The sequence below is a fragment of the Podarcis gaigeae genome (genome assembly GCF_964106915.1).
Source record: "Podarcis gaigeae genome assembly, chromosome: 3".
Lineage (NCBI taxonomy): Eukaryota > Metazoa > Chordata > Lepidosauria > Squamata > Lacertidae > Podarcis > Podarcis gaigeae.
In genome coordinates, this window is record NC_139680.1 from 28,738,898 (window position 1) to 28,986,765 (window position 247,868).

The window sequence follows — 247,868 nt, forward strand, 5'->3', positions numbered from 1 at the left end:
ATGGTCGGCCAATTGGTGTCAAGGAAGGATAGGACGTTTTTTATGTACGCTACCACAGCAGCAAGGATTCTTTTAGCAAAGTATTGGAAGACACAAGAACTACCCACACTGGAAGAATGGCAGACGAAGGTGATTGACTACATGGGATTGGCGGAGATGACAGGCAGAATACGTGACCAAGAAAAAGAGACGGTGGAAGAAGACTGGAAGAAATTTAAAGTATATCTAAAGAACTGTTGTAAAATTAATGAGGGCTAAAATGTCAAGGGAAAGGAAAATATAGAATTACAGCCGTAATTGAGTATGAGAAAAAGCTAAAAAAGAAAATGAGCAATTAGTTAATTGGAGTGAGGGGTTGTTGAAGAAACTTTAAAAGAGGGATGCAGAAAAGGGGAGGTAAGGGGAAGTCTGGGAAGTAAGATTTATGAAAAAGAGGTTTTGAAATTATACATGTTTATGTGTTTTGTTAGTCTATGTATTATGTGTTGTTTTGTTTTTAATTTGTGTTGGAAAATCAATAAAAAAATTATTAAAAGAGAGAGAGAGAGAGAGAGAGAGAGAGAGAGAGAGAGAGAGAAGTGATGTATGGAAGTGAGAGCTGGACCATAAAGAAGGCTGACGGCCTAAGAATTGATGCTTTTGAATTATGATGCTGGAGGGGACTCTTGAGAGTCCCATGGACTGCAAGAAGATCAAACTTAAATCCATTCTGAGGGAAATCAGCCCTGAGTGCTCACTGGAAAGACAGATCCTGAAGCTGAGGCTCCAATACTTTGGCCACCTCATTAGAAGAGAAGACTCTCTGGAAAAGACCCTGATGTTGGGAAAGATGGAGGGCACAAGAAGGGGACGACAGAGGACGAGATGATTGGACAGTGTTCTCGAAGCTACTAACATGAGTTTGACCAAACTGTAGGAGGCAGTGGAAGACAGAAGTGCCTGGCGTGCTCTGGTCCATGGGGTCACGAACAGTCAGACACGATTGAATGACTAAACGACTAAAATACACACACACACACACACACACGGTTAATCTTCAACAAACCTCCTTTTCTCCTCAATGAGAGCAACTGTATATAGGAACCTGATGCAGAGGCATGGTAGAATGAAGCGTTAGATGAGGGGTGGGTAAACCTATGACTTCCCATATGTTGCTAGACTAATAATAATAATAATAATAATTTATTTATACCCCGCCCATCTGGCTGGGTTTCCCCAGCCACTCTGGGCGGCTTCCAACATAATATTAAAAATACGATAAAACATCAAACATTAAAAACTTCCCTAAACTACAACTCCTATCATCTCTAATCATTGGTCATTACTGGCTAGGGCTGATGGGAGTCCAACATAGATAACATCACATGTTCCAGCAGTTCCCCTTCACTTTTTTCTTATTGATGTAGTCTCATTGGGGGCATTTTTTTGTGCAAGAACATCCAACCAGTTTTAGCTGAACAACCTGAATTTGCTGCTGTGTGATTGAATCCCACCCACCAAAACAGCAACAGTCTGGTTCACCTAGCTCAGCATTGCCCATGCTGACTAGTTGTGTCTCTCCAGACAGGGATCTTTTCCAGCCCTGCCTGCAGATGCCAGCGATGGAACCTTCTGAAAGCAAGGCATATTCTCCACCACTGGCCTACATACAGACATCCACTTGCATTATTAATTGCTACTACCACTGTTAAAGAAGCAGACAGGGGAAACAATGGCGCTGTGGAATTTCGCACAGCTAGCCAGAGAACGATGCCAGCCACTCAGTTCCTTCCTGCAAGGGGTAAAGGATGAAAACGGGGACTTCCTTCCTTGCAACCCCAAAGCAGCAGTGTATGCCCTCCGTTCCTCTTGCACAGCAGCGAGAAATGTAATTTTGGCTCAGAAATGGCATTTGCTCGTTTGTCTCCAGGAATCCACAAGTTTGGCAACTGGCTCAGCTCAGTTCCTTAGTAACATGCGAACATGGTCCGCGTACACAATAGAGCAGTGGTCCTCAAAGGGTGAGAGAGGATGGCAAGCTATGGTGTGACAATTCAAGGGCTACCTATATTGTATTTGGGGAATAATTCATGTTTTGTATGCAGCTGCATTGCTTTATAGTTTCTGGATGTCCCCTGATCGCATTGTAAAGTAGCTGTGTTCTATGTTATAAGTCAAGCACTGCTGGGAGTTGTTGTCCCCCCCCCCCCAATGTATTTCTTATCAATTAAAAACAAAATCATCCCAGAGAAAAAAGCTTGAGAACCACTGCACTAGTGGCTTAAAGCACAGTGAGGTCCTTTCAAGTCACATTTGCACATCACTGTACACACCAGATGTCTTCATCAGATGCGCATTGCCTGTTTGGTTTCCCTGCTCCTTCAAGCCCCCCAACCCTGAAATCCTATTCTTTAAACCAGGCATAGGCAAACTCCAGCCCTCCAGATGTTTTGGGACTACAACTCCCATCATCCCTGACCACTAGTCCTGTAAGCTAGGGATGATGGGAATTGTAGTCCCAAAACATCTGGAGGGCAGGAATTTGCCTATGCCTGCTTTAAACTGTCACCTACGTGTGTCCAATAGCTGTTTCCAATGTACACACCTCAGCTTCACTGCAAAGCGAATGTGGCTTACATTTTACCTCTCAGGCTGAAGCTCATTTGAGGGGATATGCACGAAACAGCAATGTTGTGTGCACACAGTGCTGGACGTAAGATCCAATAATCAACATTTGCAGCTCCTGATAACGTAAGGAACTGTTTGTGGTGTCAGTAGACAGCAGACACAGGTTACTCACCAGAGCTAGCAGGCTGTTGTGTCTTATGATAGTCATGCAGTTAGGTCATAGAAAAGGGATATGCAGTAATGAAATGTGCTCAGGGTTACTTTTGTTCAAAGACTTTTTGATCACTTCTGTAAGTCTCATTTGCAGGACCACATCTAGGTCTAATCCATTTTGCCAAGTGTTTCAGCATCACTGCTAATTAGCCCCAGAGCTGCCACAATCTATTGCAGGAGTTCCTGTTTTTATTACTGCTTTCCGGTGGCCTATTTGATGTTTTTTGTTGTTGTTTAGTTGTCTCCTTAGAATCCAGCTGCCTCCCCGCTCTTCAAATTGCATATGGCATATTTCCAAGCTGCTTCAGAGAGAGATTGTTTTCGTAATCTGGAATATCCAGGGTTGATACAAAGGTTGAATGAACCAAGAGCCCAGAGTTGCAGGGGAGGGGCATTGATCAACCTTCCTGCCCACTCTCTCAACTCAAGCCTGTTGCCTGGGTGTTCTCCATAGATCCCCAAAGAGCTTGCAGTGAATTGTGAACTCTATCCAATTTGGCGTACTGAACATCACACCAAGCCAAGCAAATACATTACATATAATAACTGGAGCTATAATAAGAGCAAAAACGAAAATGCCCAAACAGAAGAAATGGCTAGCAAGCAGGTTTGTCCCGAGACATTTGACTTGTGCCCTCCAACATTTCTCCGATGAAAATAGGGATGTCTAATAATAATAATAATAATAATAATAATAATAATATTTACACCCTGTCCATCTGACTGCTTTGACCCAGCCACTCCGGGTGGCTTCCAATATATATAAAAACATAATAAATCATTAAATGTTTAAAAACTTCCGTATAGAGGGCTGCCTTCCAATGTCCCCTGAAGGTTGTATTGTTACTTATCTCCTTGGTGGGGGGTGGAGGTGGTCACATAACCCCATAACCCCAAAATTCTCTTCTCAGGAGCCAGCGTGGTGTAGTGGTTAAGAGCGGTGGATTTGTAATCTGGTGAACCGGGTTCACGTCTCTGCTCCTCCACATGCAGCTGCTGAGTGACCTTGGGCTAGTCACACTTCTGTGAAGTCTCTCAGCCCCACTCACCTCACAGAGTGTTTGTTGTGGGGGAGGAAGGAAAGGAGACTGTCAGCCGCTTTGAGACTCCTTCGGGTAGTGATCAAGCCGGATATCAAATCCAAACTCTTCCTCTTCTTCTTCTTGACAAAAATAGGGATGTCCCAAGGAAAAGCGGAACATTCTGGGATCAGCTCAGAAACCAGGATGGCTTCTGTAAATCTGGGACTGTCGCTGGAGAATAGTGACGCTCGGAAGGTCTGTTGACTGCCTTAGATAGTCAAGACCCCAGCTATCTTGACTTCTGTCTCCCTTCCAACTCGAAGATTCTACGTTTCTATGAAAGCACTGCACAATCTAGGGCCACAGTTCAGTAGTAAAGCTTCTGCTTTGTATGGAGATGGTCCCAAGGATCTGTCCTCAGCATCTTCAGGTAAAGCTGGGAAGGTTCGCTATGTAAAGCAATGCCAGGCAGAATAGACAATACTGAATGATGTTGACCTATGGTCTGATCTGGTGTAAGGTAACTTCCCCTGTTCCGTGATCAGCGAGGGAATGTGCATGAAAAGCAAGAGCTGGTTAAGCAACAGGGTGAATCTCCATTTGCAAACTAGCAAAATACAAAGGGTAATTTGAAAAGCGAACCTATCCCTTGATTCCTTTGTAGAAAAACATATGTGCAAATTTAGAGCCGAGTACACCAGCAGGGGAAGCGTGGTGATCAAACTGTGAAATCTCTCTGTAAAATAAGGATGAATATACACAATATACACAAAATAATATACACAACTGCTACTGTAAAAAATATATATGATTTAGCATAATTAATGGAAATGCTGCCTGACCTGAATTATACCAGGCATGCTATATTAATCTCTGAGTTTAACATTTACTAGTCGGCATATTATGCCACGTAATAATTAGCTGTGAAAGAGGCCAGCCCTATTTGCATGAGCAAAACATTATCTCTCTCAAAAATGCTGAAGGCAATCAATGAGGCTAATGAGATTTTATGAGAACCACCTGCTGGTTGCATTCCCTTGGATCAAATGGCTTTGATGGAGGTAGGAAGAACCTTTAATTAGGTGCAGAACAATATTCCCATAAATACCCAAATGGGAGAGACAGTTCAGGTTGCTAACTTGAAATAAAACACATATAAGTAGTAGTTGTGTCTGAAAGCATCATCTGTAGCTACCAGGATTCAGGGATGATGGAAATTTACTCCAAAAAAACCCCCAGCTAGAAACCCAAATTTGGGAAAACCCAAGTTTGGTTTTGGAGGGATCACAGGTGCCCCACCCCTGCAAAATAATAATAATGCAATAAAAACAATTTATTATTTATACCCCGCCCATCTGGCTGGGTTTCCCCAACCACTCTGGGCGGCTTCCAACAGAATATTAAAATACAATAACCTATTAAATATTAAAAGCTTCCCTAGACAGGGCTGCCTTCAGATGTCTTCTAAAAGTCTGGTAGTTGTTTTTCTCTTTGACATCTGGTGGGAAGGCGTTCCACAGGGTGGGTGCCACTACCGAGAAGGCCCTCTGCCTGGTTCCCTGTAACTTGGCTTCTTGCAGCAAGGGAATCGCCAGAAGGCCCTTGGCGCTGGACCTCAGTGTCTGGGCAGAACGATGGGGGTGGAGACGCTCCTTCAGGTATACTGGACCGAGGCCGTTTAGGGCTTTAAAGGTCAGCACCAACACTTTGAATTGTGCTCGGAAACGTACTGGGAGCCAGTGTAGGTCTTTCAAGACCGGTGTTTTACGGTCTCGGCTGCTGCTCCCAGTCACCAGTCTAGCTGCTGCATTCTGGATTAGTTGTAGTTTCCGGGTCACCTTCAAAGGTAGCCCCAGATAGAGCACATTGCAGTAGTCCAAGCGAGAGATAATCAGAGCATGCACCACTCTGGCGGGACAGTCTGTGAGTCAACACTTTAAAAAGAATTGCTGCACTATTCAGGGACTCATTCAAGCATTCACATATTCCTACCACTCAAGCAGACTGTTTCACCACACTCCATGGCCAGGCCCCACAGTGCTGCACCCACTTGGCCTGCCCTCATTATCTAAAATCAGGGCTGATTTTATTTTTAAAAAGAGGACCGCTGGAAGCTTTTCCTGTGTCTTCTCGCTTCTTCTCAATGCACGCGCAGGGCGTGACGTATGAGTCGGCATCTCTCAAGAGAGCCAGTGTGGTGTAGTGGTTTAGAGCGGTAGTCTCGTAATCCTGGGTAACCGGGTTCACGTCTCCGCTCCTCCACATGCAGCTGCTGGGTGACCTTGGGCCAGTCACACTTCTGTGAAGTCTCTCAGCCCCACTCACCTCACAGAGTGTTTGTTGTGGGGGAGGAAGGGAAAGGAGAATGTTAGCCGCTTTGAGACTCCTTAAAGGGAGTGAAAGGCGGGATATCAAATCCAAACTCTTCTCTTCTTCTTCTTCTTCTTCAACACAAAAAGAGCCAGTCATCACCTTGGGAAGTTGCTCCACTCATGCCATGCTTGGGATCCTGCAGCATGGCATGAGTGGAGGCAACTAGTGGCCCCTAGGTGAACACTTTTGAAAGCCCACCTTTCTGGTATGAAAGGCTCTATACGTGCCCCAAAAGAAAGGGACCTTGACTTGCATCCAACTAACTTTTATTAAGAGTAGATCCATTCAGATTAATGAACCTAAGTTACCCTTGTTTATTAATTTCAGTGGGTGTGCTTTGACGAGCATTGGACGCAGCCTCTTTTGCCGCTTGATTATTTTTCAGGGTATGCCGGACTGGCTGGCATACTTTTCCGTGGGCCGGACTGGCGCAGTGCGACACCAAAAATCACATCTGTGCATGTCCGTAGCACCATAAATTGCTTCTGCGCATGCCCAGATGCCGAAAATCGCGCCTGCGCAGAAGCGATTTTCGGCACCGCGGAAGAGAGTCCCTGTACCGTGCTGCGCTGGTTTAGCGCAGCGCATGGGGACTCACTGAACGGGCGCCTTGGTTCAGGGGCGGCTCATGGGCCTGTTAAGCGACCCTCATGGGCTGTTTCTGGCCCATGGGCCTTAGGTTGCCGACCTCTGATCATAACTCTTTGGAGAAACAAAACAAAACAAAAAAACCCTGCACATTATATTGTGTGTGTGTTTTGATGTCTTTACAGGCTGCATACACACAAACACATTTGTGGCGCAAAAATGTAGTTTTTCCTCAATTTGGAATCATTAATGCTCATCCTCAACACCCTGTTTTCAATTTAGATTTATTCTAGATCCTGCTGTTTACAATGGTGAGTGCGGTTACTTGATACACATTTGAAACATCTAAAATATTCTGTGTGTACTCAGCTTAGTGTGTACACACACACACACACACTGTGTGTGTGTGTGTGTGTGTGTACTGTATACTTATATATATGTTATACTTTTTGACAGAGCAGTTTGTAGAATTCTGTACCCTCTGGACTAGGGTTGACATATTTCAAAAAGTAAAAAGCAGGACACCCCGAAAGTTGTTGAGCTTTTTACAAAGACCCACAATTGTAGGCAGCGGGGATTGTTACTGGAGAAGGGAAAACATCTTGCACACATTTAGAGCCACCCTTTTGTTTATTATGACTTCCATTTTTCCATGGCTGAGGCCTAGCAATAAAAAAAGGGTTAACTACCTCTGTTGGGCAGACTCCAACTTTAAAAATGTACATTTGTTTCCTTGAACCGAAGCAAGGAATCAGTGCATTCCTTTCTGTACTGTGCCTCCGCTAGTGGTAAAGGTAAAGGTAAAGGGACCCCTGACCATTAGGTCCGGTCGTGGCCGACTCTGGGGTTGTGGCGCTCATCTCGCTTTACTGGCCGAGGGAGCCGGCGTACAGCTTCCGGGTCATGTGGCCAGCATGACCAAGCCGCTTCTGGCGAACCAGAGCAGCGCATGGAAATGCCGTTTACCTTACCGCCGGAGTGGTACCTATTTATCTACCTGCACTTTGATGTGCTTTCAAACTGCTAGGTTGGCAGAAGCAGGGACTGAGGAACGGGAGCTCACCCCGTTGCGGGGATTCGAACCGCCAACCTTCTGATTGGCAAGTCCTAGGCTCTGTGCTTTTCAAGTAAATCTTCCTGTACACAGGTGAGCTGCCTGCACTGATATTTACAGGGGAAGTAGGGAAGAGCCAGCTGTAAAGAGGCCTTTGCCAATGCCCAGTGAAAAATGGCTTTAAAACTTTAATGTGTTACCGCCAAGGAGGTCAAGGCAATGTGCATGGCTCCACTCACATCACATTTTATCCTCACAGCAACCCTGTGAGGTAGGATGCTGAGAGAGTGACTTGTCTATGGTTACCCAGGGAACTTCGTAGCTATGTCAGGACGTGAACCTGGGTCTCCCCTTCCTGGTCAAATACTTTTAACAACCATACCACACTGTCCTCCTTATCTTCACTGGAGTTTTTGTTTGTGACAGGCAGTATGTGCCACTTCTGGTTTACGTACCTTCACAATGACTGTGCTCTGTGTTATGTACTGAAGTTCTCACCCTAGGCCAGCAGGGGGATACTGTAGATAGTTATGCAAATAAGGGATCGAAAGTGACATTCAGTGATTGGATAGTTTTAGAAAATTGTTACAGTTACGTTGTACTGGAGCTCTATATAAGCAGGCTGACTGAACCCTTCAGTTCAGTTCTGTTCTGGCCTGTGAATAAACAAGAGCTGTTTGAAGAATCGCTGTGTCATCGGATATGTTCACCCACAACTTAACACTCTGAGCAAGAATCTGTATGTTGCCCATCCTCTCGTCCTGGTGCACTACTGATTTTCAGGGCTGAATCCAGGCTATGGGGGCAGACAGACTTATTAACTGGCCCATTCATTGTGGCCACCAGGAGTTGCTTCCTTGTGTTATGATTTCATGCTGCTTCTGAGTATGACTAAGGAAACTGCAAGCCTGGACAATTTTTGTAGGTTTCCTCCAATCACGCGATCAGCAATGGGTGGAAAAAAAATCCCAAACCCTACCTGATTTGATGCCAGTTAATACTATTGTGGTGGGCAACATTATGATTGAAGATTGGGAAAAGTTATGGAAAACTGGTTTAAAATTTACAGATTGTTTCCTGTTGAAGGAGAATTATATGAAGATGATGTAGATGGTATTTGACACCAGTGCAGTCAGGGAAAATGTACAAAACTAGTTCGAATATATGTTGGAAGTGTAAGGAAAAGGAGGGGACATTTTATCATATGTGGTGGTATTGTAATGTAATAAAAAAATTTTGGGAAATGATATACAATGAACTGAAGAAAATGTTCCATCTAACATTTGTAAAAAAACTTGAAGCATTTTTGTTAGGGATTGTAGGAAAAGATCTGCCAAAAAGCTGAAAAATATCTTCATGTATGTGACGGCAGTGAGAGTTTTAATAGCACAAGGTTGGAAGAATGAAGAAATCCCAACTAAAGACTCATGGCAAGAGAAATTGATGAATTATGCAGAACTGGCAAAATTGACATATAAGCTACGGGACAAGGACAACTGTGACTTTAAAGATGAATGGGAACCCTTTACAAAGTACTTGATGTTGCAACAAAGTGAATTGGACTCCTTGGCAGGTTTTGAATAAACACTCACAAACTCTTTATTGACAATAATCAGTTAGACAATTCAAGGATTTATACAATTTTGTAACATGCAGAGAACAGTATTCACAGAGAAACCAAAGATTGGAACTGAGGGGAATTGGCGGGGGTTGGGGTCCTTTATGGGAGGGTGGGGGGAGGGAGGAAAATGGGGAAAATTAAGGATGTGATATTTTTGGATAATATGTTTTGTTTAAATTTCTAATAATTTAAAAAAAAATACTATTGTGGTGGGGTTGCATCATCAAGGAAGCAGCTCTCATGTTAGATGCATGTGCACATGTACCTCAATGCAGCTCAGCCTTTAGCTATGCCTATGTGATCCCATACTGGGCACACGTTTTCCCTATAAACTGGACCATATATCAAGGTTATCTTGGGAGGCTCTTCTCCAGGTGTTCCTGCCAACTGATGTAAGGCAGGTGGTGGCTGGAGAGTCTTTTCGGTGGTGGCACCCCACTTATTGAATTACCTCCCCACGGTAGCCCTCACATGGCACCAACATTGTTTACCATTTGGTGCCGGGCAAAGTCGTTTTTTCTTTCCCCACTTTGTTTTCTTTAGCATGATGTACGGTAATTTGTTATATTTACGTATTTTAATCTTGTTTATCTAAGCTGTTCTGGAAGCTCTGAGTCCATATGCATTCTTAAATAAGAAAGCAGAGTGGACTCAAGGGAAGACTCATAGAAGGGCATCATCTAGTCCAACCCCCTGCAATGAAGGAATATCTTGCCTAACGTGGGCTTCGAACCCACAACCCTTCGATTAAGAGTCTCCTGCTCTACAGACTGAGCCAAGATTTGGAGAAGCTGCTTTACATGCAAAAAAATCCCAGATTCAATTCCTGGTGTTTCCAGGCAGGGCTGCAAAAGACCCTCTTCTGAAACTGGAGATCTGATGCCTGTCAGTGTAAACAATATGGGGCTAGATGGACTAATAGTCTAGCTCAGTATGGCAGCTTTCAGTCTATTGAATACACACCTGCTATTTATTTCCCCCTCACACTCGGGGAGGTACCTTCTGGGGACTGCTCTCCCAATATATTTTAGTATACTTAGATCAATAATCTTTGACTTTCTGAAAACTACTTCCAAGGATTGACACCTTAATGAGAACTCAAGGTGAATCACGTGGCCAGGACACTGAAGTATAAATGGTGCATACAGCGAGAAACAAATATTTGCCACATAAAATATGTGTGATTCATAACTTGATGACTGTGTGAACTTGCATGTGTGAATAAACCAATCCAAATATAAGAGAGTTTCCTCACATGACCTCAAAGCCAATTATTTTCTTTCTTTCTTTCTCTTTCTTTCTTTTCTTTCTTTCTTTTTGAGCCCATTTACACCTTCATCCAGACTTTCTTCAGGTTCCCAAGAGCACTGCATTAAGAAGAGCCGGGTGTTAACTCAAACGTTACAACCTCCAGGCAACCCACAGTAGATGTGGTAACATCCACACGTTCACGTTCCTCGCTTGATTACCGTTTAGCGAATAGGTGAAGCGACTCCACTGAGAAACATTTCAGCGGGAGCTCTTTGGAAGAATGAGGGGATGGGAAGATGGAAAGGCGTGAATGAAAACGCTGCGTAAAAGCAGCTCTGCGGGCGAGGGGGGGGGGAGAAGAGATGTGGGAGAGTCTTTTCTTGTCATGTACATGAAAAAGAGAGTGTGTGTGTTTATACACACACTATTATCCCCCTCCCTGTACGTGACCACGGAGAGGTGAGCGCCTGCCTTCCTCCTCCGCGGTCAGGGAGGTGTTTCTCCTTCGGCATTAGGAGGGGCGTGTGCGGCGGCGGCGGCGGCGGCTCTGGATTCTCCCTCCGCGCGCGCGTTACAGTGGGAGGAGTGTGTGTCTAGTCTGCGCCCCCCATCTCCGCCCTCCTTGTGCGTGATTAGAAGGGGAGGGCTTGTATGTCTGCTTCTCCCCCTTCCTGGAGGTGGGGGGTGGGAAACACACACACACTAAAAAAAAAACAAAAAAACTAGGGCATTTCCTCGCGTGCGTCTGGGCGCGCGCGCGGGTGTGTGTCTGTGCGCGCTTGCCTCTCTCACAATAATCACCTCCCACCCGCCCACTGACGCCTCGCTTCTTGCAAAGGAGATCGCGCCGCAGCCGGTTGCCGAGCGATGTGAGGCGGGGAGGCTCCAGCTTCGCCTGCCTTTGCCTTTGCCTTGCCTCTCTGCCTCTCTCCTCCTTCCAGCGCTTTCCCCCACCCCGTTCCCTCCTCTTGCAGGAGCCTCCTGCCTGCCCGCCCGCCCGCCAGCCCCGCCGCTCTCCTCCTCTCTCTCTCTTTTTCCCTGCCTTCCTTCCTTCCCTCCCTTTTCCCCGCCATGCCGGACCAGATCTCCGTGTCGGAATTCGTGTCCGAGACCAATGAGGATTACAAGTCGCCCACCGCTTCCAACTTCACCACCCGGATGGTGCAGTGCCGGAACACCGTGGCCGCCATCGAGGAGGTGAGCGAGCGAGCGGGCGGGCGGCAGCGCCGAAAGGGGGCAGAGCCCAGACCCAGACCCAGACCAGCCCCTCCGCCTGGCCTGCGGGAAGGAGGAGGCGGCTCGACCGCCGCACCGAGCCCTCCCCAGCCCCCATAGCCCCCGGGCTCCGTGTGCCTCCTTAGCCCCCTGCGCGCCTGGCTATGGGGAGGCTGCAAGAGGGAAGCATGGAGGAGCCGCCAGCCATGCCCAGGCTCGCTCTCCTCCCCTCTCCTCCGTCGCTCTTGCCGCCTTCTGGCACAAAGGGGGCTCCGTGCCCGACTCAGCACCCCATTGGTGCCTTCCTTGAGAGGATTATGCCCGGCTTTTGGGGGGGGGGGGAGAAAGGCGACAATCACAGCAGCCCCTTCTTTTCTCCTGTTTCCCCTTTCGCCCGCCTTTTTTTTTTTAAATCGTTTTTCCTCAGAATGCACCTCTCTAGCAACTCTTTGCTTTCGATATTGGGGAAGATGGGTGGGGTATTATTATTATTATTATTATTATTATTATTATTATTATTATATTTGGTTTTTGCCTTTCTACCACAAAGGGCTTGAATTCCCTCAGCCCTCCCCGAGGAGGGGGCCCACCATATATCCACCTGTACTGTATTGGGCAAGGCTATCTTCAACCATTTCTCTCCCTCTCTAAAGGAGCTGCACACTATACAAATGAGTTTTCCTGACACAAAGATTTTGGAAACCTGCCCCCTTCTTGATGGCATTTTCTAACCCGTCTCAGTGGGGAGAGGAACTCTCCAAATATATATATTTAACCATCTATATGTGTGTGTGTATATATATATACACACACACACACACATACAGGTATGTGGGTGTGGGTGGGTGTACTATATATACACACACACATATGCAATCTTTGCTGTCTTCAATGTGGCTTATTCCGAAAGATGGGATTTGGGAGATGTGCAACCTGACCCTAAGCATATTTACTTAGAAATTATATTCCACTGTGTTCACTGGGGCTTGATCCCAAAGCTGTCTATCCTCCTATGCTTTACTTATTAAGATGTAAGTCCCGTTGGACCTAGTAGTGCTTACTGAGTAAAGAAAGATGCATAGGATCAGACCGTAAGCTTTACTTTGGATATTTTTTTCTCTCTCATCTGGGGGACTGAGGGGGTTAAATAAATGCTGCAGATCCACATAAGTAACATCTATTTTTAAAAAGTGTTCATCTTTTCTCCCCATTCAAGGCCTATTATGTTGGAGACCCATGGAGTATTCCATCCCTCGTATTCCTTATAAGAATTAAAATGCCTATGTCACCAAAACAAAAGGGTTAGGTCTTTGACCACTACTAATACAAGATCATAAACTTGCTTTACTAAAGCCTCTGTCCCCTTGGGACTCCTCCTTTACTAACACCACAGCATTTCCTCCCTCTTCTCTTTATTAAGTTGTATCAGACCCTGGCACATGGGATTTAAAGCACTCTTCCCTTCACACAAAAGAAGTGAAAGGTGCACTTTCTCACTATGCACAGTACTGTTTAAAGGCAAAGGGATTTAGCACTGGATTAGCTTTTGTTTACCCCTGTGAAGAGTGTAGCCAGTTTGCTTTGGCGTAATGTTTTTTTTTAAAATAAAATAAATAAATCATAGTTTTAGGCGTCTTTGTGTACCTTCATTGGGATTTACCCTACAGAAAAGAAACAATGTCTGAGATGTGATCTGTCTAAATATTCAACATCTCTTGTAGAATCTTCCTTCCCAAATAAAAACTGGACTATTTCTAGGATCAATACTATCCTTCTTTCCCTCACTCACTGCCAGTGACATGTAAACGAATTTTGAGGCACATCCAGATATGGTTTGAATGTATCTCATCAACACGTATAAACTGAAGTTACTTTGCATTTTTATTTGAATGACACAGCCTTTCTGAGCTGCTTCATAAAAGTGTTCATTTAACTTCTAAAAAGCAAAGTGTCCAGTCTGTCTTTTTCACTACTTTGTTATGGTAGACTCATAGGGTCCTGTATTCTTCTTCAAAAGATGAAAAACTATTGAATTCAAGTTAGCTAGTCCAGGTTCGAGGAAGTATTATTTTGCTGTTGTGAAGAAATCCTCCCCCCCTACAAATCTGCTCTTAACCTTTATATTTTAAAAATATATGAGTTTTTTTGAATCTTTAAAACACCAAGCAGTCCTGGGGGGGGGGTAAGTAAAGGGTAAAGGGACCCCTGACCATTAGGTCCAGTCGTGACCGACTCTGGGGTTGCGGCGCTCATCTCGCTTTATGGGCCGAGGGAGCTGGAATTTGTCCGCAGACAGCTTCCAGGTCATGTGGCCAGCATGACTAAGCTGCTTCTGGCGAACCAGAGCAGCGCACGGAAACACCGTTTACCTTCCTGCAGGTAGATAAATAGTAGATCCTATTTATCTACTTGCAGTTTGACGTGCTTTCAAACTGCTAGGTTGGCAGGAGCTGGGACCGAGCAACGGGAGCTCACCCTGTCACAGGGATTCGAACCGCCGACCTTCTGATCAGCAAGTCCTAGGCTCTGTGGTTTAACCCACAGCGCCACCTGTGTCCCTGGGGGGGGAGGTGTGATTTATTAAAACAATCTGCTATTGACAACTTTTTGAGAGTTTTTGATTTGCAATCCAAAACACATGAGCTGGGGAGCAAGTCCCATTGAACGCAGTGCTAAGTACACAAGTTTCCCCCATTTCTTTTCACCAGGTTTACTGGCTTGCAGGTGAGTTACCATGTGATGGAGAAATGCCTTGGAAGGGCTAATGTGGGCTGCTGTCCATGTATTGCCTAATCCCAGTCTAAAACAATGAAGAAATGATTCCGTTTCCAGGATTTTTCTCATAACTCTTGGATCACAGAGCTTGAAGGAATAAAAAGTAATATTAATTCCATCCTGCTTTCTACCTTTAGACACAGTTCTGCAGACACTGGCCTTATAAATAACTCTCAAATGGTTAGCCAACACTTCCTGTGTCTTGGGGCTTTGTGAGAGTGACAGGTCTTTATTTTTACTTCAAAAAGACTTGTATTGCTTATGATTTATATATACCGCATTCATATATACCACATGAGATTAAACTCTCAGAGAGATGCTCTTGTCTATGGTACCACAATTCAGGGTGCGCGTTAAGAAATGATGTCCAGAATTGAAAATACTCCCAGAAACTATTAATTCCTATTCCAGGAACAGCGGCATCATTTGAGTTATAAAGCCTGGAATGACTTAAGAAGCAAAGAAAGAGTGCATTCAAATTGTCACTTTGTAGCTTAGAATCATGAGATTTCTTTTTTTAATCTCATGAGTCAGAAGTCAGAGCATCCTGATTTCTGAATGAGTGTCATTCACAGTTCTGGAGTGGTGATAAATTTGAGTTTTTGAGTGTGAAGGGATCTCTCTAAAAAACATGCCGAAAGCTTGTTTCCCTTATAAATGGGAAAACAGGCTGTTTAAACAAACAAATAAACAAGCAATCCTAAAGCATGCTTGATTCTACACAATCTGTCTGACAGATGTTTGGTGCAGGTCACATATTGAGTCGAAAGCTAGTTTCCAAAGCAGTGCAGTCAGTATGCCTTATCTCAACTGGTTTCTGGGTTTTGAATGCTAAGATAGAAATTTCCAGTGGACAGTAGTACGAAATAGTTAATTGTCGTGTATATCAAGACAATATCTTACATCATGCTGTGCAGTGGAGGAAAACGCTAATAAAACTAAACATTTACTGCCCTGTCAAGAACTGCTCACTACGGGTGAGTAGAATTACGCGTAGCTGCATTAATTGAGGCTTGTGTTGGCAAAGTGTCTCTGCTCATCTACTAGTATTAATTTCTTCAGTAAAAGTTGGCAAAACATCAGCCGTTCTGAATTGGTCACACTGAGATTCTGAAATGGCTTAATTAAACTGAGTACATTTTATCCTAGAATCAAGTGCCTGAATAGCTGTGGCTTTCAAAGTGTAAATCTCTGCAGCCTTTTCTGCTGCAGCAATACAGGTCACACCCTTTACAGTATTAACGCCATTTAGCAGGTTTTTCAAGCCTGTAGAGATGATGCTATGATTAGAATTAGGCCATCCAATTTCTAATAGCAAAAAAAGGGGGAGACAGTAGTTTGAAAGAACTTGCGCTCTTAGCCTGATCCTGCATAATGCTTCCCAAACATATTTCGGAAAGTATATCTGTGCCTTGTATTGTTTATATACATGATATTACATGACTGCTTGTGCCAGGTAAAACAGTAACTAGGCTGGAAAGACTAAGCTACAGCAAATGATGAGTCATTGAAATACTGAAAACCTGTTTAGGTACTTTACCTGCCGGCTGAAGGTCTCTTTTTCCAAGTGGGGGATGGGGAAGGAGAATTCAGCCTGCAGGTTTTAATGGATTTTTCTTTTTTTAAAAAAGTATTGTTCTTTTCTCTTGCAACAATAAACCACAGCAACTCCAACAAACGTTGGCATGCTGATGATCTTCTCACATTACCCAATTTCCTCTTTGAGTTCACACTTCCATTGTGACACAGTAAAGCATTGATGAATCTACATTTGTCCATTGTGTCCCATAGGTCGGAGGTGGGATCAGTGGGTTTTTCTTAATAATGAAGAACCTCATGAAGGAGATTTAATCTCATTTTGGGATGAGTTTTGTATTTCTACAGATCAGTTTCATTTGTTGTGAGACGTTAGTGTTGCATACAGTGTTAGGTTAGGAAGAAAAAAGGGGGAGTGGTGAGTGGGGTGGGGTTGGGTTGGGTTGGGTGGTTATGCTTCTATTCTTCTACTTAGTGCAGACATGTCCAAAGTCCATTTCGGGGGCCTAATCCAACCCGCTGGTTGGTTTAATCCGGTCCCTGTGGCAGTTTTTTCCCCCTGGGGTAAAATCCTTAAAGAACCTCAACAACTTCAATCCTAAAAAAGCAACAACTCTGGTTAACCCTTTGGTTGGCCCTCATGGCCCTTCACTTCATCAAATCTGGCCCTCTTTGAAAAAAGTTTGGACACCACTGATTTAGTGTATGTGTGGGGTTTTGTGTCATTGTTTTTTTTTTTTTTTTTACTATTCACTTGCTGTAGTTCCTTGGTGGTGAGAGAGATTGGGGGTGGCCTAGGGTGTGGTTGGTTGTCTCTGGTTGGCTGTAGTGAGATTTGTTTTTTTGGTGTGTGTGAGTGGTGTGTGTGTGTGTGTGTGTGTTTTGGATCAGGTTAGCCAGATTGATTTGTATGCTGTTGGCGGATTCTTGTTGTCGTCTTGTTGGGCTATGTATATGATAAAGCGGAAGGCGTCTTCTATTTGTCTCCGTGTCATTTTCAGTTTATTGGTTAGTTTTTCTAACAAGGCTGTTTCCCATACTGTTTGATACCATTGGTCCAGGCTCACTGCTGACAGGTCTCTCCAGTGTCTGGCTAGGATGCTTCTGGCTGCTGAGAGTAGGTGGGTTATGAGCTCTCTATTATGTAAGTGGGGAATTATTATCTTGGAATATGTTTAGTAGGGCCAGTTCTGGGGAGACTTCTAATACTTGCTTAGTTATTTTGCATATTTCTTGTATGATTGATGTCCAGAAGAGTTGGATTTTGGGACATTCCCACCACATGTGGAGGTATGTGCCTGTGGAGGTGCATCCTCTCCAGCATTTTGGTGAGGTTCCTGGGTATATTAGCGCTAGTTTCCTTGATGTTAGGTAACATCTGTAAGTGAGTTTCAGAGTGAGTTCTTTTCTTTTCTGCTGATACTGACTTGATCCCTTTAAAAAAGTCTTGGAATGATTGCCTGAGCCTCTCTTTCTATTATGATGCACTCACACAGCGAAGTCCTTAAACTAAAAGAAGTATTTTTGTGTGGCTTTTCTGTCTTACTAAAGCGTTCAGGGAATCACTGCAAACCTATTGCAGCAATAGACACTACTGTTAACATTACTACAGGGTGTTTGATAATAACTATTTTGCTCTTAATTGCTGTTTGCCTTTTTGTTGGGTGGAGTCAGATGTTTCCTTTTCATGTCATTGTAGGATGAGCACTTTTAGTTAATGTTCTAAATCTCTTGATTTGGTATTTTATTTTTTAATTGTACGTTGCTTTGTGTGTGTTTTTAGTAAGCAATAAATAAATAAATATAACAAATAATATTTTTTTATTTCTGGGACTGTATTGAATTTCAGACACTGTTCCAGAGTATGCATCCTGAGTTATATAGGCATATATAAGATGTCTGGATCTGATAAATCAAAGCAAGGTTCTCCATACTGGGCACTCCCCAATGATTGACTTTCTGTTCATATTATTGTGTACAGCAGAGTACAGTCATACCTCGGGTTGAATATGCTTCATGTTGAGCGTGTTCGAGTTGTGCTCCGCAGCAACCCAGAAGTAACTGAGCGCGTTACTTCTGGGTTTTGCCGTTCGCGCATGCGCAGACGCTCAAAATGATGTCACGTTCATGCGCAGAAGCAGCGAAAAGCGACACGAGCGTGTGCAGATGTGCCATTGCTAGTTGCGTTTGCTTCTGGATGCGAACAGGGCTCTGGAACGGATCCCGTTTGCATCCTGAGGTACCACTGTACAGGACAAATCGAGGTGTTCCACGGGACAGTTGCCTGCCGTTCAAGGAACAATCTTAGTAAAAGAAACCCAGATAATTAAAGCAAGCTTGTTTAACAGGGTGTAATGAATTTGACCTGGAGGAAATTCCTTTCTGGTCCTAGATGTGGTAATCAGTTATCCCAATGAAAAAGAAAAACCTGTTGATCAAGTTTCCCAACAAAGGAGAAATTCTTAGCATTCTAGCCCTGGTCAATCCTGTCAGACATCCCAGTGCTCCATTTTTAGAAAGTGCATCTCTTGAAGCATGCATTGTGTGCAACGTGTGGGGTGCATGTAAATGTGGCATATCTGTAAAGTAGCTAGTTCAGTTTGCCAGAGTATTTCTCTTCTACCATGTGTACAAGGTAGGCACTTAGAAATCTGAATTCATTTATATTTCAACCCTTGACTTTTAAAGTAGCTAAATAGCTGTCTTGTTCTGCTGTCCAGAGGCATGTATGGAAAAAATTCTGTAAGCTAGTTTTGGTCCTGAAACATGTCACAAAATCATTCTGAAAGGCAACCTCGGAGGGGGGGGGGGCAATGGGGTGAGGTTAACAGATTAAATATCAAATTTAATCCGTTAACCTCGCCACTGATGCCTAGTCCTTACAAAGAACAACAAACAAACTAGGAGCTGGAGGAGGCGGAATTTCCTTTTCATAGACATTTCTTCTTCGTAAAAGATCTCTCTGTAATTAAATCTGAAGTTGTGAATGGGTTGCTATTTTGTCTCTCTTTTCTCCCCTCTCCGCGCTTGCATTTCCTGTTAATGTTTGGCCTAAATCCTAGATACATCTGCACAAGCTTTAAGTAAAACCACATTTTTTTATTATTAAACAGAACTATTATGTACAAAGAGCTATGAGGCATAACTAACTGTTGTGGCTACCTTCAGTGCCAGTGATGGAGTTTTCTGAACTCTTGAAAACTTTGTTGTTGTTATTAAAACTTTGTTTGTATTAAGTGTTTTCTACAGAAGGATCCTGGTTCAATCCCTAGGTAGGACTGGGAATGCTCCCTGCCTGAAACCTTAGTAAGCCCCCATCAGTCAGTGTAGTTGTTGGACTACAACTCCCACCATCCCTGACTACTAGCCCTGCTAGCTAGGGATGATGGGATTTGTAGTCCAGCAACAGCTAGAGACACAAGTTTGAGAAACTGGACTGTAGGCAGGACTGACCTAGAGGGGCGAATGGATTGGACTCAGTTTAAGGCAACTAGCTTGCTATGTTCCTTACGAATTGCAAAAAAAAGCAGTTTGCCTTCAAAAACAGAATGGCATCAATAACAAAGCAGTATCCTTTGCTAGAAAATAATGTAATTGCATGGTTTTATTCCTGCTTCCACTTAAGAGTCATAATCTCTTACACAGTCTTCCTACATAGCTTCTGTGAAAATGATTATGATGTGGACTCACATGTTATCATAATGATTGGAAAGGGTTGCGGCTCAATGATAGATCAAAAGATCCCAGGTTCAGTTGTTGCATTCTCTAGGTAGGATTGGGCATGCTGCCTGCCCCAAACCCTGGAGAGCTGCTGCTAGTCAGTGTAGGTAATACTAAACTGGATGGTCCAGAGCTTTGAACTGGCATAAGGCAGCGTCCAATGCATGCAGGTTGCTTTAGTTAGGAATTCTGATGGGTACAACAACAGTAATGTGAATAATCTTAGGTCAGTGTTTGTTTTTCTTAGTGGTGATGAATGTAGGGAGTGGATATGAACCAACAACAATACTTAGCACAGGACCTAACAGCTGAAAGGATTGGACAAATTGGAAATTGAAGAAGCTGTGGCGTTGTCTCCAAATAGTGCTAGCAGTGGAAGAAACAATAGAAGATGGAGCAGCTATTTTTCTTCTCTCGGCCCATCCCTATTTCTTGGTGGAACAATGGCAAAACTTAGCTGTTGGCCTACAAACGCATTGCCTCACGACTCTTGAGGCTCATGGTTGCCACAGAAGAAAGTTGACTGTGTTCTGGCTTGTTTTAGCTTGTGCACTGTTGCTCAGTGGATTCAAATATTGGGGCCCGAGCATGAACAACTCTGAATGGGCATTAGTAGTGGTGTGCCACAATGCCAAATCCAGGGTGTGTATTCACCATGAGCCGTACCATTTCACCACAGATTCTGCTACAGAAAATACATCAGAATGTGATGTATGGCAAAGGCCCTGCTTGCCACTTGTGACGGTGATGCAGGTGAGCAAGCAACTATCAGGTAAGAGAGTTCACACCCTGGGACAATTTGGTGTGAGCTTTGTGCATAGAACAGAGCAGCTGGAGGGTAGTACAACGTAGGCCAGCCCTTTCCTCAAACTGGTGCACTGCAAATATTTTGGACTACAACTTCCATGAGTGCAAGCTTGGCTAATGGTCAGTGACGGTCCAACAACATCTGGAAGGTACCTGGTTTGGGAAGGCTAGCCTCAACTTTCTTCATGTGTTGAAGTAGCCATAAAAAGAGGAGATGGTTTCTGTTTAGACTAGCAACAGTCAATGTGTTACAACTGAATGTAAAAATACATATTGCAAAAGTGCTTTAACATAAGAAGAGAGCCCTGGGGCCAAAGTCCCATCTATCTGCAACTCTCTTCCCACTGTGGCCAATCATATGGTGCAGGGACCTCACATTGCGTGTGCAAATGCTTCTAGTGGTTTATAGTTTGAAGAAATCAAGGAAATGGAGAGTTGTTGGACAAGCAGGCAATATAGTTAGATTAATTCTAGGAAGCAGCAGATACCGGTAATTCAAGAGCAAAGGATCCAGGGAATAACAGATGTTGGAAATCCAGCAGTAGCAACAAGAGAACTGAGTTTTCAAAGGAATGGGGCTGGGCTGGGGAACTGGAAGAAGAATAGTTCAAGGGGAAATGACAGTAATTTCCCCCAAGTTTCCTTTTAAAGAATTGTGGTATCACTCCTTTTCACTGATCTGGAGATTGGATATATGTGCAAAGCGTTTGGATGGTACCTTTTGAGAACATCTTCTGTCCAGAGATTAGTTAAATGTCAATAATTAAGTATTCACTGACCTGCGTTTTAATAGTTTGTCTTGCTTAGGCTGCAATTCAACACGTTTGTCTGGGAATAAGACCCACTGAACAAAGAAGACTTCACTTCTCTGCATAGGATTGGATTGTTAGAAGAATTAATTCTATTCTGGTGCATACCTACTGCAGATCACTTGCAGTAGATTTTCCTTTCAATTTTTGAGGGGTTACCATAGCCATATGTGGGGTGCTTCTTGGGGACAGTTTTCACCTCAACGTTCAGGATGACTTGGATTCCTGCTGATTATGCAGAAATTTAAGCACGTGTTTAGATTTGGTGCCTTGGAGGATAACACAAAGAAATGAGGTCTGTGGTAGGGTTGGTATTTTCTTCTCAATCCTTTCTAATTAATTCTGCCTTTTGTAGTGCCGAGTGCAAGTTCAGCATTGGTCTGTAAAGGAGCAGTTCTCTGATGTCAGCTATATTAACAGTTGCTTACCTCTGTTGCAAGTACAGAAGTGTTAGGTAGATTATGTACGTACAGTTGCATGGATTAACCCAGAGGTTTTCAACCTTTTTGAGTCCAGGGATCCCTTGACCAACTACCTTCTTTCTGCTGTACACCTATGGGGCTGAGTTATGTCACCCCTTGCCTGCAGAGCTGGCAGACTTTCCCCCCTTTTTTGAACACCCTCCCTTGTGCAATATTCCCTCAGCCTCCTCTCCCCTCTCATTGGGAGTCCTCCGGGCAGCCGCTGCCGCCCCTGGTCTATAAGCTGCCTTCCCTGCCCCAAAAAGAGGTGCCTCCTCACATTGCCCCATAGGGGCCTGGGGAGAGGAGGCCCCCAGCCTTAGTGGCCCAACATGAAGTGGCCAAAGGTGAATGTGAGGCCAGCACCTTAGCTGGGTAGGCAGCAGTGGCGGCAGCAGGGCTGCTGCAACAAACAGCTGTGCAAGCCTTTGGGAGGCAGAGATGCAAGAGGGCATTAGAGAAGGGAGGGAGGGAAGGAAAGAGGGACAGAGGCTAGTGTTGCCCGCAGCACCCCTGATCATCATCAAAGCACCCCAGGGTGCCCTGACACATTGGCTGAAAACCACTGGACTAACCAATGCAGAGTCAGTGCAGCTTACCAATTGATGTACCGTTCAGGATCAAATTTAGAGTAAGCACATGGGAGCTTTGCAGCTTGAAATGTGGCTTGGTACAAGTATTTGTCCTATCACATTAAATCACAAGTTCATAATTATATCCAAAATAAAATGTCATACTGCCTTTAAACCCAGTGGGGAGGTGCAGGTGGGGCTTCGTTGCTCAGTCTTACGGGCTCCCCGACACCAACACTTACTAAGAGGGAGTAGCAAGGCAGCAGGAAGCTCAGCACAGTGAGAGTGTGGTGGGAGAGCCAGCCTGATATTCCTGATATCCCCTCACCATGCTGCCATGCCCCTCCTTCTCAGTAAGTGCCGGTGTGGTGTAGTGGTTAGAGTGTCAGACTAGGACCCGGGAGACCAGGGTTCAAATCCCCATTCGTCCATGAAGCCCACCCAGTAACCTTGTCCAGTCACTATCTCTCAGCCTAACCTACTGAGTTTATAGGGACGTTGTAGAGGGGGAGAACCATGTATGGCACCTTGAGCTTCTTAGAGAAAGAGGTGGGATGTAAACGAATACACAGATTGTACTGGGAAGCCAGGATAGCAATGCTGCCGGCTGCTACTACCAACCATGACCTTATTCATAAATGTTTTGGAATATATTACTTAATGGAAAATAAGTCATTGATGAGATATGTGATCAAGATGCTGTTGCGCTAACAAAGGTTTCTGAACCACAACCCAGCTAAGTTTAACAATGGGTGTGCGTGTGGAATTTATGCAGGTTTGCCGTTCCCCTTCTGTAATGATTTGCGTCTCTTTGCCAACTGCTTTTGACTTGCAGAGGTACATGAATATCTAACTCTTCTATAATAAACTCAGTAAATGGCTTGTAGCCTCCTTCCAGCTGATTTTATCCTGTGCACCATTGCAAGCTGTCTGAAATGAATGCTCCAGTAAAACACATTGTTGGTGAGGCCGTGTGTGATGATAATGATCCAAGACCTAATCCGAAGGGATTCAGTAGGCTGGCTGCTGGATGACAGTAAGGCAATATGGATAAGAGGATGCACATCTATTGGTTATGATGTCATTATTAAACAGCAGAATTCATTGGGGGTTTTTGTCTGCGAAGCTTTGTTAACCATTCATAATAGCCTTGAGATGCCCATGATTTACAAGGTGCAGGGGAGATGAGGATATCGAAACGTAGCAGTAGAACAGAGAGTGGGTATTCTTTGTTGTTTCAGTAGGTTTGGTCCTCCAGTCCAGTGAATGCTTTTTTTCTCAAGGGTTTGTAATGATTGGTTTATCAGTTTTGAACTTTTCCTGCACATGTCTAGTCTGGTTCATTTGTGCAAATGTTACAGCTGTTACTCTTGGCAGTCATGTTTCTTTAATGTCTGTTCCTACAGCTGCATCCTCAATGTTAGCATCTGACTTTAAACCAACAAAAGCCAGAAATTAGAGCATAGGCTGTGACTTGGTTTCCTAATCCTTAGCATTGTCTAGGAATTGTAGTGTGATGTATAAAACCACCTGCTGTGCAGATGCCCCCCCTTTTTTGCACCAGAGTAAAGAGTAGATTATCACTGTGGTGCGTTTTTTTTTCCAGCTGGAAGTCTATAATTTTGTCTAGGCATTATGTTAAGTATGTATGTGACTACCTTAAAACAGCTGAAGAGATTGTAGTGGAACAAATTAGTTGTGCATTCCTGAAAAGCTTTTGTTATGTATTTTAAAAGACGCAGAGGGGAAATAAGGGAGCATGAAAGCAATGTGGACATGAAGCATGCATTATTTGCTCTGGTTCATTTTCAGTGAAAACTTTCTTTACCAAAAGAAAAAGGAAAAAAAAATAGCCCTAGTGAAATCTATTTTGAGGAAAGCCATTTAGGAAGCAACATACATTCACTAATCATTTTAATCCCTATCAATCAGACAGGATTACTATTTGAACAAAGGCCGAGGAGTGGAAATTTCATTGCCATGCATATATCCATTTTCTTGACCCCTGTTCCTAAATTTAGATTCAGAATTTTGCTGGGTTCTTATTTTACTTCATTTCGTTCCATGGGGTACGGAAGGTGCCTGTTGTACCTAATACAACTAAAAGTAGAATTTCCCCTCTCTTTGTATTTGTGTAGAATACAAATATACTACAAATACAAAGCTTCCTCCATAATGGAAGAGAATGATCTGGCAGCTAAGGTAGTCGGCTCATATCTCCTCTCCAGCAAGAGTAATTTGTTTTAGCCGGTTTAGTGCAATACTCAGCCTTGTTTCACAAGTCCATAATCCCTGATCTTCCATCTGTTTTTCATTTTAAAAAAGTATTCCTTTGATCTGACACAGAAGTAGAAAATTAAGAGAAAATTTTGTAGGGTACTGCTCCGTGCCCTCCAGTCTTCAAACACTTCCACATAGAAGAAGCAAGTCCTATGTATATTTTTTTACCTGCAACCACTGAATAATGCATAATGCATGTGTATTAAATTTGTATCTGCTCTGCCCTCAATCATGTATAAACTGTGTGAGTGTGTTGCCAGATTCTAAATAGGAAAAGGAGGGCATGGATGAATATAGAATCCTTCCTCTGCCTGGGATAGGTCTCCTTGCAGTTTGACTGAGGTTCTACCCCGCCCCCCTAACAAAAATCCTACCTGTGCCCATGGGAAGGAGTTCTCTGCCACACTCTTCATCTCTGCAACATTTACTCTTAATATTTGACTCAGTCTGTATTTTGTGCACTTTGTGGGGAGTGGGATCCCACTCTTCTTGGTCCTATTCCTACCTTCTGTGAGTTCAGTGAAAGCGTGAGTGGGGCTTAGGTCCCTATGTAAGCTGAATGCACTTGGGTTCTGCAGGATAGTTGTGAACCATGGCTGCACACCGTGTCCGTAATCACGTGGAGGAGCCTACCTATGTGCACCTGTGTGCACCTTAGATCTCCTTTCACACTGTTGGAGGAAGAACAGCAAGCACCAATCTCACAATCCCTCTCCTTGCATTCAGCTTATGTATGGAGGGAACAAGTAAACAGCGCTTAAGACTGCAGTGCTAGGTAGACTTACAGTGGTACCTTGGGTTACAGATGCTTCAGGTTACAGACGCTTCAGGTTACAGACTCCGGTAACCCAGAAATAGTACCTTGGGTTAAGAACTTTGCTTCAGGATGAGAACAGAAATCGTGCTTCAGCGGTGCGGCAGCAGCAGGAGACCCCATTAGCTAAAGTGGTGTCTCAGGTTAAGAACAGTTTCAGGTTAAGAACGAACCTCCAGAACGAATCAAGTTCTTAACCCGAGGTACCACTGTATTGGGAAACATGTATGGACAATCAAACACATTTCAGTTCAAGGTAAAAATACATTAATTATTTCTAGGAACATGTTCCTTGCACCTTCACTTCCATTTAGGCATTGATTTCCGAAACTGAAGATGGGCGACCTTAATTTCTGTTTTGCCCATGAGAACCCAAGGAAGGACTTGTCTCATACTGTAGTTTCCGTTTGATTTCCTGACTGTATGCTAGTGTGTGACATCTTTTTCAGAAGTAATGCATTAGTTTCCAAATATTGCCTGAATTATTATTACATTTTATAAACTATACGTTTATTCAAAATTATCAGCTGCAGGATGGATTCAAGTAAAATAGTTTATTGGAAATTCTGTGTCTGCCAAACTTAAGAAGTGTTCAGAGAATGTCCTCGAAGCCTGCACCGTTCTAAGTTGCTGATAGTGCTGCAACCTGTGAAGAGGATGGTATTCAAAAGATTTGAGAAGGGGATCCTCCAACATGACCTTGTTTGGGATCAGGGTCCATTTTAACTCAATTAATTAAATTTATACCCCAACCTTCCTCCCAGTGTTGCCCAGGGCCCTGAATTATGCACATACCTGTACTCACTTGTGCTGCATCATTGCCATCTCTCTCAGTTATTGGTCCCAGTTTTAAGCCAGTGGCACTTTTATTTAAAATTAAAAGGGTCTCATGTAGCACGTGTGGGGATGATTTCCGACTAAGACCCAGAAGGAGTAATAAGAGCCTCAGTAGACAGTCAAGAGCTAGAAGGGATCATTGGACATCACAGTTTTTGGGAGAACACGTGGAGTTCTTTTGCATAAGACTCTTTAACCTGCAAATATTAAACACTGCCAGCAACCTCATGAAGTATGAGACTAGCTCCACAATTAGAAAATAGATGCACAATCCCTCCCAAATTCTGAAGGTATGATGGGACAGAAATTCATAGTGACTTCTGCGTACACTGTAGCCAATGGTTTACACTGAACCAAAACCATATAGGAATGTGTGTTAGTCCTTTTTGGCCCAGATAGCATTGAATCAGGCCATCACTTTCTATACTGTTTGCTTCTTATATTGGGCAAAGTGAGCCAGCCTCAGAGCATTCGGCATCGTTGGGTCATTTGTAAGAGAAAGTTAGATGGAAAGGTATTAGTCTATGACAGGTGTGCTTAGACCAATGTCTGGTTTATATTTCTGTATCACTTTTTTAAAAAAAACACCTTATGAATTGGTTATTTAAGAATCAGCTTATAATATGCACAGGTGGGTCTGCTAAATTCCCAGGTTTAATCCCTGTCATCTTCAGGTAGAGCTGAGAAAACAGCTCCCGTCTGAAGCCCTGAAGAGCTTCTGCCAGTGTAAATACTTAGACAGAAGGGCCAGTGGCCTAACTTGGCACAAGAAAGGTTCCTTTGCTGTCTAGTTTGATTCCACTTAACATGCTTGCCAACTGTTGCAGGAAGGGCGGAACTGTTGCTGTGTTTGAGTTTACGTCTTACGCTGGAGACTGGCATTTATTTTATGGAAGCTCAAATAAATCCGATACAGCGAACATTCTTGTGGCTATAAATGTTGGTAAAATCAGTGGTGTGTGTGGCTGTCTTGTTTAAAGTATCATCTCCTGTTTTCTCCTGTGGATTTTCAAAACCCGAAAGTTTGCTTTCAGCATTGTTCCTGATTTTGGTGCATTCAGAGGCTCTTATTCCTTGAGAGGAAGCAAAGGAAATGGTTCCCAAAGGAAGCAAGATGACTGATAGGTGCTGCCACTGAGGATGGATTGGTATGACGTGGTGGCTTCTGGTCTTCTTTGGGAACATGTGCAAGGCAAGGGGTACGCCTCTACTACATGGGTAGCCAATGTGGGTTGCCAGATGTTTTGAACCAGAAGCCCCATCAGCCCTAGCCAAGGTGGCCATTGATCTGTGTTGCTCACTGATGCAAGAAAGTCTTCCCGTGGGTTTGAAACAAGTTACAAGCCTAGGAAACTCGTCATGGAGCAAGGGGAAGTCATGAAGTAATGCACCCCACACTTGTAAATAAACAAGGAATCAAACAAGCAAAGACTTTACCATGGTTTTTTGAATGCAGTTTTGAATTGTGTTCTATAGCGAACACTGCATTTACTCCCTTTTTTGTACAATTAGAATTGACTTTCTGCATAATCGAAGAGAATGATCTGGTCACAAAAGTTGTCAGCTCATATCTCCTCTCCAGCAAGGATTCTTTGGAAAGTTTGCTGGGAGAGTGGGATTGACTCTTAGACCACTCCGAGAATTGCAGCTCTCTAAGGTGAATAGGGGCCTCTTAGCAACTCTCAGCACCCTTAACAAACTCCAGCTCCCAGAATTCCTTGAAGGAAGCCATGACTGTTTAAAGTGGCATGATACTGCTACAAATGTGGAGATGAGGCCATAGCCTTTCTCATTGAGTCTGGACCAGAAGGGAGTCTACCTGTAGTCTAGCTAAAGAATAAAGAGCAGTAGGGCCAGCCCATGCTACCTCTGTAGACTTTGCTCACGTCTGAGATACGTCATAAAGCATGCTGCCACCAGGACTCCTTGCAAATCTTTTCTGGTCCTGCAGATTAGGTAGCATTCTGTGAGATGCATCTACTCATTTAGATTATGAAATACAATACTGTACAGAACTTGGTCAGACACAAATTATGACTATGGACGGCTTAATACTGCTTGTTCTGCAGTACACTTGTAGCATTTTTCTTCTTAGGACTGTGGTACATTAATTCATAGAATCACAGAATTGTTGAGTTGGAAGGGACTCTGAGGGTCATCTAGTGCAATCCCCTGAAATGCAGGAATCTCAACTAGATCATACATGACAGATGGCCATCCAAATTCTGCTTTAAAAGCCTTGAAGGAAGGAGAGTCCACCACCTCTTGTGGGATTCTGCTGCACGGTTGAACAGCTCTTGCTGTCAGAAAACTCTTCCTGATGTTTAGTTGGAAACTCCTTCATAGGTTTGGGTTCTACGTTCCAGAGCAGGAGAAAGCAAGCTTGGTCTTATTTCCCATGTGATAGTTGTTTAGCTATTTGAAAACGTCTATCGTATCTCCTCTTAGTCTCTTCTAATAAGGCTTATGCCATTGATGTAAGTACTCTTGACTCGAGAAGTGCCTAGCTCCAATGCTGCTATGATCATGCAATCAATCACCAGTAATTCCAAACCCAAACACTGAGTCATACACTAAATAAGAAAAGTGTCTTGCACGTGTGTTATATTCCACCCCCAATCACAGTAAACCTCCTGTTTTCTGCTTGTTTGGTCTGTCACAATTTGTACGTTCACAAGCAATAAATACAGTGTTGTAGCAGTCAAAAGTGAGCAAGCCTGTTAACCTTGCTTATCTCAGAGTGAAGTGGGGTGAGACTTTCATATCTTAATCTTAGAACCGTACCAGGTTTCAGAGGTCATTGCTAGCAGGCAGAAGAAAGCAGGAAGCCAGGGAAATATGAAGGCGGTAGATTGATGACTAGAAAGTATCTATGTGGACAAGCTATTGATGAATTTGTCTCAGGTGCTTAAGGCTGTTTTCATTAAAACTTTGCTCACAAAGCCAGCAGTGTGTAGTCAGAAGCATGCTGCGGTTGATTTATATTTGTTTGTATAGAGAACGTCAACACTGATTGGTGAGAGGCTGTCCAAAGATTGGTGACTTTAACTCAACGGCGTTTCCCCGTCCTACATTTGAGGCCTTTAACCATTTTGATTAGGTGGTTGAGCTCCTTCTTTGCCCCAACACATTGGCCTGGTTCTTAGGGTTGCTGTAGGTCCAGAATTTCCTTTACACACACAAATATGGCAATTTTAGGTTCATATACCGCATTAAAAGATAGTTAAAGGTAAAGGGACCCCTAACCATTAGGTCCAGTCGTGACTGACTCTGGGGTTGCGGCGCTCATCTCGCTTTATTGGCTGAGGGAGCTGGCGTACAGCTTCTGGGTCATGTGGCCAGCATGATTAAGCCGCTTCTGGCGAACCAGAGCAGTGCACGGAAACGCCATTTACCTTTCCGCTGGAGCGGTACCTATTTATCTACTTGCACTTTGACGTGCTTTCGAACTGCTAGGTTGGCAGGAGCAGGGACCGAGGAATGGGACCTCACCCTGTCACGGGGATTCGAACCACGACCTTCTGATCGGCAAGTCCTAGGCTCTGTGGTTTAACACACATCGCCACCCGTGTCCCATAAAATAAAAGATAGTTAGAAACAACATAAAAATGCAGCATGGTGAAAAGCTCTCCTCTCCTTTCCTGCTGTTGGTGCACCTTCAGGAAACAAGGCCAAGTCTGGCTTGCCACGAGATCTGAACCTGTGCTCATGGCTTGTTTCTCTTCAAGGAACACTCCTCCCCCCCCCCCCAAATAAGTTTGTTCTTGGCTTACTGTTTGTGGATAGTTTGGGGAAAAGAAGCCATGAGCCTGTCATGGCGTGCCAGACTTTTGACTTGTTTCCTGGCAGTGCACCAGGGAGGAGCGGCAGCATGTGCCACCATGCTGCTTGTACGCATTAAAAAAATACATAGTTTTTGTAATTACGGTTTAACGTGATGTGTGAACTGGGCCATGGTTTCAGACCACATGTGATCATGCCTCTGGAGTTGCCTGTATCTTTGGTTTGCACACTAAATGGCTAAATGATACTATCTCTTATCTAAATTTCAAATGGTGCTCTGGTTTGAGCCTCAGCTCTTCTTATCAGACAAGGAGAATGAATCTTATTGTTGTCGCTGATCTAGTAACAGGAGGGGTGGGAATCACCTAATTGCTTTTAACTAGCAAGCTGCTGCTTTAGTGATAAGGGTAGGGGAAAGGTTTAAGGACGGGTAAGACTGATAACAATGGCTTCCTCCAACCTCCACGCAAATGTTACGTGGTACAGTGGTACCTCGGGTTAAGTACTTAATTCGTTCCGGAGGACAGTTCTTAACCTGAAACTGTTCTTAACCTGAAGCACCACTTTAGCTAATGGGGCCTCCTGCTGCTGCCGCACCGCCGGAGCATGATTTCTGTTCTCATCCTGAAGCAAAGTTCTTAACCCAAGGTACTATTTCTGTGTTAGCGGAGTCTGTAACCTGAAGCGTCTGTAACCCGAGGTACCACTGTACTGTTCACATGATGGCGCATCATGTGCAATATATTCCATAACAGTATAAATTGCCACAATTTCATATAGTTTTCTCAGCTCAGCTACTGTGGCCTTCATTTTTGCGGCAGCATAGCAGGGCCTAGGGCTGGAATTTTAAGGGAAGGGGAAGCTAAGGGTGCATTGGGGAGGGCATTGTGACTCATTGTAAAATAACAAAAGGTCTGATACAAGTTACGTAATTGATTGATTCATTTTGACTTAGATTTTTAGTGCTAGGTGCCACAGTGTTCATCTAGGCTAGAGATAGGTTAAAAAAATGTTTTTATAATATGTAACTGTTTTAGATATGTTTTTATTATATTGGAGAAAGGCTTTGGGATGCCTCATGGGAAGTGATTTATAAATGAGATAGATAAATAAATATAATTGTGATAACCATAATGATAGATTCTGGTGTAACCACTGATACCGTGAAAGAGGCCCTTGAAGTTCTACCACTATGAGAAACTCATTTTTCTTGGAATATCTATGTAGTAGCTCTCATGCCCAGACTGTTGTTGGCATGACAGACCCCAGAGGATAAGGCATCGGGTATTACATTACAAATGTAATGTAATATGAGAGCTTAGGGCCCTTGTATTTACGGGACTGTCTCTCCTGGTATGCCCCGCAGAGGACTTTAAGGTCCACGAATAACCATAGTTTAGAGGTCCCGGGCCCTAAGGAAGTTAGACTAGCCTGCACCAGGGCCTTCTCAGTGATGGCTCTGACCTGGTGGAATGCTCTGTCCCATGAGACCAGGGCCCTGCAGGATTTAACCTCCTTCCGCTTGGCCTGTAAGACAGAGCTGTTCCACCAGGTCTTTAATTTGAACTCAGCCTGATCTTTTATTTCCCTTATCTTCCCCCCTCCCCCCTTTTTATGAAGATTACCCGCTCTGAGACCCCACAGCTAATTTTCCCCTGGCCTCCTCGCTGGCCCAAGTAGGTCTAATTTAGCCAGCTAGCCCTGGTGACCTATCTAATGTTTATTGGATGGATTTCCCTCAAATTGACTTTTGTACTTTGAATTTTATTGTTATTCATGCTTTTTTACTGTATTTTATGCTGCTTTTTTGTTGTATTACGATTAAGTGTTTTAAATTTGTTGTTAGCCACCCTGAGCCCGGGTTTCTGAACTGGGAAGGGCAGGGTATAAATAAAATTATTATTATTATTATTATTATTATTATTATTATTATTATTATTATTATTAAATGACTTGATCCTTGCTGTTCTGCTTCCAACATCAAGTTGGGAAGGCAAATGGATAAGGGAGCATTTTTAAAATAATGGAATGGTCTTTTGTCTTCCTGGGATCTGTTAGCTCATGTGTACGTGCTGTTATGTTGCCTTACTTTTTTCATTGAGGTCTGTTAAGCCAGGGCTTCTGTTTGGTGGCTTCGCCTTGCTTTTAATTCATCCCCTCCAATTACTTAGCATCTTCTGTGTGCCTAGACACAGACTTCATAGGCAGTTTGCTGACATGGCTATGACTTTCCAGCTAGTATGTTTCAATTACCTAGCAAAAAATATTTTGTAGGAGAAAGGACAGGCCCAGGAAAATGAAGGAAAGTATTGGGGTATGGGAGGGGAAGACACCTGATAGATGAGGGAAACATAATAATGCAGCAAAACCCATTTTTTAATCAATATTCTTACTTTGTGTGTATGTGACTGTATCTATATATCATGTATAGAGAAAATTAACTAGATTGGTGGAATGGATCAACAATATTTCAATAGTATTTTTATTTATCTATTATTGGCAAAGGTGTCTTGTAAAATGTGCATTTAGCAAAGTGACAAAATAAAATTTTAATGTAGAAGAATGGTCTGCTATAATTCCCCAGAGAGATTCTTGCCAGATTCATAGAGTTTTGTCTAGTATGATGGCGTCTTGCATGGCGCAGGTGGAGCTTAGACTCTGCCTGCTGTTCGAGAAGTTTTATTTTACGTTTTGTGAGGGGCAAGGCCTTGTATCAGTGAGATGGCATTACGTCTAGCAATGGCCAGGTTTCCCATTTGAAAGCAAATAATGGGGCAAATTTTCCAAGATGCATGTTGACTTCTCCTTTTGGGCTGTAAAGAGTTTTAGGTTGCAACCCTAACCCCACTTACCTGGGAATAAACCTTATGGAATTCTGCAAAACTTACCTCTGAGTAGACATAGCTAGGATTTCAGTGTTACTCAGTAATTGGTATTGACTAAAAACATAAAATGAGCAATTTGAACCTTGAGTGGGTTTGGTTTTTAAAAATATATATATATATCAATGGATAGGTAAGTAACAATGCAAATCTAGTACAGTGGTATCTTGGTTCTCAAACTTAATCCATTCGGGCAGTCTGTTCCAAAACCAAAGCGTTCGAAAACCAAGGCACGTTTTCCCATAGAAAGTAATGCAAAATGGATTGATCCGTTCCAGACTTTTAAAAACAACCCCTTAAACAGCAATTTAACATGAATTTTACTATCTAACGAGACCATTGATCCATAAAATGAGAGCAATAAACAATGAACTGCAGTCATACAATTAATCAATCAGTAGCTGAACTGGTTTCCACAAAGTCACAAAAACAAAACAAAAAGAGCCTAAAACAGACAGACCTCAGCTTAACACTCAAAACAGAAGTGTGGCACTCAAATTGGAAGCGTAACACTCAAAACAGAGCATGTTCGGCTTCCAAAAAAAGTTCGCAAACCGGAACACTTATGTCTGGGTTTGCAGTGTTTGAGTACCAAGGCGTTTGGGAACCAAGGTACCACTGTATTGGTTTTATTGTTGTTGTTTCATGTATGTCAATGGTATATCTTGGGGAGCAGCGTGGGAGTACATGACAGTGGCCGTATAAGGAAGTTCCTATCCAGAGTTTGATATCTTTAGTTTATCAACATATGGATATTTTCATTGCCATGTTATCCTTACTATTTATAGCAGTTCAGTGAAACCTCTCATGTTTCTGCTCTGCTAGGATGAATTCAAGTTATAATCTTAAATAAAAAATTAACTTTCCTCTGTTCCCTCTTCTGTGCTTCTGTCCCTCTTCTTCTATATAGCTTTCAGTGTGCTAAAATCCTTTGTTGGATTTTTTAAAAGTACCTGGATATGGTTCTTGAAGAGGACAAGGGAGATTCTTTGTGCAGTGAAACCACGTGATGATATGCTTGACTGATGCACACTAGGTAATTGTCAACCTGGGTGCAGCAAATGTTTTATAGGGCCCGCAAGTGTTGTTAACATTGTTCTTAGAGAGAAATGCTTTATTTGCTGAACATTAAGCTCTAGCATGTTTCTGCGCTGCTTATCTGTGCACTGGGGACCTTTGAGGAACTTAATTTCCATGTATTCCTATGCAAATGGGCCTGATCCGCCCACCTCCCCGGCTGTTGTGTACATTGGAATGCAATTCATAATCCGCAGGGTTTTGCAATTCTCTGAATTTTTCAATGTAGTTCTCCATTAAAAAAACCCCAAGCATGTTTTTAAAATTGCTTATTTACGGGTAAAGTATGTTTATAAATGTGTACATACATTGAGATAAAATATGTATTTCAAATGCCTCTCATGATGACTCACAAGCTGGGGGCCTTGCTGTGCATGGTGGAGGACTCAGAAGAGGTAAAGGTAGTTTCACTGGGCAGAAGCCAAGAAGGAGGATTCAGTCCTGCCTCCATCCTCTGACTCAGAGATCTGTCTCCTACAGTAGTCTTATTTCCCCAGCCTTGCAGAAGTTATTGTTGTTGTTTAGTCGTTTAGTTGTGTCTGACTCTTGGTGACCCCATGGACCAGAGCACGCCAGGCACTCCTGTCTTCCACTGCCTCCCGCAGCTTGGTCAAACTCATGTTTGTAGCTTCGAGAACACTGTCCAACCATCTCGTCCTCTGTCATCCCCTTCTCCTTGTGCCCTCCATCTTTCCCAACATCAGGGTCTTTTCCAGGGAGTCTTCTCTTCTCATGAGGTGGCCAAAGTATTGGAGCCTCAGCTTCACGACCTGTCCTTCCAGTGAGCACTCAGGGCTGATTTCCTTCAGAATGGATAGGTTTGATCTTCTTGCAGTCCATAGGACTCTCAAGAGTCTCCTCCAGCACCATAATTCAAAAGCATCAATTCCTCGGCGATCAGCCTTCTTTATGGTCCAGCTCTCACGTCATACATCACTACTGGGAAGACCATAGCTTTAACTAAACGGCCTTTGTTGGCAAGGTGATGTCTCTGCTTGCAGAAGTTAGAAGACTGCTAAATAAGGCAAGGACCCTTTAGCCACCCAACCAGTTCCTCCAGTGAAGTGCAGCCTACAGCACTCATCCTTATCTGCCCACATGAGGCCACAGTTGGCTCTGTAGCTCCCTACTGCAAATTCTTGTACCTACCTTAGAAGGGGAGAGCTTCAGGAGCTGTCCAAGGTCTGGTCTGCTGTCTGCTTTGACCCTACATGTGAGCTTTGTGACCTGGTGTGGAAGGTGGCATGGAGAACTGCTGAGAGGAAGAGGGTATTGGCAAAAATTATCTATTGTCAGAGCCTCCACTGGATGAAAGCCTCCCATCAGTGGCTGGACAGTGCTCTTAGTTTTCTGCTTACTACTTCTGAGTTCGAGTTTCAGAGTCTTTGCACTTGGAATACCCGGCTCAATGGATCACTTAAAATATCTTCTCGATGTGTGCCGGAGCTGAGGTTGCTGTGGAGACTATAACTTCTAATTATGGCTAATTAACCAGAACTGCTTACAGGAGCACCCTCAACCTGAAATCTAGTCACTTAATTGGCAGCTAAAAATAAATCGCTACACCTGCTTGTGCCAATCTGTATAACTAATGGTTATTTTCTGGGTTTGTTTGAAGTGCCTCACAGATATAAAAATCAGGATGCACAACGCAAATTGGTTATGTTGGTGGTTGTAAAAATAGTGTCAAATGAACCCTGTAAAGAAATGAAACAATATTGTGACTCATTGTAATGGTCTATCTGTCTGGCATGTAACTTAGACATGTCTGGGTGTAGACTGAGTATTAGCAGGGGAGGGAAAGGCTCAGGGCAATTTTCCTTTTGAGTAAGGGTGGTGCTCAATGCTTGTCCTAGTAATGTAGCTTCATTATTTTCATTGTGTCTACTCTGAGTAGGACTGAGTTGAATACAACCCTGGGGGTGGCATTCAACTAATTAGACCTGCTAACAGAAGCCTGTACAAGGACTTCCACTAATGCAATGAAGTTTCCTTCCTTCCCCCATGGACCCCCAAAATTGGCTTTGGGGGCGGCGGCGGGAGAGCGCACAGAATAGCACCCAGTGGGAGGAGAGTGGGGGTTGTCTTGCTTGGCAAGGTGAAAAGCTTGCACCAACAGAATGATTGACATGCACTATGGTAAATTCCTCCCTAGGAGTGGGATTCAGGTAAGTTGTATTCAAAGTAGACTTATTGAAATTGGTGAACGTGATGACTTTAGGCCCGTTAACTTTAGTGGCTGCTGCTCCGGATAAAAGCTGGTTGAATGTGTTTCTAAAAGGGACATTCTTAAGCTCTGATACATTTCTATATTTCTTATAAAATAAAACTGGGTAAAACTGGGTAATTGAAATGTTGGGCAGTATTAAAAGGTTTACTCACCAACTGAAATAGGAAGAAATTGAGCAATGCATCTTTGATATGAATGGACACTCTCCGCTGCCATATCTTTATTAATCTTAAAAAGGGAACGGTAAAGGACTCCTGACAGTTAAGTCCAGTCATGAACGACTCTGGGGTTATGGTGCTCATCTCGCTTTACTGGCCGAGGGAGCCGACGTTTGTCCACAGACAGTTTTTCCGGGTCATGTGGCCAGCATGACTAAGCCACTTCTGGCGAAATCAGAGCAGCGCATGGAAACACTGTTTACCTTCCCACTGGAGCAGTACCTATTTATCTACTTGCACTTGGACGTGCTTTCGAACTGCTAGGTTGGCAGCAGCTGGGACCGAACAACGGGAGCTCACCCCGTTGCGGGGCTTCGAACCGCTGATCTTCTGATCAGCAAGCCCAAGGCTCAGTGGTTTACACCACAGCGCCACCCGCGTCCCTTATTAATGTTAATCAGGTGTTAAATGAAACTTTAAACTATACATCTATAATAAATGTAGGGCACTGTGAGTTAAATAATATTTCTTTTTCTCCACTGCAAATTGAGTTGTTGTAACATTCAAATGCAGTAGCTTGGAATAGGAATATGTCCAGATCAGGCATAGGCAAACTCGACCCTGCAGATGTTTTGGGACTACAATTCCCATCATCCCTGACGACTGGTCCTGTTAGCTAGGGATGATGGAAGTTGTAGTCCCAAAGCATCTGGAGGGCTGAGTTTGCCTATGCCTGGTCCAGATCATAGTACTTCACTGCATTACATTTCCTCAGGAAATTTTTCTTCAATGTCTTCTGGTGCTTTGAAGTCTTGGGGGGGGGGCACATCACTGGTCTTTGGAGCCCTGTGGAATGTGGTTTTCCAGGGCACTGGAGTCATCTGTAATTTTCAGGATCCATAAACAGCATTCCTTAGTGCCGAGGATGCTGTTATGAGCATGCTCAGCAGCATCCCAGATGCACAGAACCCTGGAACATACAGTTTCTGGAGTACTTGATATTCATACTAAGGAGTCAGATGCTCCAAAAAGTGCCAGTTTCCAGCGCCCATTTCTTTGGAATACAGTGGTACCTCAGGTTACAGACGCTTCAGGTTACAGACTCCGCTAACCCAGAAATAGTACCTCGGGTTAATAACTTTGCTTCAGGATGAGAACAGAAATCACGTAGCGGCAGCGGGAGGCCACATTAGCTAAAGTGGTACCTCAGGTTAAGAACAGTTTCAGGTTAAGAACAGACCTGCAGAACGAATTAAGTTCTTAACCTGAGGTACCACTGTATTGACTTTACAGCTCTCAAGGAATCACAGTTTGTGGGAGTGGGGGGAATGGACATTTCTCAGAGAGGCCTCTGGTGATACTTCCATTTCCACATCTCTGAGGAAATGGTAATGGAAGTGAGTTGAAGAAGGGTGCAGGGGCTTGTGAGCTTCCAGTGGCTGAGATGAATCCTTCAGAATCTGTCATGTTCCAATTGCTGTCATCAGGTGTTCCACAGGGTCCGGATTTTGGAATTTGGCTTGGGGAAATGTGTGTTGTTTGCTGAGACCAAAGCCAAGCTAAGGAAGTTAACATTGTTTTTTAAAACCAATGTTAATCACCTTATTATCACTGTTAATCACATTGTTATTATGTAATAAATAATATGCTATCCTAAAGATCCCTGGCTGGGAAGTGTGATAGATCTGTTTGCGGCAGGTGAAGGGACTGTGCTGTGCATATATATATATATATATATATTCCAGATGTTATAACTAACATCAGGTTTGACTTGATATTTGAATGTTCAAAAGACGTATTCCTTCCAGTTTAAAAGAAAATGGAGGAGTGCGGTACCTCAGTGAACATGGCTGTCCTACAAGGCATCACCAGAAGCCATTTTAAGAATCATTGTTTCTGACACTTGGAGAACAAAAGAGACATAGGAACCGAAAACATCTTGCCATGCTTTTTATTAGAGTTAAAAAGGAAGCATCCATATGCTTTTAGACTTAAAGCAGAAGATGAAATGCATAGCGTGAGCTTCCTTGAAAATTATTTGCAGGTGCTGGGAAGGAGCGAAGGCACTGAAAGGACTAAAGGGAAATGCTCTTCACACAAGAGGAGTGAAACACAAAAACCAAGCCCCATTAAGACATTTAAAAGCTTTACTTAGTCACCACTCAATTACCCCGCTGCCGCAAAGGAACAATTCCACTGAAATCACTGGAGGAAATGCTTGTGTTTAAAATTATTATTTTTAAAAGTGAAAACAGACAAAGGAAAGAACAGGGCATATTTTACAAGGCTGTCTGAGTAGCTTTGGTTGGAAACTCCAGTTTTTGTGTGTGTGTTTCCTTTTGTTTTGTAGTAAAGTTAATTATTCAGTGTACTGTACAGAAATACATAACCCAGCAGGGTTTCAGCGTGACTTAAATGCTTAATGTATCCTGTGAAGAACAAAACAAAGCATGTATACTGCTGTCATCTTTGACAGTTTGACATGAATTTTGCTGGTTACAGTGATGTTTTGTATTATAAACATGTGAAAGTACATAAACATATACAACGTCATTGCTGGGTTGTTTCCCCCTGAATCCTAAATCCTTTGAATTCACAAATCATTTAAACAACTGAACACATGCCAAATTATGTATTTTCTCTATATTTTGAGTTTGGTGACAGTAATACAAGTTTATATGTATGTGTTTGTGTGCAGAGGGTTTCTTATGAAAAGTCTGCCTTATTCTTGGAAGTATTTTAGTTTTTGAGGTACGCCTAACATATTTAAGGAATGGAAATCATGCAAGATATATTTCACTGAATATATTTCACTGAGCAACTCTGTTTTTCAGCTATTACTTTCATCAGATGGATGAAAACAGAGCTTGTAGATAGTAGAGATTGTTTAAAGGGCACTTCAACAAACCTCTAGGGACTTCCGTGAGGCACAAAATAAGCTTCGTCGACACAACACTGGCATTGTTTGCAGTGCATTGTGGAAATGGATTGGTGGTGTTCTAGACCAAATGAAGATTTGTCACTCTTCTGAGAATTAAACTACTGATTTTCCTGCTCTACTTCACTTACATTGGCTTTTGGTAGCCTTGCATTATTTTACTATTCATGCTTAGAGGCAAGATCATTAGAGCATCTTTTAATTTCTTTGATAGGGCGTTCATGATGCTCTTGGAAGCTCATGAATATGTTGCCTTGGTTGAAAACATTGCATTATTGAAAGCTGTGTCTGCTTCGTTGGATCACAGCAGGCAGCAAGTTAATATGGTCAGGTGTTCTAATAAAATAAATCATATAAAACCCAATGGAAGTCTGTTGTTAATGTTGCTATTAATATACTGGTCTGTTTGCTACGTCAGCTACATATAAGTCCAGATTTCTATTGGAAATTTCCATATTAGATCAAAATTGTAGGAATGCTAACAATACGGCTCATGTTGGGACTACTAAGGCAATATTAATAATACAAATTAATCTGCTTTGCATGCTGGAGAACACTCACCTCCTTTTTTCCTGAGGATAATGGAGTGTGCTAACCAGATCCTCTAATGAACATTCTATATAAATACATTTAAATTATAACAATAGCTAGTCAGTATATTACTGCATTATGTAAGGATTTTTGTGTTTTTTCTGGTAGCCATTTAAATGAGCTGATTTCTTATAAATATTAAAGCTTCTTATTTTCCTTCATTTATAGGCACTGGATGTTGACCGAACTGTTCTTTATAAAATGAAGAAATCCGTAAAAGCCATAAATATTTCTGGGCTTGGTATGTACAGTCTAACTACATTGCTAAAAACTAAGTATTTGAAAACTTGTCCTACTTATGCATTTGCTGGGAATATCTGTGAAAGTGTTATAGGCGTGTTTGGTGCAGACATAATGCTGATTCCCCATGAACCCTGGTTTGCCAACCAGAAGCTCATGAATAAGCACTTTATGTTGCCTCTTTCTTGAGTGCTTTCCATTCCTAGAGTTAACCATGGTTCTTTGTTTACGTACGCACTGATGCAAGTTATGCTTGATAAAATCCATAGGTTCCCCACAAATCAAAGATTGAAAACATGGTTTGGCATGGGGTTGAAAATGAAAATTTTGAATTGGTACGCAAGTAATTTAGAATCATAGTAGATACTGGGAAGTAAGAGTGAAATGGTTCTGAAAGAGGAGGGGAGAGGGAGTGGCCTTGTTAGAATGTAACTCTAAACTGTGATTTAAAGTTAAATGAATGAGCCTTGGGCTTGAATACTCCCCGCTCCTCTACTGGTGATTGGAATCTTTATCCTGTGTTTCTAATTAACCACAACACTGTGCCCAAAGTTGGACAAACTGTTGCTAGTCTTAACTGTGGTTGGGTATATCAATTATCATAAATTAGCATAATGTCCAAACCATTATAATGTGTGTTCATAAAGTTGAGTTCCATTTTGCAGATAACAGTTTGCCAGGAGCAAGTGTTGGGCCATCGTGAAGACATTTGTAGACAATAATCCTGCACCACAGCCAACAAGTTTAGTAATGGTTTTGCAAAGACCTCAAACTTAGTTTTATGGGTTTTACTAATAGTGCATTGTATTTCTCCTGACTTGAAAGTAACTTTCCATATACAGTCAAACCTCTTCTTACATCCGCCTCTGCTTGCGTCCATTTCGCCCAAACTCAGCGGCAAACCTGGAAGTAACCGGCGGGTTTGCTGCCGTTTGCGCATGTGCAGAAGCGGGAAATCGCCGCCCGCACCTGCGCACAATGGCGCCTCTCCCAGTGACCCGTTTTGACCTCCGGACGGACCTCCGGAATTGATTATGGTCGCAGGTAGAGGTTCCACTGTAATGTGTTATGCCATCTGAGTGCAATACTGCAGCCTGGTGATCTGTATGCAAGTTTCAAGTGATGCTTATGGTAATTCCTACACTAGCTGTAACTGCTATGTAGTTGGTTATTTGGCCAGTCAAATACCATCAAATTATGGTCAAGTATTTAAAAAATATAAACTTTGTTAAAACAAAAATGAGACTTTAGACATCTATAACAACAAATGTAAATAATTGCTATAAGTTAGGTATTGATTGATTAATCACTGTTGCTCTGTCCCAGCTCCTGCCAACCTAGCATTTGAAAGCGCGCTCAATATCAATTCATTTTCCTTCTGAGTGTTGAGGTAAAGATTTCTGCAAGGCTTATGTTTCTCTTTTGGAGATCTTTGCAGCTTAGACCAAGCGGGCCTGTAAGAGATTCACAGCTATGTAGCTAGATAGATTGTCCCTGGGTAGTGTTGGGTTAGCAGGCAAGAAGTCCTCATTGCTAGCAAATGAAACCACAACAAAAAATTGAAAGGTAAGCTGCTTCCAAGACAGTGGCAATCTTGGCCTCATTGAGTTACAGAATTATAGGCCTGGTTTGTACACATGGTGACCCAAATTATGGGTTATCAGGACTGCTCAGTCATGCAGGTTCCTGGAGAGGATCCTTTGCTCCTCCCCCTCTTCTTACTTCTGTGCCAAGGTTTGTTCATGGATACAGCTTGCGGTTAGCGAGGAGGGAGTTTAACCACAAGATCTGGTTTGGATGACATGCTGAGCCAAACCTTGGCCTAGCTCATCAGAAAGGAAAAAAGACTTGACAATGAACAAAGCAGCTCTGAGCTCCTCTCCAGGGGCCTTGCAAGCTCACAAGCTATAGTTTGGCTTACTACGATGTGTGAACAAGGCCATAAAGTTGAAAGGGATCTCAAAAGTCAGATAGCCTTACTCCTTAAAGGAAATCCACTGCTACAGCATATCTAATAAGTGACAATCCAATAGGTGACAATCCAATTGACCACTGGCAAATAATATAACTCACATTTGACCGTTCAGTTGACCAGTGTGACAACCCTAAAATACAGAGGAAAATATTTGTAGCTCGTGGTAGAGCACATGCTTGCATTCAGAAGATCCCAGGTTTGGTCTTTTGCATCCGACACCAGAACTGCACATTGCTAGAGTAGTTCTCAAACTGTGGGGCATGCTTGCTGGCAAAGGAGACTGCAATGTTTCAGAGGTGGGAATACCTTGCAGCAAACAGAGCCTGAGGCACTGTTCCCATGGGTTTAGCACTGCAGCCCCCCAAAGTGCTATACCAGTCAAGGGAGCTTTGGCCGCAACAGCTCCTTCCTAACCTTTGCAAATGTGGGTAAAACATTGTGCACACTTAGGTTAGAGGGACAGTGTTGGAAAGGACGATTGCCTCTCTAGGCTGGCTTACTTTTATATCTTTGAGTGTTTGGAATTTTCTGTTCACTTTTCCTGTATGTTATCTGTTTACCTTTGTAAGAGCTGTTTTGATACTTTGGACCCTGATTCATACACTTTGTATGTGCACTTTGTATATACCTATACATGCAGCGTTATTCATTTTGCTGCAGAGCGATAGTTCCCCATTGTAATGAAATGGGACACTTTTCCTGGCAGGACTGGCAACTAAGTAATTGTTAATTAATTAGCCAGTTTTTGTTAGAATTTTATGTATAAGACATAAGTGATTGTTATTAAATTATTAAGCTGTTTGATTTGCAAGGATCTAAGGAATAGAGGGGTTTTTGTTTGCATGTTATGACAACTTGATGACCTTTCCCTCCATTTTGGAAATCTTTTTTTATCTATTATGCATTGTTGACTTATCTAGTGGGTTGCTTTGAATCTTAACAAATGTTTAAAATATATAAAAAAATTGAAAGTGTTCAAATGCAACTATTTTTCAACTGCAGGGGCTATTTTACATTAGTGGAGACCCTATTGCAGCTATTGAAATTAACATAATCTTTGTTCTCTTTGAAGCTCATGTGGAAAATGAAGAACAGTATACTCAAGCACTGGAGAAATTTGGAGGAAACTGCGTCTGCAGGGATGATCCAGATTTAGGAACAGCATTTCTAAAATTTGCAGTATTTACAAAGGAGTTGACGGCGCTCTTCAAAAACTTGGTATGAAATAATTTGGCCCTCCCCAAAACTATTATTATATGTAGACTTGGAACTGAATGGTGTAGCTTTAGCTTTTAACCAGAATAAATTAATCTTTAATACTTGATCTCATACAAAGTCCAAAGCTTTGATAGACATTAAGCTTAGCTACCCTTCAAATTTTGCAGTAACCTTCCAGTGGCATCTGAGGAAGTGCAGTAGAATATACTTTGACTTAGTGGTGTTTTTTTTCAAAAAAGAAAACCGAATATCTGTTTCTGAAGCTTAGCTAACAGAGCTTTAATTTGGAAATGTGAATGTCTATAGAGTTGAAATCTGATTACTGTGGGGAAATGTTTCATGTGTGCATGCAGTGGATATTGTAAATGGTTGTAAAGACAACTTTGTTATCTAGCCGTCTCAAGGAGAGACTTCCAGCCTCTTTTATAATTGGTTTCTTTTTAAACCCTTAATAACACTAATTGCTATCCTCTGACTGAACCGAACCCTCTCCTGGGGGCTGGGAATGAAAAATGGGGGAAGAGGATGAGTCATTTTGACCTGGTCTCCACATTGCATCGCAGTATGATTGTGTTGAATGGCACTGATAGTGTTTGTTTGGATGTTGGAAGGAGATACTTTAAAAAAAGACAGCTGTGCCACTCACAAGCCCTTTCCAGTATTACAGCACTTATGTAATATTTAGTGCCTCAAGAGTGAGCAGCAAGGCGTTTTTGTGTGAGTTGCTCTGTCAACTTCTCAGTTGTCCAATGGTTGAAAAAATTCTTTTCTCAGTAACATCCCACTCTACATATAAGCAGCACACCTATCTTTAATGCCAATGTGGTATCGCTGCACAGCTGGGAGTACTGTGGCAATGCACTGGCAAGTATATCCTATCCTAAGTACCATAGTTTTCCGTGTACAGTGGTATCTCCAGTTGCAGATGGGATCAGTTCCTGAGCTCCGGTCAGATCCCAAGGTTTCCACAACCGGAGGGACTGCTGCTGTGTACGCACGCATGGCGGTAGAGTGCTTCTGTGCATGTGCAGAAGCGGTCTACTGCTTCTGCACATGCGCGCAGGGCAAAAACCCGGAAATATACTTCCGGGTTTGCCGCTTACGTATCCGGAAGTTTACGTAGCCGGAGGGATACGTAACTGAAGGTACAACTGTATAAGATGTTATTTTTTCATTATAAATAAATGTAAAAAATTGGGGGTCGTCTTATACACGGATAGTGTAGACAGGTGATTGGTGGCATCCGCAAGCAGGAGCTTGTCAGCGGCGATTGGGCAGGTGAGCAACACCCCCCCCCCAAAAAAAAGCTCAACAACTCTGGGCAATTTCCCGCATTTCCTTAATTTGTAGTTCCAAAAAAATAGGAGGTCGTAATATACATGGGGGCATGTTTTACATGGAAAAATACGGTACTTGTTTCCCAGACTCACATAAGATGCCAGATGATGGCAGCATCCAGAGAAAAACTGTATGCATTGAAGGGCCATTAACGATACCTAATCACTGACCGATCGAGCATAATCCTAAAACAGTACCAAGAAGGAGAGGTGAAGAGAAGGCAGCAGGAGTGAGTGTCGCGTAGCTAACCTTAAATGAAGTTCATATCAGATGGAAAGAGTTAACGTGTTGTGCTGCAGATGTCAAATGTTAGCAGACATGTGGGAAGGGGTACACAGCGTGTGGACAGATTTAGGAGTGTTTGGGTTGAAACAAAGCCAATAAAACCAGTGGGTTGTGGTTTTTTTAAAATCTTACTATAAAACACCACAGAGACTGGGTTTATAAGGACAAATGTCAATATCCCTTTCCCCCCATACACTTATTTTCTCCAAATGAACCTTTCCCTCAATCACCTTTGTGATTGATTCCTTTTGTTGATTTTTTGTAATAATTAGCCTGCAGTCCTCTACAAAATGAGTAGTGGAATAGGCTCTGTTGAGCATTGGGTTGGTTAGATTAAAAAAAACCTAATACCTTAGTTTTGAAATTCCACAATTTAAAACCATTTAACGGAGCTCCTAGCTTTTACTGTTTTTACAAGCCTTCTTGCTAAACTCTTGTTTTCAAAAACACTTGTTATGTTTTAGTTTCCATTCATGAAAATGAAATTTCAAATAGAGTCATTGTGTGTGTGTGTGTTTAATCAACTTGAAAATTAATACTTTGTGTCTTTCTTCCTTTTTTTCATGAGAGCTCACTTCTGTGTTGTGTGTATAATATTTCCAAGCACTTTGTGAAACCCCTTTTATTGTTTGCCTTGATATCAGTATGTGGAGCACTTTCCAGAAAAAGTAATTAAACACTTTCCTTGGCAGAGCACAGTATTATTCCTTGCCAAAGCTTCTGTCATTCATTTGGCACTGATCACTGAATACACTTGTGTAAACTGCCTCCAACTTTCTTTAGGACAGTTGTATGGTGACAGTCTCAGGTGGCTTTGGTTAGTTTGTCTTTGGAAGATTGTATGGACAAGTTTACTTAATGCTGATAGAATACCCCTCAACCATCAAGTCATACTTACATCCATTGTGGTTAAAAATCTATTCATATGCGCACCATATGAAGGGACTTTCAGTGTAGCAGTATGTGTTGGAATACTGCAGCCAACTCACTGGAGCTCATCTATATATTGTTAAACCCTGGTTTAGTGTTACGTGTTAATGCAGCCATTGACCTAGTTGGCATGTAATGCTAACCTTGGCTTAGCAGGAACATGCAATTGTGCTGGCTTCTAAAGAAGAGATCATGGCTGCTTCACTCTGAACCTGAGTTGGTAGTTGGTTTTGCTCCTCTTTGGGAGCTCATACGCTTAGGCATTCACACTAAACCATGGTTTGGTTTAGACATTGACCATGGTTTGGTCTAGTGTTACACATGAACTGACCCATGGCCTTGTGCTGCACCTGAAATGGCTCCTTGATTATGTGGCGATAGAAAAAAGCTTTGGGAAGTCCTGTTTTTCTTTTGGATTGTTTCTTGCTAAAGCCAACACCAATTATTTTTGTATTCTGATGGTCTCTTTAGGTTTGAGCTTCCCTTCTTGATGCTAGCGTTAGATTGAATTGTTATTTATTGCTGGCATATGTTGATTCGCTTTATTCTGTAGTCTACAGTTGCTTAGACACCTGTTTCAAAACCTTTATTTCCTCTGTGCTTTTATCATTATAGGGAAAGCAGTTTGTTAAGTAGAGAATGATCACAGACCACTACAGAGTGCATCAGGTGAATTAGTGATTAAAAAACAAACAAACAGAAAGCCACAATTATAGGTATGGATCTGTAATTTTGATCACACACATATACAGTATAATGTTCCATCTGTTGCCAGCATGCCTGCGCTGTTATTTGGATGAAGTTAAAATTTAACGCAATAGCAAGAGAAAACAGCCACACCTTGTGCACTGTGAGTTAGTAATAATGAAATAAGGCTGCCTGCAAACTTCTAAGAAGGGAATCTGCCATTATCTTTTCCCTTTCCTCAAATGTGGAAACTAGAGTCCTGCACCTCTTGGGGACCAAAGCACAGGAAAAGGCACCATGAGGTCTCCCCAAGGAATCGGTGCCTGCTCAAGAAAGCTATCTCTGCTACGTTTTCATAATGATATATTATGTGCACTCACACTGTTCTCTCTTTGATTTGCTTCTCCCCAAGGTTTGGATACTATTAGTTCTGTCTGGCAAAGTAAGGCTACTGAGCCTAAGAGCGAGCATGTTTTAAAACTATTGCAATTCTCGTTATAGATCCAGAACATGAACAACATCATCACTTTTCCACTGGACAGTTTGCTGAAAGGAGATCTAAAAGGAGTGAAAGGGGTATGTTGTATATATCTATATATTTTACCAATACAGTGGTACCTTGGTTTACAACCATAATCTATTCAGGAGGTCCATTTGTAAACCAAGGTGCGCTTTCGCCAATTGGGCCTTCTAAAGAAATTTGTTCATATTCCCCCAAAAATGGGTTGTAAGCCAAAAAAAGTTTGCAAACCTGGACACGTACTTCCGGGTTTGACGTGTATGTAATCCAAAACGTATGCAAACCAGACTGTTTGCAAACCAAGGTACCACTGTATATTATGTTGTTGTTCTTGTCAGCATAAGCACATTTCAGCTGGAGAACCACCCATTACAACCCGTCATATCCATAGTATTAGATATAGTATTTTAATTACATTTGCTTTGCTTTACTTTGTTCTTTGAGCTAGTACTTCTAAGTGTTGAGTATCTAAAACAATGAATATTCTGCTTCCCTGGTGTTAAGAAGTATGGCTCCCAGGCAGATGGGAGCCCTGACAATTTCTTATTTAATATCCATATAGTAAACACCATAATCACATTCGAACGCAAATGAAGAATTCGCTTATTGACTTTTGCAAAATGCTTGAAAATACACCATATATTATAGGGCATTGAAAGAAAACAGTGCTGGGGATGCTTGCAAGTGACCATAAAACAATGATTATGTCATTTTAAAGATTTATTAGCCATTTAAAAACATGCGCACTACTTAGCAAAGACCCCCTCTCTGCTGTGACAGGAAAATTATATTTATGTTTTGGCTAGCATGAGTTAACAGGCACCAAGGGCCTGTTTCGATGCTATTTCCCACCCAGAATTCTCCTTTGGGAGTTATTGTGAGGGGCAGGGTTGGACTTGTTCACTCTGTCCCATGCACCTCTCAGACACTTTAAACAGAACTTAACCTTTCACAGTTATCAAAGTATCCATGTTTAAATGACCTCACAATTTCCCAGTTTGGTTGTTTATTTCCCTTCCTCAGTAAACGGAAAGGAGAACAGTGTAGAATGCTTGTCAGCTTAAGGCCTGCCTCCAATGTTCTCCTCAGGGACAATCCTGGAAGCAAAAAACAAACAAAAACAAAACATTGACAGGCTGGTGGCTTAGCTTAGCTGTGCAGTAGGCTGCAGCAGAGTCTGAGTCTGACTCAGGTAAGTGGAATCTGAGGAGCCATAGGCAGTGGATGTGGTTACAGGTAAGCTGGAAGTGTGGAGGTAATACGGTCTGCATTGCTATTTAAGTGGCAAACAGGATACGGAACATACAAAGGTTTTGTGTACCACTGGAATAAGAATGAGTCGTTCTGCTACATATATTATATAATATAATAATATAATATATAATATAATATATATATATATATTAATATAATATAATATAATATAATATAATATAATATAATATAATATAATATAATATAATATAATATAATATAATATAATATAATATAATATAATATAATATAATATAATATAATATAACATTCTTTGGGGGGCAAGGAGCCTCAAGGCATTTCCATGGGGGGAGGGAAGGAAGGGGATCAAAAGAGTGGAGCAAGGAAGATAGAGCCAAATATTCAAGTCTCTCTCTCTCAATTATTTTTTCTGCTTGAGCTACTTTTGTGATTGGTCAACAGAGGAGATGGAGTGAAAAGACTCCAGGGAGTGTCTGCAAGATAGGCAAAAGCATATAAATGGAGTGGAGATTCACAGCTGCTTTGCTCCTTCAGACCCGGCTATCTATCAGATACTTTGATTTACCCAGAGTTCACGTTGGTGTTGAGCACGTGCTTGGGTCAGTGTGCTGATCTTTGCTCCCACAGAAATCAATGGAGGGTGTATGTTGGACTTCCTGTGGGTTAATCTCCCACTGAATGGACACCATTAGAAGCTTAGGGAATGAATCAAAACCCGTGGGTGTTCAAAGGGTGACAAAGGTGTTCTGACTGCAAAAATAAATAAATACTGGTTTGGGTGATTTGAAGGATGCTTCAGAATGAACCTTTTAAAAATGTTTGTTTTTTGCAGGATCTGAAGAAACCTTTTGATAAAGCATGGAAAGACTACGAAACAAAAGTGTATGTATTTTCTTTCTGTCAAATAGCCAGTAATTTGGATTTGTTGCTAAATAGCTCCCTCCCCCACAATGTACATTTGTTCAGAAGGAAGAGCCACTTCGTTCACCGCACTCAGGACTGCGTAGAGTTGCAACTCAAGTTTTTAATTCATGAAGGATTTAGGTCAGTGCAGTTCCAGTTTAGCTACCTGAGAGGCTGATCCAGTCATGTGTGTGTTTATTACTTAATGGCTTGAAGCTGAATTGGTTAGGTGGTTTAGTTGAAAGGTGTGTTGTGCAGGTGGTGAGGCAAGCTGATATAAAAAAATTACGTCAATGCTTGAGTTGCAGCGCCTGACATCTGCAAACCATCATTTGATGATGCAGTATTTGAGTGGCAAACATATCTCAGTCCCCTTGAAATCAGTGGGACTTTATATACTTTCTAATGGTTGATTATCACTTGGTATAACTTATTTCTAAGGTTTTTTTTTTTTAAAAAAAAATTAATTAGTTGAAAACATATGTGTGCTAATACCTTACCAGAAGTACTTAGAATGCTCTTTATATGTGCTTGCATTGGTTTTGTATGATTTATACTAGTTTCCTGTTCATGAGCTCTCAATACCAGATTCCTAAACTGCTATTTTGAGAGGTTAGCACTGGCTGAGAAACGGGAGGACACCAGTATAGAAAATGAGGAAATCTCAAAGGTGCACAGGAATCTCTTTGTTTATTAAGGCCCAGGGCATTTTGAGTCAAGGAACTTCCTCAGGACCAATTAAGAAACAAATACTATCTCATGTAAAAACGATTTTGAATGTGCCCGTGTCTTTTAATATATGAACGCGTTATGTTGCTTTTTAACAATTGCACGTGACTGTTTCAAAAGAATACGTAATCTGGCGAAGTCTTTAGCACCGGAACAGTAAAATACATCAAGGTAAAGTCACCCAATGCTGCATGAGTCTAGCTTTAAAAAACCCCTAAATAGGTACTGAGATGAAATAAGAGTGGAGCAACCACTGGGAATCCTTCTCAAGATGCCCTCATTGTATGAACCTGTTGCTGCACAATGCTGAAAATTTGCTTTGCAACTCAGAATCTTATTACTGTGCAGTGTAGTAGGCCTTTCAATGATAAATTGAGTGTGTCAGGAAAGATTAGTTTCCTTCAACGTGTGTAGCAGGTGAAGGGAGAGAAATCCTGCTGGTTTAGCTTCATGTTGCAGCAACACTTTTGTTGGCATCCATCTTTCTCAAGAGGCAGTGTAGTGCACCTCCAGGGGTGAAGTCAAACTACTTTGTTGGTAGCACTGAGTTGACCTCCCTGGGGCGCAAGCCTGGGCAGTGTGTTTGGAGGTCCTGAGCTGCCCAGACAAATAAAACCCCACAAACCCATCTCGGCCTTGCTGATGTGGTTCAAAGGAAATCAGAGCAATATGTTTGGCTGCAGGAGTGGCCAGAAGGAGGCATGCAAGGCACCATCGAACCATCTTAGGCACTCCACTCTGGATTTGTGTAGGGTTTACTCCTCAGCCTTTCTTCTCCCAAAGATATCCTGCAAGGCAACAGAGGTTTAGGATCAGAGTTACATGGGCAACCTTCCCAGGTTGACGAGCCCCATCTGCCCCTGGCACAGGAAACCAATTTTGTATTTAACACTCCTTTTCTAAAAATAAGAGAAGTAGAGTTTTAAGGGGACAGTCAAAGGATGGAAAAGGGTCTAGCAGACCAGTAGTCACTGTAGACAAGAGCGGTAGGACGAATATACAGCCATGCAGGGCATGAAAGCTCCATCCTTTGGCCACTGGAAGCCATTGTTAAATTTTCTACCATGTCCAAGGCTTCTCCAGTGTTTGTCTGCTTGTTGCCAAATTTACCTCTGTGTTCAAGGAAGTGAAATCTGTTTGTTTATTTAATATATATTTGAGGCTGCCTTTTAGGTAGCTTCCAACATACAAAAAATGCAGTGATCACATAAATGAGACCATAGAACAATGGTGAGGTTGACAGTAGAATAGCTGTGTTGATAACACAACGCCTAGCAGAATAGCAATAACATCAGTAAAAATGGTCAACAACTATTTCAGCACCAAAGCAAACCAGCAGCACATTAGTATCCCTTCCCCCATCCCCCCCAAAAAATGAAAGTTGAGGTTTTGGGGCTGAAAGATGACGTGCCCAGTACCAGCTCTTTCATTTGGATGGTGTTGTTATTGCAAATCCATGGAATACTTTAAGACACTCTTCTATAATGTTTTCTCTTGAGAGAGCTTCCCTACTCCCTTCCACCATGTTCTGTGAATCAGAAGTCCTAAGCAAAAAAGCTTTTTAGGCTACCGGAGGCCTTTGGATGAGATGGCCCTGTCTCCCTCCAGCAATATTCACACCATTTTGCACAACGTCTGATGTGGGTTTTTTATTTAAAAGCCTGGTGTGCTTCCCACTCTCCATGCAGTACTGCAGTGCATGTTTCCTTGAAAGCTCACAAACAAAAAGCTCCCCTTCTGCCTGCAGCAAGGCTGCCATCACTTTTTATTATACGCGGATGAAATAACAGCCTCTTGGTGATGCGTTTGTGATCGCACTAAAGGAAAAGCTACTTCTGACAATGCCTCGAAGTAGTTGTTGCAACAGTACTATTCAATACTTTATGATAAAAGTGCCAGTAATTAACTGTGGGCCTATGAGTAGGTCTGGCTGGGTTTAAAAGCTGAGCACTCGCTTTGCCTTTGTTCTGCTAGACTGTCCTTTATAAGATTGAACATTAACAGCATGGTATGCAGACAAAGCATATACAGTAGAAGAAAATAATTTGCACTCTCAGCAGACAGGAGGGAGATGTAAACTCAGAGCACGTGTTTTGCATGCAAAAATGCCATGCCCAGTCTTTGGCATCTTCTGGAAGGACTGAGAAATGCCCTTGTCTGTAGCTCTAGAGAGCCTCCTAGTCAGTATAGACAACAAGTGAGCTAGCTGGACCAGCTGGCTGATTCTGCAGAGGGCAGCTTCCTACATTTCTATGGCTTCCCAAGCTAGTGTGTGCCTTCTCACTAAAACTTGATATTGTGACAAACTGCCTCTTCCGTGCTTCAGATGCCAATTATGTACCAGAATTCTTGAAGAAGACTCTGGTTTGCTATGACGTCTGCTGCTTAAGCATTATAAGAGACACTACAATAAGCTTTCAGAATACAGTGGAACCTTGATTCTCAAACCTAATTCGTTCTGGAAGTCTGTTCGACTCCCGAAACCATTTGAAAACCAAGGCACGGCTTCCGATTGGCTGCAGGTGCTTCCAGCTTCCGAAAAACGTTCAAAAAACGGAACACTTACGTCCGGGTTTTTGGCATTCGGGAGCCGATTTGTTCAACAACTAAGCCATTCGAGAACCAAGGGATGACTGTATGGAGTTATGATATTTCCTTTTGAAATCGTTTCCCTGCTTCCTTTCACCATGTTCTGTAAATCCGAATCAGAAAGCTTTTTAGGCTGACCGAGGCCTTTAAGTGAGATGACTCTTTCTCCCTCCAGCAATATCCCAGCTCTTTTGTGGAACTTTTGCAGCACAAAAGCCTTTAAAACAAACAGACAAAAAAGCCCCTCTCCTGCCTGCAGCAAGGGTACTGCCACTTCCTTTTTCATGGATCTGAGTTAGGTTGCCAGAAAGAAAAAAATTGCTGTGCTCAGAGGCAACTCTTGGAAAGTACCTTGTTTTAGAGGACTATAGTAAACGTGCCCATGTTAAACATATAACAAACATCATTCGAACAATAAATTATTCCGTAAGGAGCTGGTTTGTTTGTTTTTTTACATAGCTGCTGTGTACTCATTCCAAGAATTCAGTTTCCAGAGAGAGAGAAGGAGAAAGATAATACTTGGGTTTCTGTGCTGCCTGTGTAAGATTGGCTCCAGACATCCTCTTTAACAGAAATTATATAAATTGATGATTGGTTTGCCCAAGGGGTTGAATTGCAACCCTGGAGATTCTGTGTATTCTTTAATCCTTGTAAGCAATGGAGGTTTAATTAAATGCATCCACTGCTTTGGTTCAGTAGCCTTAGATGACAGCGGATAGTAACTAAAACAGTAAATAGTGTTTCCTCTGCCATTGTACTCGGACCTTCCTTTGGTCTTCAGTTCCCTTGGCATCTTGTTTTCAAGAGACAAACTGTTGACCCTTTCACAATGGCCTGGTGCAGAACTATAATGCCTAATCTCCTGTCTATGGGTTAGCAGTCAGGATAGCACCTGGCAACCTTGTGACCCTTTCACGTGCTCAGCCATTCCTCATTCCATTTCAGAGCTAACTATGGTTAGCATTACATGTGCTCCGGTGTTAATGGTTTTTGCAGGTAGCCCAAACCACAGTTGGCGGACCCACTTCTAATCCAACTACGGTTATTGAAAACGCAAGCGTAGAGGGAAATGATTGCCTATTGTGTTCTCTGATAACGTTGCCAGAACTAAGAATGCAAGATTGGGAATGGAGTATTTTACTTCCTTAGTGCCTTGTGCTGTTAAAATGGTCTGAAGCATCCACATTTGAGGAAATGATGACAGGACGGATGTCGCCCATTATGTCAGTTCTTATGCAAGTGTATAACAGATGCAAACGAAGGAATCTGCGCTGCCTACATTTTCTGAATAAAAAAGCCTTTCTCAGCACTTCTCTACGCTGCACTGTTTTGCATATGTCTGAAATTATAGATATTTATGAAAATGTTGAAATACCAGACATAGGCTTGTGCCTAGAGCATCCTAGGCCAACAAGTCCCTTCCTGAATCACAGAAGTGTGAATCGTACCTTGTGCCCTGTGTTCATATACATCCTTTTTATATTGACCCTCATTCCCTCTTTAAGAATCTGCCCCTCCGCAATTCCTGGGTGCAAATAATTTTAACAAATACAATGTGCCTTTGATTTTTATCGCATGTGGTTCAGTGGCTTCAGCGGGAACTAGTAAACACAAATGTCAGTGCAAAATGAAGACTCCTGCCCCCTAATCCCAGTAACCTAGTTATGTTTTGGTGTTGCTGTTTTGTTTTCTGCTGCACTGCTTCCCATGTTGGTCGACAGTGACCTTTGGGTAATCAGGGCAGCTTGCTTACTAAGACTGGGAAGCCTTCAACCCAGCCCTTCTGGCTTGCATTTGCAATGTCAAGTTGGCTCAGGAACAGGAAGGGAAGACAGCTGTGCTCTGGGTTGATGGGGGAAGGGTTGGCTTCATTCAAAGAAAGTAAACTCGGCCCGACAAGGGAGTGCTGTGTAAAGCTGGCTCACAGAACTGGCTAAGGAAGTGTAGCAGCTGAAAAAGTGTGTGTAATATGTGGGCTGTGTTGTGAGGACTGTTTGCCACTTGGTTGTAAAATGTTCCATTAACTACTTCTTGAGGATTGTGAGGCAACTTTGTGAGGAAATTTTATAATCTTAACACACAGAGGTGGTCAACTGGGTTTGGCTTCAGAGATATCTTAATTCGCAGTGGACTCCATCCACCTTTCAGTGGCCCAACGTTTTGTTAATAAGTGATTTGGGGTTGTTTTTTAGCTCATTGTTTCGTTCGGAAGGACAAGAATGAGTGTCTGTGTGTCTCTTTTGTAGATGCTTTATTGTACTGGTATCTCATGCACGTTTTTAAAAGGCTATTACCAGTCCCACTCTTTAGAGAGTATTTCAGAAACCCATTTTGTTCCCTAGACCCTACACCTAGTTGATGATGGAGTCATACTATTCAAGGGCTCCATAGCTGTAAAAAAGGGAAACCGATTACACACTTGCAGCACAATACGGAATTTAGCAATTCCTGTGCAGGTTGGCCTGATTTTAGTGAGGAGCATTTTAGTTTGAGCGTAAAACTCTGTTGATCTGGAGCTTAGTACTATTGAGCTCAGCAGGACGGCTCCACTATACTGGGTGGGTTGCAGCTTTAATTTAGAGTGTCGAGCATAACCCTGAAACAAAACCGAAACAAGTAAAAGAAGGAGGTTTCAGGCTGATGGCCCTTTTGTTGGTTCTCTTCCACACAGGACAAAAATAGAGAAAGAGAAAAAGGAGCACGCTAAATTACACGGGATGATACGTACAGAAATAAGTGGGGCTGAAATAGCAGAAGAGATGGAGAAAGAGAGGAGGTTCTTCCAATTACAAATGTGTGAGGTAAGAGTGAACATTTTTTTATTTCATTTTTATTTTCTGTGGCAAGTGCTGAAGTAAAGGGAATTTTGAAGCTAACCTGGATGGTTCCAGTTTTAGGAAGGAATTTCTTGCTTTTTACACAGTTATTTTATTAATGATAAACTGGCATCCCATGAAGCCTTTGTGTGTGTGTGTGTGTGTGTGTGTGTGTGTGTGTGTGTGTTTGCGCGCGTGTGTGTGTGCGCAGATTATAAACAAACCAAATAGGCAAATCCTTTATGCAACTATTCCCATCCTAGGCTTAGGGGATTGTCTCCTGCGCCCATTCAAGTTGCCATCTGCTGCAGTATTGTTGAGAGATGGGGGAAAATAAAATCTCATTTTATTTGGTTAAGTAGGGAAATTTAACAGCTGTTGGGAAAGAGCTGTTCATGCCCTGAAGGGCTGCAATGAATTTGCTGCCTAGGGATTGTTCTGTAACGGTTTGGTTTAAAACTTGGTTGCTCTTTGGTTTTGTGTGGCAGTAGCCCTGTGTGGATTGTCCTTGAATCCACCATTAGTAGGACTGGGAATGTGCTACCTTTGAGTTCCCCTCGCCTCAGTGTAGTTTCTCTCCTCACATTTCTGGGCAGCTCTGATCATAGTTTGCAAACTACGGTTGACAGTAACCTGCAAACTATTGTTTGAAATAATGGATTGGAGTTGGCTTATAACTTGTAGTTTAGGGGCTACACAGTTTACCTATTTGGTTGTTGCAGCAAACGGTATATGTAGAATAAACAGAAATGGAGGAGAGAAAATAAACATAAGAGGAGCCTTGCTGGATCAGGCCAATGACCCATCTAGTTCAGCATCCTGGCCTCTTAATTGCCAGCTAGATGCCCATGGGAAGCTCACAGAAGGGAGCTGAGTGGACCTGGATTCTCCCCATTTGTGATTCCCAGCAAGTGGTATTCAGAGGCATAGCGCCTCCAACAGTGGAACATAGCTGTTGTGGCTAAGAGGCACTGATGAAAGGTAGAGATACAACACTAAGCTCTTAGCCTATGTCTGTCCCTCCAGACCATGATCTGAGGATTGTCTGAGTCGAACTGGCGTAGCAGAATATCTTCAGATTTGACAGTGTTAAGTTTCTTCTACTTCAAAGAATTTGACCAAGTGGATGATGATGATGATGATGATAATAATAATAATAATAATAATAATAATAATAATAATAATAATAATTTATTTATACCCTGCCCATCTGGCTGGGCTTCCCCAGCCACTCTGGGTAGCTTCCAACAAATTATTAAAATACAGTAATCCATCAAACATTAAACGCTTCCTTAAACAGGGCTGCCTTCAGATGTCTTCTAAAAGTCTGGCAATTGTTGTTCTCTTTGACATCTGGTGGGAGGGTGTTCTACAGGGTGGGTGCCACTACGAAGAAGGCCCTCTGCTTGGTTCCCTGTAACTTGGCTTCTCGCAGTGAGGGAACCGCCAGAAGGCCCTTGGCGCTTAACCTCACTGTCCGGGTTGAACGATGGGGGTGGAGACGCTCCTTCAGATATACTGGACTGAGGCCGTTTAGGGCTTTAAAGGTCAGCACCAACACTTTGAATTGTGCTAGGAAACATACTGGGAGCCAATGTAGGTCTTTAAAGACCGGTGTTATGTGGTCTCAGCGGCCACTCCCAGTCAACAGTCTAGCTGCTGCATTCTGGATTAGTTGTAGTTTCTGGGTCACCTTCAAAGGTAGCCCTACATAGAGCGCACTAATAGGATGACAGCTATAGGAGTTTAGAAGCAGAAAACACTCGCATGGAGAAAATTAAGGCCGAAAGTTGGGGAGTTTTAGACACCATAATTAATATAAAAAGATGTGTTAGGAGCTCTGTGACATAGAGAGACAATTTTAATGTGTGGATTTGGGTTTGTTCTGGTTTTCCTTCTTTGGTATCTTACCCGCCGCCATATAAAAGTACAAATAACTTTTCAGTCCTGAAATATCCACCAGAAATATAGCAATTCTTGATGTGGTATTGTAAGGTAGAAAAGTAAGAAAAAGCACTTGGTGTGTGCATAAAAGCTTATTGTAAGTCATATATAGTTTCTGTGGTACAGTCAAACCTTGGTTGTCAAACATAATCCGTCCTGGAAGCCTGTTTGGCTTCCAAAATGTTCGACAACCGAGGCATGGCTTTCGATTGGTTGCAGGAGCTTCCTGCACTCAGCAGAAAACTGGAGCATTTACTTCCACGTTTTCAGCGTTTGGAAGCTGAAACATTCCGAAACGGAGGCTTTCAGAATCCAAGGTTTGACTATTTTTTAGTAGGGCTTCCAAAATGAAGAGTAGTTGATACTGTGCTCACATAAACAAAGCTGATTAGTGCTAGATGCTTAGGATCAATATACTTGGTCTTAATTTGTGAGGAGCTACTAAAGAAGATTTGTTTGCGCAGTAAATTAAACTTGAATCTGCTGTGCTGGAGACCTTACATTTAGTAAATTAATTAAAGGAAGAGGGAATAGCAGCACCAATGCAATCCCTTGCTTACATGAGCTGGGTGTCTGTCAGGGTTCCTTTACCTTTTCCTTTCACCAGGTGCCCACATTCATGGTGGATGAGATACCATAATCAACAATGCAATCATAAATCCACTCTGTTCGGTGTGACTCTCATACATTTCAACTAAGCTAATTTCCAAGCAAGTACAGTGGTACCTCGGGTTACAGACGCTTCAGGTTACAGACTCTGCTAACCCAGAAGTAATACCTCTCGTTAAGAACTTTGCTTCAGGATGAGAACAGAAATCTTGCTCCAGCGGTGCGGCAGCAGCAGGAGGCCCCATTAGCTAAAGTGGTGCTTCAGGTTAAGAACAGTTTCAGGTTAAGAACGGACCTCCGGAACGAATTAAGCACTTAACCCGAGGTACCACTGTATGCTTTAAATGTTAGGACCAAACTACAACTGAAGCCTTCATGTCATGTTAAATTAAATACCAGGTCTTATTCATATATTAAAAATGTCCCCAGTACTCCAGAGAATTATGGATACAATCATCTGAGAAATCCTCGGTGTGCCACAAATTGTTTAGAAATGCTCCTTGCTTTCAAAAGTAGTTTGTTTTATCTAAGTTATTCATTATATGCCGCTTTTCAGGGGGACCTCACAAAGTAGTTCACAAAAGACAAAAAGTAGTTTGCTGTGTGGCAGAGGGAGCTGCTGTACAGTGGTGACTCTGGTTACGAACTTAATTCGTTCTGGAGGTCTGTTCTTAACCTGAAACTGTTCTTAACCTGAAGCACCACTTTAGCTAATGGGGCCTCCCACTGCCACCGCGCCGCCGGAGCACAATTTCTGTTCTCATCCTGAAGCAAAGTTCTTAACCCAAGGTACTATTTCTGGGTTAGCGGAGTCTGTAACCTGAAGCGTCTGTAACCTGAGGTACCACTGTATAATAAAGCTTTGGATGTGCAGAACTAGTTCCTTGGACCATGGCCTATCGTTCCACTTGCTTACATTAGATAGCTGAAGAAAACCTTTTCAATGTTTGCTCCATCTGTGGTGGATTCCTCCCACCCCACCCACCAAAAAAATGCTGTTTCTTTTCTATGAACTGTTCAGAATTAAAATGGTTTAATTGTCACTGGCTCTATGACCCTCATTCTGAAACAGTAATTAATAATTGTTTTTTTGTGTTTTTTTTTTTAACAGTACCTGCTGAAAGTCAATGAGATCAAGATTAAAAAAGGAGTTGACTTGCTTCAAAACCTGATCAAGTATTTCCACGCACAGTGCAAGTACGTTCTCTGTCTCTTGGTAGCTGTATGCTCTCTGAAAACATTGTTCTTCCTACTTTCTCTGACAGAATAGTTAGTAGCACTAATGCTTTTTTGGAGGTGACATGTACAAATCTGTCAAGCTCAGCTGTACGTATATTTCACTACTGTTCTTCCGTCAGACTGAATGGTTTAAAAGGTCAATTATGGTCGGCCGGGTGTATTATTACAAATGAAATGAGGCGTTGGGCTCAGATAATACCAAGCCATGCAGTTGTCTTTCATTCTTAATTTCCACATGGCCATTTGGCATGATTAGTAATCTGTGAAAAGGAATGAGGCATGTCAGCTATACCACCTCTCGTATTTTGCAGAATGTGTCTAGCGACTGACAGGAGTTCTGTTTCACAGGGGTGGGGAAAGCACACCATTGGGAACAGGGCGCCAAGAGCCCTGGCTTTTCACTCGTTTTTAGCACCCGCTTCCCAAAGGGTGGATGTTTTAAAAGTGGGAGTAGAGTACTTAACAGCCAGTCAAGTCACCAATACACTTTATGTAGGAAGTAGCCTTATTCTGAATCAGAGCTTGATACATCTATCTCTCAGTATTGTCTACACATTGATGTTCAGTGGCTGTCTGGGTTTCAGACAGGGGTCTCTCCACCCCTGCCAGGAGGTGCTGGAAATTGTAAGAATAATGATAATAATTTATTATTTATACCCAGCCCATCTGGCTGGGTTTCCATAGAACCTGGAACTTTCTGCTTGCAGAGCATATGCTCTGAGCTATGCCCCTTTTTCGAAATACGCATTCTGTGATTTGTTCCTTGCTGTACAGTATTGTCTTTTTAGAGTGGAATCATTTTTATGAAGCTTTTTTTTTCCAAAACAAAAAAAATTCCTTCCAGTAGCACCTTAAAGACCAACTAAGTTAGTTCTTGGTATGAGCTTTCGTGTGCATGCACACTTCTTCAGATACACTTCAGATACACTTTTTTTTCTTCCAAATATACAGATGCAATAAAACCAAAAAGCCCAGCAAAAGAAATGAAATGGCATACAGGATAAAGATCAAACAATGGGAAAGGGACAACCATAAAAATATATTCCAAATGCATAGTATTTATTGAGCATTTCAAAAAGAGACCGCTGATGGTTGTTAAGTGCCTGGTATTAACAGGCAAAATAATGTTCCACCACACAATATGGAAAGTTTCAGACTTAGCATTGCCCTGCAGAGCTTGAAGATGAAATGTGATCCGCCCCCCGGTGAGATGTTCCAGACGTTTTTATTCCAAAGCAAAAGGTTTAAGTCCTGTAATGGACAATTATTCAACAACTGATTTTTAAAAAATGCATTATTTAAACGCGATATTTGTATTACTGCCTTTAGAAAGAGAAAGGAATTCTAGCTCAGTGTGTTGTTGAATGATTAGTCAGGTGAACGAGCATGGAACCAAAGGTTCCTTCTCCAGACCTTCCTTAGCTAAGGTAATACAGAGACAGGGAGAACGATAGAGATATGGTTCTGTATAAAACTCCCAAATCATAGATGTCTGTGGATTCCAAATGTCAATATTTCAAAGGCAAAGCCTTTGTGTCTACCAGTAGCAGTAAATATAACCTTCCCAGTCAAGAGCTCCATAAGGGGCTCCCTTATGCACATGGCGCTCCAACATGAATAACGCGCTCCATGTTTCTTTGCTGTCATTCAGAGATGACCGTAACATAAAAATGGGAAGGAAAGGCCTTTCTTTTTCTGCACATCTATGGAAGTTCTTAGAAGCACAAGCAACTGCCAAGTCTAATCTAAATATGGCTTACTTTGATGGCAGACAGAGCAATCCAAACTTCCTTTATGCTGGGGGATTTTGGGTGTGTGTGTGTGTGAGTTGAACTGTATGGAGGTGTCCCTTTGTTCAGTTTTGCCAGCTGAATCAGCCTCCTGCTGGCCACCAAATGGGCAGGTGGGAGGGAGGCCGGCTGGTAGTATCCCCATCAGTAGAGGCTCATGGAAAGACCTGAAACAGAGCAAAATGGGACTGAGCTAACCCAGGATTGTGGGCCACCTGGAGCTGGGGCAGGGATCAGATACTATTGCCTCTCTCCCAATGTTTTTTGCCATAACTGCCAAGAGCAGATGGTGGCAGTGGCGGTGCCACTCCGCAGAGTCACACCAGGAAGGGGGAAAGGGGTTAAGAATGCATCCTTAGTTATCTACCAGATTCAGTGCATACGGTGTGAACTATTGGCACTGTTCTCACATCTCACATAAAGGCACAAAAACTGGGTCATATACTGACTTACATGTTAATGAACCCATAGAAACCCAGGAGAATATAATATTGGATGTAAACAGCTGTTGTGTGGCCATGATCCAAAGCAGGAGTTTGAATGCGTTTCAGAAAATTGCACACAAGCAGACAGAGATTTCTTTGTGGTTTTGATTGCTGCAGCTCTCTCGGGCAGCGACAACTGAGAGGCAAGCTCGCCTTATTGGGCAGAAAAGCAGTGAAAATCCCCAATACATCTGTATGGGCGCTGTTCCTTTACCTGAATTTAAATGATTACTATGGATGTCAGTAAGAAACTCCAGAATGAAGTCATGAAGAACGTATTTTTATTTTACGTAAGAGAGAATACTTGTCCCCTTTTATTTTGAAACCCCTTTGTACAATTTCAGACTTCTTGCTTTTCGTGAAGTTTGGGTTAGTTGGTAAAGTAGTGATGGCAAAATATTGTTGCATCAGATATTGCAACGGGGATATTTTAATCAGCCCCTTTTCCCAAAACATCAAATAGCATTTTTCCATTTCCTCATTTGAATTCTGCTCTTGTCATGAAAATCTCTAAGACAAAAATCCCACAGGAGCCCAAGATATATAGGTCAACTGTCCTCTTCCCTAAGACTATTGAATTTTGCCTGTTCCTTTTGTTTCACAAAAAGGTGTAGATTCCATATTGTAGAGGCACCTAAAGGAAATGTGTTTTGTGATCAAGTTTTTTTTTACAGATTTTCAAATTTAATTAGTGTGTTGCGTGTGCACACACACACACACTGATCGATGCTTTGTCTTTTCCGTTCAGGAAATTTCAGGCATCTTAAATTAATTTTATACTCCTTTTTATTTTATTTTTCTTCCAAAGCTTCTTTCAGGATGGCCTGAAAGCAGTTGAAAGTTTAAAACCATCGATAGAGAAGCTCTCCACAGATCTCCACACGGTAAGTAACCATATCTCCCTCCTATTACTTATTACATTTGCTTTCCAACTGGAGACTCCAGAGAGTCTCATAAAATTAATAATAAATTCCATCTAAAAAACAAAATAAAGCCACAAAAAGCAGCACACACCTTCACAACTTTTAAAAATTTCAGCGGGGAAAGAGATGGACCCATAAAGGAACAGTATTCAGGAGAGAGTGGAGAATAGAATGAAAGAGAGAGAAAAGAAACACAACTTTTAAATTACGAGCTCAAAACGGCTATCTTGCAGATGGGCAAGGTTTAGCAAACCTTGAGGAGGACCAGTAGAAAGGGCAATTCTCACCTAATCTAGCAGCAGCCATGTGATGGTATTTTAGCCAGCCAGCCAGCCTGGCTCCCTCCCTCTCCTAGTTCTGTCTTGCAGGGCATTTGGTCTTATTGTACGGCTGCTGTGGGGGGGGGGGGGAGGAGATTGTCCAGTGGAACCAGAAGCATCTGGTGTGATGGTGCCTGAACATGTGAAGGGGAGAGCAGGGCCTTCCTGGCTTTCCCCACTCCCAGGTGTGGTACAGGAGCATTACCTCTGCATCAAGGTTTGTACTGACAAGTAGAAGCCCTCCCAGTTTATTTCAAGCTTTTGTTGTGTCTTCGCTGCAGATTAAGCAAGTGCAGGATGAAGAAAGAAAGCAATTAATTCAACTTAGGGACATTTTAAAAACCGCACTTCAGGTTGAGCAGAAAGAGGTGAGCATGTAAGGTGATTTAACAAACTTTTTTTTTTACTAATTTAATGGGAACATTTATAGTTTTAGTGGTTGTATGAATTTGTTCTGGGTTCGAGGTGATCTGGTTAAGGTTTCTGCAAAGCTTCTCTCCACCCCCCCCCCCAATTTCTTGCACAAAGGCTTAATTGCTTGCCTTGCAATTAAGGGTGTTACGGTAGAGAATCTGGAAATGTTTGGCTGGGGTTTTTTTTTTGGTTTTTTAAGAAAAAATAATCTGGGAGAGTTCATGTTTTGTGTCTATGTGATGGCTTTTGGAATAGTTCCCAGAGAGGAATAAAAGTGAAGATTTTGCCTGAACGTGTCAAATCTATGCAATTTGTTCAAAGACCAGTGCTATAAAGGGATGAGGGAACTTGTGACTCTTCAGCTGTTGTTAGACCCCCAACTTGCATCAGCCCCAGCCAGCATGGCCAATGCTCAGGAATGTTGGGAGTTGTAGTCCAACATCTGGAGCATAGCTGTCAACTTTTCCTTTTTCTTGTGAGGAATCCTATTGGGAAACGTTAACAGCTATGATCTGGAGAGCTGCAGCCTCTCCATCCCTATACTGTGTGGTGGGTCCTGTATCATACTTGAATAAACTATGTGGACTTTCAGACAAAAAGCACACTTCTTCATGGTCTCAATGCAGTTCCTCCTAAGCGTTCTGTGTCTGTGCAGAGCTTCCTTCTTTGTTTTAAAAGAAATTATATCATCAGTAAGATTGTGCATATTTGTGCATGCCCCCTTCAAAACGGAAAAACTCTTTCACCCACATTTGCCTCTATTGACAAAGCAGTTTATTTGTTATGAAATACCATCCCCTCCCCAAAGCTGTAACCTGTGGAGCTTTCTTAGAATGTTACATATGATGGATTGAATTCTGTCTTGACATTCAAGTCCGTTTGCGGAGGAGACTGGACAGTTATGCGTAGAATTGTTGACCAATGAAAACTCACAAAGGGCAGTGGAGAACGAGAAGATTCTGTTGCTAAGGCAGAGGATCATTCCTTACTCAAATTAAGGGCCTTCCGCTCCCACATGTGTATAACCAGAATGATCATAACCACTGAGCAACATTTGTAGACGCAGCCAACCCCTTAGTCACCATGGGTTTCCTTCTTTTGGGGTCCACTTAGCAATGCAGTCCACATACTGCCTTAGAGCATTTCCATTCTTCAGGAAAGATTGTGAGCCCACAGGCTTGAATTCCCTCTCCTGGGCTCCATCACATTCTTGTGGGTTGGAGAGCTTTAAAGCAGCAATTCTCCGGCCCTGAGTTTAACATATCAGCGACTCTCTGCTATTTCCTGTTGCCTGCAGTTGGGCCCTGGGGAGCATGAAACCCTTGGTGGCTAGAGGCTGAGTGTTTCCGGGGGTTATGGCCCAGAGGTCTCCGGTTCAGCACATTCATAACCATTAAGTTCAAGTCAACAGGGCTTGAGTCCAGTGTGTCCATAGGCTTTCGCCACTAGTTTTCCCAATTTAGTTGGCCTGTCTCCCTCTTTGAGAGTGTTGAGGGTGGCTGCTTGTAAGTCACACCAGTGATTGGGTTGACTTCTGGGCATAGGCTTCTAAAGAGGCAAGATTACTCAACTGTAATGAAGAATATTTGGCCTCTTCAGTAGTGGAGCTTCAAAGAAATCTGTAGCTGTTTACGCAGCTGTGTGTATATGGCCATATTGGGTTTTTTGGCTTATGGTTTTCAATCCTGAGCAGGAGTTTTGGTTGAGACAAAGGGTGGTATTCAGCTAAGTGTTATCCAGAGTAGCCCAATTGAAATTAATGGACTTGATTAAGTTAGGTCCATTAATTTCAGGGGATTTACACTAAGTAAAACTTAGTGAATGTCGTCTAGAATGTACCTAGGGGGACAGTTTCCATTTCTGCTTAGGATGAAGCATGGAGTAAAGCATTTAAAACTATATGTCTAATTAGATTCTGTCGCATCTGATGCTGTTAGATTTAAAAGCATATGCTGAGTGGCTTTCAAGTGCTCTTGGCTGCACATCCCCAGGGTACCCCAATGGTATGCATGAAGCAAGGTCATGGAAAGTCGCTACCCCTAAAATGAATGGAAAATGATTTTTTGTGCATAGATAATTTGGATACCTAGTTTTGGGTACATGCACAAAAAAGATCCCTTCAGATCTGTGCTATTAGGGCATTAATGTGTCTTAAACCAAGTCAGACTCCCTCTGGTGTACTATTCAATACTGTTTTGTTTTTTGCACTGCAACTGATCTTTTTTTCTTCCTAAAATGCATTTGCCTTTTGTGACCGAAGTCTAGGAGAGTAAGTCCTTTGAATGTTTTTGTAAATGGTACATTGCATGATTGTCATGTGCATTTCAAGTAACTGGTCTTCTTTTCTGGAACGTAATCTGTTGGCCTAATTGTTTAATATTTTGTAAATTGTGTGAACATATTTTAGCTATTTAAAGGTGGATAAATTAAATCAAGGCAAAGCACATACACTGAAACTGATCTTAATTCTTTGAGTGCTGGTCCTTCTATAGCCAAAATGGCATCATCCACTCACAAGAGGAAAATATTAGCAGGCATTGGGGGAACACCAAAGTTTGGAATAAAATAAAAAAGAATAAGATCTTTCAATGAAAGTCCTTGTGGCAAAAACAGCCTAATGGAAACTGAGCATGCTCAGTGGAATGTTGAATGACTGTTGGGTGGAAATTTGAAAAACAAAACAGGAGGAGGGGGGAATGGAATGCAGTGTCTCAAATCCTTAACTGGAGCACTTCACACTGCAATGTTTAGTTGCAGGTCAGGCTAGTTTGAAAATTATTTCCTTTGCTGAAATCCAGTTGCTTGGCTTTTGTCCGTCTGTGAGTCCCTTGGGCTCTCTTGTATTTCGTGTTGTGAAGGATGCCTGAGAGATCTGTTTGTTCATAGATTAATTGACATGTATGTTGTCCCTTTTGAGTATTCATTGTTTTAAATATTCAGATGTATACTTAATTACTCCTTGAGAGTCCATTCTTTTCCCTTGTAAGCAAAAGCTGGCTTATCAGAACATACATTCGCATCAAATCCATAACGGAATTATTGGGAGCCGGTTTTTGCAAAGTGTATGCAGCAAGATCGCAACATAAAAACCTATGAATTTCTGCTTAATCAAATTGCTAAATGATTGTGCTTTAGTGCAATGAGACGCTGTATTGAGCTAAATTAACGGTTGCAGCAACGCTTGAGTCGCTACCGATTGTATGTGCTATTTAGAAGTCTAGAGGGGTATTCAAAGAAGTTAGCTTTTGCAGGGTAGTCATGACTGTCAGATCCACAGGATTGCCCCAGCATCATGCTTGCAGTTGAAAACAAATTGTGAATGCTTTGTGACCTGACTTGTGTATCGTACTGACCTTTGCCATTAAAGCCTTTGCCAAAAACTTGAGCTGCGAGTCTTGAGGGCCTGGACAGCCAGGTATTTTTGACAGTGGCGATGCCTGGATTTTAAGTGGCCCATTTTGCTGCAGAGTGAAAAAAAGAAAAAGTGAAAGTTGCTTATGGATCATTTGTCATCATCCGAGCTGGTTGGGCTGTGAATAATGGGAATGTGATGGAGTTTCGTGCTGGGATTGAAACAGTGGGGCGTTTTTTGGTAACCAATCTACTATTTTTTGCCTTTAGGATTCTCAGCTCCGTCAGAGTACGACTTATAGTTTACATCAACCTCAGGGAAATAAGGAACATGGCACTGAAAGAGATGGCAGCCTCTATAAGAAAAGTGATGGGTGTGTATGCTTTTTCTTTTCTTTTTTTAAGTGATGAGTACAGTGGTACCTCGGGTTACATACGCTTCAGGTTACATACGCTTCAGGTTACAGACTCCGCTAACCCAGAAATAGTACCTCGGGTTAAGAACTTTGCTTCAGGATGAGAACAAAAATCGTGATCTGGCGGCGCGGCAGCAGCGGTAGGCCCCATTAGCTAAAGTGGTGCTTCAGGTTAAGAACAGTTTCAGGTTAAGAATGGACCTCCGGAATGAATTAAGTACTTAACCCGAGGAACCACTGTATGTAGCTTTGAAAGAAAAGTTAGAAAAAGAGCTTGGCAGTCTTTTGCAACAATACAAGTCATACCAAAATTTAGATCTCCTTCTCTCTCTCTCTCTTTTTAAAAAAATAAACAGAATCAGAAAAGTGTGGCAGAAGAGGAAGTGCACGGTTAAAAATGGTTTCCTTACAATTTCCCATGGTACAGTAAGTATTTGTTTATAGTACTCTATGCACACAGCCTGTTGCTAATGGGGGGGGAAAGCCAAATTAGGCTGCCTCTGTATTTATAGTTACAGTATCAGCCAGATTCCTTAATGGAGTATGTTCATTGAGATCACTTAACTTTTCGAAAAAGCAACAAATTGCTTGGCCAAATTGCTATGAGAATTAAATACACGCCCACTCGTTTGTTACCGTGCCTGATGATGGGTTATGAAAACAACCAAATGTTTTACTATGTTGTTAAAAATAACGAGCTCTTTTTCTGGGCAGATGGATGAGGAAAGTATAAGTGATATGCTCTGAAAAATAATCTGCTATTGTGGCATCATGTTTGTAGGAGGAATCCTTTTAAGTGTAGAGTTCCTGTTGTTTTCAAAGTAAGTGATTGGGTCTAGAGACACAGACCATTGGGCCATATTTTCAAACCAGACTGACGGTGGCTTTCTGGGGTTTGGGGCAGGATCTCTCCCAGCCCTATTTGGCGATTGAACCTTGGGACCTTTTGCATGCAAAGCAGATTCTCTGCTACTGACCTGTGGCCCTGACCCATCTCAGCTAGAATGAAAGCTGTTAATTCGAACTTTCTAGGCCAGTGTTAGGATGGAATGTATTTATTATTATTATTATTATTTTGCCATGTAATCTTTAAATCAGTTGAGGAAACAAAATAAAATCTAATCTTGTTGCCCGGATATATTATGCTAAACCACAGCGCTTTTCCACAGTTAAATATTCCATGAACAATCATGCAGCTAAATAGATCATTTATACTACCTAGAAGGTTCGTTTGTTATTTTATTTTATTCATTAATTAAACTTATAAACCAACCCTTCCATCACAAGATCTCGGGGCGGTTCACAGAATAGGCTTAAGACGAAAAGTCAGGTAATGCCATCCATAATATCGCCCAGCTGCGAGTGTGAAGGCCGCTCCCTGCAAGGCCCTTTCCACCTGGCCTAGGGGGCAGGGCCCACACTCACCAGCCCTACTGAAGAGGCTCCTCATGAGGCTGGAGGAACATCCCCTGGCTATTGTTTTATTGTTTTATTGATTTAATATGCTGTACACCGCTTTGAGATTTTTATTTAAAATATAAAGCGGTATAGAAATTGAAAAAATAAAATAATAAATAATATGCCTTTTGCACTATAGAATTTGTATCTGCTTAAGGTACCAGTTTTAACTAACACAAAAAACCTGTTTGGCTTTTTATGTACACCTCTAAGGATGTTAAAAAGGTCATTTAACTGAAAACGTTAATGGGACTGGTATTTGCTGGGCAGACAGGTTACATAAGAACATAAGAAGGGCCTTTTGGATCAGACCAATAGCCCCATCTGGTCTAGCATCTTAGAATCATAGAATTGTAGAGTTGGATGGGACCATGACGGTCCTCTAGTCCAACCCTCTGCAATGCATGATTTTTTTTGTCCTAACATGGGGCTTGAATCTGGGAAGCCCACGAACAGGACACGCATACAACAGCCCGCTCCTCTGTTTGCCTTCCAGCCACTGATATTCAGAGGCATTCTTCCTCTTCATACTGGTGATAATACCTAGCCACTGTGAATAGCAGCCGTTAAGAAATATTATTCATTTAACGGTTAGAGTCATCATAGCGATCCATAGTTAAAAGTAGAAGTCTTCTTTTTTTGCTCTTCAAAATATGGCAACCCTGCTTTCTACCTTTTCCAAGACAGTTACCTCTCTATACTTTCCCCCTTTTTTCTCATTTCATACTGGCTTATTTCAGATGAGCTTCAAACCATATCTTGGGGTGTGTGGGGGGGTTATGAACAAACTTACTTCTTAACACATTCTCATTTCCTTCCCCTTGCACATGGCTTTGCTGACATCAGTTTCCTGTTTATCACTAACCATTGCTTGCCGTAAATTCCAAATTGGCAAACTATAATTAGCACTTGTTCTCCCAGCCAGAATCAACTCTGCCGCTTCAAATGATGGTTTCTAATTCTGTTTTTGAAGCATGTGTTAGCTTGCTAATTTGGGCGTAGCGACAAGCTGAGGTTTGTGTTTCACAGGAAACTGTAGAGAGCGCCACACGTAAAAAGGGGAGGGGGGGAGCATGCGAAACTGCAGTTTGGTTTCCAAACCATGGTGTGAGTGTGAAGGTTTATCTTAATCGAGCCACTGACTTTTCAAAACTGCTTTACCTAGGACTTATTTCCAATACTTCCAATACAGCACAACCCTACGCATGTCCACCTTGAAAAAGTCTCACTGAGTTTAAGTTGCAGCCTTATTCAGCTTCTGTATAGGAAACTAAATATGGATATTCATATTCTTTTTACACAATAACATTTTTTGTATAAAATAGTTGTTGCAGATGAAGTGGCCCCCAATTTCCATCACTAGATGGATTTTAAATATGTTTTGCAAAGTAAAAACTAAAAGGTTGGGATTGCAGTCCAAATTCTGGGTTGGTTTTTTGAAAATCTCATGTGCCAGAGTGGATACAGTTTGTTAAAAACGTGGGTGGGGTTGATAGACGGACTGTCTTTTGATCTGATTGTAAATACTTTTCTCCCAAGATCTAAATTAATTCTTTCTATCAATGTTTGTAATTTTAACTGTATTAGGGCCTTCTATGCTTTTCTGGGAGTACCATCTTTACAGTAGGAATGGAAATAATTTATATGCTATGCACATAGTTGATAATTCTCCTTGGACACTGCTAGAAGTGACTTCTTTGTTGGTTATGGCCCCGAGTTTGTGCAGACTTTTTTCTGTCTGGTGAAATAGCTAGTCTCAAAATACAGACTTTGTGTAGTTGGCTTACAATACACATAGGTACTAAAGGAGCAACACTTGTCGTCTCTTGTGTTTTTACCAGCTGATAAATATTGGCTGGTGCCTTCTAGCAAGCAGGAATGAAGATCAACATGATTTAAATTTATTGTTCTCTATCAGTAAGAACAATTTAGCAGTTCATGAGTAACAATTCAACATATTTTGATCTTTGCAACCCACCCTATTGTCACTTGGGACATTCTACCACACATTTGCCAGCTGTGTGGCTCTCAAATTTAAAAAGCCCTTTTTTCCAGTATCCAATCAGGACAGCCAATCAGATGCAGAAATTCTGGTACTTGCAAAATCTGCACTTTTCTCAGATACTACATGCTTGATGCATTTCAGGGATTGAGGTTACCTTGCCTTAATGCATATTAAGAATCATCAGAATGGCTGCCTGCCCTGAATTTCTTCCTTGAACAGGTGCCCGTGGCTCCTTGCCCTTTCAGGACAGTCCCCTGACAGACTGACTAGATTGGCTCTTTTATGGTTTTCAGTCCCCATCTGCCTTTTGCTGTGGCCTGCAGAACTGTTGAAACTTATTCTTCCTCTTTGGCATTTTGGTGTGATCGTTCACACTAAAGGCATCATTCCTTGTTTTCTGCTGTGTTTTGTTGGGTCACCTGCCATTGTTGCTGTGTTAAGGCCTTCCAAATGTTATTCCCCACGTCTGGTAGGCCTTGCCTTTAATGCCAGATATATATCAGTACATGCGTGGCTACTGTGTAGTGGGTAAAAAGGAACACACATGCAGAGAACCACTCCATTAGTATGACCATAGTTGGTCTGAGATTGTGCGCTAGGTCATCAAATTAGCTCCTGTTCTGAGTTACACTGGCTCTTGAACTGATCTTGGTCTGGGGCAGTTCCATTTTTTTCTGACCTTTCACGTTCTCTAAGGTGTGCATTGTGCCTCCCAGTTCCCATGTTGTAGAAAGGAAGGTTGTCCTTTTTCTTCCTCCTGCAAGAACATTAGATGAGCATTCCTCTATTCATGTGCGCTTTAGCTCTGGTACAATTATGTTGATCTAGTTATGTGGGATAGCCTTGTTTTTGCTATCCTTAACTTGGGTCATCCTTCCACCCCAAATTGCGTTGCCTTTCAAAACTTAAGTGATTTTGTGCTATAAATGCCACCCACCTTACCCCTCACTCACATACCACTTCATCCTGGCTACTTCTAACATTCAAACAGATTTTGCTATTTTATCTTGTCTCTGTCAGTTATTGCTACACATCTTCTTTTTCAAATACCAAAGCTGGAGATGGATTCTGAAGATTACCTTTGTTTCTAAAAAGAGAGTAAGGTTGATCCAGTGGATCAGATAGGAACTTTCCATTCTCCAGAATCTAAAGGAAGAAATGCCAGGCCAAAGAATATTTTACATGCACCAACTTCCCTGTTTGCTGTGCCAACATTATAATGTCATTGTAGTGTAATGTCATGGTGCAGCGCTGAATTCAGCAGTTAGTCTCCACCGTCCTAATCTCTTGACCTGCTGTTTTCAGCAAAACCCTTCAGGTCAAGTTTCTAATTAAATGCAATGGAAACCCTGGCCAAATGCGTTTCCTAGTCATTTAAATTGTCCCTTGTTGTTGTTGTGGTTGTGGTTAAAAATGGAAAATAAAACGGTAATTGTTTGTTTTCTTCTCGGTTACGCCTGCCCTGTTTTAATTAGTTTCTTCTTTTATTTCTCTAGAGAAACATTCAATTATCTTACGCTTCGCAAAGAGACATGGGGCTAATTTTCACTTTGTTGTGTTTTGTTGGTGTAAATATATTCACACCTGGTGCAGACTAGGCTCTGTCCACACGACAGCGTTCACGGGTACTTGGGCTGCTGTTTCCGTGTGTGCATTTGTGCATCTCCATCTACACCCAAGTGCTTTCAATTTTATGCCTCCGAAATGTAGCTTGATGTCCTGTCTGCACTTGTAGCTGGTGCTTGAATGGGATGTCTTCCTTCTCTGTGTTGCTGCCCACTTCCTTCAATTAGTGCTTCCTCACTCACTGTAAGTTCTCGAAACCTGAGGTCCATTGTGAACATGCATGCTATTTGCTTAGCTGCAGGTGCCCACTTTCCAATTTTTATTTTTGTAATACAAGTTTTCCAATATGCCAGGTTTGTGCAAATCAGTCGTAAAAAAATAAATTTAAAATACAGGTGTGATGCTCTAAGCAAGGAAATCTGGTGGTTCCCCTGTAGGCATGAAAACAGCTGTTTAGCTGTGCCATGCACCTTTAAAATGCTTTTTTTAAAAAATACAGGTTTTCTAATATATTAAATTTGCTCAAAAGAGATGTAAAAAAATGTGTGTCGCTCCAAGACAGGCAAAGAAAGATTGGGAATCACTTTCATTAAAGCCCCTGTATTGGGAAGTTTTTAATGCTTGATGTTTTGCTATGTTTTTATATATTCTGTATCTTCTCCTCCTCCTCGTTTTCTTTCCTGCCTCCTGTACCTGCAAGGGCATATGTCATTTTTATTTTTAATACAGCTGGTTATGCAAGAGTAATTCCAGGCAGAAGAGTTGTTTTAAAAACAGTAATAATGCAAATGTGCCTTCAGGAACAACTGGTGATAACAGACAGGCTTTGGTTTAGATTGATAGAAACAAAATGGAAACAGGAGGTGGCGACACACCACACCCAGTGACATAGTATGACACTTAAAAAAGAAGTCTACCCACACAATGCAATTCAGTGCATCTGCAGTTGGATAACATACCGTTTTTATATTGTATATTCTTCTTTTACTGGATTATCTGTGGCCTGGGGAAGTACCAGTTGCTGCAAAAAATCGAGACGCAAGCAGCTTCAAATCCATCTTACACTCCAGTGTTGATGAGCCCTAAATGTTTTTGCTCCCATGCCTTAACCATGTGTAAAATCTGAATGCAATCGTTTGGTGTAAACCAGCCCATAATGTTCTCATAAACCAGTCATGATGAAAAGATGTATCCTTAGGAAGAGGAATCCACCATAGCCTTGTTTTTGCAAATATTTACTCGCACCATAGTTGTCAAGAGTTGAATACATGAAAAAAATATATCTCTGTTTGCCTTTACTGTTTATGAAACGTGCCACTAATATTCGTGTGTAATGTCCGACTGCAATGGTCAGTATCAGTTTTTCTTCACGCTGCATCTCTTGGGACTGCTTTGTCTTATGTTTTTATGGTAAATATTTGCATGTAATGTTAATTATGTCAATAACTCTTAATGGTTTATTTGTCTCTAGTGCCTACTATAACAAGTCGGAGAACCAAATGTTACCTTGTCCTTTGGATCCTTTACAAGAGTTCAAATCATTTTAACTTAGTCTAATGCACCTTTGTTACCAAAGTAGATGCTTCCTGTATCGGCCAAGTGTTGCAGCAGGAGGATGTGCTCACGAGTAAATTATAGCGCTCACACAATTATTTCATAGAGCATAAATGGCAGTGGTGTGAGTTGTGCCCATCGACTATATTTCCGAATGGAACTTTAGAACTAAAGTAAATTTATCCAGCCATTCTTGACCTGCTTCCCAAGGCTCACATCTTTCTGAGGTGTAGACACATCTTAATATTGTACAGTGGTACCTTGGTTTACAACCATAATCTGTTCCGGAGGTCCAGTTGTAAACCAAAACAGGTTGTAACCCAAGATTTGCCTTTGCCAATGGGGCCTCCCCCCAAAAAATTGGTTGTAAACCAAAAAAAGGGACACACACTTCCGGGTTTGACATGGTTGTAATCTAAAACGGTTGTAATCGAAAGCGGTTGCAAACCAAGGTACCACTGTAATACAGGAAGTAGCAATTTGCCCCGTTCCTTACAGTTCAGATTGCTGTGAACTTGCCCTAGATCTAATTGTTTCCCCTTCCTGTGGCTTATTCAAAAGAACTGCATATCTGCCTATTTTGGTAATTTCCATGGGCATATTTTGGGTGTCTTGTATGCAGGAGGATTCTCCCTTTTGAAATCCATGATAACAGGAAAGTCTTTATTCTTTATGCATTTTTACTAAGGGATATTCCTTTTTGTTTTGTTTTCTTCTTTAATCAGGCAAACCGGCCTCCTGCAAAGCTCAATCTGTTAACTTGCCAAGTGAAAACAAACCCAGAAGAGAAAAAATGTTTTGACCTCATATCACGTAGGTTTGTTGTAGGTACTTTCTATTAGTTAGTTCTAAAAATCTCCACATTGTTTCAGGGGGAAAAACAAGTTAATGGTGAGATTCCAAAATTCAGTCTGATACATTTGGAATATGTTACTATCAGAGCTTGCTTTGTTTGAACATTTTTGCCTTTCATATATTTCACATATCATTCTTATATGTTTGTCACTATAAACTATTCGTTTATATGTCTCAGTTTTTGTTGCTGTATTAGCCCTCATTGGATGCCCTATTGAGGTTATTTTAGCTATGCTTTCCTGATTTCTCTGCAGAACCAAATCTCAAAATCATTCATGAAGCCTGTATAGAATATATTGTTGAAATATTATCAGAAAGGTCATGTAATTATAAATAACTAATGTTTACCACCATGACTTTTCTTGATCATGGGGGTTTCTTCTTTCAGAACCGGGAGTGTTGTAGCATCTTACACATATAATACGTTTTTTACATTCTTTATTGAAAGATAAAAAGATATATAAGTCACGATCATACTGTGCAAACTGGGGTATGTGTGTGTCATTCTCTTCCTCACACCTTCCTCTCTTGAATATGCCAACATTCTGCCTCCACTTTCTTTGATACAGATGTTCTTTTCTTTCATTTTCTTCTAGATGCAAAATTAGCACTGTTCTTTCAGTATAGGCCACTTGTTCCTTGAGCCAGCTACAACATTTAGCCATTCATTCTTCTGTTTACGGTCTGCCCCTTTTTCTGTAGGTTCACCAAATCTGACTTTCTAGTTAGGAACATGCTCTGATCCTTGCAGCTCCCCACATGGCTAATATCCACAGGTCATACTACACCTGCCCATTTAAGATTTTGGGATTCAGATAAAAATGGCTACCTTTCTCTTGAGGAATCTTTCTGAACTAGATCAGGTGCACGATAAATCCCATACTTCTAACACTGTCATACAGTGGTGCCTCGCTAGACGAAAAGAATTCGTTCCACGATTCTCTTCGTCTAGCGGTTTTTTCGTCTTGTGAAGCAAGCCCATTGACAGCTTAGTGGATTAGCGCTACAGCTGTCAAGCGGCTTCCAGCGATCAGCTGTTAAGCAGCTTATCAGCGGAACAGCTGTTAAGCGGCTTAGCGGCTTAAGAAAAGGGCAAAAAAAGTGAAAAAACCCCGCGGGGGGATGCAAGATTTTTTTCGTCTTGCGAAGCAACCCCATAGGGAAATTCGTTTTACGAAGCGCCTCCAAAACGGAAAACCCTTTCGTCTAGCGGGTTTTTCGTCTTGCGAGGCGTTCATCTTGCGGGGCACCACTGTACTTCTGACATTCCTCGTCCTTCATTTAGTTCTAAGGGGTTTCCTGTTTTGCTCAATGACCACCAAATTGTTATGTTGCAGCCAATCTTATTGCATTTGTTCTGGAGAACCTTTCTATACTTCGTATCTCCCAAAGCAATGGGTGGGGACCTCCAGATGTTGGACTACAACTCCCATCAGCCCTGTCCATGCTGGATGAGGTTGATATGGTCCAACAACATATGGAAGGCCAATGATTTCCTAAGGCATCTTTTCTTTACATATTTTTTTACAATTACGCCGTCCTAAGCTTCTCATGTTGATAGCTGTGCCAAATTATATAGTTCATAACTGGGGCTTGGATCCATATGTCCAAGAGGGAGATGGGGAGATGCTCCCACTCAGATGTGGCTACTGGAGTTTCCTTTTTCTCTAGTTCCCCTGTGCCACCCCACAAGCTGCTCTTGAGAGTCTCGTGACCTTCTCAAACTACTTCTCAGAGGGCTGCCAGCCCAGGTGGGTGGGGAAGAACCTGCATGAGTGGCTACAGCAGGGTCTTTAGATCCAAGCCATCTCTCTTTCTTTACAAAGGCAAACTTTCTAAACAAATTAGTTTGCAAATACAACTTTGCTGCCAACGTAGAATTCCAAACGTTTTAACTGGATACAACACGGGAATCACGGCTGTTTGGTCATGCCTATCAGCTTGTCCGTGTGATTGCTTCTCTTCAGTTGTTACTAGAAAGGCGTGACACACAAACACAAAGCAATGGTTTCTGTGCTGTTTTGGTAGTGTATGAGTCAGGCCTCAGTGCTGGTCCATAGCAAACACACTGTTTTTAATCCAGCACTCCACACACAGAGACATAAGCAACTGCATGGACTTGAGGTTTATGGAGAAGTGGAAATATGTAGGCACTTCCAGCCAGTAGAGACTCAGCTTGAGCCAACAGGTGTGACGTACGCTATGATGCAATCCTCTGAGATGTAGCCATAAGACTGTACAAGTCTTTTATAATAGCTTTCAGAGGTCTGCTTAGTTGTTTCAAAGGTCTCCTTTAATGTGAGAGAGCAACCTTGGGAAATGTTTGAAAATTCTTTCCAATTTCACGTGCTGTGGACTTGCGGTTGCACTAAATTGAGGCATTTTTTATTATCATGTTTGGCTTGACATTTTTTAATTGGCGGGTGTTTCCACCCCCCCCCTCCAAACAACACCATGGAAATAAAAATCAAATGTTACAAAGCAAAGTGAAAAGCAGGCAAGGGCGCTATCAGGGTTCTAGAAAGTAAAATAAAACACAGCTCCTTGTATTGCCATGGTTGAAAGGTGGAGGAAAAAACTGCTGGAAGTGAGTCAGGAGGAACTTGTGCTGTAAAATAAAAATAAAGTCCTTACTAGATCAGGTTCATCAATCCCAGCATCCTGTTTCCAACAGTGGACAGCAAAATGCTTTCAGGAAGCCCACAATAATGCATGTCATTATTTTGAGCATTTATTTTTTTTAAATGGAAGACTTCCCCCATCTGGGCAAGAGCACTCACATTCCAGGTATATTAGGGAAATAGGATGGATGGAAAATAGTTACACAACCAACAGTTGCTGATGGTGTCATTGTATTAACCCCTGCATTGCTAAACTAGTTCTGAGCAAACATTTGCAATAACTTTTCTGTTGGTGGTCTTTGGTCTGATCAAATAAGGAACCATAGCAGCAGGGAAGTTATACGTGAGCCTGCCGCTTAATCCTACTTGCATCATCTGCATATATGGGTGATTTTAACCCCGGGCAATGTATTGCCCAGTTAATTTAACTCCAGTAACAACCACCAGTATCTGGTACATGAGTTTCGGAAAGGGTCATGACTGTTATGATGAGATGAACTATTCAAACGTTTTTGGGAGTCGACACTAGAAACATTTTATCTTCCTGTAGATGACCGAACGTATCATTTCCAAGCAGAGGATGAACAGGACTGTCAAATGTAAGTTGCATTAATAGTGGTTTTTGTTGTTTCTTTTGCTGTTTCGCTTGCTCATGATAGTGGTGTCTACAGTAGATAAAACAACTGCTTCTCTACTGAGGAGAAAGATAATCCTTAATTCTAGCCATTATTTAGACAGGCTAGGAAGACTAAACTTTCTGTTCATCTCCAGCAGGGATAGTCAGTGTCATTGGATTACTATTCTCATCATCCCTGACCCTTGGCTTTGCTGGTCCAACAACATCTGACGGGTACCATATTGGCTGCTCTGGATCTACAGGCAGTAATGCAAATAAATGTGGAACCATGGAATTTTAATGTTTAGGAAACAAATGCCTTCCACCAGCACCACCAAATTTCCAATTATGGATATTTTCAACCCTAGCCAGAATTCCTTCCCTTAGCATTAAAAACCACACACCTATCACAGCCCTTAAACTCCAGTGGGAGTTTTTCTTTTAGCCTCTGCTGAAGTTTTGATTCGACTCTCGTTTCCCTCCTCCCTGTGACTGTAAGCGAGAGCTAAGCTCAGTCTTGTAAGCCTTGTCTGCCTTCCTTTAAACTTTTTTCTCTGGAGGACAGTAGTGCATTTTTACCAGTTGAACAGAGAAATGGAATTTGTTTTGTTTTTCAAGCTGGATATCGGTGCTACAGAACAGTAAAGAAGAAGCTTTAAATAATGCATTCAAAGGCGATGACAACACAGGAGAAAACAACATTGTCCAAGAACTGACAAAGGAAATCATCTCTGATGTACAGAGGATGCCTGGGAATGACACGTGTTGTGACTGTGGGGCACAAGGTGACTTTTTTTAAGTGACGATGTGCTATTTCCCATGTAAAGTTTTGTGCCCCTTTGGGTGGCGCTGTGGGTTAAACCACAGAGCCTAGAACTTGCTGATCAGAAGGTCAGCGGTTCGAATCCCCACGACAGGGTGAGCTCCCGTTTCTTGGTCCCTGCTCCTGCCAGTTCGAAAGCACGTCAAAGTGCAACTAGATAAATAGGTACCACTCCGGTGGGAAGGTAAACAGCATTTCCGTGCGCTGCTCTGGTTCGCCAGAAGCGGCTTAGTCATGCCGGCCACATGACCCGGAAGCTGTACGCCGGCTCCCTCGGCCAATAAAGCGAGATGAGCGCCGCAACCCCAAGTTGGCCACGACTGGACCTAATGGTCAGGGGTCCCTTTACCTTTATCTTTACATAAAAAGCAGAAACCTATCTACCAACCCTCCTCCAAAAGGATAATCGATTACTGTTAGAACAACTTATGTGCCTTAATGCTTTCACACTATTATGGATGCTGCTTTTTCCATTTTCAGTTTTGCAATTGTCTGTGTAGCAGAGTCCTACAGATAATCCCAGGAGAGGGCCATTCAGAGGTGCACTTTCTTCTCCCACCACAACTCACTTCCACCACATTGTCCCAGAACCTTGCCCCATCCATTAAAGTCAGCAGTTGTGGTTTATTTATCTGTCTATGAAAATACTTATATACCACTGTTTCTTAGAAAAAATATCAGTTTACAATAATACATAAAACCATACAGTGAAAACCAACTTCAGCTAATCATGTGCTTTATACATTTTTTTGCTTTTGTATGGATGCAAAATCTAGTTGCTGGGTTTATATCCCATGAAGGGATTCTGTTATTTCATTACCCTGTGTGGCTTATGTGCTTTCCCCCCTCTGTTCTATCATTTTCAGATCCTACATGGCTTTCAACAAACCTGGGCATTTTAACTTGCATTGAGTGTTCAGGAATCCATCGGGAACTTGGCGTCCACTATTCCAGAATGCAGTCACTCACGTTAGATGTGCTGGGAACATCTGAGTTGCTGGTAAAGTAAAAAATGTTTCTGTCATCCGAAAGCTCAGTTGGTGTGTAGCTGGTGGCAGTATTTGCACATTATGGTAACACACAGTTAATGGTTGACCACATATAAACAGACCGTATCCATTTTACTCCTCTCTGTTTGCACCAGGGAGAAACAAGCCATGATTCGTGGGAGAGTGTTATGTCTGAATCAAAGTGTTATTAAGAAAACAAAACTGCTCCTTTTCCCTTATGGGGTACCCAAGAGCCTATATAGAGTCCTTCTGTAGGTTTTCTATCGGTAGGAGAAAATAACAGAGGCCAACCAGAGAATATTGAGAAGCAAAGCAGCTAGTAAGCCTGATCTTTATTCTTGCAACAGGGTCCTCAATTACCACATGCACGAGGGAGGAGGAACCCAGAACAATGGTGTGCAATCCCTTATATATAGACTTTTTGAAATTGCCACCCTGTAAGCTTAAGGCCACCCCCCAATACATCATACATACATCACAGAAGAGGCGGTATACAGCAGAAAACCTGTCTGCCATGGTACCTGATAATGATCACTGATTGCATTACTTGGGCAGTCTGGCCATTCCTTTGTGATTGTAATTACTCAGTTCCTGAATCCAGGTCACAGACTCACCCTATTCATACACAGATAGGCCCTTAAGACAAGATTTGTGAGCAAAGAGACGATGGGGAGGTTTTCCCATTTCCTTTGTCCTTGCAGAGAAATATTTGAGGTCAATTTGGGAGAGACAAAATAGTTTCAGAACCTTTTTCCTGTACTGTTTCAGACATGTGGTTTATATATTTATATATGTGTTTGCCTGGTAAATTTATTTTATATCTTAGACCTTATAATTCTCATGACACAAAGATTTTGTTTTTCCCCAACGAAACCACAATTGTGTCCCCAAAAAACCGCAGTTGATAAGTCCGTTTGGAGAAAACAAACCATGATATCTGGTTGGTTGTAACACTAAACCATGTCATTTATATCCTCTGCACACCAGTTAGGAGGAACGAAACACCTCAGATCAGCACTTAACAGCTTACCACGATGGGCAAACTGAATCTGTGTGTGTGTACAGTGTTACTGTAATTCTATAAGTGGCATACAGCTACGTACGTCATACTCAAAATCTAAGTATGGCTAATATTGGAGATCATCCAACAATAGAATCTCTTTTAAATTTCTTGGAAGAAAGTCCTGTATTGCAGTTATATATATATATATATATATATATATATATATATATATGAGCTTTGTTTAATAAAGCTTGTTGGTTTCATGTGTTAAAAGGACCCATCTGGGTAGGACAGGGAACTACAGATTCAGTGTTGTATCCAACTACGTTCTACTCGGAACATAGACCTATTGAAAGTAATGTTCCTAAAATTGTTGTGGAAATTAATTTCAATGGGTCTACCCTTGAGTAGAACTAGCATTGGATACAACCCCCGAATTCTCTAAGATTTAACTTTTTAACCTTAAGTTCTTTCTCCACTGGAAAATCAAGAAAATGGGTTGCTACTGAAATCAGTTGCTTGACGTGATTATGTTAATCTTTGCCCGGTGTGTTTATATTTCCCTTTATAGCTTGCCAAAAATATTGGGAATGCGGGATTTAACGAAATTATGGAATTTTGTTTGCCGGCAGATGAAATGGTCAAACCCAACCCAAGCAGTGATATGTAAGTATGAAACATTGAAAGTATGGAAAGATTTTACAGTGTAGTGATTAAGAATGTGAGTTGGACAGTCCCTGGTTTAAATACTGCCCTCACTATGAACTTGCGAGTTGACCTAAAGCAAGTCACTGCTCTGTCTGCCTCCAAGCCCACCCGCCCCACACTTGCAATTTGGGTGAATTTATTGCAGCCGTTGACCAGTTTATAGAAACAGAAAAACCCACAATAGTCAGCACTTTCTAAATAGGCAACAATCAGCATGGAATTTAAGCAGGCTGCAGGAATATGAACTTATAGAACTGTTCTAAGGATTGCTGAGAGGATATATGTGAATGTTTACTACCAATAGTTCCATTAACAACTCTTGTTTGCCAGAGACAGGACGGAAAAAGAGAGTAGTCTCAGGAAAGAAGAGTATTGGAGAACAAGAAAATACTGAGTTCATAAACTCTTTGATTGGAAAGAGGATCCCATTAATTGGCTATGGTTGCCATACGTCTGGATTGTCTGGGATTCCAACGCCGGACTTAGCTTCTGGGGATAATTTTGGCCAAATGTCCAGATTTTTGAAATTTTCCCAAAAGAACTCAACTTTTTGTTTCTGGATTTTTACTTCTTGAAATACGGCAACCCTAAATTAGCAAAAGGATCCCACCAATCCATGTGTCAAGGCAAAATTGTTTTTTAAATAAATAAATAAATCATGACTCTCTCGGAACAACTAATTCTGGTTTAAAACAGACAGCAAGTTGTAGCCTAAGATCTCCTTGTGTGTAAGCAGCTATGTTTTATGATGATGCCACGCTTTGGTAAATGGACATCTGGCAACCATAGTCATTAAAGACAACTATAATCATTGAAGTCATGCACAATATATAACCCTTGTTTAATGACTAAAATAAGCTTAAATTGCTATTTTTAGGAATCAAATTGAAAACGTCAACCTCCACATGTGTACAGATCACATTCTCACACAGATGTAAGTGACTCTCAAAGCCTTCTCATAAAATTCCTTCGCTTCATTTAAAGGAGCAATTGGAGGGGAAAGAAATTTGGGCATAACCCAATAAATTAAGCAAGTTGCTGATTAGGGAACTTCAGCAGCATTAACAGTGTGAGCATAAACTTCAGGGATGGCTTTCTGCTGGAACACAAATTCCTATTTTGTTTATTTCATGAAATTTATACGCCGCACAATTGTAAAAAAAAGAAAGAATCCAAAGCCATTTACGAGAAAGCTAAAACTATAAAATTATCAGTCAGAAGAATTGGATAACAATGTAAAACTTTCAAAAAGCTAAAATAACAGGGGACTGAAAACAGATCAGAATTGTACCAACAAATAAATAAAGTTGATAGTTATTTCCCTTCCACAAACATAAGAGCTGCTTCAGCGCACAGAAGGGACTTAGAAGAAGCAGGGCAGAGGGGAAGGTAGGTGGGGTTTTTTTCCTGATTTGCCCTACTTCCCCAGCCCTCTGGAGCAGCTTTTCAGGAGACAGGAGGAATCAGCAAAAAATCACACATCCCTTTATTTTTGTGGGATCATCCTGCAAGTGGTGTTTCACAGGAACTCTCTGGATCAAATATCTTTTTTTCTATCCAGTTTGGTGCCATTTTTATAAACGTAAGAGGTAACTCTTGGTTTCTGCGCTTGTTAAGAAATGGCAGGGAAAGGTGCCGTGGTCTGCTGAGGTGCATTCTGAATAAAATTTCAGCATACACTCATACCTTGGATGCTGAACTCTTTGTGAGTCGAACGTTTTGGCTCCTGAACACCGCAAACCCGGAAGTGAGTGTTCCGGATTGTGAACATTCTTTGGAACCTGAACATCCGACGGGGCTTCCGCGGCTTCTGATTGGCTGCAGGAGCTTCCTGCAGCCAATTGGAAGCCACGCTTTGGGTTCCAAATGTTTTGGAAGTCAGACGGACTTCTGGAATGGATTCCATTCGACTGAATGGATTCCATTTGCCACTGTAGTAGCAAATAATTTATTTTTTTTAAAAAATATCTCACAACTTTCCCCCAAGGAGTTAAAGGGGGCAGGCATGCTTGTATCAGAACAACCTCGTGAGATAGGTTAGCCTGAGAGACTGTGACTTGGCCCAAGATCACCCAGTGAACTCCATGGCTGAGTTGGGATTTGTACTCTGGCCTCCCAGGTCCTAGTCCAACATTACACCACACTGTTCCTCATTTATATTAAAAGTAAACTAGTGAACCGCTTGAAAAGATCAAGCGCAACAAGAAAGGAAGAATTGATAGATACACACTCCTCGCTGCCTCTGATGATAGCAAAGAAGAAAAGTTGGGACTTAAAATTACCTTACACATTTTCCAGTTTTTTTAGACAAAGGCAGACTAAAGCTAAAAAACTGGTGTTTGAATGGAACGTACAAGATCTGGTTATCCTCTGTAATCTGTAACAGATTCCATGTTAAATCACACATGACAGCAAACTTAAGCAACTGACCTCAAGATAAATAATGTAAAATGGTAACAGAGCAGTCTGACTTTTAAGTTCAGTGCAGGGGGTTTCCCTTGAATTGTTGGAAGAGCACATCCATCAAATAACCCTGCAATTAGTTTTAATTCAATTTGCAAAGTAATTTTATGCATTTCCTGAAAAAGACCTAAAGAAAACAGATTTTTATGGCAGCGAGTAGAGTTTATTCGTTCACCCCAATTAATCAGTTTGTTGTTTGTACAAGTAAACAGTCATAACTACAAAACTTTCACATATGTTACAGAGAAGGAGGGAAGTGATCATAGTGGCCCTGTTTGCATGTCGTGGTTAGCCATAGCTAGCGGTTTACTGTGAACACACCAATTTCGCCTGCTTTCTTCCTCCCTGCTAGCACACAGGAAAACCAAATCGTGATCCCTGGCCTTGCATTATGTCCAAACCAAGGACTATTATTTTATTTGCTGCTAGCAAACCATGATATGCAACCAAGGTTAGTTTGTTTGACTTCATGGTTTGTTTGGAACAAAATAAACCATGATCAGTAGTTCTGATGCTATGCTAAGACAGGGATTGTGGTTTGTTTCTCCTATGGGCCAGGGAAGAGAAACAAAGTGGATGAGATTGGTGCATTCTTAGTAAACCCTTTACTGTGATATGCAACCAAGGCCATTCAAAGTGAAAACCAAACCATTCCCATCAGCCTTTTTTTGTAATTTGAAGAATTGCAGCCTGCGTGATATTGTTTGTGAAGCGAGTTTCATTTCAAGTTTGCATAAAATAAAATCACACCTCATTTCAGGAATGCAAGAAAAGATTATATTAATGCCAAATATATTGAAAGAAAATATGCAAGGAAGAAACACTCAGACAACGTGGCTAAACTGCAGAGCCTCTGTGAAGCGGTCAGAACCAGAGATATTTTTGGATTGGTTCAAGTGTATGCTGAGAATGTGGATCTCACAGAGAAAATTCCACTCGCAAATGGGCATGTAAGTGTAGAATTTCTTCTGTTATCGGCATGTTAACATGTTATGTGCTGTTTTTGTGGAAATGAGATCGTAACTCAGTCGCTCACTTGAAATGTTAAAAGGATGACTGTTTGCAAAAGAGGTCAGAAAAATGGCATCTTATCTAAATGGCTCATCCATCTGTTATCAAACCGCGTTATTGAGAATAGAAAATCTAAAACATAAATGTGAAAAGATTTTCTACCGTCCACTGGATATGGGTGGGAGCATACAAAAATCCAAACAAAGGGGGATAGATCCAGACATTGAGTGAAATCCAACATCCCATGAGCAGATTTTGGTTTACATAAGGGGTCTTGGCCTCTTCCCCATTGTGCACCCCTCCCCCTCCCAACTGACCTAGGGGCTTCCCAATACTCCAGAGCAGATTTTCAGGGCATGTAGAGAGGAAGAGAAGAATGTGAAATCCCATTGCGCAAGAGAAATCCATTCTGCTTGTGCACAGGCCACATTGGAGCACGGATGGCCATGCTAAAAGTAGACCTGTTGAAATCAATGGGCCATGCATTAATCATGATCTGTTCAAAACACGGCTATGTTTGGATCCATCTCAGGTCTATTGTTTTTACATTTGCAATTTTGAAAATGCAGTTTTATGGGATGAGTTTAACTTCTGCATCTCGGTTTCTCAAATTTATTGAACTTGGGTCTCCTGCTAAACCTGCTCTTATCCTCCACTCTCCACCCTCATTCTTCTTCTCTTTGGCACAGAATATTCACGCACAGCTACTGCTATGTGGCTGATAGTACAATTACAAATTCTGTTTAGCCATTATTAACGAAGCATGGCTTAACATCCTACTAGCCTGGTACCACTCGAAAATTAAATAACCATTATTAGCCAAGTGCTAAATCCCCAGAGTGGTTTAATCCTTAGAAGTACTATGATATTTGCTTTATACATTTTAATACTGTTCAATTAGTTGTGTAAAACTAATGAGTTGACTGATAAATTAGCATAAAATAATCCAGCTCGCTGTTTTTCTAATTAACTTACTTGCTGGACCCTACATGCCTTCTTTGACAATAAAGAACAGCACCATCCCAACTCTTAAGCTTTGAGCTTTCTGTGTTATTTGTATCAAGGGATAGCCAGATCCCACCAGTTCTCTGTGCTTTGACATGCCTGCCCTGTCCATCTTCTTCTTTGGCACAAAGCACTCAAACAATCCCCTCTGAGTTTGGAGGCTTGTAGCATTGGTTTATAAATACCTACACTGTACACCAGAGCTTCCCAAACTATGTGTTGCAATGCATTAGTGTGTCGGCTGCAGTGTGTAGGTGTGTTGCACAAACATATACACCCTGTGCTCCTCCAAGTGCTGGAAAGGGGTTAGCTTAACCTCCAGTTTGCTAGTAAAACTGAATTACTGTGCCACAAAATGATGCATGTCTAAAAAGTGTGTCACCAACATGAAAAGTTTGGGAAGCTTTGCTGTACATGTTATCTTCTCTAAATATCCTATGCATGTACATTTTCCTATACGTTCCTTTGGTTTCTTGAGATGGGTTTATTTCAAGAGTGGCTGGGGCAACCCAGGCAGATGAGCAGGGGTATAAATATCATTGTTATGGTCATTATAATATTTCTACCATTTCCCCGTTTAGATGACCTGGAACAATTAACATTATCATCACTTGGGGATGAATTGTCTTAAATCAAAGTCATATTTTGATAGTGATGACCAAAGCCAGCTATAGTAAAGTTTTTTAAATTTTGTTTAGCATAATGTAACAAAAAATAGGGAGGTATCTCCCAAAAAACAACAACCCTTCCTTGCTTGCTATTGGTCAAAACACCATATGATTTCAGGAACAAGACGAAACTGCCCTTCATCTCGCTGTGAGATCTGTTGATCGGACCTCACTCCACATAGTTGACTTCTTGGTGCAGAACAGGTAAGCGATTCTAACGCTATTGAAACACTTTTCATTTTCATATTTGAAAACAAAAACAAGCCTGCTGTAATATCGTTTGATAGCATGAAAGCAAGCTTTTTGAGAGTTAGACTACTCTGTGCATGTGAACTAAACTTTTACCCTTTTCCTTCTGCATAGTGGCAACCTGGACAAGCAGACAGGCAAAGGTAGCACTGCTCTTCATTACTGTTGCTTGACAGATAATGTTGAGTGCCTCAAACTGCTCCTGAGAGGGAAGGCTTCCATCGAAATAGGTAAAAGGGTAAAGAGTGACTCCTCTATTCTTTAAATCAATCCTGCAACCCTGCCACACACAGACAATTGGTGATAGGGGCACATAGACTCTTGCAATGACTTTGGCCAGTTTCTTTACATGTTTAATGTAGAGTTCTTTAGAAGGTGATACAGTGGTACCTTGGTTCTTGAATGGCTTAGTTGTCGAACAAATCAGCTCCCAAACGCTGCAAACACGGAAGTAAGAGTTCCAGTTTGCGAACGTTTTTCGGAAGCTGGACGTCCGACATGGCTTCCGCTTGAGTGCAGGAAGCTCCTGCAACCAATCAGAAGCCACACCTTTGTTTTCCAACCGTTTTCGGGAGTCAAATGGACTCCTGGAACGGATTAAGTTCGAGAGCCAAGGTACCACTGTACTTGAAATGAAGATTACTGAGACCGTGTGGAAATTTGTATTTTAAGTCAAATGTTTGCTTACTATGTTACCACTGCTTTTATGGAGTTTTCATAGTGCCTGCGAGGCATCGTTCTTCATTATTTATGTACGTACTTGATTTAATTCATGTCTCACTCTATTCCATAAGCTCACAGCGGCTTATGGGAATGCTTTCTAAATGTTTATAACAAATACTGTATTAACCCAATGGCACAGAATCCAACTGGGTAATATGATGGAATATTTACTATGAGCAAAATGTTTCCGCTAAGCTGAGGCAGCACATTTTATACTATGGGCACAATCCAGCTACAGTTAACTATTTTTAAAGTCTCATTGGGGAGTTAAGCACTTTTCTGTCTTCTGTTGGAATGAGCGGTTCCTAAAAATGCACACTTTGCCCCCCAACTCCCAAGTTCACCCTTCTGTTTCAGAAGTCACATTCATTTTTAGCAACATATGATTGCAGGCAAGAATGTGACGTTTTCTTCCCATTGCTTTTTAGCCAATGAAGCTGGAGAGACGCCGCTCGATATAGCTAAACGCTTAAAGCACACGCGCTGTGAAGAGCTGGTAAGATTTATTTGTTTCTTCTGTGTGTTCTCCGAAGCTGAACTGTTTCTGGATTATTTAGCAGCTTGCCATGAGGTTTCTGTGGTAGTCAAGAATGGTGGAAAACTTGTAAATAAATATTTGTTTTAGTTGACCTCTCAAGATACCTGAAAACAACAGACATGTGCCTTGCATCCATTGAGTGCTTAAATTGTTACTTTTTCTAAAGAAAGAAAGAAATGAATCAGTATTTCACATAATGTGAAAGAAAGGGAATTTACGTCATTAATTAATTAAATTTATATACTGCCCTTCATCCAAAGGGCACAGGGCAGTTTATAGTAGCTGACTGTGCTGAATGGTGTCTCATTCTTGGTACCTTAGCTCACCCAAGCTCTGGCTGGAAGACTTAATTCTCATGTTCATGTAGAATACGAGTGGCGATTACTTCATGAAGACCTGGACGAAAGTGATGATGATGTGGATGGAAATTTACAGGTATGCATTTAGAAGATCAGAAACCCAACGTTAAAAAAAAATTTAAAAAATGGAAATGTTCCTGCCTGGAACAAGAGTAATATTATCATCACTGTGTTCTTTGTAAAAAATATTACTGAGAATTTTAATGGTGCTGCACTCCACTTGTACTGGCTTGAAGTCAAGCTTAATTTAAGGCGATATATAAACGAAACTCATTTACCATTGTGTTCCTGATGAAGATAGAATTAAATGATGGATGTAAGGGTTGCTTAGAAGGAAGAGATTATAGAACAATTAGGGACATGAGAAGTCAACATAACTGGTCAGACCACTGGTCCATCTAGTTCAGTATGGTCAACAGTGATTGGCTGCATCTCTCCAGGTTGTCAGGCAGGGGATGTTCCCATTCCCACCTGTACATGCTGCAACTTGTACCTGGGAACATAACAGAAGGTTCCCCTTTTAAGTAGGAAGTGGTATTTGTATTGCAAAACCCTGTGCCTGCCTTTCAAGGTTTTCGCTCCGCCATTTTGTTCAACCTCAACTCTGCTGCTCTCCAACTCAGTGGTGAAGGTGGGAATTAGGAAGCATTTTGCTGCTCACTCACTATTAATAGGCTTTCAGGCCCCAGGGACTCTTGGAAAGAAGATTAAGGGCTATTAATGACACAAGTAATGTCTTTTCTGTGCTTGATGACATGGCTGAATGTGTCCGCTGCATGTGTGTTCATTTGCCTTTGAGTTGGGCTAGTATTGTCTTCGTAGGGAAGAAAAATGGAGGTCAGCTCCTCTGATCTTTTTATCGGGAAATGTTAGAAAGTCACCAGCCATTTGCCTTGATTCAGTCAGAAGTTAATAGGGACACATGTCTCTCTGAAATAACAAAACCTTCAACAACAAAATCAGGTAGAAAGTTAACAAAGTTCTTACCAAAGTTAGCATGCTAAGGGTCAGAAATGGCAAGTGATTAATTTAAAACATATCCCTTTCCTCCAGAGAGAGAGATGGTTTTGCTTTTATTAATCATTGGGAGGTTGTTGTTTTTTTTTTAAATGAATGTTTTCTTCAATTCTAGTTTTAAATGTATATCCAATGGAAATTTTGAACAGTGTCATTTTGTTGCTAGAAATGGCTGTTAATTTTAAGCACAGTGAGTACACATGGCCTTAACAGTATGGACCTGTGTGTGTTTACTCAGTAACCCTGGATTTAATGGGCCACCTGTGATCTTCCAGAAGTTGTTGGACTACAACTCCCATCATCCTTGACCAATGGCTGTGCTTGCTGGGCCTGATGGGAACTGGAATCCCACAACTGGAGACGCCACAAGCTAACCACCTGCGCCCGATTGTTACTTATTTTTACTCTGTTTTATTGTATATCCTATTGGGACGTGGGTGGCGCTGTGGGTTAAACCACAGAGCCTAGGACTTGCCGATGAGAAGGTCGGCGGTTCGAATCCCCGCAACAGGGTGAGCTCCCGTTGCTCGGTCCCTGCTCCTGCCAACCTAGCAGTTCGAAAGCACGTCAAAGTGCAAGGAGATAAATAGGTACCGCTCCGGCGGGAAGGTAAACGGCGTTTCCATGTGCTTCTCTGGTTCACCAGAAGCAGCTTAGTCATGCTGGCCATATGACCCGGAAGCTGTACGCCGGCTCCCTCAGCCAATAAAGTGAGATGAGCGCCGCAACCCCAGAGTCGGCCACGACTGGACCTAATGGTCAGGGGTCCCTTTACCTTTACCTATTGTATATCCTGCCCTTCCTCCTGAACTAGCCCAGGGCAACTGTAAGTGTGCTTAGGATTTCAGCCTCAGTTAAAGCAAAATGAATATTAGCTCCCTAGTGTGCGTTGCATTTTTTAAATATCCGGTCTTGAAACACTTGCCCACATCACTCTCTCTTGTATTCTTCCTTCCTTTTTAAGCAACCAAGCCCTAACCGAAGAGAGGACAGGCCTGTGAGCTTCTATCAGCTAGGATCGAGCCAGCTTCAGCCTAATGTGGCATCTTTGGCTAGAGATGCTGCCAATATAGCCAAGGACAAGCAAAGAGGGTTTATGCCGAGCCTCTTGCAGAACGAGACCTATGGAGCCATACTCAGTAGCAGCCCACCTCCTTCGCAGCCTGCTGCACCAGTCACAAGTGCACCTCCTTTGCCCCCCAGGAATATTGGAAAAGGTAACTAACATTTTGCAAGAGGTGGAGTTCAACAGTTTTCTTTCTCTCTTGGAGATTTTAGCTTTGTGCACTTTTCTCCAAAATCGTGCTTAAGGGGATTCATCCAGTGCTGTGCCATGTGTGGATGTGCTTTGTCGGTGCAATGGGACCTCCATGTCCACCACCCCACCCCATCCCAGATCAGGTCCAGGTTCCCCCAACCCTCCTGTGATGATTGTGAGGGTGGAGGGAACAGGAGAGAAAGCAGTAACTCTTCTTGTGCTCGTGAAAGTTGATTGCACCAGTGGAGCTGTAGTGTTGGATGCAGCCCTCTGTCTTAAGCGTTGCTTGGGGACTAGCTATAGCATTGGTAGCTGTGCCTCTGGAATTTATGGGCTGGGGCATTGCCTTGCGTGTTTTGTGCAGTTTGGGGCACAGGGGCATGTCCTGATCATCATATGTTCCTTGGCTCTCTTTGTGTGGGTGTCAGCAGCGGCATAGCCTCATGAATGATTGCTACTAGGGCAATCATTCCAAATCCAGCGAGAACATGCATTGCATAGGGCAGCCATTCTCTCACTGTAATGGCGGTGGCATATCTCCGTTCCTGTCCCATTGTCAGTATAGGATTGCTATGCCTATCTAGAGATGAAGATAGGAGTCCTATAAGAAACACCGCCAGAGCTGAATTTCCTTTCACAGACGACAGCTGTGATTGAAATTGGTGTCTAAAAACACACAGGTGTGTAGACACGCTTTAAATCCATGATTAGTATACACATCAGTAAATTCCCCCCCACTCCTTCGCCTGTTGGTTTTGGCATCATAGGTCCTGCAAGAGAGGGCACTTACGGTTCATGGTTATTGGGGACAAAAATATGTATTAAATATTCCTTTGTTCAGGATGAATGGCTTAAAAAGATGAAGTCACGCAGCACGTGTCACAAACAGATTATTGTTTTTATTCTCCTGAAGCCCCATTAAGCATTCAGGATTATATGACTGTCTGAGTTGCGAGAGCCAGGTACATTTGCCATGTGTGCATTCCCCGCCCACCAGCCTGCCCCTAAAGCTGTCCACATGCATAGCATGTATGCTATGAGGCAGCTGAATGTGAACAGACTGAGCTGAATTGGCCCTGAATGTTCAGGGTGACGGCATGCACATGTTTGTCAGGAATGCCCCCAATTTGTGGGCAGCTTGGGGGGCTCTGTTGTGGGATGAAGCAGCCAGGGTAGGGGGTGAGGGGTGGGTGAGGTGACCCCACTGTCTCCCTTCACACAGTTAACAGTGGTGTGGTCGGTTGTACCCAAATAAGGCCCTGGTGGCTTTCATAAACAATGTGCTGTCTGGCTAAATGCTTCCTTTCAGCAAATGTGGCTGCAGGCCTTGCTTCTTCATTAACTAACAAAAACTTTGCAATCTTCTTTCCTATTACAATTGCTTTTAAAAAAACTAAAAATCTGCCACTGTTCATCTGCAAACTACGATTTACTACTGTTCAAAGAGATTTATGTCTTGCCATATGCTTTATTGTGGGACGCAGGTGGTGCTGTGGAATAAACCACTGAGCCTCTTGGGCTTGCTGGTCAGAAGTCAGCGGTTCGAATCCCCGCAACGGGGTGAGCTCTCGTTGCTCGGTACCTGCTCCTGCCAACCTAGCAGTTCGAAAGCATGTCAAAGTGCAAGTAGATAAGTAGGTACCGCTCCGGCGGGAAGGTAAACGGCGTTTTCGTGTGCTGCTCTGGTTCGCCAGAAGCGGTTTAATCATGCTGGCCACATGACCCGGAAGCTGTATGCCGGCTCCCTCGGCCAATAAAGCGAGATGAGCGCCATGACTGGACCTAATGGTCAGGGGTTCCTTTACCTTTATATGCTTTATTAGGACTCCACACACACACACACACACACACACACACACGTTGTTAAACCTTATGTGGATAAAGACCTTCTGGACAAAAATAGCAGTGACCGTCTCTGCCCATTTTGCTTCCCCTGCCAACATGCCCCTTGCCTCAAGTGCTGTGTGGCATACCTGGAAAGCCGCTTGCTACCGCAGGCAAAAGAGAAGGGCAGATGACAGGAAGTGGGAGCTAACAGGTAGAATAGCCACCACAGCCTTATCTCGCCCCACTGCATCGGGAGATTAGTAGCCCATTGTCTGAGATAAGAGGAGACAAGCCTGTTTCTTACCACCAGCCTATTTTATCAACTCCCGCTGCTGAATTTTGGGAACACCACATCTCCTATTTTGTGCAAAGTGATGTCCACAACAACATCCACACCTAATTAGTTTCTCCTTCCCAATTGAACTATTTTTTTTTTAGTAAAATATTAATAGGCTTAGCCTTGTATGGCAGGAGCCAAGCAGCTGCAAAGGGGGGGGGGGGCGCTTTATGCATCAATTGATGTGTGCCCCATTGAAAAGTATTGTTCTGAGATGATGCAAAAGCCTTCTGTCTGATGATTGGTCCATTTCAGCTCATTCATTCGTGCTTATCCTGTGATAGCCTAGTCACCAAGTGATGAAACACGCAGGTGTGAACAAGGCCTTAGAAATGACCCAGTCCTTGTGCAGAGGGACGTGTGCCTCTGGCTCACAGCCAGTCAGTCCACTTAAGAAAAAGGTGCTGTTTTCTCATCGCTTCTCAGCCAGCAGTGATTATGATAATGACACAGTGTTTTCCTTTCTTTTTAGTTCAGTCTTCATTTCTTGGCAGTGCTGTTCAGACAACTCCTTCATCGAACACACTGTGGAAGACAAATTCTTTAGGAATGGAAAGCATAAGCAGGCAAAGGTCTTCATCCGATCCACCAACTGTCCATCCCCCTGTTCCGCCATTGCGTGTAACATCTACAAGTATGTTTGCCCTTTTCCACTGCTTCCTTTGTTTTTGCTGCATCTAATCACGGTTGGCCTCAACTTCCCATTCCACAACTCATGTTTCTTCCTCTCTGGTGGATGTAGTTTTGAGCCTGCTGCTTTTCCATCTGGCTTCTTCAACACACTGTTTGTTAAGACTTCCTGCGACACACGGTTGAGGAATGGATATTTCAGATTAGTTTTGCAAGGAATTCAGGTTGTTCCCTGAACTTTTAGGAAGTTTCTTCAAAAAGATGAAAAGATTGTGGTTTTAATGTTCCTTGTTCCTCTATTAATGGTTACTTCTGAAGGCATATTACAGATGCACGACTAAAAGTGTGACTTAAAATTACCTACTCATGTTAAAGCAGCTCTCATGAAGATTAGCCTCACTACCAGTACAAGTACCTCAAAGCAGGTAGGCTACTGTTGGCTCCAGTTTTAATCTATGAGTTAGCTCGAGCCTCCCACTGCATTGTTTATGTTCAGACATAATTATAAACTATGGCCTATCATTAAACCAGTGAGCCTCAAACTTCTGCACTCTCCCATCTTGTGGGAGATGAAAAGTAGAAGCTTTTGCTTTGGTTTTTGACTAACCACAGTTTGACGATCTGAGCCCAGACAAACTGTGGTTAGGTCTTAACTGTGGTTTAATGAATCAAACCAACTTCATAAGTTGGCTCATTTAATTAAACTATAGTTAAAACTAACCCTATTTGTCCAGGCTCTCACAATGCAATACAGCATGTGTCCAGGCAGAAATAAGCCCTGTTCAGTTCAGTGTGGGGCTTACTCCTAGAAACGTATATAGGATTGCAGCTTCATTGTGTCTTGAGCCTTAGTTTTTGAAGGACTGGCTTACATTTTAGAAATTACAAAGTTAGGTAAAAATAATATTGTTTGTAGGAATCGTATCAAACATTCCAGCATTCACCATCATCGTATTATTGTACATGCATTTTTATATATATAGATATACTCTCTTCAGCACCACCTCCCGTTGCAAAGACAGCCAGTGTTCTTGAAGCTTTGAGCCAGCAGTCAAAACAGCCAGTGGTGCCACAGTCCAAGCCTACGCCGCCGCCACTCCCTCCCCAGCCTCCAAGTAGAATTTCTCAGAAAAAGCCTGCTTCTGGGTAATGTGTCGCCTTTTCTTCCTAAAAGATCTACAGGTTGCTGAAAGATAGTGTGCTCACCTTGTTGCCTGATTGTGACAGTCCATGTTTTGTTGCACTTGTGCAGAAATGTCATTTGCGCTTCCCTATTTAATAGAGAATTGATTTAATCCTTATTGAAGATTTCACCTTGTGTTTTGTTCTGTTCAGGTGTTGGGCAGGTTCCATACGGACAGTAGCGGGGGGGGGGCAACAGATAATTGCTTACCAACAGCAAATGCCATTTAAGAGTGTTACTTTGATAACCTGAAGTAACATAGCAATTGGTGATCTTGCTTTGATACTGTGAAGTAACATAGCAATTGGTGATTGTGCTATGTTGATCATGCTGTCAGGTCAAGAATTTCAGTTTGCCAGATAGAATAATTGTCCCTCTCCTCCCTGCCCACTCTGCACTCTCCTGGGTGTTCTTCTGATCTTCTTCACAATTCATTTGTGGGGGGGCGGGGTGTGTGCAGGGTGTGTGTGTGTGTGCAAGCCCTGTTGCACAAGTAGAAGTCCTTGCACGGGACTCGTTAACTGAATCCCATTCTGATTATTGTTTCAAAAAGTAAATTAGACACAGCAAATTGCAGACGTGATGACGAGCAGTCATGTTTGGTTTTCTCCTGAACAGGGCTGACAGGTCGGCCAAGAGTAAAGGACCTGGATCTCTGCAGCAATCTTCTGGTGATTATTATTATTATTATTATTATTATTATTATTATTATTATTATTATTAAATCCTGATTTTAATTTACCTGCTTTAGTAGCAACTGTTGGCCCTGTTGACAGGTTTATTTGGGAGGTAGTAAAACCTAACCACAATGACTTTGCTGTATTTTATTTTTTAAAATTTATTTGGGAACATGTTGTTGTTTAGTCGTTTAGTCGTGTCTGACTCTTCGTGACCCCATGGACCAGAGCACCCCAGGCACTCCTGACTTCCACTGCCTCCCGCATGGTCAAACTAATGTTGGTAGTTTCGAGAACACTGTCCAACCATCTCGTCCTCTGTCGTCCCCTTCTCCTTGTTTAATACCGAGTCAGACCATTGGTCCATCTAGGTCAGTGCTGTCTACACTGATTGGCAGCAGCTGTCCAGGATATCAGACAGGGGAAATTGCCAGTCCTTTACCTGGAGATACCTGGGATTGAACCTGGCAACTTCTGTATGTGTAGATTGTACCCTTGGTTCTGACACAACTGACCTACAGCTGATGGGACTTAGTGCAAAAAGTGATCGTTTTTGGGAAACCACAAACAATGGCTTGGTACACTAGAGAGAAGTAGCACAGTATGTTATCTAAAAACAGAGCTTTCTAAGAGCCACTTTTAACTGAAAATATTTGCTTTATTTTTAATAACAGGTGAATCTTCATCTTCATCTGCATCTGAGATTTCTGGATCCCAAGTTGTCCCTTCTGCAAACATCCAACCTCCAGCTCCAATGCCAAGGAAGTCTCAAATAGTAAGTCGTCAAGAATCTAGGTCAATCTCTTTTGTGTTTGGCAGCTCTTCGCGTTGGGAATAAAGGCACTGTGTGGAATCTGACGGTTCCAAAAGGGGTGAGCAACTTCTTCAGATTACACGGGTCCTTTTAAAGTCCTTCTTAGAAACTTCTTAGAAACCAGTTAGTGTGGCGTAGCTGTAAACAACCAACAACTTTTGTTGGGTGAGCTGCAGATACTGTTCACTTAGGGGTCCCTTGTACACTGGGCCCTTTCAGGGAACCTAGTTTCATTTGATTCCTAACTACAAAGGTCAATCCATAATATTTGTTTGCGTATGTGTGAAAGGGAGAATGGGGCGGGGGGGGGCGAGAGAATATAGAATGAGCTAAAGAGCTTTAGCTAAAAAGATCTCGGTAAATCATCTTAGCTGAAGCTTTAGTACAGGCCTCAGCTAAAGGACATTAGCTAGATGAATTCAGCTTTAAACCAAGTCCGCTAAATAACCTACCAGCAGTATGATCCAGTATGATACGTAAGCGCCATTGACTTCAGAATAACAAGTGTGTGTATAAGATTGCAGCCTAAGTAACCCATTCCACCTTTTGCTAAGGTTTCCAAAGTTACCATGGAAACAAGCCACACGTTAGAAGGTAGAATCCAGCTGGTGCTCTTGGTACCAGCCGTCTTCAAACAGTTGCCCTCCAGATATTTTGGACTGCAACTTCCATTAGCCCTGGCTACCAGTGTGGCCAATACTAAGGGATGATGAAGATTTGGAGTCCAAAACTTCTGGAAGGTACCAGGTTAGGGAAGGCTGCCTTGTTCTCACAGGAGAGCTTTTTATCCAGTAACCAGTGGAATAAAAGGAGAGGCAGGTTTTTTTGTTTTTTTTTAGCGAATTCCTGCTGTCCCCTGCAGGATCCACTGCCCCTTAAAAAATTGGCTCCAGGGGAATCTGCAAAAATCACCTCCCTCCTCCTCCTCCTGCTGGCAGAGGAATTTGCCAGATCACAAAATTAATGTGAGTTAATTTTTTATTGCCATTGTAAGCTGACCAGAAAATTTAACTGGACATAAATATGGTAGGTAATAAAACAAATACTGCGGGCTGAAAATTCCATGAATTTCTGGTTATTATTCCATGGGGGTTGCATTATTTCAAGAAGATTGAATGGCGCCATTAAAGAATATTCTAGAAGGTGGATGTTCTCCCAGATGCCTCGTGCTAGCTTCCTGGTATCGTTCTTATTTCCCAAACAATTTGATCTACTGGCATCTCAGGGGTTAAGGTAACGAGACTTGGCCTTAACATTTTGTCACTGCTTTGAAAAGACCGAGCGTCAAATGAATTGAGAGCGCACTCTGCCTTTTTGGAAAGGTCCTACCTGTCTGCTCCGCTGTGCACGAATGTTCAGGGAGCTGTTTGTACATGTAATGAAATGCCTGTTTGCGATAGCATGCCCTTGCTGGATGCTCTTAATGTGCATTAAAACCCAAAGCGGGACCTCCAAATTAATTGTTCTGAAAGTCAAAAGCACCGAGTGCAGCTTCGTAGGTTATTTTGCTCATGTATTAATTAAGTGGTGGTGCACAAGGGAGCCCCTTTGTAATTTGTGAATAGCAAAGCATGATAAGTATTTTAGATCAGACACGTATATTGGGATGATTTTAAACATGTGTGCATATTTGTACGGAAATTTTTGTAGGGGGCAGGTTGTTGTTCAGACATGCTTTGCATGCAGCAGGTGATAGGTACAATCTCCAGGTAGGGCCAGGAGGCACCTCAGTCTGAAACCCTGGAGAACTGCTGTCTGTCAGTGTACTAAGCTAAATGGATCAATTATCTGACTTCCTATTTTCTGCTACCTGAGCTTCTTGTAGACGAAAAGTGGTGAACTGCTGTCCTCTCACTGCAGCTAATGGTATTTTCTGTTTTACCTGGTTTATGTTTCCAACACATTGCTCTTCTCTGTATTGCAGTCAAAAACAAAGCCCAAGAGAGTAAAAGCCATTTATAACTGCGTAGCTGATAATCCAGATGAGCTTACATTTTCAGAGGGCGATATCATCATAGTTGATGGTGAGGAAGATCAGGAGTGGTGGGTAAGTATTTATTAGTTAAATCATGCCAAGGGCTGTAGTGTGTATGTCGTGTGTGTACACACACACACACACACACACACGTACGTAATTACATACATACTATGTATGTTGGTGGGAACTGATCTCTTAACAACCAGCAGAACAGAATCCCTGACTGAAGTTATTTTCAGAGGTATCCACTGAACGCAATATTGAGGAGCAGCGTTATTTCAGTTGAATTTGAACCATACAGATTTTTGAAACTCATCCTTTCTGCAGAAACACATATGGTTAAAAAATAATATTGCAAAACACCGTTGTTTCAGAAAACCCAGTTTGTTATCTATAATGTATACAGTCCTTCCTCTTAAGCCAGGATCCAAAGAATTGCACAACTAGTTTTGCATTTTAAAGGTTTGTTTCTTCTCAAATAGGAGCTCCTTGCTCCCTGTGTCAATTTTTTTTGAAACTAAGCGAACTTCAAAACAGAGAATAAATATATATGTCTTCCCCTTATTATTGTCCTGTGTCATATACCACTTGGGCCTCTTAAGGAATCAATCAATCTGTTTATTACAGTCAGGACCAGTAGTTGTTAAGAAATATCATTCCACTGGAACTTTGAATTTGCATGCTTTTGGTGAAAATTTGAAGCAAATAATAATAATAAACCTTTGATTTTAAATGAAAGATTGCATGTGTTCTTACCGTCTATTCTTTATTTTGTTTCAGCCTATCCTCTGAATAATTAGTTTGCACATAAAAGCAGCATTGCCTGGTTTTTATTGTTTAATAGTAAAGAAACTACAGTTGTACCTCGGAAGTCGAACAGAATCCATTCCGGAAGTCCATTTGACTTCCGAAACATTTGACTTCCAAAGCGCGGCTTCTGATTGGCTGCCGGAAACTCCTGCACCCAATCAGAAGCCCCATCGGACGTTAGGCTTCCGAAAGAACGTTTGAAAACCGGAACACTCACTTCTGGTTTTTGATTGTTTGGGAGCTGAAACGTTTGACTCCCAAGGCGTTTGACTGTATAGCTTTTTTTCTTTATTACTAAATACTTGTTTGTTTGGAGGGATAATTGCACATGGTTGCAACTAGTACAGTGGAGGGCAACTTTCAGTGACCCCTAATTGGATAGAGACAAGCTTCACCCTTTTAATTCTTAAAAATGTTCTGTCTTTTCCAGATTGGGCATATTGATGGAGATCCCAACCACAAAGGAGCTTTCCCTGTATCATTTGTGCACTTTATTGTTGATTAAACTGCTCGTTGCAGGTGGAGAGACTCTGCATTTCCAGGTATCACTGGAGCTCTCTGCCCAGAAATAGATGCTTCACCAGGATACTTCATGAATGTTACACCACTGTGGACTCTTTGTTGTGGCAACTTAAGGTTTTTGAATCGTCCAAGGAAGATTTACTTTGTAGTAGGCAGATCCACTTGAACTATTTTCATTGTGAATTCTGGAAGACCATAAAAAACAAACATTAACGCCAAAAAAAAAATATGTGAAACTGATTTCAAATCTCCCTTTTAGACTTTCTCACTAACCTATGCACCAGAGTTTCTCTCTTCAGCAAATAAGGGAATTTCTGATGCACACCACAGGGTTCAGAATTTTAAAAGTGGGCAGACTAGCAGAGAGATGAATGGCCTGACTGCACTAATATATTACATTTCAGTGCCAATTTCAGGTGCCTCTAATGCATATCTGATCTTTGTTTGCACTCAGTGTCTTTGAGAGCTGTCTCAGGACAATGTAGCTGCAGTGAAAACTCAGTTTTAAGAGTGGCAGTTACTTCCACTTTTTACTCAGTACACTACAAAAACATGAGGCTAGAAAATCTACCCATCACTGATTCCTTGTCCACATCCACTGAGTGGCTAAGTTGAAGAGGTTGGCGGACTTGAGGGTGGAGTCCTTGACTACATTGCAAAAGTACAAAGAACTCCTAAAAGAGCACTAAGTAATAACAAAAGGCAGAACACAGAGTTTTTCAGATTGCTTGTCTCTGGTGCTTGGTGGCTTATGTTTTCAGGCAAGACATAAGCATCATCCACAAAGGACTGGGCTCTTTCTTCCAGCGCAATAATTCTCCTACTGAAGCCTCATTCATTTTGATTGCATTGGGATTTGCTGTAGGCACTCCATATGACTGATAATGATATACCTGCCAACCACCCTTAGCTGAGCAGAATGCTTTAAAAGGTTTTGCAAAGCTGGAGTCCAACCAGGGACCAAAATCTGTTGCCCGAGCAACGATTAAAGCGATTCAGATCTAACAACCAAACCCTAGCAAATATTTCCCAATAAGCCCCAGTGCATTTTCCTGTGACAGCACTAGTGGGGCCCAAACACCTAATGTAGGTGCTAATAGGATCTAATATCCTGTCCCATAGATGAAGGGATGGGAAAGAATCATCAATTTATGCAGCCAGGAAAGAAGAGTATGCTTGTGTGTCTCCTGCCTACTTCTCCTATATCTATGATAAGGAAGACTCAATAAGAGGACGCGGTTCCATGCAGAAGTACATGTTACAGCTCTGTTTATCCCCTCAAGGGAAAAGTTATTGCAAAGTCTCTTTCCCCTGACTTGTTAGGCCAGCTGGGGAAAGCCCCTGAGCCCAAGGGGACGGTGGCGTTCCCTTCTTTCCAGGGAACTATCATGAAATACCACAAGCAGAAACAGAACCTGCCATATATCCAGTTTCTGCCATTTTCCCATGCTGGTGAATTGGCTTCAAGGGAAAGGGTAATAGGGCTGCCTCCTGTGATCTGTGGGCATAAACTCTAGAAGGAAATGTTGTTTTTCAAGCTGTTCGAATGTGGAGAAATGCAACATGCTTGCACTTACCCAAAAGGAACGAGTACCGGTATTTTCATACTTAGATCATATGAAAACGTTTGTCTAGAGAGGCCCATTAAAGAGATATTTTAATAATTGGATATAGATATTTACTTTAAACCCTGAACCTGTTTACCTCAAATTTGTAAATATGAGGAATACGAGGTCATACTTTTCTATACAAAATATACATTTAATGTATATTTTATTCTATTCTTAAGTCATCGTTGAGGTAACAAAACCCAAGACAATATTATTGGTAAATAAATGTGGATTACACATTTACTGAAATTTTTGTTGCAGTTCTTTTCTTTGAACACACAAAAAAATGTGTTGTCTAGAATCATTTTTATTTTAAAAAAATCAACCACGGTGGCTATGTTCACACCTAAGACTATTGTCGTAGGACAATATAGTAGGGTATTCATCCAAACACCCTCTGTATTAAGGTACACACTTCTGTCTTGCAAGCAATTCCTTATTTCTTTGCAGATGCACACTGTGTACTTCTGTTCCTGAACATGGTAGTTAACACTGTTAATAATTGTGAATAGATTTCATAATTCCAAATTGGTAGACTATTGCAGAATATTACAAAAATGTCCTTTTAATGTTTGTATATTGTGATAATTGTTAACGGTTTTTACTTTGCATATGCTACCGAAACTGTGCACTGGTAGCATAGGATTAGAATATCAACGTCCAGGTCACATTGGCTTTCATCACAAGTTTTGTGACTATTGTATCTCTAGATTTATCAAGAGAACTTTGAATTTCTGACACAGAAATTATGTACATATTGGCTAGCATAGGTTGAAACAGATGGGGGGATGGGACAGGCCAATTGGTATATTTATATTTGGGATGGGATGATGTATCTCAAACTGCCTTGCTAAAGTGGTACATTTGAAGCAACTTGTCAGATCTGCGGATGCAAACCAGTGGGCTTATATTAAAACTCACTTTCGTACAAGCTGTTGCATTGTATATGGGGACAAACTGGAATGCTTCGAGATGCTTTTATTGCAAGTTTTAAAGCTAAGTCTGCATATTCAAAGTTCCCACTAAATATATATGTATATTAGGAAACAAAATACTTTGCCACTACAAGTTTATCTGGCTGCTGATGAATTCAGTTTGGCTACTGACACTATTGGTTATGTTTGTATTCCTAGTAAACTAGCAAATAAATTGGCACATTATTTTGCACAATTCACTTATGTACAGTATTTTTTGACACAGAATCATAGTTAATACCATATGCTTTGGAAGCTTATGTGGCCCTTAAATTTCACATTGGCCGGAATCCGAGGAAATGCACAAATAGCTGTGTGCACCCAGATGTAAGTTGCGCCTTCTGGTAAACATCTTATGAAACCCAGGGGATTTTCAACTCTTGACTTGAATATTCCTAAGGCCTTAGATGTTTAGAGCCCAGCCATAGTGTGTGAGCTTCCAACTGTTTTGGAAAAATCTTAAATAGTGGCCACTAAAAGATTTTGAGTAAGAGTATTTTTTCACACTACAGTGTGCAGACACTAGGCTTGTAACGTAAGACTGTTTCAAGAGTTCTTTTTTGTTTCCATGGCACTATTTCACCCAATTAAATAGGAGACATTTTGGATTTTTAGGAATGACAGATGCTAAAATGTTCAGGTCTTCTTTCACAGCTGACAACAGGGGATGATGGTGTTCAACAAACTGTTAGTGAGCATGTAAGATTACTTTTGTTTAAATGTTTAAAAAGGAGTATAAGATACCTAAAATGCAGTTCAGAATGCTACTTGAGATGTAAAATTTTCAACGTGATGGTTTTGATTGTTTAGTTGCAGAGCAACTGTATATATTGTATAACCTAAATCAATTCTTATTTTTAGTGTCTGGATGCAGTGATTTATAATTGGAGCATGATTAATTTCACTTACGTTAAGCCAGTCACTTGACTGGAAAAATAAACAGCTTTGAAGCCTCACCTTGACTTTTTTTATTAATTGAATGTGAAAGCACTTATAGATGAGCCACACTAGAATAAACTGAGTGATTACCGCTATTCAGCCTTGATGTATTAAAGACAAATCGGAAGACTGCTGACAAACTCCTGCCTTAAATGTGAGTTCTCTCTTATTTTGGAATTTAAATGATTTACAGTTCAATTGTATGGGGAGCAGGAGAATGCAAAGTATAGAAACTGCCCAACCCAAAGCCTGCTGTGCTCATCCTTGATGGAAAATGGAAGATGACATTTTTCTGGGGGTTTTTCTTCTTTAATGGGAGGGCACAGCCATTCTACTGAAAGGCAAACAGATATGCTAGGCTCTAGGGCCAGTATACTTTCCTCCCTGTGCTGGAGACATGGGAAAGAGAGGGCTTTGGATCCAGCTGATTCAAAGACTCCCTTGACACACCTTCTTTTAAATCCCTTTTTGTCATTACTACCAGCAGGGTAGCAGTAAGTTTCCATACCTGCAGCAAGGCGCAGGCCTCCCCCTCCACCAGCAGAAAGGGAGACCTACTGTATCTGACGACCCCTTTCTTTCTTTCTTTCTTTCTTTCTTTCTTTCTTTCTTTCTTTCTTTCTTTCCCTTTTTTGCTGCCACTGCTAAAAGCAATGGCGTCTGTGGGTAGTCAGATTAGGCCATATTTAGAAAGACACGTCTTTTATTGATTTTTTTATTCATTTACAAAAATGGTATAAATCTTTTAAACACAAGATTTGATATTTAGCACAGAAACTCATGCACGGGCAGTTGAGCTCTGAGTGACAGTTTGGGAAACAAACAAATGGTATTTTACCAAAAAAACCAACAACTTCATTCCTTTGAACAGTATGTTCAAGCAGTTAACAAAAAAAGTTCACATCTACTGCAAAATACTTGTTTTCATTCTTCTCCAATTGCTGCAGTCACAGCAAGCAGTCCTTCCTCTCAACATGAAGTGCAGCTGTAGAAATTCAGGACTTCTCGGATGTTAAAACAGAGTCAAAGGCTGTTGACAGCACCTTACAAATAGCTTGAGCTTGTTCCTGCATTTTATAAACAGAAAGAGTTGCTCATACTTGTTTTCACGAACATGAAGACGCATTCAGCCTCGAGCCCATCTCAAAGTTTCAGCGTTTCCCTTATAGCATGCATTGCTTTGATGACATTTCCTATCTTTAGCTAGGCTGCCAATGTGGTGCCATCCAGGTACTTGGAACTGCAACTCCCAGTAGCCCCAGCCAGCATGACCAATGGCGGAGGTAATTAGAGTTCCAGTCCACAACATCTGGAGGGCACCATGTTGCCTATCCCTGATCTAAAGCATTCTATGTAGAGCAGTGGGGTCGGTCCAGAAATGTGACTTGCAAACAAGACTTGCTATTTTAGAAATTGCCAGCAGAAACGTATCATCAGAGTTTGATATTCCAGATAGGCTATTTGTTAACAGAGGGACAGCTCCTGCGTGTATACTGAGTTTCCCTTGTTTACCAAGCAGTTGCCAGTATAGGACTCCAGGGCATTTAAACTCAAAGCCTATCACCAAGTGATATTAGTGCAGTATTTGCTAGCATGCATATGGGCACTTGGAAAGCCAGGCTGGTGCATTTAAAGTTAATATATATGGCAGCGACAAAGCTATGAGAATAAAGGTTAGTGTTTGTTATGCTCTCCTAGTGGTTCAAATCTCCACTTGAAGCCCGGTGAACTGGTGATGCCACCCACCTTTAATTAATAAAGCTACAGATTTAATTAAGGGGGTACTTTATCCCACAAATCTGTAAGTAGCATCTGGGTAGAGTGATTGACAGGGAGAAAATAAATGTGCCAAAGAAGCATATGCAATTAATTTGAAATTACGGGACTGCCACTATCTTGTTCTAACATGGGCTCCTGCTCATTTGCTACTTGCACTGTTTCTGCTACAGAAGGTTAGGGCTGTGGCAGGAACAAATGCACATGCAATTTAGAGTCGCTCTGACACTTGCACATATAGCGGTGCCTGGCCTATCTGGTCAGTGTGCCACAAATCATGTCTTAAGTAAAGGTAAAGGGACCCCTGACCATTAGGTCCAGTCACAGACTGCTCTGGGGTTGCAGCGCTCATCTCACTTTATTGGCCGAGGGAACTGGCGTACAGCTTCCGGGTCATGTAGCCAGCATGACTAAGCCACTGCTCTGGCAAACCAGAGCAGTGCACGGAAACGCCGTTTACTTTCCCACCGGAGCAGTACCTATTTATCTACTTGCACTTTGACGTGCTTTCGAACTGCTAGGTTGGCAGGAGCAGGGACCAAGCAATGGGAGCTCACCACGTCACAGGGATTCGAACAGCTGACCTTCTGATCGGTAAGTCCTAGGCTCTGTGGTATAACCCAATAGTACAAACCTATTTTGTCATGTTTTGGTCCAGTACATGTAGCTAGACATAAGGCACAAGCATATGATAGCTCTTTGCATATTTTATGACTTATTGTCAACCTAGAATTATCCAGCAAGTGTTTTTTAAAGCATGAACCTTACCATACTATTGCACTGGTATATCCAAAGGTTGTACTCTTCATAGTTCGTATCAGTTGTCTTTAAAGCCAGTAAACTCTTCCCTGCCCCAAGGCCGTCATCATAGCAGACCATCCGAACAATTAGGTAGAGCGCATGTCTATGCAAAACATCCTGAAAATGCCATGTGTTAATTTGTCAGTTTCTTATTGCTTGCAGCCAATGGGCATTACAATATAAATCACAAAAACAAAAAAGACAACCTAAGAGTAAATTAAAACATCAATTTTCAGAACTGCAAATTACCAAAACTTAAAATTATGAAGTTTCCCAAATCTAGAAATTCCCTTGGCCATCACCCATAACTTTCTCTACCTCCTAGCACATATAAAGCTATTTTGTAGGTAGCAAAATTGTCTATATCAGCCAGAAACCATCTGCTTTTGAACGGATTGACTTTAAAAAAATCTGGAGTGAATACAGAAATCTGTTATTAAGTGAACTGTGCAAAAGGCAATAAAGACTATAGTCAAGAATGTCTACAAAAAGATGGTAATGTGTGTCTAACAGGAAAAAGGTTATTACTGCAAAGAAACAGAACTGTAATAGTTGGATTTAAATTTCAATACGCCAAACTCAGAACTTGGAATTCTTCGTATAATCAAAGTCCATTTTGGTATCTTCAGGAGAAAAAAAAATACCACCACAATTATAGTCACAAATATTCTGAGATGGTATTACTGGAGAATTTGAATGAGGCATATTTAAAACCAGGAACAACTTACATACTGGTCCAAAGTTGTGACTTTAATACCATACTTGGAAACTCCCATAACAAATTCTTCTTCCCCTGGAACAAAGGGTAGCTTTCCATCTTGCTTTGGGGGAAAAACAAAAAGGAATTATTGTAGGCAGATAAAGTTTGATGACAAAACAAGTCTCATACAACTTGTATGTTCTCATGTAAATAAATAAGCAGCAACAGCCTTCAAATAAGTCAAAAGAGTGACAATAGCTCCATGAAAGTTTATTGACAATGATAGATACTTTGCTACTTCATTTTACACCGCAGAAGCCAAGGTACTGCACACACGCTAAGTTTCTGAAGCAGAACAGAAATAAATGCTTTCTAGTGATTCAAAAACAAGCCAAAGTTTTCTGGAGCATATTCCTTTTTTTAACTCCCTTGCTCAGCTATTCTATCTTGAGATCATCAGCCACAGCAAATGTTAGGTTATTGAAAACAGCCAATTTCCCAGCCTCCTAACCCCGCTTTCAATACCAGTGAGGAACAGTCATCTGGAACTCGGCAGAACTGGAAGCCAATTCTTAAAAATAAAGATGGCTTGAACTAAGATAATTTCCCCGGGCCACAGTTTCCCCATAAAAAGACCCAAGGGGTCATATAGCCAAAGTCAGTCTTTACCTGTGCCACATCTATGTAGTTTATCAAGTCCAATGGTCCCTCCAAAGTCTTGCTTTCATCAAGCTTCAGTTTTTCAATGGCACCGACATATTTTACTCTAAATTCTGCACAAGTATCTGAGTTGCTATTGCTCTGGCCTATAAAGAAGCAGACATTTAAACCATTACTCCATCGTTTTATCAATTGGCAAACTTATTGGGCATTCCACCATTAAAATTGACTCAGGGTAGTATTTATCTAAATAACTGCAACTGGAATTACTTCTGTTGTGCAACAGTGGTCTCCATACCGCCCCCCCTTGCACTGAGAAAGCCCCAGGACGGATTTGGGGAGCACATGGGGGGAGGATGGGGAAAAAATGTGAGGACAAAATGTTGAATTGTGTCCCTTTTCTTAAAAAGAAAGAAAGAGAAGTGTCACCTAAAAGTGATTTGTTGTTTTCCCCGGGCTTATTCCAACCACATTAAAATATCTTGCAAGAAAGCAGAACGGAATCAGTGGGGATGACTTAAATTTCTTATATTGGGGTACCAGAGGTTTCTGCAAATACAGAGCATAAAACCAAGTGTGTTTGTATGCTTTGGATACATGGAAGCATAATGAAACCTCAGAACATGGTACGACCACAACATTACACCAAATGTAAGCTTGAAAATAGGAACACTTTCTAGTGAAATTTCAAAAGGCAGAGGAGCTGCCCAGTAAAGTTTCCATCCTGAACAAAACAGGATTCTGAAGTCCTGTCTAGCTGTTTGCCTATCCATAGAACTACCAGATACAGAGGAAATTATACAAAGTAGTAAAGGCAGCAGATCTATACAAAAAGACAACAAATCACACAGATTGACATAATATACCGTATTTTTCGTCCGTATTTCCCCCCCAAAAGCAGGTCGGGGAAACCAAACCAGGTCGAGGAAGGGCGCTGCACCTCCCTGAGCTTGTGGGGCTGGCCGATGTCTGCCTCAGACGGCAGGCTGCTATCCGCAGCGTGGGGAGCCCTGCGGGGAACCCCTGCAGGGCTCCCCACACTGCGGATGTCTGTCCGGCGCGCGGGGCGCTCTGCTTCAGGGTGCTCCGCCCGCCTGGCGGCAGGCTGCTATCCGCAGCGTGGGGAGCCCTGCGGGGAACCCCTGCAGGGTTCCCCACGCTGCGGATGTCTGTCCGGCGCGCGGGGCGCTCTGCTTCAGGGCGCCCCACCCGCCGGGTGGCAGGCTGCTATCTGCAGCGTGGGGAGCCCTGCGGGGAACCCCTGCAGGGTTCCCCACGCTGCGGATGTCTGTCCGGCGCGCGGGGCGCTCTGCTTCAGGGCGCTCCGCCCGCCCGGCGGCAGGCTGCTATCCGCAGCGTGGGGAGCCCTCCGGGGAACCCCTGCAGGGCTCCCCACGCTGTGGATGTCTGTCCGGCGCGCGGGGCGCTCTGCTTCAGGGCGCCCGACGCTCCGGGAAGCAGGCTGCTATCCGCAGCCTAGACATCCCTGCCGGACCTCCTGCAGGGCTGCCCGGGCTGCGGATGTGCTCCCGAAGCGCCGGGCGCTCTGCTTTCAGGGCGCCCGACGCTCCAGGAAGCAGGCTGCTATCCGCAGCCTAGACATCCCTGCCGGACCTCCTGCAGGGCTGCCCGGGCTGCGGATGTGCTCCCGAAGCGCCGGGCGCTCTGCTTTCAGGGCGCCCGACGCTCCAGGAAGCAGGCTGCTATCCGCAGCCTAGACAGCCCTGCCTGACCTCCTGCAGGGTTGCCCAGGCTGCGGATGTCTTCCTGAAGCCTGGAGAGCGAGAGGGGTCGGTGCGCACCCACCCCTCTCGCTCTCCAAGCTTCAGCGAAAGCCTGAATTCGCCCCATAGGACGCACCCAGATTTCCCCTTCATTTTTGGAGGGGGAAAAGTGTGTCTTATGGGGCGAAAAATACGGTAAAAATGTGATACATATACTGCAAAGGTGTATATTACATAATTTTATTTGTATATGCACAGATGTAATAATTTGTAAGTAACGGCAGACTCAGCGTTGTTTTCTGCTTAAAAAATTAGTAAAGTTCTGTGTCAGCATGTTCACATTTCTAGATACAGCTCCAATTAGTTATGAAACTCATCTATTCTGACAAATAACAGGATGTCTTTAGGCCATCATCAATTTCCTACCTGAACTTTTTGTTGAGTCTGTATCTAGACTAGCCACAGTACTAGATCGTGAAAGCCCACCAAGACTGGAATCCACTGACTAGATAAGGAAGAATACATATGAAAGCGTTATATGTGTGCTTTCTTATAAACTCATGAATTAAAGGCATGAATTAAACCACAAGCATGATTAATGAAGGCTTATTCCCATAACAATAAACCATAGTTTGTTACATCCAAATGCAGCCATGGAATAACACATCACATTGCAGTACAACATCCACCAACAATAAGAACACTTTAAATTCCTTCATTCTCTCTATTCCACAAGCTAAGCAGTATTTCATCATTTACTATTCACTTTCAGTGGCTGCATCTATGCTTATAGGACTTAAGATAACTGTAGGAGTTATTTTTCTTAGTCATAATGATACAAAATATGTGCAATTTTTAATTTAGCTGGTTGACTTTAGTAACATCAATTATTCTCATTCTGAATGCCAAGTCTGCATGAAGAAATAGCAAGTATAACAAAAAGGATAACATTTTTGTATAACATTTTTGTAAATGTAGATTCATCCCTAACTCTAGATATCTTTAGGATATCTGAATGTACCATCTAGAAGATGCCAAACTTCCACAATGTCATACAAGGGATAACAGAAGGGGGAAATATTCTGAATTTAGTTAGACATTCCACTGACTGATATGAATATATTTTAAAATTTGTCAATTTTCAAGGAGGCATACCCAAATTTGCTTACCTTACTTTTGGTACTGATTTCACTGCTTTGTGAACTGCTGCTACTATGCCGCTTTTTTCCTTTTCTGAACATTTTTTAATTGACATAGAATCAGCGAGAATACTGTAAAGAAAAGAGAGTCCTGTTTGCCACCCCATTATAACTCCAATTCTACATACACATAAACACCTCATAGATGCATATTTACATTTGTTATGGAGGTTCAAATTTGCCAGTTAAAAGGCAGAGTCAAGCAACTGTCATTAAATGACTGTCAAGCTGTGGTTTCCACAATGCCAAGTTTAAAACTGAAAAACAAAATATATGTTTAATGGATTGTGATCTCTGCTTATTAGTAATGAATATATATATCTCCAAACACAAACAAAGGTTCTTCAAAATATTATAAAAGCCGCTGTTTACTGTCACTACTCCAATGTTAACAGTATGAATGCTTGTAGAACCATGCTTTCCTTTAAAATTGTGTACATTTCGAGGGATGCTAACAAATTTCCTATTTCTACAGACTTTCCTAGAAGGACAAGCTGACACACTAGCAATACTTGGTATCTCTTTATCTGTTTTATTTATCGTCATTTTATTGCTATTGTACATCACCATGACATTTTCTATGGTTTAACAGTTTGTAAATATTCCAAATACGTAATATTTAACATGCAGGTTTACACAGATTTTTTTGTTGAAACCCATTTCTCCACTAAAAGTACAATTAATGGAGGAAGGTGTTCTGAAAAACTAGAGTGCTGTCTGTACTGGTCTTGACGTTACCTGCAGTGTGGAAGGAATGAGCCTGGCTCGTTTCAGAACTGAATTTTTCTCCACATGATTTCAGGAGAGGGATGCCTCCCCTTTCTCCCTTCTCCTTTTCTTTATGCCAGCAACAGCGGACATCGCAGGCAGAAATACAGCAAATGAAGCTTCTCCGCCTCACTACATTACCACAGCAAAAAAAGCCGCCGCTGCTGCAGTCACTGCAAATCCTGCCAAAAGGAAAGGAAACAAAAACCAACAGCTTGGTCACTGTTAACAACAACATCATTTCCACTGCCTGGAGTTTTCTGCATTTTGTTTCTCTCTGACCTCGCTCCTTACAATCCTCTTTCACTCGCCACCTTTGAATATACAGCGGTACCTCGGGTGAAGAACTTAATTCGTTCTGGAGGTCCGTTCTTAACCTGAAACTGTTCTTAATCTGAGGTACCACTTTAGCTAATGGGGCCTCCCGCTGCCGCTACACCACAATTTCTGTTCTCATCCTGAAGCAAAGTTCTTGACTTGAGGTACTACTTCTGGGTTGGCAGAGTCTGTAACCTGAAGCGTATGTAACCCGAGGTACCACTGCACTTCGTGGATCCGGCAATGTGGATTCCATTCCATGAAACTTTATATTACCTAAATAAGTCGGTCAGCCTTTTCAGGAGCCACAAGACACTTCGTTGGCTTTGCTGCCAGAGACTGACCCAGTTACCCTGCTCTTAGCAGAACTGAAAGGGCACCAGGAGCATCACCCCCTACTTGACCCAAAAAGGACCCCTACCTTTCATTCCCACCACAATGAAATACTCTGCACAAGGAAGCCCCTCCCCGTTCTGCTTCCGGGTAGCAACCGTCGCGTCGGAGAACTTCGGCTCTGTTTGCCTCTTCCGCTCTAGGACTTTTCGAAGCCTATGCTTTTTAGCGCAAAGACTCTATGGTGCGGAAGTGATGGAGAGGGAACGCTCACTTTCCGGCTGCGCGAGCGAGGCTGTGGACGAAGTACAGGTGCCGGCGAGGGCCAAGCCGAGAGGGCGCGCCGTGCCTCTTCCTCGCGGAGATGGCGGCGAGGAGAAGGACCGAGGCGTTCATCCCCGCCGAGGAGAGCGACCAGCTGTTGATTCGGCCCCTGTGAGTGGCTGGGACGGTCTCGCGCCGCCGCGGCCTTCGGCTGACCAACCGCCCTTGCTGCGCGCATGCGCACTCTTTCGCTCTGCCTCCTCGCGCGCAGAGGGCTTAAAGGGCTCCCGTGTCTGTCTCTGGAAACCCTCACGAAAGCATTTCTCTCATATATATAGAGGGGGAGGGAGGGAGGAGAAGGATATCTTCAAACCTGGGCTGTGAACCAATAATTGCCTAACAGTATCATGTTCTGGATCAATAAAACCTCTGAGAGTATCTATATCTATAAAGGTAAAGGGACCCTGGCCATTAGGTCCAGTCGTGACCGACTCTGGAGTTGCGGTGCTCATCTCGCTTTACTGGCCGAGGGAGCCGGTGTACAGCTTCCAGGTCATGTGGCCAGCATGAATAAGCCGCTTCTGGCAAACCAGAGCAGTGCACAGAAACGCCGTTTACTTTCCCGCCAGAGCGGTACCTATTTATCTACTTGACTTTGACGTGCTTTCAAACTGCTAGGTTGGCAGGAGCAGGGACCGAGCAACGGGAGCTCACCCCGTCACGGGGATTCGAACCACTGACCTTCTGATTGGCAAGTCCTAGGCTCTGTGGTTTAACCCACAGCGCCACCCGCGTCCCTATCTATATCTGTATGCAAATCAGGAAGATTTTGGGCATCACACGGCGGGAGAGATCTCAAACAAAGACGTTCCCAGCGTGTTCACACTCCTGTCTCAGCGACGCTGGCTTGGTCGTGTCCACAGAATGGAAGATGGCAGGATCTCCAAGGACAGTGCTCTGCAGGGAGCTGGCTTCAGGCACCAGACCAACTCTTCATTACAAAGATGTCTGCAAGCGAGACATGAGGAAGGCTGGCAACATCAACCCTTGCAGATGACTGCAGTCCCTGGAGACAAGACAGACAAGTTGTGTGTCTACAGTAGCAACCAGAGGAGGAAGGCAGACATACAGAGAGAAGAAACACCATGGTGCATCTACAGCAGCATAACCAAATGCTTATATCTGCCCCAGCTGCAGCAAAACATGTCTGTCCTATTTAGTGTATTGGTCTCTACAGCCACAACAAGCTCTGTAACTCTCCAATGGTTTGACTTCACTCTCAAAGGCACACTCCTCCATTGCCTCTCAAGACAGATGCCAGCCACAGACATATACAGTGGTACCCCAGGTTACAGACTCTCCCAACCCAGAAGTAGTACCTTGGGTTAAGAACTTTGCTTCAGGATGAGAACAGAAATCGTGCTCCAGCGGCACGGCAGCAGCAGGAGGCCCCATTAGCTAAAGTGGTGCTTCAGGTTAAGAACAGTTTGAGGTTAAGAACGGACCTCCAGAACGAATTAAGTTCTTAATCCGAGGTACCACTGTACATACTTAATCCTATCTATATATACACACACATAGGGGTTTTATTTATCCCAAACATGATGTTGTTAAGCAATTATTGGTTCACAGTCCAGGGTTCAAGCTTTATGGGGGATCGTGGTTAGAGTCAGGAGATGGTCCCTTGATTGTTTGGATTCTCTCTGTGGTGTTGAAGGAGATACTCTGTCAAGCTTTGGATAGGGGACAGATGTGTTAAGTGGATGAAGCAGCACTTTTAGAGATGGCAGAGAGCTATGAGTTGGTTGAGAGCCCACATTGAGCGGGCAGGAACTCTATGGGGATCTGATGTGGGGTAACTGGCCTTCTCCCTAGTAGCAGTTGCCTGCCTTGTCCCTGCAGTTGTTGTCAGTTTGCATTTTTGTAAATAAAGACAATAATACAAAGTCTGTCAGCTTCCAGTGGTCTCTTAGAGGAAGTAAACTCAGTGCTACTAGAATTTCTCCCCCATTCATATATTCTGCATTTGTGTCTTCTGGCAAATGCTTCATGAGACAAGGTGTCAATAGGAATTTGTGTTTTCTTTCATTCATAGCAATGAGAATCCTTTCAGGCTGTCAGGTATTATTTTGGAAGCCTGTCGTCAGAAATGTTGTGGAGATGGCAGAGCAAAATGCTGAGTCACATGCTGCTGCTATGTTTTACTGTTATGATTGGACATGAGACATGCCCCCACAGGTCCAGTCCCCCCTACTGCAGGGCTATGTGTATCTCTCATCTTATTAATTGCTGAGTCACCACCATTTTGTGGGTTTGGTAGATCTAGTGATTCATTTCCCAGTAGATCCTTCTTCTCTAAGTTGTTAGGAAGTAGGCTAGTATACTTTTATTTGTAAGTTGCTACAATAACTGTTGGCCCTCAGTCTGAAACAGCCTGAAAGGTTTTCAAAGCACTCTGTTGATAGAACTAGTTTATACATTACTACATAGAATCTATTCTTGACCTTACCCTGCAAGGCTCGCATTTACTCTATGAAGTCAAGCAGCCTTTCTTTTCTCACTAACTTTCTAATTTATCCTTATACGCCTCAGCAGCTTGTACAATTTTTGGCCATTATCATAGAAACTTTCATTCTAGCTGGCTAAGCGAAATGGATAAAGCATCATTGCTTTCATGACAGGATTACCTTATCATCTTTTGTCTAGACAAGGCCTTAGCTTCAACAGCTCATGGGAAGCTCATGCTTAATTTTTAATCCATCATCTCCCTTAATAATTTCTCTTTCACTGTTTTTCAACAAGGAGCCCTTTATCTTTTAAAGGTGACCTACAATCCTTGTTTCTAGACATATGACCTTTCATTCAACTATAATAATTTAATGTCTGAATGAGCCTGTTTCACTGTGATCCTGGATTTGTTTAATCATCTCTGCTACTTTATTTACACCATAGACATGCATGAAGCTAGAATAAAAATTGTGACTTGTTTACTTTAAATACCACATTCTGTAGCTGGATTCTAAATAACCATTTTCCTAGTTCCCTGGATATGCTGCAGGCAACCAGGCAGGCAACCAGGCAGGAGGTGTGTTAGTTCTTTTGCTTTAGGACTCAGCAGAAGCAAAAAATGACTAGGCTTAGAGTGTATGGACAGGTGTCCTTGTGAAATTCGTTTTAGACTAGCTGACCCCTGTAGCCATATTTGCAACTCGTGTTTTGTTCCATTTTACTTTCTGCAAAATCTCTAGAAATCTGTGGAGCAAGAAATGAAAGTCATTTCTCCCAAATTATCTTGAATCTGATGAGCTATAGAAGGAATAATTGTTGAGTTGATTTAAATGATCAACTACGTCTTTTACTATAATTGAGTTCATTACAGAATGTAGTATGCCTTTATATCCAAATGTGCACTTACTAACTAGGGCTGCAGTCTTCACTTATCTCAGAGTTACCTCCACTGAGTTCAGTAGGATTTATTCTGGTTAGGACTGTGCTGTTGTAAAGCATGGCTTTCAAGAGGTTTCAGTTCACATTTCACATTATTGCCTATTTTGGTTCCTCTCTTTGAAAATGGGTGCAGATGTTGAACTGGGTTCCTAGTTGAAATTCACAATATGAATGAACCTGGGCAAGCCTTGGACTTGCATGCTCTCTCATCTTAGTTGTGAGGAGGTGATTAGAATCTTTTGCTTCAGTTGTTAACTGTTTTTAATGTTATGCCCAACCATGTATAAACTGTGGTTAGTCATGTATACAAGTTACTCAGAAGTTATTTCAAAATGTGGGCTAAATAGTAGGCTTGATTGAAGGAACAATAGTTCAAGATTAGCTGCAGTTTAGGGTTCAGATGTATTGTTAAAAACAAACATGAAAGCTTCCATTCTCCTTGGGGAGCACATTAGCCCGAGGCTTGCCCAGGGCTGTTCACATAATGCTAAACCATAGTTTAGCATTACATCCAAATCAGGCCATGGAATTAAACCAAATACATCACTTTGCTTGGACAGTTAGATATAGTTGTTTTTATATCAGTGGGTTGTTGATTGTTTTTTGTAATTTGTCACAATTTTCTTTTCACAGAGGTGCAGGGCAGGAAGTAGGAAGATCATGCATTATTCTGGAATTTAAAGGAAGGAAGATAATGGTAATCATTGATCTAAGTTATTTATTAACGTTTTGTCACAGTAGACACATCTTTGACAGTAAATATTCAAAGCATTCTACCACTGCAAACGTCTTAAGGATTCCCTTCTTTCATATGAGACTCTTCTGGCTCTCTCCTTTTATCGTTTCACACACACAGCCCACACAAACACTATCTGAACTTTGATGAGTTGGGATAGACACGGGACATTTTCATTTTCAGTGTCCAGACTGAGGAAAGCCCTCCCCAGAAGTTTTGTAGGGCTACCACATTGCTCACTTTTCAGCAGTGGCATAACGTTGATTGCCAACATCTGGGGTTGTGCTGGGCGGGGGTTGCCAGGCTAGCCCTCACCGCCGACACTGTCAGAGTGACAGTGCAGGGATGCATTGAGCTGACATGGAAACTTCCTGTGTAATTACACCTAGCCATGTGATGAGAGGATTTCCAGAGTTGTGTTCCTTTTATGGAGCATTGCCAACAGTGCTGGTCACTCCCCCACCCATTTCCTTCAAATGAGAGGATAAACATTTGGGTTACACCTAAGATCATATGCTTTTAAACATTTGAAATATCAAGATGCAACATAAACTTTACTGTTTTGATGTTAAAGAGCAATCATCAGTGTATAAGTATGTGTTAATACCATATGCCAGTTGTTTGTAGAAATCCAGTTATTGGTCATCTTTTTTTTTAGCTTGATTGCGGAATCCACCCTGGCCTAGAAGGAATGGATGCACTTCCATATATTGATCTGATAGACCCAGCTGAGATTGATCTCCTCTTGATTAGTCAGTAAGTGATGTGTTGCTCAATGCCGAAGGCTGGGGGGAATTTTGTATTTTTATTTTAAAATGCTGAGACTCTGTAACAGATTTGTTAAGCTTTGCTGATGTTGAAGTGTTAAGTGTTAGCTGTTTTGTTACTTGATCTTTTGTTGAAACAGCAAATGATCTAGCTGCATGCTATGGTATTATATGGCTTGATTCTGAAATCTGATCTTGCCTCTTTCAGTTTCCATTTGGATCACTGTGGGGCATTGCCATGGTTTCTGCAGAAGACAAGTTTTAAAGGGAGGACCTTCATGACCCATGCTACAAAAGCAATTTATAGGTGGCTTCTGTCAGATTATGTCAAAGTTAGGTGAGTTCAACCTCTTACTTGTGGGAGAAAACTTTTGTGAAATGATGCCATAATTTGAACAATGGATGTGTAATATTTTTGCCTGTTGCATTGTTGCCCTGTAATCTCAAGTGATAGATAGATAAATTTATTGTCATTGTCCGTATATACACAGTATACACAACAACGAAAATCAAACACCCAAGACCGGATTCACATACACATTTGCACGTATCTCCAACACTCTCATCCTATTCAGACATAATCTATTAAAACATAACATAATCCAGAATATAACATAACCTATTAGAAGCATAGCATAACCTAAAACCTATCTCATTCCTTACTACTCACTGCTTGCTATTTCTTACAACTGGCCCTGAGATCATTATTTAGTGCAATCAGAGCTCTTGGATAGAAACTATTCAGAAGGCGTGTGGTTCGTGTTTTCATTGTCCTGTATCTTCTGCCCGAAGGCAACAGTTCAAAGAGGTTGTGAGCAGGATGGGTGGGATCTCTCAGGATATTGTGTGACTTCTTCAAGCTGCGAGACGTGAAGATCTCATCCAGGGTTGGTAGTTGGAGCCCAATAACATTCTGGGCAATTTTAATTATTCTCTGTAAAGCTTTTTTATCCATTTCAGAGCTGCTCCCATACCACGATAATATACTATAGGTTAAGACACTCTCAATGGTACTGTGATAATAGGACAGAAGTAGGTGCTGAGATAGATTCAATCCCCTGAGCATTCTCAGGAAATACAACCTCCCCTGCACCTTCCTCACAACCATATTAATATTTGCAGTCCATGAGAGGTCCTCAGAGATGTAAATGCCCAGGTATTTAAAACTACCAACCCTCTCCACCTCCTCGCCATTTATGTGCAATGGTAAAAATACACTTTTCTTTCTCCTAAAATCAATTATGAGTTCTTTGGTTTTTTTGGTGTTAAGCATAAGATTATTTTCTTTACACCATTGAATTAACCCCTGTACTTCTTTCCTATAAGCAGCCTCATCATTCTCACTAATGAGCCCCACCACTGTTGTATCATCCGCAAATTTGATGATTGTGTTGGACTTATACAGTGGGGTGCAATCAAATGTGTACAGGGAATAGAGAAAGGGGCTTAACACACACCCCTGAGGGGCTCCTGTGCTTAATACTAGAGTAGAAGAATAGTAAGGTCCCATTCTCACTGTCTGCGGCCTATCGGTCAGGAAATTCCTTACCCACAAACAGATCTTCTGATGTATACCCAAATTGGTCATTTTAAGGAATAACCTGTCTGGTAGAATTGTATTAAAGGCAGAACTGTAGTCCACAAACAACAGCCTTGCGTAGGTTCCCTGTCGTTCTAGATGACTCAGTACAGTATGGACAGCGATGGAAATAGCATCATCAGTAGATCTATTTCTTCTGTATGCAAACTGGAACGGGTCTAGAGTGGATGGAAGACCAGCCTTAATATAATCTAGCACCAATCTCTCAAAGCATTTCATAACGACAGATGTTAGGGCTATTGGTCTGTAGTCATTGAGAGATACCACCACTGACTGTTTAGGGACTGGCACTATAATCGATGTCTTCAGGCAGGTAGGGACAGAACCCTGCAACAGGGATAGATTAAAAATGTCCGTAAATACACCAGCTAATTCTGCAGCACAGTCCCTAATAACTCGTCCCATAATTCCATCCGGTCCAGCTGCCTTCCTAATATTAATGCTCCGAAAAGCACGTTGTACGTCGGAGGTCTGTAATAAAAATGGTTGTTTATCAGTAATAGTTTCTGATGATGTGCTGGTAGCCAATGCTGTAGTGACGGTGGTTCCAGTTCCCACCTCAAAACGACTGAAGAATTGATTCAGCTGATCAGCCAGGTGCGCACTGCTGCTAGGCAGTTCGTTTTTAATATTTTGCCCTGTAATTTGTCGCAGGCCTTGCCATACTCGACGAGGGTCGGAGCTCTCAAAATGCTTTTCGATCCTCCGGCAGTACATAGCTTTGGCATCCCTAATGCCCTTTTTCAGTTTGGCTCTAGCTTCTCTATACTGTTGCGCATCGCCAGAGTGAAAAGCAGCATTTCTTGCCTTTAACAGAAGATACACATCCCTGTTTAGCCAGGGCTTGTTGTTAGGAAACACCCGTATTTGTTTGGTGGTAGTAACGACATCAATGCAGCTTTTGACATAGAACAGTACTATTGAAGCGTATGTGTCCACATTATTCTCCACAAAAAGTGACCATTCAGTGTTCCGAAAGCAATCTTGAAGTTGCTCGGATGCACCTGCTGGCCACACTCGTATCTCTCTAGTTGATGGTCTAATTCTGCGTACGAGAGGTCTATATGATGGTATCATAAGTAAGGATATGTGGTCTGACTGTCCCAAATTGGGCAAGGGCTTGGTCTTGTATCCATGCATGATGTTACTATATACTCGGTCTAGGGTATTTCCCCCCCTAGTGGGACAATCAACATACTGGTGGAACTTAGGAAGCACAGTCCTTAAATCGGCTCGATTGAAATCACCAGCAACCACAAATGCTCCATCCGGGTGGGCCCGCTGCTGTTTGCTAATAGCAGTTAGCAGGTGACCCATAGCTGTAGTAGTATTTGCATCGGGAGGTATATACACTGCTGTTATTATGACAACATTAAACTCACGTGGCAAATAAAAAGGGCGGCACTTCACCACTAGGTACTCCAAGTCAGGAGAACAATGCGTGTCCATTTGTTTAATGTCCGAGCTCCAGTTGTTATTTATATAAACACAAATTCCTCCTCCTCTGCTCTTCCCGGATTCGGCGGATCTATCCGCTCTAATTACTGAGCGTCCTTCTAGCTGCAAAAGTCCCTGTGGAAAGGAAAGTTTGCCTGTTGCATTGTTGCACTGTAATCTCAAGTGCCCTTTGTGGCGACCGTCTTCTGAGTCCTGCACAATCTTATCTCCAAAAACTGGGGAACAGGATGACGTTTTGCCTTACTATTTTATACAGCAATATATCAGCAGATGACATGCTGTATACGGAGACGGACTTGGAAGAAAGCATGGACAAAATAGAAACTATCAACTTCCATGAAGTGAAAGAGGTGGCAGGAATCAAGTTCTGGTGTTACCACGCAGGCCACGTTCTGGGAGCAGCCATGTTTATGATTGAAATAGCTGGAGTGAAGGTATTTCCTTAGCTCACTAGATAATCCAAGTAGGCTTGTTATCAGTGGGCCTTTATTTATATTAATTTACCTCTTCAGTGTGTTTTGTGGGTATAGGATTTATTCATCATCACATTTCTATTAAACCTGTCACATTAAAGCTCCATGGTGTAAGTCAGAGGTAGGGAACCTTGGAACTGCACCCCTCCAGTCCTCTGCCTGGCCCTTGACCCAGCCCTCACTGACCCTTTTCCATGGCTTCATTGAGTGCTTTAGCTTGGGAGGAATGTGTGATAATACCTCTTGCTGGCTGAAAATTTGATAATGCCCCTTGCTTGCCTGGATAGAGGGTGAAGAAGCTTTCATGTGTTCATGTGTGTTTATTCTTAATGTGTGGGCACCTGAATTTTGTACAACTGGAATGTAGTCTATGTCAGATCCATTATGAAGGACTTAGTTTTTGGAAATGGGTATTTTCAGTTCTTCCCAAGGACCTATTAATCCACACAATAGCAGGTTTAAACACTGCTAGCTTTTATTATTGCAGGATAGAAAGATTAGCACATACTCAGGCTCTCAGCAGAAGTAATTTTAGCATCAGAAGTAGTGATAACAGCAGAATAAGTTCCGCTTTCGCATCTCATTCATTTACAACCTATAGAAACATTACATCCAACTTACGTCACCCTGCTTAAGCAAAGTAGATACTACCAGGCCAATGTGAAGTCAATCCTTAGGGATTCCTTTAATTCCAGTGAGCATATCCTAGATTTCTATGGTTGTTCCACCCACCTTTTGCCTCTGCCTCTGCCCACCACTGGAGTGTGGCCCGTTGAAGTTTGCTCACAAGGGAATTGCAGCCCTTGGCTAAAAAAGGTTCTTCACCCCTGGTATAAGCTGTTATTGGAAGTTAAGGGTTATCCATCTGTAGTGCTCAAGTAGTATGCATGAAATTTCAACATTTCAACTTCCTATCATATTTTGTGATACAGGCTTCCCCTTAAGCATTTACTGCTTGGTCCATGAAGGACTATGGATGAACGAATAGACTGACCTAACTGATTTTTTTTTACCATGGTTTATATTAGTTTTTCTGTCTAATTACAGTGTGCATTGTTTCTTTGTCAAAGCTTTTATACACAGGTGACTTCTCAAGACAAGAAGATAGGCACTTGATGGCAGCTGAGATTCCTAATATTAAACCAGATATTCTTATAATTGTAAGCTTCTCCTATAATAATTTGAAGTGAAAACTCAAATAACATAGAAAGTGTTCACACTTCTTCTAACTCTATTTAACACACTCTGGAAGTGGGCAAATAGTGCAGTGCACTTAAAAAAAGGAGTGCTCTTTGGTAATTTTATAAAGTATGATCAAAAAGTAATTTTTGCAAGTTTGAAAAATAAACCCCTTAAATGGCATATATGTGTATTTGTATGTTTATATATGGGATGAATATGATTTAAGAATATTTTTTGTGGGGGAAATCATAGGGCAAAGTTTATCGTCATACTACAATTCATGATTAATCATACAAAATAAGTTGTACACTCTTGTCTTAGAAAATTACAACAATATATCAAAATTTAGCTCTGGTTTATTAAATTCTCATGCTAGACATGTTTGAGATCAGGTATAGTGCCACAGCCATGCCGATCGACACAACTCATTACATTTTTGATGGTTTGAAGAAGCAATTCCTATTTTTGTGAGCAGTTGGTGTACATAAGTTCTGGAGTGTGGGTGGCAGATCCAGTGGCAGTTTTTAGTAATCCCAAATAGGAACTGTGACTAGATTGTGGCATAGTCACACTGCCATTCTGGTCATGTGTCTCATCATTATTTTTAATGGTGTGTCTTTTGGCCTTAGGAATCTACCTATGGTACACACATCCATGAAAAACGTGAGGAGAGGGAGGCGAGATTCTGCAACACTGTACATGATATTGTAAACAGGGGAGGCAGAGGTCTTATTCCTGTGTTTGCTTTGGGAAGAGCACAAGAATTGCTTTTGATTTTAGGTATGTACCTGCACATCACCTCTTTCCAACATTACATGTTCAGTGTGTCTGAAAAAACTACATGTCCATCTAAATTATATTTACTGTTCTTAGTTTTCATAATTTGTTAAAGTTGTGTGTTGTTGTTGTTTTTTAAAAAACCCTAGATGAATACTGGCAAAATCATCCTGAGCTTCATGAGATACCTATATACTATGCTTCCTCTCTGGCAAAGAAATGCATGGCCGTGTATCAGACCTATGTCAATGCCATGAATGATAAAATCCGCAAGCAAATCAACATCAACAACCCATTTGTATTCAAGCACATTAGTAATCTGAAGGTCAGTGTGAATAAATGAAATTTTAATAACATGAATGTATAGAAAGGTTATGAAGAACTATAATTCTGACTTAAAATTGGGCATCAAACCCTTTACAGAAGAATTCAGTCTACCAGCAACTCTTACCTGGGACTAGCACTAAACATGCATCTGATAAGCATCCTTCTGGGATTCATGTATATGGCATCCATTCTTGTTGCCAGAACCCTGCAGAAATACTTTGAGCTCACTGAGGATCCCATAGAGTCCTTTATAAAAATACATCACTAAAAGACTTTTTGTCCCTGAGAGCAAGGGTAACAGTTAAGGTGGAACACTTTTCTCTGACTTTCATAAAATGGAATAATAATTATTCTTTGTTTACCTAGAGCATGGATCATTTTGATGACATAGGCCCAAGTGTTGTAATGGCTTCCCCCGGTATGATGCAGAGTGGTTTATCCAGAGAGTTATTTGAGAGCTGGTGTACTGACAAGAGGAATGGAGTCATCATAGCAGGATACTGTGTGGAAGGAACACTTGCTAAGGTGAGGTATACTTTGATTAGTGGTATATGTTAATACACAGGGCAGGCAGCTTAAAAGACTTAATTGTTTTACTAGGGAATCTGGACTGAATTGGGCTACTGTTTTGGTGTCCCTGTACTTACAGTTTGATGCATACTTCAGTTTGTACCTTTTTTTATTCTGAATGAAAGAATACCAAGAAACACTGGTATGAAAAATCTCAAAGCTGGAATCCAGTGATGGAATATATCCAGAGGAGATTAGATATGTCACGGTGAATTGCATTAGAATAGGAAAATTGCAATATTTTGCTAGATAGAAATGTTGTGTGATGGTGCTAGGAAGGAATTCTGTGTTGACTGTTTTTTATACATGTATATATTTAGTGTAGGGATGCAGTGGCACTGTGGTCTAAACCACCGAGCCTCTTGAACTTGCCGATCATAAGGTCTGCAGTTCAAAACTGCACGATGGGGTGAGCTTCCATTGCTCTGTCTCAGCTCCTGCCAACCTAGCAGTTTGAAAGCACACCGGTGTGAGCAGATAAATAGGTACCACTGTGGTGGGAATGTAAATGGTGTTTCCATGCACTCTGGCTTCTGTCACAGTGTCCCATTGCGCCAGAAGTAGTTTGGCCATGCTGGCCACATGACCTGGAAAGCTGTCTGTGGACAAACACCGGCTCCCTCGACCTGAAAGTTGAAATGAGTGCCTACATCCCATAGTCAAATTCAACTGGACTTAACCGTCCAGGGATCCTTTACTGCCTTTACCTTTATATTTAATGTGTATCTTCATAATAGCATATAAATATTCTGAATGAAATAATATGATGGGTGAATTTTCTTTATTGTTGCAGCACATCATGTCTGAACCTGAAGAAATTACAACTATGTCAGGACAGAAACTCCCACTGAAGATGTCTGTGGATTACATCTCTTTCTCTGCACACACAGATTACCAACAAACCAGCGAGTTCATCCGGGCACTAAAACCTCCCCATGTGGTTAGTGTTTATTTTTGTTATTTTCAAGAAGTACAGTTTTTGTCAAATCCCAATGCCAGTTCAACAAATTCCATTTTAATTAGCCAGAGGTGAACAGTAATCCAAAGTTGCAGCACCACTCATTTTTCGTGATAAACTATGCTTTAAGTTTTCTGCCACATTTGAAACAAAAGTGATTTTTCCTGAGAGTGCTGCTGTAAACAGTGTGTAAAGCTTGTAGCTTCTGGAAGAAAATATGTGACTTACATGTCTAAAATGATTTGGAGGTAAATCAAGTGAACATGAAATGAAAGAAGATAGAAGAGGTAGGAAAATAAAGTAGTTGAAAAAGGGAGAGGAGATTATGTGGGAAATGGTCAAATAACAATCCAAAGAGAGCTGAGTTCCAAAGAGCTGTGTGGACTTCAGGGATTGTCTCACTTCACCCCCACTGCAGCCCATAGCATCCACTCAAAAAAGCTGCTCTGGTTTGTGGGGCTCTCTCAGTCATATACAGGTGTAGGATACAGGCGCATATTGATGACACCACCACTCTTCCTCCTCTTCCCTAAGCTGCCACTTTCCTGGCAACGCATCAGGAGTGCCTATATTTTGACAACTAACAATGACTTTTCCCTGCAGATATTGGTTCATGGTGAGCAGAATGAAATGGCCAGGCTGAAAGCGGCAGTAATACGTGAATATGAGGATAACGATGAAGTTCACATAGAAGTCCACAATCCTAGAAATACTGAAGCCGTAACACTAAACTTCAGAGGAGAAAAGCTTGCCAAGGTAAAAGGCTAACGTTTTCTTCATCACAATATGCACATTTACCTCGTCATCAAAGGTTATTTCTTCAAAAATATATCTAATTCTTGCAAAAGGACAACTCAGTATATTGGATGATGAACACAGTGCACTGCTCTTATGTCATGAAGCAAAGCATCCTCTTGCCTTTGTTTAGGAAACTTGTTCTTGCTCTCATCCACAGGCCATTACAAATACAGTGGTACCTCTAGTTACGAACTTAATTCGTTCCGGAGGTCCGTTCTTAACCTGAAACTGTTCTTAACTAGAGGCGTGCTTTCGCAAATGGGGCCTCTTGCTGCCGCTGCACCGCTAGCACACAATTTCCGTTCTCATTCTGGGGCAAAGTTCTCAACTCAAGGTAACTCTTCCAGGTTAGCGAAGTTTGTAACCTGAAGCGTTTGTAACCTGAGGCATTTGTAACTTGAGTTACCACTGTACACTGCTCAGTATGTTCCATAATCTGCTGTTGGATATTGCAGGGTTGCAGTTGTTTGAAGCCTTTGAAATATATTAACAGCTTCAAATAACATGCACGTGCACACTCTTTGTCTATGAACCCACCCAGGGTCACTACTCGGTCGGGAGGTCAGGAGAACTAGTGATTCTGAAAAGGACAAGGCTACGCCAATCATAGAGAATAGGCCAGTTGTAGAGAGCTATCATGGGATTATTTGTGGGCTGTCCATTCTGAAGTTGAGAGAGAACATGGGAGTTTGTAAAGGGAGTTTTGTAATTTATGGGAACATTTAAGTCATGCTTATTGGTAAATTCACCTTGAAATTTTGGTACACAGTCTAGTACACTGACTGAGGAGGGATGCCGTACAGTGGTACCTCTGGTTACAGACGCTTCAGGTTACAGACTCCGCTAACCCAGAAATAGTACCTCGGGTTAAGAACTTTGCTTCAGAATGAGAACAGAAATCGTGCTCCGGCAGCAGCGGGAGGCCCCATTAGCTAAAGTGGTACCTCGGGTTAAGAACAGTTTCATGTTAAGAACGGACCTCCAGAACGAATTAAGTTCTTAACCCGAGGTACCACTGTATTCAGTTGTTCAAATGGGGTCAGTTTTTTATCACCACCCATTTTAAAATACCTATTCTATTTGCAATCCCTGTACACTTTTTGTTGATAGTCTTGATTTTTCTCTCGTGTTTTCTCTAGGTTATGGGCTCACTAGCAGATAAGAAACCAGAACAAGGGCAGCGCGTTTCAGGGATACTAGTTAAGAGAAATTTTAACTATCACATACTTGCTCCATGTGACCTCTCCAGTAAGTAAAAGTGAAAACATTTATTATCCTTGTTCCATTGGTTTGGATCCCTAACTTTCTTTATGTACACAGTATAGAGTTCCTGTTCACAGAAAGGGCTTTTGCATCTTTCTTCTTTCTACTCCTGTGAATGTGGGCCCCCAAAATCTGGAACTGGTGTGGGTCAATGCAGCTGGTGGGGAGGAGGGAGATGAAGAAATAATCAGGCAGAAATCTACATGAACAGAGGAGCAACTTAGGGTCTAATGTTGTCTTTTTTGCTTTCATTTTTTTTTAAACAGATTACACTGATCTGGCTATGAGCACTGTGACACAAACACAAGCTGTTCCATACACAGGCTCTTTCAGTCTGCTTTATTATCAGCTACAAAAGCTAACAGGTGCGTAACTGGAGGAAGCCGCTTGAAGTCTCTCCAAAATTATTATTGGAACTTGCTTGATGAGAAGATCAGTAATGGCCAACAAACTGTTGAAACAACATCCAGCATAACCCACTGTGCAGCTGGAAGAGATTGTTGGGCACATTTTAGGACCATTTTGAATTCATGAGTTGCAATAGATGCACCCAAGTGGTATGTACAGAGTGTGCCCAAGAAATGTTTAAGCAGTGAGGCATTTATTGTGGTATTTTATATTTTTTCAAGGTGACATAAAAGAAATAGAAGCCCAGGATAAGCCAGCTTTGAAGGTTTTTAAAAGCATTACTGTGGTCCAAGAGCCGGGTATGGTGGTGCTGGAGGTAAGGACAGAATACAAGTTTCTGTATAACTGTTGTGATAATATGCAAGTGGCTTTGAAACAGAGTTGGGCTTCCTGAGGTGAGGGAGTGGTATAATCTTGGTACCCCAGCATAGAATGTCAGGTACCAAAGCCTTTGAAGTCAGTAGGACAAGGGAGCAAGGCCGATAATGATGAATGTAGTAGATTGGCGGACTCATAACATAGCCATTCTAATAGCCTAGTCACAACCACTTTGAACTTTATAGTTAAAGCCGACATAGTTTCCCTCGACATAGTTTCCCTCTTAACCAGAATTTCAAACCAGCTACAAAACCAAATAAATGTAGAAAGGTGAAAACAAAATTACTTCAGATGGAATTCCTACAATTAATGTGCTCTTTAATCATGCTTTTCCCTCTCATTCTGCTTTTTCTCCCCCCAGTGGGTAGCAAATCCTGCTAATGATATGTATGCAGACACTGTAAAAACAGTGATACTGGAAGTTCAGTCCAATCCCAAAATTCATAAAGGTATTCCCCTTTTTTATTTGTATATATAGTATACTTTTAATAGTGTGTGTTTCTGTGAAAAGATGTGAACTAATTTTATATTGGAGAATACAGTTCTGCCAAGCCCAGGGTCCTGAGACACAATCCACTGTCCGGCTTCCCATTACTTTTAGCAGGGCTGAAATAAACAGAATTATATAAACTCCTCCCTTTAATATGAAACTGGATTTTGAGACATGTATAATATAACATTATTAAAGTCAATTTCATGTGCAAATAGGTAAATTAAAACACAGGGACATTCTTCTAAATTAAATCATGTCAATCATAGAACATATTATTAATTGGAATTCTATTTGTCAAATTTGTTCAGAATCTAAAGTTCTGAGAAATTAATCTTCAGAGCAGAAACATACAGTAAGCCCACAACTTACGCCTAAATCCAAAATGGGTTCAGTGGCGAGTGGAATTACCAAAGTCATTTTCCCCAGAACCCAGCCCCCTTTAAAAAAAATTTAAACTTCTGCCGTGTGCATAAAGCTGAATGCGCACAAGCTTAATGCACATAAAATGTGGGTTCACAGTATCATCTGCAATGAAATGGTACTAGATAAACCTGGTTCCTAAATGTACCAGCTGAAGAACTATTATTATTAAAAGTTGAGCTGTTAATAGTTCTTCTGTAAATGCCAATAAGCTGCAAACTCGTTTCATGTTAAGAAACAGAAGCCTGTAACATCACAAAGCTCATTTCGGTGTCTCGCTTGGATACAGATTTCACACCCACAGGGAGAAGGTGTGTGAGACCTTGTTGGTTCTCTTTCCTCCCCTTTGCCCCTGGAAAAGTGTGGGAGGTGGCACTGATGACCTCAAAAAGAAGGGAGAATCTGCAAAAGCCATTGTCCTCCCCTGCCCCACTGGTGAGGAGGATCTCTCCAGTGAATCAAAAGCCTTCCAGGGACAGAAGGAGCCCTTCAATTGGCAACAGACAGCAAATTCTGGATTCGGCCCATAAAATGATCATACTTGTCTATAACCTAATGCATGTCTATGAATCCAATAATTACAGCATGAAGTTCAGATCCAGCTATTCCCCTCCACACACACCAACATGATCTGAATTAGCTAAGCACAACTTCATTTCCATAATAATGTACAAGAAACCATTTAGACATGTAGGAACTCAGTAGTATGTGCCAATATTTTCCTTGTTGTTTAATGCCTGTTACATTATAGCTACATATATGTAGCCCAGCTACATTATAACAAATGGCAATTACAATGGAATGTAAAATGTATGGTTTTTTTCCAGCTGTGGTACATAAAATTCCTAAAAAAGAAGAGATAGATGCATATCACAAGAAGATGGAGATTATGCTTCAGTAAGTTATAACATCAAATAACCCTCTCTTTCCCACGAAAGATAACTATCATATATTTTAGTACCTTTGTTATTGAACAAAATTAATTTTGAGGGCTTGCTCATAACCTTGTAATTAGACCAGAGGTTATACTGAAAGGCCCAACATTTTTAAAGTGTTAAAATCCATCTAATAGTATGGAAATCATTCTAAAAAGGTTTGAATTTGGTTCTTTTCTAGAAATTTGTTTGAAACAGAAAGTTAGATTCTTAGGCTACAGTTCTATAGAAATCAGTGGGGCTTATTTTTGCAAAAGAAGCCAGAGGAACATCGCCCGGCTGTGAGGCATGAAGGCCGCTCCCTGCAAGGCCCTTTCCACCTGGCCTAGGGGGCAGGGCCCACACTCACCCAGCCCTACTATGTTAAATATGTATTCTGTAGTTGACCTCCATTGTAATGTTTTACTTTGAAATCTTTAAGATGATATTTTAGTTTTCTGTTAAGTTGCTTTGACTGTATACTCTATATTTGACTTTTTTCAAATTGTTTTATTGATTTATTGATTTAATATGCTGTAAACCACTTTGAGATTTTTCTTAAAAATATAAAGCAGTATAGAAATTAATTGATTGATTGATTGATTGATTGATTGATACAAAGGATCACACTGCTAAACAGAAAACACTGTAGTTAAATAGTTATATAATTTGGTGCCATTCTATGTTTATTAATGATTAGTCTTTCATTTCTAGGGACATGTTTGGAGAAGACTGTGTAAGTGCTAAGAAAGATAATGTACTGAGCATCACTGTGGATGGAAAAACAGCAAATCTTTCATTGGATACACGGGTATTTATAGCTACATTTCATGCTGATGTATTGTGTCTTGTGTAGCCGATGAGATTTATGATTAGGAATGTATGCAGCACCTCAGTAGGTTTTCTGAAATCTAACATCTAACCATGCATTTTGGTGACCATTGTCAGAATAAATTGTTCTTTTCAGAAGATTTCCAATTCATTATTGCATTTCCACTTTCAACACTTAACCTTTTGGTTGATCACACTTGCTAGAAGATAGTGTGAAATAGAATGATAGAGTGATGTAGAATTGTTTCTTAAATTTCTGTCCACTTTCCAGCTAAAGCTCATAAAGGAACTTGCAATTATTGTTAATTTTAAAAAGTACTGTGTATAAATTAAATACTCAGAAGGATTACAGTAAATTATGTTTTGTAAGGAATGCTGGAGATCTGCTGGGTTGTTCCTCTTATATTGGGAGAAGTGGGGAGGGGAGGCAACTTTTGCTGATTCCTCCTTCCCCCTGCAGTCCCTCTCTACTTCTCTCAATATAAGAGGAACAACCCAGCAGATCTCCGGTATTTCTTACATCAGGATGCTGCTGCTTTACGGCAAACAATGTTCCCTGATAAGACATTTTATATAGGTATGAAATAGTCAACCAAGCATCAGTAAATTCAGCATTCATGGCATTCTTTACACCCACCTACCCAGTCAAAGTTCTTGAGGCTGCGTGCTCTTAAATTACCGTATTTTTTGCACTATAAGACGCACCAGACCACAAGACGCACCTAGTTTTTGGAGGAGGAAAACAAGAAAAAAAATATTCTGAATCTCAGAAGCCAGAACAGCAAGAGGGATCACTACGCAGTGAAAGCAGCAATCCCTCTTGCTGTTCTGGTTTCTGTGATAGCTGCACAGCCTGCATTCGCTCCATAAGATGCACACACATTTCCCCCTTACTTTTTAGGAGGGGAAAAGTGAGTGTTATAGAGCAAAAAATGTGGTAATTGAGAATGAATTGGGCACATTATTGCTGGCATAACACCTAGAATTAAAGTACCTTGTCAAGCTTGTTTAAGGCTGTTAAACCCAATGGTACTAACCAAGAGTAACTGGCTACATAATTGTATGACTTTGGCTGAGATCCAGAAAGCAATTTAGGCTCAGATGTAGGGGTTTGTGGTAGCCCTTTGAAAGTTTCGACCACATTTCAAAAGCAGTTAGGGGAATTTAAGTCTAAATTTACGTTGGATTCATGGAATGAGTTATGTGGGTGTTTAGATTTTTTAAAAATTGTCTGGCTTCTATGCAAAGAGTCTTCTCAAGAAGATCTAAGAAATAAATTAGGGACTTGGAAATTGATTCTTATTTTCTTCTCTTCTAGACTGTTGACCATGAACCAGGATGTGAAGATGATGATGAAACTCTTCGGGAAATGGTGGAGTTAGCTGCACAGCGACTCTACGATGCCATCACCCCTGTGCAATAAACTGATTGTCCATTGTATATTTTGGGGCCTATAGAAAAATTGTTACAAATCCATTTATTCTCAATGTGGTTTTTAAAAAATAAATGTTCTTTAACAAAGTACGTTTACCTTTTTCTTAGCCATGAAACTGTTTTAGCCCCAAGTGGGCAGATGGCAATAGCAGACTTATTGATATAAGATGGAAATGTATTATAGAAAATGATCCTTTTAATTAGGTCTAGTAACAGAAATATGCAACCTCTTATATGTGTAAGATAATATATTATTAGGGACAGCTCCTCTGTAACAAAGGAATTGTGTGTATCTTTTAAAAATATATTTTAAAAATGTCTCTTGTTAATGGCCTGATTATAAAACTTACAAAGACTAAAATCCCAAGTAACTTGTGGAAACTTCAGCTTCAAAAGCTGCCTCTTTTAACTATAGCCCTCTACACCACCTGGGAATCTGCTCCAAGAAACTAGAAACTATCTCTGATGTGACACCAGAGGTCACAGGTGGATTTCGGAAAAGTCCTAAAATGTGTATGGGAGCATACATAGATATACATACATACGTACACACCTCTTTCAGACCATGTTTGTTTTGTGTCCTGGATTGACTTACAAGACATTAATTATCACACACACCTAAAATTACATACATGCACCAGAACGTTCCTGGCTCTGCTAGCTTCTTAACTCCAAGAGTGACAAAGTGAATTAAGAAATTTTAGCTGCTCTGCTCTTGGTTCGTCTCCCCTCCCCACCCTGGCTTTTTAGCACTTGGCTCCTTTGCAAAAAGTTTTCTTGTTTGATTTGTCCATATCAGGTTGCTGTTAAAAGCATAGCAGCTAGGTTTTGCTGTGTGGCAAGTTGCAAACTGAATACACGAGGAGGAGGTGGAAGAAACTTGAGATGGATTTTAGAATGAGGTTGCTCCATGAAATTCATTGGCAGTAACATTCAGGATGACAAAAAGGAAAGTACTTCTGCACACAACACTGCCTGCTCTCACAATATGGGGGTGGCAATGGCAGAGACTGGTAGATAACACAACTTCATGGAGGGCAGGTCTAGCTAAGCATAACCTCCAGCATCAGACTATGCAACTGAATACCAGTTATTTTTATTGATTACCCATCTTTCACCCTAAAGTTGCTTAGGAACATGAATCAGAAAGTGCTATTGCTATTAATGTTGTTAGCATTCTTTATTGCATTTACAGAGGCCCGACTGACCTCAACCAGAAGTTGGGCATGCAGTGTCTCCAGTCTATTTCAAAAATGATACACCGCTTGATTGTACGGGGTGTAGAATAAAACCTCATGCTGTGGAATACTTCCAGCCAATTTGGCAGGTGCCCTGGGAATACTTAACCAGGCAGGCCTATGCAGCCATTTTTAATTTTCTTCAGTAGCCATTAAATGTAATGTTTTCTATATTGCTATGCACCACTGTGTCCTTTGAGGAGGGGGTGGTGCATAGATACTTTTATAAATAAATACAATTTATATCCACCTTTCTTCCAAGAAGCTGAAGGTGGCACATACGATTCTACACCTGGCTTGCTTCATCTCATTATCTTATATTTTCATGGGTATATCCAGTAATCTTTTTGGTTGGGGGGGGCAGCCAAATTTTCTTTTTTTAGGTGATCAAAGTTGTAAAATCACAGATAAAAATACCCACGTGAAGAGGACATTAGAGGGCGGCAGGCTTCCGCTGTAGGTGGAGTGTCATAACCTCAAATAATAAGTGCTTTCAATGCTTTACAATAATGTTTGTGGATCTAGGGTGGAGGGCAGCTGCCCCCCCCCCACACCCCTTGGCTATGCCCATATATATATTTCACTTTTTTCCTGTTGTAAAACGCCCTGTGATCTTCAGATTAAAAAGGTAGGATAGAAATTTAATAAACGATACTTGCACTATGAGGTGTCAAAAAGGTTATTTATGTATGCCACTACTGCAGCCTGTGTTTTGTTAACCCAAAAATGGAAAATGAGCGAGGGTCCCAACTAAAGAGGAATGGCCACTTAAACTAATGGAATATGTGCAGCTTGCAGATCTAACATATAGAAGAACATACGTTTAAAGTAGATTGGAAAATGTTTATGGAACATATGGAGGGGATTGTGTACACTTGAAAACGTTAAGATAAATTCAACAGTGTAAATAAGTTTTGATAAGATGTAATGATGGAATACTGAATGGCTTGGTTTATATAAAATATGCAGGGATTTATGTCATGCAAAATGAACCATGGAAGGAGAAGAAGGAAAGTCATTGATATTTTAAGGTTGGTTAAATGAATATTCTAAATTGTAAAACATGAAATGTAATAAAAAAAATTGTGTGTGTGTGTGATTAAGCAGCTGGGAAATCAGGGTTCAAATTCTGACTAGGCCATGGAGTTCAGGGGGTGGAAATTGAACCCTGATCACCCAGCTGCTTCAATCAGCCACACTTTGAACCGTTCGTGTGCTGGTGCTGCTGCAGGTGTGGGGCTCCCCAGGTGCGTCGGGTTGGCCTTCAGGTTTTTTACGCCACCTTCGCTATAACCCGGCCAGGAGAGACGGAGGGAGAGGCCTCCTCGCGCGCGCCCCACTTCCCCTTTGAATGCCGGCGGGCAAAGCGGCAGCCTCGTCTAAAGCCCCTCTGTCGGCGGCGGCGGCGGCTCCTCCTCAGCTCAGCGGAGCGGAAGGCAAGCGCTGCAAAGAGCGGCCTCAAGACCGGCCCGCCTCTCCGCCGCCCAGACGACCGACTCTCATGGCCCTCTCTGAGGCCCAGGCCTGCGGGAGGCGGCTGCTGCTGTGGTCCCCACCGAGGGTCATCCTCTTCGGAGACTCCATCACTGAGGTAATTCTCCCGAGGGGTGGCTTCTCCTCCTCCTCGCCGTCAGCGGTTGGGAAGGCGGGTCACGACGACGAAGGCCGGCCCAGGGGCCTTCGTCTGCTCTTACTCAAAGCGTCGCCCCTGACGCCTCGCCGTAGGGCCTTGTCCTACCCCACTTCTGCTTCCCCCCCTCCCTCGTGTTCCCACCATTGAGAAGCAGAATTGTAAGGAAGGAGGAGAGCGGGCAGGGAAGCGGGTTTGGTTTCTGTGCAGACACAGAAGTGGGGTCTGGGGTGGGGAAATCGCCTTTGTTGTTGTTGTTGTCGTCGCCATCTCAGCATTGTTGTTATAATAATTTTGAGGTTTCAAATATAGAATAAATATTCATAAATGCATACCTATCTAAATATATATGAACCATGTGTCTGAAATAGTATGGGAGAGCAATCCTGAAGCCATGTTGACACTCCCAATGACCTCAAATACTCCTCTGCAGTAAGGAAGGCAAATGGGGAAAGCCTTCCTATTGTCTTTTGGCTTGCAGATCCTGTCTTAAGGGCACATCTGTGTATGAATAAAGTGAGCCTGTCTTAAGGGTGTATTTGTGTATGAATAAAGGGACGCAGGTGGCCCTGTGGTTTAAACCACTGAGCCTAGGACTTGCCAATCGGAAGGTCGGCAGTTCGAATCCCCGCGACGAAAGCACTTCAAAGTGCAAGTAGATAAATAGGTACCACTCCGGTGGGAAGGTAAACGGCATTTCCATGCACTGCTTTGGTTTCGCCAGAAGCACCTTAGTCATGCTGCCACATGACCCGGAAAATTCTCTGTGGACAAACACCGGCTCCCTCAGCCAATAAAGCGAGATGAGTGTTGCAACCCCAGAGTCGTTCGCGACTGGACTTAACTGTCAGGGGTCCTTTACCTTTTTAAAGTAAGCCTGTGACCTGGACTCAGGAGCTAAAGTATTGACCATCACAAAAGAATGGCCAGACTGCCCAGGTACTGCCATCAGTGACCACTGTCAGGTATCCTGGCAGGTAGGATTTCTGCTGTAGACCCCTTCTTTCTGTGATGTATGTATGATGTATGATGTTTTAGCAGGGTGGACTTGGGCTACAGGGTAGGCAATACCAAAAGTCTATATAAGGGCTTGTGCGTTACTGTTCAGGGTTCTCCTCCCTCCTGTGTGTGGTGAGTGGGGACCCTGTTGCAACAGTTCCTTTAATAAAGATCAGGCTTACTAGCCGCTTTGCTTCTCAATATACTCTGCTTGGCCTCTTTCTCCTACGGATAGGGAACCCACTTAAGGACTCTATATGAATACCCTATAAGGGAAAGGGAGCAGATTTGGGCCCGGTCTTATTCAACATCTTTATCAACGACTTGGATGATGGACTCAAGGGCATCCTGATCAAATTTGCAGATGACACCAAACTGGGAGGGGTGGCTAACACCCCAGAGGACAGGATCACACTTCAAAACGACCGTGACAGATTAGAGAACTGGGCCAAAACAAACAAGATGAATTTTAACAGGGAGAAATGTAAAGTATTGCACTTGGGCAAAAAAAATGAGAGGCACAAATACAAGATGGGTGACACCTGGCTTGAGAGCAGTACATGTGAAAAGGAACTAGGAGTCTTGGTTTACCACAAACTTGACATGAGCCAACAGTGTGACGCGGCAGCTAAAAAAGCCAATGCAATTCTGGGCTGCATCAATAGGAGTATAGCATCTAGATTAAGGGAAGTAATAGTGCCACTGTATTCTGCTCTGGTCAGACCTCACCTGGAGTACTGTGTCCAGTTCTGGGCACCACAGTTCAAGAAGGACACTGACAAACTGGAACGTGTCCAGAGGAGGGCAACCAAAATGGTCAAAGGCCTGGAAACGATGCCTTATGAGGAACGGCTAAGAGGGCTGGGCATGTTTAGCCTGGAGAAGAGGAGGTTAAGGGGTGATATGATAGCCATGTTCAAATATATAAAAGGATGTCACATAGAGGAGGAGGGAGAAAGGTTGTTTTCTGTTGCTCCAGAGAAGTGGACACGGAGCAATGGATCCAAACTACAAGAAAGAAGATTCCACCTAAACATTAGGAAGAACTTCCTGACAGTAAGAGCTGTTCGACAGTGGAATTTGCTGCCAAGGAGTGTGGTGGAGTCTCCTTCTTTGGAGGTCTTTAAGCAGAGGATTGACAACCATACGTCAGGAGTGCTCTGATGGTGTTTCCTGCTTGGCAAGGGGTTGGACTCGATGGCCCTTGTGGTCTCTTCCAACTCTATGATTCTATGATTTTTTTTCTTATAACATTATCATCATCATCGTTGTTGGTGTTAGTTGATTGTCCTGCAAAAAGGTTGCAGAACAACTTAACAGGATTTAAAATCACAAGTATGCATTTTTGCACAAATTTGGCAAGAACGCATGCAGCATGTTAACACATGCAATAGCAGCTACAGAAAGTTTCAGCAGCTGCAGTTAACACCAAGCAATGTTACTGGTCTTCATCCAATAAAACGTGGCGGGAGGGGGGAGGTACATTTTTACCTGGTGCCCCAAAGTGCCATTGAAGGCCAAGCTGAGTGTGAGAGGCTGGGAGCCACATCTGAAATGGTTTAGCAAGTGGAATTTAAAAGGCAGACACAGTGAAGCCTGCTTCTTGTACAGTGGTACCTTGGTTTAAGAACATTCCGGTTTAAGAGCGATTCATTTTATGAACCATGCAAAACCGGAAGTCGTGTCCCAGTTTGAGAACTTTACCTCTGTCTAAGAACGGAATCCGAACGGTGGAAGGACACCGGCGGCCGGAGGCCTCATTAGGGAAAGCGTGCCTCAGTTTAATAACAGTTTCGGTTTAAGAACAGACTTCCAGAATGGATTAAGTTCGTAAGCCAAGGTACCACTGTATGTGGATTCAGCCTTGGTGGACTGGGGCATCTGTTTTCGAAATGCTAGTTTAAATACAATGGCAACTGCCCTGGGCTGGCTCAAGGTTGAGGCCTCTTCTCTTGCCACTGCAGTGCAGGTAAAGATAAGCGGGGCATCCTCTAAACTCTCCAAGCAGTGGCACCGTGCAAAAGCAACCATGGTGTTGTTAATAACAGGCTGCTGTTGCCAGACCCCATGCCCTTTATCCGTCTTTACTCTCATAATTTACAAAATTGGCATACGAACACAAAGATTTTTTGAATGTTCCTCCATGGAAAGGAAAGCAATCATTTTCTGCATTCATCCTATCATTCGTTCATTATTTGCTTATTTGCATTCTAAATCTCCCCTCTCTTGCCTCACCCCCCACTGAGCTGTTTGCAGAAATTGGTGTTAAAAGGGTCCCTACCATCAGGCTTACCATTTAAAATTGTGCAACACACAAGGAAAAAAGGAATAGGAGGGTGGAGGAAAGGTAGCGCTGTAGGGTGAAGCCTGGGCTAAAGCTTTTTGAAACATGCAAAGCTGCACACGTGGGAGGGTTCAAGAAAGGTTTTGATGCTTGGTTCTGTTGATTGCATTAATTAGCCTTTCTTTCTTTCTTTCTTTCTTTCTTTCTTTCTTTCTTTCTTTCTTTCTTTGTGTATGTATCTATTTAGTGCCTTGGGAGCAATGCTAGAGCAGCAAGTTACCAGGTAAGAAGTGGTACTGCGTCCTAGCAGATAGCCTTAGCTGATGTACCATATTTTTCTGTGTATAAGATGCCCCCAATTTTGGGGGAATTAAGAAAATACCTGTGTATAAGATGAGCCCCAATTTTAAACCTAATTTTTTGGTTAAAAAAAACCCCATGTCTTATACACGGAAAAATACAGTATATTGTTTTAACAGCAAGCCCAACTTGTCTGTGGAGTGATGAAAGAGCAACAGTACCACAGAGACCAGAACGTTAGGGAGAGTAGGCAGGAATGCATTATTTGGTCCAGTGACGTGCGACTTAAATTAATTTTGTTAAATATTCATTACTTTCCTCTTGTTTAGTTTTCCTTCCAAGAAAATGGATGGGGAGCCTCACTTGCTCACCGCTTGGCTAGGTAAGACATAGTTAATGTTGTGTTTCAGCTGGGTTTTAAAATGAAATATCTCAGGTGTTTAGGAAGATAATCTGAAAATAATTATTCTTTTGAGAACCTTCATTTGTTTGATGCATAACATCAAAACCCCTGATAATTTTGTTCTTTTACTTCTTAATTCTGAAGTTTATTGGAAACATTTACTGAAAATGTAAAGCCTTGGTTTTTAAGAAGCAATTGCTTAATACTAAAAGGAAGATAATGCAAACAAAGCCTGCAATCACATAAATCAGGAAATGTGAGAGAATTCTGCCTGTAGATACACAAGTAAACACACATGCTGTGAAAATAGGGCGTTCTGTTTTAACATTGTGAAATATAGTTTACTGTGAGGAGTGGAGGAAAAGAATATAGATACTTGTGCAGGTGGCTAACTAGTCTTCCACATTCAGAGCATGGTATTATTACAGGATGACATTTCTTTCCATATATACTCCTTTTAGAAAATGTGATGTTCTGAATCGCGGACTCTCTGGCTATAACACAAGGTGGGCAAAAATTGCTCTGCCAAGATTGATCAGCAAAGATTCTGATGCTAAGAACACTGTTGCTGTAACTGTCTTCTTTGGAGCCAATGATGGTGCTTTAAAAGGTCCAGTATAGTTTTACTCTCCCCTTCCCATTCTTTTTTTCCAGAATGGTTCATCAGGTTGCAGTAGAGTAGACATGTAATTTCAGATATTTGAGAGTTAGCATTTCAAACACTTTATTTTTAAACGTATTTTTTAAGGGTTTATGTGCGACCTTTCAATAAGAAAATATATTTTCTGAGCAGCATAGAAATAAAACAAAATACTAAGTAAAGCAGCAATGAATTTTGCATTTATTTGTTTCTATGGCCAAACATACGGCAAATTCCAGGCCTTGTAACACTGGTAGCTTCCTATACACTTAGCTCAGTGCTTGAGTGGTAAACTAGAGCATTGGAAAGTGGGACTAAGCAGACACATTTAATTATGGTTTAAAAGTGCAACCCATGCCATGTGAGCACTGCACAGCTTGCAGTTACTGCTGCCAGGAGTGTGGGCAATGTTGAGTTATCAGCAGCTGTTAGCCATGGTGGCGTCCCAAGAATGCCATTGTATTCAGGTCCTGCTTGGCCTGTCATAGGCATCTGGTTGGCCACTGTAAGAACAGAATGTTGAACTAGATGAGCTCTTGTCCTGAGCTAGCAGGGCTCTTATGCTTTGACGACAAGAAGGGAATTGAGCACAAGATAAAACCACAGACATTTGTGGACATTTGTGGGTGTTGGATATCTACTGAGTGCACACCTGTCTCGCTTCTGCAGGCACTATTGATTCTAGGATTGCTTGTACCAAGGTGAGAGGCAGAGCTGGGTAGAACAATGAGAGGCACTCATGACTGCAAATCTCCCTCTACATTCTGCCTGTGTTTGTGCGTGTGTGTAGGAAGAGAACAGGGCTGTGCTGTCTCTGCATGTAGTTTGTGCCTATTCAGTTCATCTCCCTCTAACTAATAGTGTAATATTTGTAAGCAAAAGTAGAATTACATTTGCTTAAAGTGATAATTTATCGTATTTCTTGTCTTGTCTCAATAACCCCGGCTCAGTATTTATTTATTCAAATTGTCTCTATTCCACTCCATAGAAAAAAATAATAATATTTTTTTAAAGAAGTTGTCAGAGTGACTTAAATATATCTACACAAAAGTACAGTCCTTGCCCTCAGGCTTACAATCTTTAAAAAGACACAACATAAAAGGAAAATGGGTTAAGAGGGAGAAGATAAGCACCCTCAGGTTATAACGTCTTAGTCACAGATTGGCCAGGAGGAGCCCAAAGTTGTTGGTTCAGCTACACCAATGGAGTGACCCCACCTCCCTTCCCTTTCTCTATTGAAACCCCATGTAATGGCTGCTGGCAGGAAATAGTGGTTGGAGGAAGGAGCCTGGCTTCTCTGCAGAGCTGGTGTTGGTCCTGCATCCCTTCTTCCCCTTCCTCTTCCGCAGCTTGATGTAATGTAAACATATAATTGGTTTATCAATGGGCATGGATGGACACATGGCCCATTAGAGCAATGCAGGCGGGAAGGTAATGTGAACCATCTTACCTAAATGTAAACTATCATGCCTGAACAGATGTGAACCCTAAACAGCATGTGCCACTGGATGAGTACGCTGACAATTTGAAAAGTATTATACAATACCTAAAGTCTGTGGACATTACAGAGGATAAAGTAATTTTGGTGACGCCACCACCTCTGCATGAAGCAGCTTGGGGAAAAGAGTGCATTGCCAAAGGTAAGAGAGTTTTTATCTCCTCTCATTTTGGATTAAGAAAAGAAAATAGTGTACCTAAGCTCTGAACACTCTAGTGGTCAGCCTATTACATGTTCTATAGGAAGTAACTGTCTTAAGTGACAACTGGTGGCCATTGCTGTGTGATCATAGAACTGCTATGCTATGATTTAAATGCTATAGAAGCAAAGCAAAATGTCTTGATTAGCTGATGCTTCTGTACAGCAAGAAAATAGACTTAACACATTTTTAGTATTGTGGCAATTGGGAAGTGCTATAAGTTAATTTTCACTAGCCTGCTCACGTGGTCTCTGCCAACTTTGTTCCATCATCCATACCTCACTAAATTGAAGTGTGTGTGCATCCAACACCTTCAAAATAAGAATGAAAACATGCAGCATTGTGGATGTAAATCTGATTATTTAAAAAAAAAACAACCACCATCCAGCGGTAGGTATGTGAACAAAAATATTTTGCTGTGTACTGGGTTTCCAGGGGTGGAAAACTAAAAATCCTTGGGGCCTCGCTGCCCAGCCCACCATGTCCCTTCCTTGCCCTCTCCCAAGAAGGTTTTAGGCTTGCTAAAAGCATCTTGTGGAGCCACTGGAGACTTTTTTCAAGCAGCTGGAGTGTGTTTTCCAAGGGGAAGTGCAGGCAGGGAGGGCTTGAGAACAGCCTGGTTTTGGTACCCATAGCTAAGGGTAAACTGCTGTGGGTCCTTTCCACACTTGAGTTTATTTCTACTCCAACTTTCTAATTATACATGGAGTGTTCAAGGTACATTGAATCATAATATATAGCATCAAGTCATTGCACAGCAGAAATCACAATAAACTAAATTAAATTTCAGAAGATGTATAAAAGCAAACATAGGTCAGACCAAAATGGGAGCAAAGTTGCCCACATGAAAAGCTCGGATATTACTTCAGCAACCTGACTTACCCTAGCAAGTGTTCATATTGACATGCAATTAGGCATATGGATCCTTGAAGCCATATTCAAATTATATTTGGATGTGGATTTAAATCATAATTGTGCTATGAAAGCAAGAAGCAAAAATCTAAAGCCCTCCTTTTGTTGACCTTGCCCCCTCCCTGCCAACCCCCAATTCTCAACAGGTGAAAAATTAAACCGCCTCAACTCTACCACAGGAGAATATGCCAAGGCATGTGTTAAAGTAGCCAGTGATTGTGGCACTTCCATCATTGATCTGTGGACACTTATGCAAAAAAATAACCAGGTATGACCCCATTTATTGATTGATTGATTGATTGATTGATTGATTTGATTGATTTGATTTGATTTGATTTGATTTGTTGGTTGCTTTATGTTGGGCAAGACAACCCAAAGCAACCTACAACCAAACCAATCTCTAGACATTTTAATAGTGAGTTTTTACAATGTTATTAGAAACAATGTGTGAATTTGGGACACTCATTAAACTGAAGCAAAGGTTGATTCAAAGGGCCCATGCCGTGGTTCTGTAGAACAGTAGTAGCTTGCTTAAATGTATTTGGCTTTCATTTCCTTCTAAAAAGTCACCAGACTAGTTTGTTGTATCTTTTGAAAACATCCGTTTTAGGACTTTGGCTGCTACCTCTCCGATGGACTTCATTTATCAGCAGAAGGAAACAATTTTCTAGCAAACCAGCTTTGGTCACTCCTGGAACAAAGAACATCAGCACTCCCTGTAATGCTTCCCTACTGGCGTGATGTAGATCATCTCAACCCTGAAGCTAGCCTTCAGAGGAATCTTCACGATTTATAAAAGTTATAAAACAGTGGCTGCTGGAGAGAAAACAGCAGGTATCTTTAAAAATACAAAAAAAATTTTCCTATATTTTTAGATTGTCTGAATCATTTCAATTTTTCCTCCTAATTAAACAGTGGCATTAAGCTGTAGCAGTGCCTCAAGCTATACTTAAGGTATATTTAAACAAATCCAGTAATTGCAGTGACCAACTGAACTTGAAGCTGAGTAATTCCATAGTAACTGTATCATTTATAAGCTGCTTAACACAATATTTTGTGTTTTAGCTAATATTATTTGAACTCCTATTGACATTGAGCTACTTGTGTTTACTGTCTTGATCTTTCCTACAAAAATAACGCCACAAGTAGTTTATATGCTCTTCTTATTGTGACCAGGCTTTTTCCCCAGACTTTTGGCAGCAGAACCACTCCCATATTCAGTCCCAAGGTTCACACCAGCCAGGACATGAGGCAGGTAGAAGCCTGGAGCTGGCATAGCAATTGGAGCTGATGTCTCTTAAGTCATAGCAGTGGAACCAGCTCTGGATCATAGGTCATCTCAGCTTCTTCCCAGCAGGAAGTTCACTGACATTAGTGGGTAGGATGGGGAAAGCAACACTAGCATCACTCCACAGCTGGAGGCTGGTGGAACTGTACCTATGCCCATAGCAGATGAGCAGGTTGAATGTCAAGTTCAGGAGTCGGCAAGGCTTACCTGGCATGGGCCGGATCACCTCTGCGGAGATTCAGTGCAACGCCAGAAATCGCATCTGCGCATGTTCATGGTGCTGGAAATCGTGCCTGCACAGAAGTGATTTTCGGCGTCTGCGCAGAAGCAATTTCCGGAGCCACGGAAGAGAGTCCCCCGCTGTGCCTCTTTAGCGCAGCATGGGGGGACTCGCTCACCGAACAGGTGGCTCAGTTTGGGGGTGGCTCATGGGCCGGTTAAACAGTCTTTGTGGGCTGCTTCCAGCCCATGGGTCTTAGGTTGCCAACCCCTGGTCAAGTTGATCACTAGAACTGAATTGTAAGTTGTAATTACCGTAATTTCAGATTACTATCTCCAGGCAGCACATAAACTTAAGAACTTGCCTTCCAGGTTTACTAGTTTTCAACAAATTCATTTCTTACATTCTTTAAATTAAGGGAAGTTTATATTTTGTCATATTTCAATAAAAATTCAATTGGAAAACAAAAAGTAAGTTTTGAGTTTGTCTGGAACACTCATGTCACACTGTGCTCTTTGACGTTTTTGTCCTATTCAAATATTCAAAAAACTTTTGAGATATTTTACGCAGCATGTAAGATTAGTGAATATTTCTAGCTATAAAATACAGGTATCAGTTTATTTAAGGCAAGCAACCATTTCCCAGACACCCACATATTTGCTTAAAGCCTGGATTGCCGCCTTCAGCTCTTCCCTTTGTGCTCTTTGGTTGCATACGGTTGGATATAATTGCCCTATCTATGTATTTTCTGACTGCAAGTGGCTATTTTATTCAGAGAAATGAGATCAAGGCATGGTAGTAGTTACAGACTTCTGTTTTCAGCAGTGTTGCTCTTTTGCTAGACAAATAAAGGAAGTGAGATACAGCCTAAAAGAGGGTTGAAAGGTGTTGCTGTAATTAAATGTAACTAGAGAGGCTCTCTGAGCTGACAGCCTCCTAGTGGCTGTGTTCAGACATCATGCTAAACCACAGTTTAGCATGTTTTCCTGACAGGGTCTCCACTTGCTGCTTTAGTTCAGCCATGAGGAGTTCAGAAGCTTTTCTTTCTATTTTTGCTTAAGCACAACTTACATTGTCCAAACTGACAAAATTGTGGTTACTGTTGACATAAGTAGTAGAGCAAAAAATTATATTCTGAACTCCTTGCAGATATTGGACAATATGGGTCAGGGCAAGGGGAAAGCATAAGAGCTCAGTGTCTGCTGTGACTTGTTCCTATCATGCTTTATGATTTAATATGACTGATAAATTGGGCCAGTGTCTAATTAAAAGTTTAATGTGCAAACCAACATTAATCCCACTTCATAAAAAACTTTGGCAATAGCCATCACTTAAATCTGGGAACTGAAATAATTTAGTGGGATTTTATTGGAAAATGGCAGATAACATTAAGTTGTGGCAGTGCCAAAATTCTATTTCGGTCGCTTATCTTTAGCATACAAAATGCTGGTGTTAACCCAACTACTAAAATGAAATACTTCATCCTAGTCAATTTCAGAATGCAATAAAAAGGGAAGAACAGTACCTGAACTCATAACTAATCCATTCTTTGTTTATTACAGGCAATCATGGTAATATACCTTTGATTAAATCACACCTCTACAGAAGGTGCATTTACTACAAAGAGAAGTCAGCTTGCACACAGCGCTTTTAAGGAGAGGTATAAAAATCACTTTATTACATTGTATTGGGAGTTCACTTCTCACACAAAATTTTACTGCTAAGTAAGATATCTAAAATCAGACTATAGATACAAATACCAAAAGGGCACAAGTTCAAGTATTAGTGCAACAAATATCCATGAAAAAGACACATTTGTCACAGGTTTGGTTGATCTGATATGAAAAAATACAAGTCTTTCATAACTGAGGATTATTTTTTTATACTTTGTTGGCTTTTGATGCAGCTATTAAATGTGTACATTTTACACAAATTAATGTAGGACATGATTATGTTTGCAAAATAGTTATTTAAGCAGTAACACCACTTTTTTCGGTCCATGCATTTCTATAGTCACAGGCCCCAATATTGAAATCTCCTGCCAATTTATAAGGGGGGAAAAACTTTGCAGGGTCTCAACACCACCCCCAACTATAAGAAAGGGTAGGAAGTGACAACATGAAGGTGTTATTGCTTACAGATCTCAGGAGGTGTCCAAACCGTCCATATATGACAGGCTGCTTGGGGAGGGGGACAGGAACTCTGTTTGGACCTCACCCCCTCAAACAAGCAAAAAACTGTATTCATTACACATCTATATGCTTTCATGACATCTCCTTTCTAGATGTGTATCACACGAAAGCCACAATCAGCAGCACTATTTTTAATCAAATTTTGGCAGGCAGCAATTTGCTAGAATAAAATTATCTCCCCACACAGCTGAAGGAGTAAAGTTTCAATGCACATTTTTTACCCACTTGGTTTTGTAGAAAAAGGCCATCATCCATGACATTGTCATGTGCCCTTAAAGCCCTGCTGAAATAAATGGAACTTTAAACATTGCTTAGGTCTCTACTAGCTTCTGGTCAAAAATTGCATAATTAAAAGTGCTGTTTCAAATGACCATCAAAACATTTATCAGATTTGCTGCGTTACCTTAAACCCCCCATAACACTTCAAAAGTCTTTCTTAATTTAAAATGTTCACCTCATTTTTCCATCTTAAAAGAAAAATACTGCTGAATGCTGAAATACAAGAAGGTAAATCACTACATATTGGGGCTTCTGTATTCTAAAAAATTTGCAGTGCTGTTCAACTACAAAAAGGCACATTATAAAAATACGAAGAAACAATTGGTATTAGGCAGATTATGCCTCTATGCCACAGGCTGAAGGAAATGTTCAAATCAAGACTACAGGGAAAAAATTCAAAAAGTTTCAGTACACTTGAGTCTGTGTGTACATGGCACTCACACTGAAACTAAAGAAGATCATACACATGGCCAGCATCTGCAGTAGGTCACTTCCTTGTTTCTGTTTTTCAATACAATATATACACATACAAGATATTTCTATAATGAAATGGCTTTAGTTCATCAAATTGAACATGATTTTTGCACATCAGAGCCAACAGCTCCAAAGGCAGCTAGAGACTAGCATTCCGTTTCTTTGCTGTCCACTCTGTGTTGGCGTTGCAGTTTGAAGGACGATGCTTTCTCACTCCTTGTGACAGGATGATCTGTAAGATCCTCAAATGACTTGGCAGTTGTGCTGTTGTTTGGGAAAGGAACCTTATCAAAGCAATCATCATCCTCCATGTGAGAGTCTGTACTAGGATCCTCTTGAATTGTGTCCATTCTTTGATGGTCCAGTTTCGGAACCACTGCTGCCACAGAGACTGGTGCAATAGGCTGCAGGGGCTGGAGCCGGCTAGTCGATGGCACGGCAGGAGGCGGCTTGATAATTCGAACAGAGGCCGAATCCATGCTGCTCAACATCTCAACGTTCTGCAAGGACACAAACAAGCAGCACAGTTATGGAACAATACTGGTGGCCGAAAACACAGTGCCAGACCTCTTCAATCTCTGGGCAAGCTGTCCACAAATGCTCTGTAGCTAAGGTGGCTACCAGGAAGTACTAAGATTCAACACAGATGGCAGAAGACTGACTAGCACTACCAATCCCAGAATTCTGGCAGATACAAATCCTGGCATCAATAGTGGCAGAGGAGCAAGTCACTTTAATAATTTTGATTTACTATGAACTGTAGGATCTTGAAGTAACTTTAGTTTCATTTCTTCAATATTTTTTTAACATGTTGGAGGAGTATGGGGTATAGATGATTTGGTGCTTGGAACTTTCCATCTATCAATAACGGTAGCCGATTCAAATAAAGTAGAATCCAAATAATGAGAGTAGACAAGTGTAAATGCCCTGGAAACAGGAATTCCTAGTACTACAAAACTGGAGCATTCAGCTGAACAGAAAGCAAGTTCATGACTTAAAAACGAAAAGATGTATATACCACAATTCTACAAAACTTCCAGCGTGGTTTACCAAAAGTGTATCAACTTCTGGAAGATACATTTATTCCATGGAAATTTGTTCATCCTAACCATCATGAATAGTTCTCAATACTGAGAAGTCTCTGCAAGCCTGTCACATCTGTTTTGTAACAAATAGGATACTGAAAACATTATTCAGCAAAAAGCAAACTTACACTGGGGCCAAACAGAGATTTGGTGTTCTCTTCATACTGCCGATCCAGCTTCTTGTCCTATTAAAAAGAGGGAAATGTAACAAGTCAGCTATGGAAGACACCCACCCACTCCGATTAACTTCAGGGTAGAACTTTCCCTAAATGTTTAACTACCCACTATCATGAGTAAAGCTCAAGTATATTCACCTGCACATTGTGTTTAATAAATGAAGCAAAATATAAACACCTCTCTTTAATTTCTGCCCACACTTAAATTAAAGGCATCTGTTTCATGAGGTTTGTAATTGAAACTTACCACGCAGTGTACAAGAATGCTTAGAGGAATCCAAAATATTAAGGAGAATACAAGCACAGATCCTACTATGTTGTCTGCTAAAAATTTTCCTGTAAAAGAAGAGATACACCCAATTTCAGAGGCAGACAAAATATATTTGGGTCCAGTGTTAAGAATTCTACAAATATTTTTCAAGTGGTAGCTAGTTCATCTGATGTCACAGGATCATATAATTTGATCAGTAGATACAACTCTGAATGGCTTGTTTTTAAATCAGAGTAGAACCACTGAAATGGACTAAAGTTGATCAGAATGAATTAAAAAACCTAAGAAAATGTTTATGAGTCCAGCTGATCAGCTGATTATGACTTAGTTGGATATAATGGTTTATCTTCAAACTGTATAAATGTTACTGTATTTCCCAATGTTGTGGAATTGCAAGTGAGCGCTCTCTTAGTTCTCCAAGACTTCTGTGGGTGTTCTTGTTTTTAATTAAAACTATTTCAATTCTGCCCTACAACAATTGATCTTTTTTACTGCCATTTATCTTATTACCTGCCAACTTTCAAATAGTAGGATTGTAACTCTGGAAATCTACTTTACCTGTGCTGAGGGGGAAACAAGTTAGACACAAGCAAGTTAACTGGCCTTAAAAAAGTGTTTTTACATAACTTTAGTGAAAGAGATTCTACAATGTGTTTCCTTTCTGTGACTTAAACCAGCTGATAGTTTCATTCTCAGAGACTACTCTGAATTCTTTTCTTAACTAAACATGCAGAAATCAATTAAGTGTGACCAAATTGTCTTCACCATATCAGTATTGGATCTAACATTCTAAGTATTTTAATCTGTACAGTGCCATAAGCATGCTGCCGGCATGAAATAAGCATTTAATAAATAACTCAGCTAAGCCAATTGATGAGCTTTATCTCCACAAATGTAAAATATACTTTAACTTGCTAGTAATCAGTTTCATTGGGTGATGCTGGGTTCCTCATACTATGGGAGGGAGTTCTTTCATTGACACTTTATTCCGTGCTTTTATAAGCTGAAGATTTGTTTTCAATCTGAGCATTATAGAAGCATGGAAGTGTCCCTCCCCAATACCAGGACCCAGCATCACCCAATGAAATTGATTACTAGCAAGTTCAAGATTGGGGGGGGGGGAGTTATTGATTCCCTCTATGCTAATAGTGAACCCAGTCTCCAAACTGCTGCTTTATGTAGCCACTGAGATGATATCAGAAGACTTGGAGGAGCCCCAAGGTTTTCAGAAATAAAAGAATACAGAAACAAACAGGAGGGAACCACCCCTCAAACACAGTCCAATGGAATGGAATGGAATGTTCGGGAGTAAAGCACAGCTGGCTGAAAGTATGCCACACTGCAATGTTGTTTGTTACACTGAACAAGTGCATTGCATGTACACATCAATTCAGTCATTTGTGGTCACAAGATGTGGTGGTGGTGGCTACCATTGGTTTAGGTAGCTTTTAATTTTTTTAAAGACAATTTCAGGCCCATCAACAACTGTTTGCCAAGATAGGCAAATTTGAAGTCTTGTGTCCAAATTTCCCTTGGAAGGATTACCCCCCCCCCCCCCGTGACAGCCATCTCCTTCATGCTCTGCTAACAAACTCTCACCAGATAGATCCCAGCCTGACCCAAGCAAGGCAATGCTTGATTTCTTCTACTCAACATATACGTGTCTAGAAAATAAACCTTAAAGCAGAATGGGCTACACAGTTCAACTACAATATGCAAAGATGACCTGTGTTCGTGTTGTGTTATCAAGGTCACTTAAGTATTCAGCAATATGCTTTGTACTGCCATACAAGTTGTATTGCACCCACTTTCATGAGATTTGATCATGAGGCCAGAAGCATCTTCTCCGCTTGGCAACATATGATCTTCAGACACACCTTGAAGTACAGTCTTGCACTTTCCTGCTACCACTTACAAAACAACATTAAGTACCACTACCTGTGTTGACATCAAAATCAGTGATCAAAACACCTGCTTTCAATGCTCACATTCTGAAATCAAAAGATAAAGGCACTGAATGCAGAACAGCAAGGTTAAGAACAGGTTTATGGATTTCAAGGGAAGCTTACCTAGCGTATTGATGCTTAGCTGCTCAATGAAAACCCAAAGCCGCTCAATCACATCCTGCACACGCTTCTCACATTTACCCTGCAAGACATAATGTTTCTTAGAAAGCCATTTTATGCAATGTAAATTTCAGTCATTCTATCTTGAGAGAACGAGTTATGGTTTAAGGGTATGTAAAGATTGGGAGGAAGCCCCTTTATGTGCTTGGGTGTCAATTATCACCTAATATTTTGTTTCAAACCACAGCATGAATTGGTAGGAACTTACAGAGTGAATTTGTTTTGACAATGCTATTTGTAACACTGAAGAAGCTTCTGGAAGGAAAATATGTGATATGAATTAAGACTGCAGCTGGGCATGAGCAGAAATACAGAGCTTTCTTTAAAAGGGGCTTTTCTTCTCCTGATGAAATGACTATGAGCTCAATACATGTGTGACCAAGAGCACCAGCCATGTGTCACATTGGGAGGAAAGGGCAAGGAATATTGTGTGGGTGGAACACTCCGGCTGGAATCTGAAGGCCTCTACTTTAGGCATAACCAAGTAATTTTGTCTTCTTTGAACAGTAGATCATAATGCATAAAAAACAGTGGTTTTTCAAATTTAAATTAAATTTTACCAACATATTTGCCTCTGCCAGATATACTGAGTTAAGAGAAAGATTTTCTAAGCAAACAAGGAACCAATTTGATTATTTCCCAAATATGAATATTTATAGTCTACCAACAAAGCATAGGTGTTGAAAAGCAAGTATTACAGTCTACTCAATATCTATCAGTATTTGAGTATTTCTTTTTTGTGAGGATGGAGTTTACATGGTTGGCAGGGGGAAGAAAAGATGAATAGCCCAGTGCGCAGCTTCTTATATTCCGATACTTAATCTAACAAACTGTTATGGGTACTGGTCACAAGAGACCCTATATGAGAATATTTTAAATACATTTCCCTCCATAGCTTAAAAAAAGAAAAGAAAATGCAAAATGCACACAGTGCAACAGAGATGCAAAACCTGGTAATAGAAATGACACACAGTAAATCATGTTCTATTTAGCTGTAAAACTAACACTGTTTAGTGAGCAGATTCACAACGTTGTTTAGGAAATTAAGTAGTATCAATGGGTGTTAACTGGACACTTTGCTCTAGGTGGCCAGTTTAAATAAACACAAACTGCTCAAAAATCTGCCTAAAGTCCCATATGGTATATGAAACTACTTGAGTGGTTCTATGGATATAAAGAGAAAGGGGGGAAAGGTAGATGGATAGAGGGAAGAACCAGAAAATAGGCAAATGATGCAAAAACCACAGCAACAGCGTTAAGCTGACCATTTTGGTTTTGCTCTGGGACCAATTTTAGGACATGATGCAACAAGAACAAAATTTCACAGTGATCTATTTTCTGATTTTGCACCAATATGCTATGAGGTGGTGAAAAATATTATCCTAACCCTGTATACACTCACATTCATGTCACAGAATCCCACAGTGCATGGCTTTCCTTTCCTCAAATACAGGAAATTCCGGTTGTCATCAACAGTTGGGCTGCATCTCCCATCCTTGTCTCGACAGCAGACCTTGCAAGAGTTATCCGTTTCTGAAATTAAACATGCAACTTCATAGTTAGCTTTTGGGATATTTATGCATTACTCCTTTACGAAAAAGTAATTTCCCTTTGCTGATCAATTCATTAGTCTACTCTTGAAGACCACACTATTTTATGAACAAGTTCCTGATGGTACTCAAACACAGACAACAACTTAAAATTTATAAGAAGCAGCACCCTCCACTCTGGTAAGAAGAAAAAAGGAACTTCATCAAACCCAGAGTGAAATGGAGATATCCAAGGGTTAGTCCCCCTGCAACAGATATTTAAAGCTTCCTTACCAATCAGTCCCAAGTAACAAGAACAACACCAAATAAAACATTTTATTTCAACTATTCCAAAGAGTGGCACTGGAAAGTACTAGCTCTATCACATAAACAAGGTCAAGAAGTAAATGAGTAGGCAGGGAACTGGGGAAGGGCATAGAGCACATGCCTTGAATGCAAAAGGCCAAATATTCTATCTGGTATCTCCAGGTACAACTGGAAAAGATTCCTGCCTGAAACCTGAGAGCTTCTACCAATAATACTGAGCTAGATTGACCAGTGGTCTGACTTGATATAAGACAGCTTCATTTCACTAGCAGAGAAACATTTACCATTACCATCTGACCAAAGCTCTAGAACAGTGTTTCCCAAACTTGGGTCTCCAGCTGTTTTTGGACTACAATTCCCATAATCTGACCACTGGTCCTGCTAGCTAGGGATGATGAGAGTTGAACAAAGTCTGGCAGTTCATTCAAGCTGTAACTTGACCTGACCCCAGCACAGACAATATTTGTGCCTGGTAAAAGGAGACCTTACTCTAGCTAATGAAACAGCGCTCTAAAGGAAAGCGCTGCTCTCCACTTTGCTGTGTCTATGGCTTGAACAATCACTTTTCAATGTCAAGTAAGCCCTGGCTCATCATGTAAGGGAACCCTCCTTACCATTACAGGCGCATGAACTCTGGTTCTTCCCCCACTCACAGAAGGGTATGCACGCTCCATCTTTGCACTTGCCCAAATCCACACAGACAGTGTCATCTGGGGCATTCCCTGGGGGAGGACATTCACTGCTATTGCCTATGAAGAGATTTAGTGAGAATAAGCCTTGCATCAGGATATGAATATCTGGAAATAAACAAAGTAAGGCTGCAATCCTAACCTCATTTACCTGGGATAAGTCCAGGGAAAATTTAACAGGACATAGTTCTGAGCAGACATGTTTAGGATTTCTATGGCTTGCTAAGGACAGGTAAGAGGTCCTCACAAGTTCCTTCACACAGCAAGTCTCTCTGAAAGACTTCCCTCAAGAAGATTCCTATTACAGATGCCAAGAGGCAACACCAGATTTTGCAGGCATCCACTGAAAGAAGGACATCTCCCTCACACAGCTGAGGCCTGCAAAAAGCAGGCTTCTTTCTTGCTTTATTGCAATGCCACACATTAATGCAAACACTCCCCCGCCCGCCAGGTGATTCCCAAGTCAGAAACATGCATCTCTTAGAATGCACCTTTCTTGGGACAGCCTTAAAAATGTGTCGTTAAGGTTAAGTAACTCCCATTATTCCAAAACAAGGTAAACACACTGTACTGATGGAAATGAAAATTAGGAAGGAGCTAAAGATGCACAGGCACACACTTTTTAAAACATGCATAAGACAAAAAGTGAATGAGTAACTTAACAACTACAGTGATGTACCTGTGCAATAGGACTCTCCTTTACAGGTAGCATTGATGGCTTCCTGGCACTTTTTCTGTGCACTTTCGAATTGGCATCCTTTACAACAGGGGCTATTGCGATCACTAAGGGATGAGAAGGGAGAAAGAATAAACTTAGACATCTGAATATTCAGGATTACAAACCCAAAGTAGTAGCAGAAGGAAGGGTCAGAAATGTCTCTTCGTGTCTCTCTCACTCACTCACACACACACACACACACACACACACACACACACACACACTGCAGTTCTAAAATATTTATCTATACACTTAATTTAGACACGCAATCACCAATTACCCCACCAGTAATAAAAAAGAGGCATAATACTTAATTACATCTTTGCTACGAGTTAAGTAGCTGACAACCAACAATTCAATAATGCAGACATATGAACTATCAGAGTTTATTCAAAGGACTAGCCTCTTTTTCACTAAACCCATGTCACACAATGTATGTTTTTAAAATAAACAGCATCATAAAAGTAAACAAGCATAATCATGTGTTTCCTCAACTATGAAAAAAAAGAAAACAAACTCTCTTGCCAGCCCCACATTTCCCACCACCACCCCTTTTGTAGGAAATATATTTCACCTGCATTTGGCATTTGGCTTCAGCTTGCACTCAGATGTGCAGCAAGGATCAATGTGCAGACGCAAGAGGCCTGGGTCACATTCCTCGTCTTCGTCCACTCTGGAGTTGCCACATACTTTGTTGTTGCGCTCTTGGAAGCATTCTGGCGCCTTGGCTTCAATAGTCCGAAGGATGGATTCTTTACTGCAGCTTGAAAACATCTGAAAGTGTCAATAAGAAGAGGAAGAAACAAATTAGTGGTGAGAGAGCTACTAGTTCAGGATTGTGCGAACCTATATATAATTATTAGTTTTGCCGCACAAGTGCAAAATATTGTATGGAATTCAACTGGTAATTTTTTTTATTCCTTTCTCATTGGCAGCCTTCTTGCCTGCAAATTCAAAGGAAACAAGTGTATCTGGTGAGAACTCAGAAAGCAGAGTAGACACTTTGGTTGGCATTTAACTCCCATGTATACCAGGTCTTAGCCTTCCTCCTCCATCCACAACCTGATCTACAGCTTGACATCTTTTCCTCCGTCCATTCCTTTTCTTATCCTCTGCCACACTGGTCCTTCCTTACAAAATATTTTTTAAAAAAATAGTTTGACAATGCAAATATTAAGTAAAATAATCCCCTCCAGGTTCCTTCCCTTTTCCATTCAACACTACCGTATTTAGGGAACCAAGTTGCCTACATAGGTTTGTAATATATGCATGCACACACTCATGGCGTGCGCGCGCACACACAAACACACACAGAGGTAGAGAGAAAAAGAAAGAAAGAAAGATGATTTTAAAAAATACCTTATTGTTTTCATGATCACCACTCACAGCAATTGGGTACATAACATATTTTCCTCCCTGATCTTCGGTGGGGGCACATTCTGGCAAGCCATCAGGATCATGCTCTGCCCCAAAGTTGTGTCCCAGCTCGTGAGTTGTAACCAAATCGGCTTCCTTATAAAAATATATACACAAAAGAAGCATGCTCATTTTCGGGAAGTTTTTAATGTTTGATGTTTTATTCTGTTTTTAATCTGTTGGGAGCCACGCAGAGTAGCTGGGGCTAACATCACACAGTCTTTTATAGGCTGCCTTTGAGAAGCTAATGAAGTGTGTAGTGCTCTAAAATTCAGTGTTTCCCAACCTTGGGCCTCCAAGGGATTCCCATCATCCCTTGCCACTGGTCTCGCTAGTCAGGGATGATGGGAGTTGTAGTTCAAAAACAGCTGGAGGCCCAAGGTTGGGAAACACTTCTCCAAATACCTGTATTATAAATGTAAGACTACCAGATAATTTTACTTTAACACACAGAAACGGCCAGATTGCTCACTAGTGAGTGGTAGTTAAAGTTCTTCAAATTTTATTGGTGCAGCAAAAGGTGAATATAATTCATAATCATGTCTTCAAGTGGAAGGGGGGGCAGTGATGACACAACTGAAAACGGCAGTGTAACACCAGAACTCCTCACTAACCCATGTTAATAAAAGCAAAAAGATGTGTCTAATTGGAGCTAATTAAACAATCCTTTTTGAATTAATACTGGACATGTATGGAGAAAATAAACATTTCAAAGAAAGATGCCCAAAGCTTGCTTTGAAATGTAAGAGAGAATTTCATCTCACAGCACAACTGGAGAAGGGCCAAGAGACAGATTGACAATGACACCAAAAGGTCAAAAGCTTTCCAAAGAGGGACAGAATTGCTCACAGAGGTAACTATGGTACTCAAAAATATCAAGCAGGACTTACAGAAAACAAGCTTTGAAACCAACTGAAAATAACCAACTGGACAAATAAAAAATAGATCTAAGAGGGCATCAACTCAGAAGCTACTAAGGGAATTGTAAGGCATGTTAAGAAACCACTTCCCACAACTCCTTACAATACCTTTGTAAGGATAGTTTTGCCATAGTTCTTTGTGCTGGTTAAGCCACTGTTGAGGTATACATTCTTTCCAGCATTCGGACTAGGAAAAGCTTTAAAAAAAAAGGTAGAAAATCATGTTACAGCATTTAAGATTCATTTACACAGCCTTGATAACCTTGCCTGTTGCCTAAAATTGAGAACCTCTGCAGTCCTCAGTGGCTTATCAGATTCAGCTGAGATGAATATATTTTCTAACCCTGGTGGCAACCTTATGACATGGGTGGCATTCAGAGCAAGAACTGGACAGAAGGTGAAATGTTCACAAGTAGAGGCAGGCCTACATTTGAAACCACCTCTTTTGCAAATTATTGTTTCCTGTCTTAGTAGCCTCAAGGCACAACCCCACCAAGTCACTGGGGAGGAACTGCATGTGTGCATTAAAGCACACTGGAGTGTGTAGACACATACCATGAACTGCATTCTTATAAGCAGTGGCTACGATATGCTAGATAGCTGAAAGACAGACGTTTTGGGGAAATTTAGGTTTTTCTCCAGTTCAAGCCCTTTACCACCATGACCCCCGGGAAAAAAAACCCTAACCTGTATCCTCATTAATGCATCCTCTGTCTCTTAACAGTATCAGTAACGCATAGTGTTGGACTGGTGATGTACACCAGGGGTCAGCAAACATTTTCAGCAGGGGGCAGGTCCACTATCCCTCAAACTTTGTGGGAGGCCGGACTATTTTTTTTTTGGGGGGGGGGGAATGAAGGAATTCCTATGCCCCACAAATAACCCAGAGATACATTCTAAATAAAAGGACACATTCTACTCATGTAAAAACACCAGCAGGCCCCACAAATAATCCAGAGATGCATTTTAAATTAAAGGACACATTCTACTCATGTAAAAACACGCGGGCTAGATTTAGAAGGCACTTGGGCCAGATCCGGCCCCCGGGCCTTAGTTTGCCCACCCATGATGTGTCCCACTAACACAACTTGGATACCATGAATGAAGAAGCTATACTGCAAATGCAATAGGGATGCTGAGCAAAACTCCTGCTCACTAGAACAGCCTCTGGATAAGGAGTAAATCTACAGACCACCAACCTGTTTTAAAAGAGTACATATCCTGGATGTACACTTATCTTTAGGCACTTTGACAAACAATAAGCAAACTTGTTAAATGGGAAAAAACATTACCTTTTGGGCAGATGCCTCCATGGCTGGTTGGCCTTTGAGATCCGACATAAGCCAGTCCAAGAGTACCCAGAGCAAAGTCTTGGTAGGTAAAGAGATGCGCAAGGCACACGCGAGCAGCTCTGTCTGCTATATCAGCACTGAATTGCTGTGAAGAGGGAAATGTGCCAAACACAGTTTAGAGAAAATTTTTACTCCATAAATGAGACACTGTTGGTTAACAAGCTTTGCAGATTGCAGCATCGTTCAATAGTGATCACCTGGTCCATCATCCTTGTCTAAAAACGGTGACTTGCCCTCAATCATTTTTAAATTGTAGTTCCTAACAGGTAGTTTTAAAAAAATCCTGAAATAAAGTACTTGGGTACTTGGAGTCTCCTAGATAAGCCTCTTGGATTAAAATAATTAACGCACAGTATTGCTTTTAGCAAGCATGCGGTGTTACTTGTAGTAAGCATTCAGTTTATTAGAAAGACAAGCCTTTCTAATAAGTGGGGTGCTTACATTGTATCCATCATAGAACACACGCAGCCTACCTCCAGCAGCTCCTTCACATCCCAAGCATCCTCACGGTCATCTAGAGGACTTTTTGCCATGTTGTAGTGTCTTTCCCCGGAACGTACAGGTTGTGACTCATTGTGAACAATAATCTAGATTCAAAAGATATATAAATAATTTAAGTAATTTAGTTCAGATGCCTCAGTAAGCAATTTTTTTGATACACACACTGCTTTCTCCTTATAATTCAGATGATTCAGAAAATTAGGTCAGAATTCTGCTTACGCTGTGCACCTAATAAGCATGCTGTTAAATGGAATCAGTGCAGAATGCACCTTAAACTTACTGTAAGTTGAACATCCTAGTTATAGGCAGAAAATTTTGACTATAAATGGGGGGGGAGTGTATGGAAAGCTGCCCAGAAATTCCAGTAAACCAGAAGTTGATGCAACGTTGTATAATTAAACATATCAAGCAAAATTGTGATTTACATCGTTCATGTGTACCATCAGAACTGGATTTCTCTTGATGAAGAATTTTATCAATGACACTCTAGCCTGCTCTTCTGTACTACTGTTGACTATGTTTTCATAAGGTCCATTGCATTCAATGGTGAGCGTGCGCGCACACACACACACACACAAATACACTGTGATCAAATCTGAACATTATCCGAAGAGTATTTTCTAAATACCTGATCTATCTGTATGCCATAATCTTTGAAGTCTGCATTATCCCACGATGTATTTCGATAGATGTCATCCACTCTGTCTATTAATTCAATCTAGGCACAGAAAAGGGAGAAGTTACTCGGGTCCAGTCTCTTGTCAGTAGATTCTGAAACATATTTTAACACTTGAAAAGAAAAGAAAAACCCAAGGGAAGCTTTCAAGGAGCTTTGAAAGAGGTTTCCAAAGTTCTGTACAAGGGGTGGGGAATCTGTGGCACAGATTGATACAATTCCCATCATTCCTGGTCATTGGCTATGCTGGCGGGGGCTGATGGGAGTTGGAGTCCAACAATATCTGGAGCGAGCCAGGTTCTCCACCTCTGATTTAGTAGGCAAAGCTGCCAATGTTGTTGGTTTAGGGTGGGGTGGGGGGGAGGAAGAGGATAAAATTAAAGCAACATGTGCAACCACCATGACCGCTTCCTTTCAGAATACACGTTGTTATGATATTTTAAACTGCTGTTCAGTATTTGGAGAGCCCTTCAGGCTAAAACACACTATACAAGACAGTGGGAGGAAACAGCAAATCAAATTGGATCAACAGTATCCTGAAGTAACAAGATACACAAACTCTAAGCATAAGAGAGCCCGTTTTATGCATTGTGACTTGCAGTTATTTCTATTGGTCATAGTTTAGTAGAGATTTAATGCAATTATTAAAAGTGATTTTCAATTTAATTATTATATGCTGATGTTTTGAGAGTTTAGTTTTATTATGTACTATTATAATATAATAGATTATTATTCTTATTCCATATACAGTGGTGCCTCGGGTTATTAACGTAATTCGTTCTGGAGGTCTGTTCTTAACCTGAAACTGTTCTTAACCTAAGGTACCACTTTAGCTAATGGGGCCTCCCGCTGCTGCCGCGCCACCAGCAAGTGATTTCTGTTCTCATCCTGAAGCAAAGTTCTTAACCCGAGGTACTATTTCTGGGTTGGCGGAGTCTCTAACCTGAAGCGTCTGTAACCCGAGGTACCACTAAGTTGTTCCATTTTAAAGTTATGCTTCATTATGACTTTTTGTATTGGATCAGATTATTATACGGCGTGTGTTCCTTGTTGCATATTTTGTTGCTGCAAACTGCCTTGTGCATAGTAATATAGAAAGGTGTATAAATTAAAAGTAAAATGAAATTATTGCACTCTACCCCAAATCAGGCTTTACACAAACACACCCATATCCATAAAATAATACTTAAACATACTCTTCTTATGTCTAACAGTGACATTCTATAAACTTTCTAACTGCAACAGGTTTTTTTTACATATTTCATCAAGGAATCAAGAGCAGACAATAACACTTACCAAATAGTTAATTGTAGTACTTTCCTCCCCACGGCCCATGTTCTTAAAGAAGCGATAATCTGCCACCACCAATATCCTGCAGGTGTTCTTCAAGGGGTCTGGGGTGGCTCTTTTTCTTCGAGGGGCATCTGCTATTGTGACAATTAAAGAGATATCAAGTTGCACCATTTAAGACATCATTTATGTTGAATTGAGTATTACATTAACAAGAAGAAAACAAGGAAACACGTAAATCAAATATAGGGCAACATCGCAAAGCACTTCTGTGGAACCTAGGGCCCCGTTAGGATTTTCAGGAGACATACTGTGTCTCTGAGATTATTTACATTTTTTTTACACATTGAAAATACCCAAATGTAAGAGGATAAATTTCAATTATACATACCTCTGAATGTTTATGTTTATTTTTTAGCAAAACTAAATGATTGTATTAAAACAACTTCTTTGAAAATCTCAATGTACCATATAACATTACTAAATAAATTTAAATAGGAGAAAGTTCTCCTTAACTTATGCTTTCAGGATATTATTTTATTTGCTGAATCCGGTACGTTGTTCAACATTATTTTTATTTTTTTTACAAACTAAAGGACTGTGATGTATTTTTAAAAAGCAATCACATAACACCATAGCCTGGAAAAGAGCTCTCAGTTCTTAACACACACCAGCATATTTTTAAAGAAGTACTAATTTTTAAATCTCTCTCTTACTGTATCATAAAGAAGGCCAAAGGCAGCAAGTCCATTTATTATTATTCTCATCATTTATTCATTTTTTTATATGGAAATAATTGCTTTGCTTAAGTGTAAGGAAAAAGCTCTCTCCACATCAAAGAGTCAGAATATTCTGGTTTCTCTTCAGATTGTATAAATCTTCGGCCCTAATCGTTTTTATGCCTGTCTTAAATAAAAATTACATATAAGTCTCTTTCAGTGTGCTAGGAAGTATGCATTCTGTCTCTTCGGTGTCCATAAGACTCACTTCACTACATACATTAATGTACAGTAAAAAATTCTAGTTCAATTGCGAAAGATTATTGCAAGCAATTTAACACTCACCTTTATTTAATTTACTCTCCTTCAGCCCTCCACCCAAAAGCTCCTCCTCCTCTTCCATTTTAACATAGCCACATACTTTTGGGGACTGCAATCGTGAGAAATCCTTGATGTCTTCTGATCTGTAGACCAAAAGTCTTTCATCTTGTGTATTATTGAGAAACCTCCACAAGGGCTACAGGTAGAGAAACAGATGTCTAAGTATGTCTTTCACAGTGTGATCCTATACATGTCTTCTTAGAAGGAAGCTCCCCTGAGTTCAATGGGACTTATCCCCGGATATGTGTCTATATAGACTGCAGACTAAAGAGATTAGTTGACCAAAAGGCCTCAGTTCACCAGCCTTAAGGAACAGCACTGTCAGTACATAAACCAAATGTAAGTTTTGCCTGCATATGTAGTATTTCACATGAGCATCCCAGTCAATATGGCTGTTTATATCAGTCCACAGAGCCACAGGCATTTGGCAGAAACATTTGACATAGGGTTAAAACGAACAGCAATTCCATCCCTAGAAATATTAAACAACATGAAGCAACCTGACTGAAAAGTTCATATTGTCTGCATCTAGATTCCAATAAAGAGGTGTACCTCAACATTATATTCTTCTTCAGCAGTGTTGATCCTCACTGTGAAGTCGTCTTCACCTATGTGTGCTGTAACTTTGGAGTTGCTCTGACCTGAGGTAGAGAGAGAGGAGGAAAGAAAAGACCATCAGCTGTAACATTTAACAACCACTTCCTCCTAGTCACAAGCATAACACTTCACATCTAGCCACACTCATTCCATGAATCAAATGACTTCCAACATCTTTTTGTCCTTAAGAAAAACAGGGCATGCACAAATATATTCTAGAGAAGATAGCATTTCAGATCAATTTTACAAGAATTTATGGTTATTATTTAAACTTCTGAGGTTCTGATTCACACAGATCATCTGCGAACTAGCCCCCAAAGGATTATTTTAAATAAGTATAAACTCATTTACTTCTACGTGACACCATTTGTAAATGGTCTGATTAAACCAGTAACAATGTCTGAGGTTCTCATGATAATATAGAATGCCAGTTCGAGATGACTTCTTTATGACAAAACACTTCTTTATAACAATACAAAAATCCAGTAATACTTTCCCCCTCCCACTGAAAACAACTTATTATACTCACCTACAACATGTCCTGTGAAAAATTCCTGCCACTGTACTTGATATTCGGTTTCCTTGCCTTGGCCATTCACTATAAGTGCTTGAAAGTTTTTGGGGAAATGGTCCGCAGTTGAAGTTAAGTATAATTTAAAATGCCTGTAAAAGAATTTGCTTCCATTTAATTTTGAGATTTATATCAGCTATATATTTTTAATGTATGCGAACACATTGAGGTATTAAATTTGGTATTCAAATACATTTAATGGATCCAAATACACTAGGATATTACATTTGGTATCAAGTTGAGCTTGAGAGGTGCTTTGAGTCCCTGAGGCTCAGCACAGCTGTGAGGCCGAACCCTTGTTCCCTTTCCTAGCTCAGAGACATCTTGAGTCTTTGGACTCAGCCATACAGCTGCAATTAATATGTTTTAAGTGTGTTTTAAGTACAATATACAATGTGACAGTAGATAGTGATGGTGAGCCTTATGGAAAATTCAATGTAGTTTTAAAAACATTTTTTTTAAAAAAAGAAGAAGGTTTTTTTAATGTGTGTGTCGACTCTACCTACTGTGTTTGTTCAAGGGGAGTGCTTAATGCTCTAAAATTCATACATAATACAAATTGAACAATTTTGCTTAAATACATTGTATGTGCTGAAGTGGAGAGTAGATTTATAAAAGAGAGCAGTAGCTGCTGATTGTAATGTTTCCACATTCTTAGTTCTTTCTTCCTCTTTGAAGATTTGGTGTTCAGAAACCCAAATTACTACAGTTGTTCCTGTGTATAGCTATTCTACTTTCTCAAAAAAGTCAAATGCATAAGAATTGGTAAACATTCAATAATAAGGGAACGGACACCTTTCTTGGGGCAACTGTACACTACAGAATTCTAATGATAATCTGAATAAATTTGTTGATCTATAGGCCTCCCAACAATGCAAACAAAAGCCAATTACTGAAATTAAAGCAGAACTGAGAAAAAAAGCATGCGTAAAAAGAGAAAAAAACACAGAAATCAACAATTTAAAGGGAATCAGTAAGACAATATTAAGTCAAACTTCTCACTAAAGTTGCCTCACCTATGCAATGCTGAAAAACTTATGAGTTTCTCTATATGGGATTCTGGTTGCAGGTCTCTTTTTCTTACTGAGTGCTGTTGGATGTTTGACACCGAAAGAATATCATAGTCTGAGAGAACAGATTCCAGATTCTCTGTGGGGAAGAAATAGAAGGCTTAACAAGAGAACAGCTAGAAAAATGTCCTTGTTAAATGTAATAAAGAGACAAGAATTCCCACCACATCGATCAGCCATGGCATGCCTCAAGCTCACACACTCCGCTGCCGCCCTACTGCTTTTGCACACATGAAGTAGGAGCTCAGAGCTTTAGCTTCCAATTTAAAATGAACCACAGCTCTCCATTATGTTTGAATTTGAGGAGCTAAACCTGAGGGATTTTCACTCTATTTCATGAGAAGCAACAATGATCAAATTGTGGCTTCTGATCCTGGTTCACTACCTAGAGATTAAGCAATGCACAGCTTCTCAAGTTAAGATGCAATGGGGAACTGTGGTTCCCCATTGGTTGAAAAACAAAACAGAAGTTTACAAGCACCTCCTTGCAGCCATAAGAGAGGAGAGGGGAAGAGGAAGTGGAAATATGTAACCTGAGCCTGAGATTTGCTACGGCTTGTTCATATAGCAGGAAACTGGTTTCCATTTATGTCCAAACAGAGTCATAAAAATTGTTATTTTTTGGATTTCCCTCTCCCACTACTTAAATAGTGAACCATTTCATCATTCCAGTCATCAACTTCCCCTGGATAAAGCATTAGTCTGAATCAGTGACTAAGAAATATAACCAGAGGTTTCTAATAAGATTCAAATTGATTTCTTAGGCAAGAAATGTCCTGGTGAGTGTGGATTACTATACTGTAGCATAGAAATAAAACAAAATACATCCATTGAAAAAATGCAGATAGATAGAGATAGATAGATAGATGGTTCCACAAAGAGCTGAGGAACCACATTCTAATGCATAGCTTTTATCAATAAAGATGTACTAATTCATCTCTCTCTAGTCTACGCCATCTAACCCACTTTCTTCTCCATTTTTCACAAAGCAAGAATATAACCTACCATGCTAACAAATTGATCATAAACAAGAACAATAAAACCTAAGGCTTCACACTTTGCTGGTGTTCATTGTGGATAGATATTTTCATCGTGAGGGTTAAAAATATGCAAGAAACTTAGAATCAGCCTATTAGCAGAAATGTTCAACTTCTGTTAAACCCCAAAGGTATTTATGCAAATGACATGTTCAAAGATTCCACTTTGGCCATCCACATCATTAATCATCCTTTGTGAAATGTGTTACTAAGCCTGCCACTGCTTAACTGGCCATCAATCTCTGTATTTAAGGGGCAAATATTAACATCAGAGTTATCCCATTTACACATTATTCCAATTAGTGTATATAAGTACTACAGAAGGCAAGTTTAGAGCCATCATCAGCCCTCACAACGACACGTCTTTGTATGCTAAAATAGATAGTATCTAGTTAGGATCTAGAAGTCTCCAGAAAGGCTGATCTATGTCAAGAATCTAAGTCCAGGCAATCACCCCAAGTCAAAGTTGTGCACACTTTCAAAATCCAGCTTCCACATGCCTATAGTATCCCAAGACCAATAATATGGCCAAGACTGAAAACCTGATCAAGAAACTACTTGTCATTAATCATAACTTACACTGAGACATGTTAATGACTTATTTACATCTGTTCCGAAGAGCAGCAGTATTTAGATCAGTTCAACTGAAAAATCTAACCATTTCTAACATTTCCATAACAGTTGGCATTTACAAAAATAATTGCACATGGCTTTTATAAATGTTTGCTTGTTTAAACCACTAATTCATAAGGCAAACAAACACATTACTTAAATAAATTAAAATTTTGACATTTAAAATCAATTTGTTTCCATTTATTTTCTGTCCATTTCAGGTATAACAATTGCAGATTTATTACTGCAAGCATAACATTTTTATATTATTTTCAAGGGAAGCAGTTATTCTCAGAATTCAACAACTGGACAAAAGGAGAGGGATACACATTTAGCAGCAGTATATTGAACGCTTTTATTGACACACACATTGACGTCTGTGTTAGCATTTCTTCATATCATTTAATATTTTTAAATGTTTAGATTATACAAAATAATGTCCAAAACTTCACTCCTAGGGAGAAGGCCATGCTAAAGCCTATGGCAAACATGCTAACACTGAGAGCATTCAAATCTGCCACTTACAACCTCCAGTCAAAAGTGGTCCCGTCAAGCACCACTACTTGAGTTTTGCAGATTGCATAGCTCAGCTCTAAATAGTCTGAACATTCATTATTTTATTTATTTAAGTTTTATTACCCACCCTCCAACTTAAGGTCTCAGAGTTGGTTACAACAATACACAAATCTAAAAACAGGGGGAGCCATAAATCAAGCAACACCATTCCAAATGGAGCAGAGCAGTATAAATCAAGCAAGAGAGGTAGGTCCAACAAAGCAAAATACTTTAACTGTCAAAGGCCAGGGTAAAGATAATTTAGAGAATGCCCTTGCATTCAAGCAATAGTGCCTGTTTTTCTTGTGTGGAATATTTTCCCCAGGTCTTTTTATTCCAAGCAAGCCCAGAAATAGGTGCTTTAGAAGTCAATGACTTTATTCTCAAGAGAGTTGTGTGGAAACCACATGCCCAAGAAGCATGATGTACACATAATGCAAGTTGTTATACTGGAAGTTATGGCAAAACCAAGAAATGAAACCAGACACTCCACACCCCATTCCAAAGAATATTTTTAAGTAATCAGCTACCAGCATTTGCTCCTACAACTGCCTGTCCATTCCTTCCCACAAAATGAGAATACACTCAAGGGCACTAAAAAGATATCGTTCTATGAATATATATGGCTGCTTTACGCCAAATCAGGTATTTTTTCCACTAAACCCAGCGTTGTTTGTCAGCAGCTCTCCCAAGTCTTGGTCAGTCTTTCCCTGCCTTGTGATATAATGTTCTTAGTCACCTGAGTTCAAACTGAGAACTTCTGCATGCAAAGTTAGATGCTCTTCCGCCGAGCTAGTGGCACTTCAACATTGCTTCGGTGTATTGCTGCATGCAAAATTACGAACTACAAGTGTAAAGACAGTACTGGCAATAAAGAGAAAAATTGACTGCAACGGAAAGAGCATTTTTTTTGTAGGCTGCAATCCAGTGTCACCCCACTCCCCACATGCAGATACAAAATTGAAGCTCTTTAGGTGATGAGGGACAGCTGTTTATCACATGGCCACCACTTGACTCTTACCACAGGAAAAGAGTGGTGCATGTGCAACTCTACTTCCAATCTTCAGGGGAAGAGAAGAGTGTCATTGTTATACAGCCAAAATGACACCCCCCCACACACACATACAAGCAAGGTAACAATAGAGTAGAGTGAACTCCCAAGGTATACAGATAAGTACAAAACATACTTAAGTAAAGGGGAGGAGTAAAAGAAAAACAACCCAAAAAGCTGTTCTACTTGTGTTGGAGCGAAAGAGCAGGGAGCAAATGCAGTATGAGCCATATTTTGCCTGTTATAGCCAAATGAGCATCCTGGCTATTGGTTACGAGTGCAGGGAGAAGGAGGAAGCAGCAACAAAAGGCAGGAGTGGTGAAGAAGGGAAAGCTGAAATGGAAAGGGCAGTGAGAGGTGGGGGAGAAGCAAGGAAGGAAGAACAACTTGGAATATGCATAGGCTTCTTTCTGCAACATTGTTCAGATTTATTCTACTTTGCATCACTTTCAAGATGTAAAACAGCATGCAGCTTTGATACAGTAGCATCTCCAAACTTCTTTGTGAATGCAACAAATGTAAAAATCCCATGCTATATTTAACATAATAGTTATAATATAATAGGAACACGGAAGAAAGGAAAGCACAGGAAAGGGAGCGGCAACAGAATAAAGAGGAGAATGACAAGAAAGGAAACAGGAGCCAAGCGGGGAGCGGAGATGGAAGCTAGAGACAGAAGTGAGCATTTGCATGCCACATACATACCTGAGGCAGAGTATCTTTAGCACCTTGCCTGCTTGGCAACCATACAGAAGCCTGCACCTAGTTTTCCTTCCAGAGCTCCCTGAATCTCCTGCCTAGCTGGGGATCCCCTTGGCTTGGCAGCCTCTAGCCTCCCTGACAATCCCCAGGGGTTCAGAAATAGCTATTAGGGGGTAGATTCCTATTTCTCTTTTCCATCTTTCAAAGCAGTTTGGTCTGCTTATTTCCTCAGCTTCACTGATCCGTTTTGCTTTGTGTTCACCTCCCCCCTCACTCCCCACCCCAAATCCTTACTATCCCCCTCTCTTCTGCCCCCTCTTCCCACCCCTCAGCTACCACATCATCACCCTAGAGCTAGGAAGTCGCCACACACTGGAGCCAGTTGCCAGTCAAAGGAAATTCTTCATCCCCTGCTCCTAACAATTCCTTCTCCTCCTTACAAAAGATAACATCCTGGAGAAGGAGAATGCTGGAAGTTCAAATAAGAGCACTCCTGTTAGAGGCAAAGATACGGTACATAGCAACCTTTCATGAACAGTACCAGTTGTAGTCTCTATTACTCATCCATTCATTCATTTGGGAAGAGGATTATTACAACATCCCTGAATTTCTCATAGGTTATAAATAATCAACTCACCACAGGCCCCAATTTCTACACACAATTCACTCACTATCTGCCATGTGGGACACAAATGCAAGTGATGATTCTGAATTGTACATTATTTATTTAAAACATCAATTGTCATTTATCAACAAGAAATTCTACAGTGTATGAAAGTGTGATTATTTATTCACTGAAAATTCTAGGATGGTTTACACTGTTTTCCATAAAAACAAGACATGCCAATTTTACATGCAGGGCTGGACCTTGCCTGAAACCTAGTGGGAAATAATCCCAAAGGTTGGATGCCACTGCAGAGAAAGCCCTTCCTCTGGTTGTCATCTGATAAGTTATGCAGGCTGCAGGACAACCAGGAAGGCCTGCTCTAGTGATCTCATAGAACGGGCAGGCCTATACAGGAAAAGGCATGCTCTTACGTAACCCAGTCCTAGGTTGTTCAGGGCTTTATATGCCAGTAACATCAGTTTCAACTGACCCTGGAGCAAATTGGAAGCCAGTGTAATGCTTTAAGCCAGGCGTGTCCAACAGGTAGCTTGCTATCTACTGGTAGAGCACGGGGTGTTCCTGTTAGATCTTTGGCCCCTCAGTGATCTCCATCACCCCCCCCCCCCAAAAAAGAAAGCTCAACAACTCTGGCTTTCCCAAAAAGCTCCACAACTTTGGCTTCCTAAAAAAAAAGTTCAGCAACTGTGTGTTCTATCCAACAACAATAGGTAGATCACTTCCAGGTTTTTTATACTGTGAGTAGATCACAGTCTATTGGGAGTTGGATGTCCCTGCTTTAAGCAATGGTGGTAACATCCTCACAGCTGGCTGATCTAGTCAGCAACTTAACCACTACATGCTGTGCCAGCTACAACTACCAGATCAACCTCAATAAAAGCCTCAATTAGAGCACTTTATTAAAGTTACCAATAGTGAGGTTATCCTGGATGAAGAACTGTCATAGCTGGATTACCAGCCAAAGTCAGTAGAAAGCACTTAGCACCACTGTGGCCACTTGGACCTCCAGTGACACATGTCACTGAACCTTCAGGGGGCGTGTAACCCCATCCAGAACAGGCAATCTGCTCAGTTCCCATACACAGACACCCCTCCAACAAGAGCTCAGTCTTGTAAGGATTCAGTTTCAAGCTTAAGGGCCTTTATTCTGCCCATCACCCAGTCCAGGACCTGGTTCAGGACCTGTATGACCAAATCCAGTACAGATATAACAATGAGAGCTTACCACTACTATATGCAGCCACAGCTCTTGACTTAGTAATAGTAGTCAAATACAACAACACTTTCTGAGCAGCCCCGTCCTCTGTACAATAACCTTTTCCTCCCACAAAGCACTGAGGCAAACCAGGAACTTCCTCACAGGCTTAACACTACAGTTAATTAACATTCATGCAACATCAGCACTGTGTATCTTTCCTTCCATGCTCCCAGAACAGAGAAGAAGAACATGTGCCCTAGAGAGACATGGTTGGACTCCCACTCCCACTGCCCCTAGCCATTGGTCACGCTGGCTCTGGGGGGTTGATGGAAGCTGGCAGTCCAACTGGCATCCAGGCAGCAACTTGTTTCCCCAGCCCTGCTCTTTTAGAGCAGGGTTTCCCAAACTTGGGTCCCCAGCTGTTTCCGAACTGCAATTCCCATCATCCCCTGACCGCTGGGTCCTGCTAGCTAGGGATGATGGCAGTCCCCAAAACAGCTGGAGACCCACGTTTGGGAAACCCTGCTCTAGTGCAATCAGCTTTAAGATTGGCTGGGGTTTTCCCCCTCCCCACCAAACCGAAAGAACTGAGCAGCTTCTCAGTTTGCAGAGTTTCCAAAACCCAGTCACTACACCCACCATATGAATTCAGCAGTGGGGGGAGTGGGGAGGAAAAAAAGACTCAGGCTGCAAACCTTAGGCACGCCTAACTTGGGAGCAAGTCCCCACTGAACGAACTGGGGCTTACTTCCGAGTAGGCATGTTCAGAAGTAGGCGACCTTTCCACCCCAAAGACCCCTCGGATGCTGGGCTTTCCATCTCCAGCGCGCTGCTTTGGGAGCAGCCACGGAGGGCAGCCTGAGACTCTCCCAGCACAAACCCCGCCAAACACAGAAGGGCTCCTTCATTTTAAATTTTCTATTAACTGAAGAGAGATAAGTGGAAGGGGGAGGGGAGCAGGTCTGGCTGGCGGCGCCTCCCCCCAAGTTTCCCACCCGCACCCCGAAAGTGCCTGGGGGAAAGAAGGGTCTATGGAAGTCCGCCTCTCTCTCTCAAATAACTCACCGTATCGCGGCGGCCGGTGCCTGCCCCGGTGCTGTGGGGCGGGCCGAGGGGAAGGGGCGGCCGGGTGCCTCAGCGCCCCCAGCTCGGGAGCCCCGAAGACCAACAGGAGAAGGAGCAGGGTGGGGAGCGGGAAGGAGGTCGGCGGCGCCCGGCGCCTCATGGCTCTCCTCCTCTAGCAGAAGGGAACCGCGACGGACAACCCCTTCCGTTCCCTCTTTCTCTCACATAAGTTTCCGTCTTCTCGCCCTCTTTCTTCTCTCTCAGCGATGCCCAGTTGAGGCCGCCGCCGCCCCGAGTCCGGAAGAACCGCCCGGCCGCCTGGGCCTCCCGCGGAGCATTATGGGCGCGCGAACGCCGGCCGCCATCTTTGTTCCGCTCCGGGAGGCGCTTCGGAGGCCGAGACGCGGCCTTGTCACGCCCTGAAGCGCCGGCGGCGTTTGCGCTCTTCCTTTCCGCGCCGGCCTTGGGGTGCGGGAGAAAAGCCTCTTTAAAAGCTGTGGCGCGGCAGGGAAAAATCGGCCAGATGCGTGCCTCCCAAGCAGAGGAAGGGACTGTCTAGGGAAGTTTTTAATATTTAATGCTGTACTGTTTTTAACATTTGATTGGGAGCCGCCCAGAGTGGCTGGGGAAACTCAGCCAGATGGGCGGGGTATAAATAATAAATTACTATTATTATATTATTATTATCCCGGTTGCTTGGGTTTTTATTTTCGTGCAGGCACAGAAACTAAGGCCGGAGAAAAGGTGGCAAAGCTACAGGGACCGGGGTGTGTGTGTATTGCGTCTGTCTAGCTCAGCCTTACCAGGAGAAGCGGATCGCGACCCCCCTGCACATTTACTCCCGAGAAAGGCCCGCTCCCCCAAGTGCCTGCTCTCTAGTAACTGTGTGTGTTTAGGAGTGCAGCTTTAAACGGGATCTAAAGCGCATTTCCGAGGGGCTAACTGTGGACTGCACGGTTAGCAAATCCATTGGTTTTTGTTTTCGTCAGCTGTGCTCATTGCGCCCCGCCTCCTGTGAGTCTATTGCTTTTTAATAAATGAAAACATGTATAATAAACCTTTATTGTCACTACACCACCTGTGTGCAATGAAATTAAATGGACTAATGATAATGCTTTCTTTATTGTATGTTCAGATTCTTAGCCACCTTGGACATTTTCTTCTAAAGGAAAGGGAGGAATAGAGGGATGCTTTTCTGTGTGTGAATTATTGCTATTCCCATTAATAAGAGACAGGGTCTCTCCAGGAAGGTAGACTTATTCAAGAACGCTAGGTTAAGTCATGAGTTTTTTCCCCATGACTGAAAAACAAGATGTTGAGGCAGAAAGAAAAAAACCCCAGAGGGCAGTCTGCAAGGAGGTGGTGTAACTTTTTCCATATCCCAGGGACTTTTCAAGTTCCACCCCCATCTGGACGGGTGGGTGGAAAAATACTTTTGTTATGAAGGTGTAAATCTTCCATTGTTTTCTTCATCCAGGCAAATGTAGGATTGGGAACAAGCATTTAAATATATGCCATCCAGCTTTGTCCATGCACAGCCCCTCCTAATGGGTGGATAAATACTGTCCTATTTTAGATTCAACCCCTCACCATGTGGCTAGCGGAGTGTGGGAAACTAGGATGAGACTAGTGATAATACCGTTTCCTTCTTCACTCTCCCAATTAGCACCTCCACCTTTTCTACCCATTACTCATTGCCATTTCTGCACAGACTTCCACCCAGTGGCATAGCGTGGGTTGTCAGCACCCGGGGCAAGGCAAGTAATTTGTGCCCCCTAACCCGTGGATTTGTGCCCCCTAACCCTAACCCCCAGATGTTGCGCCCGGTGCGGCCAGCACCCCTGCACCCCCCACGCTACGCCACTGCAGCCACCCAAGTCATTCAGATAAAAGAGCATCCCTTACCCATTCCAGACCACTTGTGAGACCTATAGCAGCATCTATGAAAAGTGGAAAGCTTCAGTTGCCACAGCTTTGTTACATTTTTGTTCTGTCACGCTTTTTGTTCCATATGCCTTCTTAAATGAAAAATTATGCACACAGGATATTTTGCTTACACATGTTCCCAAGTTACATTTCCTTCCTCAGCAAGAAAGGTATGAGAGACCTTTTCATGCATAGCATGAAGAGTTACTAGGCCAGAATTAATATAAAATGGCAAGTAATTACATATGGTTGGAAGCAAGCAAATAAAGTTGTTACTGTAGGAATAAGATAAGGAGTGTGATAAATATATTGGGGATGGGAGTAACCAGGTAGAGGCATAATTTCCTAAGAACTGTGTTCTTTCTGCCCTTTTAATTCTAAATATAGACAATGCCACAACTTTTCCCACTTCATTATTAACAGAACTCGCAAAAAAAAGTAGTGAAGCTCTTCCAATTAGTCATCGGCTCTTTCCTGTTGTCAATTATTCTTGGAAGGGTCACTAAGTTATAGCTGTTGATAGAAATGATAACTTCTCCTGCCCAATCATAGATACATTTCAGCATTCGGAAGAGCCAGGAGTTATGACTGTTCCTCAAATTCCAGGTTGAACACTTCACCTTGTGAAACTGGTGTAATCATTTTGAACAGCTTTTTGTCTTCATTACTAACAATGCACTAGATCCTCAGCTCTAGTGGTTGCCCTTTCCTTTAAATTAGAATGGGCTACCTAGAACACGAGACGCGGGTGTGGGTTAAACCACAGAGCCTAGGACTTGCCAATCAGAAGGTCGGTGGTTCAAATCCCTGTGACGGGGTGAGCTCCCGTTGCTCGGTCCCTGCTCCTGCCAACTTAGCAGATTGAAAGCATGTCAAAGTGCAAGTCAATAGGTACCAGGTACTGCTCTGGTGGGAAGGTAAACGGCGTTTCCATGCGCTGCTCTGGTTCGCCAGAAGTGGCTGTCATGCTGGCCACATGACCCGGAAGCTGTACGCTGGCTCCCTCGGCCAATAAAGCGAGATGAGCGCCACAACCCCAGAGTCGGCCACGACTGGAGCTAATGGTCAGGGGTCCCTTTACCTTTTACCTAGAACACAGGCCTCAAGGTTATTCTCCACTTTGGCTTTTGGCACAGAAACTTGCATTTCCATTGAATCTGTTTTGGTAAAAATCAACAGCGCCACCTGCTGGCTGTCACAGAATGATCAAAGAGGTTCACTTCACTGTTCCCGTTATAAATTGGGAACTTCTAGAGATTTCTACTTTGATCACCACATAACATTCCTAGCCATTTAGACATAACAGCTTCACAACTGCCACAAGTTTACATTCTTGCTGCCATCTAATTTTTTTAAGGATGTGGTGAGGCAGGAGGGCACTCCTAAATTAGATTTATAAACTCAAGATTCTAATCACAGGTCATGGTCAAGGCTGCTGCTTCTAGGATCTCATCCAAGTGTGGTCTAGTAAGGTCTGGGTTACTAGTCCTGGAGGGGCAAGATTTGGAAAACCTTACACAGAGGATGGTGAAGTGAAAAACAACCTTTTCTTTGGAAGCAGTTTTGCTTCACCATTAATGACAGCTCAAAGGTATTCAAAGGAAGTGGTGACGGAAAATGAGCAAATGACTCATTTGTTTAACTACTGAGAAGATTCAGTGTATACTGTTAACAGGAGCCAACCCCCAAGTATTACCTACTTTATTAAGCAAGCATGTACAGGATCACATCATTATTCCCATTTTCTACAATACATGCCACTTAGTAGTGGAGTATTTATGCCACAAAACTTGACAAAGCTTCCTCATCCCCACGGTTGTCATAGCCATCATCAATGACACCAAATATGTGGACTCCACCAATATGCTAAACTTCACATGCTGCTCTACACTGTAGCAGTCACCAGGGTGTACACTTAAAAGCGGGGGCACAATTTCCCTGTGTACAGCGGCACACATTAGTGACTCCAGCATATGCTATAGCCATTCGGCCCACTATGGAGGTGTGAAGTCACCAATTAATAGATTCTCAGTAAGTTTATCATTTCATGCATGTCATTTCTAAACCTTTGTTTAACCATTCCCAAGCTCCATTAATTTGTGGCTCTCCTAGGGCAATCCTACAATTGTAATACTTTAACATGGGAACTACGCTTTGTGATTAATCTGCCATTAATCTGCAGAGGGCCTTCTCTCAGTAGTGGTGCCCTCCCTGTGAAACACCCTACAGATGTCGAGATAAAGAACTACCTAATTTTAGAAAGGGACGCAGGTGGTGCTGTGGGTTAAAGCCTCAGCGCCTAGGACTTGCCGATCGAAAGGTCGGCGGTTCGAATCCCTGCGGCGGGGTGCGCTCCCGCTGCTCGGTCCCAGCGCCTGCCAACCTAGCAGTTCGAAAGCACCTCCGGGTGCAAGTAGATAAATAGGGACCGCTTACCAGCGGGAAGGTAAACGGCATTTCCGTGTGCGGCTCTGGCTCGCCAGAGCTGCGATGTCACGCTGGCCACGTGACCCGGAAGTGTCTCCAGACAGCGCTGGCCCCTGGCCTCTTGAGTGAGATGGGCACACAACCCCAGAGTCTGTCAAGACTGGCCCGTACGGGCAGGGGTACCTTTACCTTTACCTTAATTTTAGAAAACATCTGACCACAGCCCTGCATTGGGAAGTTTTTAATGTTTGATGTTTTACCATGTTTTTATATATGCTGTAAGCCACCCAGAGTGGCTGGGGAAACCAGCCAGACAGGCAGGGTATAAATAATAAAATTATTATTATTTGTAGCCTGCCTACCAAAGCAAAATTGCTCAACTGGAAGCCCAAGTGAAGCAACTAGACAGAATATGGGAAAGAAAGGGAATGTTGCAAGTATTTCTTTTCTGAAAATACTTGTCTTTAGAATACTGGCACCTGATTGAGATGACAAAGGGTGTTAAAGAACATAGGTAACAAAAGTTGAAGAGAATTGCAGTGAGGTTTTGGTACCAAAACAAATGATATACAGGACACAGGATATTTGCGTGTGTACGTATTGCATGCATTTAGAACCTTTCACAACCTGACCCCACATTAACATGGAGAGTAACGCTTCTTACATTGTTCACAATGCAAGCTGTGGTGCTCAGATCAGGCTCAGCTTTGAGTACCATTGTCCAGAAGTTTAAGAGCAGGCATAGAAAACCAGGGTATTTTCCCTCAATGGAATAAGCTTCCCCCCAGTCCTCCCAATTTAGCTTTGAAAAGCAGAAAAGGAATACGTATTTGTAGTTTGAGCTTTGGCTCACTCAGATATTTGGTTCAATGCAGTTTTGTTCTTACAGGTTTATATGTTCACCACTTTGAGTGTATTTGTAAAGTGGCTGATTAGCAGTCTTAATAAATAAAATTGAGTGCCTAGCAACAAGAAGGTCCAATCAGTTGCACAGCCAGCATGGCAAAACTATGTGGTAAATGGTCCAGCACACCAAATGCAAGTGTATGCGGAACAGTCTTGGGATAAGCATTTTGCCCATGACCTGAGTTCTGCCTGTTTTACGCCACAGTATGTTTGTCTGTTAAAAGCTACTTTTAGAAATGCTTCCATTTAGGGTCCAGGTGATTGGTCTGATGCTGAAGCATTCCTAAAGCTAATTAAATGTGGCTCTAGGTAGGAGGCCCCTGTCAAAGCAGGTAGTATTTTCAGAATGCTTCAATTTACCTGTATGAATACCTCTTGTAACAGTAGCATTGCAATGCACTATACATATGTAAGAGAATGCATGCTATATGTTAAAAACTTTAGGGAATGCAGAACATCATCTCACTTCATGCAATGCATCAGAGAAGTGCACACACGCCTACAAACACACACACACACAATGCAAGCATTACAGGTTTGAAAACTGTTCAGTTACAGCATAGTAAAACAGTTTAGATGGGATTTATTCCTAGACGAAGCTGCATGCAAATGTTACAAAGCCCAACAGTTTAGTGGTTTATAAAATGTAATTTTATTTAATGTTATTTTGTTACATAGGGCATTAACATTTTCACAAGGCTTTTTTGGGACTACAATCAATGATTAGCAACACACAATAGTGGTCCATCTATCTAAGGAACAATCACTGGACGAACTTGACACCTTCATACATGTGCACAAATCTGCATGGAAAAGTTTTATACTCGGACATATGACCTCTCCCCCCCCCCCATCCCCATTCCAGTGTTAAGAAATGACATGCAATTTAGTCTGCCAAAAAGGCACTCCCTGTATTCTGGCAGTAACATGCTGCTTCTAGTACATAATCAAGTGAATACCAGAACTACAAAGGCAGGAGTGTAAGTGAAATTTTATTGGGAGGGGATAGCAGTTGAACAGCAGCAACTGAAGAGTAAGAAGAATCCCTGTATTTAAAACACTCAGTAGCTCCTGCTGTACACACATATAGGAAGCCACTCTGCCATGCTTCCCATTTGGCCCAAGACACCCCAGATCCTACAGAAACGAATACACAGTAGCACGGGAAAGTCAAATCACCAAGAAACCCCTGCAGAATAAAAAGGGAATGTGGAGAATTGAACTGTGTTGAACACTCTTTAGCTGCATTAACTACATTTTCATTTCATCACTGTAATACCAAAAAAACAAAAAAAAAACAAAAAAAAAACCCACCACAGTTGCTTGCAGGAACTGGTTCAGATTTCTTTTTAAATACCAGAAACTTTAGTCCGCTACATAAGTGTTTGGAAGTTACTTATGTTTATATGGAAATTAAGCCAGTATTAATACTTTTCTACAGCAGTAAACGCACACCAGGAAGGCCAGGACAAAACACAAATCAAGGAATGGAGTTTTCCCAAAGCTGCAGTGTGAAAAGACTATAAATTGATTTCCATACACATGGATGGCTTCTCTTTGCTATAGGAAATCCAAGTGGAGCTATAAGGAATGAGACGTGTAAAAAGGTTTCTTGAGAAGGGGAATGACACTCCATATGCCGTTTAGTTTTCTGCACCTTCTGCAGCATCACATTCTTCTCCTGCGCTGTCTGATGTCCATAACTGGAAAGAAGAACAGCCATAATCAGTTATGGTTCACTTGCAACACCATTCTCAATAGCAGTCTGGCACAAAAGTAAAATCAGTGACTTGCTTCATCTGGTAAACTACATAAAAAGCAGTAGTTTTACTTGCACCTTATTATATTTCTAAATATATCTGTTAAGTCTATCAAGCCTAGATGTACAATCTCCAATTTAGTAATGAGCAATATTTTTAGAAGCAAGCGGTATTATCAGAAGTGAGATATTCTCAGTTTTACATCCATCACAACCCCAGCTCACAACTCCCTTTTAATAAATGCAGCAGGAGTACTACTCCAAAAACCTAGCTGACACTATTTGGGAACCCAAAGTCTAAGCACAATGACTGTAGAAAGACCAGGGACATCTTACTGTGAGGTTGTCTCTAAGCAACTGCATGATGAGAGTGCTGTCTTTGTACGAGTCTTCATTCAGCGTATCAAGTTCTGCAATGGCTTCATCAAAAGCCTAGGAAAGACATTCAGATTATTCTTACACTTTAGGCAAAATAACCCCCCAAAGTAGATATGTTTTTAAAACAAGCCATCAGATGAGGTATTCATTCAGAAGTTTAGGCTGTTTCTTTTTTACATAAATTGCTTTGATATAGGATAAACAAGATTTGGTTATCAGCATAGTCATTGTACAAAGCCTATTCTGGAAGACATTTCAGAAGCAAGAGAAGTTAGTACTCAGTGAACATTTCCTGCTACATGTTTAATGTACAGCAATTTAGGTTTTCTGTGGGCTGATATTTAACTTGGGGTTATACATCTGTGGTTGTGTTCAAACATTCAACTCTTCAGAGGAGTATACATGGCTGTAGGCTTTCCTTTGGAGAACAATAATGCATTAACCTTGATGTGGGGAAATACTGTAATGATGCCACTTCAGATCAAACCCAAATCATGTTCACTCAGCTCATGTTCTACTATGACTGAAGGTGCTTATTTCCCAAAGTGGGCTTAGAAATGAAACCCTTGTGAGACAATAACATTAGCCTCTTGAAACAAAAATGTTTTAAGACCAGCCATCAATGATGTGCCTGTTCATAGCTTTCACTGTTAAAATTATTCTGCATGCTCTACCAGGTGACAGAATGCCACAAGGAGGAAGTAGAAGCAAGATCATACTAGCAGTCCCCTGAATGAAGAATAGGTAAAGTGAACACACCCATATATACAATTTCAGTATCCAAGAAGATAAGCAAATGTGGTTAAGGAGTCCTGCTCCCTTATTCAAACTAACTTTCCCACACACGCCCAAAGTCAACTTACTGTCTTTGCCAATGTGCAAGCCAGCTCTGGGTTGTTGAGGATCTCATAGTAAAATACGGAAAAGTTAAGCGCTAAGCCTAAACGAATTGGATGTGTGGGTTGCATCTCTTTCTTGCTGATGTCAAATGCCTCCTGATAAGCCGCCTGTGAATTTTCTATTGTTTCTGTTAAGAAAAAGCAAGGCAAAAGGGATTATGAGACAAACTAGCAGGTTCTTAACATTATCTTCACACAAAACATGTAACTATTATTTATAAGACTAGATATACCTTTATTGTAAAGCAGAGGCTTAAATTAACATGGTACTCACGTTTTCTGTCATCTCCACTGGCAACCTCCGCCAGGTATCGAAAGTAGTCTCCCTTCATCTTCAGATAGAACACCTTGCTCTCTGGGTTAGTTGCATTAGCTATTAAGTACTTGTCCAGCAACTCCTAACGAAAGAGGAGGGGGAGATAATTTTAAGTAATTTCAATAGCAAGGGAAAGGGAAAGTAATATTCTTTGCCATAAATACTACCACAGATGTGTGTTCAGACACAATATGCATGATTGCTAAAATGCCATTTTGATATATTATGCACTAAGTAGACAAAGACCCTGTAGCAAGAGAAATGGTGTTTCAATTTAAGAAGTGGCACTGTTTGTCCCCTGAGACTGTCTTTCAAGATGGGCAACACAAATGAAGGATTGAAGTGTTGTAACCAAAATTAGATTTACTTTTTGGACTAAAAAATGAGTCAGGTATGAAGCAAACATTTAGGAATTGTGGACACATGCCCATTAACCCATTCTTTCACTATGAGATACATCACTTTCTGACATAAGAGGCTGCTTACCAAAGAAAAAAATCATAATCAACAGCTCGCAAGTAAAACAGGTTTTACAAATAAAGTATAGGGAGTGTGATTTTTTGGGGGGGGGGCGTAGAACTATTCCTAGTTATTTTTCCACTGTTTCCACTTTTGATTAATTCCTTCTCAAAATAAATACCCAAGTGTTGCATTAAAAATTGAAGCAATAGCTTTTTAAAGCACACTAAGTGCTGCGCTGAATATAAAAGCTACACCCATCACCTTTGCAGCAAACCACTGCCACCAACACAGCCACAGTTCATTTGATTGTCTTATACCAGGAGATCTACCTGTGACAGTTGCCCAAAGTAATGATTCTATCCAGACACTCCACGATTACTTTTTAAGTATTTAGCAGCTTCAGCCAATTGTCTTACTGCACAAGCCATTCAATATGGTTCAAATAGTTCAATGTTCAAATGGTTTATTTTTCAAATAGAAATTATTGCTTTATGTGCAATGCTAAAAAAATTGTGCTCATTTAGTCACAGATCTGTTTAATGAGGGTTTTTTGAATTGGAATGTACAGATTCAATTAACTATTTTTTGCCAACAATATGCATTTAAATTATAGCTGAAGCATAAACTTTAGCTAAAGCCACCCCTACATAAAGGACCACTATGATACATCACAGACGCTCTCTCCCCGCCCCCGCCCCCCACTAAGCTGCTTTCTATTTCCTCACAGTGGAGAATAATCTACTTCAGCTGTTTTAGCAGATTTAAAGTCACTTCTGCTTTTGATCAGTAAATAGTAAGTTGATGTCTGAAGCCCTGACAAGTCACCCACAGTCCAACTGTATGCACACCATATCCAATTATGAGAAAGAATAGCCAATTGGAACCTTTGGCTATTAGCCTTGTATGTCTACAAGAGAAAGTCTTAAACAGTCATGCTAAAGTTCTGGTTAACATCCTCCACAGCTACTAAAGTTTGTGAACCTTCTTTGGTATTAGACTTCTGTCATTGGACAGCCAATTTTTAGGCTAATCAACATGCTGGGTAACGAAGCAGCATGGTCAGAACTAGCCACACCTAGGCAAGTTAAAAGAACTTGAGGGAGAGACATATTCTGAAACTAACTTGAAAGAACACACTTATATTTTTACCAGCCAGAAGTGTGACCAGCAAGATAGTCCTAGAGTCTAGAGACTTGAAATAGAAGACCTATTTTCCCTACAGGACACCAATGTCAAACATTTGCTAGCAACATGGTATTTTCATACCATGCTTAATTTGCCACTAAGAGAGAAATTCAGTGTTGCACTCTTCTGATCAGCACAAGCATTTCAGCTTACCAGATGAGCAATCCTTGCTTCTCTTGCCCCCCCCCCCCATGCTGTTCTAGGGATGCTCCTGACACACACACAGAGTTAATTTCAGGGATGCACAGGGGAGGAGAGCAGAAGTCCTTGTACAGGGCTGACAGGACTCATTATTAAATGACTCACACCCTATGCACAAAATGTTTTGATTCTGAATATGTATCAAAGCTTTCAAGGAATCAGACAAAAGCAGGGAATAAACTCTCCCCTCTTAAATGGAATTGCTCTAAAACGTCATTAAGTTCCACTGTTAACTGCCAAGAGGCTAGTATTATCATGCTACAGCAGAGGGAGAATGGAAGCAGACACTGTTATCAGCTCTGTTGAGACTAGTAACTTTTAACTCCTCCCCTCCACAAACTGCTTCCATTCCAGCTGGAAGAACAAAGAACTAGGGGGCTTGAGTTTGCTTTCCTCCCTCCCTGTCTCTTCATTTTGTCTCATGCCTTTTAGAAAGTAAAATTAAGAACAGGTAATGTCTTAGGACTCTTAAGCTGCTCTGCGTTTCTGAAGAGCTGCATAAAGATGCTTTAAGCTTCAGAAAGTAGAGAGCAATTTTATTTCTCAATACAGTCATCTTTCCCGTTGATGTTTAGATTAAAGTTTTGAAAATATTGTTTGCATTCAATGCCTGCTTTTCTATGCAAATATATAGTACCAGTATCATTAAATGCAATCTACTGTTAATAAATCTTCTGTTCTACAGTTCATATATTTATTAGAATTAAAGACACACCATATCTTTCTTTCAGAATGTATTCTTCACTACTTTATCCGAATGGTTTGACTAAAGAAAGAAAGCACACAGCAAGATGTTGTCTGATAATAATATAGCATAAACCATTTGTTCAGGCAAAAGAGGAAGGAGTCTCACTCAGTATAGCCTACAGACTACCATTTTAGCCCAGCTGTACCAACATGGATGGGGCTTTTTGCAAAGAGGTTAGACCTAAGTTCTACATGCAGAGCTACTATAATTGTCATTTTAGCAATTATAACTTTTAGTCAAATTTATGCACTTGCAAAATGACTAATAGTGCCTTTCTGCTAAAGACCGTGCTCCCTGGTTATCACCTCAAGTCACCTAATGAAATGCGGGTGGTTTTTCAACTCATTTTGTTTTTAAATGATGAAGATGCCATTTAATACTGTATATCCTGTAATAACACATTTCATAGGAACAAAGGAAATTGCATTATACCAAGTCAGATCATTGGGTCCATCTAGCTCGGCATTGTCTAAACTGACTGGCAGCCACCAGGATTTCAGGCAGAAGTCTTTCCCAGCCCAACATGGAGATGCCAAGAATTGAACCTGGGCCTACTGCATACACAGCAGACACTCTGCCACTGAGCTATTGCCCTTCTCGTTAAAAAAATATTATGGGAAATGTAATTTACACTCAGTATTGTCTACACTGTCAACAGCTCTCTGGGGTTTCAGACAAGAGTTTCTCCCAGCCCTACCTGGAGACGGGTTAAGAGTTCAGACTGGCCTACACTGCCTAATAGTCTACTCAGCCCTTCAATCTGAAAGGGAAGTGACAACTCAGTCTATACCAAATGTTTGCTCCAGCTTTGGGTGATGGAGGTACATCCACAGAAGATATATGCATAGTTATTCCAATTCCATACTTCCCCTCTGATTTATAATCAATGTCTCGTTGTTGTCTAACCAGATGCAATATCTAACACTTTTGTGCAGAAAGTGTTGGTTAATCAAACATACATGACACAGACAGGTAACAAGGACTAAATGTGAGCAGGAGATGGTAAAGACAGCTAGTCTGGAAAATGCCAAATGTTAACCTCAAGTACAGTAAGCCTATAGTAGCAATTAATAGCTAGGGTCAACTCTTTTTTGCATGTAAAATCAATTAGTCAATTTTATGGACTATGGTTTATTGTAACATACTTCCTGATCTAATCTACTCCTCACTTTCTCTTTGAATCCTCAACAAGTAGCAAAGTTTATTTCAGCTGAAGCATGTGGCAACTCAAGAATGGGCCTTTTCTACAGTGGCTCTCTGTTGCAAAAATGTTTCTCTATAAGCATACATTTTCGGTTGACTGACATTAAGAGGCCATAGAATGTCCTTGTTGGGGGTTTGGTTTTGCTTTATTATGTCTTTTGTGCTTTCGTTTTGTATTTTTATGTTGTGAACCGCCCTGTGATCTGATAAATGGTATACAAACTTAATAATAAAAATAAAATACTAATACCGTACTGTGAGAGGTGTGCATAGTCAACTCCCTTCTCTACTGTAAGCTAGAATATACTAAATTAGTACCAGCACATATTTAATTGCTCCAAAAACACATGACATGAATCATCCCTGTGAGAAACTCTCAAGCCCCTGATGAATCAGATTGCAAAGATGAATCAGCTTGCGAAACTGAACCAACCTCAAACATTAAGTGCTCCAGCAGTAGAGATACGAAACTGAATCTCAAATACTCTCACTTGAAAAGAAGTCCATTTAAATGGAACTTGTTTCCAAGCAAATATGCTTAGGAACACACCTTAAGTTTAACTAATCAGGGCCACATGTGCACTCTGAACACAACTTAATATTCTGCACTTGGCCAATTGTTTAAGCAAGGAACAAGATCACTTGTTATGATGGCTGGTGTGGGATTTATCAAGTAATTTCTACGGCACCTGAAATTTCAGCAATCATATCTTAAACATATATTCAGCCGTAAGAACTAGAAACTACTTTTGTTTGAAAGAAGGCAAATTCTGCCCCTGTTACTGCATTCTGCGGCATTTTTGGCTCACCTGTGGATCTGACGCACACATGATCCTACTGCCATACTATATATTTCAAAATTGTTAAAACAATTATATTTCAAGTGAATTTTGAAGTATTCCCCCCCCCCCACAATCCAATTACTTACTGCTACTCCCAACTTGTTGGATACTTCTGACCTCAGCATGTCTACATGCAACCCTATATAATAAATTATTATCATGTTGAAAGATATTGTGAGATATGTTTTAATGCTTTCATTGTATGGTTTCCACCTTTTTAATGTTGTAAACTACTTTGCTATGTTTTCTGATGTAGCAGTGTTTAAATACATCTTTTACGCATTTGTTTAATGAACTAATAGGTCCCCACTACAGAAATCCACAAAAACACTTTGGAGAGGTTGGATAAGAAATAATAGTGTGTTGCACTTTAATGCTTTTGGCATTCAGAATTGTACTCTGGTTCTTAGCACTAAGCTTCTTGATTCGGATGGTAAGTAAAAAACAAGTACTGAAGTATGTTACGATCCTGCATTCAGTCTCAGTGGTAATCTATCCAGTGGTTGACAGTCTTCTCTGTTACCAGGGAGTGATTTGTGCCTTCTACTAACGCATGCAAATTGATCATTTCTTAATTACTAAACTGTAACACCAAGCTCTAACTAGGACACTAATACAGGTGTTGTTGTTTTTAAAAAGGAGATAGCCACCCTATCAATAATGGCAATGGTCTTAAGGGGCACATGCAGTGTTCTACTCATGCACCAAGGCTTAAACCTCCAAATAGCTGTTGAAGGTCACGAGACAAAACTAATTTTATTTAGTAAAATCAGCAAGGCATTCTCTCCCTTTTCCACTTATCACAAAATGGTTAGCATAAGGCTGTTTAAATCTGTCATAGCATTTCAGTTCATTACAATACTAGCTTACATCAAAATTCCTTTCCTAATCAGAACCTCTGTGCGCACACTGCATAGATTTATTTCTAAACTATTTTTAACCGACTCTAACAATACATTAGTAGCAATGGCCCAATACTGATCCCTTGTTTTAAGCTGTTTCTACCTGCTATACTTGTGTGTTTTATTATATTAAACTATATTTCTGCATACTTAAAATTGTTGTGTATCACCTAGAGAATTCATGTTATGAGGAGATGAACATACACAAATATTAAATTGGTTTATTCAGTAATCATTTATTCTGTTGTTTTATGTTGTTGTATGACATCATAAGGACTGCTACAACAGTGAAAAGGTGAGACTTCATGAAGGTTTCTTCATGAAGTAACCATATTAAAAATTAAAAAGCACTGGTATATTTAAGCCCTCACTGATTCTCAGAAATATAATTTATCAGTGTTCAGTTTTAACCAACAGGCCTGGGAACATCATTTTATTCCACAAACATCCTAATTCAATTAAAATAACTGTTACTACATTAGTCTCCGACATCTGAAAATGGTACATAGATACTAGGCATTCCTGCTTGTTGAATGCATTGCGGAACCTGACTTAAAAAGCTTATGATATTCAAGTACAGTGGTACCTCCAGTTATGAACTAAATTCATTCCGGAGGTCCATTCTTAACCTGAAACTGTTCTTAACATGAGGCACACTTTCGCTGATGGGGCCTCCCACTGCTGCACGACTTCCGCTTGCATCCCAGAGCAAAGTTTGCAACAAGGAGCATCTACTGCTGGGTTAATGGAGCTTGTTACCCGAAGCGTTCATAAGGAGGACCGTACATAACTAGAGGTTCCACTGTACCCAGATTTTATGTAAAAAAAGATAGAAGAATCCAAGCCATTCACAAGTGTGGCTACCCTTTTTAGCATTGCTCATTTGAATGGAAACTGACAGCATGTTATTCTGCAAAATATATGAACTCAATTTTCCCACCAATAAGACTTTGTTTGGAATCTCTGGTTTTCTGGTAGATTGTCAATATGTTTTGCTATTGACATTTCAGCACAGAATGTAGAAGACTAGCAAAACTATTGAATAGATATGATCAACAAAATGTGATTGTTAAATATGAAATATAAAGCAGAACATTTTAAGCTGCACAGATTTCACCTACGGGCATGCTCAATTCTCTCACAATAATCACTTAAAAGTGCCCAACCTTGGTTGGAATGAATTCCCTTAGTTACCAAGACATAGTATCTTCTTAACTTTGTAAAATTCACCTAGCTAAAATATGAAGCAGCTGTCTGCTTCCCTTTTCCTGTCTACTCTTTAACAGACCATTTCTACTTACCTGCCTAAATTCCACAGTACATGCCCAACTGAGGACTGCAGTCTGCAGCTACTAGTCATGAAACAGGGGCATATACACAGTTCACTTCTGCAAATGGAGTACTTTCCTATCATCGTGCTTGCTTGGAAAAATGTTTTAAGATAGTCTGCCACAAGCAGCCTTATCTAAAAGCTCAGAGAGGAAAAATGCACGTGAGCAGAAGGCTCCCAGGAAAGATGTCCTTGCACTAAACTTTAGTTTTCAGAACAGGGGCAGGGGCAAAGAACCCTTTTCAGCAAAAGGGTCACATTTCCTCATAGGGAAGCTTCTAAGGGCCACATGTCAGGGGTGGGTGGGGCCACTTTGTACAGTAAGCTACACACCAGTCAGTTAAAAGTTTTAGATAGACATACACCTCTCCCAGCCTTCATTAAGACAAGCAAGACATTATTAATTCAATGACACACTCCAGCCAGAGAAAAGTACTCAAGGAAGAGACAGAGAAAGAGTGATGAGTGTGGCCTGGACCAAGGGGTGGGGGCTCCCACGGTCAAATATGAGTCCTGGGGTACCACATTCAGGCCTGAGGCCTTAAGTTCCCCACCACGTCATGGTGATCAAAGGACCAACTAAGCATGTCCAGTAACGTCGGAAAGTGCAACTGTGCCTACAAACACCTGCGTAATTAGTTTTAACACAGCATTTAATGGGCATGAGTCACCGTAACTGCTTAAAGTATGTTCAGTTTCTCACTAGGGAAAGTCCTTTGCTTCCACTATGCTGACTGAACAATGACTTAGCATGCTTTCTGTCTACCTCTGGGTAAACATATATACATTTTTATGAATCTAGCAACAACTATATAGTTAGCAAACTGAAGGCAGTATTAAACTAGTTTTTGAAGGTCCCTAAACATGACTAAGCATTTAATGAACTGTTAAAGGTAAAGGGTCCAGTCATGGACAACTCTGGGGTTGTGGTGCTCATCTTGCTTTGCTGGCCGAGGGAACTGGCGTACAGCTTCCAGGTCATGTGACCAGCATGACTAAGCCGCTTCTGGCAAAACCAGAGCAGCGCACAGAAATGCTGTTTACCTTTCCGCCGGAGCGGTACCTATTTATCTACTTGCACTTTGACGTGCTTTCGAACTGCTAGGTTGGCAGGAGCAGGGACCAAGGAACAGGAGCTCACCCCGTTGCGGGGATTCGAACTGCTGACCTTCCGATCAGCAAGTCCTATTGACACACAATCTGTTCCATTATAATCAGTTTCACTCTTCAATTCTAAGATGTGTAACAAATGACTGCTTACTGATTTTTCTTGTGTTTTCAAGTATCAACCAATTTGTCAAAATTTATTTGTTACATATCATTAGTTTATACAGCTTTCCAACAGTTCACTGCTCAAGAGAAGTTTAGAGTAGAGCTAGACCTCGGGCCAACAAAATTTAGAATACTTCCTGCACTACTACATATTTAGGAAAATATTGACAATTCAAGTATAACAATTTTACATGGGATAGGATGCACAGGGTTCAAAAGGAAACACCAATATAAATGTCTACATTCGTAGCAAAATAATTGTGTTAAAATAGCGGGGTGGGTTTTTTAAAAAAGATTAGAACCCCACCCCAAATAGCCATATATTCGACCAGAAAGCTTGAAATCAAAAAGCATTTCTGTACTGCTGGTATGCAATAGAGATGACTAAGGACAGTGGCTAGGATCCAAAGAGCTACTTTAGACACACCCAAGGGCCTGGGCTTGCCTAATGAGATTTTTTACTTTTCATTGAACAGACCCACATTTTTAAACTCCCCATAACTTCAAAAGTGCTTTGCTGCATAGTATACAATGCTGTCTTTTATTTTAGACTCAAAAAGGCCCCCTTTGGTACAAGGAATTAAATGTCAGAAGCAAGCATGTACAATGTTTCCTACAAAATAAATATGCACTAGGAGCTGAGATGATGCCCTAATGATCAAAGAAACACTTTTTTTGCAGACAGAAACAAAGCACCAGAGGACATTTGTTCTTCACTGGTTGCCAACCTCCTTAACCCAATCCAAATAAAAATTTAAGTGGCATAAAGTAAATGGAGAAAAACTTCAAATGAATTCTAATTATCCTAGCCTACCTGCAGATATAGGTATAAAAATTACTTTAAATAAATGTATCAAATGACTGCAGATTTGTAACAACAAAAATATGAGTTTAGAGAAAGCAAGTATTACTACTACAGTTATCAGCAACACAGAAGACTCTGGTGGGTCAATTAAAAACCGTACTCTAGATTTGGCATGTCAACTTACCATGATTTGTTAAAAACAAAATAGCTACTTAAAGAATCCAAGACCAAATATGAACGCCTAAAGAGTATTGCCTGTTGCTTTGGACATATTTATGAAACAGACAACCTGTGTTTTCTTCCTCATAGCCTCGTGCTAGCTCTCCATCACTTGCAGTAGGTAATATGAAACTACTGCCAGAACCCATAGAAATAAGAAACAGGCAAGAGCAATGCAAGTGAAACTATTAGAAGTAAAGATTTATTCCAACTATGTTCCATTAATATCTTCTAATCAATGAATTTAGGATTTAGCATATACTAGCTTCTATATTTCAACGAACAAAGCAATAGATATGACCCCAGAGGAACCTATATGTAGCTTTTTCAGCTTATTTAGTTCATCAAATATTGACTTTTTAATACAAGGCATTATGAGATTGCATTGCTACTGATTACAGATAAAACAGCTTTTACAGTTCAATCCTCATTCTCACATTTTCCAAGTAACTGTCAGTGGAAACCCACTTTTGCAGTAAATTCACTTTAGTCAACATTTGTTTACCTACATTCACTGTTCCTGGCAAGGTATGGCAAAATATTATCTTTAAATTCAACATCTTACATTTTAAATCTACATCTCATATAATGCAATTCATCCCACTCCTAGGCCTCAGGCTTCAACTCAGTAAGTCAGCTATAAATAATAAGGTGAAGTATGCTTAACAAACTCACCAGAACTGTAGTGCAGATGGACTTAAGTTCAGACTCCACTTTCTCTCGGTAGTCCTTGACAAGCTGCATCTTCTTGTCATTTCCGTCAGTTTTCTGCTCAATGCTAGAGATCACTCGCCAAGCAGAGCGTCTTCCCCCAACCACATTCTTGTACGCCACAGAGAGAAGATTGCGTTCTTCATTGGATAATTCAGCACCTTGCTCTGTAACTGCCTTCATGCAGGTAGCCATATCATCATAACGCTCTGCCTGCTCAGCCAGCTTGGCTTTTTGAATCATCTCGGTCTTTTCCATGTTGGCCAGCAATGGTATAAGCAGCAAGGCAACTGATTTAGTAGGGGGAAAGGAACAGCAGGGCCTTTCACAAAGTCAGAAGGCACCTCAAAACCTGGAAGAGGAAGAGACGAATATTCTGAAACCTGTACAGTATTCCTAAGGAATAGAGTTACCAGCCATACAAAAAGCTCCTATAGATTTAGGAAATCCAAACCACAAGAGACAGAGCAACTTAAACAAAGGCCATTGAGAAACAGTCACTAAAAGCCTCAATTCAAACCAAGCTGACAAAAAGATGTACCATTTCTGTCAACCAGGGAACACTAACAGGGCCTGTCGAGATAACACAAATGGAAGAAGCACTAATGTCCAGAACAGGTGATTAGGCCCTTCCTACCTAAGAGATTTCCAGCACCTTGTGGACAGGAGATGCCAGGCCTTTGGAAATGGCGGTCAGGAATAGTGTAGCATACAGATCCAAGGTGTGTGATGCTGGAGTTGGGCAGTAGAGACTGGTGTGTGCTTTTTTAAAGACCCGAGAGACAAAAAAGATTCCTGTTAAGGGGGGGGGGGAGAGAATCCAAACGTTACGTTCTAAAACCACCCACCCACAAACCCCAAGCAGTGTTTGTAGGAAAGCAGGCTAAGAAGAGGAGAATGGAAGTGGCGCTATAGGTGACCTACAACTTGGACTTGTGAATGGCGGGAGGAGGAAAAAAAGAGCAGAGAGAGAAAAGGCACAAGGTGCAGGGGGAGAAGAAGAGGGCGAGCAACTCTTCTCAGGGGCAGATCGCTAAGTAATGCCTGGCAGGCGGGACTGGGGTGGGAAGGAAGATGGAAGAGAAGAGTGCAGAGGCGGAGAAGCCCGGGGCGATTCGCTTGGCGTTGGAGGACGATGATGTGCAAAAAAACAAAAAGGAAGGAGAAAGGAGTGTCGAACCTTTTGGTGGAGAGGGGGAGATAAAAGGTGGCCGATAAAAGGTAATGTGGGGGGGGGGAGAGAAGCGAGAGAACGACCGATTCCCCCCCTTCCCCCTCCCACGGAGGCAAAGGGAAAAGGCGGCGGCGGCGGCTCCGCGCTGCCTTTGTCCCCGCAGGCGGAGGAGGGAGCGAGTGAGGCGCGGGTGGCAGCCACCCAGCCTCGCCTGCCCTGCCCTCAGCCGCGATCCCGCCCGTCTCCTTTCCCGCCGTCCCTCAGGAAATGCCGGGGCTGGCTCTGCAGGGCCGGTACGAAATGGCGGAGGCGGAGGCGGCGGAGGGGACGACGACGACTCCGGGAGCTCCGCGCCGCCTCCACAAAATGGACGACGCGGCAAGGATTAGGCAAGGGAAGGCGCGCAGCCAGGGAGGGAGGGAGGGAAGGGAGAAGCGCGCCTCGCCTCGCCGCCAAGGCCGCCGCCGTCGCCCTCTCACCTGGGTCCGCTGAGGCGCTAGGCCGGGCCGGCGGGCGCCTGCTGGGTCGACTGCGCTCGCTCCGCTCCGGGGCTGGATCAAGAAGGTGGGGAGGAGGAGGAGGAGGAGGAGGGAGGGGGGGAGAGAGAAAGAGCGAGAGAAAACCGCTCCCGTCTCCAGCCACAGAACCAGCACTGCTGCTGCTGCTCCCGCCGCTGCTGCTGCTAAAAGGGCGTTGGCACAAAGCGAACCTCTCCCGCTGCTAGGCCCGCGCTCGCCTGCAGCTCAGCCAATCGGCGCGCGCTGCCCGAGCCCGTGCCCCGCCCCTGAGCACGGCGCGGCCAATCGCCCTCCTGCGCGCCGCCGCGAAGGTGAGCAGAAAAGTCGCGGGCGGCTGGGAGGGAGGAGGGCGCGCAAGTTCGGTTGGCCCGTGCACGGCTGCTTCTGCAGCTGGGGCCACGGGGTTTCCTCCAATTAGGTCCAGGGTGGGCTGACGTCACTGTCGCCATGGCGATGCTGCTACAAGGCCGCCCCACCACCACCTCTCCTTTCCTTCCCTTCCCCGCCCTTTCTCCGCCTATCCCTTTTCTCTCTCTCTCACGCGCGTTCTTCGCTCCTTCCCTGGGCTGGGCGAGGCACGAGACGGTGGGGAAGCGAGGCGAAGGCGTCTCGTGCTGCTGCGGAGGGAAAGAGTGGCGGGAAAGGGCAGAGCAAGGCTGCGGGTTTCTGGTCCTGCTGCAATCGCAGGAAAGGAGAAGGTCGGGGTATCATGGGGTTTGCAGTACGAGCCTGTGATATAAGGGCTGCAGAGGCGCTTCGGTGGTGCAGAGCGGGACGTGCTACTGGTTCCGCCGACCACCAACCTCCTTCTCCAGCACCGTCGCTGCCATGCAAACGTCCGACGGCCATGGCAATTGTAAAATAAAAAGGATGCTGTTGGAGGAGGAAAGCCCCGTTTAGGCCTGCTTGGACGTCTGCCTCTCCTTCCTGAGATCAGGTTGTAAGTGAAATCGGTTGGGAGGTTCCACACAGCAAGCTGAAGAACTCATGATCCAGGCCACGTGGCAGGGACTGTCAACCCCAGAGCAAAATTATCCGTGGCGATTTTTAAAAAATGGGCACTTGGAAGATGCTCCTTCAGAAGCATCCTGTCAGGCAATGCACTTGCCCACGAGAAAACCCATAGCTCATGGGTGGAGCATGTGCCTTGCATGCAAGAAGAGTGCTGTGGGGTCAGGCCAATGGCCCATCTAGTCCAGCATGCTGTTCTCACAGCACCCAACCAGGTGCCTGCGGGGAACTCACAAGCAGGACCTTGAGCGCAAGAGCATTCTCCCCTATGTAAGATTTCCAGCTGCTGGTATTGAGAAGGATCCTGCCTCAAAAAATGGGGCTAGGGCATAGCTATCATAGCTAGTAGCTATGGGAGAGACCCCTGTCTGATACCCTGGAGAGCCATCACCAGTCATTGTAGACTGTGGGTAGGGAATGTTCCAGCTCACAGACCTAATTAGGCCGTCAGGCCATTTCAGCCAAGCCACCACACGACATCAGGTGTGGAGCAGGGAAAAGCCTGGCTGAGCCAATGGAAGTCTTGTGGCAGAGCCCACAAAGTCCTGTGAAAATGTGTTGGGCACTTTTGTGTTGGGCTTCTTAGGATCTCTATGGGCAACAACAACAAAAAAATATGACATAATTGTGACTTCAGGTGGGTGGCTCCATCCATCTGTCAAACTTGGCCTCCAAATGCGACCATTTGTAACTGCAACTTCTAAATAGTCCCAAACTTGATGTAAGCAATTTTTGTCCCATTGATTTCAATGAAGGGGAGTATTTTAAAGTGCTTCCCCCCAAGAATCTCTCGCCATGACCACAACAGAGCAGAGGATAATGGTGTAACTCAGCATCCAGTTACAGTACAGTAAGATGACAGGGCACACAACATCAAACTATATCCCTCTGTGACAAAGCAGCATCTCAAAGATGCTTGGGTTTATTAAAGCATTTTGGAACTACTGCTGCTTTTGGGGGCAACCAGAGTAAATAAACTAGGTTGCAGTGTAGGTCATTCCTGAATCCAGGGCATTTCTTTACGGGAACTGTTAGCACTTTCCTTTCCTAAATAGTGCCCTAGTAAATGGTGTGTTTCTTGGGCTGTGTACACACCGTAACTTGAAAGCTCATCAAAAGCACAATCTTTCCCTCAAAGAATTCTGGGCACTGTAGTTTACCCCCTAGGTAAAAGGTAAAGGTAAAGGTACCCCTGCCCGTACGGGCCAGTCTTGACAGACTCTGGGGTTGTGCGCCCATCTCACTCAAGAGGCCAGGGGCCAGCGCTGTCCGGAGACACTTCCGGGTCACGTGGCCAGCGTGACAAAGCTGCATCTGGCGAGCCAGCGCAGCACACGGAAACGCTGTTTACCTTCCCGCCAGTAAGCGGTCCCTATTTATCTACTTGTACCCAGAGGTGCTTTCGAACTGCTAGGTTGGCAGGCGCTGGGACCGAGCAGCGGGAGCGCACCCCGCCGCAGGGATTCGAACCGCCGACCTTTCGATCGGCAAGTCCTAGGCGCTGAGGCTTTAACCCACAGCGCCACCTGCGTCCCCTACAGAGTTACAATTGCCAGCAACACTTAACGAACTACAGTGCCCAGAATTCTTTGAGGTGGGGGGAATGTGCTTCAACTGTTCTTTAAAGTTACAGTGTGTACACAGCCTGGTCTGGGAAACACTCTCAACAGTAAGGAGTTAATACTATCACTGAACTTGGTATTGTAAAAAAAGGGGGAGAATATTATATATGGATGGTGTTTTGAAGTTTTTTTGGCCAGCTGTTCATTCACAATCACCAAATGTCCTTGGGAGTCACTGTATTATATATAGATTGCTTAAAATAGAAAATATTAGGCATTTTGCCACATTTCAAAAAGAAACTCTTAACTGCTTAAGTATTTAACTGTTAAACTTTGACAGAGAGGAAGCCTTTTGTACTGAGAAGATTGCTTTATATAGTCCCATGAAGTCCCATGCTAATACAGCTCATAATTGTTTTCCATGGGGAAATATTGGCAGCATGTCAAAATAGTATCCGGATATGAAAATTCAGCAGACTCATGCTAGTGCCAAATAGCCATTAGTACACTTTATAGACAGTGTTGCCCAGCATCAACTAAACTAGTAGAAATAGAAGACACACTAAGTCTTGGATATTTGTCGGCTGTAGTGCTGTCATTTTAAATATAGTTTCAAATCAATCAGTTGTCAGTTTGTGTGGAGGGGAATTTCTACCCATCTTCATTGGTAAAGGTAAAGGGACCCCTGACCGTTAGGTCCAGTCGCGGACAACTCTGGGGTTGCAGTGCTCATCTCGCTTTACTGACCAAGGGAGCCGGCGTACAGCTTCCGGGTCATGTGGTTAGCATGACGAAGCCGCTTCTGGCAAACCAGAGCAGCGCACGGAAACGCCATTTACCTTTCCGCCAGAGTGGTACCTGTTTATCTACTTGCACTTTGATGTGCTTTTGAACTGCTAGGTTGGCAGGCACAGGGACCGAGCAACAGAAGCCCACCCTGTTGCGGGGATTCGAACCGCCGACCTTCTGATTGGCAAGCCCTAGGCTCTGTGGTTTAGACCACAGCGCCACCCGTGTCCCATCTTCATTGGTAAGTGATGTTAAACTTGCAAATAAACATTTATGTGCTTGATAAGGAGTCATGCGCTTTCATCATTCATTTACCTAAAGAAAATACCGGGGCAGAGATGGGAGGGAGAAAATGTCATTCTGGAAGGAGTAATTTCACAAAGTAGCACATAGTCCAGGAATCACAGTCCCTTGTATGAAGCAGTATGTGGCCAAGGAGGTCTCTCTCGTTTTTTTTTTAAGGTGGGTTTTGCAATAAACCCAAAAAGGATGTGCAGGAATAGCATTGCAATAGCTCTCTGTTCCATGGCAATTTAGTAGACATTATGTTGGACTTGGGCCTTATGGATTTAGGGTCAAATCTAACATTAGCAATAAACTCCCTAAGTAGCCCTGGGTAAGTATAATGGGTTGCTATAACTTGTAAATGATGAATGAGATGACAAAAGTATTGATTCACTTTAATGCTACAAGTGCATCTTTGCTCTCTGCATTTGATTAATATTGTTACATGCTAATTTAAAAAGGATGAAACATACAGCATTGCATAGAATTGTAATTCAGTATCTCTTGGGAGGTTTCCATTGGGGGTTGAAGGAGAGATAAACTTCTACTCTCCACAGTCTTGTCAGAGAGTACTTTGTATAGTAGTTTTGATAATAAACACTTACAGGATTTAACAGGGCCTGCCAGCTAGTACGGTTAGTAGATGTTCTTATGTTTCAAATCCTAGGGAAATTGTTATCTCTAGGCTTTAAAAGCAACAACACAATGATGCTATAGATACTGTTACACTGCACCCCAATCTCTGAGCACTGTGAGATTCCAGGGGTTTGCCTATGGCACCCCACAGAATTGTGGTTGAGGAAGCTTTGAACAAGGTACTTTGTAGTTCAGGCTGCATGCGCAACATACAGTAAAGCACATGGCTTCACCTAAACAATCCTGGGAACTGTAGTATATCCATCTCAGAGTTACAGTTCCCAGCACCCTTAACAACTACAGTGGTATCTTGGGTTACAGACGCTTTAGGTTACAGACTCCGCCAACCCAGAAATAGTACCTTGGGTTAAGAACTTTGCTTCAGGATGAGAACAGAAATCACACAGCGCAGCTGCGGCGCAGCAGCGGCAATGGGAGGCCCCATTAGCTAAAGTGATGCTTCAGGTTAAGAACAGTTTCAGGTTAAGAACGGACCTCCAGAACGAATTAAGTTCTTAATCCGAGGTACCACTGTCGTTTCCAGGATTCATTTTCCAAGAGGCAGAAATGTGCTTTAAATGTATGGTCTGTATGCAATGGCATAAAAACGATAATGAAAGGAATGTGGTTTTAATGAATGAATAGCGAAATTAAAGAAGTTTTGAAATGAATGGAATAACAAAACTTTGTTTTCCTCCCCTCCCTTGCACACCACTCATTACCAGCACAATATTATTATTCTGGCCAGTTCTCCCCCACCCCCACTCTTCCAGTTGATAATATGCAGTAATTCTCAGCACTTGCTGCAGTGTAGTGGATTTTGTTGCCTACAGGCCTAATTCTCATTGTTCTCTTGCTGGTCAGACTTGGAGCTACAGTTCAGCAGCAGCAGCAAACAGTACCAATGAATCTGCCATCGCCATGGGAAGAGGCACTGCTAAGAGTCTCTGGAGAACGGAAACAAGGAGCTGAAGTGTGCAAAAATAGCACTCGTCAGACTTCCTGATTTGCCGACCCAAAAGCAGCTATAATTTGTGCAGCAGAGGAAGAAACAGGAAGTGTGCCTGCCAAGAAAGCTAAAGAGTCTCAAGGTGAAAGAGCCTTTCAGCTAATTATTGACAGGAGACAAGGCTGTCAATAACAGAGGGGAAACAGGGAATATAGGAAGCTGCCGTAAACCAAGACAGACAGGGACATTCCCAGCCCAGCTTGGAGCTGTTAGGGATTGAAACAGACACCATCTGTGATGGTGTTTCCACTGAACCACAGTCCTTCCTCAGACTGGCTTTCTGTACCAAAAAGTAAGGTCCTCTCAAGGAATAGCTTGACACAGCCTGCCCAGGTCTTCAGATCTGCTACCAAAGCCCTTCCCCAATTGCCTTCATGATCAGAAGAAGGCACAAGGGAGAGGGCTTTTTCAGTAGCATTGCCCTGGTTTCCAAACTCTATAGGAAGGACAGGGCAGGACATTCGGGAGGTGGTGTTGCTTTGTATGTCAGAGGGGGCACTGAATCCAGCAAGCTTAAAAAAAATGGGTGGACTCCTCCACAGATTCATGGGTGGTGAAACCAGGTCCCAAAAGGAATTGAGTACAGAGGATGTACTGTCCCCCTGATCAATATACTCAGTGAGATCTTGAGATGAAGAACAAAATCAATGAAGCACCCAAAAGAGGAAATGTCATAGTAATGGGTAACCTTCAAATAGACTGGCTTCATATGTGTTCCAGTCCCAATGAAGAGGTAAAATTTCTTGATATCCTAAATGATTCTGCTCTAGAACAGTTGGTCACAGAAACAACTAGAGGGGTGGTGACCCTGGTCTAAATCTTGAGCTGCACCTAGGATCTGGTGTAAGATGTGTTGTTGAATGAGCTGGGAGTATAGTGACCATAGAGCTGTTAAATATACATGTAAAAAGGGAAAGTTTCCCCAAATGATGGAACTGGTAAAAAATGAAATTGAAAGATAAAGTCACGTGGGTGCAAATCACTCCAAAATACTTGGAAGTCGTTTAAAAACACAATATTAGAAGCTCCACTTGTGTGTATTCTGCAGATCAGAAAGGTACCAACAGGAACAAGAGGGAGAATCTTATTGACTTTTCAATTCAGGAGGAGGGGATGTCTGTCTGAAGACAGCCAAAGGGTTAACAATTACTACTAGGCATTGCTCTGAGTAGTGAAATGCAGAGGTTCCATTGCAAATAGTCTGTTCTTTGGTTGGTGGCACAAAATAAAAGATAAGGCTAAGATGGCAACAGCTTTTACTCAGCTGATTTTTTTCACATTTAAATATGAGTGTGAGTCCCACTTGCCTCTTTTCAAAGTAGCTTGATAGCAGCAAGACAGAATGAGTTGTGCTCAGTCGACTGAGCATTCATCTCTGAGAGCTATGACAAAATTTCAATCATGAAAAGTCAGCTTGCTTTTAGCTCTGCAAGGAAAAGATCTGTATATTTTGGAACCATACTCTGTCAAGTAGCAGGGGGGTTTTTTGGAGGGGGAAATCAGGCACCATTAAATCAGTCATTTCCCCCTTTTATGTTAGGTTGGTCTTCACAAAGCATGGGTTTTGGCAGAGAACAGAGAATGGCATAATGAAATTATGTACTGTAGTTCACCTGCAAGTCACACTAGGGAGGGATGGAGGCAGAGCAAACTCAGTGTGAATGTTGCAGGATCTTGCACCCTCTGAGAACGACTGTCTACCTATCCAATTACTTGGGAGCAAACGTCAATGTTCTCTGTGGCAACTGGAACTCCTAGATCAAACCTGTATGAAGGTCTGTGGATCAAAAGTGCCACTAATTATTTGCAGTCCCATGGAGGGGATTCTAAATATCCATTGCTTTGTTTCCCCTTCCCACCTCTTTGTGAGAACATATTTCATCATGCCCATCTGAGGAGGACATGCTATGGTGAGAGTGCCTGCACCCCAACACCTTCATTGGTTATAAGTTTCAGACCCATGTGGTGGAACTGGCGCTGCTTTTCCCAATCCATCGCAACTTTCAGTGTGAGAAAAAACTTTTGTGCTGTTGCTCTTAGGGCCAGACGAAGCACTGTGGAGGAGATGTATACATTCATTTAAAGTTTCTACAACTAGCGCCCATGTTGGGACCCAGTATAGATCAAGACTGTGGCATTAGATAAAGGAGATTCCTGTTCAGGTACATGTGTTAGCCTTAGTGAAGGATAAGGGTTGCTGCTGCCACTGGCATTTCATATTGAATTCCAAGATACTACTTCAAAAGTATTCCCATTAATAGTGGTGACACATCACAGGGTCATATTGTGTGTGTTTAGGAACTATTAAAACTTCTGGCTCAACTTAACTTACAGTATTACATATGTAACTATGGGCAGCATCAGCATAGGTTTGCCACCTGTCCCGATAGGGCTTCCTCTCACTCCTGAGGCCACAGAAATTGAGACAAGTACAGGCACATTCTGCCTGTAATTCCCAAGACACCACTCCCAAGTGTCCATGATAATATCTCAACAAAGGAGCTCGCACCCAATTTGGAAATGAGGTGACTGTCCTTGATGTTACAACTCTATCCCTCCCTATTCTATGCTGAGCTAGCACACATGCAAGTCTGTCGGAAATCCCAGCAAAAGGAATGTCCAGTATTTTTCCAGGTGTCATTTATGAACCCGAAACAACTGATGTACACTTTAGAACAACAAAAGATCTTCCTGGCACCTTAAAGAAGCAGAGCCGGATCTGGTACAAGCTCCTATTGAAATCGATATGGGTTTTGACATTGACGTGAGTGGCAACAGAATCTTCCCTTTTGACATTTGTCAAAGCATATTTTCACACTTTTGATTCAAAGCAACGCATTGCTCACTTTAATCTAGAAGCGAATCCCACCTTTTCCTCGAAGAGATGTTATAACTTTGCACAGACCTCAGCCCTGACAACATCTCATGTTACAAGCACTCCCTTGTTACTCATAGGGCTTCGGATGCCCTTATATGTGCAGCATGCCGAGTTGGTATATTTATCTGTATTCATTCTAATGGGATGATGTAACACAGCTAATGCGTTTTCTACACACTGCAGTCTCCTCTGCCACTATTTCCCACAGAAACAATGATTCACAGTTATTGCAGCTGATTGTGTGGGTTATCTCACAGGCCTTTGTTCTATATTTTATGCAACAAGACAACCTTTATTCCTGCCAAAAGGCTTTTGCCTTTTCCTACTGCCCCATGATGTTCCGTGTGTCACTGAAAGGGCAAACGGTTTAAGGCAGAAATATTTTAAAGCCTAAGAATTTATCAAGATTGGTGGCAGAGGTACCCTTTTGAGGAGCCTGCCCCCACCTGAGTATGTTCAAGTTTTCATAATGTCATGTTTGCTGCCAGTAGCAGATTTGGGTGACTTCCCCTTCTCTGCAACACTTTGTGGACACACTTCTGCTGTTAGAATTGTAGAATTGGAAGGGACCACGAGGGTCATCTAGTCCAACCCCCTGCAAAATGCAGGAATCTTTTTGCCCAACATAGGGCTCAAACCCATGACCCTGAGAGGAAGTGTCTCATGCCTCTACAGACTGAGCTGTTGCTCAAGAAGTGCAAGAGGTGATGAGAGGTCGAAGCATCTGACACTATAGAGTGGGGGAGGGGCATTTTCACCCCGAAGGCCAGACTCCCTTCGGGGGGGGGGGCGCAGGGCAGTGGTGGGCAGAGCCTGAGGGGAAAGTGGGCCGAGCAATGAACATACATTTTACCTCAGTCCATCAGGCTAGTTTCTAAACACACTCACATGCTTTTCCAAGCAAGCAAGAGGCATAATCAGGGTTCAAACACACATTTCAGCCAGGGGAGGAAAAACACTTGTGAAGCAGCACTGGTTAGGAGCATGTCCTAAGGTGAGAGAGGGTTTGGCTAGGGAAAGTCCTGAGCGCCTGACAGATAGCCTCGGAGGGCTCCATTTGAGGCCTGAGGTGTAAGAGAAAATAACAGTCAACAAGCAAAGGATTCCAGCAATAGTGAGAGAAAGTCGTTGGAGGAGGTCAGTAGCTGGGAGCTGAGAACACGGTTGAGTAAATAACAGCAGCTCTTTGGCACCTGGGGCTGGTGTAAAATGGAAGAAAGAAAGGGAAAAAACAACCCACTACGACTATATGTGAGAACTGCTTAGAAACAACCAGAGGAGGAAGGCAATTTCTTTCCAAACCCTAAGCCAAGAAATGTGCTGCGTGGAGGAAAGGTGGAGTATCAATGAAATAAATGAATAAATTACTGGGTTTCAAATTATTCCTCAGATATTAAGTTTGCAGGATGACTGGGGGGCAAGGCACTGTGTCTCAGCCTAGCATACCAGTTGTGGTGATAAAATGGGGGGCAGCCCCATGAACTCCAGCCCCACCCCGCCATGCTCCTTGAAGGAAGTGTGGGATAATAGATCAATAAAACCGTTGCATAGATAAGCACACTTGGATAATAAAAACAATCTGCTTTCACTTGCTAAGCTTTGTTGTTTTACAGCAAGACATTTGGCAGAAATGTATCAGCTAGCTCATAAAAACCGCACCTTTCCCCCTTCTTTGAATACATAGCTTTGAAAACAGCTTTGGGAGAGCAGCAGTGGGAAGTTATTAAACTTATTAAAACGCTTGTTGAAGACTACATGTGAACAACTATAAATGTACAGCTTATTTATTTGTGCATACAGGTACATAGGTTGCACATTCCTAGCATATAATATGTGAATGAAGACACACCCACCCACCCCAGGGAGAAGCAGATGAGCCCCAAGTAAAACCTGGGCTGCAGTTGCTCTAACCTCAGGAATGCTAAAAGTAAAAAGAGGGATTTACACTTACAGTTTTAAAAGGGATGGGGTTGTCCACCTTTGGTCCCCACCTGGCACTCAGTCTCACCTATGCCCCCTGGAGGCTGCCAACATGCGATAGCAGCTGCACCCCTGGAATGACTTAAAATGGCTGGCTAAACTAGGTGAGCGTAGCCAATGGGTCTCAAACCCTCTGTGAATTAGGAAAGTCCCTTTCATGCAAAAACGGGCTCCAGCAGATTGAGCAGACGAGACCAATAGCTAATCCAAGAAGGCAGTTTCTGCAGATGCTAGAGGGAAGTGAGGGGTATACTGGGCTCGTCAGCCTGGGAAGGTAGTCAATCTAGAAAAAGAAAAACTGATTCTAAACATATGCTGCCTTTCTTTAGGAGAAGAAAAGGCTATGGCGTAAACCCTACACAAATCCAGAGTGGAGACCCTAAGGCGGTTGGATGGCACCTTGCATGCCTCCTTCTGGCAACTCCTTCAGCCAAGCTGGTGCCAAATGTATCGCTCTGCTTTCCTTTAGACCACATCAGTGAGGCTGAGGAGGGGTCTTATTGTCTAGGCGGCCTAGGACCTCCATACATACAGTGCAGGCTTGCGCCCTGGGGAGGCCACTTTGCTGCTGCTAAATACAGTGGTTTGACTTCACCCCCAGAGGTGCACTCCATTGTCTCATGAGATAGACAGGTGCCAAGAGCAAAAGTTACAAGTTTCAATGTGTCCATGGTGGTAGCTTATTTCCCTTTTATCAGTGTACATAGGGTCTTTGCAGCATTATATAAATAAAAGCCAGGTCCCTGCCCCAAACCATGTACGATCTGAATTGAAATTGTGTGGGAGTTGGTGAGTGGACAATAACTGAGGGAGGGGGAGATTGGGGGAGGCAAGGGTGACAAGGGATTAGCACGAGCAAATTGAGTTTTGTGTGCTTAGGCCAAAGATGGGGTGCCTGTGTGTTGTTATCAACTGTAGATCCCACCAACCCCAGTGAGCATGGCCAATGGTAAGGAATGATGTCAGTGGGGTGCAACAACATCTGGAGGACCACAAGTTCTCCCCCCAGAAAACTTTGTTTCAGGTTACTTACAGAAACCCTGTTTAACAAGCATGCAGCCTGGTTTGTTAGACAGTACTATTAAGCACGTATCTCAATTTGCTTGATATCAAGCGAATGTTATCACCACATTTTGCTGTCCATTCCCCAATCACTTTCCTTCTTGCAAAAAGTCAGTTCTTTGTGGGGATTAGGGTTTGTTGCACAAGAGCTCCCAATCAGCTTGAACTGAGCTGCCTAAATTTGCCAAGATGTGATTGAATCCCACCGGAAAATAGTGCCAGATACGAAAGGAACAAGAGATTTCGGTGTTCCGGGAGGGAGTCCCAAGTGTACAGATGTAAGTAGGCAGGGGAGAAGGGGCAGAGTTCCTTCAGGGAGCAGGAGGGTGATGACTAATGCAGAAGACAGGGGGAAAGGGGGTTTGAAATCCTACCTTAATCCCTAGAATAAAACACCCACAGTGAGTCAAGATTAGTGATGCATCTCTTAGGAGTCTTTGCATCTCTTATGAATGCTTTGACATTCTCCTTGGTCTGATGGCAGTAATCCTCCCCTGGAATTGCCTTAACTTGTTGCTGTGATTATCTTCTGCCCAAATTGCTTCTGCAGTTGAATGTTAATGGCATGTTCTGTTGTGCACCAAGCCTGCACTGGAAAACATCTGTTTTCCAGGTTGTTATGGTGAGCAGGATTCCTACAGGTCAATTTCCTTGGATTTCTTCCTTCCTTCTCGTAACAATTTGCCACCTGTAAATGGGTGGGGACATAGAGGCAAATGTGCTCACCTCTCTTCACCTTCCATGGAGGAAGCATGATCGGAGTTCAAGGACATATTCAAGTCTGGCAAAAACAAAAAACCCTTCAAGAATATGAAGCAGTGAAGGGAAGGGGTGGGGTGAGGATCTGGCCTGAGGAGACTCTCAAAGGCCAGGTAAAAGGGGCTGGAGGGCTGCAGGTAAAAGGTAAAGGACCCCTGGACAGTTAAGTTCAGTCAAAGGCAACTATGGGGTGTGGCGCTCATTTCGCTTCAAGTCGAGGAGAGAGCCAGTGTTCTCCACAGAACACTGCCACAGGCATGTCCAACTTGAAGTAGGCTGTGATCTACAATCCAATATAAAAACTGCCAGTGATCTACCACCCAGGGATGGGTGCAGGGTGGGCATGCACTACCGTGTCTCATAAGGACGCAGACATGGGTGCAGGGTGGGTGCTGGCTGCTTCGATGGGTGCAGGGTGGGCGCGGGCGACAGGCCAGGTGTGGGCAGACGCACAGCGTCAAAACAGCTCCTCCCACAAGAGGAGCTCAGGACGAGGTGGTGGCTGTTCAGGCACCTCTGCAGTGGAGGGGGCGTGGCGATCGACCAAAATTCATGCCAGGATCGACTGATAGATCACGATCGAGGCCTTGGACATGTCTGATCTAGGTCATGTGGCCAACATGACTAAACAAGCTTCTGGTGCTGCACTTCTCCCCCAAATCTGCATTTCCCCACCCTTTGGACTATGCACATGTCTCAAATGCAGATTAATTTTCATGCACCTTGAATTTTGTTATCCTTAATAGCCAACTTGGGAGAAAGTACTGATACCAATCAGATGCAAGCCAAGGTAGTTCTTAAGGAACAATAAGCTACGTTTTGCTTGCCTGCAGGGAAATTTATTGCAAACCACTTTAGTCATGATGATGTTTTTGAGTGATGGTCTCTTTCTTCTTCTTCTTCTTCTTCTTCTTCTAGGATTTGGATAACAGCCAGTAAATTGTTCAGCAAGACGTTTTGCTTTTCTGAATGAGGCCATATCCCAGTACTACATAGAGTCTTCCTCAGCTTACAGCAGTGCTCTTTAATTAATTTATTTTAATGTCCAGATTGAAACTTGAGGCTGGGATCTATCATACACAGGAGCTTCCTGATCCAGACTCTCATTGTCATAGTTCGAAACCCTTTTCTGATCTGTAGTTAACATCTGTTTTCTCTCCCCACCTCCAGCTTTCCTGGGTGGGAGGAATACCCAGAGAAATGTGAGAGGGCCTCCATTTGGACTTGTGCTAGGAACAACCAATTGCTTTCTTATGCAATATGTTTACACAATATTTATATTCATATCAGTTTGACATTATCCCGTTGTGTGGTCTCCTCATCCATCACACCATCTGCACAAATTGCTGCCATTAAGAAAACAACTCTGCTTTTGACATCGCAGAAGCAATGGAAGAACTGCAAAAACGGCTGTTGAAATCTCACCATACAGGAGAGACTGTGAAGAAGGAGGCCCTGTTCTTTGGTAGGATGGCTTTGAAATGCAGCCATGCTTGTATGTAACATGGTTTATGCGTAAGAAGAAACTTAGTCCTCAGGGTGACAAAAGGAAGATGTTAAAGGTAGCAAGAGAAGACCGATAGATTTCCTAGAAAAGACCAAAATCACCTCCCAGGAAACTTAAGGAAAAACATAATAGACCAGTGACATCAGATGTTGCAATATTTTCAAATCCATAGTTTTCTACAAAAGAACAAAATTTAAAACATTGATTCAATAAGCTTTGGTTCATCAAGCCTACTCCTCTGAAGTCTTATTGTAGGGTCTTCCTAGCTTGATTTCTAGAATTAATGACACTGCTGACATCCAAAGAAAACACCTGTATACAGTGGTACCTTGGCTCCCGAACGGCTTAGTTGTCGAACAAATTGGCTCCCAAGCGCCGCAAACCCGGGAGGAAGTGTTCCAGTTTGCGAACGTTTCTAGGAAGCTGAATGTCTGACATGGCTTCCGTGGCTTCCAATTGAGTGCAGGAAGCTCCTGCAGCCAATTGTAAGCCTCACCTTGGTTTTTGAATGGTTTTGGGAGTTGAATGGACTCCCGGAACGATTAAGTTCGAGAACCAAGGTACCACTGTATACATTTCAGGGGAAGGTTTTCCTTCAGTTTTGAACTGACTGTGACACTATGGATAGAAAATTTGGAGCAATATATGAGCAAAACATCATTGTGCATAACAAAGAGAATGCTTGTAAGGCTGAAATGCTGTTCGTCTTTGAAAAGAAACAATACTTCTGGGAAATGGTGAGGTTAAAGACAGGAAATTGAGATACTGCCTTCTACACCAGTAGTCATCCAGTCAGGGAATGGGATTTTGAAAAGAAGCCAGCTTTCGGGACAAGTAGTGATAACCAATGTTAGTAATCCTTGGAAAAGATCTGCTGAAACCAAAAGATTAAACTTAAGCCCACTGATGTCAGTAAGTGTACTCTGTGTATGACTTAGTTGGCTATCACTCAAATAGTCTTTGCGGGTCTTGAGGAATCAGCTAATGAAACCAGAGGGAATCTGCTTCCACCGGGTTGCTCCCTTCTGATCTTTGGGATGCCAAGTGAATCCTGGTATCACTCCTTTAAGGCATTCCTTTCAGTGACTCTTGGGATGCATCTGGGCATAACTATAAATTATAATTTATCATGACATGAATGAAGCTAGGCCAGTCTAGGCTTGTGCACTCCTGCTCCCCTCTCTTTCTCTGGGCGGGCTGTGAAAAGGAAATTGCAAGGTTTTGCTTCTGTTTTTCGAACTAATCACAGTTTAGCATTATGTCAAAAACTGGACAAACTGTGGTGAGCCTTCGAGCTATGGTTTACTGAAACAAACAAACTAAAAAACCTTGGGCTGTGTACACAATACATTTTATTCTAGAAGCAACAAAGACTGAATAGGTGTGTTTTTTCTACACATTCTGGATCTATCACGTATTTTTTAGTAGGAGATTCCTATTCCTTTCAAAAAGTTACAATTCCCAGAATAGCTTAACAACCAGTCCCTTTTCCCAGGGAACACTGGGAATTGTACCTCTGTGTGGGGAAAAGGGTATCCTAACAACTCTCATTTCCCTTAATAAACTACAGTTCCCATAATGCTTTGGGGGAAGCCATAACTATTAACGTGGTATAATAGAGATTTACATTTATGGCGTGGAAGTAGCCAAATTGTTGCTTTGAATCGTAAGTAAAGTCTGAATGACTGGAGGGGGAAGGGTTGCTAACATGGTGGGGAAAATTGATTTTGTTTGCATTTCAATTAGAAAACGCAAAAATTGCACTTTTTCAAATCAATACGCTAACCAAAATCCTTCAAAATTCATACTTCTCTTAATTTTATGATACAGTTCTCCAACCAAGCAGTGTGTATAAAATGCAAATATTAGTGAATAAATGTACAAAAATACACACTCTGCAGTATTCATTGACTGAGTCCTGTCCGTGCAATGACTACCACTAGCACAATGGGACTTTCCCTTCTCCCACCCCCACATGCCCCCCCTCCCCAAAGCTACTCCAGAGGGTTGGAGGAATCCCTAGAACAGATTTGGGGTGAGGAGGGGGGAGAAAGTTCTATTGCATAAGTACTGTAGAACATTCCTGCACTGATGGTACGTTCACCTTAGTGCTATACTGGATTCCACTATATATATCTATATATAGATATATATAGATATATATAGATATATGGGGAAATTGCTTGCAAAAATGAGTGTATGAGTCAAAAGTGCATTAAAAAAATATGTTCATTAGGAGAAATATGCACTACAAATACATCCAAGAAATGGAAGGCGGTATTTGTAGAGCCAGGGAATCATGCCCAGCATGTTTCTTCATGCTGAAACACGGATACCACTGAAAAGAGACTCCTCCTCACCATAACAGAAACTTGCTCAGTATTTACTGAAGTGTAGGTGGGTTCCCACAAGGCAAGACACAGCAATAACAGAAAGACCCTTTATTGAACTACATAACTGGGAAACCGGGGCAAAGCAACTGCTTGTATACATTCCTGAAAGCCTGGGCCACTCCCACTCTCAACATGATTGGCTGTCTAAACTTCCAAGCTGCGAATCACAACTCAGAGTTCAAGAGCCAATGGCAGAGGCCCAAATCCTGAAGTGTTCTGTGTATCGAATCAGAACACAGGAGCTCAGAATCCTTAGTCCAGACCCAACCTCAGGCAAACACAGATCACTGAATACATAACATTTACCCACTTTGCATACACCCACAAGAGTGGGGGTGGGGAGGAAATATGTTTGAAGCAGTCTTCAGTTATGAGCCTTCCATCTTTTATATGTTTCCAGCCATCAGCAGAGTGCAAAGCAATTTGTCTTTTGCCTATGATTTACGATGCAGCGGCAGAACCAATGCCGACATGCATTCTGAATAAAAAGCATGATTACAGCGTCTTGTGAATTTTAGTTCAGGACCCATTACCAGTGGAAGAAAGACATCAACAAGCCATTTCATCACACAGACATAGCAAATCAAACCACCATTATAACGACAATTCAGAAAATGGCTAAAACACGTCAAGCCACGTTAAATTTCCTTGTCAGTTGTGATCTGCCTCAACGTTTTAATTGGCCAAAAATTCCAAAATGTATGCAGCAAGATAAATTTAATTCTGATAAATAACAACAACAACAGAACCCATTATTTGTTGTGCAATAAAACTGCTGTAGTTTCCTGAGAGCTACTATTTAATCAAACTGTTCCAATCATTTGCACAGTACCTGTCAGTTGTCCCGATGTTTGGTTGCGGAGTGTGATATCTAGTCATATTAAGAGACACTGGAAATGCAAAAACCATTGCGTGTAGTGGGTAATTATTTTTGAAGACCCGCTTTGTACCATGTAATGCTATTCTTTGCTTTTCAAGAGAAGATTGAGTAAATGGAATTGACCAATGCTGAAGTGAAAACAGAGGAGTATTATAATAAAAAAGATGGCTCTGGGAAATAATCAGACTTGTATACATACCTGATCATCCTGGCCTGAGATTAAATCAGGGATGAGGCGTCTGTGCCCCTCTTTATTTTTTATTTATTTAGGACTGCAACTCCCCTCGTGCCTAACCACTGACCATGCTGGCTAGAGCTGATGGGAACTCTAGTGCAATGACACCTCTAGAATCACAGGTTCCCCACCCTGGCTAAATAATGGCAACATATTCTAAACTTTATTTTCTGACAATAATTTGCATTGTTTTCCTAAATACAGTGGTACCTCGGGTTACATATGCTTCAGGTTACATACGCTTCAGGTTACAGACTCCACTAACCCAGAAATAGTACGTCGGGTTAAGAACTTTGCTTCAGGATGAGAACAGAAATTGTGCTCCAGTGGCACAGCGGCGGCAGCAGGAGGCCCCATTAGCTAAAGTGATGCTTCTGGTTAAGAAGAGTTTCAGGTTAAGAACCGACCTCCAGAACGAATTAAGTTCTTAACCCGAGGTACCACTGTACAGACTTGACGATAAAATACAGTGGTACCTCGGGTTAAGAACTTAATTCGTTCTGGAGGTCCGTTCTTAACCTGAAACTGTTCTTAACCAGAAGCACCACTTTAGCTAATGGGGCCTCCTTCTGCCGCCACACTGCCGGAGCACAATTTCTGTTCTCATCCTGAAGCAAAGTTCTTAACCTGAAGCACTATTTCTGGGTTAGCGGAGTCTGTAACCTGAAGTGTATGCAACCCGAGGTACCACTGTACAGACTTCTAGCAGAGACTTAAAAACCAACTGAGCCCTGTGAATCGCTCAGTCAGTAGAGCTTGAGACTCTTAATCTCAGGGTTGTGACAGTGTGGGTGGGAAATCTATGTGCAGTTGTAGTGCCATTGCCACCACGTTGTTGTTTTTTAAATGCTGATATGCAGTAGGGGGCAGGTGTGGTGTATATTTGGGTGCCTGGGTAGCCATGGGCATGGTTGCCACCCAAAATGGGAGCTGTCTCTGTATTGTCTGCTGTGAATGGGGTTGCTAAGGCTACTGTGGGCGTCTCCACACCTTCCACTGTGATTAGTTTCCTTTCCCAAGGTAGCACCCCTCCCACTGTGGCAGGATTCACAGCATATATGCGTTTTGGCCAGTTCCTCGACTTTTTAGGCTGTACTCCCATTTACATTAACTGCTAGAATCTGACCCCATCTGCACTTAAAGCAGTATCATGCCTCTTTAAACAGTCACAGCTACCCTCAAAGAATTCTGGGAGGTGTAGTTTGTTCCATTCCCAGAGCTACAATTCCCTTAGTGCTATGATGAGAGGGGTTGACTGTTAAGCCTCTCTGGAAACTGCATCTCTTTGAGGGGAACGGGGTCTTCAAACAAGCCCTTAACATGCCACAGTTCCCAGGATTTTTTGAGTCTTGGCTGTTTAAAATGGTATGATAGTGCTTTAAATGTATAGTGTGTATATAGGGCACAAGACAGATTTTAACCTCTGGGGAAAACTCTGGAAAAGTGACTCGACGTTTACAGCATGTTATTCAGGCTTCCTCTACCTTGGCCCTCCAGATGTTTTTGGCTTACAACTCCCATGATCCCTAGCTAGCAGGACCAGTGGTCAGGGATGATGGGAATTGTAGTCTCAAAACATCTGGAGGGCCAATGTTGAGGGCTGGAGGTTGAGGTTATTCTTTGAAGGAGAACTACCTGAAAATGATTTTCAGATGGTATTTAACTCCAAGTAAGCTTGCTAAGATGTATAAATCAGAATCAGATATGGTAAGTGCTGGAGATACAAAGAGGTGGAGGAAACATTCTTTCATATGTGGTGGACTTGTAAAAGAGTACAGTGGTACCTCAGGTTAAGTACTTAATTCGTTCCAGAGGTCCGTACTTAACCTGAAATTGTTCTTAACCTGAAGCACCACTTTAGCTAATGAGGCCTCCTGCTGCCACGCCGCCGGAGCCCAATTTCTGTTCTCATCCTGAAGCAAAGTTCTTAACCTGAAGCACTATTTCTGGGTTAGCAAAGTCTGTAACCTGAAGCGTATGTAACCGGATGTACCACTGTATTGGGAAATGATCCATAATGAATTGGGGGGAAATGTTTAAAAGTACTTCCCCCCCCCCCAAACCAGAGTCCTTTCTGTTGGGGATAATTCAGACTGAAATTCCCAGGTGTCAAAAAAGGTTATTTATGTATGCCACTACAGCAGCCCGTTTTATTAGCCCAAAAATGGAAAACAAGTGAGGTCCCAACCAAAGAAGAATGGCAACTTAAGTTGACAGAATATGCACAACTTGCAGACTTAACATATAGAATAAGAGAACAAGAAGAACATACGTTTAAAGAAGATTGGAAAATGTTTATTAATTATTTGGGAAATAATTGTGTACAGCTGAAAACGCTGGCAGCATTAAGATAAATTCAACAGTGTAAACAAGTTTTGATGGATGCAATAATGGAATACTGAATAGTATAGTTTTTGTAAGATATGCAGGGATTTGTGATATGTAAAAGGAACCATGGTAAGGGAAGAAGGGAAGTCATTGATACCTTAAGGATGTAAAGTGAGTGTTTTAAATTGTAAAACAGAAGGGGGCTGCGGACCAGCCACTTACCAGTGTTTCCTGATTGAAATGCAGGGGTGATGTGCTCCAGTTCTGGATAGTAGGGAGTCACCCAGCCCGAAACCAAACACCTAAGGAAAGAAAGGTGGCTTAAGAAACAGAAGGGGCTTGCTAGAATAGGAGCTTCCTGGTGTTTCCCCACATAGTTTTTCTCTTAAAAGGATCCTGGAGCATTCCCACCATTGGCCTGGTTGCTGCCACACTGTGTAGTAATAAATGAACTATCAGAGGGAGTATTGGTATTACATGGTCCCAGTCTGAGGCTATTACCATTTCACCTCATCATCTTGGAAAATGCAATGCTTGTAATGTAAAAACAACAGTGATGCTTCGAGGGATGACTTGCAGACTGTGTACACCAAACGAGAGAGAAATGCTCATTCATTGGACGAAAAAGAGAATTGTGCCATAAGACCCGAGCACCGCCCTAGAAGGGCGAAGCAGTGTAAGTAAGGTGGCAAAGGAACTGACATATTCTGTGGGATTTGTTATGTTTTAATTATCCTACTCTTTTTCGGAGAGGAATTGCCATAGCAACTCTTCTGTTGCATAACTCTGCCTACTACTTTTCTTCTTCTTACCGATTCCAGAACAAAGATGTTAACTGTGGTTTATTTTAACTACTGTACTTGTTTAAATAGCCTTTTGAAGCAACTGTGTGATTAAGTGATTAGAAGAACTTATAGGACATGCTTACAGCAAATGGAAGATCCCCTTTCATTTCTGGAAGAGGTTTTTCATAGGGGTATAGGAAGAAGGAGGAAATGGCCAAAATTGCTTTCCCCTGGCAGCTGAGCTCATGGGAACTCTGGACACCCCCCCCCGAATATTAATACCCAATAGTCCTGGCCATTTTCATGCAGTTTCATCTAGTCATAATTAGTGGCCACCAGCTAGAGTAGTTTTGAAAGTATCGTTGTAAAACATGCTGGAATTATAGCTTTAGGTGCTCTCAAGATTAAAAGGGAAATGTATTTGGCAAAGCAGACATCTTGGGAAAGAAGGAAGCAGTGTCACTTCCAGGCAACCTGTTTATTGGGCATTAACTTTGATTTATTTGTGGGGAGGTTAGATGTTTTCTCCTGCTCCAGAGGCTAGGAGCCGAACCAATGGATTCAAGCTACAAGAAAGGAGATTCCGACTAAACATCTGGAATAACTTTCTGACAGTAAGAGCTGTTTGGCAGTGGAACAGACTTACACAAGAAGCAGTGGACTCTCCTTCCTTGGAGGTTTTTAAGCAGAGGTTGGATGGCCATCTGTCATGTATGATCTAGGTGAGATTCCTGCATTGCAGGGGGTTGAACTAAATTAAGGTTACCAGATTTTTTTCAAAGAATCCAGGGACACTTTTTTTTTTGAAAAGAGAAAAAAAACCATTTTTTAATTTTTTTTTTTTAATCAAAAAGAGAAGTAATATCTTCTCTTCTGTGGTCTCCTCTGTTGCATGACCTTCCTCTGGGCCCCGGCCTGCTCTCTTGGAGTGCTAGCTGCCATGGAATAGGCTCGGGTCGGTCCTGGGCTCAGCCACGTGTCCTTGCCCTCCCGGTGCTCTCCTACTCGTGTTAAACAAGTGTTACCCCACACTTTCCAGACACTAACAAAACTGGTTGACATATAATTAAAAGTTTGGGGACTTACCAGTATTGTCAGTCCACCTTTGTGTTCCTTTTGAATTCTGAGTATCTATGAAAATGCAGGAAGAAGAAAAGTGAGTTGCGCCTACATTTATTCAAGGCATAGAGTCAAAGAGTTGTGGATTGTCCAGTGCAGTATTTTCAAACTTGGGCCTGTTTTGGGGCTACAATTCCCATCATCCCTCACCACTGGTTCTGCCAGCTAGGGATCATGGGAGTTGTAGTCCAACAACAGCTGGTGACCCAAGTTTGGGAAACACTGATCTTACTAGAGAAGGTAGGGATCCTTTAATGAAAGCAGCACCTTGCAGTACTAGCAGGACTAACTAATACTGCTACGATGTAAGGATGCAAGTTCAGGTTGTCCCTTGCTGAAGTCACTTCAGACCCTGGACCTTTCTACAGAATATACTACCAACTCAAAAGTCTTGGTTAAAGACTAACACATTTATTGTGGCATGTTTTGTGGACTTTTTTGTTCACTTTCACCTGCCAGGTGAAAAAAAGAAAGGCAGGTTCTGTATTTTAAGCAGGCAAACATTCAACAGGTTGAAGCACTCTTTCCATGGCTGCATCCTCCTGTCATGTGGCTGGTAACAGTACAGAGACTTACCAAGTGAGTAGCAGGGAGTAGTGATTTAAATGTAATTTGGCATATAGCAAACCAGACGATAGAGGTTGTTTATCTAAACAACTTTGAAATGAGGCAGGTGGGAGAGAAATCCTTTCTGAAGGCCTTGCTTGTTTACATGCCACAATTAATGTGGTATTTTACGGCAAGCGATAATCTTCAATTAGCATGCTTTAATAATGAGCATGTAATCAACACTTGGTCAATAATCTTCCACTAATTATATGGGACTTCAACTACTAAACCCTCCCTAAATCTTCATGGTATTTCAATCTCGAGAAATGGTATTTCATGGTATTTCAATATCGTCTTAACAATTCCATGTTGTCATTGCAATGGCCTTTTGTTCCCGGGCTTATAAAATGTTTAAAAGTCAAGATTTCAGCCAAACCACACCTGAGCCAATCCTCATAATTGTATCAGCTTCCCCACCTCATACTATTTGCATTTTTAAAAAAAAAAAAAAATCCCTCATGTTAAATGCAAAAGAAGAATTTAGTATCAAGTCTAGTTATACCCTAAAGACAAATGCCTCAAATGGTTGACGGTGCTCAGTTAAATGTGGTAGTGTAAGAAGGGTATGCATTGAAATTAAGCAATCCTGCTACCCTTGTTGCTCTGTTTTGTACCTCAGGAAAAGAAAGCTAACTTGTCATGAGAACATTTAATGTCATTGTAGCTTAGAAACTGAAACAGACTTCTTATCCTCACCATGAATGCATCTCCCCATCCCCAGAGGCAATTAGAACGTCAGCCTGATCATCACAATGACAGACGTTGCAGTCCAAAGTCATCCTTCCAGATGTTTGGACTCCTAACTTCCATCAGCCCCAGCTGTCACGGCCATTTTGGTCTCTTAACTCCCTTCAGCTGCAGCCAACACAATAGGGTTGGCTAGGGCTCATGGGAATTGTAGAGCAAAACACCTTGAGGGCACTAGGTTGGCGAAAGGTGTGTTAGATGCTGACAGCTGCTAACAGCCATGCAACAGTGTTGACACCAGCAATGCATGACATCTCAGCTTTCAAGCACTGTCTGTGGGTGAGCATTATTTTGTTAATTTCGTTCAACCCAAAATTCCATGAGGGGCCGTGTTCGAAAGGAATCCTTCCTTTGCAGAACCATGCTTCAAGGATCCTCTGGTTTTTTGCATCTGCCCAACCTTGATCACAGCAAGAATGGGCATTGCTTACGCTGGCTAACAGTCAGGGGATGATGGGAGTTGTAGTCCACAAACACTTGGAGGTCCACTCAGACTCTTGCATCCTGGTTCTATGGCCTTCTTGTGGAATAGCTCCGGTTGAGAGCTATTATGATCAACTTTCAGAGCAAAACTACATGACAGCCCCGCCCAGGCAGCTACTTGAAAGAACACTGGGCTCTTTAAGAGGGGTTTTAACCCTTTCAGCTGTTAATAATTGCTCCCACCACCCACCCCAAACCGGGATGTTGGAAAAGCTGGAGAGATGGGTGAATCGGAATGGATCCCTTTATGAAGAAAAGGCGGCCCGCCACCTACATAAGGGCTCTCTTATAACAACTGTGTTTAGGATTGCAGCCACATGGCCTGCTGACAAGAATTTTTTAGGCTGTGATCCTGCAACCAGCTTGGCTGGTGGGAAATCCTCATGAATTCAGACGGAGCCTGCTTGAGGGGACGCACACAGAATTACCTTGCTAAAGGACAGAAAAGTTTTATACAAATATATTGTTGCGTTTATGTTTTTGTACAGAAAAAGAAAAAGAAGAGCATAATCAGGGTTAATAAAAATGTGGATAATGCAGAGATTTCTTTTCTAAAATATCCTCGTGTGTATGTAACCCCTGTCATTATTTATTACTACTGCTACTACATGACTTTTCTTTAGAAGGTTTTTCTCCATTCCGCCTTTTTCCACCATCCCAGCTTGGGGGAGGATGTGTGGCAGTGGAGGGTGGGAAAGATGATTAGCAGAGGAAAGGGTTTTAAAAACCCTCCCCCAGAGCCCCCATCTTCTTCCAAAACAGCCGCACGCCTTGAGACCGGATTGCGTGCGGAAGGCGCGGGGTTGGCGCGCGATTGCACCCGGGAACCCTGAGAGCGCCTTAAGCCAGTCCACCCTAGCGCCGTCGGAGAAAGGGGGAGCAGCTTCGTAGTGGGGCAACCTCCTTCTTCCAGAGGATGGAAGCTGTAGCCCAGTACGATTTCCAACCCCGCAACTGGGACGAGCTCAGCTTCCGACGGGGCGACCTCCTGAAGGTCTTGGAGAGAGATTCCGAGCCTCGCTGGGCCAACGCGGAGCGGGGCGGGCGGGAGGGCCTCATCCCCGAGAACCGCATCGCCTTCAAGCCCCACCCCTGGTTTTGGGGCAAGCTCCCGCGGGACATCGCCGACGAGGCGTTGGCCAGGCAGAGCTTCGACGGCGCGTTCATGATCCGCGAGAGCGAGAGCGCTCCGGGCGGCTTCTCGCTCTCGGTCAAGACGGGGCCCGACGTGCAGCACTTCAGGGTCTTCCGAGACTTGAGCGGGCACTACTACCTCGGCGCGGCCGCCTTCAACTCTCTGAACGAGCTGGTGCAGCACCATCGGACGACCTCCATCTCCCGGGACAGAGTCATCCTCCTGCGGGACATGGAGCAGGGCCCTCGGTACCCGACCTACGTGCGGGCGCTCTTTGACTTCCGGCCTCAAATGGCGTGCGAGCTGGGCTTCCGACGTGGAGATGTCATTCGGATCCTGGACGATTCGGACCCCAACTGGTGGAAAGGAACCTGCGAAGGGCGGAGGGGCATGCTGCCCCACAACTTCGTGGCCCCAGTGAAATGGGATGGGTGTAGCACCGGTGGTGGGGATGCTGGTGTGCGGGAGAGGGGATTCACTTGGCCTTCCACCTCCCATCAGCTCTGACCATTGGGCATGCTGGCTGGGGCTGAAGGGAGTTGTAGGTGGGCTTCCTCTGGAGGAAAGGGGAAGCAAACAGATTCCCCACCCCCTGGCTTAAACACACACACACACACACACACACACACACACACACAAAGTCTTAACTGGCACCAATTCATTGGACTCCTGCGATAAACAAGTGTAGCAGTCGGTTTATCCTGTGCATGGATTTCAGTCTTCTTTTAAAGTCCATTATGAGCTGCTCTGAAAGGATTAGAGGTGAGGAAGGTGGAGACAGAGGGGCTCCCCTTTGCTCGCCCGCTCTGCCAAGTCACAGGGCTGTTTTGAGACATTTTGGACAATACCCAGATCAACCACAAGGACAGCTGTTTCCTCTCTCCTTCAATTTGTGGTTGAACACATTCTGGTATTTATTTATTTTTTCCACAAAGTTGTGTTGTTTTAAAAAGTTTCAGAAGGCGGTCCAGAGCTTTTCAGGTTTCGTTGTCCCGATTTGTGTAAATTCTTTTTAGCGGGTGATGGAGAGAAACGCAAGTTTTAGCATGAAATAAATTGACCAGATGGTACTTCATAAAACGTTTTGTAAGTATCTGATCTTTATGACCAAGTGGGGAATGGCGAAATCTCTTCCGTATGGATTGGCTATTTGTGAAAAAGAGGCCTATTTGAGCAGAGTGTTTCCTTGCGGCAGAGGCAATGTAAAACAGCTTGGGCATTTTCTTTACATTCAGGCAGCCTCTTTTCACTCATTATTCTCATGTGGAATAGGTGGGTGACTTATTAGTTGGGGTCACCATCACTCCTAGGCTCTTGTATTCTCAGCAGCCAGCAATTCGTGGTTTACTGGACAGCTAGGAGCATTGAAATGGGAGGAAACATAGCTAGAGCATATAATGATGGAGATCTCATGAGGGATCACCTTTTCTGCATCGGAATAATAATAATAATAATGTAATTTTATTATTTATACCCACCCATCTGGCTGGGTTTCCCAGCAGCAAAGTAAAATTACTTCTGTGCTAAGAAGGGTTGGTGAGAACTCTTTCCCATCTGACCATCAAGTGGGTAATTTAGAACACAGACCCTGGAGAAATATTGGGGGAAGCATTGCAGAACAACTGCTAAAGCAGAATATTGTGTGGATGGGCCAGTAGAAATCCAACACCAATTCACTATTATTGTATCAATGGAATATTGCAGAATATACCCACAAAAACCACAGGATTTCAGGAGTGGATGGGTATGTACACCCCCCTCTAAATTACATAATTGCAGTTGGGATGTTTTCACATAAGACCCACTTTTCCTCACAAAAGCAACATTTCACTTTCTGCACATGAATGTCTCCTGCCCTGAAAGAAAACAATACTGTTGAATGTTTTACTTTTTAAAAATGGGTGGGGAACCTTCAGCCCACAGACCAAGATGGTTGGACCATGACGCTATTTCCCCCCTAAACCCTGCCTGCCTGCCAGTCAGCTGACATCACTGGGTAAGGTCAGCTGATGGGTCTGGGGGTGGAGTTCCACCCTGCTGGGAACTTTTGGGGTTTGCCTCCTTGTCTTTTTCTCATTTGAATTGGTGCTGCCCCCCCCCCCCCGCTTTTAAAAGGAAATGAATTTCCCCTTCTGGGGTTTCATGTACGATGTTGTAACTACTTGGCAACTGCAATTTCTTTCCATAGGTATTTGCTTTAAAGCCTTCAAAAGTACGGAATCTGACTGGATCTCTGCTTCTTCCCCAGTCCATGAATGACGCTTTGTAAATACTTTGTGAAGTTGTTCAAATATATCTCGGCCAAGTGCATGGCTCATCAAGTGCAGAAGAGGTCTCCCTGCCTCTGGCTCCTTGATAAAAATGTTCAGACGGTCTGATCTGTGTGCTGACTCCCAGTTTCTGACTGAAGCTTTGCAAACAGCCTTAGGGATGTGGTGTGGTTACGCCTCTCTGTGGATTCACTCGAGTATAATTAATATGCTTTCTTGCAGGCAGATCTGTTAACAATTTAAAGCGTACAGTTTCGAGAGTAATACCCCAGAGGGCAGTCGGGCAATAGCATTGCTGTGGATATCTCCGCTTGTTTTGTGGCTCAAGAGAAGCAAGCAGCCCTTTGTGTTTTAGTAATTTGTGTCCTATTGTGAGGGGGGTAACAGTTCAAGGCTGTTACACATCCCGTTCAGTTCTTAAGAGTTCCCCATTCGCCTTTCTTCCAGGGCATTTACACGCTGCAAAACACTGCTAGCACAAACTTGTCCCCAGTATGTTTGTGGCAGAGCATGCTCAAAGCTGCTTTGGCTCCTTTTACTTGAGTGCAAAGTGCTTTTGTAGGGTAGGCAAGGTAAAAAGTACTCTGCCTGTCTTTCTCTATGGCAGGCATAGGCAAATTCGGCCCTCCAGATGCTTTGAGACTACAACTCCCATCACTCCTGACCACTGATCCTGTTAGCTAGGGATGATGGGTGTTGTAGTCCCAAAACATCTGGAGGGCCAAGTTTGCCCATGCCTGCTCTTTGGCCATTTAAAAATATAATGTTTAGGCACATGCAATCCTTTGAAATGGTGGCAGCAGAGAAATTGGTTCCTTCCAGGCAGCCTGTTTGTTGAGCACTCATTCTGATTTACTTGCAGAAAGCTTATGTGGAGGTTAGATTTTATACAGATGCATTTTTTGAGGAGCGGGGAACAGGGGAGAACATGATTCTCACCCCACAGCAGAAAAACCCACACGTACTTTTGCTTGCAGGTACATCTGTATGTACCTTAAGTTTTCAGCATCAGGCAAAGCCCCAGAAGTTTGAAATCCACTCATTTGGACGCCTGACACAGATAACTGGAAGTGAACTGAGCCATAATATTATGACGCAGCAGATACAAAAAATACAGTCAGACAACAGCTTCCGCCTAGCGTGCAGGCAGCCCTGCCGGTTGTGCAAGAGGGCCAAAACTAGGGCAGGGAATTAATCTCCCAGGGCCACTGGGAAAAGGAGGCTTAGCTGGCTGAGAATAACGGCACTCTCGTTCCGAAGGGCGTTCCGTACGGAGGAGACACGAGGCTTTCGGATCACTCATCATAATGTCACTGCAGAGAGTGAGTCAGCATGAGACAGACATGGGGAGTGCCAGCATGGAGGGAGTAGGACTGCTTGTGTCAGCAGCTTTCCCTCTCCGCCTTCTTCCAGAAAGGCATCTCATTTCAGCTGAGGATGAGAAGCTTACTCCAGGGAGAAACCTAGTGGAGAATTTATTACTGAATTTGAATTTGACTGTAAGAGCTGTTGGACAGTGGAACAGATTTCCACAAGAGGTGGTGGAGTCTCCTTCCTTGGAGGTTTTTAAGCAGAGGTTGGATGGCTAATAATAACAACAACAATAATAATCTTATTATTTATACCCCACCCACATCTGGCTGGGTTGCATTGCCTTTATACCTCACCCATCTGGCTGGGCTGCCTTGCAGGGGGTTGGACTAAATGGCCCTTTGCGGTCCCTTCCAATTCTATGAAATGATTTCAGATCAGTTTGTTTTGTTCTTTTACTGCTTGTGGCCATGTTCAAGAAGCTAGTGCAGATGCCCACTGGAACTGTATGGACATGAATATCAGCGCTACAGCAGCACAGCACGCAACTCTGGGTGGAACTTGATTTCTCCCAATTTATCCGATTATTCCCATATTGGGTAAACCTAAATTTACAGGGGGGAAGCATCAAGACTGGTAGTGTTTGAGAGTAACAGCATGTGGACTGCACAAATTAAATGGGAAACAGCTGCAGGGACACAGTAAACTGTGGTGTGTAGACAAGCCTCTAGTCATTGAACTCTTAAAGGCAAAAGAGTCCAGCAGGTACAAAAGGAGGTGAAATTAAATCAGGAGCTGCTAAGTTACATCCCTCTAGGATCATACAACTCCCACCACCCCAAATTATTTTCCCCCAAATATTTTTTATTGGTTTTCATGTAAATGCAATAGCAACATATAACAGCAGTAACTTGTCCGGTGGTACAGTCTCCATTAAGTTTCATATGCATGACAGTACACAAGCAATATGTTTTATTTATGCATTATCAATTCAAGTATCCTCTCCACAGAGATACTTGCCTTGTGGGTGGAATGAAACACTCTTCTGTCTCATTTATAAAGGAAAAGAAGGGAAGCCAAGTCTCGCCAAAAGTGTCTGTCCTTGAAGTGCCTTTAATTACCCTTCTGTGGCAAGTACAGTGGTCCCTCGGGTTACAGACTGCTAACCCAGAAATAGTACCTCGGGTTAAGAACTTTGCTTCAGGATGAGAACAGAAATCGTGTGGCGGCAGCAGGAGGCCCCATTAGCTAAAGTGGTACCTCGGGTTAAGAACGGACCTCCAGAACAAATTAAGTTCTTAACCCGAGGTACCACTATAAGGTGTTCCGCTAGAGCTACATTCCAAATACTATTTAACCAGATTTCAATGGGGATTTCTATAAGTTGTTTCTAGTACTGGGCTATTTTTAAACAGGCTGCTGATAATAGGGGGGAAAGTACTAAATTTCTGCATTTAAGGTTATTGTTTAAATTTGAGTCTGATGATAATAAGTTAAGAACTGAATTGGCCACCACCCCTAATTATTGACCTTGAAGCATTACTGCTCAAACCACTTGGAAAGAAAGGAAAATGGCTCACATATGCTGATTTATTAAAGGAACATGATGGAAATTAAGAGATTATGATGAGATCAAAGACCACTTTCAGAGTTGGTTGCATTATCAACAACTATATGAAACACATAAAGAAGACAGTAAGAAAGGATTTAGTTATACTAGATCTAGGTTTCAAACGGAAGTGATTGAAGAGAAAGTGAAACTACTGAAGGTCGCATACAGCATACTATTAGAATGGGAGATGAAAGATGAAGAGGTAAAATCAGTTATGATTAAATGGGCACAATATGTAGGTCACAACATTATGATGGATGATTGGGAAAAATTATGGAAAACTGACTTAAAAGTTAGATTGTTCCCTACTGAAGGAGAATTACGTGATGTACAGATGGTACACATCACCAGTGCAGTTAGGGAAAATGTACAAAACTAGTTCAAATATATGTTGGAAGTGTAAGGAAAAGGAGGGGACATTTTATCATATGTGGTGGGATTGTAAGGTAATTAAAAATTTTTGGGAAATGATATACAACGAATTGAAGAAAATGTTCCATTTAACATTTGTTTAAAAACCCGAGGCATTTTTGTTGGGGATTGTAGGGAAAGACCTGCCAAAAAAGTCGAAAAACATCTTCATGTATGCAACAACGGCTGCGAGAGTTCTGGTAGCACAAGGATGGAAGACTGAAGAAACCCCAACTAAAGAATCATGGCAAGAAAAATTGATGGACTATGCAGAACTGGCAAAACTGACATATAAGCTATAGGACAAGGATAACTGTGACTTTAAGGATGAATGGGAACCCTTTACAAAGTATCTGAAGACGTAACAAAGCGAACTGGACTCCTTGGCAGGTTTTGAATAAACATTCACAAACTTTTTATTGATAATAATCAGCGAAATAGTTTGAGGATCTATACAACATTGTAACATGCAGAAAACAGCATTCTTGGAGAAACCAAAGACTGGAACTGAGGGAAGTTGGGGGGTGGGGGGTGGGGTTTGTGGGGGGGGAATGGGGGCGGGAACAAGGATGTTATGTTTTTGGATAATATGTCTTGTTATAATTTTGAATAAAAAATAATATATTGACATTGCTGGCTGGGGCTGATGATAGGGAAGGGCCACCGTTCGGTGAAAATCCACAGCAGTAAAGGGACCCTTGACCGTTAAGTCCAGACGTGGACGACTCTGGGGTTGCGGTGCTCATCTCGCTTTACTGGCCGAGGGAGCCGGTGTTTATCCGCAGACAGCTTCTGGGTCATGTGGCCAGCATGACTAAGCTGCTTCTGACAAACCAGAGCAGTGCACGGAAACGCCGCTTACCTTCCCGCTGGCCCAGTACCTATTTATCTACTTGCACTTTGACGTGCTTTCGAACTGCTAGGTTGGCAGGAGCAGGGACCGAGCAATGGGAGCTCACCCCGTCGAGGGGATTCAGACGGCTGACATGCCACTGACTGTATATGGTGTAAGAGGTTACCAGACGTCCCCGTTTCCTGGGGACAGTCCCCGGATTTACAAATCAGTCCTCATACAAAATCCATTGAAGTTGAAAAGTGTCTTCAGTTTCATTGAAAAAAATCTGGTAATCTTAATATGGTGCCTTGGCAGCAGGTTCTCTTCTGTTGGAATCAGTTTGACTTAATGGTGTTTACCTCTGGCTGGATTCTGCCCAATATAAACGATGGCAGAAGCAGATCTCAGCTTGGCGTACAATCACCCCTTCTTCTAAAAGGAAAAGAAGAAGGTAATGATGCTCTTTTGGTTCTGCTGACAGAGTGGATTGAAGCTACATCCCAGCACACACACACACACACACACACACACACACACACAAAAATCAATGGGCAAGCGAGACAGAACTAACTTAAGTGCCATTAATTTCAGTGTGTGTCTCTATTCTTCCCTCCCCCCTTTCTGCACTGCAATTTTAACATTTTATCCATCTTGGATTTTGAGCTGCTCAGCAATTCTCATTTTCAAAGGCTCTTGTCACAGCTGTGTCTAGGAGGAGGGTCACCTAGAGAAGAAGGGTCGATGTCAGTCAATGCCAACTTTGTGTCCTGGAGTCGAACATGCCTGCCACTCCATGCTGCAGAGGTTTATGGGGCTGGCATTCATCCCATCATCTATATGGAGACCAACTGAGTTATTCGTCGCTTGTGATGGAAAAGTAATGAAACAATAGAGGCTTTGAGCTGAATTTGAACTTGTGGCCTAGACAACATGGGCACAATGGCATTTCAGTTCCCTGAGCAATACACACACACACACACACACACACACACACACACACACACCAGGAAAGTAATCTGACTTTAACAGCAGCTTGACCATGCAGACATTAGCAGATAATAAATGCTTTGCTTGCTAATTCCTCACTATGGAGATGCTGCTAAGGGTATGAGGAGCATGGGGTGGGGTGTGGAATTAAGCTACTGTTAACAAGGTAAAGTCCAATCAAACTTGACTATGGGGTGTGGTGCTCATCTCGCTTTCAGGCCGAAGGAGCCGTTGTTTGTCCGCAGACAGCTATCTGGGTCATGGGGTCAGCATGACTAAACTGCTTCTGGTGCAACAGGACACTGTGATGAGTGCCAGAGTGCACAGAAACCCCATTTAACTTCCTGCCACAGTGGACTATTTACACTGGTATGCTTTCGGACTGCTAGGTTGGCAGGAGCTGAGACAGAGCAACTGGAGCTCACCCTGTTGTGCAGACTTGAACTGCTGATCTTCTGATCGGCAGGCCCAAAACAAAAGGCTCAGTGGTTTAGACTACAGCGCCACCCGCTCCCTAGCTGCAGCGGAAAGGTAAACGGCGTTTCTGTGTGCTCTGGCACTTGTCACGGTGTTCTGTGCAGCAGAAACGGTTTGGTCTGTGGTGTGGTGTGGTGTGTGTGTGTGTGTGTGTGTGTGTGTGTGTGTGAGAGAGAGAGAGAGAGAGAGAGAGAGAGAGAGAGAGAGAGAGAGAGAAAGCTATGGGAGAGAGGGAAAGGAAAGAAAGCAAGCATGGCTAGCTGATGGACTGGTACGACAAACTGGAGTACTCCACAAGGCAACATTTTGTTGTGGATCCCACACGAACCTTTAAAACCAATGCTTTGTATTTCAGGGGTACAATGCATTTTGGGAGGGTGCCATTTGCTGCTCTGCTTCACATAGCAAAATGCCCTGGACCGACCCTGAGGACAGATGATAAAGCTACTGAATGTGGATTGTGCTCAGCATTGTAAACAAGACGATGGAGGAAATACCTCCTGTAGAATGGCAGCAGAACAACAGTGAGATCCCTCAGGGTGTGAATGGCAGAACTGTAGTATCAATGTTACAACTAAGGTAGAAAGCCTTTTGGATCTCATTTGTGTCTGTGGCCCTCCAGGCATTGCTGGACTCCAGCTCCCATTATCCATCACCATTGGCCATGCTGCCTAGGCCTGATGGAGCCCAAAAGCACCATGAAAAGAAGCTTTGACCAAAATGCAAATGAAGGAAGACTTCACAGGTTGTCAGTGACTCTGTGTGTCCCCTGAGCACATCAGTCTATATTGCAATTTGCTATAGAGGGTGGGGAAATGACTTCTCTTCTTAAAGGGGAAAATGTTTTCTATCAAGAGACAATCAGCTCAGGGGAGAATTACTCAAAAGAGTAATGACCATTACTCCAGACACACATAGTCTGGGTTGGATTCCTTTGGGTGCCTTTTATATCTCTGAAATATAAAATGTCTTGCTGATGTGAGGACATATTTTTTTAAATCTGCATTTAAGAATTCTTCTTAACACGCAGCACGTCAGGACAGCTAGATTTCCACAGCAATTGCTACACAGTCCAATATTTTCTGCTGCTGTTGCATGACTAATTTAATACAGCAGAAAACAAATTAAGTCCGCAAGCGACACATATTAGCTGGATGCTGATAATTTAAACCCAGCAGCAAGTCATAAATTCAAAAATGAAATAAAAATGCCAACTGCTTCACCAAACTGATAGGCTAGGCTAGCTCTCCATCATCATCACACAAATGCGAGAATTCATTTACAGTTACTTTCAGTTTCTCTCAGTTTCTCCTTTTTTTACCCCATTCTTAAGTTCACTTCTCCACATTTCAGGATCAGTTTGCATTTCTTTTCTCTCTTTAAAATGTCCTCATGAAAATTCATCTGCATTTTAGTGCAGATTCGACTGCAGTTGAGGGAATACCACTTCAAAAAGCTCATCACCATTTTTTAAAAATCACCTCCTGGCAGGCAGCTAAGGAGCACGGGGAAGAAAGGGTATAGCCCAGACCTTTGTTTGGCTGTTCTGCTATTCTATTTACACTCTATTTACAGTCTATGTAGAACAGTGTTGAAACATAATTCAGCGTTTGCTTTCTAAGATGTGATTCCGGGTTCGTGTCTCCACTCCTCCACATGCAGCTGCTGGGTGACCTTGGGCTAGTCGCACTTCTCCTCTGAAGTCTCTCAGCCCCACTCACCTCACAGAGTGTTTGTTGTGGGGGAGGAAGGGAAAGGAGATTGTTAGCCGCTTTGAGACTCCTTAAAGGGAGTGAAAGGCGGGATATCAAATCCAAACTTCTTCTCCTCCTCCTCCTCCTCCTCCTCCTCCTCCTCCTCTTCTTCTTCTTCTTCTTCTTCTTCTTCTTCTTTTTCTTCCTCTCCTCAACATCAAGCAAGGCTAGAATAATAGAATATTTTGTTGTGTTGCAAGCTGAAGCAACCTGTGTCAGGTGGTGGGAGAGAGGGGTGAAAGCAGAAACTGATGTCTGCATTAAGTTGGGGTTGCCAACGTGGCACTTGAGGGCTCCAATATGCTTGCCAGTATTCTTAGGGTGCTCCTGAAACATTGCGGTAAAAATCCCCTAAAAACTCTACAAGTCTTGCTTGCTTTAACTCACGCTTAGGTATCAAGAGTAAACAATATCGACTTATCAGGCTTCAATCCTAGCCTCATATACCTGGGAATAAGACCCATTGAATTCAATAAGATTTCTTTCTGGGTAGAAATGATTAGGACTGCACTATAAATTTATCAAAATTTAGTTGAACTTCATATGTAAAGTACAGTCTTGTGTAGGTTTTTCTGTATTTGAAAAGTAACGTAGCAATGGAAAATAAGATTTATAACACCCAGCCAAACTTGATTATCCCAGAGAGAGGTGGCGGTTTCTATGGCAATGAACAGAAATTATGGAAGGCATTGTGTGTGGGTGGTAGGGAAAAACAGTTTTAAGTCCATTTCAAAGTGGCTAGTTTCTTCAGTGATTGATGGAAGGATGGCAAAATAGCATTGCTGAACCACAGGGCATGGATGGAAAGATAAGTGAACTAGAGAACAGGATGTTGAAGAAATAATGGATGTATTGGGGTGACTTAAAAAATGACCAAATCCATTTTTCCTCAAGTAAATAGGAGAGCTGAAATACACACACACACACACACACACGTATAAATATGTTTATTTGTATGCCACCTTTCCTCAGTTCAAACCATGGTCGAGGTGGCTTATAGCATGGGAAAATGCATAACCACAACATGAAAGTAGTCATAAGCAGTAAATAAAACATTTTAAACTACACAACCAAACTAGGGGGAAAATCCACATAAATCACAAGATCTAAAACAAAGATACAACCCCCCCAAATCAACAACACACAAAAAACACCCCACCCCACAAAAAACCCTCACAAACAACACCCCAGCCCGAGAGTCCATTCAGCAGCCTCAGCTTTTGCATACCCTCCAACATTTATCTGGCAAAAATAGGGACGTCCCATTCCATAATGATAATTTTACTATTTATACCCCACACATCTTACTTGGGTTGCCCCAGCCACTCTGGGCAGCTTCCAACCTATATAAAAACATAATAAAACATTAAACATTTAAAAAACCCTTCCCTATACAAGATTGCCTTCAGACGACTCGGGAGTCAGGTAATGCCACACCCATCAACATTTCTCCAATGGAAATAGGGACATCTTAAGGAAAAGCGGGACATTCTGGGGTCAAATCATAAACGATGCCCCTGACTCTGAGGCATTATGGGAAATTCAAAAGGAGGCTAGTCACAGCAGCCCATTGTTGTTTGGAGTGCTGCCTCTGCAGGGCCAAGTGACAGGGGCCCCCATTCGCCCCCTGGAAGGGCTCTTTGCCTGCAGTTACTTGTTTATTCATTTATTTATTAAATTTGTATACTGCCCTATACCCACAGGTCTCAGGGTAAAATCACAGAAGCATAAAATCACAATATACAAATCGCAAAATACATTATTAAAATAAAAATAAAAACAAGAACAACCAAATGATCCATCCCTCTTCAAAGTGGAGCTAGCCCTCTCTCTCTCTCTCTCTCTCTCTCTCACACACACACACACACACACACAAACTATACAGTGGTACCTCAGGTTAAGAACTTAATTTGTTCTGGAGGTCCGTTTTTAACCTGAAACTGTTCTTAACCTGAAGCACCACTTTAGCTAATGGGGCCTCCTGCTGCCACCACGTGATTTCTGTTCTCATCCTGAGGTAAAGTTCTTAACCCGAGGTACTATTTCTGGCTTAGTGGAGTCTGTAACCTGAAGTGCATGTAACCTGAAGTGTATGTAACCCGAGGTACCACTGTAAAGGGCCTGACTTAGAGTAGCTGCTATGCTAACTACTCCTCTGAAACTGTGACTAGCCTCCTTTTGAAACTGTGACTAGCCTCCTGTGCTTCCCATGACCTGATCTCATCTCTTCTGAGGACAGCAGGCAAGAGAGGAACCCAGCTAAAAAGTGGGTTCAGATTCTGTGGGCCCCAGCTGGGTTCACCAGTTCACCAGATTAGAAGCCATGTTCACAACACGCTCACAAAGTTCCTTGGCGAAGATTGCCATATTCAGAGTATTAATTTAGGAAGAAAATTCCAATTGTAGAAACATAAAAAGCCGCCTCCCCGTGCAAATTGTGTATGGAATTGCATTACTCTCACTGCCTCTGACCATATCCATGGCAACAAACCAAATCATTGGTATTGGACTACCTGAACATGACAAACACCTCAATACACAAGGTATTTTTTTATGATAATAGAGCAAACTTTAGAAATCTATTTAGTATTAAATCTAACAATATTCATAAATTGTCAGAAACGCCACAATGATGCTTGGAAGTCCTTTTTATGCAGCCTGGGAAAATGTAATTTTAGGCAGTGTTGTAAAAGTAATATTAGCAAAATGGAATCTATAACCTGAATGCAAACCAAGAGTGGCTGCAAGAATAAAAATAAAGCATCTTTTATCCCAGGATAATTTCAAATATTAATTAAAAAAACAACAACCCTTATAATGTACTATTCACTTTAAATAGTCAATGTAGGCTGCTTGTGTGGATGCACTCTAAAAGGAAAAAAGGACAGGTAACTCACAACTTATGCGAGTACGCACAACCTGTGTACATAGAACCGTACACAAAAGTCCTGCTCCAAGCACAATTCGTAGGCCAGGTGGAAAGTTCAAAGCATGAAGTCAAGTGACAGAGCAGGACCTTAGACAGTGTCTGAGATCTTGGAGTGTGGAACAAGGCAAAGTCCCAGGATGGATAGCAGTGTCCTTCCCTAGCAAGCGTAGATAGTGCTCCAACAAAAATTTGGAGCTCATAAAAGTGAGCCATCCTGTTAAGAGTGGCAAACTCTCCTCCTGGAAGCCTTCAAAGATATGAAAGAGGCCCTCCCTGATTTCTCAGGCATTGGCTGTTGCATTGCTGAGGGGTTCTATGCTCTCCTGAGGATTTCAGAATAGTGTAGAAGAAGAGCCAAGTAATTGCTTCAGACCATGGAGGCAGTGGAAGGACTGGCTCTTGAGGGTTCTGCGCAAGGGGCTTCTGGTGCTAATGGGACGCCCCTCTCTCACACTATCTGTTACCTCCTTGGAGGCACCTGCCTCATCTAGGGATCTTGAGGGGTCTATCCACAGGGCCATGGCACCACGTAGACCACGTTCATGCTAACAACAGATGCATGCATATCGGGGGGAGGCCAGCATGTGTAGACCTGCTACCACCTCATGGGCCAGGAGTCAGCTTCGCCTGTTGAACGGCAGCCTAAAGGGGGAGCAAGCACTGCTGAGAACCAGCTGGCTTCAGCCTTCTCAAGCAGAGCTTCGAGCAGCAGTCGGATGCTGGAAACAACGCTTGTAGTTCCTGGCCCCGACCTTGCTGCTTCCTGCTCGTCTTGACCCTTGACCCCATGATCGTTGGATTTCCTGAAACGCAGATTGCTGCTCGCCAGACCCTAGGACTGGACCTGACTTTGGATGCTGACTCTGCCTCCAGCCAAGTACTCCTCAGAGACTCTTCTGGTTGGCTGGCCTCCCACTCTAAGGAGCTCTGCACGTTGTTGCTCGGCAACAAGACTGTGATGCACACGTTCAGTAAATGCATAAGAAGAGCTGGATCAGAGCAAAGGCCCATCTATTCCAGCGTCCTGTTCTCACAGTGGGTAACCAGATGTCCATGAAAAGCCAATAAACAGAACATAAGCACTAAAGCACCCTCCCCAACACATGGAGTGGTGCTAGCATGTGAAACCCCGTTCTGAGGCATTTGTCTGAGAGCAGATAATGTGATTTAAAAATAATAATAATGGTGGACTGAACACACACCTGCCTTCCAGCTGAGAGAAAGGTGAATGCAAATGTGACAAATAAGTAAATGATTGTAGCAATTATTTAATCTGTTTTCCCACCCATCTTATATAGTCAGCAATCTGTCCCCCCGCCCAACGTATCTCCGCCCATGCTGAAACCCTGCATTGTTGCTAGGTAACTTGTTGCTAGGTTACAAAAGCTCTTTCTGTAATCCTGCCCAGGTTTTTGATGGTTCAGTCATTAGTTTCCACATTTACTGTAAAACATAAGCAAAAGCACCCCAAGCTCTGATACACTTAATTTAATTTTTACATTTCAGGATTTTTGGGCCAATGAGAAAATATATGTTAATATTTCAGTGTTGTGTTTTTGACCGGCTTTGCTGCTTCATGAGGTGAGAAAGTGGCTTTTGTATTAGTATGTATGTCCTTTTTCTTTGTTTGGGCACCACAGCATCTAAGTGTGAAATCCCTTGTGCATGAGTTCTTCACTAGCAATTTCAGCCCCTCTCTGAGGCCCTTGAGGTTTCTAAGTGAGGAATAGAATATTACCAGCAGATACCATCATATGTCCACATTTACAGGCCAATATTGTGATGCGGGTGGTACTGTGGTCTAAACCACAAAGCCTAGGGCTTGCTGATTGGAAGGTCAGCGGTTTGAATCCCCGTGACGGGGCCTAGCAGTTCGAAAGCACATCAAAGTGCAAGTAGAGAAATAGGTACCACTCTGGCGGGAAGGTAAACAGCATTTCCGTGCACTGCTCTGGTTCACCAGAAGCGGCTTAGTCATGCTGGCCACATGACCCAGAAGCTGTACACTGGCTCCCTCGGCCAGTAAAGCAAGATGAGCGCCACAACCCCAGAGTCATCCGCGACTGGACCTAACGGTCATGGGTCCCTTTACGAATTGTGTTGATGAACGCATTAAGCAAATATAATTTGGTGAGACTAATTTCTTAGTACTTGCATAGATAATATACAAATCAGGACTGCACCTGGACAGCCACTCACCACCTCACAACACAATATATTTTTAAAAATGAAAAGTCTACTTAAATCTAAAAGAAGAAAAAAAAGAAGAAAAATCTAAAAGAAGGGGAAAAAGACTTGATAGCTGTTGTGGGGAAAACACCCTCGGGGAAACGTTTTGGAAGACTGGTGCTCCCAGTTGCATTATAAATGAAACCTTACATCAAAATATATATTGTATAGGAGTCATCACTTATTCGTATCCTATCAAGTCTGAGTCATCACAGTATGAATAAAATTCATTATTGGTCTAATGGACCAGGGGCATGAAAGTATGTTTAAAATTTACCAGGGAAACACTATTTTTGCATCCTCTTAATCAATGTTTAGGACAGTTTCCTAGAGGTCTAAGAGGTTCTTGAGGGATTGTCATGTCAGGAAATGTGGAATGGCTTCACATCTCTCCTCACGGTTGTGCTTCTGCTTATTACATTTTCCCAGCATGCAAAGCACACAGTTGTATACCCAAGACATAGTTCTCCAAGATAAACCTTTGCTGTTGGAGATGGACGAGTTACCTGCTGTGATTACTGAAAGTGCCTTTGGTATCACAGTGCATGCAACAGACTACCTTGCTCAGGCTGATGTCATTTGTATCAGAGGTATAAATGTCTTTTACAGAGCACAGTCCTCTATGTGAAGGACTGACCCATCCAAATTCAGGGGCCTTGAAATTGCCTACTTGGATGAAGTAGGTACACAGATCACCTGATCACAGTCTTCCCCACTATGGTGAGGTGTATTTCTATTTAAATTATAGCAATTATTTATAAATTTGCATCTAAATTAGCTGATGCAAATTTTATGCAAATCTGAATACTTTTTTTGGGTCTAGTCTAGACAAACTCTAGAAGCTAGGAGGATCAAGAGGAGTGAAAGCCTATCATTTATTTGTGAACTTCCTAACAATAGCACAATGTTCTGTAAGCATTAAACAAGTTACAGTAGCTAACTATCACAATATAATTTGGTGAATGTTCGTTCAAAGTACAGTAAATTATAGAGAAGAACAAAATATTGTTGGACTTGGAAGACACCAAACAATTTAGAGACTGGGAACAGATATTTAAGGAAGGGAGGTTGACGTATACCTATTATTATCCCTTGCAAATAATATAAATCACTGGTGAGAACATAGACATGTTTAGGAGTGGGAGAGAGATGGACAGAAAACTGAATGAAGCAGCTGTATGTTCTCATGTTTGCCAAAAAGCTGATTTGACTTCAAAGATAACCATTCCCATGAAGCATTCTCAATACTTAACCGACTCTAATTGTGAGTACTTTGGATTAACATTTAGTGGTTTGTCCTCATAATGTGCTAGGAGCAATGATGATAGACTTTCTGATAATGTACAAAGATACTGAGAGTTCATTCAGCCAAGCAAGGCTTGCGTATTACTCTTTCCTGCGTTTGATGAAATACACACTTTTAAAGAAGGTTTAAAAAGAAGGTTGCATTCAGACAGCACTTTATTCCATATTTCCTTACCTGACAATTTCCATATGATCTTTCTTTAAAATAAAAATATGAATGATTTTATGTTACAAAAAACATTACAACCATACTACCACAAAATATAACTGAGAAATAAAAATTACATACATCAATATTTTGTTTGTTATTTGTTATTTGTTATTTACCATCTTATTTCCTCCCAGATTCCATACAAAACACACACCCGCACAACAACAACAACAACAACAATAATAATAATAATAATGAAAATAAATATTTTCCTCCTTTTATCTTACAAAATCTTTTCTTCAATTTTGACTTCCTGTCAGGTCCCTTTACACATGTTATAGAAATGCCTCCGGTTTTTAAGTAAAAGTTATCCCCATCATCTTTTTTAATTCATTGTATATTTCCCCCCCAAAAGTCTTAATCTTTTCACATGTCCACCACATGTGGATCATGTCACCGTTATTTCCTCCACATCTCCAACAAGCATTCGCCAAATTTTTATACATTCTTGATAATCTGGAAGGAGTGAGGTACCACCTATGGGCCATTTTCATCATGTCGTCTCTTATGCTATAGCTGGCTGTAAATTTCAAATTTACATTCCATAAGTTTTCCCGACCTTTTAGCATAATTTTCAAATGATCTTTCACCCATCATCAAACTACTTCTTGAAAACTAGCTGAAATTTGGCACTCCTTTCCATGTCATTTGCTCCCAGAAAAAAAGATCCATCTGCAACACTGTTAATTGAGAAAATCATGGGAGTTTTGTAGTTCCACATTATGAATTTTGGGGTGGTGTTTCAGCACACAATTCCTTCCAGCCATTTAAAATTTAACACAATATGACTGTAAAGGTAAAGGTAAAGGTACCCCTGCCCGTACGGGCCAGTCTTGACAGACTCTGGGGTTGTGCGCCCATCTCACTTAAGAGGCCAGGGGCCAGCGCTGTCCGGAGACACTTCCGGGTCACGTGGCCAGTGTGACAAAGCTGCATCTGGCGAGCCAGAGCTGCACACGGAAACGCCGTTTACCTTCCCGCTGGTAAGTGGTCCCTATTTATCTACTTGCACCCGGAGGTGCTTTCGAACTGCTAGGTTGGCAGGCGCTGGGACCGAGCAGCGGGAGCGCACCCCGCCGCAGGGATTCGAACCGCCAACCTTTCAATCGGCAAGTCCTAGGCGCTGAGGCTTTAACCCACAGCGCCACCTGCGTCTGATCAAAAAGCCACAGTTTCATAACACAACAGGTAAGGCAGTGTAAAAGGAATGTGAGAATCCAGGATATATGTGTTAGCATTGTTATCAGGAGAACTAACAAGATCACCCTCACATCTGAATGCATCCTAAGGAAGATCTTTATTCTGGGTTCTATAACTGAGCAACAGCAGAAAACAAGGGCTATTATTGTCCCGTGGCCAGCTTTTGGGCTTCCCATAGGCACCTAGTTGGCCACAGGCCCTAGGCTAGGTGAGTCTTTGGTCTGATATAGCAGAGCTCTTTCTTTGTTCTTCTGACACATTCATCCCACCCATCATCCCTAGCTAGCAAGACCAGTGGTCAGGAATGATGGGAGTTGCAGTCCAATAACAGCTGGAGACCCACGTTTGATGTGATGATGTCTGATGTGATTCCCTTAGACACTTTTTTCTGAACTTCATGGGATTTGTAAAAGCTAGTTCCCATTTCTGATGAGGAGGGTTTTCCTGTCACTGGTAGGATGTAAAATGAGCACACACATTCCATGTAATTTACAGATTAGAGGATAACATATAGGCAGATCAGGTTAAGAGTCTTCATACGATACCATTTAAACTAACTCATTCACAGATAAGAGCAGCAACAGGTACAACTCATTCACAGGTAAGAGCAGCAAAAGGCACAAATAACAGCATGTTCTTCCAATAGAGGTTCTGCTCTAGAAATCACAGCTGTCCTCTTGCTGCTTTAAATACAAGGTCAAAATCAGGTTATCACTTTTGAGCAACATAAACAGAAGCCTGTTTCATCGCAGAAAATGCTTTTAGGTTTATAATGGCATCAGCTCCTTGTCTCCTTTAATATCCTAATATGATTTTGTACATGTTCACACCAGCCTTTTCCTTAACACAACGTCATGTTTCACAGATTTGCTTTGTGTATCAGGTTCAAACATCTTTTCTCAGGAGTCATTCATCTGATAATGGCTGGGAAAGAATTGAATGCTATGTTTTGGCAAGTGACATAGAAGATGAGGCATATTTATACTTCAGAATACAAATATGTTCTTCACGTGCGAGGATTCAGACTTGAAATTTAGTTGGCAAATGGCTTTGCTGTGTGCATTACAAAATCAATATATGCAACATTACAGCAAACTGCCTTGCCTTTTGTGCTGTTGAAATGTCATTATTAATATGTCAGACTATCTTGTCTCTGCAGGTGCCCCAGAGTAGTTGTTCAATTTAATTATTTGTTCAGTGAATGTACTGGATAAATCTTCTACTGACCACTGGTAATGAGCTGCTACAGTCTTATTTTTTCTATTGCCAACCATTGGGCTTTACTTGATGTTTTAGATAAAGCAGTTAAGATGTAATCTTGGCATCAATGCGATTGATGAAGACTGAGATATAAACTGAAGGAATGAATGCAAAAATAAATAAATTTCCCTGATCATATCAAGCTTTTTCTACTGACTGAGCTCTAGGATTTAAACCCTTTGAGAAGGCATCACAGGTTTAGTGTTGATAGGTGTAATTAACCATGTAGCCTTTCAGGTTTCCATACCTGTTTGAGTCTGGATGTGTGTGGACTACTATATTCTGCATTCCATCACTAATTTCAAGTGCTGCAATCTTCCCTCTCTATTTCCTAGAGTTATTGGATTGGTGGGTTACATTATTTCATGGTAAGCAATGGAATGAAGTCTGCAGTTAATAGAAAACTGTGGGTGGGGTGAGAATGAGAAAGTGATCTACGTGTTTGCAGTTTTAACACACATTTGTTTCCTTTTATGCTAGTCTGCTCTTTCATTTGAATTTATCACAATTTTTAACAATGGGAGGAATTCATTCTCTCAGGAAATCTTTCTCTCAGGGCAAGCATTTCAGCTTGCCAGACTTAAAAAAAACCCAACTCTCTTTCCCCCCCCTGGGCTGAGTTCTCCTGATCCCCACAGAGCTAATTTGGCGGCGGCGGCAGATCGAAAGCCCTATTGCATTAGTAGAAGTCTTTGGGCACACTTCCACTAGCAGCACTTGTTAGCTGAACCCATCCCAATGGATTCCCTACAATAATAACTGAAAGTGTTTTGCATACAGTTGTTGTTGTTTAGTCGTTTAGTCATGTCTGACTCTTCGTGACCCCATGGACCAGAGCACGCCAGGCACTCCTGTCTTCCACTGCCTCCCGCAGTTTGGTCAAGCTCATGCTGGTAGCTTCGAGAACACCAGCCAACCATCTCGTCCTCTGTCGCCCCCTTCTCCTTGTGCCCTCCATCTTTCCCAACATCAGGGTCTTTTCCAGGGTGTCTTTTCTTCTCATGAGGTGGCCAAAGTACTGGAGCCTCAGCTTCACAATCTGTCCTTCCAGTGAGCACTCAGGGCTGATTTCCTTCAGAATGGATAGGTTTGATCTTCTTGCAGTCCATGGGACTCTCAAGAGTCTCCTCCAGCACCATAATTCAAAAGCATCAATTCTTCGGCGATCAGCCTTCTTTATGGTCCAGCTCTCACTTCCATACATCACTACTGGGAAAACCATAGCTTTTACTATACGGACCTTTGTTGGCAAGGTGATGTCTCTATTTTTTAAGATGCTGTCTAGGTTTGCATACAGTACTATCACTTTAAATCAAAGGTGCACTATGTGAACAGAAAGGCAATTCTGATCCTGAAAGGAGGGTGGGCTTTTCAATTGTCATTGATTACAGATAATTCTGTTCCAGAGGGCTTTCCAACCCTCAAGAGAGTACACTGGGGTGCAACAGGAAGGGGGAAGGAAGAAACAACTCAGAGGGTATTTGTAAGTGTTGGTCATTTTCCCACTCAAAATGACATTTGGTCAGTTGGCCAGTAACACATCACCATCTATTACCAAAAGCTCCAATTTATTAAAACTGTTAGCAGCAAGAGAGTGGGTATGCAAAAGAGTTAGTCCACTGCTGCTATGAAACAATGAAATTTAATACTAAACATCTAATATTCATAACTGACAAGGTTATGGAAATATAAATGTATATTGGCACTCTTCAAGAGAAGGACTTCTTATCCTTTCATCCAAGAATCCAAGGGATTAACCTAATAATTATTATTATTTCAAATCAAAATGAAATAGAACAAATAAAACAGGAACAGCAACTATAAAAGCCAAGTCGGTTTTTAAATTAAGCTATAGCTGCAGGCAAGGCGCCAGACAACAAATGCATCTTCCCATCAAGTTATATATAGAATGTCATTAAGATTTTAATTTACAGTAACTTGTGCATCATACTGTAGTAAAATCCATCTCCACTAGGTGGCAAGCCGTCCCTTTTCATAATGAAGACGGAACAAACCAGACTGTTCCCTTCACATTATATAGGTACACGCTATGTTCACTCTTAACACTTCGGCCCTGTTTTACTGTTAGAAATACCAGCGGGTCTTTCACTTTCCATAGTTTGATGTTAATTTGACATACCTCACTAGCAGTGGAACAGAGTAATGTTAATACACTTAAGATGACGATTTCACCATGGATAATATATTTCTTCATGTATTCCTCAAGTACATTTCCAAAAAGATTAGTGGTATATTTTGGAAGGCTATTCTGAAGATGTTAAATTATTTTTGTATGCCACAACTGCTGCTCGTATTTTGTTAGCTAAAAAGTGGAAAACCCAAGAATTACCGATAGAAGAATGGCAGATGAAGATGATGGATTTTTCGGAGCTAGCCGACCTAGCCGGAAGAGGGAGGAGGAGTATCAGGAAGAGTGGATTAAATTTAATGATAATTTAGTTAAATATGTTAAGTTAAATTAACTGAAAACAGCTTGCAGATACTTAATTGGCTTAGGATTTTATTTATGTTAAGTGATGAATTAATATGTTTAATTTCATAAAGTGAAGATTTAAGGATGTTAATGTTTAAGTTAAATTTTATAAGAATTGTGACTTGAGAAAAGCATATGCAATGAAATTCAACCAAGGGGAAGTGGGGAAGTCACTTAACAAAGTTAATAAGTGTACCGTATTTTTCGCTCTATAAGACGCACCAGACCATAAGGCGCACCTAGTTTTTGGAGGAGGAAAACAAGAAAAAAAATATCCTGAATCCCAGAAGCCAGAACAGCAAGAGGGATTGCTGCGCAGCAATCCCTCTTGCTGTTCTGGCTTCTGGGATAGCTGTGCAACCTGCATTCGCTCCATAACACGCACACACATTTCCCCTTACTTTTTAGGAGGGAAAAAGTGAGTCTTATAGAGCAAAAAATACAGTAATTTTCAATAAGGCTATGATTTATGTTTGTTTGTCTTATGTGTTTGTTTATATTGTGAAAACCAATAATTTTTTTTTGAAAAAAATAATAATGGAAGGCTATTCTGGATAGCTCACCACCTCACTTATCACTTAAGAGAATGCAACTGCCAGAATTGGAAGCAATGTTTCATTCTCCACAATCTAGTTTACACCATGGGGCAAGTTTCTTTTCCAGTGAATACCCCAGAATGGGTAATTTTAGATTTAACTAGCACTCCACCCAGGACAGGGAACTTCTAGGTCTAAGTGTAAAAAAAGAAAAAAAGGAAAGGAAAGGGCCAATATCAGCTACACATGAAGTCAGGAGGCGAGGGAAGAGGCAAACATGTAAGCTCAGTGCTCATTCTTGACTTGGTAAACTATGACTGAGCAAGCTAGGAATGTACATACAAACTGGAGCAAATGTATATGTATTTTCAAATGCATCATGTGTAGTCAGCCTGGGCATTACTGGTACTTGTTATATGGTGGGATAGGGACATAATGCCTGAGGACAAAATCTGTGGCGGATCTTGGCGCACTGTAAGACGCCAAAATTTGGTGCCCCCAGCCTCTTGTCTCATCCTCCTCTGAGCTTGGTCGCGGCAGCACTAGCAGGGGAAATAGAGACATTCTGGAACTGTTCCTGGAAAATCGAGACTTGGGACATAGCTACATTCAGCTAATTATAGCGTTATAACTGCATTATAAACATGCAAGACCAGATGGCTCTGTAGAGTTTGATCCTTTAGCCATGTGATTTTCCATTATGAGCTTTAGAACGCGTTTTCCTGTAACGCTTTTTTTTATGTGTCTAGATCCAGTCTTGGAGGGTATGCACTGATTCATTTTTATTCAATATGGGTTTAATTGTTCGTTTCATTTTAGGTATTGGTGTAGGTTTGAGTTTCTAAAAAATGGTTGAATGCACTCTGTCTAGCTTGGTCTGTTTGGCAGGTGCGTCTCAGACTATGAGAAATAATTTGTGGGAAGGAGTTGTTGACAGTTTCTACTGTCCCTCATTCCAAAGGAGACGCAAACCCTGGGTAAGGGCCTGGAACCCCTGGAATCTCACGCCACTCGGAGATTGGGGCATTTTTTAAGATATATGATTATTTTTGTTACACATATATACAATTTGAGCCCACGATGGAGAGGTTCACAGCATTAACACCCCAACAGAGCCTTGCTTCCCCCATAGCTGCAGCTTTGGATTCAAACAGAAATCAAACACCACCACCCTTTTCCAGCTTGTTGCTTTGCTTCTAGCTCACATCAGTCAAAACTTTCCACTCTAAACTCTGTCTTTGTCTTCCCAACAATCTGCGAGTTGTGGGAGGGGGCAGCACCTATTTGCCTTCTTCCACAGAGCCACTCTCTTTGTTCTCCTTAATGCTCCATCACCTCACCAGCAAGCTAGCTTGGCCATTCCTAGAATTAGAAGAGGGGCCCAGGCAATAGAAGGGTCTTGGCATACAGCCTGCTCCCCCAAAACTGCATGCAACAATATACACTGGTTTCTAGTGAAAACGAAGTACTTGTAACCCTTCTCACAAAGAGGTTGGCACAAGATGATTGCCCATGCTGTTTGAAGACTCTTTGGCAGAAGCTCTGTTTAAAGTTTATTCTGCAAAGGTTGACTGTGTCCTGAAAGCAAATGCCATGACATTTAATAATATAAACTGAAGAGCATCACTTCACTGCAGTTAAGATAAATTGTTTTGTTATAGGGTTAGATGGTATTATTCAGGTAAGTGGGTTTGGGAAGAACAAGAACTCTAGAGGTGGTATTGGTATTATTATTATTATTATTATTATTATTATTATTATTATTATTATTAAAATTTGTGTCTGAAAAACACAGTGCAGTCCACAACATAAAAATACGAATTAGTGGTGGAACGTTGTTCGTTAGAAATGAAGCCTGATGGAATCCACTGGGCATGTGTTTATCTGAGTTGTGCATCAACCTGAGTGTGCTGAGTATAATGATCTTAATTAGAAAAGTGAACTGAAGCGAGAAGACAGCCTGTCTCCAAACTCTAAAATTATCATATTCCTATCAATGTCTCAGTATGCTTGGGTAACTTATAATTAGAGACAAAGGTTAACACATAATTTTATATGTTGAATAACCGGTTATGTAGATGTCATTATTTAAAGGCAGGGTTGCTTTCCACAATTGTGTGTGTGTGTGTGTGTGATTGTGTGTGTGTGTGAGAGAGAGAGAGAGAGAGAGAGAGAGAGAGAGAGAGAGAGTGAGTCAGGTCTGGTGAGTGAATAGAAGAGCCCAATAAACAAACAGTTACATTACCTCACACATTTTTTCATTATTTTTTAAAAAATGCATATATTTTGCATTCCAGATTGAAATGAAAGTTCATCTTCCCTCTTCAGTTTGGAAGGGGGAATTGCTATTTCTCTGTCTCCTTTTAATTCCTAACTCTTAGAACTAAGTTGCTATTGTTTGTTTGGGCTTCTTTTTTTTAAAAGGCAGATCTGAAGGCCAAAAGAGAGCAATTTCAAATCATTTGAGACTGGAGACTTTCACCCCTAATAATCCTAATTGGTTGAGCAGAGGGTGACCTCAGCAGCCTGGCCACTGCCTGGTGGGTGGGTGGGTGGGTGACTGCTAGGGAACCAGGTAGTTGCTGCTTTGGGTTCCATGATGGAAGAAATATGGAATATAAAAATGGAGAAAATTAATGTGTTTCGGAGCTGAGGAGTTTGTAGTGGTGAGACTGGCTTCAAATTATGCCTTGGCAGTCACTCAGGTCTAAGCTGGATGTGACCTGGGAGATTTGTAATCGCATCTCCCACACCTCTCAGAAGTGTGCATGGGACCAACTTTACTTGATTTCGGTGTTGGTTAAAGACACATTATTTTGCCCAAGCTTTTGCAGCAAGTTATGAAATGTAGCCACTATTGTTTGAGTGGGCACTGATTTCCATGACATACCTCCACCAAATTGGCTTAAAACAACAACGGTGCTTGCTCTGAAGCTGGTAAAATTTCTTTCTCCTTGCCTCTCCAATATTAATAGGAGAGCAATTAGGAAACACTCATCTGCTGTGAGGTGGGGAACAAACTGTTCCTCTCCTCTGCCTTCTAGCCTGGACTAGCACAAGCCAACAAGGCTTAAGGACTGGTGGTTTCTCCAGGAAGGGCTCCCACCACCCCACAGACCTCCGTAGGACTGCACTGATAACATTGGAATAATGGTTACCACTTTACATGGTGCTCTTTTGCTACTGAACACCCGGAGTGGTTTACAGCACGACAGTATATAGTGGATTGGGACGTGGGAGTTCAGAGTTCAAATCCACACTGAGCCATATGAAAGGGCGAATCACGACTGCTACGCTGAGCTCCTTGGGGGAAAGTTGGGATATGAGGGTCATCAGAATTATTTTACACATTGCAATCATCAAATGCAACTATGACAGATCATTATTTACAGTGGTACCTCGGGTTAAGAACTTAATTCATTCTGGAGATCCGTTATTAACCTGAAACTGTTCTTAACCTGAGGTACCACTTTACCTAATGGGGCCTCCCGCTGCTGCCACCACACCACCACCGCACAATTTCTGTTCTCATCCTGAAGCAAAGTACTTAACCCGAGGTACTATTTCTGGGTTAGCGGAGTCTGTAACCTGAAGCGTCTGTAACCTGAAGCATCTGTAACCTGAGGTACCACTGTATAATACATGAGAACATAAGATGAGCCTGCTGGATCATCCATCCCGTTCTCACAGTGGCCAACCAGATGCCTGTGAGGAGTGCTGTGTTTTCTAGAAAAAGAGGTGCTGGAACTCACCAGGAACATTCTCTTAGAATGGCCTTCGCACCCACTTGAGAGGTGCCGGAAATGAGTTCTATAAAGATGGGGGAAAGCCCTGCCTGTGGGGAACCAGGGAGCATAACATGCGCACAAGCGCTGTCTCCCCTCCTGTGGTTTCCAGCAACTAGCATTAGGAATCATTGCAGCCTCCAACTATGGAGGCAGAGCGTAGCCATCATGGCTGCTAGCCACTGAGCACCCCTTCCTCCATGAATCTGTCTAATCTGCCTTCTGGGGGAAGCAAGTTCCATAGTTTGACCACGTGTTGTGTGAAGAAGTGCTTTCTTTTCTCTGTCCTAAATCTTCCAACCCAGCACGCCCCGTGTTCACCATTTGCATGTTGTTGTCTCTTTTAGTCTTCATGTTAAAAACGTTTGCCCCACCCATAATCCTAGGACCCCAGGGTGAGCGACAGCGACAAACGCATTAAACAACGGTAATAAAAAGGAGGAAATATAAATCGGTAATACATTACAGTGGTACCTCGGGTTAAGTACTTAATTTGTTCCGGAGGTCTGTTCTTAACCTGAAACTGTTCTTAACCTGAAGCACCACTTTAGCTAATGGGGCCTCCTGCTGCCGCCAAGCCGCTGGAGCACGATTTCTGTTCTCATCCTGAAGCAAAGTTCTTAACCTGAAGCACTATTTCTGGGTTAGCAGAATCTGTAACCTGGAGCGTATGTAACCTGAGGTACCACTGTAGATAGAACACACCTAACCATTTTCTGCAGTCCACTCTACAGCAGGAATGGGGAAACTTTTTCTTTACTTTTGTTCTTTTTTTAAAAAAAAATATATATTTGGTTTTCAGATTAAAGTTTTACAATCTCATATCCAACATACAACATAAAGGCAAGATTCCAAAGAATCTCCTGGACTTCCCTCTTCCCCTTTGTAGGTCCTATTGTTAATCATTTCCTCCTGCATCTTTTAGTGTTAAGTTGTGGGCGAACATATCAGACGACACAGCGATTCTTCCAAAGCAGCTCTTTATTGTAAGCTGGAACAGAACTAACTGAGGAGCTCAGTCAGCCTGCTTATATAGAGCTCCAGAACAATGTAACTGTTGCCATTTTCTAAAACTATCCAATCACTGAACGTCACTTTTCGATCCTTCATTTGCATACAAACTATCCAATCACTGAACGTCACTTTTCGATCCTTCATTTGCATAACTATCTACAGTATCCCCCTGCTGGCCCAGGGTGTGAACTTCAGTACATAACATTTATGATACTCCAAATCTTTTACATCTCCATTATGTCCAAAATTCACCATTAAACTACAAGTGTTATTTCAACCCTACTAACAGTTTTAGCTGTTTACAATGGTTTTTAAGATAAATTATAAATTTCCCCCATTCCTTATTTTAAAAATTTGCTCTTCCTGATTTCTGATTCTTCCAGTCATTTTTGCCATTTCGGCATAATCCATCAACTTAAATCTGCCATTCTTCTCTGGTAGGGACTTTATCTTCTTGGGAAACTTTTTCACTGCAAGGGCTACATTAGCTTCTGAGTAACCTCCTCTCAAGGGCTACATGAGTGTGGTGGCTAAGGTAAAAGTGAGCAGAGCAACACTTTTAAATTTTTTGTACAGTAGGCTAGTTCCTACACACACACACACACACACACACACGCATAACCTAGGGTTGCCACACACTTTCTCGTTCCGTTGGCAAAAACCCAGACATTTAGGCCATTTTTCAAAATTCCCCCTGGACGCTAAATAGAGAAGCTTAGATTGCCTCATTGGGCTTCCAGCCAGGCTTGAGGATCCTGCTCTATATTAAAAGGCCTGATGTGAGAGGCAGGTTTTCAGCTGGCGTCTAAAACCAAGCAACCCCAAAGCGGGTACTACTCCAGCAAACAGCTTCTATGTAGCTCCAAGCACACCAAGTGTCTTTCTAAATATTACTTGCAGCAAAGTAGTATCTGTGCTCATTTACTGGCCACACTCTGTGCTTCACTTTGTGTGCAGCCTTCTTGGATGACGGACACTGCCGTGTACAGTGTGTAGCTCAGGAGATACAGAAAGCGATGAGATGCCTCTGGCAGGAATTTTGTACTGCTTTCCTGTTGCATTTTTAGGAAGGGAACCGCTGGGTTTAATTTTTGTTTTTAAAATTGCTGTGGACAGCAAAAAAAATGGTTAATCCTATGCAGACTTATACTGGAGTAAGCCCAGTTTAAGTCGGAATAGGGTTTTACTTCTGAATAGGGATGGGGGAAGAAATTTTAGTTTACCGTATTTTCCCATCTATAAGATGCCCCCATGTATAAGGCATCCCCAATTTTTGCGGACTCAGATTTAAGAAAATGAGGGGAGATGTATCCGTGTATTAGACGCCCCCTGAGTTTAGACATTATTTTTTATGGGGGAAATCTAGTTTTATACACCAAAAAATACAGTACATTTAAAGCCGAATCTACCAAAACAAACAAATTTTAAAACACTGAAAAATAACAAACCAAAGCATAGCCATCCTTCAAAATTCCACTGATTTATATTTTGCGACACAGTCACCAAAATGTGTATATATTAGGGGAAAGTGTGCTTAAAAATGAATATATAAGAGAAAATGATGTATCAAAATGCATTATGTTAGGAAAAACGGCTTGCAAAAATGTGTACGTTATTCACAGCTGCATGCAAAAATGTGTTTACTAGGACAAATCTGCTGTAAAATGCTGAAGAATTTTCAAATTCCTTCAGAAATGTGGAGATTAGAAAAAGAGAGAAACTGAGACAGTAAAAACTGCTGGATTCTCCCATCCCTTACCTCTGTGCTTGGAACACACTGCTTGCCACAAATATCAATGTGGAAAAGGGAAGGTGGGCACAAAGGTATAGCCTATATAGATTATAACATGTCACAGACCCACAGACACCTCCCCTCCTCAGCTCATTAGATCACTGCAGTCACTGAGAAGTTGAAGGCACAGCAGTGCCTACCTACAATTAACTAATGCATCTAAGTTCCCATTAAAGGGTGTTTGTGCCTTCATCCCACACCTATTGCAATGAGATGAGATCTTTCTATTTGGTGTAAGTTGCAAGCGCCTAATTATCTTGAGCCTCTTTCTCTTGCATCCCCAGATCAGCTGCCTGTTCCCATGTATTAAAGCAACCACAAGTGTTGCAAGAAGCATTAACTGTCATTAAGCAATTATCCTCCTCGGCATTGCTGCTTTTCAAAACTTGGCTTCATGGGCACAGATTTAATAAGGATGTAACGAGCAGTTTTGTGCAGAGTCAGAAGGATGATCAGTAGCGGATTTTGAGGAACGTGGTTGCTCTGGAGCACTGAGGAAAGGCCTTTCCCATCCCTGCTACACAGAACTGGCAAAAGCACCTGCCACTTAGATCCAAGCTATCTGAAAGACCTCATTCACTCATAAGAATCTGCCTAGGTTTTGAGATCTCTGGGGAGGCCCTTCCGTCAGTCTTGCCACCCTCACAGGCATGCTTGGTAGGGACACAGGATAGGGCCTTCTCAGTGGCTGCTCCCAGATTTTGGAATTCCCTCCCTAGATAAGCCAAACTGGCTCCCTCCTTGTTGGCCTTCTACTGGCAGGTGAAGACTTTTTTGTTCCAATGCGCTATGTTTTATATTTTTTAGTCATTCTTATTTTTGTCTGTAAGCCGCCTTGAGTGCCTATGAGGGAAAGGTGGGGTATAAATGAATAAATATATCTTCAGGGCTTTTTTCCAGCTGGAACTCGCCGGAACTCAGTTCTGGCACCTCTCAAGTGGGTGCCATTGCCATTCTAAGAGAATAAGGGAGGTGTTCATGGTGAGTTCCAGCACCTCTTTTTCTAGAAAAAATAGCATAATATATCACCATCTTCATCTGACAAATGAATGTAAGAAGAGCCCTGTTAGATCAGATGAAAGGCATATCTAGATCAGCTTCCTATTTCCTACCATGGTGTCAGGAGTCCAGGTACCCAGCTTAATAACACTGTAAGCGCAGGTAATTAAAAAGGAGGATTTATTGCAAAAACAGACAGATAGCTCCGGACAGCTCTAACAAAGCTGTTGACATTTTCACTCAAGATGACCCTTCTGAAGACTGCTTCCGGTTCCTATAGAAGATATTGAACCTTTGCCCCTTACATCTCTTGTTTTGCTTCATGTTCAGCAGCCCTCCCATTCACCAACTCTTCGGACTTATTGGATCAGCTACAACCTCTTCCTGTTCCGAAAGACTGTCTCTGTGTCTGTTCGTGCCTTTTTGAGCTTCCTGAGAGCTTTGGCTGTGTTCCAGCCTGCTCTCAGCTGTTCCCTTGGCAACCGGCCATCCAAGGTCAGAGGGATTCTATGCTGGCAGCTCTGGCCTCTGCTCAGCCTGTGCCAAATGGCTGTAAAGTTCCATTTGGAGCTGGCTCATTCCTGACACATGGTCAACTAGATGGAAAGCTAACCAGGAGTAGTCCTCTCCTGCTGTCCCCCCACCTCTGAGCGACTGATATTCAGAAGCATATTGCCTCTGATGCAGGAGATAGTATACAGACATCTTGACTAGGAGCCATTGATAGTCCTTATCATCCATCCTAAAGGACACCTTTTGATTTAGCATGTTGAGTTTTTCATGTCCAATCAAAGTTCCAAAGTGCTGGGAAATTACAACTCTTAACAGCAACACCCTTAACAAACATATTATTTAAGGAATACTGAGATGCAATGGTATCTGATTCTGTGGTTAGTTCCGTCTTGACTACTATCTTCCAGCTGGATGGCTGTCAGTGGAAAAGTGGTGGAGACAACTGACCCCACGAAATCCAGTTGATTAACACTGGCTACAAAAATGCATAACTCATGAGTGACTCCCCATGGCAACCATTTACTGAAAGATATAGTACAAGCTTTTCATCAATGAGCTCTTGTACTTTGGTCATTTCTGGTTTGGTCTTGCTTGTTAAGAACACCACAAGTGTCTTGCTGGATCAAACCAAACACCCATTGAATCTAATATCTTGTTTGCACAGTGGCCAACCAAATGCCTATGGGAAGGCTATAAGCAGGACCTTAGTCTGGTATTTTGTTTGTGGTTGAGTCTGGGTGTGTTTTGTTCATGGTTTAACATTATTTGTGCTGATTTTATTTTAAAATGTTGATTGCAAATCACCTTGAGTAAGAAGCTACGTCCATGCCAACTCTACAACTCTATAATTCTATATATGTTCCAAGGCAATTTACAAACATCCTTAATAACAACTAAAATATTTTTTAAACCAGTACAACAGAATCTAGGTTTTGATTTTAAAACAACACAGAATGAAACCTTAGGCAGAGATATTTTCATCTAGCTGAGGATTAATTTATACATTAATGTAAGTAGTTTTTAATTCATGATGAATTGTAAAAGTGCTTTTACATATCTGTAAGACTCTACTCACACTTCTCAAAGCACATGAAGGATGTAATTCTATAGGAGTAATGGCAGTCTCAGAAGTAAAAACCATTGAACTCAGTGGCCTTAGTTCAGAATGGACTTGTATAGGAGTGCACTGTCTATCATTGAAGCTCAGAAACCATCACTAAAACAAGGCAATAGCCTGTCCAGTTCTTTACCAAGTTTTCTGTGATCTCATCCTTTGGGAATTCTAACTCTACCTTAATTAGCTGACAAATTTCCAAAGGGGTAGTTGTGTTTGTTGCAGCAAAAATAACAAAGTCTTGCGACACCTGAAACACTAACACATTTTATTATGCCAAAAGCTTTCATGGATTAAAGTCCACTTCATCAGAGACATGAAGGGTAATCCTCAGTTGCAGGTATTTATACACATGGTTTTAAGGGGTGCAGGCAGTTGTAAGGAGTGAGATCAGAGGGAATTGAAATGCAAGATGCACAGATAGCAGTAATTCAGTCAGAGCTAGAATGTTTGTAAGCAAGCACAGTGACTCTTTACAAAAGCGGTGATATGCAATAAAACAATCAGATTAGCAATGCTGAGTTAATTAACATTGGCAGTGGGAAAAGAAACCATTGTCTCTATTCAGGCCCAAATCAATGGTGTTTGACTTCTTGATAAGTTGTAGTTCAGGTGTTTCGGGCTGCAGTTTTCCTCTGAAATTCCTTTAAGAGAAGTGGCAACATGCCCCAGTAGATATGCTATTTCCAAGTGTTTTTTTAATACAGTATTGTAAATCTTTTTGAAAACATTTGTTAGGCACACTGTCTTGTATTCTGCAAAGTTAACAGAGTTTTATGGGCAGCTAAAGGGTTTGTTGCCCCCCTTTGGCCTTGAGAAATGACAGCTATTAAAAACAAGGAAGAATTTTGTGGCACCTATAGGTCTTGTAATAGTGTTCCCAAAGAAGATATGGCACATCTTATCTGACAACACTATTATAGGATCTAATATTGTTAGCCACAACATCAATGGTTCATTCACCTGCTTATCTTCTAACAATAGCCTTCTGCATTCTAGATATAGGACAAACAGGCCAATCCCCACACAAAAATAAAAATAAAAAATAGGCAGAAATCTGGCATTTGGGCAATATTAATGAAGCAGAAAGAGAACATTTCATTCTAGCATTTGAGGGATACTGACGATAATCATGACTTCCACATTTTTACTGACAACATATGAAGCAAGCAAGTGAAAAAATAACAGATGTTACCAAAAAAGAGAGATAGGAAGAGTTTAAAACACAGCTAAGTTGTTCTTTTTCTCAATTTGGATCAAAGCTGGTTTTGGAAACACATCAAAATGCAGTATTTCCAAAGGAACATCCGGACAGATATGGTTTATGGATGCAGAGTAAATGGGAGCCTACGCAGTGCTACTGAGAGTTGGTCCATTGAAATTGATGTATCTAAGCTGATCCTGTCCATTTCAATGAGTCTACGCTGAGTAGACTCTACTCTGCAACACTGGCTACAATCCATTAACAATGATTACTTTTATCTCCCATCAAAAGACTGTTGTGGTCACAGAAGCCGACTAGATCGGCACTTGAATTTAATTTCAGTGTTGGCAACGGGACAGCATTCTTTGCCATGCCTGAGGGCAGCAGGCTGACCTGGAGAGTCCCGGAAGGGAACATACATCTTGCCGCCATTCATTTATCACCCTACCTGGGACCTGTTCGCTGCCTACTCAAACCACTCAAAAGAACAATAGATACATGCATACAATACTTGCTGGAGTGCATAGTTTGGGTTAGCTGTCTCTCGGCCTGTTGCCTTGGTCGATCACATGCCCTCCCCATGACACTGCTTGTAATGTGTTGACAAAATGTGAACTAGGAAAATGCAGTTTTTCAATATTATGAGGAAAAAATTACCTGAAGCATACAGTGCAAGTTGTATACTCACTCAACGTGCCCTCTAAAGACCACAGTTATTAATTAGAGCGACTTGATTCCATTTATGGAAACATTTCAGAGGCATTTGTTTTATATGTGCAGTTAAAGCAGCACATTGGTCATCTTTGCCTTCCTGTAGGACTGCTGAGCGATTGCTGCACCATTGTCCTTCTTCTCCCCAAACCAACCAGGAGAATGGCAACCACATTAAAAAACAAGAAACAAGAAATGTGCTCCATTTACAGATTAGTATTTACGACCTGCCTCTAAAGCTCTAATCCCTTCTGATTTTCGAACACTTGGCACTTGTGTGGCTAGCAAGAAGACTCCTTTATCAGAGCACTGTGAATGGGTTTTGTTTAAGGGATCATCAGATGCACTTCAGCCTTTGTCGGTCCTCTGATCTGGTGGCTGAAGCATACAGGCAGACCTGGGAACCACCAGTGGCAACATAACGCCTATCATGCTCAAATTAGTATATGAACTCATTGAGTTCTCAGGAGACAATGGAGGCGTGCGCCATGAACTCAAAATGAGTACATTTTGGTTTGCTTTCAACATGGACTCCCAAGTGCAGCCCAGAATCCATTGCAATGCCACAGGAAAGGAGGGTGTGGGTCACATGCTTAGTTTGTGTGGGACGGTAATCACTTTGTTCCACTTATGGCAGCAAAACAAAACAAAGTACACTTGAGCTGTCCCTGTTTGTGCTAATGACAGGAATGAGAGTGAGTCTAGCATGGACAGTACATTCTGCATGGCTAAGTATATGGAAGTCTGTCAGAAGAGATGATAAATAATAATAATAATAGTAATAATAATAATTTGTTATTTATACCCCACCCAGCTGGCTGAGTTTCCCCAGCCACTCTGGGCGGCTCTTGCAAGAACTCTCTAGTATTCCTGCTGGCTCACATCTGAGTCAAAAACATGAATGTGGGGACTAGAAGAAGAAGAAGAAGAAGAGTTTGGATTTGATATCCCGCCTTTCACTCCCTTTAAGGAGTCTCAAAGCAGCTAACATTCTCCTTTCCCTTCCTCCCCCACAACAAACACTCTGTGAGGTGAGTGGGGCTGAGAGACTTAAAAGAAGTGTGACTAGCCCAAGGTCACCCAGCAGCTGCATGTGGAGGAGCGGAGACACGAACCCGGTTCACCAGATTACGAGACTACTGCTCTTAACCACTACACCACAATAGCTCTCTACTGATTTGCCCAAACATTCTGCCATAGCTCCCAAAAAGTTATGGATTTATTTGGCATCTTCAGGGAAAAGTTTAATTATTTTTCTTCCCCATATGTATAGTGTGAAAAACACTTTTGTTCTTGTAAGGTAGAGCATCCTCTGAAAACTCTTCCGTGCAAACTGCTATTGTTTTGTTCAGTCTTAATTCTAGCCTTTAAAAAAAAAAAGTTCATACATTTAAATTAATTAACATATGTATTTAAGCAGTAGTTCATTGGATAATGCCACATGTATACTTTGTAATATGTCATGTTATTGCAACAATTTTTTTTAAAAAGAACACTACGAACAGCGAATCTTTTGACAAGTGTTTTGTTTTTCTCTTCATATATTGTAAATGATATTAAAAACCTTGATTATGAAAGAACAATTGTACACATAGTTGCTTTATTATTGTATTGTTCAGTGCTTAAGAATTGTATTTTAAAAAATACAAGCTTTGTAGTATTTTTTAAAAGGTTAACACACCGGTAGTGGGTTTACGCCTGCTGATGTTTTTTGAAATAAGAATTAGAAACTTGTGTTTTAAGCCACCATGCCTGACAAAGGCTAGATTAATGCTTTAATACTACTTTGATAGTTTATTATTTTTAGAATTACCCCAGGGATGCAATTAAAGTACCTTCACTATTTACTATAAAACGATATTACTTTGTTCAGTATTAGAAATGAATGGCTTAAAAAATTGTTTCAGTTCACTATTGTGAATGTGAAAAACCCACTCTTCAAACGTTTACAGTGAAATCCAAGACA

The 247,868-nt window shown here is 42.0% G+C and overlaps 6 protein-coding genes, 1 long non-coding RNA gene and 1 pseudogene across 15 annotated transcripts; 5 read left to right on the forward strand and 3 right to left on the reverse strand.

The window, feature by feature from the left end:
* The first annotated feature begins 11,244 nt into the window (after positions 1-11,244).
* ASAP2 (ArfGAP with SH3 domain, ankyrin repeat and PH domain 2) lies at positions 11,245-102,999 on the forward strand. Of its 5 annotated transcripts, none has more exons than XM_083730095.1 (29): positions 11,245-11,926; positions 40,383-40,455; positions 43,502-43,647; positions 47,389-47,463; positions 49,476-49,525; positions 55,536-55,665; positions 59,345-59,430; positions 62,556-62,631; positions 63,272-63,358; positions 67,026-67,129; positions 67,528-67,597; positions 74,480-74,567; positions 77,781-77,829; positions 78,465-78,631; positions 79,536-79,669; positions 81,254-81,348; positions 82,268-82,324; positions 84,614-84,803; positions 86,656-86,741; positions 86,901-87,016; positions 87,938-88,005; positions 88,369-88,482; positions 90,388-90,640; positions 93,318-93,479; positions 94,459-94,621; positions 95,277-95,329; positions 96,010-96,110; positions 98,074-98,196; positions 99,368-102,999. In XM_083730095.1, exons 1-29 carry the CDS (start codon positions 11,801-11,803, stop codon positions 99,440-99,442), a joined length of 3,117 nt encoding a protein of 1,038 aa, XP_083586221.1. In that variant the 5' UTR covers positions 11,245-11,800; the 3' UTR covers positions 99,443-102,999. The 5 variants fall into 5 exon arrangements, with proteins under 5 accessions (XP_083586221.1, XP_083586224.1, XP_083586222.1 ...); XM_083730097.1 differs by lacking the exon at positions 11,245-11,926 and adding an exon at positions 34,201-34,256; XM_083730098.1 differs by lacking the exon at positions 93,318-93,479 and having other exon boundaries at positions 11,359-11,926.
* A 684-nt stretch (positions 103,000-103,683) lies between these two features.
* On the reverse strand, positions 103,684-111,457 carry ITGB1BP1 (integrin subunit beta 1 binding protein 1). 2 transcript variants are annotated; one of them, XM_083730881.1, is made up of 8 exons: positions 111,350-111,457; positions 110,581-110,792; positions 109,813-109,914; positions 109,070-109,148; positions 106,929-107,065; positions 106,288-106,380; positions 105,527-105,676; positions 103,684-104,049 (listed from the first exon to the last, which is right to left on the reverse strand). In XM_083730881.1, the coding sequence occupies exons 3-8, from the start codon at positions 109,882-109,884 to the stop codon at positions 103,978-103,980; spliced, it is 603 nt and encodes a 200-aa protein (XP_083587007.1). In that variant the 5' UTR covers positions 109,885-109,914; positions 110,581-110,792; positions 111,350-111,457; the 3' UTR covers positions 103,684-103,977. The 2 variants fall into 2 exon arrangements, with proteins under 2 accessions (XP_083587007.1, XP_083587008.1); XM_083730882.1 differs by lacking the exons at positions 109,070-109,148; positions 109,813-109,914; positions 110,581-110,792; positions 111,350-111,457 and having other exon boundaries at positions 106,288-106,376.
* Positions 111,458-111,501: 44 nt separating this feature from the next.
* On the forward strand, positions 111,502-130,846 carry CPSF3 (cleavage and polyadenylation specific factor 3). Of its 2 annotated transcripts, XM_083730300.1 has the most exons (18): positions 111,502-111,696; positions 115,606-115,669; positions 116,367-116,464; positions 116,684-116,812; positions 119,790-119,967; positions 121,077-121,166; positions 121,818-121,968; positions 122,115-122,290; positions 122,659-122,817; positions 123,656-123,802; positions 124,424-124,576; positions 125,758-125,866; positions 126,148-126,246; positions 126,511-126,605; positions 127,029-127,116; positions 128,408-128,477; positions 129,209-129,305; positions 130,644-130,846. In XM_083730300.1, the coding sequence occupies exons 1-18, from the start codon at positions 111,626-111,628 to the stop codon at positions 130,746-130,748; spliced, it is 2,079 nt and encodes a 692-aa protein (XP_083586426.1). In that variant the 5' UTR covers positions 111,502-111,625; the 3' UTR covers positions 130,749-130,846. The 2 variants fall into 2 exon arrangements, with proteins under 2 accessions (XP_083586426.1, XP_083586427.1); XM_083730301.1 differs by lacking the exons at positions 127,029-127,116; positions 128,408-128,477; positions 129,209-129,305; positions 130,644-130,846 and adding an exon at positions 126,671-126,993 and having other exon boundaries at positions 126,511-126,639.
* Positions 130,847-133,195: 2,349 nt separating this feature from the next.
* Positions 133,196-147,325, forward strand: IAH1 (isoamyl acetate hydrolyzing esterase 1 (putative)). Its single transcript, XM_083730785.1, has 7 exons — positions 133,196-133,588; positions 137,540-137,592; positions 138,075-138,223; positions 139,732-139,893; positions 141,009-141,130; positions 141,473-141,696; positions 143,933-147,325. Exons 1-6 carry the CDS (start codon positions 133,349-133,351, stop codon positions 141,656-141,658), a joined length of 912 nt encoding a protein of 303 aa, XP_083586911.1. The 5' UTR covers positions 133,196-133,348; the 3' UTR covers positions 141,659-141,696; positions 143,933-147,325.
* ADAM17 (ADAM metallopeptidase domain 17) lies at positions 144,019-169,184 on the reverse strand. Of its 2 annotated transcripts, none has more exons than XM_083730212.1 (19): positions 168,575-169,184; positions 161,676-161,808; positions 160,618-160,751; positions 160,044-160,132; positions 159,456-159,627; positions 158,398-158,525; positions 157,054-157,143; positions 156,398-156,511; positions 155,865-156,009; positions 154,681-154,769; positions 153,596-153,748; positions 152,811-153,010; positions 152,198-152,301; positions 151,444-151,578; positions 150,376-150,506; positions 148,917-148,995; positions 146,824-146,912; positions 146,529-146,585; positions 144,019-145,815 (listed from the first exon to the last, which is right to left on the reverse strand). In XM_083730212.1, exons 1-19 carry the CDS (start codon positions 168,732-168,734, stop codon positions 145,462-145,464), a joined length of 2,556 nt encoding a protein of 851 aa, XP_083586338.1. In that variant the 5' UTR covers positions 168,735-169,184; the 3' UTR covers positions 144,019-145,461. The 2 variants fall into 2 exon arrangements, with proteins under 2 accessions (XP_083586338.1, XP_083586337.1); XM_083730211.1 differs by having other exon boundaries at positions 158,398-158,528; positions 168,575-169,183.
* Positions 169,185-173,130: 3,946 nt separating this feature from the next.
* LOC310840807 lies at positions 173,131-174,791 on the forward strand. The gene is made up of 2 exons (XR_014562158.1): positions 173,131-173,610; positions 173,667-174,791. It is a non-coding gene; the product is annotated as an uncharacterized lncRNA (long non-coding RNA).
* On the reverse strand, positions 174,462-189,061 carry YWHAQ (tyrosine 3-monooxygenase/tryptophan 5-monooxygenase activation protein theta). The gene is made up of 6 exons (XM_083730844.1): positions 188,719-189,061; positions 187,030-187,417; positions 177,144-177,267; positions 176,834-176,997; positions 175,929-176,024; positions 174,462-175,536 (listed from the first exon to the last, which is right to left on the reverse strand). The coding sequence occupies exons 2-6, from the start codon at positions 187,321-187,323 to the stop codon at positions 175,477-175,479; spliced, it is 738 nt and encodes a 245-aa protein (XP_083586970.1). The 5' UTR covers positions 187,324-187,417; positions 188,719-189,061; the 3' UTR covers positions 174,462-175,476.
* A 23,015-nt stretch (positions 189,062-212,076) lies between these two features.
* On the forward strand, positions 212,077-214,029 carry LOC310841247 (growth factor receptor-bound protein 2 pseudogene; annotated as a pseudogene). The gene has a single exon. The product of its transcript is annotated as a growth factor receptor-bound protein 2 pseudogene (transcript).
* Positions 214,030-247,868: the final 33,839 nt, after the last annotated feature.

Bases quoted from the DNA above. Each gene is read 5' to 3' on its own strand.
- IAH1 (XM_083730785.1), top strand. From the start codon at position 133,349: ATGCCGGCGGGCAAAGCGGCAGCCTCGTCTAAAGCCCCTCTGTCGGCG. The intron at 133,589-137,539 runs GTAATTCTCCCG...CCTCTTGTTTAG, and splicing joins TCGGAGACTCCATCACTGAG to TTTTCCTTCCAAGAAAATGG. The intron at 141,131-141,472 runs GTATGACCCCAT...CATCCGTTTTAG, and splicing joins TTATGCAAAAAAATAACCAG to GACTTTGGCTGCTACCTCTC.
- YWHAQ (XM_083730844.1), bottom strand. From the start codon at position 187,323: ATGGAAAAGACCGAGATGATTCAAAAAGCCAAGCTGGCTGAGCAGGCA. The intron at 177,268-187,029 runs GTGAGTTTGTTA...CTCTTTCGTTAG, and splicing joins CCATCTGCACTACAGTTCTG to GAGTTGCTGGACAAGTACTT. The intron at 176,025-176,833 runs GTAAGTTGACTT...TGTCTTTCCTAG, and splicing joins CTTGCACATTGGCAAAGACA to GCTTTTGATGAAGCCATTGC.
- CPSF3 (XM_083730300.1), top strand. From the start codon at position 111,626: ATGGCGGCGAGGAGAAGGACCGAGGCGTTCATCCCCGCCGAGGAGAGC. The intron at 111,697-115,605 runs GTGAGTGGCTGG...TTCTTTTCACAG, and splicing joins CAGCTGTTGATTCGGCCCCT to AGGTGCAGGGCAGGAAGTAG. The intron at 116,465-116,683 runs GTAAGTGATGTG...TGCCTCTTTCAG, and splicing joins GATCTCCTCTTGATTAGTCA to TTTCCATTTGGATCACTGTG.
- ITGB1BP1 (XM_083730881.1), bottom strand. From the start codon at position 109,884: ATGTTCAGAAAAGGAAAAAAGCGGCATAGTAGCAGCAGTTCACAAAGC. The intron at 109,149-109,812 runs GTAAGCAAATTT...TTCCTTATCTAG, and splicing joins AAATCAGTACCAAAAGTAAG to TCAGTGGATTCCAGTCTTGG. The intron at 107,066-109,069 runs GTAGGAAATTGA...GCTTCTTTATAG, and splicing joins AGACTCAACAAAAAGTTCAG to GCCAGAGCAATAGCAACTCA.
- ADAM17 (XM_083730211.1), bottom strand. From the start codon at position 168,734: ATGAGGCGCCGGGCGCCGCCGACCTCCTTCCCGCTCCCCACCCTGCTC. The intron at 156,010-156,397 runs GTAGGCTGCGTG...CCCTCTTCACAG, and splicing joins ATGTGAAGGAGCTGCTGGAG to CAATTCAGTGCTGATATAGC. The intron at 154,770-155,864 runs GTAATGTTTTTT...TTTTTTTTAAAG, and splicing joins TGGAGGCATCTGCCCAAAAG to CTTTTCCTAGTCCGAATGCT.
- ASAP2 (XM_083730095.1), top strand. From the start codon at position 11,801: ATGCCGGACCAGATCTCCGTGTCGGAATTCGTGTCCGAGACCAATGAG. The intron at 74,568-77,780 runs GTAGGTTTGTTG...ATCTTCCTGTAG, and splicing joins ATGTTTTGACCTCATATCAC to ATGACCGAACGTATCATTTC. The intron at 77,830-78,464 runs GTAAGTTGCATT...TTGTTTTTCAAG, and splicing joins GATGAACAGGACTGTCAAAT to CTGGATATCGGTGCTACAGA.